We start from the raw sequence: 217,489 nt of genomic DNA on the forward strand, positions 1-217,489 counted from the left end.
TGGCCAGTACAGAACAGGTCTCTGTGCCAGAGATCCTTGGGGTGGGAAAATAGAAATGTATTTTTCACTCAGTGATGGGGCTTGAGTGGTGTTTTCTGTGGCTGCCTATACTGTACTGAGGCACCAGGTTTTCCTCAGAATAGGTTTCCCTGAACTTTCCTTGCCTCATTCTCCCAAAAGCTCCTGTTACCCTCCACATTGCTAGAACTTTTTCAGTGTTTTGTTTTTAAAAATACACATCCAGTCTTTCCCAAGATATCGCAGTAGAGCAGGGCAGGAAAAACTGCATGGAAGACAGATAAAACTTAGGAGGTACACAAATGTACCCTGATATTGTGGGGAAGCAAACAGAAAACCACTGCTTAACAGCATCCAGGCTGGGGCAAACAATCCATGTGTAAGTTACTAAAGTCAGCCCAGCCCCCACAGTGGGTTGCAGCCACTAGACAAAACACTCTAGTGGTATTCATTCTGTGGCTCTTGGAGAGCCACACTGACATATTCCACCAACCAAAAGAGCCACATAACTACTGTATGCCCTGTGTATGATCCCACCAAACACAGGTACAATAATATAAGATATAGCTGTTAGTACTGTTGTGATAAACTTTACACTTTCAAGATATTTTCTTATTATTAGTCTAGTATGTTAATTTGAAGATCTTCCCAAAAGTCACATGATCAAGTAGGCTGTTTAGTTAGTGGAGAGTGCTTGCATAAATCTGTTGGAACTGCTCCTCAGATTAAAGCTGTTTGAATTCTTCCTCGTTTTTTGGTCTCTATTTTGGAAGCCAGAAACATTACAGGATGTCAGGAGCAGTAATGACCTTTTAAATTACCGAAGTAGCTCTGAACAAGTAGGTTTGCCTTCCCTCATCAGTGTTCAACCTTAGCCAGCCCTTGTGTATCTGGGGAGGGCTCTCCTTCACCTTCATGCTCTCTCCTCAGCAGGAGCTCAGGCAAGACTGCCATCATGCCTGAAAGGCAACAAGCTGGTTGTGGAGGAAGGGGTAAAATCCTCACCCAATCTCTATGGCCTGCTTGCTATTTCCTGGGTGGTGGTGAGTTTACTCTCTGAGGTCAGCTCGTTCTCCTCCCAACAGCTGCCTGGGAGCCAGGATAAGAGCGCAGAGAAGGGTGGAGAGTTGTTCGAGAGGATGGACTCGGGAAAGTTCACAGCTTACTTATCCTCCATTTCCTACAGGGTCTCAAGGTGGCAATCACAAGCCCTACCAGCAACAGACTTGCCCGCTTGCCTAGAATATGGAGCTGATGGCACATTGGAGAATAGTGCTGAAAAGAGCCAAAAGGGACATATCAAAGAACCACATGTAGCTCTCAAGTACTGAGTGAGTATCATGTTTCTAGTGACTCCATCAGCATGCAAATTTGACTTTTATAGTGATCTGGAAATATCACCTGACCTGTTCTTGCTTATCAGTATCAAGAGACCTCCTTGGCTGGCCTCTCTGCAGTTCTCTTCTTTGGCCAGAGCTGGGTGGTGGCTCGCAAGCGGAATTTCTCCTACAGATCCTCTCATTCGGGATCCCCAACCTTTTCGAACCTGAGAGCACCTTTGAAATTCTGTCACAGTAGAGTGGGAGCAAGCACAAAATGGCCGCCATAAAAGGTGGAAGCACAAACACAGAGGAAGCCCAAGTGAATAGGATAAGACAAGTAGTTAAAGATACACTAGGGAAGAGGGTAAGAGGGAATAAAACAAACACTGCCAGGGCAGTTGCCACTGAAACAATTTTATTTTAATCTGCATAGCCAGTCTGATCTTCAGTGGAAAATCAGAAGCCTGGCTGGGCAACAGCCCCACCGACTTTCTAAGAACTGTTGGTAGGCAACAGAAAAGATACCAGCGGGCACCATGTCAGGGATCCCTGCTTTAATCTGATAGTTCAGGGGTCTGCAACTTTCAGCTCTCCAGATGTTCATGGCAGGGGCTAATGGGAATTGTAGTCCATTAACATTTGGAGAGCAGCAGGTTGCAAACCCCTGCGATAGTTTAAGACCTGCAGCAGGCTTAATCCTTGATCATTTCCTGTAGCAGGAGCACATAGATCAATGCTCTATTTTATGATCTTATCAACCAAGAGAGCTTGTATGGGGAGAAAGTTTCTCTTGCAGGAGCTCCTCTGTAACAGAATGTTCCAGAGCTGTCACAATGCACTGTCCTCCTTTCCCCCCACCCAGCCCCAGTTTGCTTGTTCCTTTCCAGTTTGCTCTTGCTTCCATGGCCTTTGGGCACCTTGGTCTCTATTCTCAACATAGTCATGTTCTCAGTTGTGGCAAAAACAATTAGGGATCACAAGCTTGCTGTCAGCGCAGACTGCCTGGGTGATAAGCAAGGCCAAATGTCTCACTGAGTCACTGGCTCGAGAAGAGCTGACTCTTGTTGCTGCCAAATCAAAGCTCAATGTTATTCTAATTGAACGATGGAGACAGCGCTGCCTTATTCCACCACTTCCTGCCATCTGGAATCAGGAACTTGAAAGCAGTGGATGTGATGCCTCGTTCCATACTTTCCTCTTTGTTCTGAGCACTGAAGGCTTAATGAGTAATAAGGATCTTCTCTGCATAAAAGACACTTTCGAACTTTCCATTTCAATCCCCCAGAGAGCTGTCACACTTCAATGTAACCGAGAAACAGAACTCAGGATGATGGGCAGATGTGTTGGACCCTGCTCCAGATTTTGTAAGGCCCTAGACAAAAGGGCTCACACCTACATGGTAGATTATCTTCCTTGTTACGTGACTGGGTGAGAGAGGTGGTCCCCTCCTCCCCCTCTCTCATCACTAGTTTGCTTCCATTAAGCAAGTTAGACAAGGTTGCTCAGTATCTCCAGTCTGAATGATCTTCTAATGTCCCATACCTTGCTGCCAAATGAGCACTCCTTCGGTGCTTCTGCAGTAGCTGCTTCTGCCTCCTATGCACAGCTGGCTCATCACTGGGTTAGCTAGGAGGATCTGCAGGCTCTTCCACCTGTAAGTTATCAGGTAGGGAAGGACTGGGTGTTGGCTCTGCTACCTGGTCTTCCCCATCATGGGTAGCAATTCTTGTGCAATTTATGAGGAAACTGAATCCAAGTAGGTTCTCTTATTGGGTCAACACAAAGTGCCTCAACCCAAGCAAACTGTGGCCCCTTCCGCACACACAAAATAATGTGTTTTCAAACCACTTTCACAACTGTTTGCAAGTGGATTTTGCTATTCCGCACAGCTTCAAAGAGCACTGAAAGCAGTTTGAAAGTGCATTATTCTGCATGTGCGGAATGAGCCTGTGAGAATCTCCAATCCCATGTGTTGTCCCTCATCCTGTGGTCCTTCAAACAAGAACCATTGTAGTAAAGATGTATTGCATGATGCTGGCAGGGGATGATGGGAACTGTAGTCAATAACATCTGGAGGGTCGCAAGTTTGACACCTATGGTATAAGGTAACTGTTATCTTTAGCATTGTACTTATGTTGATGCATAATAATTAATCTGTTAATTATTACTACATCCAGTCAAAAGTGAGAGATATGATACATAGTTATGGCAAAATCCCACCATATGAGCTGGCCATAATTATAATAATTCAGTTGGATTAAAATAGTATAGTCCAATTAGGGATCCATTTGGCAATAAAATGTTTTTATTAAAATTAATGAAGGGTACATGACGTTATTTTAGCCAGTCACTTATTAAAGGAGAATTATCAGACTGTGTTTATTCTGCCTCTGTTGACTTCCACTGAAACTCCACCCAAAGAGCCAGCTGCCATCTGGTTCTGCAGGATATTTCTATCTTATCTAAACAGCATCACCAAAAATCTTCTTGGGGTCAGATAGTTCTTTGTTAGATTCCCATGTGTATTTTATTTGTCAGCAGAACTTTTGCTGTTCGGTTCTCAAAATATATATATTTCTCAAAGTGAAAAGGAAGAAAGGCAAAAAGTTGGTTCCATACTCTTCGCAGGGAAATCAAGCAAAGTTATATAAACTGGTATTTTCAATCTGCAGGAAAGTAATTATTATTTTGGTTTCAATGTCTAGTTTTCGCAGGTTGGTAATTTCATTTTTGAGGTTAAATGTTTGGGTTTTTTTTTTCTCTTTAGGGATTTGAGTTGATATTCCCGGAATGTTGTGGGTGTGCAAAGTAAACATTGGGGCTTTAGTTAGTAATTTCTGCATGCTCTGGCAAGTTGCAAACTGAACAGTAGTGATATGCTGATAAAATCCTAGATATTCAATGCTGAGAGCAACATATTCTGCTCAGAAGCTGTCACACAACCCCCCCCCCCCAGCTGCTGATGTCCCATATCAAATGTCCCTAATTTTCTGTCCCTACTCTAGCAAACTTTGTAGTCTGAAAGTGCTTCATTATGTTTCTTTTAAAACATTCCACTCTGCCCTTTCCATAAGTCAGGGTGGCTTTGCTGTCTTAAAGTAAGAGTTAGGTGCTGCAACAGGATCTCTCTGCCTGGCCAAGATGATATCTGGTAGTGGCACTATAAAGTTTGAAAACTGTGAGTTCAAAATATGAATTCTCCTTGCTCATAATAATCACTGTTATGATGTTGCTGTTCATTCACTTCAAACAATTATGCTATTTGCAATTTAAAACATTGTGCAAACATTCACAGATGCTTCTCATAATTAGTGAGCCAGTTATAATCTGAGATGGGGGGAGTTTGCCCATCATTAACACATCCAGCTGATCACCTACCACCCTGCAAATGTGTACAGTTGTTCTGTTAACTGAGTAGCAGTGTAATAACTGCTAATGTATCACTTATACAGTTATTGTATTTTATCTGGCTTTCAGCCACCTATTGGCTTCCAAAGCAGCTTTAAACACATATATGGTGTATTCCAAATTTATGTGATCTGCACCTTTGTGGTTTGGCAGCCATCAGACTAGGCAACCAAGGACAGTGGCTGCTAGATAGTGGATTACTTTTATCTTGGTCTTGATGAAACTGTCCTGATTGCTGAAACTGATGAGAGCTTTCCGAAGATGATATTATTATTTATGTATTTCATTTACACCCCATCTTTTCTCCTCAATGCACCATTTTACTCTCCTCCATTATATCCTCACAACAACCAGCATGGTATAGTGGTTAAGAGCAGGTGGATTCTAATCTGGAGGACCAAGTTTGATTCCTCACTCCTCCATCTGAGGGGCAGAGGCTTATTTGGTGAACCAGATGTGTTTCCGCACTCCTACATTCCTGCTAGATGACCTTGGGCTAGTTTGTAACTCTCTTAGCCCCACCTATTTCACAAGGTGTCTGTTGTGGGGAGGAGAGGGGAAAGGAGCTTGTAAGCCACCTTGAGTCTCCTTACATGAGAGAAAGGTGGGATATATATCCAAAATATTCTTCTTCTTCTTCCTGTGAGGTAGGTTAGGCTGAGAGACAGTGACCTGCCCAAGTTACCCAGAGAATTTCCATGGCAGAGTGGGGATTCAAACCTGAAGTCTCCAAGATACTGGCCCCAGTTTCTTGAACATCACCCTGAACTCCTGGGCTCTGCCCCCTAATTTTTGGGTCTGATGTTTATCACTGCCAAACAGATTGCCATAGGCTGCTGTGTTCAACAGGTTGCCCGAACTGTACGTTGGCCCATACAAAGATGTAGCACAGAGAACAATCAGTGCCTGCAGTTCTGAGAGTCCAGGTTCTAACTTCTGCTTGGCCAAAGAGAAACAGGAAATTGGACGTCAAATGCTCCACACTTCCACTCCGCATTGTTATATCACCTCCTCCTGTCACTAGTTCTCCTGCTCTCTTCTTTAGTTTTCAATATCCTTGGATTTTAACTTGCTTTGAGTCAGATAATCCCCCTGAAAGAGGCTGTGTGCTTTGGTGGCAACTGGAAGGAACACAGGAGCAAGCATTGTGCTTAATTAGACTGGGTTCCAAACTGTCTCTGTGGCCTTGTGCTGATTGAGAGGAGCTTCATTAATGTTTCCTATTAGTTAAAAAAAAACCTTTTTGCTTTATCGTGGAATTGTTTTTTAATAAAAAACATTGCTTTCAAATGCATGGCTGAGAAAAGCCTAATAAATTTAAATAGGCCCTACATTCCTTTTAACTCTGTACTTCACAGAGAAGGGTTGGGCCCTCAGGGAGATGCTCTGTCTTGTCTTTCCTCAGAGAACTCCCAAAGCCCAAAATAAATAAACAAACCATCTTCCATTTATTAAAACCATAACCCATCCTTGGGGTTCTTAGCTTATGATGGAACGTCGCCTGCTCTGAAAAGCCACAAGACCTACAAAGTCTACGTTTTGTGCGTTTTGTGCAGTGGGAAAAAATTGTGCACTGAGAGTTAAGTTTTTGTGAAGCTGGACGGATGGGGTTTAACAAGGGGCTAGGTTGTTCTTTAAAAATAAACAGATGAGTGGGGGAAGATATAAAGAAACAGAAAATAAAGATGCAGTTGAGACCTTCCTCACTAGCCCTATTCTTCCTCCCTTCTCCTTCAGAGATGGGATGAGAGGTTGCCAGAGACCAGACTTTTTTCAGTAGTGGCCTATGGCATAACTTTCTTCTTGAAAACTTCCTAGCTAGTGTAACCTCTATCTGTGGGTTCTGTGGGGCAGAACTTGGAATGAGTTTGCAACAACAAATTTTTAAAAACAAAATGGTTTACTTTCTTAACATATAACATCAAACATCAACATTTAGCATCACACTTCAAGGTCCTGTTCAGGTTTCATTTCAAGTCCTTCTAGTTACAGTCTTGTAATGCCAAGTCCATTTCTTCTTGCAAGTGGGTTGGCTCCTGAAGACTCCAAGGGCTTGGTGAACAGGATTCAACATGATGAAGGTTTCCAGGAGAACTCTCACCCATTACAACCACAAAAAGAAACCCTTAACAAGGTGTTAAGGGCTTATACAAATCAAGGTCCAAGTCCGGTAACCTTGTCTCCTACAAACTACATCAGCTCTGCAGCCTCTTGCTGCTTTGAGTCTCCACCCCTTTCTGGCTCAACCCATTCTGAGTATGGGGGCTACACTAGCACCTACATTACCCTCTGTTAGGCACCAGACCAAAGCCTTGCCCAGTAGGGTTAATAGACTTCCCCTGGCCACTAGAAAGGGATGAGGGATAGTGTTGCCAGGTACAAGTAGTTGTGAAACTCCTGGAGATTTGGGGATGGGGCCCAGGGAGGACAGAGACCTCAACAGGGTGCAACGCCACAAAGTCCACATGAGGATAAAATGGAAGAACCATACATGCCGCCCCCCCCCCAAGCTCTGTGCAAGGTGTGGTGGTGATGGAAAGTGCCATCAAATTGTTACCAACTTATGGTAACTCTGTTCAAGGCCAGAACTATTCAAAGGTAGGTTGCCATTGCCTGCCTCAGAGTAGCAGCCCTGGACTTCCTTGATGATTTTCCATTCAAGCCTGTTAAACATGGCTAACCTGGCTTAGCTTCTGAGATCTGATGAGATCAGGCTAGCCTGGACCATCTAGGTCAATGCCCATGGAAGGAGGACAGCATTAAAATGTACTCAAATAAAGCAGCACAATGAGAAACATTTCTGATCAGGCAAATGACAGAGGGGAGAGTTGCCTCCCTTTACCAGCACCAGGGCTCCAATCCACATCGCTCCCCCTGCCCTGCCACCTGAAATCAGCTGAAATTCAAAACAGAGACCTCATACATGTGACATGCGCTGAACTCACATCAATTGATCATGGTGCTGATTGATGGGCTGTCCCTCTAAGTTGGTGATTGTAAACTTGTGCACATTTTAATATAATGTATTCAGGGTTAACTCATCATGTAGAGTGTTCTGCAAGGCAGGGAAGGCTACTCCCGGTTACTGGGAATCAGACATTCTTTCAGCTTCTTTCACCCAGAGGGACCCAAATCAGGTAGTGCTGTCCATGGGATTTGTTGCCACTAGACGAGATTGCATAGCAGTAACTTTGGATTCATGAGGATAAGAAATACTTGTGCAGTTCAAAATGCAAGATGAAATTCCCAAGAAGATGAATTCTGTGCCCAGCCCCGTATCACGTTCTGCATATTTCCTGAGCTCCCATCAAGCATCAACTGTTCAGGGAAATGCAATAACATAGGCCTAAGATGGTAAAAGGGACTGCATCTCTTTAGAACGTCTTTGTTCTAAAATGCTCTGTTTGGGTCCTGGTGCGTATCTAGTCATGTCCCGGAGGCACTAGGACCCAAGCGGAGCATTCTACAACAAAGACGGTTCAGGGAATGGAGGGTGAACTATCAAATCTGGTGTCATCTTTATCCTGAAAAGGGTATAGCCACGGCCTTTTTTCTCGGATGTATTAGCATACCCCATGTGAGGAAGGTTGATTTACTGGGGGTGTTCTCCTCGCCACAAAGAAACATAGAAAAATGTCTCCTCCCATCCATTCTGCAGTGAACCAGTCCAGAATTCTACCACCTCATTCTGCTGATAATGCGCTGATCAGCTCTTGAAGGCTCCAGCTTGCTCTCCTGTTTGTAGCTGCCTTTCTAAAACTCATTTCCTGCCTTATTAGAAGTGCCACTTCCCCAGGCATGGATGGATGGGGTCCTCTGAGCAACTGCTTAGCTTTCCTCTATTTGCTATTTCCCTTTTCCTATGATAAACAATTAGACAGCTGAGTGCTTTGGAGCAAGCAAGACTTCCTGGCTGTCTCCCTGCCTGGCGACATACACCGGCCCATGGCAACGGAGCGTGACGTCATAGGAGTGCCTCACACAGTGATTTAATTAGAGGGTCAGGTGGAAGGAACAGATCATGAGCCGTGAAATAGAAAGTTCCTCTTTGGGGCAGGGAAGAATCTAATTATTTACAGTAAGAATGGCATAGACTAACCATAGGGACAAGAGACTAGGACTACTTGCTTTGCTACTGTAAGTGAGGGACAGCTTTTTCCACTAAAGAGTGACTTGCTCTGCTTGCATTCACAAATGCATAATTATAACTCGTGTTGCTTCCCCACAAGTGTTTTGCTTCAGCAACTCCCCCCTCCCGCCCCCACAAGAGCTTTCATACAACTTGCTTCACAATCATCCTACAATCATTCACTTCTCTGCTTTGGTCCGTTCAGCCTTTCATTATTGACCTTCATGACAGTGTCTAATAAATATGAATTATCTACTGACAACATGGGAAATATTGTAGGAAGAGCACTATTTTGTAATTTTTTTAAAAAATCATGTATCATCTGCTTTCCTGACTGAGACTCAAGGTGGATTACCTTGTTTAAAAAAAATCAACCAGACAGCGTAAGGCATCCAATAAAAAATCCAATAAGAACTAGGATTACAAAATTAGAAAACAATGCAAACAGAAAACTGTCTAAGTCATCATATAGCCTCTGGGGCCCAGTTCACCTCTGTAGCTGGATTTAGGAACTCTCCGAAGATCTGTTATTTAGAAGTCCACTCAAAAACTCTGCATGCATCTGGATAGGCTCTGGGTCTTGGCTACACGGCAATCACACACAAATCATTTTAAAATGAAGCCTGATGTGGCTGCTAAGGAATTCATCATAAGATCCCCTGATTTCTTTTGCATTAGGTAGCCCCTCAGAATACACGCGTCAACAGAAAAAGACAAGCCCGTATTGTCCTTGAGGTCAAAAAGCATGCCCAATGGCCCATTTTAAGAATGTCTTGTTAGCCAGGAACAAAATAGCATCTAGTATCTGATTTATGGGGTTCTGGAAAGAATTTCCACTGGTTTTGTTTCTCCTATTTCAATGAAATGGCAATTTTCTTTATTTTGAAAAGAAAGGAAAGCCCTGGACATGTCTTGTGCTTGGAAAATGGGCCAACAGCAGTCCATATACACTTGGAAACTAGCCTGGGTTGATTTGAAAGAGAGCCTGCTTTCTGTGGAAATGTGGAAAACAGGTCCTGCCTTGCACAAAGAGTGTGTGTGTGTGTGTGTGTGTGTGTGTGTGTGTGTGTGTGTGTGTGTGTGTGTGTGTGTGTGTACCTAACACATTTTTCAGTGGAAAGATCCCATGTGAGAGTTGCAGTGGCTTAATACTCCATGAAACTTGAATAGTTTCCCTTTCTGAGGGAACAACTTAACCCATTTTAGAGACTGCAGAGGATAGAAAAAAAACCCCATAAATCAGGACTGTTTCTAGTAAAAATGGTAACCGGGTGGTGGGAGGGAGATTAATAAAGCAGTGGCGAATCAAATTCAATAATCACGACATCTGTACAATTCCCCTACCGCAATATTATGATCATTATATGTGCAACAGCCTTAATGGATGCCAAGCGTCTGGATGCCTTGCAGGCTGCAGAAGCGCTCCCCGCCCTCCTGCCTCAGTTTGTATTCTGATGGAAATCTTGATGATCAGAAAGTTAACTTTCCAACTGGCCAAGAAACAAAATGTTCTGCGCCTTTAATAGAGGTATAATAGGCAGAAATGAACAGTTGAAGCTTTTCATGGCATGGAACTAAATAACTTCGCTTGAAGATTGCTGCAGATCAAACTGATATTAAAGGACAGGGGCGACCTGCCCACCGAAAGCAGAGGATGTCAGCGAGCCTGTCACTGTCCTGCCCAGTGGCCGCTCATGGCATCCTAGTCCACTGCAACAAGCTGCAGCCCCTCTGGGGGCCCATGGAGAGCCTGCTCCTCCCTACCCTCCCTTTGTCCTGGGGTGGGACACCTTTGGAATTCTGACACGGGATGGTGGCCATAACTACAAAATGGCTGACACAAAAAGTAGAGTCATGCATAACTCTAATAGCAGGTATTTAACATTTCAGGCAGAAACTGTGTTTAACAGGATGTCTTTCACAATGAACATCTTGTTTAAAATATATATCTTCAGTTACACAATAAAGATCCCTGTGCTTTGGGGTAGCTCCCACCAAAGCAACTTCTTAAAAAATCAGCTTAGCCAATTAGCTCTCCAATAGCCAACCAAACACCTTGCTGGGCAAAAGCCCAACTAGCCCCACCCAGTTTCTAAAAACATTTCATGGGTGCCAAGAAAGGTATCCACTGGTGCCATGGCACCCACAGCTACCATGTTGAGGAATCCTGATCTAGAGGGACCCAATTAAAGCATGATGAGTCAACTGTAATGTATACGACCTCTTAAGCGAATTCTGACCTTAGAATGTTGTGAGCCTAAAGAGTTAATGGAGACCGCAGCCTGGCAGGGGTCTGCAACCTGTGGCTCTCCAGGCCATGCTGGCAGGGGCTGATGGGATTTGCAGTCCATGAACATCTGGAGAGCCATAGGTTGCAGACCTCTGAAACTGCTGGGTCAGTGGCTCTCAACCTGGGGGTCGGGACCCCTTTGGGGGTCGAACGACCCTTTCACAGGGGTCGCCTGAGACCATCTGCATCAGTGTTCTCCATCTGTAAAATGGATAAATGTTGGGGTTGGGGGTCACCACAACATGAGGAGCTGTATTAAAGGGTCGCGGCATTAGGAAGGTTGAGAACCACTGTGCTGGGTGTTCTTAATGTGAAGCCAGTTGGTGCTGAGGGGAGAACTGTTGGGAATGCCAGAATGAGTTGGTTATTCAGAACTAGATCCATTCTCTGGAGGCTGAGGGCCAGTTCTGTGCGAGCTGAACAACTCGGAATAAGGGCCAATAAGGGCAGATTTCTGTGAAGGAATCTGTGCCAAGGTCCTGTAGGTAACCATTACACAGAAACCCTAATTAATCACACTGGTCACTTGGTTTAGTTTCCTTGAGGAAAACTCACCCAGATATGGGGCAGTGAAGCTCCTGAGGGTGTGGAAGTGTAAATACAGGAAGGAGTGGGCTTTCTGGAGAAAAAATGATAGCGGAGCCAGGAGAGAATCCCGCTCCTGGACTGTGTCTGTACTAAAACGATTGAAAAAGTTATTGTGTTTTGTATTTATTAGGTAGAAACTGGTTTGTATTAGATAGAAGTAGGATTTGTAAGTTTCCCTGCATTTGTGATTGTCTGGAACCTCCTTGGCCCAAGGCAGAGAGCCATCTCTGCCTCACCCGGACCCATCCCATTCACGTGTAAAGTTACCGATGCACGCGGACAAAGGGAAGCCTCCGCCGAGGCGCCCTGCCCTGCCTAATCTCATCAGCAGGCAGATAAGGGGACACACGTCATCGCTCTCTGCTTCCTGACCCTGGACACCTGGAGAAAACCTTTGTGTTTCCCCCGTCAGTGAACACGTCATCGCCTCGCCCTGCTCTGGCGCGAAACTTGAGAAGGGGATGCCTATCGGACACTGATTGGTTCCTGCATGTTGCAATGTATGATTGGTTGTTTTGAATTTTGTTAATGAATGGTGGTGGGCTGTCTTTGGTTCTCCCGGTCCCCCGACGGGAGAAAGTGTACTTAAGGGGTTGCAAAGCTGCTAGGGGGCAGAGCTGTTGTGCGGAAGGGAGGTGCTGACACCTAGGTCAGCATCTCAATAAATCTCTTTTATTTATCTGAGCCTTGTCGGGTCTTGCTTGGGTTCCTGGGCGCTGCCGAGAGCGGGATACCTCTGAGTAAGGAAAGTGTTATCCTGAGCAGCGCGGTAACAAAACCACAAGTCATTCTCTGGTAAGCACCGTGTGAAGCAGATGTCTCAGATAAGGGAGGTAGTCTAGGAGTTAGTGGTTTCTGTGTTGGTTACATGTAATTGAAGTGAGGAATTAAGTCTTGTCAGCACTGGAATTAGAGATTTCCAAACAGTAAAAGAAACACCTTCTGAGGATTAGGAGATGTGTTTTTTTTCTAACTTGAAAGCAGGAGTTTAAAGATGTTGAAAAATCTTTGAAAGATGTATCTTCTCCAAACCAGCTTCTTGTATACCTTCTGATTTTCTTCAATTTCCTTGAAAATAAATCAACATCCACATCTTTGTTTGAACTCTATATCAGTCTGGTGCCAATTTAATGTTTCTCTGACTGACAGGAGTAGATCACTGAGAGGCTTTCCCCACTCACCTTCTGCTGCGCGCCGCTCTCGTGCCCCCTCAGCGCGCGTCATTCCTGGTGCGCTCTCGGGGTTCCCCACGACCCCGCGCTCCGCTCCGTGCGGGGTCATCAAAAGGTGCCGTTTCTTCAGCGCCAGGAATGACGCGCGCTGAGGTGGTGCAAGAGTGGCAGCGTCGGGGCGGCTGCGTGGTTGCCGCCCTTGCAAGTGGGGAGCGCCGCTCGACCCCGCGCTACTTTCCCAGAGTAGCGCGCAGCAGAAGGTAAGTGGGGAAAGCCCCTGAGTGTCCATATAGATCTATTCATCTTCCTGAATGTAAAGTGTTGTGTGTGTAAGCAGTTGAATCTGGGGCAGGTTGGGAGGCAAAGACAGACTCAAACCATGCCTGTCGCCTTCTTCTTCCCTCTCTCCCACAAAACTGTAGTCAGCATTTGCAAAAACATGTTCAATCCTGCCCCCCTCCCCCTCAAGTTGTTAATTTAAGGTAGAAAGTAGAAGAAAGAAGTTTTAAAAGTGTATTCACACTCAAAAATCCTGCCTTCCACTTACAGATGGGAGAAATATGTGCAAATGGCCCATCTAGGACAAGAAAGCCAGACAATGAAAGCAGATTGCTTTCCATTCACTCTCTAACTGGGATTCTCTCTCTCTCTCTCTCTCTCTCTCTCTCTCTCCCCCCCCCCCCCTTTTGCTGCATTCTTTGTTTGCTTCTTCCAGTCATCTGAGGGAGGAGCAATTCTTTCTATTCTTCTTTTTCAGGCAGCCTACTCCTGGCTGTAGAAGTGAGCAGCACTCAAAAGCTTTTTCAAACTCTTCTGCATAACAATGGAGGAAGAATTCTCCTTGGGAACAGTTTGCATCAGAAAACAGAAAGGCCCTCTAAATGCCTGGAGGAGGAAGGAGAGGTCATGAAGAGGCAGAATCCAGGAAAAGGTTTAAGGTTGCCTCTATGCTACACGTCCCTTCCAGGAATAATGAATGAGCCCCCCTATCTCCACCCCCAACTCCACTTGGATGTATAGAGAAAAACAACCACATTGCTAGCCCACCAGCGTCCTTGGTGTAGATTTATTTGACAGCCTCAGCATTCAGAGATTACTCATCACTGTATTATTAAATTGGCTATTCTCTCTATCTCACATACAAATTTGCACATGCATACACACCCAGGCAACCACCTTACCCTGGGAACTCAGTGTGGTCAGCTGTGAATTCATTACCAAGGATATAAACACTGAAACAGAAACATTATTGTATTGTCAGCTCTAGAGCTTAATTCTCTGTAAGATTCCGTATGGCTTGATTATTGGCATTGGCGGTTGATGGCTACTAGCTATTAAATGTATACCACCTGCTTGGGTGGAGATTTCGGCAGTCTGAACGTAGCCATTCAAGGAGCCCTTTGAGTGATTCTTCCCCCTCTTCCCTTCTTCTAACAAGAAGGAGGCTGGGAGTGAGATTCAGAAGTGTGCTTTTGGACAACACTGGTTCTGTTTTATCCAGGGATAACTGTTTGGATGTCACCTGCCCAGATCTAGTAGTAAAACCATAATAAGCTTCCAATGAATTGATTAAAGAATGCCAGGTTGTTCTTTCCAGCAGGTCTCTAGCGAACCAAGACTTCAAAAATGGGAAAGGCAGCTTTTGGGTATAAATGTGCATATGTCCCAATCCAGGGAAGATTAAGGTGCAAAAACAGGATTTCCTGTGCTTTTCACAGCTGGACAAGAAGCCAAAGGCATTAACAGGATTTGCATCAGAATGTGTATCTAAAGTGAAGTCCTAATCAGAGCTATACTCTCTTACTGAAGTCCATAGGATTAGAAGGATAACTTTGTTTAAGATTGCACCCTAAATGTATATACTGGATTTCCATGCTGCACTGCTTTCAAAGGGATACACATTTTGATGTGGAATCCAATTCATTGCCTGGCTCAATGAGTCATTCCTAACTATCTTTTTTCATGCAATTATAGATAGGTTCGGTAATGTTTATGGAATTATTTCCTGAGTGACACAAGTCTAAATTACATGTTATCTATTTTCAGTGCTGAAAATTAATTGGATTCCTGCAAGAAAGGAGGGGCATAGAAATGAGGGGCATCCATGCTTGGGCACAAAATGCAAATAGGGACTGCTGAATATTCAGCAGGATGGGAACTTAACAAAAGGTGTCTGAATTCCATCTGTAAGGGCTGCGGATTTGACACCAACAGCATATGCCTGCTTCTACTTCCTGGTATTGCAGCTGTTGTCTTTGCTGGGAGAGAAGTGAGCCTGGAGCCCTGAGCATCTAATCTGAATAGGAGGAGGAATGCCCCTCCAGTGGTGGCGGTGGAGCAGGAATTAAGATACTTCAGGGCATCCCTGCATTTCAATTGGGGTGCAGAATTTGCAGGGTGCAAGCAGAGCTGCATGGGGGCCTGAATACTGCAAGTGTCCAGAGAAGCTGCTGTGATCATGACCAGTTCGGCTTCCTCAGAATCCCATTTTTTTCCTCAGCAAATTCCCAGCCCTTATGCTGTGGAAAAATCAGGGGAGGTGGTAAATATGATTTTCAGGGGAAAGATCTTGAGGAATCAGCTTATTATCTTGCCTCATGAGTAGTTGCACCAGAATAAATTAAGCAAAATAGAAAAGAGTGTGGAGGAACTTATGCAAAATAAAAGGAATCTTGTTTAGTTTATGCTGGCTGCAAAATCCAACATTTGTTGCTGTAGAATAAGGACTATTAGGACCGGGTACACAAAGCCTTGCTCTAAGCCCAGAGTATCACGTGGACTCAGATTTGCTGGGAAATGGGAGAGTGAGTAGCAATGGTTGAGGAGAATGTGATTGAGGTTGCTTCTCTGATGTTACTTTTAAAATATTTGTGTAGGATTTTATGTGTTGTCCACCTTCAAGGATAGATGAACTACACCATGTTAACATCTGGAGGTCTGCAATTGCACAGGACAAGTAGCATGGCTCCTCCTACCCTGGCAGGGTCCAGGATCCAAGGCAGACAGTAGAGGAACCAGTTTTACAGTAGAGGAACCAGTTGGGCCCCTGCAGCTCCAGTGCAGCTCAGGATATTTAGTGTCAGCTTGCAAATTATATCTGGATCACAGCTTGAGCATGCTAGAGATCAGCAGATCCCTAGTTCTGGTCAAAAATCAGCAATCCTAGTCAGAATATGGCCATCAGACCTGAAAGCAAATTGGTCAGAATACAATGTGCCAGTGCAGTTAGAACTGCGTTCAAATTCTCACCCTTTTATTAAACTCATAGAAGTCTCTCACCAATCTTACAGGGTTATTGTGAGAGCAACATTGACAAGCCAGTGTGGTTTAGCAGTTAAGAGTGTTGGACTAGTATCTAGAAGACCCAGGTTTGAATCCCCACTTGTACGATAGAAGCTCCTCGGGAGACCTTGTGCAAGTCATAGGCCGCTTTTTCACTTTCGAAATGCTCCATGGCACACCCTGGAAGCATATCTGCTGCAGGACTTCTCACCCTGCAGGGCTTCTCACCCTGCTCCCATGGCTGCCCGGCTTTTTCTTTCGCTCAAGTCAGGGCCTGCAGCTTTCCCATAAGCACTGTGAACTCTTCCGCAGTCTCTTCCATGCATGCGTGGGCAGCCTCAGTTTCCTGCGTTCAGATTGGCTGAATCTCGCCCCATTCCCCCCACTCACTTTCAGTACTTTTTAAAAATTTTAAACACAGAATGCATGAAGGCGCTGAGAATTGGCGCCCTCAGCCCCTCCCCCCGGTCTAAAATCCTTGATGGTATGAGAGAATGCTTCCTCCCTGCAAACTCCTCGTGCATGAGAGAGACTCACCAGCTCCCCTCCTTAAACTCCCCGCATGTGTGAGAGAATCACTGGCTCTCCCCCCGGAAGTTCCTTGTGTGTGGGGAAGGGACGGCGGGGATTCTCTTGTTTGGTGGCACGGGCACACCGCTTTTCTGTCCTAGGTTTCTCCCTCCTTTCTAAAAAACCAAGGTTTCTCCCTCTGGTTTTTTCCCCACTTCAAAGGGGGGGGGGGCGCTAATTCTCAGCACCTGTCTGTTGGTGGGGCTGGCCAGAGTGGTGAGGTGGGAAAAATGGCCCCGGTTCTGCTATCGAGGAGTTTTGCACACCGACGGAAGCAACCACAGCAACAAAGGGGCATTTCAAAAGAACTTCAACCTTTGCCATTCTGTAAATCTGCGGAGCAAAGCCAATGCCATGGGGCAGCACCGGAGCAAAAAGGTAGCAGATGCTGCAGCTCTGGGAGCTGTGCAGAACTCCCAGTTGCATTGGGGCATTCCCCGTGCCAACAGAGAAGCAATTTCGCCATGCAAAACTGGTCATACACTCTCAGTCTAACCTCCCTCACAGGGTTGTTGTGAGGATAAAATGGAAAAGAGGAGAATGGGTCTCCATTGGAGAAAAAGGTGGGATATACATTAATTATATAAAATTAATTAATTAATAAACATTGGGGATGATAGGGTTTCCAACCTGCCTGGAGGAAAATGTCCAGATCTGCAAAGAGATGTTAAATGGGATGTCTAAACTTTGTATGCTTAATAACATCTGGGTAAGGCTCTATTAAAGGAATAGAACATTTTCCTCCAGCCTGTTACCAGCCCTGGGAAAGGACCACCTTAAAGGAAAGGTGGGATAAAATAAATTAATAAAACAACATCCCTGAAGAGCAGGCAATCTTTATTACCCTTGGAAAGACAGAATAGTGGCTGTTGTTGTCTTTCTTGAACCCACTGCGCTAGTACCCCAAGCTCTTTGCTCATTGTCCTAAGCAAACACCATGCAGTACAGGCTGATTCCCAGCTGGTCTGAGTGAGAGGAAATTAAGTCGTTATGCTTTTGAGGTTTGTTTTTTTCTTTAGCTCCCCCTATTAGGCCCCAGGAAAGGAAATTGATGGCTTCAGAAAAGGGACTGTGAGTTACTGTGAAGACTCCCAGCTGTTGTTCCAGGCCTTGGCAGTACTCTGACATGTAAAAAGTTTTCTGAGCTGGACACTTAAGCCCTGTGGTTAAGGAAAAGTCGGAAAACCACTGGCTGTAATGACAATAGAACCTTTGAGAGGTTCTGGCTGCGTCACAAAACAACAGACAACCTAGTTTCATGGTTACCTAACCGGACTGACTCCTCCTCAGCCACCGCCCCCTAATACACAGATTTTTTTTTTTTAAGTCGTAATGCTAACCTATGGGTCTTTTAAAAAGAGAACACAATTAACTAAATTGGCATATAAAAGAACTAGTTTCCTCCTTACCCTGTATTTGGGTAAAGATGCCAACAGGACAGGAAACAAATGACCTGTTCCTTTAATATTTATTTGCTTTATGTATTCCTGGGCCTTTTTCCCCAGTAGGGACCCAGAACAGTTCACATCATTCTGCTCTTCCCCATTTTATCCTCACAACAACCCTATAAGGTGGGTTAGACTGAAAGCATATGACTGGCCCGAGGTCATTCAACAAGCTCCCATAGCAGAGTGGAGATTCTCCCAGATCCTAGTCTGGCACTCTAACCACTACACCAGGCTGTCTATCATCTATGTTTAATGTGCAGAAATAAACTTTCTGTGGCTTTAATATCATCACCTGGTAACTGCTTATGGATCCAATTGTTATTAAAGAGGCAGGTAGGGTGACCAGTTTAAAAAACTGCCAGCACTAGAGATAATAGTACTTAAAGACATTCTGATCTTGAGGTAGATAGTAACAATAGCTGAACAGAATTTGTAATGGAAGAAATGACATGCGGCCTGGAGTGGTTAGGGGTGCGATAAGCAAGACTGATGCCATAACACCTTGAGAGTTAATCTGAGAGGAAATGAAGGATAAGGAATTTATTTAGACCACAAGAAAGACTGGAGCCCTATCAAGTGTCTACACAGCCTCTAGCACCCAAACCAGACAGACATTTATTGGTAGCTTTTCTTGATCATCCCAATTCATCCTGTCAGGTCAAGAAGAACAGTTAAATGACAGGCCAATTTCAGTCCCCTTTATCAGCCTTTAGGCTTTGCAGCAGATCATAACACATCTGTTCATATTTATTATAAAGCCGTGGCAACTCTCTGTGAAGACTTTTGTTTCTATGCAGTGGAAGGTGAGACAGGCTCTCTGTCACCTATCTCCCAGTTGCTCAAACTACTCAGCAAGCAATTATAGGAGCTACAGAGCATCACTGCATCTCCCCTGGCCTGTTGGCGCAAGCAGGCTTATGTGGGTGATCTTTCTGCATTTCTTGCCTATGTCCAAAGTTCAGAAGTGATTCTGAGGCAGAATCTTTGCTTATATCCACATTTGCTCAACCAAAGTGAAAAAGGCCCCTTATGGGAGGGAAGAACTTTCAATTTTGGCAACCAAACAAGAACCATCCATAGCCCCATTATTTCAAAGCAAGGAGGATTGGGGGTTTTGTTTTTATTCTTTTTGTTAATGTCATGTCAGGGAGGAATGAAATCTATCTCATCCTTAAAAGAACTGAACAAACCTTGCCTGGCAAAACACTATTCCGCACTAGATGGTGCCTTTGTGTCCACCTTTATATGGTTACACCTGTAAAGACTGGTAGGAGTCAAGCATTTTATTTTTAAAAAATCTTCAACAGAAAATATTTGATTTGTGATTGATGGAGAGTTAAATGTGAGCAGAACACAGCGGGAGTCTCGAAGGCTGGGTGAGACAAATATGGACTTCAGATCTATTAGGTGGAGATGCCTACCAAACTGATTTTACCCTCCCTCCCACACAGTTGGCTTTCCCATTGTGGTAAAACCCTGCTTTAATGTCAATGTTATCTGCCTAGAGCTGAGCATCAGACAGTGAAAATCATTATTCGTTTTAACATATTTTCCGCAATCCTGCACTGGATTATTACAGGTTGATCACTCTGGAATTTAACCTAATTTTCTTTGACTATGCTATTTTTAACTCCTTTGAGTTTGTTTTAACCAGTTAATTCTGCTCCTGCTTTTGTCGTTTTTAAACTGTTTAGATTGGAGTTTTCGGTTCTACTGTATTTTACTATGTCTTTAAAACTTTTAATAAAATTTTGTCTTGTCTAAAAGCCCATGAATTGTATAAACAAATCTGTTAATAATTTTATTTGTGTTTACTTAAAAGCCATCCTTCCTCATATGGGGATAGTATGCATTTAACAAATATGTGTGCCACAGTTAAGATGCATGTGATCCCAATCAGAGATTTAACTTGTAGAGATTTTGGGAAGAGGCTGAGACTTGATGAATGGCAATGCATTCATATATTTGTAAAAGGTTTTTAAATGTTTGTTAGCCTCACAAAGGCAAAGAACTACACATTTATCAGGAGGAAGAGGTACCAGAAAAATAATGTATATCCCTTGGGATAAAAGGACAGTCGGAACACATATGATACCTTCTTCCTATTACGCCATTAGCAAATTTACCTTCCAAAACTGACAGGTAAAGCTAATGGGTGAAGCAAGGTGAGCCTTCCTCTTCATCTCCCAGACAAGTGGTGGTAGCCTACGGCCTGGACTCCCTGTTACCATGCAGAAAAACCTCAGTGCATTTCAGCTCTCAGCATTGCTCCTCAGCCAAAACAGCTGAGCAAAGCAACGTGCACAACCCACTCTGCACTGGAACACTCAACCACCAGTTCTCTTTCTGCTTCCCAAACCCCAGGTGTTGTGAAAGGCCAAGGACTTCATTTTTCCAGAAGGATGTGCTTCCATCTGCTTGAATTCAAGGGAACATTAACAAGCCAATGAAAGCAAACTTTGGTGTCCCAGGGCTACCATTCACCGCTGAGCAGACTCATCTGCTTTTACAACCATGCAGCCTCTGGGGCATTGGGTGATGTTAAAGAGATCACCTTGGAGAGGCCATGCCAGGGAGTATCCACAGGGGTCCCATTTTTGACTGCTGTTCTGCCTACTCAGCAGAATCCGAGGCAGTCATCTGGAAGAGACTGGGCATGCCAGCCAACCCAGACAGGGGGAAAAAATGGTTTGGAAAGCATTCAGCATGGATTACAGCTCAGCAAAAGCAGTCCTCTCTCTACTGCAGCCAAGAGCTGGAGCATGAGTTTCCCGAATACTGCAGGGATGGGGGGGGCTGAAGGGTTTGCAGATGCTGAATGCTCTAATTGGCCTGACTGGCTGGAGCATCAACAGCCACATCCTCTGAATATTAACATGAGCTGGGCTATGTGTAAGTACGTGTGTTCCTAGGGGCTGGGATGCCGTGCAGAAAGAGCCGAGTACACCATCCGCCAAAACGTGTCCAAAGGCCACCACAGTTCATTGATCTAGCTCATGTTTCATTTCTGAAATGCTCTCAGAAAAAAAGGAGCAAGCTGCCTCACGGCTTGCTCACAAACCCCTGCCAGGCCAGAATGGTAGAAAAAGGCTCTAAGATGCTTGCGTGTGTGGTGGGGGATGCGGGGGGGAGAAAACTCACACAGCTGTAGTTTGAATCCTGGCAACGTTAGTCTTAGGAGACAGTGAATGACCCGGTTATTTATCTGTTTTCGCAGTCAGTTTAGATGTCCCTCGGAAACTACTCAGGGTTTGGCTCAGCTGTCCCATGTTTGGCTTAGGAAAAAGACCTTCTCTTATTACAGCCTTTTCCAAATTATCTACCTTTGAAGAACCTCTCCACACTGACCCCTCGGGTCAGGAATCCCGAAACAGTTTCTGTGGAACCCTTGTGTTGGGAAGGAGTTTGGGACGTGCTCTAAGGCACCCACAGTTTGCAGAGACCAGGCTCGTGGGGCTACCTTGTTGACCAGTGGGAAATGAAATAATGCCTTAGAATATTCATTGTGACTCTTTTATGGCTGTACATTGCCAGAGGACATTAGTTGAATCACCAGATCAGCAACTCTGAGAGTAGTGTTGGGAAATTCCTGGAGATTTGGGGACAATGTTGGGATGAGTGGAATTTGGGGAGGGATTTCACCTGGAATCTATGGTACACAAAAGTCTGCCCTCTGAAACCACCATTTTCTCCAGGGGACCTGAGTTCTGTAGTCTGGAGATCAGTTGTAATTCTGGGAGAACTCCAGGCCTCACCTGGAAATTGGTTACAATATCTGGGAGACATTTTTGCCTTTTGTTTGGCCAGTGAGCTAGGAAGGTGGGTAGGTCGAATTTGAATCCTGATGAGCAGCAACGGAGGAGGTGGGGGGACTTATTTATATTATTTACTTTTCTTAACGTATACCCTGCTTTTCCTAAAGACCAAGGTGAATCATAGCAATAGCAAGCTTAAAAACATAACATGTTGCATGCATTTAATCCACAGTAGGTTGTCCTGTTGTTCTTCAAAAACCTGCAGAATTTGTTTGACAACAGTGGGACAAAAGAAATAGCGGGTGCGCGCGCGCGCTCACACACACATAAACACACACTGGGCCCCATCTCTCTTGAAACTATGGTTTGCTTCCCAATAAGGATAATACTGCTCTATTACTGAATGTGATAGTTGCTCAGAATAGTTTCGTATACTAACTTCCCAAGGAAACCTCAATCTCTTCAAAACGGAGATCAGACATTCCCCCTTGCTCTGTAGTCCCGTTCATCACTTTGTTTTATAGACAACGTAGCTTTAGGCTTTGTTCCAAGGCAAGAAGGACTTTTAGAACATGATTTTTTTTCCAAAAGGAAAAGCTCATGTTTTTAAGTCTCCTTCAGTCTCCTGTTGTGTGGCTTGCAAAAATCGGATTGAATTTCTCCATTCCTCCTGGGAAACAAGACAGTGACTGGAGGAGGGTTCCAGTTCATTTGGCTTGAAGGTCCGTCCCCTTCTTTCGCTCCTGGCTATTGATAATACTACTGGATTGCTAACACTAACCCACACCTTGTTTCTATTAGGGTTGCCAACCTCTAGGTTGGAGCTGGAAATCTCTTGCTACGACATCTAATCTCTATTTCCCTGGAGAAAATGGCCACTTTGGAAGGTGGATTCTATGGTGTTATACCCCATTGAAGCCCCTCCCCTCCCCAAACCCTGCCTTCCTCAGACTCCACCCCCCACCCACCCCATTCTCCAGGCATTTCCCAACCCGGTATTGGCAAACCAGTCTAAAGTGCTCTTTGTGATACATAAGCAGATTTGCCTATAGTTACTCCAGCTGCATGTTTAGGGTTGCTTCCATTTGGAGATTCCACAGTGTTCTCACTGCTGTTGTGAGTACAGAGGCAGGAGCAATGAAGGGTCCACTTGGCAGCATTCTCAACAGTGTTGACCTGTGCCTTCTGTTTTCTCTTCATGGTACCAGTGCCCTTTTTGTCAGAATCTTTTTAAAAAGGTAGTAGGCATATTGCCATTGTTCAATGCCTCTGTAGCTACTACTGTTTCTTTTTTAAAGCCTGCTGGTGGAGGTGGGATGGTGGATGCAAGGAGAAATGTAGACCAAAACAATGCTACTGCAAATCTGCACTTTTCTTTCCTATCCACACAATGACCAAACACGCTATGAGCATGAGTTTTCCAGAAAGGTTGCACCAAAACTGGTTTTTGCAGAAAATGCGCTGAGGCAGGGAAAACTCTGAAATATCAATGGTTGCAGTGGAGTGCAGAGATCTCTGGTTGGGGTAACAAAATTGTAACGTTGCAGGATTTTATCGGATGGACAAATGACTGCAAATGAACTGAACAGAGCTGAATGATTGCACAATAATGTCACGCAGAACCAAAAGAAGAGGTATTGTTCAGAATGGAACACACAGCTGTACTGTTTTATTTTTCTTCATGTTCATCTCTAATACCAAAGTGAACTGGACTGGGAGAAAATTACCTAAAGTAAAAAGTTTCAGGTAGAAGAGGAGGAGGAAAAGGAGCAGTAGTTTGGATTTATACCCCACCTTTCTCTCCGGTAAGGAGACTCAAGGTGACTTACAGACACCTGCTCCTAACCACAACACCATGCAGGAGGGAGGAGAAGGTGCAGCTTCCCTCACCCCAAGGGTCACCAATCTTTTTGAGCCTGCAGGCACATTTGGAATTCTGACACAGCATGGTGGGAGCAGCGACAAAATTGTTACCACTAACGGCTGCTGCTGTAGCCGACCACAGAAAGATTGCCCCAGGTTAACTTTGGGATACAGTGCAAAATCTGCACAGCCAATCAAATCTTCAACAGTCACTCAGAAACCTTGCTGACCAAAAGCCCATGGGCACCATGCTGGGGACCCCTGCCTTTCCTATTTGTCCCTTTTGATGTAAAAAATTAGACATCCTTCCATGAATGCAGCAGCCATATGACAGTCACATCTGGCTTCATTCGCTAGTGTGCAATTGATTACTGATGGATTATTTCTGTAGTGCATCTTTATCTTGTGCTTCCTCCAGTGAGCTCAGGGTGGCAAACATGTTTCTCTCTTCTCTTGCTCCCTTTTATCCCTTGCAATGTGTACAGGATATGACAGGAGTGTCTTTCACTGGTGTCTGTTTAATTGACTGCCATGTCCCACCTTTTCTCTGTCTCACTGGTTGGCCACTCACTGATGGGATTTGCCAAAGGAATCCCCATAATCCTGGGTTTGAAAGACTAGGAGCTTCTGTGCATGCTTCCTTTCTTGCTACCTGGTCTTATTAAAAGAGTAGGCAGGATGTATAGGCTGACAATCAGTAGCTTTGTAAATAGATGGCAATTCCTAGATATTTGGCAACAGATTTCTTAACAGTGCTAGGGACAGAAGTGAACCAAAGTTTAAGGTATGTCCATGGATTCCGCCGAGTTCTCTTTTATTACATATCAGTGTGCATTTGTGCGTGCAATTTGCTAGCCTACTACTCAGAGCTGACCCAATGGTTTTCAGCTCCTTAAGTCAGCCATGGCTTGACTTGATATCATCAGATTTCAGAAGCTAAGCAGGATTGGCCCTGGTTAGTACTGGGATGGGAGACCACCAAGGAATACAAGGGTCATATGCAGAGGACAGCAATGACAAACCACCTGCATTAGTCTCTTGCCTTGAAAACCCTCCTGGGTTGCCATGAGTCAGTTGCAACTTTGTATACACATCAGTCACTAGCTAGGCATCCCCTTACTATGGCCTAGAGCTACTGAGGCCTTAGGTGACCCACTGTATCCCATGCCAGACACACATGGATCAGAGTACAGACATGAATGCAGGTGGCAAGAAAGACCCGTTGTTGTCTTATGAGTTGGGTGGGTATGGTTGCAGATCTGGCAGCTGCCAACTTCTTTGCTTCTACCATTGTTTGTGCCATGAAACCTGGAGGCAGTGCTAGGCCTTAAATACAACATAGGATTCTTCCTTGCAGCTCCTGGCAGGTTCCCATCCCTTGGCACACTAGGCAATTGCCTAGGTCTGCCTTATGGGTAACCCAGGCTCTCTTCTGCCCTACATTCCTCTCCAAAAGTCTTCAAAGCTATTTCCAAAGGATTCTGGGAATGTCTTGCTGCCCAGAATGCACAAGCCCTACATAATTTACAACCCTTTCTCCTTGTTGTGTTATGCGTTGCCATCTGTTAAAAGAGGACATGCTGCTTTTAAAGGACTAGATTTATCGTCATGCAACTCTGCCTGCAAGAAATGTAGCTTTGATGACCCACCGGATCAAAGTTAAAGCATTGTGTTTATTGTATCTGCTTTCACACTGCAAATGGAATTGTATATCTCTCAAGTCATAAAACTGAAATATGGCTCTTTGAAAGAGTTTCTTGTACTATGCTTTGTCTTGGGATTTCAGTCGCTGACCTTAAAAAGCACAAAAGTCAATTCTGAGTGTCACTGGAAGAAAATTAATGAAGTTACAGATCATTGATCAGAAGCAGGTGGCACAAACTATATTCAGCCTGATCCTCTGAGCTTGCTCATGTACAACCTTGCTTGCCCATGGGAATGGCGGAGGGTCAGGCTATCTCTCACCCTGACTCATGCATAGCCTTGTTGTGAAATAACAGCATGGAGATCCAGGACTCAGTGCAGCCATGCAGGGATGCAAGGGTTAAACCCTTGTGGCCTCAGTCCCAGTCAGGGGCCTGTATGGCTGTAATTTGTCCTTAATGGAAAACCATTATCTTCACTGCATCTAGCTGGATACTCAAAAACCACAGGCAAGCCATTTTTCTCTGCATGTTACATTGCCTCCAGTTATACTACATTCCCTTCAGAAGAGACATACGCTGGGAGTTTAGTGTTGCAAATTAATTCTCAGGTTTGTGGTGTTCTAATTTGGATTGCTTATACCTTCCCTGGGGCTGCCAACCTCCAGGTGGGGCCTAAAATTCTCACAAAATTGCAGCTGATCTCCAGACTATAGATAGGCTACATGTATATTCAAGGGTTCCACAAGAAAGTTTTCCCAGGAGAACAAATAGCAGATGTTCAGTACCCTTACTGGTCAGGAATACAATGTGAGGGGAACACTGAAGCTCTCTCTCCACCAAGGTCCCTACCAAAATAAGTCCCTCACGCTTTTAAAACATCACTAGAAACTCCAAATAGAGACCTTCAACAAGAATGTAAGATTAGACAAGTGGCCCCTCTACTTCAGCACACGCTGACTCACACACTGACTAGACAGATGCCCCATAGGACCAACAGAGCAGAGAAGTCAAGGGCTTCCCCTGATATTGCCTGGTATTCAGAGGTTTACTGTTATATGGCAGACATGGAGTTTTAAAGTTGCTGGAAATATTGCAGAACTAAATATGCTCTGCTAATGAGCACCTAAGGCAGAAAAGGAGCATTTTGGCAACACACACTTTGGCAACACACATTACAAACTCACCAAGGCTAAGAACATTCATTCCCATGAAGGCAAGAAATACAGACTGCATACAGAGGGTTCCCAAACACATTTGCCAAGTACTGCTTTGCACCTTTGTGTGTTGGGGATGTATCTTACAGTGAAGAATAGGAAGAGGTTGGTTTAATCCTTTCCAGAGCTTTCCCTTGCTGCCACTTTAACATGTGAAGCTGCCTTATACTTAGTCCTGTTTGCAAGCTACAATGAATGCATGTACAATCCATGTACAGAGTAGAGCTGATTTTTCTTTATCCATTTATTGCATAATTCTCATATTACATTCAATGTACAGCTGAGTGGGTGATATTAACCTCATATTTACACAGGTACTGGTCCCCAGTTTAATTTGGGAAGTAAACGTTGGGTCTTTTATACAAACAGGGAGCAACTGTTTCCAACTGTCACCTTTAGAATGTTCGTAGAGATTTCCCAGAATTCTCTGCTGCTGCATGCAAGCAAGGCTGTAAAATCCAACAGTTTCTATGGCTACAAAATGGTTTGACCAAGAGCTCTGAGGTGAAAGCAGTGAAGAGTTCCTCTCCTAGCATGGAATTTGGAAGGGAAACTTATCACTCAAATCTGACTGCCAATTCAACAAAAAACTAAGTTGACTTTGAATCATAATTCAGAAGTGTTTGCTGACGACAGCCCCTTTAGATGATTGCCAGTATCAGTAATTCACAAGTCAAGCTGGTTGTTGTCCATCCCTCTAAACAAGCACAGTGATTTCTCTTCCAGGGGTCTAGTCTGGAATATACAGCTCTCTTGTTGATCGTCTACCCAGTATTACCATAGTGAGCTTCAGGTGGGGCGCATTCATAACTGTTTGCCCTGAGGGGTATATATTTTAGAGACCAATGCACCATTTTTTCTTTCACTCTGCATGTTGGGAAGGTTGCCTGCTGACTTTTGGGGGGCTGTGGGGGGAGGGGGGAGGGAAGTTTGGTATATAGATAGTTTGCTGACAAGGAGTAAAACAAAATTCAAGCTGGCGAGGAAGACAGGCACAGAAGCTGCTCAGAGAAGGGTGTGTGTGCTGGTGTTCAGAAGCAACAAGATACCAGCATGATTCCACATAAACATTCCCCCAGCCGTGTCAATTTCACATGATTCACCACACCGTTGATAGATGGCACCAAGATTCTTTTTTTAAAAAAAGGAAAAATTCATCGGGGAGCCTCCAAAAACATCCCATCATCCAAAATGGAGAAGGTAGAGGTGGTGGTGGAGTGAGAAGAATTGCTGTGGTATGGGTGGGGAAAGGTGGGAAAGAGGAAGGTTGGTGGTGGAGCAGAAAAGGCCAAGGAAATCTTTATGCACAGCTATCTCCTTCACGTTCCCTGTGAAAGAAAGAAAAAAGTAACCTTTACAGAGGATTCAAAAATGCGCGGATTCTTATAACTGAAAGCGGGGTCAGTGTTGAAGAGGGGGAAATGTGTGTGCAAATGAAAATCGAACCCAAAGGGAATGTATGCTGAAAGTGAAGGGGACCACAGGCACATAAAGGGCCTGGGAGGAAGAGGATCTGAGCTGGAACATTATTATGGCCTCGTGAGGGTCCCATAGGCTGCCTGCACAGGAGAGATTTCAAAACAGGTCTGTGAAGACTCTTTTATTGCTCCCATTTCTCTGTTTGCTGCAAAATGATTGCTTGGACTTGTTGGAAAGCATGCCAAGGAGAGAAGAGTCTCTTGTGGTTAGTAACACATTAAAATGTCCCAGGGCGAATAATAGAAGGAAATGGATCCTAACCACTTTGCAAAGAGGAGATTATTCTGGGAGAAAAGAGGCGTCATAATTCCGACTCTTGGGAATACTCACTAATCGAGCAACAGCAAGTTCAGTGAACTTGTAAGTAATATGAACTAGCCTGCGGTGTTGTCAGACTGCGACAAGTACAAACTAATGCATTATTCATAAGGTGCAAAAGCCCTTGTTCCCTCTGCTCTGGCTGCCAAGGAAACAGCCTGGATTCTATTTGGTCCTGTGATGTAAAGAGATGCTTAATAGGGGTCAATGGGGAAAAAAAGTTTCATTTGGGAAGCGATGTGGCCAAAAGGAATGGACATTTTCCATGAGTGGAGTGCATCAGAAGGAAACAGGAGGCAAATGGCTCCAGCAGTAGTGCAAACAGAAGTGTATTACGATGTACAGAGCTTAGATGAGAGACAGACGGTAAGTGGTTTTATCCTTTGCAAAGAAAAGGAAGGGGGCTGTTACAGATAGTTGATCTTGTTTTCCCAGTCTTTCTGTTTTGAGGGCCTTACGTTAGCCAAAAGGCAGAATTAAAATGTTTTAAATAAACAAACTATGTCCATAGAGCTCAACCACTTCCATCTCTCTCCCCATGCCTCTTCTCTTCTTTAAGGAAAATGCAATTTAACTCCAGTACAATACAGGCTTGAGCCATATTTGCCTGCAATGGATGAGAATGATCTCATTGTGATCAGGTTTTTGTAAATTGGAAGGGATCTGGTGCTTTTACGTGTTTGGAAACAGTCCTCTTTGGACTGTGTCATTTATAACTACAGATGGGGGAAGTGCGTATTAGACTGCTTTCCCACATTTTAAAAAAAGTATTTGAACATAGCCAGCTAATAGCTCAGAGCAAATGCTAAACTGGAATTCTTTTGCCAGACTTGCTAGCTTTTCATGGCATTTGCAGAACATGAACACACACACACACACACTTTGCCTGAGTATGAAGTCCCCAAACAAACCTTGGAGTTTAGGTAGTGAAGGATTATTACAAGCTTTAATGACATAATACAAACCCTCAGGTACCAATTCAGTACAACCATTGCTGATCCACAGGACCTTTTTAGTTGTTTTGACAGGTGAATTTACAGACTCATCCCAGCTTCCAAGCTGTGCTTGTGTTCCAGTTCTAAGTAATGTCATGCTATCGTATTTGATGTTCATCAGCAAGCAATCCTGAAGACAAGTAGCATGGTCTTTTGCAAATTAGACAACAAGCAACTTTCACCGCAAAGGGAGCAAATTGTGACAACTGATCCTGTTGAGACTGAAGAGACAGGAAGAAATGTTCTGTATCCACCAAGTAATGACACTTCTTCGTGGCCTCTGGCTTGATGAATATCAAGAGGTTCCACCCCTCCCTGTCTTTAAACCCTTCTCAATGCATGCCTTTTCCATAGTCCTCATTCCCAGTAGAAATAAAGGGCTGAACCTCCTGATCTGTCAATGGAAGATACTGACTGTTGCTGGTCTTGGCTTTCTCCTCCTCCATCAGATCTCAAAAGCTGAGCAGGGTCAGTACTTGGGTGGGAGACCACCAAGGATGACTGCAGAAGAAGGCATAGCAAACTATCTCCTCTTAATGAATTGCCTTAAAAACCCTATGGGTTGCTGTAAGTCATCTGCAACTTGGCACCACTTTATGGACGCACACTCACACAGACACACCCTGTGCCATGAGTAGAGAAGACTTCTACCTTTCTGCCAGTGGAAAATGAGCCTGGATTCCATGTCCTATGAGGAGCAACGTAGGGAGCTGGGTATGTTTAGTCTGGAGAAAAGAAGGTTAAGGGGTGACATGATAGCCATGTTTCAATATTTGAAGGGACATCATGTTGAAGATGGAGCAAGCTTGTTTTCTGCTGCTCCAGAGACTAGGACAAGGAACAATGGATAAAAGGTGCAGGAAAAGAGATTCCATCTAAACATTAGGAAGAACTTCATGACAGTAAGGGATGTTCGATGGTGGAATACACTGCCTCGGAGGGTGGTGGAGCCTCCTCCTTTGGAGGTTTTTAAACAAACTGGATGAACATATGTTGGGAGTGCTTTGATTGTGTGTTCCTGCATGGCAGGGGGTTGGACTTGATGGCCCTTGTGGTCTCTTCCAAGGATTCTAGAAAGGTGGGACTCTGCTTAAGATGACACAATTGGTGCTATCTTATGCCTGAGTAAGTAGAGCTGCCTCCCTTGCCTCTTCCTTCTCTCTGTTTTTCTCCAGTGCCAAAACTTTACACTAGCAGTTCTCCTAGGGCACTTTTGTGTGGAGTTAGCACAGTAGGTTTCCCAATGGCCTCCCAATGATTGTATGGTACTGAAGCTGTTGTCAAACGTATCTGCGTAGAGATTTTTCCTATTCCCTTATTCTGTGTTTTGACATCAGCACAATAGGGTTGGGTGAAATTTGCTCAAAGGCTGCACTGTTTTTTATATCCTCTTTCTTTCATGCAGACCTCTAATTACTAATGGTTTGGGCAAGATCAACCCTCTCCTTGGTCAGGGTGAGCTGGTTCATCCTGCAGAGGCAGATTTTCATTTAACCCTTCTCCGGATTATTTTTTTTGGAGATTTCAGTTTTGTGTACAAATTAGGGGAACTGGCAATTTGACTGCCCCCAAATGGTTTGCCCTAAGAACAAAACTAAGGGCTTGCTCTACTCAAGATGTTTACTTCCTCTTCATACTAAACTTAATTCAGGCTGCCCTTGATTCTGGTCGTTTTGTTTGTGGACTTATGTTATTCCTCTTTAAAAGGAAACATCTACAACCGATGCTGAAATTTCATCTCTGTTGCAGCACGGTGAATGGGGTGGGGCTCCCCCTTGGCAAAACATCTGAGGACCGGAAAGACAGGAAAGATTGCCATTAATGTTAGGGAAATCTGGGGCTTGGGATGAAAAAGGAAGGGTTGTATGGGTTCCTAAAAACAAACGTTCACCCCCAATTGTCTGGCTTTCGCAGAAGCAAGAGGTAGTATGCAGACACACCCTTAATTCTGCTAGTATTTATTTTTAATTTGGTGTGGTAAACACTTTTACCAGAAGTATGCTGAGGTTCACCACTGTAGGAGGAAGGGAAGAGAGTGTTTGTTGAATACCCGTGGATCTTTAAAAAGCTGCATCCTCTACCATTTTCAGATCTGCCTTCTCTGACATAAAACTCTTGTACTTCCCCCATGTATGCACCCTGCTTTTGTGCAGTTGTATAGCCTTGTAATTTTAGACTCTGGATGTAATGGTTTTATATGGAGCAGACATTTAGTGATAGTAACCTACACTTCAAATACAAAGCTACTGTCTGCCCCCTTATTCTAACAAATTCATGAGCTGGGTCCTGGATTTATGCCCCCAAAGGGCAGCCCTAACAACACACTGCCAGTTAGGGTTGTTCATTTCCTGGTGGGGCCCAGAGATCTCCAATTGCTCTCCTGACTACAGAGAGTAGTTCCCCTGGAAAAAATGTCTGCTTTGGAGAGTGGACTTCATGGCATTATATCTCACTGAGGTTCCACTCTCTTCATGCTCCACCCCAAATCTCCAAGAATTCCCTAACTCAAAGTTGGCAACCCTAACCCTCCCACGCTTCTTCCAAGTTGGGATGATCAGGGGTTTCGGGAGGTTACCAGTTTGATTATTTTTTAAAAAAATATTTTCAGTGGAAGAAGCATGGGAGGGAAGTGGCCAGTAAGGTAGGAGAAACTGCTGTGCTGTGGGCAGGAAAGGCAGGGAGGAGCAAGAAAACCCAAGGAAACCTTAACGCATAGGGATCTCCTTCGCATTCCCTATGAGGGAAAAAGTCATATTTACAAAGCACTCAGAAATTATGGGCATTCTCAGCTCTGAGAATGGGGTGAGTGCTGAAGAGGGGGAAACCCAGAGGTGGGATCCAACCAGTTCTCACCACTTCTCTAGAAGCGGTTACTAATTTTTTCTGAGTGCCGAGAAGGGGTTACTAAAGCAACCTCCCTGCCCAATAGGGACTGGAGGTGCATGTGTGCAGCGGCGCCACTGTTTGAATCCCACCACCATCGGAACCTGTTATTAAAATGTTTGGATCCCACCACTGGGGAAACCCTGTGTATAACTGAGAATCAAACCTGAATGTTTACTCAAAGCATAGGAGACCACATGTGCATAAATTACCTCTGACTGGAAATTAACCCATGGGTGAGGAGAGGCAACTATGGAATGCAATTCTCAGCAATTTCTCTTCGACATCCAAATCTGAATGGATATGCTCTTGAGTTGGGCTAAGCAAAGAGGAAACTATACCTGGACTTTTGTTTAGCTTCCTCAAAAATGAGCCCAGATAGCTAAAAGACATTTCTTTAATGAACACAAATGACTGATAGCTATTAGTATCTCCTTTAGCTGTTGGAAGTTGAAGAAAAATTGACATTAAATTTGTCCATAGTTCAGAGAATAGTCCAGTTTGTTATATAATATCCTTGTATGACTGGAACAAAACTAGTCTGAGTTTGGACAGTATATGTGGATGGAGAACTGTCCTGTAATTCATGTACTCCTTCTGTAATTCCATGAGGAAGTGCTGAATCTTAATGAATATATTGCCTTTCTGGGTAGAATTGGTAAATGTTCAGGAAGGGAAATAAGGCTGTCCTTTCTTTCCTTTTCACCACTTGCCCACCATAGTTGCTTCCCTGTCTCTTGTCAAGGTTGTGGTACTAAAAATTGACAGGAGCCTGAGCAATAATTGGAAACCACAGGAAATAACTCCATTTCCCCTACTGTCTGACTCCTTTCCTACCCCTTCAACCAGTGAAAAACAGTTAGGTAGTGACACAGAAACTCCAAGATGTCATTTGCCAAATAGCCAAAACTGGGGGAGAAATTCTGAATATAAGAAAAAAGGGCATTTCCCATTATTTCTTCCCCACTTCTGTACACTTTCCCAGCTTTAGGAGACTGGAAAGTGTTATGGTGGAAACAGGTAGAAAACATAGAAATAGAGACTTCTCATCCCATCACCAATAATTATTATCTCATTATTGTTACTACTAGTGTTTTATCATTTTGCTCCTTTTCTAGCTGGAAAAAATTGTAATAAAATTCCTGGGGGACTGTTTACATTGAGCTCACCATGCTAGGAAGTATTGTGAAAATTAAGCTGCTGTTTTTCCTCCAATATTTTTCTTTCAAGCTCTTGATTCAGAAATAGGCCAAAGACAGCACAAAGCAGAAAAGAGGAAAATCATATTTGGTTCACAGAAAATGGTGCTGTTCTCTTGGCCACCTGCTACTTGCCTTCTTCATCCTGTTCTCTCTGCCCCTATATACCCATGGCCTTTGAATGTTTTAATTTTCTCTTTGTACAAGAGCCTCTGCTCCAGGTGTTTTCAGGAGGCAGGCAGATACAACTATACGGAGCAGTCCCAATGATAGCCAAATGGGTAGCCCAGGTAGTGTTGAGGCATGTGTTCAATAGCAGTCATGGACTGGAACAGCTTCCCGGAAGTGCCCACGCTACCAATACCATTTTCAGATTTGATTTCCAGTCTCCAAATTCATTCTCCATTTCCATTACTCGCTCTGCAAGCACTAAGCATTAATACAGGTGGACTGAGTCTTTGTCACAGACCAGCAATGTTTTTAGTGCCTCCTGGTAGCAACTAACAGTAACATACATAATCTGAACCCAGCCCCACATCATGTTCCCAACAGCCTCCACTTTGAAGAAGTTTAACAACTACCACAATGCTATGCTATGTAAGCTAGTGTAGTGTCATCACTGGAGTTCCAAGCAAGAACTGGGGAGGTTCAAGTCCCCAATCAACCATAAAGCTCACTGTGGAACACCAGGACATCTCTTTCTCACTCTCTCTCCCAGCATAAATGTCCTTACAGGGTAGTTAGCAGGGAAGAATCGTGTTTTCCATTCTAGACCTACCTGGAGGAAGGGCAGGCAAAAAAAAATGGAGTACATATTTGATTGGCCATCCAGTTAACATTTTGTAGTATGGTTACCAAAGTGTGGTTTGTGGGTTGGTAGGCTGATCTTGTTGTGGTCTTTATCGGGGCTCCATCTCATATTCTCCTGTGGCAGAACATGCTTCTTTCATATCAGATGATTGGAAACCTACAGCCAACATGGAGAAGTTCCTCCTTCACCCCTTTTTTTTAATGCCTTCCCTTTTGGACACCTTTTCCCCAGATTCCTTTTTCTTTCAGCAGTGTCAGTTAGAGGCCTCCTACCTCTTAACCCATCTACCTCTTTGTTGTCTTCAGTCTGTCTTCAAAAGCTACTGTGTCCCAAGAGGCTGTGTGAGATTTTAAACCTGCACCCAATATATGACCCTTCTCTCATCGATTGACCCTGAATAATCTCTCTGCTTCTCAGTTTCCTGCCTCAGAAGCTAGGACCACATGCAAATGTTTCAATGGCATTATCCATAGAGAAGCTGGAATGTCTGTGAACAGTCCAAGTGTTCATGTCAGCTCATCCAATCAGTGTCAGAACCTTCTCTGTACAAGAACTCTTGATAATAAAACAGCAATTTCTTGCTTTAAAAGTATCTGTTGTTATTTTGTCATCCATCAGCTTTATCAGATGAATTATTTTCTCCATAATTACTAGTTTTGAACATTGTTGGTTTCTGAAAGTGTTTAAATTACATTTGGATCTTTTTGTTTTGCAAATCTGTGCTGCAATTGGTAAATCCCATGGATTTCAACAGCATTTGCCCTTCCAGTGAGATTTTTAAGAGAGTGGCTTTCAGTTTCATAGTTCAACTAGGCATAGGTTACCGGACAGTAAAGCATCACTGAACATGGTGAGATTTATTTTTGGGTAAACATGACTGTGCTGTCAGTCATGCCTGAAGTGTGAATCTTTGGATGAAACACACCAATGAGGTTGACAGAAGAACAGGAGAAAATGTCAAGTTCCTTTCATTATTAATGAGTAGAAAAGGACAATAGACCCCCATGGGACAGAGTGGTAAGCTACTGCAGATTGGTAAGTTACTGCAAAGTGGTAAGTGATAAGTTACTGCAGAGTGGTAAGCTACTGCAGTTAACACTCTGCTCATGGCCTGAGCTCAATCATGACAGAAGTCAATTTCAGGTAGCCGGTGCAAGATTGACTCAATCTTCCATCCTTCTGGGTTTGGAAAATGAGTATCCAGCTTGCTAGGGGTAAAGTGTAGACTACTGGGAAGGCAATGACAAACTAATGCCATGATTGGACATCACCCAATGGGTCTGTAATGACCTTGTGCTTGCATCTTTACCTTTAGAAAGGAGCAGTTGGAGGTTTTCATGGGCTAATGTTAAATAACTTTCACCTGATAATTGCTTACAGCTCAAAATGATCTTAAAGGGATAATCCTAGGGAGAAGTTTAAAAGCTGGCCACCCTTCATGTCTGCACTGAGTACACAGCATGCAGCACAAGAGGCTTTGTTAGCACATTTGTGGTTTTTTTCAGGCCAGGTAAACTCAGCCCAGACCACAAATTAAAGGTGTCTGGTGAGTTCATTGTCAATTATAGTGCAAAATGGCCCATATAATTAGGGTGCCTTGCTGTTGAATTGTATCTTCAAGAGAAAACACACAATACTTTCCTCCCTGGAGAAAAATGAGCTCTGTGTATTTTTGTTTTCACCCTGTCCCAGTAACTGTGCACCCTTGTACCTGCAGATGGCACAACCTAATAATGTGAATGGTATATATGTAAGAATTGGGAAAGCAGTTATTTGGGAGTGGCATAGATGTAAGAACTGATAAAGCACATTCTTCTGTGGAGAATGAAGGGCTGAAACAGTGAAAAGTTTGCCCTGCTTCTGTCCCTGAGCACAAAGGACAATCACTATTTTTGATAGGCTGTAAAATACCGTCCCTGTTTTTGTTTTGGTGGGATGCTTTGTTAAAATTCTGTGAGTGGGAGTTCCTAGTGAATTAATTTGTGAGAGTTTAGTTCCCTCCCCAGATACCTTGAAGTTAGAAGGTCAGTACCATGCAAATCAGTGGACTTAGACTGGGGTAATGTATAGAATTGAACTTAAATCTGAGTGAATGGCTACAATTTCAGTGGTTCTCAACCTGGGGGTAGGGACGCCTTTGGGGGTTGAACGACCCTTTCACAGGGGTCGCCAAAGACTCTCTGCATCAGTGTTCTCCATCTGTAAAATGGATAAATGTCAGGGTTGGGGGTAACCACAACATGAGGAACTGTATTAAAGGGCCGCAGCATTAGGAAGGTTGAGAACCACTGGGCTACATCCTTTTATGTTCATTGACCTACATGTATTTAGAAGGGTGTAACTCTTGTTGATGATTGGACTGTCAGTTATGCAGAGGCTTTATCTGCATAATTTAAACACTGAATAATTCTGCTTTTTATCAGAATTGGGAGTTAACCAATGCCAACGAAGTATAGTGGTTAGAATTTCAGGCTAGGACCTGGAGTGCCAAGTTTAAGACTCCACTCTACCTTGATACCTACTGGGTGATTTTGTGTTAATTATTATCTTTCAGCCTACCACTACCCCACAGAGGGTGTTGTTAAATTCCAGATGGAAACCTTGAGTTCCTCGGGGGAAGTAAATAATTAAAAAATAAGTTATCCTCTCAGGCCTTGGTAGGGTTGCCAACTCAAGGTTCAAAAATTCCTAGAGATTTGAGGGTTGGAGCCTGGGCAGCATGGGGTTTGGGGACGGGAGGGACAGGAATCTGAGCAGGTTATAATGTGATGGTATTCATACTTCAAAGCAGCTATTTGTCCAAGGGAGTTTGGATTTATATCCCAATTTTCCCAACTGTAAGGGGTCTCAAAGTGGCTTACAAATTCATTCCTTTCCTCTACTCACCACTGACACCTTGTGAGGTGCGTGTGTGTGTGTGGGGGGGGGCTGAGAGAGTTCTGAGAGAACTGTGAGTAGCCCAAGGTCACCCAGCATGCTTCCTGCAGATGAATGGGGAATCTAACTTGGTTGTCCAGATTAGAGTCCACTACTCTTAACTACAACACCATGCTGGTTCTTGATGGAGGATGATGAGAGGCAAACCATCAGGTTTATATGTTCTAAGAAGGCCAAGGGGTGAAGCTGAAGGCTGGGAGAGTAACCAGGAGCTGCTCTTAAGACTTCAATAATTTTGCAGTCCATGACTTGCTGAAGGAAAAAGTTTCCGCTTTTTGACAAAGAAAACAGTAACTCTGCCCTCCGAGAAAGCAAACCTTGCTGAACCCTGTCCTTTCATGGCTCAGCTTGGCACAAGAAACAACCACAATTGTTCCTGAATCCCACCCTCTGTACAGTGGCTACTTTCTTTGAATCTCCATCCAGTGGTGGCAGGTGGAAATTTGCCTGTTTCCTTTCTATGAATCACCAACCCACTTCGCTTGCTGCCTCTCACACTGCCAGGCTGGTAGGAAGAAGGACGGAGGGAGGGAGGGAGGAAAGAACAGACTGAGCGGATGTCAGCCAGTACAGCTGCCTTTAGCTGCTTCAGAGTCATTATTTCTTCCAGAACAGTAACTGTTTGTGCAAAGCCACAGTGGCCCAAAGATAACTGTTTAGCGAATAGAGAGGATTAATGATTTAGGCTGGTCAGCCACCTCCATAAGTATTTACACAGGGTGACCACAAAAGACAATATATCCCTGTTAGAATTGCCAGCTCCAGTTTGGGAAATCCCTGGAGATTTTGGAGTAGAGCACGGGGAGGGTAAAAATCGGGCATGCGCCTCAGAGTCCATCCTCTAGTCTAAAGCATCCACTTTCACCAGAGGAATTGATCTCTGTAGTTGGGAGATTGATTGTCATTCCAGGAGATCTTCAAGTTTCACACAGTGATTCCCAGCTCTGCCGCCTGAGCTGTGGAGGCTTATCTGGGGAATTCAGATTAGGCTGTATACTCCCACACATGCCAGCTGGGTGACCTTGGGCTAGTCACAGCTTCTAGTAGCTCTCTCAGCCCCACCCACCTCACAGGGTGTTTGTTGTGAGGGGGGAAGAGCAAGGAGATTGTAACCCCCTTTGAGTCTCCTGCAGGAGAGAAAGGGGGGATATAAATCCAAACTCCTCCTCCTCCTCCTCCTCCTCCTCCTCCTCTTCCTCTTCTTCTTCTTCTTCTTCTTCTTGGCAACCAGTGGGAGCTTTTGGAGGGCATGTGCAAGGGGTGGCGATCCATGTCTCCAGTGGTGGGATTCAGCAGCTTCGCACCACTTCGGCAGAACCAGTTGTTAAAATGGTGCTTGTAAACAACCAGTTGATAAATTATTTGAATCCCACCACTGGAACCAGTTGATAAATTATTTGAATCCCACCACCAGAACTGGTTGTTAAATTATTTGAATTCCACCACTGCACATCTCAATGTAACGACATCACTTCCACTGTGATGTGGAAGCCTAGCACTTGCCCCTAAACTCTATGTTTCCTAAGAGAAAATGACTAACTCAAAGTTACTCAGCAAGACTTTTGGATGGGTGGGGTGGGGGGATAGGTGGGATTTCCTCAGCCCAGTCCAATATTATAACCTCACTAGCCCTATGAATCTTACATAGTAACATGGCTACCTGATTTCAACTCTGAAAGACAATAAGAAAGAAACAGAAAATGGCCAAAGTGGAACCTTCCATCTTCCACTTTGAGCCCCAACCCCCTAGACAGAGCCAGTAAGACATGTTAGTGATTTTCATCTCTGGTTGTAACTTTGTGGCAGTCTTCTGTCCTTGGTCGTTGCTGATATCTTTATCCATGTAAAAATAGCCCCTGTGTTTTCCTGTGGCCTGGGGACAGGTTGTAATTTAGGTGTGTTTATATATATATTGCCCATGAACAAAGCTATTTAAAGTCTCGCTGACTGAGAACTGGTCTTTAGGAAAGACAAACATAGCCTGTGGAAAGGTGCAGCCAAGGAGCATGGAGTGAATCTGTTTCTATTTTCACCTGTCCTAGGGTACTGTTATATTCCAGCAGCATGCCAGGGAGAACAATCAGAAGAGTGGACTTCGGTGCAACCACTTCAGGGGCTATATGTGGAAGGAGATCACCTGCATAGGCAACATCCAGCATCCTGGCTAGCTGTTTTAGTGCTAAACCAGAGCTGAATGAGGGCTAACCCTGCAAAATTCAAATGCTTGCTCCCAGATACAGGTACTTTCAAGGGTAAATTGCAGAGAAGGAGGTCCAACCTAAAGATGAGCACTTCGCGTTCCTCTTGCATTCAGATCCATGTGGTTTAATTGTTCCAAAAGTTATTCTCTGTGATTATTTTCACTGTTATCAAGGCAAGCCACTTAACTGTTTAACTTATCATCATCTCAAAACAAAGGAGTTGCTTTCATCCGTTGCCATTCCACGTGGAAATGGTCACAACGGAAGGGAGAAGGAACTCTGCCTTCTCTAGCAGCCTGGTTGGGGTTACCATCCCCCCTGGGTATTTCACTCCCAGATCAGACTCCAGTCAGGGACCATTCAGTCAGGTTGCTTTTTAAACATGCCCAAGCTCTTTATTTTTCTGTTTCTTCTTATGCCTATTAAATCTTATCTGGTCTAAAGCCTATTTTTTTTCTTGGGACAGCAGAATTTTAAGCCCACCACCACCATCAAAATAATAAATACCGTGCATTTGGTATCTGCACCTAAATTAGAGCTCCCTTTATTCCATCCATACCAAGTAGAACCCAAGAGTTGCTCAGAGGTGCAGCTACCCATAAAGTGTAATCATACATATCTGTAGTCTGAACCAAAAGGAGAACGGAGAAGGAATGGCCTCTTCAGTATGTGCACCTGACTGAGTGTAATATTTGCACACTTTCAGGAATCAGGTACACGGGTCTGCAGGTGCAAACATATTCTTTTAAAAGTGTGTGGAGGGTGTTTTAGAATGGAAGTTAGGCTGACAAGCTGCTGGAATAGATGGGTTGGTAGCGCTGCATGCCCAGTAATCAATCTGCACCAAATTGCAGGCTATTAGCTGCATACCACAGCTGGTGGCGGGGGGGGGGGGGGGGCAGGGAATCTACACCCAGATTGGGAGTTGATGTGATCGCTGGAGTGAGGAGATTCCTTTATGTTTTTAGCTGCCTTACATAACCCAGAAAAGTATCTCAAAATCTTTTGCAAAAGAATGTTGAGACCCAGCTTTAGAGCTGTTTGTAGTTTCACAGGCACCTTTTCAAAAAATGCTGGTCCATTCAAAAAGCTCATACTGAAACAAATGTTAGTCATTAAAATTTTACTGCTATGAAATCAGGCTGTGATGGGGCTTCCAGGGTTGTTCACTATAGGAAAGGTATGTTTATCTCTGTAGGAATCCTTATTAGTTGCAGGATACTTTCTCATTCAGTTACAGTTACCAACCTCCAGGTGGAGCCAGGAGTTCTTGGGAATTACTACTGAATGTGATATCGAGGTTAAAGTGTCAGACTAGGAACTGAGAACTGGGTTCAGATCCCCTCTCTGCTATAAAAGCCTTCTGGTTGACCTCGCACTAGTCACACTTTCTCAGCTTAGCCTACCTTATAAAGTTGTTGTGACAATAAAATGGAGCAGAAGAGAACAATGTAAGCTACTCACGGTCTCCGCTGGGAAGAAATGAAGGATCGACAGATCTATCTATCATCTCTAGAATACAGAGATCAATTCCTCTGGCGAAATTGGCCATTTTGGAGGGTGGACTCTATGGCACCAACTCCCTGCTGAGCTAAGCCCAGCCGCACCACGCCACGCCAAAGTTCCAGGAATTTCCAAAGCTGCAGCTGGCAGCCCTGGACCCACTTCTGTCTCAGCCATATGTTAGAAGATGGAGAATAATATATGGCAAGCAGTAGTGGAAGCAGGAGGAGAGGGTGAGAATCAAGTTGGAGTGCCTTCTGATTTCCACAGCTACTTGGGGAGGCCCGGCAAGCACAACCTGGCTGTAGCAGAGGTGGAACCAAAGCAGAACAAGGGGCAGAGGAAGCTGTTTGGTCAGAGGTAAAATCACCAGGTGAAAGATGTGGAGGAAATTCAGCCTCAAGGCCCACAATACACCGGGAAGGAGCCCAACTGACCAGTAGAGCCAGAGGTGGGATCCAGCAGGTTCTCACCAGTTCCCGAGAGTGGGTTACTAATTATTTGTGTGTGCCAAGAGGGTGTTACTAATTGGGTTCGCTTTTCCATCTCCACGCTCTCGCCTCCCCGAGAGGCATACTGCCTTTGAACGTGAAGGTTCCAAATAGCAATTGCGACTAATAATGTAACTCCCTGAACTGGGTTAATCCCTTTCAGGTACTGCAATTCATTGATTCTCAGCCTTTCGTACCTTTCATCTCACCAGTCTCTATCAAAGAAACTGTGTGTTTCACCATTGCTGTGTTCAGATTTGTGAATTGGGGCATTTTCTATAATGTGATGATGATTTAGAAATGACCTGGTGCAAAAAAATTTTTTGGGATCATGGTGGGGTGGCTGCCCATGGGGGGGCATCCAACTCAGGTTTTGCCCAGGGCTCAGGTTTGCCTAGGTACGCCTCTGCCCCCTTTGCTGAGGGGGGGCTGGCGAGGGAACCTGTTACTAAAATTTTTGGATCCCACCACTGAGTAGAGCCTCTGCAAACCAAGTATTGGTGCTGGGTCTGCAAAATGAATGTGTGAGTTTTAACGTTAATGGTTTTACAAATGGGAAGGGGGGTGGAATGACAAAGTTCCTGAGTCCTGAATCAGCCAGTGGTTGGGAGCTATGAAGTTGAAGTGCTACTGAGGAACTGACTTGCAAAAATGGCAATGCCCATATCAGCCAACTCCCTGCTAGTGGTACTATTGTGTCGGAATCCTTTGTGCATGCTATAGTATAGATTATGTGAATGTGGAGAAATGAAGGGAAAGGAGAACCAAGGGGAATCTCGGTTCTTCCAGGTGAACCCAGCTCAGTTTGTAGCGCAGTCCCCAGCAGTTACACCCTTTTCACAGCACTGATGTTAATGTTTTTGGAAGGGTGTTACTTTGCTTAGGATCCCACTGTCAGAATCCTGCACTTTCCTAAATTCTGAGATTACTACATGTTATTAAACAAACAGATAACTTCATTCAAGTTTGCCTCACTGAAGTGAATAAGCAGCTGTTAACATTATATCTTTATGAGCACTAGGTTAAACAAAGCAAAGTTGTATAATATTAAGCAACATTTTGAAACATTTGCTTTGTTTAACCCAGTGCTCATAAAGACATCTGTTTGTTGGGCTGTGTGCGAAGCAAGAAAACAGACCAAAAAAGCAGGAGGAAGAACAGTAAAAAGAAAGAAGGGGAATTTTAATGCAAAATTCCAAGCTGCAGCTTGTAACAGAGTTAAAATGGAACGAATGCTTCACAGACTTACAGAGTAAGCAGTTGCATCACGAGTAAGCAGTACGGTGTTCAATGGGGCTTACTCCTGTGTGTGCATGAAAATTGTTGCTTGAATTAGATTAGCTCATACGTGCTGCATGTGTAACCTCAGCTTGTGGGTTCTGTGGGGCAGTACTTGGAAGGAGTTGCAAAGAACCAAATTTAAACAAAACAGTTTACTTCACTTAACAAATAACACTTTTAAAACATTTAACATTTACACTTTGCAGTCCTGTTAAGTTTGCATTTTCAAGTCCTTATTTACAGTCTACTGATATTGCCAAGTCCAGTTCTTCTTTGCTGGTGGTTGGTTTTGAAGACTTCAGAGGCTTGGTGAACGGGATTCAAGATAATGAAGGTTCCCAGAAAACTCTCACCATTTACATACACAAAAACCCTGAAACAATAAATTCTAACATTTACAATATAGCAAAAAAAATAAACTCCCTTCCCACTAGTTCCCCACAACATTGCAGTTACCTTAAACAAGGTGTTAAGGGCTTAATAAAATCAATCAAGGTCCCAGCCTGGTAGTCTCGCTTCCTCCAACCTCATGAGTTCTGCAGCATTCTACTTCATTTCAGACTCCACCCCTTTCTGGGTCATCCCATTCTGACACAGGGGTTACACATGCTGCACCAAAGGATGTCTGGACAGCAAAGCAATAGTCAGTTCGTAGTTCTGTCTCTTGTAAAAGTAGACAGGCTGGCAGTAATTTGGATTTATCCATAGTTCTAACTGAATCACTCAAATCTTGTGGTGGGGTTAGCTGACCTTAACGAATAACTTTAATTTTAGTTGATCCTGTTAAAATAAAAATCAATCAAACAAACAAATAGAGTAGAGTAGAGTAGAATAAGTGTTGGGTCAAATGGAAGTTCTACTAGGTATCCATACACCAGTGTTGCTTTGGGCATTTTCTAATGGATCTGTATTCTTGGGATTTTAACTAAATTGAATTGTTGACAAGCTCAGATTTAGTATCGGGTTTACTAATTTCAGGCAGATAATTTGCATTCTGTTGATAACAGTTCAGTTTGCCTGTTACTTGTAAGAGAACTCTGTCCATCATTGTGGAAATTGTGAGCCCAGGGAAATGGAGAGTCAATAATATACTGTAGTGGTTAGTGGATTGAATGTGGATTGAGGAGCCCCACTTTAAGTTCTCAAGTCATAAAATTCACTGGGTGGTCTTGAGCAAATAATTCCTTCTTTGGCATGGGGAATTACAAGAATAAAATGGAGAAGGGGAGAACCATGTAAACCTCCCTGAGAAACACTGAGGATAAAATGTAATCGATAGTGCTTGAGATCCTCAAAGTGCCAATCATCTGTCAGCTTTGGGAATTTTGGCAGTGAAAGAACAGTTTATTTAAAAAAATCAAGTTTGAGAGGGTTATCAAATTATTTGCTAGCCAAAAAAGTACACCAGGCATTAATAAGCGGCTTTTAGAAACCCATTCCTTCTCCTTTAACGTTTCTTACATTAAAACAGTACAAATAATTATTAGCCTAATCATGCTAACAGCAAGTTGAGAGCTAGTGTGGTATAGTGGTTAGTTTGCCAGTCTGGGATGTCGGAGATCAAGGTTTGAATCACCACTCTGTTGCAGAAGCTTGCTCAGTAAACTTAAGCCAGTCACAGACTCCGTAACATTGTAAGGATAAAATGGAATAGCGGAGAATGATGTGAACCACTTTAGGTCCATATTGGGAAGAAAGGTGAAGTATAAATGAAATAAGTGAGTGAATGTTTTTTAAGAGGATGTTTCATTTGGATCTGGTGGCACCGGGGAAGGGCCTGAAGGAGTCTTTGTCTGGGTCCTAGGATGGCTCTCATCAGTCCTCATTATACAGTAAGTGACAGGTAGGCTGTGATGGTGAAGAAATTCCTATGAAGGAGTGCAGCCTGGGTTTTTTGTGGCTGTTGCTAGGCCACTGTGGCCTACATCCAACCTCCAGTTGCCTCCCCCAGATATGCCGGCTGAGTAGGTTACTGAGGTGAGAGCAGGCAGGTGAGGACCAACGGGAAATGGCAGTAATAAGGAAAAGGAATTGCCATCGGCCCAGTGGCAAGTACGGCGTGTAAGGTCGACCCTCTCAGCGGGATTCTCTCACCCCAGACCATACAATAACTGTAAACTAGAGCTGCAACTGAAATCAGCACAGGATCCTGGGGGAGGGATTTTGGCTGTTGCCCTCTAGTTTTGGAACTTCTTCCCTCAGGACTTGAGAATGGCTCTTTCACTTAAGGTCTTCTGACTGCATTTGAAAACTGCCTTTCGTGGAGGGTGTTTGTGTTAGTTGCGGCAGTGGTAGTGGGGTTGTTGGAAAACTGTTGCAGAGATACTTTATTATAACTCCTTTTCAAACTAATTAACCTGTCAGGTTACCGTTGGGAGTGCAATAGAATCTGGTAATACTTGGGTAAAACCTGACAGAAGGGGAAGCACTTCCAATTCAAATATTATTCAGTATCTAACAGTCTCCCATTTGAATGGGGTCACTTGGCACACTACCTGTATTGCTTAATAAACCCTGTTCAAAGGAGAGCCATAATGCTCGCTAGGTTTAATGTTATGCCTTCTGCCTTGTTACATGGCAGATTTAATAAGCAAGAAAAGGCTAAAAGATTGTGCCCATGTAATGATGGCTCAGTTGAATCTCTGGCCCACCAATTACTTCACTGTCTCAGATTCAAGGAAATCAGATCCAAGTATATGAATCTCACTCCTTTACATTTACCCGATCTCCCCGATTTAATTAGATTACACTACTTGTTGGACAACCCTGATCCTTCTCTCTATATGATAGTGGCAGACTTTCTCCTGGAAATTACTAAATACCAGTAGATTTCCTTTGTCCTAACATGTATATCCTGTATTGTATATGCTTTTTAATCTGTTTTTATTATTGTTGTACTGCTGTCTATGCCAATAAAGGCTTGCTTCAATATCTAAAAGAATGCCAGTAAAATACTGGCTAGTTGGAGTCCCTAGAGGTGGAGGGCCAGGGTCAAGCAAAGGGCCATGTGGCCAGCCCTAGCCTACAGCTGGTGTTGATGTGTGCATACTAATCTTGTCTAACAGTAGAGACATGATACTTGGTTAAGCACAAGCTGCTGGATTCAGGCCAGAGGAAACATCTGGGCAGAATCAGTCATAAGGAGCACTGCCTGGATACCGATACATGCACCATCGGTGTGTCGTCTCGTTTCCAGAACGCATAGGGTCAAGAAGGCTGGAATGTTCCCTCATCATTCTGTTAAACATGTGCTCTGCGGGCCCAGGTGGTGTTTACCTGCAGCCAAAGAAAAACCTTGCATTGCAAGAGGGACACCTAAATGGAACAACGATACTGGACGGTTGCTTAGCCAGCTAGCCAGTAATCATGCGGAAAATCTAATCTCCTGCTTTGCTGGTGCTGCTGAAACAAGAATGTGATGAATTCTGAATCCCGGAGTGTTCAAATCTTAAATTAAGACTTGTACGCATGCAACTGAATGAAGTTATCAGATTCTGGGGTAGCAGACTGTATTATTTCATCTTGCGGTTCATGTTGGCACTTTTTAACGCTCATGTTTTAAAAAAGTAATTTCCTACAAGTATCTATTTAAAAACCCACTACTACACCAGGAAAGAAGAGTTCAGTCTATCCCTGATTCTCTGGCATGGTAATCTTTTGCTTGTGGATTTATTTTTTACTTTGTTCATCTAGCTTGGTATTGTTTGTTCAAATTAGCAGAACTTTTCTAGTGTCTCAGTCAGAAAAAAGGACTTTCCCAGCGTCTGCTAACAAAAACAATTTTAAAGTGGAGATGTCATGGATGGAATGTAACACCTTCTAACTTGTAAGATAAGGACTCAAACACTGTTGCCCCTGTGGAAACGGTCGTACCTTAACGCAGGTCCCAGGGAAGCAGACTTTACACGCTGGAGATTCTCCCATCTGGTGGAGAGAGTTTCAAACGAAAGCAGGAAGCGCGGGATCCCGCGGATCTCTGGTAACTGCCGTGCAGCGTCGCGCCTCACACCTTTTATTAGGGTTTCAATGGGGGCGTGTAAAAGGGGTCGGGCAGGCGGGAGAACGGGAGGTCGGGAGAGCGGGAGAGCGGGAGATCATCATATGATGCATGATCTCATCGGGCTACTAATACGTGGCAGGTAGAGTGGAAGCATCCTGCTGCCTGGGTCTAATCCACACCTGAAGGTGGCAGAAGCCTCTTTTGTCCCTTTGTCTGGGGATGCCACATCTGGGTGACCGCGGAGTCAGGCATCTCACATGACCTGTGACTCCTATGCGGGGAACGGGGTTGGGGGAGCGTGTGCTAGCCCAGAAGGCCGTGAGGCCGGCACTGGCATGCCTGGCGCTCCTTCTACGTTCTGTTGCTTCGCTGGCTCACCCCTTCTACATCTCCCCGCTTTCTATGTTTTAGGAAGGAAGCCTAATCAAAGTTGGGGCAATTTAGGGGGTGCTTGCCTCTCCCCCAGTGAACTCGCCTCAAGCTGGTTGAGCTGTTTGTGCAACATGAGGACCTGGCTATGAACGTGAGGGAAAGTCAAAGCTGGTCTCTTTACACACCATTATAAGCAAGCGCTGGCCAAATAATGGCATTACATAGAAAAGGCATTTCCAGCAATAAGGCATACAATCAAACCTAATGCAGAATGGAGCAGCAGTACAGTATTTCTCCGGCAACTCCACGCGACTGTCATCATATGGCGAATCAACAATAACAAGCAATCGGTGAAGCGTATGATCATGCTACAAGGTCGCTGATCTAAAGCTCTTGCTGCTCGGGAGGCCAGAGCATCCAAAGCAAGTCTGGACTGGCGGCGCTTAGGGCCAGACGGGCCGATAATCTTGGTGTTACAGGAAAACAAGTCCGGGACTCCCACAGGGGAAGCCATGAGGGAAAACATACTCTGCCTCGGACGGGCAGAAGCGGTGGCGACGCCTGGCTCCCAGGGCGGAGCCTGAGGCAGGACGATGGTAAGGGCGGCTTGAGACAGCAGAAAGTCCCAGCTGAAAGATGAGCCGGGATGTAACAAACAAATAACAAATAACATAACTTCTAAAATCATAGGCACATGCAATAACTTCAACAATCATCAGTTGAGTTACAGTAACAATAAACATTGCTAAACGATACATGCTAAGCTGGATGATGTACAGAAGGGAGGCAGCAGCCCCTGGCTGCATAATTGTCCAATGCATGGCTCTTGCTGTTTGACTACCAAAGCTGCAGAGCAATGGTGTTATTAGAGTCCATGGATTTCCTCAAGAGTGTAGGGAGAGCTTACTGGATAGTCTTTAGCATTGCAGTTCCCAGTGACTCTCACGGAAAAAGCAAGGCTGTGAGAGAGAGGGCATGTTCCGATAACAATCAGGTGGCTGGGAAACAGCCGAGAGTTCCAAAGGTTAACCTATCAGGAATGTTCCTGGCTGCAACTTCAAACTTCAGCCAGGGCTGCAGAGAGTGGGAGAGAGAGAATGGCGACTTTCGTAGATGAGGGGCAGCGACACACGGGCGTCAACCTCTGGAGCCATAAGCTGGCCCAGGCTGCCGCTTCCCCCCTGGGGCCCCAGCGAGGGCTGGCGATCTTTGTGGGAGAGAATAGGTGTGCTGGCTCCAGAGAGATCTTTTCCCATCTCGGCTCAGGCAGGGCGGCAATCGGGCTTTCTTCAATAGGGCTGGCTTTCCTTGTCCCTGGGATTGAGTTGGCACCCATCGAGCTGGAACTTCCTGTGTGGAAGAGAAAACAAGCAAAGGCTTTTTTTTCCCCTGGGGTTTTTTTTTTTTGCCTTTGCTGAAGTTAGGTATAGAGAATAGTACTCTTTGATATGGTCTGCTGAGGAGACCTTGATTGGGTCTTATAGGGAGGGACTACTCCCCTTTCTTTCGCTCTGTTGTTTGGCCATTCCAGTGATCGGCTTGCAACATTCAAGGCATTAGGAACACATGACACAGAGTAAAGGTCACACCCAGGTCGGGTACTTGTTTGCAAAGCAATCCCAATCACCGTCTAAAGTGTGGGTTTTTGGAAAAGCAACGTAAACAATTCACAATTATGAACATATCTTAATAGAGGCATCACATAGAGAGGATATAGAAAGAGAAAATGCAGGGAGAACAGTTCCTGGGCTTGCGGTTTGCTCACACGAGCAATTTGAGAGGGGTTTTGTGAAAAAAAAACCCTTTATCAAATCCTAGATCGAGAGGTGGGGCGTGTTAGCCCATTTGAGAGAATGCAAAAGGCAATGAAAAAGAAAAGGGAGGGGGGAGGGCTTGGAAGTTAACCTTACCTTGCCCTCCTGTAAGGAGATCCTAGCTGGTTGGAATTGGGCTTCCTATCCCTCTCACGCAGTGGAGACTGTGTGGAGATAGGTGGGGCTGGAGAGACCCCCCCCCCTGGCACTGTGACTAGCCACAGGTGGCACTCAGCAGTAAAATGTGTATACGGAAGTAACTCCCCTGGTTTCACATATAGGTAAAACCTGTGCTACGCCAATGCAGCAAGTGTAGGCTCAGATAGACAAGGGAAAGGTTCTCAAGGAAAAGCCGCAAGAAGAACTTCTTTTGAGGGTTTAAACTAAGATAGAGGTAGCTTTGAAGCAGATCTCCATCATGGCATCCTAGGGGAGCACTCGTGCCCCTTAAAGTTGCCGGATTACGTCATAATGGGTGAAACCTTTCAAGGCATAGGCACACATAATCAGAAGGAGGAAAAACTTTAAATTTAAGCACAAGAGTATAGCTTAGAAGCTAATGGAAAAATCCCTCGATGAGGGGAAAATCCTTAAGGGTCCCCTTTAAAGGGCAAGACACACAGAACATACATGCGGCGAAGCATATACAATACAACGAGGGAGGTTTGCAATTGTATAACCTCAAGATCCTTCTTCAGGCATCCAGTGAGCTTTAGTAAGCAAGCTGAAAAAGGAAGTGTGGTTAGCAATCTCTCTTCTCCTAGCTCTTGTAGGAGGCAAGTATCCAAACTGAACTTCATTTTTATTGAGCACACAATGGGAGACATTATCTGGGGAGGAAACAACATGAGCTGGAAACATCCGGGCTTCCCTTCCCCCTTTCCTGGGGCGGAGCCGACGGCTCTCTTGCCGTGTGAAAGAAAGCGGGTTTAGGTGAGAGTCGATGGGGGGATTGTGCAGGCCTTTGTTCTCTATGAGCCTGGATTCCGCATCGCGCTCATTCTGGTTCTCTCAGAGGCACGCGACGTTAAGCTGGATTTTTTGGCATGTAAGATGGTTACCGCTGGGATTTTGGGGAGTTTTACTCTCTGGGTCCTTCCGCGAGGGCGGTCCCTTTGCAGGTGGCTGTGTATCCTGCTCTCCCCTGGGGTAGTGACGATTTTCCTGGTACTGGGGGCATTGAGCTTAGGGCGGTGCGTATGCTCAGAGACTGGGAGATCTGGCTTAAAACTTGCGGATGGAGGGGGCCAGGGGGGCTTCTTCTGTGTGATCACGAACACGTGGGGTGTTCCACGGGGAGGTGGAGATCTCAATGTGGCCGGCTGCCAGCTGTTCTTCTACCAGCTGATGCATGGCGACTAGCTTTTCCTTGGGTAGCGGCCACTGTTCCACCCAGATGGGGGTTTCCGTGACCCACGTAAGGGGAGAGCGGTGGGGGCGGGCTTACTCATTTCAGTCACGGCTGCCTCAACCTGGCTCTTGGGATCCCCTCCCCACGAATCAATGTGGATGCCCGAAAAGACGCGGTGAACTGTGAAGTGCCGCTCGAGCCCCGGGTGCTGGCGGGGGCGGCCAGTGGACGTCCCTGCTGCCGCTGCAGTGGCGCTGATGGGGCTCCGGTGGTCACCCGGGCTCATGGCTCCTATCGGGCCGGCAGCGGGTAGCTTGTGGGGCAGGAGGATCAGCTGGGCGCGGCTAATTCCGCGGGACGGCTCCCGTGGGGGGCTTATCCCCACCCGGCTGCGAGTGATACCCTGGGCCGTGGAGTCAGTGTCCCCTGGAACGACAGACAATCCTCGCTCAATGGTGGAGGCCTCGGGTGAGGCTAACCTGATCTTTTCCGGGAGAGTGGAATCGTCATACTGGGCTGGGGCAACGAGAGCCTCACAGAGGGGCGTGGGTCTCAGTTCTTGGGGTCGTCTTAGCACTCTCCCCCCGGCCCTGGTTGGGGGGGGGGCGGCTGATCTTTTCCCCAGGACCCTCGTCCCCTGGGGGAGAACCTTTCCCTGCCAGGGTCGTAGGCCCCCCCACCGGGCAGCCTACAATCCCTCCGGAAGTGTCCCCGCTTGCCGCAGTTGAAGCACTCGTCTTGGGGCTGTCTCCGGGCTAGGAGGCTGGCCTGATGGGCAGAAGATCCGATATCCTGGCAAGCCTTAAGCATGTTGGCCAGCTTGGGATTCTTCCCTAAGCCCGTGATCGCCCTGCGGCACTCGGCGGAGGCGTTCTCTTTGGCAAGGCGCAGGAGGAGCTCGTGTTGGGCTACGTCATTGTCGACTTGTCTTCGCAGGGCCTCCTGGAGCCTGTTCAGGAATTCAGCGTAAGGCTCCTGAGGCTTCTGCCGGACATTGGAGAAACTTTGGGCTGGCTGTCCGGCAGCGGACACTCTCACAAACGCCTTGTAGGCGCAGTCAGAGGCAACCTTAAGGGTGGCCTCCGGCAGAATGATCTGCGCGTTGGGAAGGGCAAAGCCTTCGCAGCCATAGAGCTGCGCGGCAGTATAGGCACCGCCAGAGGCTGCCCCTCTGCTTTTGCATTGTTGGCGGTATTCGCTTTCCCAAACAACATATTGGGCAGGGTTCAAGAGCATGTGAAAAGCGGTTCTCCAGTCCTCCGGAACCATCACGTGATTCCGCATGACTGCTTCCAGCATGCCTCTCACATAAGGGCTGGTGATCCCCACGTCCCGTATTGCCTTGCGGAGCTCAGTGAGAACGTTATAGCCTATGGGGCGATACTCGACGACTCGCTGGATGACGCCGTCCTCCCCCACGTGGTCAGTGAAGTGGGCTGGGCAGACAGCGAGGAGGTCGGCATCGTCTTCCGTCAGGGTTTCCTTCCTCTGCAGATCGTGGGTAATACGCTCTGCTAGAGTTTTGAAACTCGCACCATTACGTGGCATTGACGGAGGTGCGGTGGCTTCAGAAACGGGAGGGAGAAGCGGAGCAGAAGGCGGAGCAAGAGAAGGAGGCGGCCTGGCCACGAGAGCACGAGCGGGAGAGTTTGAATGAGAGGAGGAAGCAAGTGAAACGGGAGTAGGACAGGCGTCCTGTTTAGTGGATAGAGAAAATTCCGGGCTTGAAATTGAAGGTGAAAGATCAAAAGGAGGGAGATCCATGGCAAAGACACCATGGACCTGCAGGCTGATGGCGACATAACACTGTGTCCACGTCAGTAGCAGCGACATCGGCGCGCGAGGCTCTCTGTGCAGAGTGCGCCCGATGTTTTCCCAGTCCTTAAGATTGAATGTCCCCCTTTCTGGGTACCATGGACATTGCCTATCAATCTCCTCAACCAATTCGCGCAGCTCCCCTCTCTTTACGGAGACCCTGCCGCGTTTCGCTAGCGCTTTCAGTTCGCTAACGTGCTTGTCAAAAGCCGTGCTTTTACAAGCGCCGATGCTTACCGGTTGGTTCGATCAGACGAGAGAGTGTCCGAGAACACGGATCCCTGGATGCGCCGATCCAGCGGATGGTCGGTACCGAGGGGGTGGGTCCCTGGATGCGTCGATCCAGCGGACGATCGGTACCGAGAAGCCCTTTCCCAGGTGACGGTAAGTCACGGCGGAGGTTCGAGGATTCCCGGGTTTCAGCACCAGCTTGTAGTCGTACCCACGAGGTCCCAGGGAAGAGACAACACGCGGAGATTTCATCTGGTGGAGAGAGCCAGCGAGCAGGAAGTGCGGGATCCCGTGATCCTGGCAACTCTGCCGTGCGCTGGCCCCTCACACCTTTTATTAGGGTTTCAATGGGGGCGTGTAAAAGGGGTCGGGCAGGCGGGAGAACGGGAGGTCGGGAGAGCGGGAGATCATCATGTGATGCATGATCTCATCGGGCTACTACGTGCAGGAGGAAGCATCTGCGTCTGGGTCTAATCCACACCTGAGGGCAGAAGCCTCTTTGTCCCTTTGTCTGGGACATCTGGTGACCGTGAGTCAGGCATCTCATGACCTGTGACTCACGGGGGAACGGGGGTTGGGGGAGCGTGTGCGCCCAGAAGGCCGTAGCCGGCACCGGCATGCCTGGCGCTCCTTCTACGGTTCTGCTGGGTTCGCGGGCTCACCCCTACAGCCCCCTCCAGAATTATTAGTTACTGAACAGAATATTAGTTACTGAAGTTTCTGCATCATCACTGCATTGGATGTGATTAGGCTATTCAGTTATTTTGAATATGGAGATCCAGTAAATTGGACCTGCCTATTGTACCTCCAAATATGAGGAACGGTAACATACTGGGTAATTCCTATTTCTAGTATATATAAGAGGTAGATCTTTAGTGATTTTAATCCAGGAATTAAAATCTACAGTAAGAAGTTTGAGAAGCATGAGCTTGACTAGAGGGAAGGAACTAACCTGAACAGATGGTATAAATACCAGTCATTCTCTCCAACTTGACACCCCTGCCCTGCTATAATTTATGGGCAGTTTTACAACAGTTGGTAAAAAAGCTGTAAATTATAGAAGGGGATCCATTCCTAATTTATTCCATTGACTATAATGATCTGAGTCCCTCATGACAATGTGGGGATGCTTTATGAGGTGGAGAGGATAGACTAATTCAGTAAATGTTTTAATAAATGAGTTCTTTGTCCAGATGAGGCAGGTCGAAATATAGGTGGAAGGTAAGACACTGAGGCCCAAGGGGATGCTCTGGTGGACCCTGTAGGCAAAGGAAGGAGAGGATAAAGAGAGAAATACTAAGGTCTGAAGCAGGAGAATGAGACGGTAAAATGTTGTGTGATAGAACAGGCAGCATCGCTTCAGGCTGTACTTATGGAGTTCCAGTCTTGCCTGCTCTTTGGCATCAAAAAGCTCCCAGCAAATAATTAGTACAGGAAGAAGCATGGCCCTGCCCCCTCTGTTTGCTGGCTGCATAGTTTTCTGTGTGCAGGGAAGTTTTAATGTGTGTGATTCTTCACCTGTAGTCTGAAGTGGTATAGTCCATTCTACCACCTCAGGTCTGTGCCACATCATTCCTCTGACCATGTGACCAGTGACCCTTTGCAGCACTCACATTCCAAATGTGCTCAAAGTGTGAACTGCAGCTTTTCTGTCTAACAAGACTAGATATTGTGAGGAGCCAGTAGATTTCTCCTGACCTGATATATGCTATGTTCGCTCTGATCAGGGCAGCTTACAACAAGTTAATCAACCACTTAAAAACAATTGAAAGATAATTTAAAGAGCTCTTCCAGTGCCACGGGGGCCTCGGGTTCTGACTCCAGTGGCAATAACGATCAGTCTCAGTTCACCGATTGCCTCCTCCTGCACTCTTGCCAATTTGTAGAAGGAATCAGTGGTTGGCATTCGGATCAGCTTGGTTTGTGCCTGACCATTTAACTTCCCAGTCCACCCCAGTGCAGTCCCAGTGGCAAATATGGCTGGAGGTATCCCATTGTTCCCTTATCAAAAAGATGAAGGTCTCCACAGTACTGATGTAAAACATGTGCTAGTCACAGTGAAATCCACATTTTTTCAGCTATTCAGAGGAATACCCCCAAGCTTTTTTTGTCACCATTATTAGAACAGTGACAACATCTTATTAGGAGGCTCTTCTTAATTCCAAAATGAAATGGCATGTTGGGAGAGGAGAGTAGGAAGAGAGATCTATCTTATGGCAGGAAGGGTGGTGAGGTTCCTTGGGTCTGAAGCTATAAATATTTCAAACAAGGAGCATATATCTTGGCACCAGACCAGGGGTGCATTTACACACAAATGGATGCCGATGATGCAGGCTTCTGTCTGCCCCTCAAAACCATTTGAGTTGATTGTTTGAGGCACAAGAGTGCATCAGCGGATCATTCAGAGCCATAAAAGACTTGTGCGGTGAATTCCATTAAATATGAAATCTACTTTGCTTCCTCCAAGAGAGAGGAGGGAAAGAACACTTTGAACAAAAAGAAGTTCCAGCCTTTTGCTAAGTTGGCAGGAAAGGTAGACAGCTGTTCATTTGTCAACAATCTTCCTCAAAAACCGTGAAGCAGAGTAGGTTAGCAAAAGATAGGGAGAACCCCAGGGAATTTTGGAAGGCGTCTGAATGCATTATGATGCTCTGAGGAAGTAGGAAAAAAATTGGCATCTTCACAGCAACGAACACAGAGCAAATAGCCCATGTGGAAATGTCTGTGTCTCTTTCATAGTAATTTCTACACTCCCCTGAACTCCTGAAATAGAAGAACAGAGTACAAATGTGAAAGATGAAAAATTACCCTGTTCCAATATTATGGATAAAAGGGAGGTTTAAGATTGAGTCATGTGTGCCTAGGGGAGAATAATTAGGTTTTCCCCAACATGTACTTGCCACCTACGCTTTGACTTATGTGGATAGGTTTTAGAACTGGATTGAGCACAGTTGCCCAGTCATGCCATTGTGATCATTATTTTTGAGTTTACCAAAGTTTATGCTGTAAAGAAATATTGTTCAGGTGCCTCTGAATTCCTGTTTAGTTTTGCCACAGCAGACTAACATGATTACCCCCACCCATGCAATAGAAAAATGGATCGGCTTATATGGGCTCCATTGTTTATGAGTTTAAAAAGACAGACCTTGCTTAGACATCAAAATAATATGACCAGCCTGACAGGCATATTCTTTCTAATTTAAGTGTCTTGTGCAGGTGAGCAAATCTCCGAATGCACTTCCCAATTCATGTTACAAGTTACAACACAGGCTTGTATTAGTGTAACATTAAAAATGCTCCTGTCTGGAAGTCTCCCAACAATTCATATATCTTGATCCCAGGCCTGGCTGTTTAGTCCAGCATCATTCAGTCACTGTGTTATTCAGGATGGAAACACAGTCTATCGATATTGTGGGGAAAAATTAGCTCAGAGCAGACCTTATTAATATTGCAAGAGGCTGGATAGGGAATCTTAAATACCAATGTATATAAAGATCAGCTCTTGGAAGAAAATCCTCAGAGAGGAATATAATGCAAATTTGACAATCTTTATTGTAGGGATAAGAGGTTCACAAGCACTTGATTCAATGCAATAAACACATATCCACAGAGTTCTTAAGTTATAAATAGGTTTGGAATAGAAAGGGGTACATATGGGTAATATATATATATAGTTCTAGCCTTTTGCCAGATGCCGTTCAAAACCAAGCAGGCCCTGAAATTGACATAAAACTGGAATGCTCGACCACAGACAGCACCCCCCCCCCCAAAAAAAAAGATGGCAGATGGAGGTTGCATAGAGAGAACAAGGAAGGGGCAGGCGGGCAAAATGGCAGATCAGCTCGGCTTTGCAGCAGAGTAATCTGGTGAGGACAGAAAACAGTGGGAAAGCCCCACTGGAAGAAGAGAGCTGCGAAGGTAAGCAATGCATGCATAATAGGCCAGTCCATTTACAGCGGAGCAATTCTGCCTAAGATTGCATTGTAAGCCATGCTGCCAGAAAAAGAGTATCAGAGCCCAGAGAAGTACAGCTGGGAAGGAGTAGGATTCCACTCCCTTCTCCTTCTCACACATTTTGTTATACAAAGTTAAACCCACCCACACTGTTTAATACTACATCTAGTTTAACCAAAACAAGTCAAGCAGACAAAAGAAGGTAGAGGAAGTTGATCCATTTAAATTAGTCTTTTAAGCTTTCTTTAATGCTTGGAACTCATCTATTTCTTTTGTCAACTCCCATTCAATAGCTTTCAACCTCCTTCAGATGCCAGATGTCATGGTAACCAAAACAACGCTCATCTTTTCATTAGAACTGTAATATCATTTTGTTAAGCTGTTAATACAAACTGTACTCTTATTTCTTGACTTGACATTTCCACATCTCTTCTTATCATTTATTATTAATTCATTTAGTGTATTTATATCCCACCTTCCTTGCTGAGACTCAAGGTGGATCTCAAGGACGTTAAGCAGTGCCATTAGACAGCATAAGACAACCAATGAACAATGCAGAGTAACTTGGATGATAGAACTGGAGAATAATGCAAACAACATACTATCTAAGGCAGTGATGGTGAACCTTTTTGAGACCGAGTGCCCAAATTGCAACCCAAACCCCACTTAATTATCGCAAAGTGCCAACCTGGCAATTTAACCTGAATGCTGAGGTTTAGTTTAGAAAAAACCGGTTGGCTCCCTCTTCCTCCGCCCCACCTGCTTGAGCAGGGGCCAGCCTGCTCTAGCCTCCAGCAAGTCCCACGCGCACCGCTCTGTGTCTCTCCAGCATCTCTGCCTCCTCTGCACCCCCCCCCCACCTCAGGCAGCAGCCACCTGGAGCGCAGGCACTCAGGGCTCCACCACAGCTGAGTCCTCCCCTGCTCACCGCTGCGCAAGCAGACATCGTAAGGCTCAGCGGCTCCAGGCCAGCTCTTAGATGTGTGTGTGGGGATTTTCCGCTCCCCACATGACAAACTCTGTGCACATGCCCACAGAGAAGGCTCCGAGTGCTACCTCTGGCACCCATGCCATAGGTTCGCCATCACTGATCTAAGGCAAGTCATGATAAATAGATAAATAGTTTAAAATCTTGCTGGAAACCGCCCTGAGCCTTCGGGGAGGGCGGTATATTAAATAAATAAATAAATAAATAAATAAATAAATAAATAAATAAATAAATAAATAAATAAATAAATGTCATTCGAATGAGCATAGATTAAAAACTTCAACCTTAAAAAAATACCTAGGCTTTTAAAAAGCCCATTGTCTTTTTTGTCTCTGGTAAATAACAAGAAACTTTACAAAACATGCCCACAAATGGCTATGGAATCACAAAATAGAAAGCCAACCATTTCAAGCCCTACTGCATGCTTTATTCAGGAGAGTATGAGTTATTTCAGCACAGTGCCCATGTATGTCAGGCCTTCGTAGGCAATCTGGTAGAAATTAAAGCCAAATATTTGTAAATGCTAAAACTGGTTTTGCCTAATTCTAGACTAAGAGCATAGTGTTGTGTCCTCACGCGATAAATGACAAGAGTAATCTATCACCCTCGCTGCACTAGGAGATAGCTGTATTGAAAGTGGACTGCCGGTCAGCTCTTTGTTAGCCATCTTATGAATGAGTAGGTGAAGTGCCAACTTGTGTCCGTGTATAGGCAAGATGTTTATGCTTCTAGATTATAGATGCTTCCAAATAATGCAGATAGAATAAATTTGCAGATAGAATCAAGGAGTTGGAGCGGCCATACCTCCTGCTCAGTGCAGGAGCAGCCTAAAGCATCCCTGACAAGTGTTCATCCAACCACTGGTTGAAGAGAAGGAAGTTGCTAGCTTGTTCTCTTTTGTTCTCCTTTCTCCCCTTCTTCTGAGCTTTTTTTTTTAAATCAGGAATGAATAGATCACTATAGTGTTGTAATATTATAACAGTCTGTTGCCATGATTTTCTAGCTCAAAACTTTCATTACAAAGTAAAACTCTATTCCTTTTCATTTGGGAGTTATAAGAGGAAATTTTAGGCTGCACACTCCATTTATAACTCAACAATGAAAAGAATTTAGGTGGGAACTAGTGGAATGTGGGAATATAGTATTATAATATTTTAATGCTAGTGTGATCTTGCAATTTGTGGTCTTTAAAAATTCTCCAGGGAAGGGGAGAAATTGTAGCAGCATGGGCTGAGGCAAAGGCCGTTTCCGCACGGCCGCCATGCGCCCCCACGCCGCCAAGAGTTCTGCCGGCGTGGGCTTATTCGTTCATGCACGCGAAAGGCGTCGCGAAAGCAGGCCAAGCAGAGGCTCCCTGCGGAAGAGGCGGCTCCTCATCGGAGCCGCTTATTTCCGCCTTCTCCGCCCCACTTCATTGCCGATGCCATTAACGTCGCCTGCTGGCCGTCAGGAAGCCTTCGCCCATGCTTCGCCCTCCGACCCTGGAGGTCGTGGAGGACAGTAAAGGGGCTTCCACGGCCAGCGCAGGCTTAATGAATTTCCACGGCAAGACATTGTGAGTGGGGCGGAGAAGCCGGAAAGATAAGCATCTTCAAGCGGCTGCGGTTCGCGACCGCGCCACCGGGAAGACGCTTCCCCCCCAACAACAACCCTTTAAAGGGTTGTTGTTTAGGGTGGCCTGACGCCACCCTGGGGGGAAGGAAGTGCAGTCAGGCTCGGCGAAACTGCTGCAGCGCCTCGTCGCGAACGAAACGGCCCAGCGGCGCTTTTCACCGGGCCCCCAGGTCAAGTCGTTTTTGGGCCGTGCGGAAACGGCCAAAGAAAGTAGGGAGAGAACTGCTGTGTGGATGCTATGTCACTGCAAATGCTTCTGCATTCAGCAGCAATGAAAGCTATACAAAATATTGGTTTGGTGTGGAAGCAGCCAAGGGTTATATATGCTCCAAGAGATGTTGTCAGAGAATGTGAAACATCAGCTGCTGTGATTGGCAAGCAACATGGGCCCCTAAATTGGCCAGCCCAGTGTTGAGCCTTGCCTAGCCAGCTATTCAGCTACTGGCTATAGAAACTCTGGGGCAGAGAATATGCTACAGCAGGGGTGTTTAACTCATTTGCTATGAGGGCTGGATATGACATATAAAATGCCTGCCATAGCGTTTCTCAGGCCAAAGTAGGGGGGGGATGGCTACCTTGGCTGGCAGCCCCCAGCAGGCTTGCCAGCCCAGATTACCTTGGCTTGCAAGCTCACAGTTGGGAAGGTGGTGGTGGTGGGAGCTCAGCTGGCAAGGCCAGATTTGGAGGTGGGGGTTGGCTTCCCAGGACACATCAGGAGTGGGGTGTGTGTGCCTGGACTGGTATGCCTGCAGCGGGCTTGCCCAGCCAGATCAGGAGTGAGGGGGAGTTACCTCAGCTGGCTCACAGCCCTCTCAAGGGCCCGCGTTCAGCCCCCAGGATGCATGTTTCACACACCTTTGCTACAGGTTGTTGATACCTCTGTCCATGGTCCGCCTGCTGTGGAACAGTTTCAGCCATCCGCACTTGTACAAACAGTACTGTAGCAGTATCCATTCAGAAAATCCTCTGTACACATTCTAAGCAATTGCATTACAAAGAGTTCCCTTGCATACTGTAAGTTTCTTTTCAAAAGCTAGGAAACAGTGAAAAGCAACCCTGCTTAACTGCTAATATTATTTAATTCAAAGGCAAGCCCTTTTTAAGACTCTGCTGCATTGCTCGCTGAAAAAAAGGAACAAATCGGTGCATGTACACATGTGGCACACAGAGAGAGTGATTTGAAACCAGCTCAATGGCATCCTTTGGAGTACTTCTGCTGGTAGGGAAATTAGCAGATGCTCAGTATTTCCTGCTGATATGTGATGTGGCTGGCCGGCCGGGTGGCACACACTGCTAGAAGGGAGCAATGAATAATTTGAGTGGGTATGTAACCAAGTCTTCCAGGCAAGGACTTCAAAGAGTACGGATGGGCCATTTGGAAAATATATTGGATTTCTGGCTCTACCCAGAACCCCACAAAACTATTTGAGATTTTGTTGCAGAGCCCTATGGCAGTGAGTCATGGTAGCTGGCTTCATCTGCACCATCAGGACCCAGCCAGTTTGCAGGGCTTGCAAACACAGCACATTTACCAAACATACTGCCAATATTTACTCCTCCTCGTAACCTAGATGCCTCCACCCCTTGAGCCATGCTGGAAATAAAACCAATAAAATGTAGGTCTGTTATTGTTATGAATTTGCTGAAATCACTTTCCTGAAGTTGCTATGAATTCTAAAACTTCAAGATCCCTCAGAGTCACTTTGGGCACTACATAGATCAGGCTCTGGGGTATTCTAAACACCCACATCTGAAAATAAAAATACAGAAACAATTAACCAACATGGCTTTGCAAAGATGTGTATTGAACACAGAGAGAATGGAATTAGTTTTGAGTTTTTCAAGGATATGACTTTTGCCCTTAAAACTGCCAGTAACAGTGATGGTCAAAGGGCTAAATCTCCCACTAGAATATCTTTATGGCTAAATCAGAGCTGCAAGCACATGCAGTTTACCTTTTATAGACATACAGAGATATATGATCTTTGTCGCATCCTATGTATATCTATCTTGAGTTACTAATCTTTGCCTTTCGAGTGGCACTGTCAGAGAATGAAACTTTCAAAAAAAGAGGTGATCAACGCTTTTAAAACATGAAAAAAACAAAAACTGTTGTTATTAATGTTTGTTCTGCTTAATTTTACTTGATTTGCAAAGCCTACACTGTGTATATTAATCAAACATTTATTACGTTTCATTATTAAGTTTTAGAGAATGGACAGGAAATACCTGGATTGAATGCAAGCTATACTTTCCCACCCAGAAATTCGGCAGCATAATTGCAGGTCAGGTATGCAAGGGAGAGCCACTATAACAGTGATGGCAAACCTTTTTGAGACCGAGTGCCCAAATTGCAACCCAAAACCCACTTATTTATCGCAAAGAGTGCCACGCGTAATTTAACCCTGAATAACCCCTCTAGCAGGGGCCCAGGCCTGCTGTAGCCTCCCAGCAAGTCCCACATGCGCTGCTCTGCACCTCTCCCCTAGCATCTTTGCCACCTCTGCCACCACCACCCCGGCAGCAGCCCACGTGGGAGCACATTGCGGCACCTCAGGCCTCGCCAGTCGAAGTCCTCCCTGCTCGCTGAGGTGCACGCACATCAAGTCCAGCAGCCCAGGCCAGCCAAGGTGTGTGTGTGTGTGGGGGGGGCGATTTCCCTCCCACATGATGAACTCTGTGCACGTATGCCCACAGAGAGGGTTCTGAGTGCCACCTCTGGCACCTGTGCCATAGGTTCGCCACCACTGCACTATAGTGTAGTGCAGGGGTAGGGAACCTGCGGCTCTCCAGATGTTCAGGAACTACAATTCCCATCAGCCCCTACCAGCATGGCCAATTGGCCATGCTGGCAGAGGCTGATGGGAATTGTAGTTCCTGAACATCTGGAGAGCCGCAGGTTCCCTACCCCTGGTGTAGTGCTTAAGGTGTTGGACTAGGTCTAGAAAACCCACGTTTGAATCCTCACTCTGCGGTGGAAACTTGCTGGGTGACCTTGGCCCAGTCACATACTCTCAGCCTCAAGCCGGAAAGGATTTGGATTGGAGACCTCAAAGGCATACCGGGGGTGTGATGCGGAGGGAAGCAGTGGCAAACCATTTCAGAATGTCTCTTGCTTTGAAAACCTATGGGGTTGCCATGTGACTGGATGGCAAAACACACACACACGAGCCCAACCACCTGTTTGTTTAAAAACACTTTTTTCTTCATGGTTTCTTTAATTGCTTTATTTATAAAGCAATTTCGAGGTCTTGAGTGTAGCAACATCTTTCTCATTGAGACTCAAGGCAGATTGTGCAGTGTGAATCAATCAATAGTGCAAGTCGTCTAATAAGAGTTGTAATAGGACTAGGATTACAACTATTTGAAGCCAAGCATAATCAAACATGATCGGTTAAACAGTGCAGAAAATGACCCCAGCTCTGACCTTGGCCTGAGGAATGCATTTTCAACTGACTTGCTTCAGTTCCACAGGGCCTGTAAGGCAGAGATGTTTGCCAGACCTATGGCACGCGGCACCAAAGGTATCCATTTTAGCCCTTCTCCTTTCCCTTCCCCCTTTTTTCTTTTGCTTTATTGTTTTGTGCCCCTCCTTTATCCTTTTCAATTGCTCCCTTCCTCTGGTTGATTTTACAACCTATGGGTTTCTGGGCTCCAAGAAACTGGAATTGAAATAGCTGAGATTAATTGCGTAGTTGATTTTATTACAGTAAAATTGACTGCTGTGAGCCGCCCTGAGCGTGACTTGGCAGGGGAGGGAGGGCTATAAATCTAATAAATAAATGTATCGTATCAGGAAGAAAATTCTAGCGGAATTCTTCGCATGCTGTGCTTGTTTCCATTCACAAGGTAGATTGACTTTTAAAAAATGTCATCTGGAGCGCCGAGCGCCATTCTGCTGCTTCAGAAATGCACCTCCCACTTCCATGCCACCTCAGGCTGTTTTTATTGTGATTTTATAATTGTTTTAGGTTGTAAGCCTTTTTGAATTCTGCAGGGGAGAATGGCAGCAAATAAATATTTTAAGTAAATAAATACAGTCGTTCCCAATGCAGTCAGATGTATATCCACTATACCATGGATCGATCAAAACTCTAGCCTTTAAAAAAAAAAGTGCTTCCAAGAAAAGAGCCAAAGTACAGCCACACCCCATTTCTCTAAAATGAAATTTCTGTTTTCTCTCCTTCTCTGAACGTAGTATCTTAATTTTACTACCAATAAGGCTTTTTGCACACTCTTATTTAACTTCATTCTGCATTTCATTTTGTTTCCATTATATCCAGTGGTGGGATTCAGCCTATTTACACCTGTTCGGTAGAACCGGTAGCTACTTTTTTTTTCTAGTTCAGAGAACTGGTTGTAATCCCACCACTGAGTCCTTTCAGAACCGGTTGTTAAATTATTTGAATCCCACCACTGATTGTCTCCCATTCCGAGGTCTTGAGTATAGCAGCATTTTAAACAAGAAACTGACAAATCTGGACAGATGAAATAAACTATTTTAATTAGCAAGCCTTTATTGGCATAGACAACAGTACAACAATAATAAAAAACGGATTAAAAAGCATATACAATACAGGAAATAAATGTTAGGTCAAAGGAAATCTACTGGCATTTAGTAATTTCCAAGAGAAAGTCTGCCGCTATCATACAGAGAGAAGGATCAGGATTGTCCAACAAGTAGTGTAATTGAAATGAACTATAATGTAAAATATGTGGGGGAAAAAATAAAATGTCCTTTAAGATTAACACCAAACTAGCTCTCTAACTTTCATTGGGCACTGGAACTAGTTTCAGATCTTGGGCTGGCAGCCTCCAAGTTTTGGTTAAAATGCCTCCACTGTGAGTTTAAAGAAGTCGCTGAGCCCCAGAATGGCCAGTTTTCTAAACTGTACAGCACCTCAGTGTGGCACACGAGTCCCTCCCCAGCTTCCTGATTCCAAAAGCCAAGGGACCTGATGTTTCTAAACTGGTACCAAACAAGAAAGCAAAGTGACGTTTCAACCTTGAAATTATTGACTCTGAGAAACAAACTGTAATCACCATGTTGCCGCTTGTGGCACCAGAGGGGTCAAGAAATAAAATTGAAATGCCACTAGGGAGAAGTCCAGTGCCCTGGCCAAAACTTCATCCTGTTAACCAGTAACTCAATGAGCTACGGCTGGGAAAAACAAAGAGATACAAAGCCAACCATTGTTTGGTTAAAGTTTTTCTTATTTCCCTGCTTTCTAGAAGTTGTTTACCAAAAACAAAAAACCAATGGTGCTTTTTAGAAAGCATGTTCTACACACTCTTACAGGTGTTTTGCCTTTAAGTCCATGAATAAAAGGAAATCGCCATGTGCAGGGTTGCCAATTCTGGGTTCGAAAATATCTGGAGATTTGAAGGTGGTGCTTGGGAGAGTGGCGTTTAAGGAGGGGGGAAATATTGATTGGCTCTAATGCCACGCAGTTCACCTTCTAAAGCAACCATTTTCTCCAGAAATTGAATAAATGTTATAAGTAAATATGTGATTTATGTAGTCTCAGCACCAATATATCAGAAGGTGTACTTTTCTTCATGTAGCCTGGAGATCATTTGGGAGAATTTTAGACCCCACCTGGACATTGGCAAGCCACTAAGACATTGAATGAAGATCCATAGAACCTTGTTACCTGTTACCTAGGGTTGTAGCTCTGAGTTGAGAAATACCTGGAGATTTGGTGGGAGGAGTTTGGGGAAGGGGGAATTTGGGGAGGGGTGGAATCTCAACAATGTACAATGCCCCTTTAAGGCAGTCGTTTTCTCCACGGGAACAGATCTCTGTCGTCTGGAAATCAATTGAAATACTGGAAGAGTTCTTTATATTGCTCTCTAATGGCTTGCTGCAATGAGCTGTTTTGTTTAAATTAATTATGATGATTTTGCTATGTTTTAAATTTATTGATTTTTATACCACATTCCCATGGCAGATTAAAATATGTTTATTGCAAATCCCAAATTACATTGATTACTAACCTTCCATCTTGCTCCATTCCATCTTCTTTTTCTGAGCCACCAAAAGCCAATTAGGACATACTGGTAAGTTATTTCACAGCATTTCCAGAAGCCTCGTAGTCTTTTCTTAATAGGCTCCAAAGCCTCATTGGACAGACCACGAGACAGAGAGTCTAAATATATTTTAAATAAATAAAACAAGTGCTTTATTTAGTATCTATTTATTCATTAACTAACCAATAAAGGTCAGAAACAAGACCTACTTGGCTGTGCAAGCAGACCTCTTGCTGCCTTGTGGTAGCCTCTGCAAGCCCAACCGCTCCCTGGCCTCAGTTCCTGGTCACTTTCTTCTGCCTCCTTGAGAAGGCAGGTGTCTTATGTTGCCGGTTGTGCTTCATTTTAGGACTAGGTTATGCTGCAAAGTGGGAGATCTATGCTCTTAACCACTACGCCATCCTGGCTCTCTGGAAGGTCCACATGGCAGATCTCCCCATGTTTTTCTTGCTTCATCTCCCACACCCCACCATCATTTTCCCTTGCCACCAGAGGGTTTTTGGCCTTTAAAAAATCAGCAATTGTTAGGCTCAGTACGGAGGAATATCAATTGCTGCAATTTATTTGTTCCGGAAAACTCCCAGCTTCCATTTTTTAAAGAAAAGCAAGTCACTAGCCTTTGTTTTAGAGGCCCCTTCCGCACATGCAAAATAATGCGTTTTCAAAGCACTTCCACAACTGTTTGCAAGTGCATTTTGCCATTCCGCACAGCTTCAAAGAGCATTGAACGCAGTTTGAAAGTGTATTATTTTGCATGTGCGGAATGAGCCCGAGATACAAAGAGTGCACCTTTCCTCTTATATCTTTGCCCCCCCCCCAAAAAAAAACTCAACTAAGGGCCACTTTTTAACAAGAGCTAGGAATTCAGAGGTAGTAGGTTATGGCCATAGATCATTATAACATTGGTTCTGGTGGGTTTTCCGGGCTGTGTGGCCATGGTCTGGTGGATCTTGTTCCTAACGTTTATGTAACAGACTTCCCTCTGTGATACACCTCTGAAGATGCCAGCCACAGATGCAGGCGAAACGTTAGGAACAAGATCCACCAGACCACAGCCACACAGCCTGGAAAACCCACCAGAACCAGTTGAATCTGGCTGTGAAAGCCTTCGACAGTGTAGTAATGCACTGCTGACCCAGCAGCACCGTGGTAGAACGTTGGGACGCCAACGGACCTACGGCCTTCTGGTCGCACCGCACCCCCACTCCTCATCCCCCTATGAGTCACGGGTCATGAACTGTCTGGCTCAATCACCGGGCGCAGGGACAATGGTCTTGCCCCCAGGTGAGGATTAGGCTCAGACGCTTACGCTCCTCTCCGCACGTAGCCAGGTGAGATCATGCATCACATGATGATCTCCCGACCTCCCGCCTCCCGCTCTCCCAGAACTCCCCCCTGTCCTCCCTCCTACACGCCCCCGATAGAATAACAATAAAGAATTGCCAGGAACCGGCATGCGGGAGACTTCGCTGAACCGCGGACCTCCGGGCTCCGCTGCTGGCGATCTCCACCCGGATGTTATCTCGGCGTCGTCGTTCTTCGCTGGCCGTGGGTGCGACTGGCCTAGTGCGAGAGCCGGGAGTCCTCGAACCTCCACCCTGCTCACGTGCAGCCTAGAGGAAGGGGCGATGCGAAGTCCGGCTGGTCGAGGCATCCAGGGACCATCGTTTAAATTATCGCCTGTCACCTGGATCGAGCATCCAGAGACCTGGCGTCTAGGACGCACTCTCTGCGATCCAGCCGAACACCGGTGAGTATAGGGCTTGCAAAGCAGGGCTTATATGACAAACCGTTGGCGAACTGAAAGCGTTAAGCGAAATCGCGGCCCAGTCGTAAAGAGAAGGGGAGCTCGCCATAGAGTGGTTGAGATTGGGGAAACAAATGTCCGCCGAGGGGGGGACATTGAATCTTAAGGACTGGGGAAAACATCGAGCACTCTTCGCGCTGGAGCCTCGTAGCGCGGTATGCGCTGCTGGCGTGGAGACAATGTTTATGTCGCCCATCAGCCTGCAGACCTATGAAACCACTTACTTGCGTAGGCGCCCTCCTTCGATCTTTCACCTTCAATTTTCAGCCGAGATTTTCTCTATCCACTAATTCGGTTAAGATACCTGTCCTCATGCCCCCTTGCTCCACTTCGCCCATTTCAAATCTCGAGCTCAGCCGCCCCTCTGCTGCGTCGCCTTCGTGCCGAAGCCCACTGCATCAAGTCCAGGCGCCCGTAATGGCGCTGGACAAATCTCGCGGGCGATAGCCACGATGCTGCAGAAATTTCAGCGAGGAAGGCGATGCGATATTCTTGCATTATGCGATCATTTCACAGATACCGAGGGGTGGCGTCATTCGGTAGGTTAATGGTACGCCCTTTAAACTTCTAACATCCTCACTGGGCTCCAGCAAAGCTGATGCGGAATGCGATAAGTCACCAGCCTATGAGAGGCATGCCAAGGCGGTCGCGAATCGCACTTGTGGTTTCGGGCTGACTGGAGAGGGACCACCTTCCGCATGCTCCTGAGCCCTCACACAATTTGTGATCTGGGAGGCGAGTTCCGCCAGCAATGCTTTACTTAGGGCAGCCGCCTCGAAGTGGCGCCTACACCCGCCGCACAGCTTTACAGCCGATGCCTTCAGTTAACCCCAACAATCAGATTGTCCTGCCCGGTGTACCCGCTTCTGATGCGCCTCTGAGATAAGCCCTGCAAAGGCGTTTTTGAAAGTCCCAATACGGACAGCCAGCCCAAAGTTTTTCTAGCACCGGCGCCTCAAAGAGCCCTATGGAGTTTGTGAACAGGCTCCAGGAGGCCCCTCAAAGAGGCAAGGTTGACAGCCTTTGAGGGAGGCCCGGGCCGAACTCCAGCAAAAGCGCCTTGCCAAGGAGAACGCCTCCGCTGGAGTGCACAAAGCGATCACAGGCCCTAGGAAGGAACCCCCGGGCAGCGACATGCTCAAAGCTTGCCAGGATCTTCCGGGTCTTTGGCCCATCAAGCCAGCCTTCTAGCGCGCGCCCTCTCCGCTGCCATGAGACGGCCAGGGCGAGTGTCTCAATTCTGCGGCAGAAGCCAGGACATTTCCGGCGGAGGGGTGTAGGCTGCCCGGCGGGAGGGCCACCTACAACCCTGACGGAAGGAAGGGTCTCTCTCCCAGAGAGGCTAAGCCCAGGAATCGGCCTAAGACGGGCTCCCAATGCCGCTGGGGAGGCCAGCCGGGCATCTCCCCAGCCGGAACCAAGATCCGCACCTCAAACCCTTCCCCGGAGCTCCCCATGAGATCTGCCAACACTGCCCCAGCTCAGTATAGTGATCCCATCCCACCGGAGACCATTGGGCTGGTCTTGCCAGCTTGCTCCCCCCCCTCGTCTATGCTTCCTGCTCTGCTAACCACTTCTACTTCCAAAGTCACCATGCCTCCACCAGTGCCCCAGAATGGCACGCATTTCAAAATCTGCAGAGTCCCACAGTCACTGAATTACCTTGCAGAAAGGAATGCTGGCCGGAAGGGACTGCCGCTTTGAAGCCCTCTCAGAATGCCCCATAGCCAATCTGCAGGGACAATGAGGCATGGAAAGGGGAAGATGCTCGCTTTGTGGCCTTAAGCCAAAGTCGCCCGTGAAGAAGAAGCCCCTTGGCCCTCTCCAGCTGTAAGGTTCCAAACCAAGATCATAGCCTCTGAGCCTGTGCAAGGCTGGCTCAAAGCTCCCAGCAGCAGCAAATGCATTAATTACCTCAGAGCAAGATCTCAAATCAGAGTTACCAATCCTCCTCAAGTTGCTGCGCCTTATATGTGCTCTGTATGCCTATGTATGTCCTGTATATGCACCCCTTTCAAAGACCCTAAAGTTCTCCCCTCATAAGGATTGCTCCATTAGCCTAAAGCTATGCTCTTGTGCTTCAATTAAGTTTCTCCTTCCAGTTATAGCCAATGCGAAAATTACCTTGAAAGGCTTAGCCATTACAGCATCAACTCCTAAACAGGGCCTTGGCTTCGTGCATGCTCCTAGGAGGCCGATGGGACCTGCTGGGCGCCCCTCCATCTTAGTTTCAAACCCTCAAAGACTCACTTCAAACCTTTCCTTGAGAACCTTTTCCTTCCAGATGGCATCCTGAGCCTGCCACATTGGGCAGAGCAAGTGCCCTATGAAGGCCAAAATCATTTTCACCCGTGCTCCCACATTCTCTGCTGAGGCGCTCCCTGGCTAGTCCACAGTGCCAAAGGGGAGTCTCTCTCAGCCCACACCTATCTTACACAGCCCCTCCGCTGCTGCCAGAAGGTAGGCGCAGCTCAAACAGCCAGTCTCCTTACAGGAGGAGGAAGGTAGAGGCAGCTACAAACCCGCGCCCTCTTTTCTCCTTCTCTCTCCTTGGGCTGGCTGCCTCTAGATCTGGATCTGACAAAGGTTTTCTTGCAAAACCCTCTCCTCAAATTGCTCGTGTGATCAAACCTCCAAAGCCCAGGAACTGTTTTCTGTGCATCTTTCTCTAAATCTTTCCTATAGATGCTATATTACGATATGACTATAGTGCCAGATTGTGCGGTGCTTTGCAAAAACCCCACACCTTAAGCGGTGATTGGGATTGTTTTACAAACAAAACATCCGGCCTGGATATGACCTCTCCTTCTCTCCTAAGCCTTCCGGGCAATTCCTGCCTTGTATCTCTTAGCGCCTTGGAATGTTGCAAGTGATCGTTGTCGGAATAAAAGACCTGCCCTAAGAAAGCTTGGCCAAAACAAACGAAAAGAAAGGGGAGTAGTTCCCTCTCGGTCCAATCAAGGTCTCATCCAGCAGACCATATCCAGAGTCTCTTCTCTATTATATATCTATCAAAAATTTACTGCCCCACTCAGGGCTCAGGACTTTCCATTGTCATCTATAAGAAACTAGCAGCCAATATGCGCCGAAGCCCTGGGGAAAAGCGTCGCTTGTTTTTTCTCTTCTATACAGGAGAGTCCAATTTCATGCCATGCCAGGACTGTAGCCCGTGTCCCGCGAGGATGGAGTAGGCCTCCCTGGAAGGGATCCGACCCCGGCCAGCCCCTGTCGGGGAGGGGGCCGGTGCTGGCCTGGGCCAGGATGGGAGGGATCTCTCTGGGAGCCAGCAGCACCCATTCTTTTACAAGGATGCGAGAAAGCCCGGCTGCTGGGGAGCGGCCAGCCCTGGAGCCAGCTGTCAGGCTCCAGAGGGTTGATGTTGCAGTGGTTGCTTGCTCCTCATCTACGTAGCTATTCTCTCTCTCCTCTCTGTCACCTGTGGCCAGGCTTGGAGTTGCAGCCAGGGAGTTCCTGATAGAATGGATTAGCCCCTTGGAACTCTCTCAGAAACATGTTCTCCAGCCCTGGATATTGTTGGAACCAGCTCTTCTCTGCAACCTTGCTCGTGAGAGTCACTGGAACCTGCAATGCTTTAAAGACTATCCAGTGATGAAGCTTTCTCCCTCACGGCTCTTGAGAAACCCATGGACTCTAACGCCATCGCTTCAGCTCTGTAGCTTTGGTGAGGTCAAACAGCCAAGAGCCTACGCCATTGGACAATTATGCAACGCACTGGTTGCAGCCTTCCTTCTTGCCCACATCTAGCCTATGTAGCCTGTTTTGGCCTATATGATTATTGTTTTCTGCATTTATATGATGCTGGCTTCTATCCTGCGACCGTGCATGTCTTGTATGTATTTATTTACCCACAGTATGCCAGCGCAATGTCTGATGCTCCTTTGCCCCAGCTTTATGCCCGTTGGAACCGACCTCCAAGGGAATTGTTACGAATACCTGACGAATTGACTGATTATTGCCGTAGTTACTGCATGCCTTAATTTTAGAAGTTATCATTTTACCAGCTGTTGTTTGCATTTCCACGCCCTATCACCTGCGGGACTCTCTGCCCGTCGCCTGCACCATTGTTTTGCGTCAGGCTTCACCTCAGAATGCCCAAGCACAGGTGCTGCGCTCAGACCGTGCCTCCCTCCCCTTTGCGGACATGCATGCGCGGCATCTAATCAAAGTGGAGTATATTTCCATACGACTCCCCTTGTGGGAGTCCGGACTTGTTTCATAACAGCTAAGACTCGTTCGCGGCCGTTCTGGCCTGTGCCCTTCGCGAAGTCTATCAGCTCTACCTCCACCGCAGCTCTGGATGCCCTGCAATCGGCGACGTAGAGGTGGAACTCGATCAAGCGACCAGCCGATAGATCGATGCAGCTTCTCGTTACTTATTGTTTGTTGCATCACCAAAGGTTGTTGAGAATGTCATTGCGATATGTGTTGCTTTAATCTCTCTGATAGTAATTCCCAATTGATTCATTATGAAGGAGTCGCAGCGAATTGCTGGAAGTTGTTATCTAATCCTGAAGTATGATGTTTTGCCCCATTGGTGGTGAATTCAGCCCTCTGGAGCTGGCTGCCGGGAGAGATGGTTGAGTGCTATTGTACAGCTCTGCATTGGTTTAATTGTATGCATGCTTTCGTTATAGGATCTTGTGCCGATTCAATGTATGTCTGTAATATTGCCTTAGCGTGTGTAGAAGCCCCTCAGATTTCCCTTACCCACGCGACCAAGTTCTAATGTTACACAAGCAGCTCGGTCGAAGCCTTGACCAGACAGGCGAAGCCGGAGGAGACAAGCGATCCGCTTTAAATCGCCTTAGCCCCTTAGCATTTGGCCCCTTTGCTAAAGATGTAAAAAGGAGGAGATGTAGTAGTGCACTGCTGACCCAGCAGCACCGTAGGTAGAGCGTTGGAATTAGCGGACCCTCACGGCCTTCTGAATGCATACCACTTTTCACTCCCCACCTCCTCTATCCCCCCCTGGAGTCGCAAGGGTCATGAACTGTCTGGCTCACCATCACGGGCGCAGGGGACAATGGTCTTTGCCCCCCTAGGTGAAGATTAGAAGCATCAGACGCAGCTTACGCTCCTCTCCGCTACGTAGCCAGGTGCGGATACGGCCATCACATGATGATCTCCGACCTCCATACCTCCACGGAACTCTCCGGGGCTCCCCTGTCGCCTACTCCTGCATTCGATAGAATAACAATAAAAGGTGCCAGGAACCGGCATGCGGGAGACTCGCTAGGAACACGGACCTCCGGGCTCCCGCTGCTGGCGATCTCCACCAGATGTTATCTCCGCGTCTCGTCTCGTTCTTACGCTGACCACGTGGGTCGACTACAGACAGTGCATTATAATATTATTGCACTGTACTGATTTAGCACTTGCATATTTAAAATTCTGAAAAGACCTTGCAGTGGTATGGGAGAAAGGGGCTGAGGCAAGGAAAATGATTGGGTAGGACCTTAAAAACGCACCTTCTGGTCCATTTGGCACGCATAGGCTTTACAAAACGATCTCATCAAACCCAGAACATGAACAATTAGGGGCTTACCTCATATGTCTGTTCCCAAAAAATTCTACTCTTCTTTGGATGCCAAACCAAACCAAACCTCCATACAGAAGCAACTTCTGTCTCAAAGAAGCCTTGTGATGATCATATGTCTGGAGTAGGGATGCACACCTTGTTTACGCATGATACAATACCAGGCAGAAAGTTCATTCTGAGTAGAACAGGTTTTAAACATCTCCCCTCAGGTTGCCAGTTGACAATGTGAAAAATGTTCTGTCCTTTTGATCAAGGTTTAATGTATGGAAATGGACAATTGAAATTGTTAATGGAATGGAAGTAAATAACATCCCCCGATGTTAAATAGACCAGTTTAACAGTTGGCAATCCTAGTTCTCCCTACTCCTGGTCACTGAGTCACCTTCTATCCTGCCACCCAGCTGGGCAGCTGGCATTTAGGACTCCCCAGAACTCCCCAGTCCTTCTTATATGACAGCTGTAAAAAAAAAACCCTGGGATTGTTGCAAGAGATGCAGAGAAGTACATCTGATGATCAGTTTCAAAGTGAACTCCAGTAAAAAGGGCACCATCCCTATAAATCTGTCAGCAGGAGCTTCCTGAAAATTAAGTATCAGTTTTTATTTTCTTAGGTTCTCTGCTGCCACATTGACCAAGGGACACATTTAACACAAACTCTAGCAGTTCCCCACCTCCTGCTCTAAAGAAGCTTCTGCCAGCTGGACTGCAAAGACCAGTAGCTTTCTCCTCCAGAACCTTTGAACAAGAGACAGAGCTCCAAATGCACAATTCCCTCCCAATATGTAAGTCAACATTTCCCAATATTTAATAGTTAGGACACACTTTTTTTCTGAATTACATCATGCTTCCGCACAGGCCAATTAAATCAGGACAAACCCAGTAAAAAACCCAGGTTGTGAGGGAACTTTGCATGGATCCTGATCCTAATGTGGATCCGCACTACATTCCACACACACACACCCAAAACCTGGGTTTTTCAAGAATCGTGTCATGTGTGATTCTTTTGTCTTAACACGGCTCACAGCCACAGCCGAGCAAATGGCCGCAGCTGTGAGCCACGTTAAAACAAGAGAATCGCACATAACGTGATTCTCAAAAACCCCTTCCCCAGCTCCCATCTGTGGAGCAACACAGGGGAAATGGGCCGTATCATGGCCCGGGGGGGCGGGGGGGAGGGAGGATTGGTCCTGCCTGCCTGCAAAGCTGGCAGGGGAATTAAAAAAAGGCAGGCAGGGAAGTTTTGTATAAGTGCCTTCGTGTGAAGGCGCATGCCTCGCCCAACACGCTGGTTGTCCATGGGACAGCCAGCCATGCGAAGGGGCTGGGGCAAGGGCAGGTTCATGTAACCTGCCTTTCCCCTGCTTTTATTGGCCCATGCAGAAAGGGCCTAAGAGTTACCTGCTGTCAGGAGAGTCTACCACCTGGGTTTCTGCAGGAGTTTCTGTTCTGGGCATGGCTCTTTCCAGTTCTGGGCATGGCTCTTTCCAGTCTGGAAATGAGCTCAGAGCAAAGACTTGTGCAGAAATGCAACAAGCAGCCTCATCTGAAGATGGACAACTCTGCTACATCTTAGTTTGGGAGAAGTCGAGTAAATCACTGCCAGTGTGCAGTTTCTTTGCAGAGGTTGGTTGGAAAGAGGCCAGAGCAGAAAATGATGCAAAGATATAGCAGGAATTCTCCTCTGCGGGTGGGATACACACATTAGAATGATATGAGAAATAGTTTTTTACTGTTTATATGGAAATATGACAATGATAGCAGGAGACAACTGAATAGGTGAGCAAATGTCATATGCAAGCGGAAAAGTATGCATGGCATACAAAAAAAGCTCAGAGTGCACCGATAAGTAGAATATTGAGCTTCTTGGGAATCTCGGCTTTAATTTTTTCAGGGCCCCTTTTCCCTGCCATGATAGTTTTGCTTATCTGAGAAGTGCCTTCTGCAGGTACCCATCCTGCCTCATTTAGCTAAACGTGACAGCTCCATATAAAATTGTGCATGGATTAGGCTAGTAGCCAAGCTCCCTCATATGTAGGTTGACTGCATTCAGCGGCACCACATGTATTAGGTGAAAATTCACCTGACTTTTATTTAAACATTCTGGGCCTTACCAAAAACAAATTCTAGCAACCAGCACAGACTTCTGGCATTGGACCCAGAAGGGGAGTTGGCAACTTTTTATCTGGTCCCTCTAGCTGTCCCTTTAATGTCAGTTTCATCTGCAGCAATTAGCAGGCGATGTTATTTAATTTTATACTATAAAAACTCCGACTGCCAATGTCTGCATATTAAACCTCTTCTCCAATCCTCCAGTGATGCCTGCTGGGTGACCTTGAGCCACCACAGAACACTCTCAGTTCATGCAGAGGCAGGCAATGGCAAACCACCTCAAAAAGTCTCATGCCTTGAAAACCCTGTGGGTTCACCATAAATTAGCTGCAACTTGACTGCACAAACATACACACACACACCTCTGTATTGTAATATATTTGGTCATTGACTGTAAATAAAGTCGTCGTCGTCTTCCTCTTCTTCCTCTTCTTCTTCCTCTTCTTCTTCCTCTTCTTCTTCTTCTTCCTCTTCTTCTTCTTCTTCTTCTTCTTCTTCTTCTTCTTCTTCTTCTTCTTCTTCTTCTTCTTCTTCTTCTTCTTCTTCTTCTTCTTCACCCCTGTATTAAAGAGACGTTTTCCCCCTCTTCAGTTGATAACTGTACCCAGTGGCTAACCAAACTGCTGATTTTTTTTTAGTCTGCTGTTATTTCTATAACTGCATTGCATTACATATTTCTTTTAAAACATGGGAAGTTTGCGTGCCTTTTCACTTCCTTGCTAAACCACTCTCATAAAACACATTTGGTCTGGCAACTGAGAAGCAAAAATAAACTGCTATCAGGGCTTTTTAAAAGTCATTTTGGCATAGTATAATTTTAAAATTAACTAATTAAAATTAAGCTGAGAGGAAACAACTGTCCCAAAATCTATCTTGAATACATGCATTCTAATGATTCAAGTTATTTAACTTTTAAATATTAACGCTACATGCTTGTCAGTCATTCCAGAGCCTTTATATTCATTGGTCAGAATAGTGGGAACAGGTTCCTTCTTATTGAACCATTGGACAGAATACAGCCTGTGCATTTTTCCTTTGCTCTTCTTTTCTGTTTTAATGAATGCTGAAAATTCAAAGAGGAAGATGCAAATATTCTTGAGGCAGCTGGCCCCTCAATGCTTTCGCTCCCCCTCTCTTTCCCTATTCACAGAATAATAATGAGGAAGAAAAATGGGAAGGCTTACAAGGTCTGAGAAAAATCTTTCCTGTGTATGGATGCACCCTGGCCATCTCGGGAAGTTGACAGAGCTGTGGTCACAGAATCCATTCCTTGTTTAAATGGTTTTCAACTCACATTCTGAGGTACTCTGAGGTTCCTCAAAAGCTTATCATGGTTTCTTGGTGAAAATATCAGTAAGAGCAGTCTCGTTTTCCTGTCAGCTTGCCCTTTATTAAGGTTCTTCTGCACTGCATGGCCACATCCATTTTTGAGATTATATCGTGAGAACAGCAAATACAATCTGAGACAGCTCTGTGCTTCATCAGGAATTATTCATGTATGTAAAACTATCTGAAAAATGCAGGAAGATTAGGACATTCAAATAACAAAATGTTTATTTTATTTAAAACATTTCTCTGATGCCTTTCAATCCAAACAGATGGTGGACCGTGATCACGAAGACATTTCAGCATTAAAAACAGTTAAAATAAGGTATAGATACAATAATGCAATTGAAAACCATATAAACAGACATAGCAGCCTGCTTTTCAGGCCCAAGTCTTCCTGAGTCGTTTAGAGGAAAACAGCAATTGACTACTTGAGAAGAACAGGGTACAGTCACAGTGCTGCAAAGCTGTCGTAAAGCATATGCTAAAAAATGAGATTAGACATAACATTGGCTTGGTGCAACTTGCATGGATTGAATATGTAAATAAAACCACAATCATGCCCAGCATTATCTGCAATTCAAGTTTCCCTGTAAATGTGCAGGTATATTTCTTAGCAGGTCAGTTATAGGTAGAGGGTTCTCTGAAAGTTGAAACTTTGAAAACCACTGCCTCTTATCTCATCCCACTAGCATCCTCTCTCCTCCTTCCCTGGTTTTGGCATCCTTCTGTGAATAGGAAATGTGATCTCTTTATCACATCCCTGCCCCCACCATAAATATCCTTCACTAGCCTCTCTTTCAGTCTCGGGAACAGGTTGGGCTCCTGACTTCTCAACAATGAATGCTGGACATTCCTGAGTCGGGAATATTGAGTGACATGAGAGTGTTCGACTGTCATTCACAAGTGCAGCCATCCCTGGTGCTTCCCCCAACTTGGTTGCTCTGTGGTGGGGGTTTGAATTACACAAGACAAGTGATCCCAGACATAAGGAGCTAGCACCTGAGAGCTTCTAGCTCCAGCAGCTGAGAGGGAATCTGTTGCTGACAGATGGAGGGACTGTGTAGTAGTAACAGACAGTAAAAATTCCTGCTTCTACTCTTTGGACTAGGAAAAAGCCCGGCCAAGGCTTTATGCTCAACCCCAGCCTGGTTCATAGAAATCAGCAGATGATTCTTTTTAGAGAACGGGGTTAAACAGGAACTCTTGCAAACATCTGCAGTTCAAACTACAAAAGGCTCAGTTGTGCAGACTGCAAAAGCTCAGGCACAGGCTGTTTATTTACCAACTGACCCTTGCTTCTCCTGTGACTTTGACTCCTAGTATATGGGCTGACAAAGTTCTAGCTTCTTAGCTCTGACTTACTCTGCGTCTTTGACTCTTAGGTCATAGCAAAGAATAGTAGTTAGTTGCACTAGAATCTGCCATGGAAGCTTGCTGCGTCACCTTGTGCCAGTCATATATTTTCATCCTAGCCTACCTCAAGGGTCGTTGTGAGGATAAAATGGAGGAGAGAAGGACTGTGTAAGTGACTTTCTTTTCTGACTTCCCATGACAGAGCTGAGTCACACTTCCAGAGTCACACTTGACTCTCCAGAACGTGCACTGCAATATCTGACCAAGAGCATAGGAGTCTACTATCTGGCTTGCATTGCTATCGATCCAGTTTCCAGGGGCATCTTTCCTGTGTTGCCCTCTTGCATTCATGCATCATGGCATGGAAGGGAAGGGGGGAGGGGGGAGGGAGGGAGGGGTGGCATGCAAGGGAGGGGAGGGAGGGGGCCCGGCATCTGGACATGGCCCACCCACCCTAGCGGAGGGAGAGGGAGGGGAGGCATGGAAGGGAAGGGGGGAGGGAGGGGAAGCATGCAAGGGGAGGGAGGGAGGGGTGGCATGCAAGGGAGGGGAGGGATTAAACCTGCAGTCAGGTATGAACATAATTTGTTACCATATTTGCACGCTCTTCTCTTTCTTCTCACCTCCCACCTTCTCTTACACACAGAATTTCATTAAAAACTTCCCAGTCTAATTAAGCTCCAGGTTGCCAAGATATGTGAATAGAGGCTCCCTCGACAAATGGAAATTCGCTTGCCACAAACTGGGATACTAAGCAGAGTTATATCCCTCTAAATCAGTTGACTTCAGTGAACTGGCAATCATGTTCATGCTGAAATTCTCAGTGTGCCTACTATGCATCACTGTGATAGTATCCCTATGCCCAGCTGGGAAGGCTCTGCTGCCAGAAATGTTTAGAACTGCCTGGAGCCGCTGACAGTTCGATCCTAGGAAGACTTTGGTGGACTTTGAAGGGTGCAACTCTGCTTAGGATTACATTGCAAGTCCCCCACCGGAGACTCCGCAGTTCTTTCTGTTTGTTTTTGTCCTGCTATCGTTTTAACCTTAAAGAGGAAAGGCCTTCCTCCAGTTGTTTTCATTGCTCAGCTGTGGTTTTTCCACTATAAATATCTGAGGATGGCTTGAAAGAAAGGAGAGGGAAAGAAACCCACTCTCCCTCCAGTGGGAGAGAAATCATAGCCCAGGGGCAAAGACACATAATTACAGTCTTTCACTTGATGAAAGGAACAGTCATTTGAACTCCAAAATGACAGTGTGCAGAAAATGCTATTATCAGATTATCGCGCAGTGGAATCTCTGCAGTGGCAGGAAAGCAGGATGCTGCCATTGTCTGGATTCCAAAGCTTAGCCAATCGAGTTTTTCTTCCCATTAAGGATATCCTTGCTTTGCCAGCCCTGAGCCTGGGCTTTGTGCATCTGGTCTGCGTTCAATTTCAGGTTTCTAGTTCTCAGTATTAAATGTCCTGTAGTCATCCCCGCAGGGTCGTCGCTAAGGAATAGGCGAGACGCGGAGGAGGTTTCATCTGGTGGAGAGCGTCAGCAACAGGAAGCGCGGGATTTCGTGATCCTGACAACTCTGCCCTGTGCTGGTCTCTGGCACCTTTTATTAGGGTTTCATTGTGGGCGTGTAAAGGAGGTGGGTAGGGAGATGAGCGGGAGACCGGGAGACCTGGAGATCATCATGTGATGCATGATCTCACCTGGCTACGTGCGGAGAGGAGCGTAAGCGTCTGAGCCTAATCCTCACCTGGGGGGGCAAGACCATTGTCCCTGCGCCCGGTGACTGAGCCAGACAGTTCATGACCCGTGACTCATAGGGGGATGAGGAGTGGAGTGCTTGGTGCGACCAGCAAGGCCGTAGGTCAGTTAGGCGTCCCAACGTTTCTACCACGGTGCTGCTGGGTCAGCAGTGCATTACTACATCTCCTCCTTTTTTACATTTTAGAAAAGGGGGGACCGAAATGCTAAGGGGCGATTTAAAGGGGCGCTTGTCTCCTCCGCCCGTCTGGTCAAGCTGACCAAGCTGCTTGTGTAACATTAGAACTTGGCTGCGGGGTAAGGGAAATTCGAGGGCTTCTTACACACGTTACAGGCAATATTAGACACACATTGAGCGAAACAAGATCCGATAACGAGGCACACAATTAAACCAATGCAGAGCTGTACAATAGCACTCAACCATCCTCCCGGCAGCCAGCTCCAGAGGGCTGACCACCAATGGGGCAAAACATCATACTTCAGATTAGATACAACTTCTTGCAGCTCACGTACTTTCATATGAATCAATTGGGAATTATCAGAAAGATTAAAACAACACATATTATGTACATTCTCACAACCTTGGTGATGTAATAACAATAAGTAATCAATAAGCGGCACGATTGTCTAGAATTAAGCTTAGCCGAAGTTCCTGCTGCTCGGAGGCCAGAGCGTCCAGAGCAATGGAGGTAGAATTGATGGGCTTCGCAAGGGCACAGGCCAGCCGGCCAATAGTCTTGGTGTTACAGGAAACAAGTCCGGGGGCTCCCACAAGGGAAGTTGCGAGGGAGACAGGCTCCATGTGGAGAGGGCGACCGTGTCGTTTCGAACAGGAGGGGATCCGAAAGGCAGAGCGGAGCGGCGGCGGGCGGCGTCCGGGCTCCTGGGAGTGGAGCCTGGGAGTAGCAGAGAGTCCCGGCAGACAGACGAAGCGGAAATGCAGAAGTAACAAATAACATAACTTCCAAAATTAGGGCATGAAATAAATTCAAACAAAAAAACATGGCTAAACGATACATAGGCTGGATGATGTATGCGGAAGGAAGGCAACCCGTGGTTGCATAATTGTCCAATGCATGGCTCTTGCTGTTTGACTACCAAAGCTACAGAGCGATGGCGTTAGAGTCCATGGATTTCTCAAGAGCGTAGGGAGAGCTACTGATAGTCTTTAGCATTGCAGGTTCAGTGACTCTCACGAGCAAGGTTGTGAGAGAAGGCGTGTTCCAACAATATTCAAGCGGCTGAGAACAGCGGAGAGTTCCAAGGGTTAATCTATCAGGAATGTCCCTGGCTGCAACTCCAAGCTTCAGCCAGGGGGCGGCAGAGAGGGAGAGAGAATAGCGATTGTAGATGAGGAGCAGCAACCAGCGGCATCAACCTCCTGAGCCACAGCTGGCCCAGGCTGCCGTTCCCCCCAGGGGAGCGGGGGCTGTGATCCTTGTGGAAGAATGGGTGTGCTGGCTCCAGAGAGATCCCTCCCATCTCGGCCCAGGCTGGGGAGACAGCTCGGGCCCCTCTCGACAGGGCTGGCGGGAGTCCGGATCCTCCAGGGAGGCCCCGCTCCATCTCCGGGATGGGGCTGGTCTGGCATGGCGAGCTGGACTCCTGTATGGAAGAGAAAAGACAAGCAACGCTTTTCCCCTAGGGGTTTTTTGCGTGCGGGCGGAGTTAGTCCTAATAGATGCCAGGGGAGGGCTCGAGCCCGGAGGGGGGGGGCCGGGCAATTTTTGATAGAGAATAGAGAAGAGTACTTTGGATATGGTCTGCTGGATGAGACCTTGATTGGGTCAATAGGGGAACTACTCCCCTTTCTTTCGTTTGTTTTGGCCAAGCTTTCGTTAGGCGCAGTTGGCCCATTCGACAACGATCACTCGCAATATTCAAAGCGTTAAGAGATACAAGGCAGGGAATTGCCCGAAGGCTTAGGAGAAGGGAGAGGTCATATCCAGGTCGGATGTTTGTTTGTAAAACAATCCCAATCACCGTCTAAAGGTGTGGGTTTTTGCAAAGCAACTTGAACAATTCACAATTATAGTCATATCGTAATATAGCGTCTATAGGAAAGATATAGAGAAGATGCAAAGAAAACAGTTCCTGGGCTTGAGGTTTGATCACAGGAGCAAATTGAGAGGGGTTTGCAAAAACCCTTTATCAGATTCTAGATCTAGAGGTGGGGTGCGTCAGCCCATTAGAAAGAGGGAGGGTGTGCAGAAAGGAAGGCGGGGGGGGAAGGGTTTGGAAGTCAGCTCTACCTTCCCCTCCCGTAAGGGGACTTTGGCCGGTTTGAGCTCGCTTCCTACCTTCACAGCGGAGGCTGTGTAAGATAGGTGTGGCTGAGAGACCCCTTGGCACTGTGACTAGCCAGGGAGGATCAGCAGAGAATGTGGGAGCATGAAAATGATTTTGGCTTCATATGTAAACTTGCGCCACGCCAATGTGGCAGTGTAGGCTCAGATGGGCCGAAGGAAAAGGTTCCTCAAGGAGAGGTTTGAAGAAAAGTTTTGAAGGTTTAAACTAAGATGGAGGCGGCTTGAAGCAGGTCCCATCGGTATCCTAGAGAGCACGCACAGAGCTGTGTGTCCCGTTTAAGGCGGATGCTGTAATGGGCGAAGCCTTTCAAGGCATTGGCACACATAATCAGAAGGAGAAAAACTTTAATTGAAGCACAAGAGCATAGCTTAGAAGCAATGGAAAAATCCCCTATGAGGGGAAAACTTTAGGGTCTCTTGAAAGGGGCCAAGACATACAGAACATACATAGGGCATACAGAGCACATATAAAGTAACGCGAGGAGGATTGCAAGCTCTGATTTGAGATTTTGCTCTCTCTGAGGTGCTGGACTGATTTTGCTGCCACTGGGAGCTTTGAGCTTAGGGCTTTGCACAGGCTCAGAGGCTATGAGATCTGGTTTGAACCTTACAGCTGGAGAGGGCCAAGGGGGCTTCTTCTTCACGAAGGACTTTTGGCTTAAGGCCATTGTGCGAGCATCTTCCCCTTTCCATGCCTCATTGTCCTGTAGATTGGCTATGGGGCATTCTGAGGAGAGACTCAAAGCGGCAGTCCTCTTCCGTCAGCATTCCTTTCTGCTGCAATTCAGTGACTGTGGACTCTGCAGAGATTTTGAAATGTGTGCCATTCTGGGAGGGGCACTGGCGGAGGCATGGTGACTTTGGGCCATTAGAAGGGGTTATCAGAGCAGGAAGTATAGGCGTAGGGGGGGAGCAAGCTGGCAAGACCAGCCCAATGGTCTCCGTAGGGATGGGATCACTATACTGAGCTGGGGCAGCGAAGATCTCATGGGGGAGCTCCAGGGGAAGGGTTTGAGGTGCGGATCTTGGTTCCGGGCTGGGGAGAGGCCCGGGCGCGGGGCCTCCCAGCGGGCATTGGGAGCGCCCGGTCTTAGACTTTCCTGGGGTCTTCGCCCTCTGGGGAGAGACCCTCCTCCGTCAGGAGTTGTAGGCCCCAGCCGGGCAGCCTACAATTCTTCCTGAAATGTCCTGGCTTGCCGCAATTGAGACACTCGTCTCGGGGCTGTCTCATGGCAGCGGAGAGGCGGCGGCTAGAAGAGCTGGCTTGATGGGCGAAAGACCCGATATCCTGGCAAGCTTTGAGCATGTCGGCCAGCTCGGGGTTCCTTCCTAGGCCTGTGATAAACTTTGGCGGCACTCAAGCGAGGCGTTCTCCTTGGCAAAGCGCTTTAAGGAGTTCGCCCTGGGCCTCCTCGTTGTCAACCTGCCTCTTGAGGGCCTCCTGGAGCCTGTTCACAAACTCAGCATAGGGCTCTTGGAGGCTTCTGCCGGGTGCTAGAAAACTTTGGGTTGGCTGTCCGGCATTGGGGACTTTCAAAAGCATGCCTTGTAGGAGCATTCCAGAGGCGACCGTAAGGGTGGCCACCGGCAGGACGATCTGATTGTTGGGGTTACTGAAGGCATCAAAGCCGTAAAGCTGGGCGGCTGTGTAGGGCGCCGCCGGAGGCGGCTGCCCTGCTAAAGCATTGCTGAAGCGGAACTTCGCTCTCCCAGATCACAAATTGTGCAGGGCTCAGGAGCATCGCGGAAGGTGGTCTTCCAGTCGTCCGGAACCATTAAGTGATTCCTCGCGACCGCCTCTAGCATGCCTCTCACATAGGGGCTGGTGACTCCTACGTCCCGCACCGCTTTACGGAGCTCAGTGAGGATGTTGTACCTTAAGGGGCGATACTCGACAACCCGCCGAATGACGCCACCCTCCCCCTCGGTATCTGTGAAATGGGCCGGGGCACAATGCAGGAATATCGGCATGCGTCTTCCGTCCAGGGTTTCTTTCTTCTGCAGATCGTGGCTAATCGTTCTGCGAGAGTTTGAAACCAGCGCCATTACGTGGCGCTTGACGGAGGTGCAGTGGCTTCGGAAAATGAAGGCGGAGCAAGGGGAGAGGCGGCTGAGCCGCGGGAGAGTTTGAAATGGGCGAAGGAGCAAGGGGGGCAGAAGGAGGACAGGCGTCCAATTTAGTGGAGAGAGAAAATTCCGGGGTTGAAGTTGAAGGTGAAAGATCGAAAGGAGGGCGGCCTACAGCACGGGAGCCATAGGTCTGCAGGCTGATGGCGACAAAACATTGTCTCCGCGTCAGTAGCAGTGACATCGGTAGCGAGGCTCTGTGCGAAGAAGTCGCCCGATGTTTTCCCAGTTCTAAAGATTCAATGTCCCCCCGCTGGGTACCATGGACACTGACCTTCACTCTCCTCAGCGAATTTGCGCGGCTCCCCTCTCTTTGCCGGGACCCTGCCGCATTTCGCTAACGCTTTCAGTTCGTCAACGTGCTTGTCATAAGCCCTGCTTTTGCAAGCTCCCATACTCACCGGTGTTCCGTCGGACGAGAGAGTGTCCTAGGGAGAATGTCTCTGGATGCGCCGATCCAGAGAACAGGCGCGACAGACACGGTAGTCCCTGGATGCGCCCGATCCAGCGGACTTCTCGGGTATCAGCGGCCCTTCAGGCGGCGGTGAAGCAGGGTGGAGGTTCGAGGATTCCCGGGTTTCGGCACCAGCTTGTAGTCATCCCCGCAGGGTCGTCGCTAAGGAATAGGCGAGACGCGGAGGAGGTTTCATCTGGTGGAGAGCGTCAGCAACAGGAAGCGCGGGATTTCGTGATCCTGACAACTCTGCCCTGTGCTGGTCTCTGGCACCTTTTATTAGGGTTTCATTGTGGGCGTGTAAAGGAGGTGGGTAGGGAGATGAGCGGGGAGACCGGGAGACCTGGAGATCATCATGTGATGCATGATCTCACCTGGCTACGTGCGGAGAGGAGCGTAAGCGTCTGAGCCTAATCCTCACCTGGGGGCAAGACCATTGTCCCTGCGCCCGGTGACTGAGCCAGACAGTTCATGACCCGTGACTCATAGGGGGATGAGGAGTGGGGGTGCGGTGCGACCAGCAAGGCCGTAGGTCCGTTGGCGTCCCAACGTTCTACCACGGTGCTGCTGGGTCAGCAGTGCATTACTACATCGTCCTTGTCCACATTCCTCTCCTTATGCCTCTTCCCACTCCATGTGCCAAACATTTATGTATTTAATTTCAGTTTGCAGGTTGTTTTCTGGCTTCAGTTTGGTCATTTTAGCTTCTTAGGAGAATTCAGGATTGATTTGATCTAGAACCCACTGGTTTGTCTTTTCGGCAGTCCACGATATCCATAAAACCCTCCTCTAACACCTCATTTCAAAGTGGACAACTTTCTTCCTGGCAGTTTTCTTGTTAATATGTAGATGTGGCTTAGCTGAAACTTTTCATGCCATGGAATTAAACAATATCACCTGGTGAAGGGCAGCTCATGAAAGGAACCAGATGTTTTTTGAGGCATCTTGGCATCCTGAGTTGGAGTGGAGAGAAAACCTGTATAGCCTTTTTGACAATGTCTACCACTCTGGACACAAAACAACACGACTTTTTCATGAAACAGCCCTTGTGAAAGAACTCTTTTCTTCTAGGACATTTATTAAGATCTTCTCAAACCCCTCATCCCAGCCATAATTTCCGGTATGTCTTGAGTGGGCCAGAGGTATGATGGTGCTTTCCTTTCCAGAGCAAGAATTTCTTCTGTTGCCTGTACTGGCTGATGTGTAATTAGAGCAGCCCTTGACTGTTTGCTGTGGTATTTTGCTATTTGTATCCTTTTTCCATTAATTTTCCTGGACCTTTGCCTGAGACAGGAGTGAGCTATGCCAGCCAAACCCTTTTGGAGTTGATGAGCTGCTGCCACGGAGTTCAATAGGACTAAATTGACTTAAGTCAGAGTACTTTAGCTTCCTTGAATCGTGGTTCGGGTTAATAATGATTTCTTCCTTCCATTTACCGGGCAAAGCTCATTTCTGTGGAGCATAAATTGTCAAACAAAAACATGTTAAGCTCAAGGGGTCATTTGTTCTAAGAAGGCAAGAATCGTCTTGCTGGACCAGACAAAGGTCTCTCTCTGCCCCCATTCCGATTCCAACAGCACCCAATCAGGTGGAAGTAGCAAGATCAAAGCGGGATATATAGAGATGGTAACTTCCCACTGCTATTTGTATTCAGCATCTGGTCTGCCACCATGAGGTCAATCACATCTTGCTTTTGTGTTATATGGGATTTCCTTGTTCTCTCTGTCATGTCAAGAGCAGCAAAGGTATGGAGCAGATGAGAACATTTGGAAACCTGGTCAACCCACAGTACAAATTTACTCAAGGCTTCTTGGCAGTCAAAGTTTAGAGGTGGTTATTGACCAAGGCAAGCCACCGTCAGTCCTGGAAACAGACCTGGGGCATGTGACTTTACTATTCGCTTGCAAAACTGACACTCAGACCAGAAGCAGGAGCCTCTGAATATGTGTATCACTAGGTACAGTCAGTGTGGTATAGTGGTTAGACAAGAATATCAAGGACTTAGGTTCAGATCCCTGATCTACCATGGAAACTTTCTAAGTGCCCTTGGGCTACTCACTTTGACTCAGCTTAAATGGAAGAAAGGAGATTGATGCCATAAACTGCTTTGGTTCCCCACTTGGAAGAAAAGCAGTGTATGTGCATCCAATTAAAACAATTGCCATCTCGGCTTGGCCAGTCCAAAGGGCTCATCTTGTTTGGCAGTCATAAGGGCTGAGGTTATGCATGTCTACTATTCTCTTCTGTGGTTCTGGAGCCACAATCCAGATATCTCAGCAGGCTTGGGTCAGGTCTCATATCTGACGTTCCCTGCCCACAACTGTAGAGAAGTCACTCCTGGTTGTAGTTACACATACCTGCTGTCTGTCACTTTCACCACTGCTGTGCATAGAAAGAGGGTGTTGGTTTATGGGGAAAAAATTGTGCTTGTCTAATGCCTGCTCAATCAGTACTTCGGCCCTAACAAACGTAGTGAAAGGTGGAGCAATGAGGAGGAATCTCACATGACAGCCCTGTATCCAGCTGATCCTCATCATAATTAATTTCCTTCTGCAAATCAATGAGAGGCCAGAAGTCAGGCTCATCTCATGCAGAAAGTACAATGCAGTGAATAATTATCCCCAAGGATGTGAGCCACAGAGCATATATTCCAAGAGTTCACCACTAACCTCAGAGCAAATTAAAGAGACTCCTTCTGTGCTCAGCATGCACGGAGCCTGGAAGAGGGGCAGGCTGAAGAAATGAATTGTCTGTTACTGAGGCAGGATAGAATCAATTGCCTGAAGAAGTCCAGATTCCAGCAGGCCCTGAATGCCGCCCGTCCTGTTCGGTTTGATCAGATCATTCGCATTCTAACTAATAACCAGAAACACAATTTGTAACCGAGTGGATTCTGTCGAACTGATTTCCTATCTCATCCCAGTACACTTGATGATGGACATGACCCCTTTATACCTTCCAACATTTCACGGATGAGAATTAAAAATTTCTTACACCAAGATCATTGCCTGAACATCACTCCCAACAGGCTGTCTGTCTCTTATGGACAGATGGAAGGAATGTAGTTTCATTTCTCTGGCACTGTGGTGTCTGGTGCATCAGATAACCATCAGCTTGCTTGCTTTCCTTTAAAAAACTTCTTTAATATTTAATCTCAAAATGGATCTTGTCCTTGTGGAATAGCTGCAGATGAAAAACATTTCACATATTCAAACACGGAATTATCTCCAAATACCAGTTGCTGAAGAAGAGAAGTTTGGATTTATACCCACCTTTCTCTTCTGTAAGGTGGTTTACAAACTCCTTTCCCGTCCTCTCCCCACAACAGACACTTTGTGAAGTAGGTGGGGCTAAGAGAGTTCCAAAGAACTGTGACTTGCCCAAGGTCACCCAGCAGGCTTCATATGAAGGAGTGGGGAAACAAATCCGGTTCACCAGATTAGAGTCTACCGCTCTTCACCACTACACTTCGCAGGCCTCTGTTTTCTGGTTCTCTTAGCAGATCTCATAACGCTCAGTAGTCCCAATACTGTAGAGCTGATATTTTCTCCCCCCGCCCCACTTCCCCTCCATACACACTCACTTCCCCCTCTCCTCCAGCCTCTCTCTCTCTCACTGCTGCTGCAGGAGAGAGGCTTGTTTTTAGAAAAAGGCTTGTCAGAAAAAAAGTTTTTTAAAACCCTCCCAATCATCAGGGAGGGAAGAAGCAGAGTGGGAGAGATGGGTTGGAGCCAGAAACAGACCGTGCTTGTGTTGTCTGGGGCAGAGCTGTGCTCACTGGAAAATCTCCTGCTCTGACAGCAAATTAAAATATGGAATTTGCCAATTTAAAACCATTCAGACATAACACAGACAAGAGCTGAAACACAGTCCAGAAAGTACTCAAGGTGGCTCATATAGTGTGAACACTCACAAAAACAGTATGATAAACACTACAAACAATAACCTCTGAAGGGTCTCAATCTTCTACAAAAACTCCTCTAAACACCAGACATGTAGCAAACTTCCTTAAAAAGCTAATGCAAAGGTCGTCCTGACATTCTCAGCTGAGCTGTTCTAACTAAAGTGGGGCAGGACAGCAGAAGAAAATGCCCACAACCAAAAGGGGACAATTTTAATCAGCCCTGGGGAAGGAATAGCTAGAAGAAATGGTTGGTTTTTGCTACATACATTCGAACAAGGTAGTGATGGTTCTTCAAGATTGCAGGACCTGCAAATGTTCTTGGTGGTGAACATCTGTGCTGGAGGAGGGTGGCTGTTGTCCAGCAGCAAGTCAAGCTGAACCCGTTGGTGCTGCCAGGAGACATTTGGCTCTGATCTAACCAATGGTGATGGTAACTGGAAAGACATTGGAAAGTTCACATTGGCTTTTTCGCACAACGCAAATAAAATGTTTTCAGGCAGGAAATAAAATGTTTCCTCTGTGGAGTTCTGCATGGTTTTTAGCCCCTTAGAGAATTGTAACATGAGGCTTTGCAGCTTCATAGCGACGTATCTAAGAAGTTTTTTTAAAAAACAAAACAAAAACAGAATGGCCACAAAATGGTGACCAGGAAGCATTTCTGAGGGGGTGAGTGTGGATTTTTGAAAACTTTTGCAAGATGTTTTCAGGGGCTTGTGTGGAAAGGGTTAGCTAACCAGGTCCAAGTTAGTGGCAGCACAGCTGGGTTTGCTCCTGGGCTGTTTTAAACCCCCCGGTTCCCCCTAAGGATAGAGTTGGGGACAGACTGCAATTTATCATATTTTGCTTACTGCCTATCCAGTTTCTGAATTCCCAACCTAATTCTGAACCAGATTTTTTGTGCTATTGTGGCTGGGTCTTTTGAACACGCATGAAGTTATCTTGTGCTGAATCAGACCACTGGTCTGTCAAGAGTCATCATTGTCTAATCTAAGCAGCAGCTCTTCAGGTCTCAGGTAGAGATCTCTCACATCTCCTATACCACAGGTGTCAAACATGCAGTCCTCCAGCATGATGCTGGCAGGGGATGATGGGAACTGTAGTCCATAACATCTGGAGGGCCGCGAGTTTGACACCTATGTGACCTATACCTAATGATTTTAACTGGGGATGCTGGGGTTTGAGCCTGCTACTGTATACCAAGCAGATCCTCTTCCACTGAGCTATACCTCCTCTTATTGCAACTTAAAGTTATACTGGCTAGAAACAAAAAAAAGAAGAAGTGAGGGGTGCAGTGGAGAAGCAGAGCATATAAAAGTCCCAGCTGAGCATTTTTGATGTTGTCACTAGTGAATTTTGATACATGTTCTCAGTGATGCACATAAAGGGGAAATGCAGCTTTCCCCCTCTGTCCTTCCCCTTAGGAGTTGTCAGGCCGTTCTGTTTGAGATGTTGCCTTGTCAGGATTCAGGGCTGACTGAAGCATGCGTGCCTAATCCCTAGATGCAGAGACTGCCGCAGAATAAGCAAAATGAAAACATGGGTCTGGTCAGCAGTGGGCTGGTTTCAAGTACTGGCAGGAGTTCCAAATCAACCCCCCACCTGGAGCCTTGACGCATCTTCATGGGTCCAGAGGAGGATAATGAACATTTAACGTTGCTGCGGGAGTGGCAAACAGCAGCGTAATAAGAGGCTCCCCTCTTGGGCACTTCAGACTGGGAGAAGTGCATTAAGTGTTGGTCTGGCTGCAAACACCACTGTGTAACTGTCTGGTCTGATTGTTGTCAGCAGACAATAAACCATCATGTGATGTTACTTAATGAGCTCCTTGGAATGTGACAATTGCAGGCTAGCAGTTCTTCTCTGGGCAGGCGACTCAGCCTCCCTGACTGGCCAAGCTGATTTGCGCTCCCTCCCTTTGAGTTGTTTGCTTTCACTTTGAGGTTTTTTTACTCTTGTCATGTAGGGTTGTTTTCCCCCCACGGGCAGCCCCACGTAGAGCACATCTCAGTAATTCAGTCTAAAGTTTACCACAGCATGCATCACGGTGGGGTGGCTGGGTCTCTTGGTGCTAAAAGGGGCAATCAGAATGATCCAGGCGTTGGAGCACTTTCTCCTCAAGGGGAAAAAAAATCATGAAGAAACTGAGATTAAAAGTTTAGAAAATACTGAACCCTGGGAAGAAAATAAAAATGTCACTCCTTCCTCTCTTTATAATGTTAGAATTAGATGTTACCCAATGAAGCTGAGTATTCAGGACAGACAAAAGGAAGCGCTTCTTCTTCACAGGGCATAATTAACTTATGGAACTCTCTGCCTCAAGATATGGCATTGGCTGGTCACTTACAAGCTTACAACTAAACTGCCCATTAGGCAACATATCTGTGTAAAAATTGCAGCTGTTTTTTGTTTTAAAGGAAATTTCTCACTCTTAGAGGGGGGGGGCATCTTGGCATGTGTGTTTCCCATCTGTCAATCAAGGCTGTGGGGAAGAGAAGGAGACCAGAAGGAGGAACTGTGGGACAGAATAAAGAAACAAAAAGGAGGGATGAAAGGGTAGAAATAGAAGTGTTAGGTATGTTTTGATGGGTTGTAGGTACTTTGCTTAGCATCTCCAACCCAAAGCCTGCTCTCTCTAGCAAGGCAGTATACAAACTGGGGAAAGCGGGTGACTCTGCCCAGGAGACAGGAAGTCTAGAATAATCTTAGGCCTGTCTTCTTGATGGACAGATAGGAAAAACCCATGTCAAGATGTCCTCCCTTCCTCAGAGTGGAAGGAACTCTTAAAGTAAGTGCCAGTGTTCCTTTTTGAGAGGAACCAAAGCAAATTACACTGGGCTGTGGCAATGGGAAAGGGGTTTAACACTTTCCACCTATAGCTGCTACTCTAATTGAATTCCCCAACTGATATTAACCACAGTGGGGGGAAAGCCACAGTCAGTAGCAACACTGTGTGCATGAGTGTTTTGGGGAAATGATTTGTATTTGGAAAATGGCAGACTGGGGAGGGTTAAAACTCCCCTCATCATCTCTAAGCCCCTGTACAAATCATACCCCCCCCCCTCAAAAAATGCTTTTTAGTACAACTATGCTTTTTAGTATCAACTATGTAAATATGTAGATGTTCCCAAAAAGGATAAAATGGAGATTGGAGTGCTGAATGATTGACCATCAGAACTAAACAGCATCCCTGTGTCCTGGAACAGTATAATACTGAAGACCAGTTGCTGGGATTAAAAGCAGAGAAAGGCTGTTGTCTTCCTGCGTTCTTTGTAGGCTTTCCAGAAGCATCTAAATAGGCACTGTGGGAATTTGGATGCTAGGCTAGATGGACATTTGTCTGATTCAGCAGTGCAAGAGATTCTTAGGCTCTTATTCTTATGCTCTTAATGGGCTGTCTGACTTTTGCCAGATGTGGAGAAGAATCTTATCACTGCCTTAATCTTCCTACTTGCCCAAATATCTCATGCAGAGGTGTGGTAAGTTTCTTCTCCACATTTGGCAATCAATAGAGATTATGACTAGCTTAGTTTATTAAGAGGTTTCATACACGTGCTGGGTAGTTCACACCTGACAAATGATCACCATATTCATTGTCTCTCCTTCCTTCTCTCTCTCCTTCCAATCTATTTCCTTAACAATGCTTTGGTTTTATTTAGGGACAATTTTTGAATCTCTTACCCTGTCCATGTTTACCTCAAAATCACTGTTTGGATTTTGTTTCTCTTTGGGGCAAATTGAATGATTCTTTATTCCCATGTCATTTTCTTTTGCTAGCACCAAATATTCCAAAAATTTATGCATTTCGATAAAATGCACACATTTTAATCTTATGGTTCATCAGTAAATCAGCACCGCACATTAGACATAATTGAACACATGAAGCTTTCTTATACTGGCAGACCATTGGTCTATCAAAATGGAAATTATCTAGTCTTACCTGCAGTTGCTCTCCAGGGTTTCAGGCAAACATCTTTCATGTCACCTGATTATTTTTTAAGCTAGAGGTGCTGGAAATTGAACGTGGAACTTTGTTCATGTAACAGAGTTGCTCTACATAGGGCCGGTTTGACCACTAGGAAAACCTAGCTGATTGTCTAGGGGTCAGATTTTTGAGGAACACACACACAAAAAGAGGCATCTCCTTAACTGATTTGGAGAAAGTTTGGCATTTTGGCTTCTAGACTCTCTATCTACTGACTCTGTTCTTTTATAGTTGCTGTGATGGAATGTGGAGAGCTATTGAAGAGCTTAACTATTTTTATTTTTACATTGTTTATTTTGAATGCCCAGTAAGCAAAATGTTCGTTCTAGACTTCTGGCTTTTCTCTCTAATGAAGTGGAGGATGACCTTGGGCCAGCCCTGAGTCTACCACTGAACCATTCATCTCCCCTAATGATATACACTGTTCTTATAAATATACATTGCATTTGAAAGCCTCAACATGCAGACAAATATGAACATATCTGCAGAGCCAACATTGAAAAGCAGAGAAGCGAAACCATTGACAAAAATATTTTAGAAGCAAAAAAGGGGGAAGATTCACTCATTGATAGGTTTTTTGGGGAGTTATTTGGATGTGTAGGACCCTTCAACCCACCCCCTATCTTAAATCTTTAGTGTGTGACTGGGTGCACTCGGGGGGAAGCAAGACAAGCGAACAGTTAATTTTACTTCTGGCAGCTTGCTGGTGAAGGAAATTGTCCACAGGGGACCATCCAGTTTAATATTCGAAAGAGCCAGCATGATGTAGTAGTAGTACAGAGTGTCACACCAGGATTTGGGATACCCAGCATGAATCCTCACTCTGCCATGGAAGCTTACTGAATGACCTTGGGCCAGTCAAACACACTCAACAAAAAATCAAGAAGGAGAGAATGATGTAAACTGTTTTTGAGGAGAGATCCGGGATATAAATTTGTGCATATGCACATAATATATATGCAAATTTATTAAAAATAAGTCTTAGGTCCAAACAAGGGCTGGCAATCCTACCACTACTCTGCTGAGCTCCAGTGGAGCTGAGCTAACAGAAGATGAGGAGTAGTTTGGATTTATATGCCACCTTTCTCTCCTGTAAGGAGACTCACCAGGGCTTACAAGCTCCTTTCCCTTCCTCTCCCCACAACAGACACCTTTTGAGATAGGTGGGGCTGAGAGAGTTCTGAAGAACTGTGATTGGCCCAAGGTCACCCAGCAGGAATGTAGGAGTGTGGAAACACATCTGGTTCACCAGATAAGCCTCTGCCACTCAGGTGGAGGAGTGGGGAATCAAACCCAGTTCTCCAGATTAGAGTCCACCTGCCCTTCACCACTGCACCATACAGGCTAATAATAAAAAAATTTCTGGTTGCTCTGGTGGTTGTGACTGATGGATGTTTGTGAGCTGAGCCTGTGCTTGGGTGAGGCAGGAATGGGTGTGAGACCAATTCCCACAGGTGCTGCTGCAATTAGCCCTCCCAGCTGAACCTGTTTGAGAGCCTAGAGCAGGTGCACATCTGCACCTTGATGTATCTCATGCAGGTGTGTGGGCAGCCTGGTTTCACACTGGGCCTGGCCTTCACCAGTTGAGCCACATCGTTCCAGTGCCCACACAACGTGAAAATTATGATGCAAGAAGTCACTGTAGCTTGACTCCAAAACTTCTGACAGCTTCCCCTCAATTCTGGCTTTTTCATAAACACACAATGCTCAATAAGTGAGCGGGCGGGCGGGGGGTAATTCCCACCTTTTTCCTGGTTGTTTGGCAGCCTGGCCCAAATTAAACTCCAAACAGGGATTAAACTGATTTCTCTTTCAGTGAGAGATTATGTGGTCATGTAGTAGCTGAGAATGTCAGCAGAATCCGAAGTAGACATTTCTGGGCCTGGTGCAGAGGGCAAATGCTGCGCCTTGTGAGTAGTGACTGACTCACATTCAGGGAGCTCTCAGGGAAGGTAAAGGAAGGCAGGAAAAGCAGCGCTGGCTGGAACCCACTTTCCTGGGTGGGATCCATGAACCTGTGATTCGCTGCCATGGCTACTGAGTGGGTTCTACTCAGTCCCTGATGCACTCCATGGACAGCTCCATCCTGGTCACCTCCATTTATACCCCTCCCCAGTTACAGCATTGAGCAGAAGTTAGAAGTCATCAGTTCAAATCTTGCCTCAGCCTTAAGAGCCACAGATTACAAAGACTTCGCTAAATGAGACGCTGAGAATTCTGTGGCCACAACAAAACCATTTTTCTTTGTAAAATGTTGTTATGAGAGACTGTTAAGAGGCCCATCTGAAGGGGGGGGGGTTCCTCTTCATCGCTGCTCCCTCCCCGGGCACTGAAACGTGCCGCTGAATGCCGCACCAGCACCCTGTTTCCACCAGCCTTTGCTGGCAGCCCCCCGGTGGGTTGCAGCCTGCACTTAAGCCAGCCTTGTTGGTTGGCATCAGTGTGGTTTGGCCTGTTGGGGCTTCTTGGTGGCAATGAGGCTCTTCAACCTCCCCACACCACTGGGAAGCTTCTTTGGGGGCAGTGTCCAGGCACAGCCACAGCACCACAGCTGGGTGTTTGGCTTATGGATGGAGCTGTCCTTCAGTTCGGGACAGCAGTGTGGTGGTGGTTCCTACCTCCTGTGCCAATCCGAATTTACCCTATGGAGGCACTATTTGCCATACTGACATATTGTATGCATGCTTTGTCTAGTGGAGCAAACAGCAGTTCTGCAAGGTCGTTTTGGGGCGTGACACAGTACTGTGTGTGTTTGTATATGCACATGTGTGCATGCAGCTTAGGGGAGTTTAAACTTGAACCCCTATGCTGTATTTCCAAGCCACACAAAGCTCCTACAAATGCTTGGCTGCTCCGTACACAACTGCCATCATAACATCTCACCTAGTTAGGCGTGAAAGTGATATAACTGGAACATCTCAGAAAGCTGACAAGAAGAAAGTACGTTAGATTCCTTTGAAATGTGGCATTGCAGAAGAGTTTTATGGATACTGTGGACCACCCAAAAGACAAATAAGTGTGTTCTGGATCAAATCAAGCCTGAACTGCCCCTAGAAGCTAAAATGACCAAACTGAGGCTATTTACTTTTGGTCACATTATGAGAAGACGAGAAGGACATTAGGAAAAGTTGAATACAGCCAGAAGAGAGGAAAATGCAACACAAGATAGATAGACTCTGAAGGAACCGTGGCCCTTCATTTGACTTGACTTGAACAAGACTGTTAACAATAGGATATTTTGGTTGTTAATTCATAGGGTCGCCATGAGTTGGAAGCAACTTGACAGTACTTAACACGCACATGTCAGAGACTCATATACATTCTAGGAACCCCAGACTTGAAAGATGTTTATTGGACCAAGGTTAATCAGTGAGCTTTGCAGCTGAGAAGCAGTAAATAACAACACGGATTGAGAATACCTCAACTGAGAAGACATTCAAACCCAGAACTCTGTAAATCATGTCTAATGTTCTATCTACTATACTAAAATGCATGCACGAAGCAGCCTTATATTTATATTTATATGCTAAGCATTACTATTCTGTTTTTTCCTAAATGCAAATCTAAACAATTAAGAGCAAACTATGTACGTGCAGTTCCGCTTGCCCTGTCACATATGGTGATATAAGAGTGGGGAACTGGCCAGCCAAGGAACTAACCAGCTGTGTAAGGGAGTGGGCTGTACCCTGATGCTCTTTGGCCTTTCTAGGAAGAAAACATGCTGATGGCATCTTTTGTCATTCTGCTCTGAGGGGGGGGGAGCTTTGTCACCCTCTGTCCCCACTTCCATTTGTCCACTTTTGTTTTTTAAATTCCAAATTAGAGGATTGAAAAGAGCTTTTAACAGATCCCCCCCCACCAATTCAGGGGGGGGGAGGGTCCTGCTCTGTTCTCCTGGGATTCTCATCATCTTTGCAGCTGTTCCCTTGTTCTCTGGAAGGAGAGAAATGGGGTGGGGGGAGGCAGGATCCTGCTTGTTCCCCAGTCTTCACTGTGGAGAGGTTTGGGGGAGAGGTGAAAGGACAGGTTGGAAGTGTCTGGCTGAAGCAGAACAACTTTGCAGGCATCAGAACCTAAGCATCATTGACCAGATTCAGAGGTGGATGTATCATAAAGGGGGTGGAAGAGTAGCAGAATGGAATGGTAGACTGGATAAGACAGCCAGATCTGATCCACCACAAAGGCCCGGATACACAAGCCTCATTGAAATGGAGAGCTTCTTGAGGGATCATCCCTGTGCTAATTAGGGAAAGGTGGGGTGCCTTTTAGATTTTCTAACTCAGGAGATAAAAAATATTTTGGGCTAGCCCTGATGGTTTATGGCAGGATGTATTGTTCTTGCAAATACTTCAGTAATCACTATGGAGGATCACTGTGTGCGTATGGCGTACTTTGAAGTCCCTTCTTATGGTGACCCTATGAATTAATGATTTCCAAAATGTGCTGTGACTAATAGCCTTGCCTGGGTTTTGCAAACCGAAGGCTGTGACTTCCTTTATTGAGTCCATCCATCTCATGTTTGATCTTTCTCTTTTCCCACTGCCTTTAACTTTTCCAAATATTGTAGCCTTTTCCAATGAGCCTTGTCTTCTCACGATGTGATCAAAGTTGGCGGTGAAAAGGGCAGCCGACTTACGCTGACCTGGTAGGGTTTTCAAGGCAAGAGGTGAATAGAGATGGATTGCCAAAGCCTGACTCTGCATAGCACTCCTGGACTTCCAGGGTGGTCTCTCATCCAAGTTATTAACCAGGACTGACCCCCCCTTAGCATCTGAGAACTGACAAGACTGAGCTAGCCTGCATCATCCAGGTCAGAGGTGACCAAAGTTATCTTTCATGTTTAAAAAATGGGATAATATTTGGGCACTGTGTGCAGAGAAGTGAAAATGTTAACGCTAGATGGAATGTTTATGCACTGACTTAAAGATGGTTTTGAAAGATCACCACCCAACGAATGCACAATCTTCCCATCTTTGACTGGCCAAATAGGTTTGGTAGGGTAGTCTTTTCCATTGTTTCAAAAACCTGCATACTATGAAAAGCAAAACCTCTCAAATGCTCTCACAAATGAGAGTCTCCAGTTCAGTGTCACTTGCTCAGGAATAGGCCAGTCTCCTTCATACTATAGGTCACACTATATTTAGTTGAGAGATTTTATTTGGCAGCTGTATCGGCCAGAATTCATGGCAGGAAACAAAACATAATACATAATTCACTAGAAAGCATATGACCGAATAGCCTCAAATACAACAGAACATTCATTTATTTACTACATTTTTATTCTACTCTACCTTTAAAGAGATCAATGCTTTGTACCTGTTTCTCTAGTCCTCAATTTTATCCTTGAAACTAATGTGAAGACTAATGTGAAGTCCAGGTGCTCAGGAGCAGCAGCAGCAGAAGGCCATTGCTTTCACATCCTGCACATGAGCTCCCAAAGACACCTGGTGGGCCACTGTGAGTAGCAGAGTGCTGGACTAGATGGACTCTGGTCTGATCCAGCAGGCTCTTCCTTATGTTCTTATGTTCTTATGAAGTGGCAGACTGGGGTCTGGGAGATTCAGGTTCAGATTCCCATTGTGCCATGGAAGCTTGCTGGGTGACCTTGGCCCAGACACACAACACACACACACCCCTACCTACCTACCTTGCAGGGTTGTTGTAAAAACACTATAGCATTCCCCAGTGAGTGTCCTTTTTGTGAAATAAGGTCAAGCAGAAGCATAATTCAGGACATCAGAGCAGGTGACAAGCTACTTGTTTTCTCTTGCATTATAACACAACATTGTTAGTCTGAACTGCCCTTGTTATGTTGACAGATGCTGATCTATTGACTGTAGTAAATAATTGTTGGTGGTGATGGCAATAAGCATTTCTGACCCACAGCCTATCCATGGGGAGGCCTTCTGCACAAAGTGGCAATGAAAAGGGGTAGTGTTGGTGTGCATGCGGACACTGGTAGGTGTATTTATCTGCATCAGCTGCCCAAATCACTTTTGGCTGGTCTTGAATCATGCCAGTAGGCAGGCAAAACTTGATGCGAGTCATGGCTCACATCCAGAGCTAGCTCACCAGTGGAAAACAGATCTTAAAATCTCTCACAAAGGGGGAAACAAACTGCAGTGCCCCCCTCCCCCAACATTATTCCCTCCTGTGTGGAGTTTTGCCCATCATCCTGACAACCTGGAAATGATGGAAGAAGATACAGCACCAGCTGCCTTTCTCTGCAAGAGGGTTTCCTTTGCTTATATAACAAGCCTCTTTTGAATGTGATGGTGCCTAGCTAGACGTTACTTTCACATACCCAGTGTCCCATTTAAACTAAGCCTTCCACCACAGTATAAGCATTGTTAGCATGCCAGGAACAAGTAACCGGGATGAGAGTTACAGTGGTGCGCTGAAGTGGCATACAGAGTCGCTTTGCAGAGAGAATGGCCCAGTTTAAAGAAAAGACGCTGGGTCACAAAATCACATGAGTAATTTCTTCTGCCCATTACGGGAAGAAGAGTAGCAATGAGACTACAAGTGGTACCGGGAAAAGTTGGAAATCCTTGGTTCCTTATTTTAAGCATGCTTTTCCAAAGACCGTCTTTCAACAGCAGAACACATAACTTGCAACAGTTTACAGGAATGGATGTTTTTACACCAATCGTTTGCTTTCGTGCACTTCCTGTCTTCTAACTGTCATTTACTGAATTCTGAAAAATGGTAGCCAATTTGTAGAAGGCTGAAAAATTGCCTCCTGAGGAGGGTGAAATTTGGCAAAGAAGTGTACAAATTGGCAAGAAAGGAAGCACAGGAGTAAACTTGCCTGCTTGAGAGTATCATGCAAGTTCATAGAGGGCTTCTTCTTTAGTAAATTACATCATGTAATTTACATGTTACATAAAAGGGATGCCTTTGAAAATGGTCCAGATTCTTCATCTGTTACAAAACATTGCTGCCCATCTATTGACAAGGGAGGCTTTAAACCATTATAAACCATTAAGGTTCTCTGCCCAGACCCTGTTCCCCCCAGGCTCCACCCCAAATTGCCAGCAATTTCTCAACCCACAGTTGGCAACCCTAGATGCTATAGTGATCTGTCAATTGCTATTTTGTTTAAAAGGCAGGAAAAAACCTTCCTTTGTTGGTGAGGGAAACCACAGTCATGGGAAGTTAAGGCAAGGAAAATGCAGAAGGGAGAACTGCCCTGTGAATATTATCAATGCCACGGTCAATCTCTGCATTCACAGCAGACATAGCAGTTACACAGAGAATCATTTCCATGTGGAAACCGCTCTAGAAGTCCACACTCTGGCCTTTCAAATTTCAGATGAAGTGGAAGATCAGGTAACTGCAGTTTCTCGTAGCTTGTGCCTTCTCTGGAAGGAACACATGGAATTCACCGCCACAAGATATAGTAATGGATATCGGCTTACATCGCTTTGAAAGGGGATTTGGTGAATTTGTGCTGGATTGATCTATCAGCAGCTATTAGCCCTGATGGCTAAAATGCTGCTTCTAGAATCAGAGGCACTAAACCTCTGAATAGCAATGTCAGGGAGCCTTTGTACTGTGCTTGTGGGTTTACCAAGAACGTATGGTAAGCCATTTCAGGAAACTTGAAGTTGAACCAGATGGACCTCTGTTTTATCCTGCCAGACCCTTCTGATGGGAGAAGCACAATGGGCTTATCTTCTGCTTCCTCAGTGAGGCTAAAGGCATAATATGAATCTCCAGAATGTGACCCAGCCACTTAATTCTACCACTCCTAGAGCTGTCAAAGATTTGGGCAACTGTCTGATGTGCCCTTCTCTGGACACTCCTGAACACCTGAAGCTGCCTGTTGAGTCAGACCACTGATCTATCAAGGAAACTCTGACCAGGTTGCCGGGGAAGAGGTATTTCACAGCACCTGCCACCTAATCCATTTAACTTGAGAAGGTGGGGATTGGCGCTACCACCTTCTGCGGGCAACACAGATTATCTGCTACTGAGACTCTCCCTAAATCAGTTTTATGGCCATGATGGTTTCCCAAAAATGCAGGGGCATACTATCCAGGGGGACATACAGGGTCAAATGTCCCCAGGCTGCAACCATTTAGTCCCGTGGGGGTGGAAAATCACCTCCCACACCACATCCCTCCTCCTTCCCCCCAGGTCCATACATTGACTTCAAGACCTGGTGCAAAAAAAGTTGTTTGGTTGTGGTGGGGGAGGGCAGCCACCTACACGGTTGGTGGGGCAGGAAAACTCAGATTTTGCACTGGGCTACATTTTCCCAAGGTACGCCTCTGCAAAAATGTGGTCAGTTGGCCATCAATCCATGTTGTTCCCTCTCATCAGGGATTGCAAAGTGTCATTGGCTGGAAGAAAACTTGGCTTCCTGCCTAAGACCAAGCGGGACAGGGTCCATTTTTGATAGACAGCTTTTTTAGTGTAGTATTTAATGTTGACCTATTTCAGGTCTTGTGGGAGGAAACGGAGGATATAAATACAGAGTGCCAAATAAAAAAACTGCAGCATTGACTTTGCAGTCTTTTTCTCATGATTTATTCCCCCCCCCCCCCCCAAACACAAGCATAGAATGAGATGGAGGTTCATTAATAGTCAAGACCTTGTCCTGCAAAGAATTCATGATTCCAACTTTTTTGGTAGTGGGAGAAGACAGAACTTCGGTGCTTATAATAATATTTGCACAATGTGCAGAAATTCAACCTGAAGTCATTTTCAGCATGGAAACAGACTGGATTAGACCAGCTGCACTTGTTAAATTTTTGCCTGACAAAGGTCTTTCCATGGCAAGAGAGAAAAAGGTGTGATGAAATACACCAAGCCTTCTGTCCTCTGCGGGTCCAGTTAAAATCCACGGGCTTTCTTGCAAGGACACATGCATAGAATGGAATGGAAGGTCAGACTTCCAGAGAAGATGCCGCTTTGACTGGTTTGAGCTTTTAGTAGTTCCTGGTGACACTTTACAGAAACTGGCGAAAAGCCGGCATTAGTGCAGACAAGTTCTAGCACCTGCTTCCCCCAAAGCTCTGGGGACCTTTAATTCGACAGGTGGACTAGTTTGGATTCATTTTTAATCCACTACTCTTGATAACAGTGAGGATCAGTAAGGGAAAGCTTGCCTTTGGCAAAGAGAAGCAGCCTCTCCATTTCCCTCAGTTCTCCTCCTCGGCCTATTGCTTTCATTTCATCTTCTTGTATGTTTCAGTGGATCTGCAATAAGTCTTATGAATGAAGATCCAATTATTATTCTCTCCTTTCCCCCTTTTTTTGTATCACGTTTAAAAATAATTTTTAAAATCGTAGGCTGTTTCCGCACGGGAGGAATACAGCGTCCCTGGGGAGGGGTTTGCATGGCCGACGGCCTCGCAACCCCCGAGCGGTGCGAAGCCGCTGTTTCTGAACCTCGCTCCCTGAGCGAGGTTTTTCAGAAACAGCGGCTTCCAAACGTTGCAGTGAGATCGGCAGCGGCTGGAAGGTGCCATCCCGCCCCCTTTCACCAATGCTTTACCATCCCTCCTACCTTCCGGCGTGTCGCCCAGGCCAGGGGACACGCCCCCCCCCACTGCCCTGTGACTCCAGAGCTGTCACGCAGGGCAGGGGGCGTGGCCTGGGCGACGCGCCAGAAGGTAAGAGGGACAGTAAGGCGTTCGGGGGACGGCTCAGCCTCTGTGCAGGCTGCGCCATCTTCCCCGCCCCTACTGGGACCATCTGTGCGAACGGTCCTGGGGGGGGTGCGTTGGCGTCATTTACACCAACGCACCCCTGCAGCGTGGCTGTGCATAAAGGACCATTGAAAAAGGGAATTCTTAGGAGGTCACAGAGGGTGACCTAACCCCACCCACAGACCTCACTGTAGCCTAACTCTGGGACCTGTTTCTGGGGCAAGAGTTCAAGCCCTGAAAACAGAATGTGCCACAATAAAGCCCTTTTGGGATAGGGCGGTATAAAAATCTAACTAATAAATAAAATAAATTAAGTAAATAAAATAAAGACAACGCTTTTGAGCATGAGCTACACAGAGAACCAGTGTGGTAGAGTGGCCAAAGTGTCCAGTCAACATCTGGGAGGCCCAAATTCAAATCCCCACTTCACCATGCGAGCTTGTTGGATAACCCTGGGCAGATACACACACACTCTCTCTCAGCCTAACCTACCTCACAGAAAGGGTGTGTGTGTTGCTGTGGAGATAAAATGGAAGAGGAGATAATAATGTTGTAACTATGTGCAGGGCATCTTTCCTTTACTGCTGACTATCCCGCACACCTTTCAGTTTCGAAGACACTTGGTAAACAGCTCATGCTTCGTGTACAATCTTCCAAATGATTGACATTTGTGGCTTCTAGGCCACCTAGTTTTCTGGTCAACTTCTCACTACTAGCCAATTTACTCCACACTTTTTTCTAAAGGTAAACAATGTCACCAGCTCATAAACATGTTTACTCAAAACAGGGGCAACCTGGGAAATTAAAAATGGCTCTGGAGCAAGCCACACTGAGGAGACCTTGCTGTACTGCAGAGCCACACAGCTCAGTGGTATCAATAGCGGGCATTGGCTAACCCATTGCCTGCAAACTGGCATTGCCTGCAAACCCCCCTCCCCCCTCGCACTGACAGAATTGTTGGGCTTGGTTCTACTTGCTCCTCAGCTCAGCATCAGGTGTTTTCCAAAGAAGTGGCCCAGAAGGATCTCTCCCTCTAAGCAAAATGGCCAGGACGTACAAGGCTAATTGAAATCAGCCGGATTTACCTGTCTGTTTATTTGGAAATAAATCTTATCGACCAAAGTGGGGGTTACTTCCATGTAAATATGCCAACAGCATTGGAGTAGGAGTACAGCCGGATCCTAATTCACGGGGGGGGGGGGGGAGGTGCGCGCGCGCGCTCTGAGTTAGATGGAGTTGGTTCCTACCTAAGTATGCATAAGATTACAGCTTTACTGGGGAAAGAGCCCCATTGAGCACTGGAGGATTACATCAGGGTTTGGGCTGCTGTGGCTCTCTGTTTTGGCAGCAGACCCACCGGTGGACTTCCAAGGGGACGCGCAGAGCCTCCCGGGTGTCCCGAGCAGAGGAACAAGTGGACAAGGCAGCAACATCCCAAAGTTCAGCGCAGTTTGCATCCAAATCCCGAGGCTTCGGATTGCAACCTTTGTAGGGAGATGGTCGCACGGGCATGTGAGGGGCTTCCTTCCGAGTAAGCCTGTCCACGGTCCGGGTGCAACAGCGTGGGCGCTTTCGGCAGGGAGGGAACGGCTCTTGCCTCCATTCTGCTCTCCCGCAGACAGGCCAGGCAGGCAGGCAGGCAGGCAGGCGGCGAAGCAGCAGCATTGCGGTGCGGGGAAGGCGGCGAGGCGGGCAGGCAGGCAGCCAGAGAGAGGCGCGGGCAGGCGGAGAGGCGGGAGGCGGGGCCGGGCGGCAGGGGTGGGAGGGACTCAGTTCCGCTTGCTGCTGCTGCTGCTGCTGCGCTGCGCGAAGGGGACGGCTGGTCCGGGGCACCGGTGGCGGCTGCTGCTGGAGCGAGAGTAGCGCCAGGCGGGGAGCCGGCCCGGAGCGCAGCACTCAGCCTCCCGGTTTGTCGAGGCGCCTGCCCTTCCCAGCCGGGGCCCCGAGCACGGAGAGCGGTTTCTGGTTCCACCGGGACTGTGAGCGCAGGAGGACCGCGCGCCTATTGTTCGCCCGGGCACCGGCGGCGGGGGTAGGGGGCGTTTTTTGGAAGGGGCCTCGAGAGGGACGTGTGGGAGCAGCGCCGGGCGTTGCCAGGGTAGGGGGACGATCCCCCCTGTGCCTTCTCCGAGAGCGGACCGATCCACCGGGTAAGTCCTCCTCCGTCTGGCCGCGTGTGCGCCTGCCTGCCTGCCTGCCTGCCTTCCTCCCGGCGGCTGGAAAACTTTCCTCCAAACTTTGCGATTCCCAGCCGAGGGCTCAGCAAGAGCCTTGGTGAAGGGCGGCCGGGGGGCGCTGGAAAACCCGACGCTCCTTCATCCCCCCCCCCGTCCCGATTTGATTCCCGTCTCACTCCCTTCCGAGGAGATGGGGGGGGGGGTCGCGAGATGAAAACTGGCAAACTTCCCGCTGCTTTCCAGCTGAGCCAGGTTCTCCATCGCCCCCGGCGTCTGGTGCCTGGCGGTGCAGCGAGTGCGGCGCTGAGGCCTGCAAGCGCCGGGTATCTCGCGCTCGTTTCTCCCGCTGGCAGCCCGGGGCGATGCACCAGGCGAGCGAGGTGCGCTGCGGAACTTCTCCGGCGCAAGAGTTGTTGGCGCAGCGCCCGCGGGCCAGGGACGGAGGCTGCGCGGGGGCGGCCGCCCGGCAGCGGGCAGGGATGCGCGGGGCGAAATCCTCAGCCCCAGCGGAGCGTGCGTGGGTGTCCCTTTGGCTGGCCCGCGGCGTGGCAGGAAGAGCGAGCCGAGCCTGTCTGCTGCGGGCGAGGATGACCTGCCTCTCCTGGCCAGCTCTCAGCGCCGATAGGCCAGACCTCGCCTGGCTCGTTGTGGTTAGCGTGGTTAAAGGCTTCCCCGCATTGTGGTCAGTGTTGGTTTTCTAAAACGCGAGTGATGCTGCTGGGCTCGGGCCTGCCTGGTCACATCCCGAGCTTGCATTCTCCTCTCCTCAATCCACAGCTGGTGCAGTGACTTGTGAATAGGCACTCTCCACATGCTCAGAGTTTATGACTGTGAAAAGAAGGTCTGTTCCCTGACTTTTCCCCTCTACAAGGTGTGCACCTGGCGGGGGTCCTATGCCTCTGTAATGTACTGCACATGCTGTGAAGCATATGAGCAGCAATTCTGGATTGACTGGGCAGTATATGTATGATGTGTATGTTTCTGGTGGCCATAGGATCAAAGTGCAAACTCTGAGCAAGTGAAGGGGTTAGGCTTTCCGGCACTCCATTTTAATGACATGATGAGTGGGGGGGGGGGGGTGTTCTTCAAAGTTTCCTTCCTAAAAACTGTTGGCAGACCAAGAACAGCATGCCTGTGTGTGCAATTTGTCTTGGCCCTAGATATGCCCTTAGCAGAACATTGTCATCTACTAACATTGAAAATCCATTTGTCCCTAAAGAATGCTTGGTGTGTGTGTTTAAAAGCTGGCTGGCTGCAAGCAGGCATCAAGGTGACATCCATGCCCAGGAACTTTCTGGTGTCAAATCTGTTCCTCACTTTTTGCAAGGCTGTCTTAGCAGAAGCAATGGAACCCCTTGCCTCTTGACACCTTCTATGGTGCTTGGCACGGGTAAGGTTTTCAGATCGCAATTGTTCTTGCTTGCTTGGAACTTGCATTGGAGTTTTGTTCTGCGTTTCTTTCCCAACTAGTTTGGTCGTTTACAGGGAGGAGATGATGTTCTTGTTACATGGTTTTTTTAAAAAAAGGAGCAAAGTACCTTTTGGCACATTCAAGACGAACAGCTCCACTGTGGCATAAGCTTTCATGAACTCCAGCCTACTTTCTCAGATGTGCTCAGTTGGCAAATACACACAGGGTGGAAAATGGAAACAATTAAACCAGAAGGCCATGAAACATAAGAGGTACAGGAGGTCTGTGACATTTTTGTGCAAATATATATACAAGATAAGAACAGCGTGACCCGTTTCTATCTTCTTCAGGGGGTAGTTGCATTAAGCTGTTGCCACCAAAACACACAAGAATCTCATGATACTTTAAAGACTTGCAATATTTTATATAGCCTGCTTTTGAATAGGATTCTAACCACAAAAGCCTGCACTGTGAACTTTTAAGGTGCTGGGAGACTCTTGGCTGTTGAGGGTTTTCCAGGCTGTGTTTGCTGCAACAGATGATCTCTCTGGCATTTGTTACATGTGCAATATGATGGCAACCTGCTTGTGGGGGTGGGGGGGGGGAGGATGAAAACAGTGTACCTGGTAGGCTTGTGAGCTCAGAGATATCCTGATGAATTCAATGGGGCTTACTTGTGTTTTCAGATCTCAGCAAGCACTGCCACAGAAATAAGTGCTAAAAGGCATAACTAACTGATTACATTCCAAAATAGTATCTGTGCTACAGTGCAATTCTGAGCAAAGTTGTAACAAAGCAGGGTAATCTTAGTATGTTGCAGTGAAAACTTGAAGGATCCTTCAGTCTCTTAAAGCTGGACAGATTTATGACTGGAGAAGCTTGTGTGAACTGAACCCATTTTTGTCAGTCTTGTGCCACAATAAATATGTTCACCTTTGAGATGCTGCTGCAGTCTCAGTTTTAGCATCTTAAATATTGCTTTGTGCTTCTCCAGGGGCAGATTTTCCACGGTCTGGTGGGCTATTTTGATAGAAGGAGTTTTTATACAGTGTTAAATAAACGTAAAACCAGCATGTATATAGTGCCAGTCCTTAAAGGAGTATCCACCCCCTCCCCAATTCACATTTAACAGCATGCATTCACTACCCCACCTTCCCTGACTGCTTCTTGCCTACTGCAAAATTCAGATTTCTATCATTTGTTCTGACTGCAGTAATGAGGCCCCCACTTTGGTTGATTGGATGGGTTTAGTACCCAGTAGCCACCACTCTTTAATGTTAGATTAGGAAACCTTATCTACCCATGGTTTTGCTTTAAAGAAGTACATTCACTTTTAAGTATATGAAAGGCTGAAATGCCTTGTTCAACAGTCAGCACTGATATTTTTAATATTTTGTGTCAACATTGTGATAGGTGTTGAACAGAATGTAGACCTGAGATAATCCCTACCTGTAGCAGGTACTATCTACACAGATGAGACCCAATTAATGCTTTTTGGAGACACAGAGATGTCACAATGGAGAGACAAAACAGGCCATTCCTTGTTTTAAAATGCTGAGCAGCATCCACAGAAAGTATAGCGCTTTAAATGCTGGGATGCAGACACCCATGTTCCCCACACTGGTCCGATACTTTGTGCCCAGTAAACTACCAAAGCCAAATCTTTGTCAAATGTGAAGTTCGTCAGGTGATAGTGCACCTTCCACCACATTTGCTTGCAATAGTATGAATGCTTTCAAGAGCTGCATTGTATTTTCCAACAGAAACATGGAAGAAGTAGTTGGTGTTTAGCTACACAGGAGAGAGCCAGGTTAGTTGACAAAATGGTGAGATTTTTGAGCTGGGAATCCTTCAGTTTTAGATGGGTCAGGCTTGCTTCCAAGTGAGCAAGTCAAAGGTTTTGAGCTGTCTGTTGTCTAAGATGGTAGTTTGATGGTAGTTTGATGGAGCAGGCGTCCCATATCTCTTCTGCATCAGCTGCTACGTTTTTCCATTTTACCAGATAAAAATGTCCATTTCCTTCATTGTCGCAAGTCGTTTACGATGTATTGGCTGGACTGTTGGACTGTGGAGTCCTGGATTCAAGTCTCCATGTAGCCATGAAGCTAGCTGGATGACTTTAATCCTGCGACTTCTGCTCAAACTACCCTCTGTTACAGGGCTGTTGTGAAGGTGAGATGGAGTAAGGGAACCTTGAACAAAAACCTGAATTTCTTGGAAGAGTGGAAGGCTGAAAATGCAGTGAGCAGATCACTGATGGGATAGGGTCGGGCACCTTCTGTGTATGATGCAGGTTCCATGCAGACCAAGCAAATCCTTGAGGATCCCCACATAAACAGAGGGAAAGATCCTTCTCTGCTAGAGACCCTGGAGGCCAGCCCAAATAGCTGAACCCGCTTGTTTGTTTTCATAATAGGGCTGTTTGTTCTTATGGCCCATTGACGTACTACAGTATCCATTTAGTATCTTTCTCTGTTTCTCTGAATCAGAGAAACAGCTGTTCTCTTTACCTTGTAGATCAGAGTTTGGATTTCCCTGCCGAAGCAGATTAGTGGTTCTGCTTTAAGAAAATTGTATTGTGGGCAGAAGTAGCGCTTTCAGCCACGGCTTCTGTTCTGCTAAAATTATCTTCTTTGGTCTGGAGAAATCAACTGCAGCTACCATAAACAACTTTCACTTGGCTTTGATAACCTTATCAAATTTGAATTAAGGTGTAGATAATAAAATTTTGTGAAAAGCTTTTTAGATAAAAAGAAGTATTGTGTGTGTGTTTCATACAAGCATTTCAGTTTTCAATGTTGATGTGTTTGGGAAGACCAAGGGGCTGTTGCCATCTGATATCATGAGGGATCTCTCTGAAAGCAGGCAAGTCCTGCTCCCCGCAATCACCAGACTAGTACTGTGAAAACAGAATGACTCCTTCAAAAGTTCTTGGCCATCCCTCATCTAAATTGCATGATTTTCTACCAAAGTATGTATACGGATTGTTCTGTTTTGAGCTGGAGAGTTGGGTTGGTGGGCTTTCTCAGTTAATTCTGGTTCTGCCACTTAAATTCTCACACGTATATGACTCTTGAAGACTCTTGTGTGCAGATAACCTGTAAATGTTGCATGCCATCTTGCTGTATCTCACATTCAGTACTTCCCAATGGGAATCACCTTTCAAATCAGTTCATGTGAACCAGAGCTAACTCATAGACTTTGACTAAACAGGATGTGCTATTCTGTTTATTCATGACTGAGTAAATCTTAATCTGGAGGGAAACATTTGGTTAAGATTTACTCAGCCTCTTTTGTAGAACTGAAAAAGAAGAGCTTTCTTTATATTGGGAACCTTGAGGCTATGTGAGTTCTGTGAAAGAGCCAGATTTGTTATTTTGACTGTCAAAATAAAGCAGATTTCTATACTCTTTTCCACCAAAAGATGACAGTAGAGCTGTATATCAATCCACCATTTCCTGGACCGTCTTTGTTCTAGAATGCTCCACTTGGGTCCTAGTGTCTACCTAGTTCTGTCCCCAAGGTACTAGGACCCAAGCGGAGCATTCTAGAACAAAGAAGGTCCAGGAAATGGCGGATTAATATATAGTTCTACTGTCATCGTTCGGTGGCCAAATGATGAGCTTCAAAGTGTATGATAATATGTGGTGAAGTGTCACAAGCAAGAGAGGTGGGGTGGGGTGACTGAGTTGGACTTCCCATGAGTGGTGGATGTGGTCTGGCCAGGAACCCAAGATCACTGGCAGGGGTTGGGAGGATAGAGTCTCCAGATCCGCACTGGAAAACTCCTGTGGATTGGGGATGAAGCCTGGGGAGGACAAGGACAGTGCCATAGAGTCCACCCTTCAAAACATCCATTTTCTGCAGGAGAACCTGTCTCTGAAGTCTAGAGATGAGCAGAAACTCCAGGGGATCCCCAGATCCCACCTGGAGGCTGCCATCCCTAGGTGGAGGGGGCTTTACTTATAGCACTTCCTCTTTCTACCAGATGGAGAATACATTATTTAAGACAGCAAAAGTGTGGAGATTTGTATCTGTTAAATGCTAGCTTTGTACAAGTTGCAAAATCAACGTTTTCTTGGTTTACTGTGCAGCTCATGAGTTTTAAGAGGTCAGTTGTTGCACGCCAGTCCTTGTGAGATTATCGTGGTGTGAAGCTGCTTTAGGGTTCATCTAGCTCAGCACTCTGACAACCCTTTTCTCTGGTGTCTGGTTCTTTCCAGACACCTGTGAGGTGAGATCCAGGAACTGAACCTGGGCCTTTCCGGTTGCAAAGGATGTGCTCTACCGCTGGAACACATCTGCTCCCCTGAAATATTAATTTGCCTTATGCTGAATTAGACCATTTGGTCCAGTATCGTTCAGCCCTCTGGAATCTTGCTGCTTGCAATCCTGTGGTTAGAACCTAAGACTTTCTACATGCTGATCACATGTTCAGTTTCCAAGTCATACTCATTTATATAGGTTTGTCTTAATTCCAGTGCATCAAATCTTGCTTGAGGCAGTTGTGAGAATTATCAGTTCTTCTGAACAAACCTGTTTGAGGCAAGAGAGAATTGTATCACTCATGTTGGGAGACACTGTTCTGGGAGACAGTGACTTGACTGAGGTATTCTTATTTGCAAAGTGACATGAAGAACATGGCAGGACAACACCAGGAGGTGACAGCTATGTTTCTCCAGCTGTCTCAGGTTCATGAAACTGGTTGATAGTAAATGATGACATTGCCCCTTGGAAGCAGTACCCATGGTTTGTGTTGTTTGCAATTTGGGGAGTAGAAGCTGGTGTTCAGAGAGTGGTATCTTACCATGAGAAGATATAATTCTATTTTTGGAAATAGGAAGTGTGACTTAGATGGAGCCCAGGTGTGCATGGGTAGAGCTTATCAGAGAATTTTCCCATGCAAAAAAAAGCTTAACTGTAAGACCCTGAAGATATGCTTTATGTTTCGTGTGTAAATGAGTTTTAAATTACCCCAGCTGTCATTGTTGCTTCCAAGGAACCCTGAAATTTGAATATGAGCTGAGCACTCTGGACTGGCGCCTTCCATATTCCCATTTTCTGAACTACAGTTCCCAGGAAGTTATGTTAATTAAACTGGCTTAAATGTACAACCCCAGTATCTTTCTTCGGAGAATCTGATGTCGCAAAGCTACATATATTTATTTGGAGGCAAAATCCTAGTAGAATGAACAGGTTCCAACATCCTAGTAGAATGAACAGGTTCTAGGTTCCATGTGGCAGTAATGTCAGTTTTATAAAGGATTCAAAATACTTCACATACATCCTGTAAACTTGCCAATATAACTATGTGAGAATTATTATCTCCATGTTGTTAACTGGGTGTGCTGAGAGAGAGAGAGAGAGAGAGTAGCTATTTGAATTCATTTATGGTAGAAGCAGACTAAAACTGAGACACTGAAGCGCCTGTGTTAGTATACCAGTAATTTAAAAGGAAGTTAATAGTTAAGCCAAGGCTGCCTTTCAAGGGCCTCTTTCCATCTTAATCTGTCTACCGTGAAATTCAGGTGTGTTGCAAAGCATGAAAAGCATTCTAATTCAACCTCTCATTTCCGACTGTGCTCTTCAGTTCATACAGTGCACCAGCAAAGATGTCATGCTTCATGTGTGCCATGTGGTATACTCGTTGCTATTCTCCGTCTGCATGGTTCATGGGACCATGGGTGTGCTCTCCTATGGGTGTGGGGTTTTTTTTTGTGCTGTTGAAGGCTTTCAGGCCAGAATCAAGTGGCTGTTGATCTTACTGTGACATGCCTCTGAAGATTGCTGTCATAGATGTGGCTGAAACATTAGGAGCAAAAACTTCCAGGCCACGGCCACACAGCCTGGAAAACCCACAACAACCAGCTGCTTGTTTTTTGTTTGGTATTCCTAAATCTTCTCACTGAATCTAAGAGGACTACCCTGTGAGCTTCCAAGGGCCTGCATGTGTTTGAAAACTAGCAAAGGGAGAGGGGCAAAGAATGTATGCCTTTAATTGAAAATGGCCTGCAATAAGCCTGTCTTCCAGCCTTTCAAATGCTAGTAGGTTGTATGCATTTGAGTGAATATTTATTGATAAAAGGGTCTCATTGCTGGTTGTAATGTCAGACATTCCTTTGGGTGTCTTTGAGCAATGGGATGACATACAGATACCAGAAATATAAGTTGGATTAAAAAAAAAACACCATGTCAGAACAGGCCCAGAGAGAGGGGGCTTGAAATGCACCACCAAGCTCCAGTCGATGGATTCCTGTGTACTCCTTTTTTTGCCTGTACATCCCTCGGCCCTGCTCAGTGTAAATGATTGTGCAGAGGGGGAAGAAAAGAGAGGAATGGGGAGTCTGCCAAGTCTTGGCTCTGTTGAAGCTTGTCGCATATTTCTTTGGCAGGAGGCCATCTTCCCCCACACATGAGCACTTTCCTTCCGTAATCTCAGGGGTGGCTGGCATGCATTGGTAACCCTCCATTGTCGTCGTCACAGAGGATTAAAATACATCAAGACAACTTCTGACTGGAATAGGAAAGAAGCCGCAGCTTGTGAATTAGACATCAGCTTCTTGGTGAAGTGCATGTCTGTGTCCTCAGTCACACCCCATCCCTGTTCTGCCTCGGAGTAAGGAGCGCAAAGCCCAACTCTGGTTTTGGGGAGAATCAGAAGTCTAATTGCCCCTTTGCACTCAGGGACTTGTCATTTCTCAAAACAGGAGCTGAACTGGTATTTGTTTCTGAAGCAGCCGCCCCAGGCAGCCATTTTGAAATACGTTAATGGCTGCAGAACTGGGACCTTAGCCATAGGATGGAGTTTGCTGGGAAGATTTCCTGCACAAGCCCCAGGAAATATGAATGAGCACAGTATTCTGTTAAATCCATTGGGGATTTTGTCTGGGAATGGGCACACTGGTTGTGCCTCATGTTGATTAATGGGAGAAGGGGGAAGGTATCATCCCAGTTACAGTGGCTGGGCTGGCCCTGACTGCTATTTCTCTTCCAGTTAATTGGTGATAGAGATGGCAGCCTCCAGGTGTGACGTGGGGACCCCCCAGAATTACAGCTCATCTCCAAACTTCAGAAATCAGTTCCCTGGAGAAAACGGATGCTTTGGAGGGTGGACTGTATAGCATCGTATCCCACTGAGGATCCTGTCTTCCCCAGATTCCATTCCCAAGGTTTCTGAAGTTTCACAACCTGCCCCACCATCCCCTGCTGGTGGTCATGGGGGACCTGAAATTCCTGATTGTTGGCCCAAAGTAAATAGCACTCCTACAACTGAAGATCTTTATGCTGACTGAGGATTGCTCCAGTGCTGGCTGACTATGTCTCCCCTACCTGATATGTTTTTTTTATTTTGCTCATTAATGCCTGTTTATTGGTTTAGTAGTACCTGCTTATTATACCTTCAGGGAAATCAAAACATCATACATGGTTCTGCCTTCCTCGTTTTATCATGTGAGGTAGTCAAGGTCACCCAGGAAGCTCCTGATCATAGTCCACCATTTTAACCCAGGGATCTGCAACCTGTGATTCTAGATCCAAACCTGGCTCTGCGCAGAATTGAATATGGTTCCTCACAAAAAGAAAACCAAATCTTTAAGGTTATACTGGAGATGTTAGTAAAAGCCAGAAAGTGAATGGATCTGAAGGGATTCTTTGTGATGCTTTACATAAAGGGAAATGCGGTGAACAGTTGCCAGTAATTTGAGTGCTAAGTGTGAGCAGTAGACCAATTGCCAAGGGTGCTCCGTTGTATATTTACAATTCATTGTGAGATTTTATGGGTGCCACTTCCTTATAAAGACTCCCATCACCCAGTGTTTGACATTCACTAGGTGCTTAATTACCCAGAATCCCAGTTTGAGTGTACCTACTTGATGCTGGAACTTGGGATGGAATAGAGATTCGGTTAGTGTATCACTAACCCTACTGTTAACAACCTTCCTGCTTGACCTGCAGAAATGATTTCAGAGATGGTTTCAGGACCTCATGGCTACCATGACAACCATGGGGCTGTCACAGGTCATGGATTTGATTTGGCTTTCTCAGGGGACCAAGAATGTGATTTGATCATAGGAGGAGATTGATCTCTTGCTCCGTAGTTTGGCTTTGATTGTAAAAGGCTGCTGACCTCTATTCTAACTACCAGACTACATGGGCTTACTCATCATTTACCAGTGCTGAGGCACTTGCATTTGCTGTGGTCCACTTTGGCTGTTGGGATGCCGTGTATTGGAATGGCAGGAGACTCCATCAGCATGAGCTCCATCAGAATGAGTTTGAAACGACTGTGTGGCATAGTGGTAGTCCCAGAATGGCTTGGAGGTAACCTGAAGTTCAGCAACATCAGAAGGAGCAGTGATGCTTAGATATGTGTGGTGGACCTCGTACCCCGTGAAAGCAGCTAGGCTGTTACTTGGGAGGCCTCTTTTAGAATCAGGGCTAGGTGTTTCCATTCATCTTTGTATCTCCCTGTTGGGCCTGTGTACACAGCCCTGGGAGAAGGATGTTGGTTTTGCATACCTGGATGTTGATTTTCCTGAGTCTGCTTCAGCCATTAATCTGTGTGGTTTCCTTCCCCAGCCCCAAATGCAATTAAAGATGTTTTTATTTAAGCAAATTGTTTTTGGCCTGATGTGTTCCAGCACAGGAAGCCTTTGGGGGAATTTTTCTGAATCCTGTTATAAAATAATTAGCAAGCTGGTTTAATGCTTGTTCCTAACTCCTTTACGCTTTGAGGCACTGGAGCTGTTGCAGGGAAGGGGGGTGGTTTCAAAACTTTCATGCAACATGCGTATTTATAAGGCTTATAAGAAGCTTCCCCTTGATGTCCCTTGAGCAAGAATTATCAACAGGCTGCCATTCTGAGAAATTTTTGTGAATGGGTAAGGAATTTGGGGTTCTCTCCTTGTAGGTTGCCAATAAACAACAAATGACTAATACCTGAACAGATGGTCTGGTAAAATGTTTTGCAGGCTAGTAATGTTGAAGAGTTGCCACAGGTCTTGCAAATATTCATACAGCTCTTTAAAGCATTCCAGTGACTTGTTGTATGTTACCCTTTCAAAGCTGTTGTAAGAGAGGTCAATATTCTCATGTCTGTGTTGCAGATTAGGGGGAGGAGCAAGCATGTTTTGCCTAAGGCTACCTGGTGAGTTCATGGCAGAGGTGAGATTTGACTTCCAAGTCCTCCTGACTTTCTCTTGGCTCTTTACTGTTAAACGTGCCTTTCAACCTGAGTTATGCTTAAGAGCAGCAATTGTCTTGCCTAAGAAAAATCTTAAACTGGGGTGGGGATGAAAAGACTTGGTGTAAATCAAATTGGACTGTGCAGTATGTTTCAGTCCTAACTCTTTGTTTCTCAAACTGCTGGAACTTGTAAGTATATATTCATACGGTGGTGGTGGTGGGGGGTGGCTTATCCTTCTGCCTCTTTCTCCTCCTCCCAGTGCCAACTATGTGCTAGTGACAGCTTTACATGCTGGTATGTGTGTTTTGCTGAATGTTGCTGTGTGTGAAAATCTGTGGATTCTGACACCTATCCAGTATCGCAGAAGGAGGCCCTTGTGGCTGACCCATCTGCCAAAGAAGTTTGTGTGGCAGCTCCAAAGAGAGGACCTTTTCCTAGGCAGCCCCACAATTCCTACAGGCACCCCAGAGAAGTGCGTCTGGCCCCCTCATTCTTGGCCTTTAGGAGGAGAGTGTTTTATTAATAATGGCATTCAATTCATTCCAGTTCTTCTGTCCACTATTATTTTTAAATTGCTAAATTTAATTTTTTGGGTTTCATGAATTTTATTGAGTTTTATCACTGTTATATTGTAAACCGCCTTGATTTCCTGTAAGGTAGGAAGGTGGCTAATACATATTTTAAATAAATACTTCTATAGGGAAAAAGGGACAGACCCATCTTCCTTGCCATCATAAAACTAAGCACTTGAAATCATGGGAACAAAGCAGCCATCCTGAGTCTCTCTTCTGATGGACAGTGGAATCCTGGAGGATCTGGGTACCCCCTACAAACCCCCAAACTAACAAAGGTTCTTTGTGGAGGGCATGTTCAACCCACTGTTCTTAGCTGGAAGGGGGATAGAGAATTCCATTCCACCTAGGTGCTGTGAGTTTCTCCCTCATATCAACCCATCTCACAGTGTTGAGAATTGTTGTGATTTTTGTAAGTCTCCCTGAACCCAGCCCTGTCAGGCGTGGGTAGGGTATAAATCACAGAAATAAATGAGTAAATAGTGTCTAATCTAAGCCTTGCCCCTTAATATCAAATAACCTTCTCTAATTACCACATCATGCTGGATCTGAGATAGATGTGTTCAAATTTCCATTCACTCTAATGAGGTCCATGGCAGGTCTTGAACTGCATGCTGTCCCTCAGTCTGTCATAGGATTGTTGTAAGCATCAAACTGGGAAGACAGAATTATGTATGCCATGCCAAGCTCCTTGAAGAAGGTTATTATAAGAATGTTCTAGATTAACTGGTTCTGTAGGGTTTCCCGGGCTGTGTGGCCGTGGTCTGGTGGATTTTGTTCCTAACGTTTCACCTGCATCTGTGGCTGGCATCTTCAGAGGTGTAACACAGTCTGTTTCTCACTGTGTTTAAGTGAGAAGGGAAAGTTTAGTGTGGTATATTGTCCATGTCCCAGGTTCTAGATTAAGTTCATTGGGTCTGGCTATGCTTTCTCTGTGATGAGAGAAACAGACTCTGCTTATAATCATAGGCTCACCTTCCCCCTGCAGCATTTGCTAGTTATGAGACCTGTAAGGTATGTGGCTAGCAGTGGATGTTTATTGAGATATTTATATCCTGCTTTTCTCCCCAGTGGAGAAACCCAGTGTGGCTTATAACATCATTTTCTTCTGCATTTTATCCTCACAAGAACTACCCCATTAGACTGAGAGAGAAAGATGGCCTGAGGTCATTCATTGAGCTCCCAAAGCATAGTAGATATTTAAACCTGGGTCTCCAAAATCCTAGTTTAAGAACATAAGAATATAAGAACAAGCCAGCTGGATCAGACTAGAGTCCATCTAGTCCAGCTCTCTGCTACTCGCAGTGGCCCACCAGGTGCCTTTGGGATCTCACATGCAGGATCTGAAAGCAGTGGCCTTCTGCGGCTGTTGCTCCTGAGCACCTGGTCTGTTAAGGCATTTGCAATCTCAGATCAAGGAGGATCAAGATTGGTAGCCATAGATCGACTTCTCCTTGACACTCTAGCCAATAAACTATGGTGGGTCTCCCTCTCTCTCTCTCAAAAACAATTCTGGCTTATCTTTTGACGCCCTTACCATGTCTCTCTATATTCTTGGGTTTATCTTTGTCCTGTGGTAATTGGTCTGGCCTTCTTTTATGCTTCATGTGGTCCAATTTGGAAGCCTTGTTTTTATCATAACCTTTCAGCATCCAAGAGCTGAGCCCACAGAGCAGTTTGATGCCACAGAAAGAGCCAGGTGCCAAGTTAAATTTTCCATTGTAGCTGCATCACCCAGCCATCCTCTCTTTGATTCTCTCTCTCTCTCTCCCCCCCCCTCCCTTTCCCTCTATGTGAAATATTGAGAGCTAATTCTGTAACAAAACAAAAGGAAGCCTCAAGGCTGTTTGTGTTCAAAGTACACAGATGGATTTGGCAGGGGAAGCCAACTGGATTTATTTGTTTTATATTCCTAGCTTTACCTTGAAGCAGAGTCAGAAATGTATCTGAGATAGATTTTGTACTGGTTGGGGCTGGGATGGAGCGCCTGTCCTGGGTTAAACCAGACATTTCTGCCCAAATGGAATGACAGTTTAAATGCTGGGGCTTCATGGTGACCTGTTACTTCTGTCTGAACATTTATTAGCAGCACTATACTAAGTGCTGTACAGCAGGCTTGTAAAAAGGGACACACCTATGTAGTGGTAGCAATGATATTGTTCCTGCTTTCTTGCCAAGTTTGAAAGTTGACCAAGAGTTCACTATTTTTTTTAACTATCAATGAACTCTGTTGCTTCCTTTTAGACAGTTAGTGGAAACAGTTGCAGGAAAAAGTTAGATTAATTGCTTTTTAATAGAGGTTAAGAGTTGATAATCACCCTCTTATCTCGCTATATCTGGAGTATCTCATATGCCCCCGCTGATTGGCCATTTACGTTGCTTATCTCATATTTAGTACAAATCAGTCAGATGTCTAGATAGGAGCTCATGATTGTAATAGATCAGATTTAGAGAAAGATAAGATTGATCCCCCCCCTCTATAAATATGGACTCCTGTGACAAGCAAATCAGATTTCTCTGGCTGGAAGTCTCAGAAGAATACGTTTGATCTCTAAGTGAGATTTTTGGGTAATTTGGGCTTTTTGATCAACCCTAAAATCAGTAAGAAAAAAAGCTGAAACTGATTTGCTTTCAAAACTCTTACCTGTTGTAATATGATTAAGGAATGCTAGAAACTTTAATAGTTTAGCATTTATCTTTATGATGATTGTCGGGTTAACTTTTTCATGACTATATTTTTTTTTATGTCTTTGTCAATAAAAATAATTTCTTTTCTCAGGAAAAGATAAATGTTTAAACAGGGGTTCTGTTGGTTAATAGTTCAGATAACTGAACCCTACCCCCTATTCCTTTGTATAATCAGAGTTAAAGGCTCTAAATTTCTTTTAATAAGATAAATCCTGGAGAACTCTGCTGCTAATCAGTTTTACACAAGCAAAGCCTTGAAAATTGTTTAGTATAGATCCTCTCATAGGATGCAGGAGGGAATCTATCATCACACCTGTTGATTTAGGGCACAATATCAAACGAGGAGACTTGTAATTCCCTCTTTATTTTAGGATGTTGATGTGTGCGCATTTGTTCAGCTTCACTGATAAAGTCTGAAGAAAGTAGTAGTGAATTTGTGCAAAGATAGACATCAGGTATGAGTATAGCATGTGCAATTTGTGAAGTACAGGAAGATGCCTGAGTTTATTGTTTTGGTATTACACTAGTAGTTCAGAAAGCATTTTACAGTAGGATTGCTAGGCTCCATGTGTCAAACTCAAAGGAACTTGTTCCATGACTCCTGGAAACTTGATTGTATATGTTGGGGTTTCACTCATATGTGCCCCAATAACATGTGAACACCAGTGCTTCACAGCATTCAGGCATTCTTCCAAACAAAAACTTTGCTACATCTTACTTTCGGGGGATGCTTTATATTTAGCACTTCAGCAAAACCTCTACTATCGTATATACTCATGTATAAGTCGAATTTTTCAGCACATTTTTAATGCTGAAAAAGCTCCCCTCGACTTATATGCGGGTCATTAAATTTTTGTGTGTGTTTTTACTTTGCCGGCCAGCAGGGGGTGCAGTTTCCATGCTAGTGACACCAAATTTTCAGGGTACCCTCAGAAGACACTCCTGATGATACCAGCCAAGTTTGGTAATGTTTGGTTCAGGGGGTCCAAAGTTATGGACCCCCAAAGGAGGTGCCCCCATTTCCCATTGTTTTCAATGGGAGCTATTAGTAGATGAGGCTACCCTTTTGAGGGTCCATAACTTTGGACCCTCTGAACCAAACTTCACCAAACCTGGCTGGTCTCATCAGGAGAGTCTCTTTATGATAAATTGCCAGGTTTCCAGAAGTTTGGGTCAGGGGATCTGTGCCATGGGACTTCCAAAAGGGTGCCCCATCCCCCATTGTTTACAATGGAAGCTAATAGTAGATTTTCCATTTCTGATAATATCCCTCTTAAAATCTAAGTTGGGTTACATTTGGACATACAGATGATGATGAGGAATCCAGTTTTGAAGGATTTTAACTCCTGTGTTTTAGCTTGGTTGCTGATTGAGCTAAGGTTTTTGTACTTTTACAGTTACTGTTAAGACCATATTGTTTTTATTGACCCTCTTTTCCACTTACAGAGCCAGTTTACTGTTTTTCTTTGAAATAAATATTCAAAAACATTTAACCTACTGATGCCTCAATTGATGTAATTTTATTGGTATCTATTTTTATTTTTGAAATTTACCACCAGCAGCTGCTGCATTTCCCACCCTTGACTTATACGCGAGTCAATAAGTTTTCCCAGTTTTTGTGGTAAAATTAAGTGCCTCGACTTATATGCGGGTCGACTTATACACGAGTATATACGGTAACGTCTTATTCTCAGGGTATGTCTTATTTTGGGGGAAACAGGGTATTTACTTCAGCTTGTTACTGTTATATTTAATATTATATAATACAGCTTCTTCACTATATCCAGAATTGTTTTTTTCTTTTATTCTCTCCACAACATCCCATTCTTCTTTTTTTTGTGCAACCAGCCTGGATGAAGAGATCTTACAAATCTTTGGAGTTCTCATAAGTGGTATTTTGGCTGGTCTCAAAATGGTTATTTTGGGGGATTTTTCGGTGGACCATTCTCTTATGTGTGGCTCATTTGCATGGTATGTGGTCATTGTACCAATGGATGAATGTATTATCATGTAGAAGTGGAACTGTGATCACATGTGTCTAAACCAGCTCTTGACAGCTTTTGACAGAAATGCCTGTTGAACAACCAAAGTCTTTCAAGGAGGAGGATTGGGGAGGGGGGTGGGGGGTGAGGGGGCGGAAAAGCAAGTTGGAGGTGAGCAGCGGGTAGGGTCCCACACATGGGAAGGAAGGAACTGACAGGCAACTCTGTTTGCATTCCAGTCTCTGGGAACTGAATGGCAGGCTTGTTCAGATTTATATCAAGACTGAGTAAATACCAAAAAGAACTGTACTTCTGTACTTGGCCAAGCATCCTTCAAGTTTAGAGCAAGCTAGAAAGTTAGCAAGGGAGGAGAAAGTGTCCCCCCCCCCTTCCATTCTTGAAGGTAGGAATCCTGTGACAGGCCCCCAATGAAAAACAGCCCCCTGCACACAAAACAACATAATCCTCTTTGAGAAAAATCACATTTGGAATGCCTCTTAGTGATTGGTGTTCTGTAAACACCATGTATTGTGGGGCTTGGTGGCAGCCCCATGACTGCAGAACAATCTCTCTGGGGAGGTGTACTTGACCCCCTCCCTCTCAATCTTTAGGAGGCAGCTAAAGGCAGTTTTTAAAGTGTAGACGATTGGGGAAGGGAATGGCAAACCACCCAATAAATATAATTTGCCTAGTACAGTGGTGGCGAACCTATGGCACGCGAGCCAGAGGTGGCACTCAGAGCCCTCTCTGTGAACACACGCGCACAGAGTTCGTCATGGGGGGGAATCACCCCCCCACAGAGCGAGGTTCGGTAACAGTGGCTTTGCGCCGCTCGGGGGTTGCGAGGCCATGCGAACCCCTCCCCAGGGACGCTGTTTTTAGTGTCTCTGGGACACTGTATTCCGCCCGTGTTTCTGTACTTTACTGGTCAGCAACAGATTTTGCTGAAGGACTGCTTTGAAAAGCAGGTGGGGGTATGGTCTAAGTACCTACCTTTTCAGATTGCAAGTAAGAGCTCATTTGACTGAACATTCCTGCACGAAGGAAAACAGGATCCCTTTGTGTAGGAAAGAAGATGCCCTCTCCCTGACATGCAAGTTTTCTAAAAGCAGGGGTTTTAAAATATGCAGTAGCATTTGATTATGGCATCTCCCCATCTTCAGTGTGGCACAGCCCAGTCACAGGTTTTACCAGTCAGTGAGTACCTGGTTTTGTCGGGAATGCTTTTTCTGCTTACTGTGCTGCTTGCTTAGATCTTTGTACCTTTACACCCTGTAGATTCTGAAAATGCTCATTGTTGTTTATACAAATTTGTTCAGTGGATTAATAGACATATAATATAAAATGTGAAGTGAGGCTTTGAGGATTCGTGAGACCTGTCTTAAGTTAAAAGTGGTAGAGCTTTCTCATCTTGTTTCGAGTGGGGTCTTTCTTTCTCATCCCAGCTCTCGCAGTTTGGCTGCAACCTAAATATTTTTCCGCTGATTCGTTCTCTGCTGCCTTCTGCCCCTCTTCTGCTACGTCGCCTAAAGGCCACTTCGCAGCTAATGACTCATCCTTGGGATTCATGCTGGAAATATGATCCTGGCACTTCTTGAAGCCTGGTGGGACTTTCCCGTGATACTGCTCTGAGCCATCCGTGAGGTGCATAAGAAGAAAAGAATTCAAAAGCTGGTGCCAGTTCCAATTGACTTTTTCCGGGTAGCATTCCCAACTTCTGTAAACTCTGTTCCTCCCTCCTCCTTTTCAGCTCAGCAGGTTTGCTTTGAGCAACAGTCATAGTTGTGAGCAGGTTTCTTCACTAAGCTGCATTTCCCATAATGCACGCACTATATAAACACAACCATTTGGAGACGGGGGCAATTGGTTTCCTGAAATACCAGCGGTTCTTCAGCCAAATACTTCACCCCTTAGCAAAACGTTTAGCATTTAGTCAGCTATTTTAAAAATGTATTATTGGTGCCTCACTGTGGCTCTTGTATGGAAAATCTCTTGCCAATATTTAACTTCCTCAGTCAGTACATAAATTCTGGGCGCCAGTGCCATTGAGAGCAAGATAACAAAATGGGACTGCATTTTTCCCTTCCAGACATGCTGATATGAAGTGAGCACCTTCAGTTCAACCAGTTTCCCACTATCCTTGTGCCCTTAAAAGGATGGTGATTAGGAAGAGGGCCTCTTCAGTAATGTCCCCTGAACATATATGAACAGGCAAAGCTGCTTCCTGCCTCTTTCTAGATCAGTGTTGTCCAGTCTGATGGGCAGCAGCTGTCCAGTCTAAGGCAAAGTGAGACCCTTCTCAGTTAAAGATGCCAGGAATTCAACCTGGAACCTTTATCTTGCAATGCACATCCTCTGCCACTGAGCCAAATACTCCTCTCCTAATTAAAGACTACAATTTAAATGTGTAGCTTGTAATAGAAGTATCTCCTGTGGCCTCTTTTGGTGTCCATCCATTAATGAATAAAGTAGTAAACCCCCAACAATGTGCTGTGAGAAGTAAATACGTTTCTGCATGAATCCTTCCAGTCAGCCCCATCCCAGAGACCCAGGACTGAGGTCCTTGTAGGGAAAGTAATTCTTGATAATTTTTTTGCACATACAAGAGCTGTGTACAGAATGTTTCAAGCTTTAAGAAACTTAAATACCATCACTATGAATCCTGGGATTCTTGTTTCTGAATGACACAGCTTTAGCTAATTTTGTGGGGGGGCGGTGGGGGGGGGTCTGACCTTCTCATGGCACCAAAAGCTGTACTTCTTTCCCTGCCACTTTGAGTGGTGATTCTCTTTGTTTATTCAGTCTGTCATGTTTTCTTAGGTGTAAACCTGACTAGTATATCCTGTGGCAATTTATTAAAGGCAAAACAAGAATTTATTCTGAATTTCTGGTCAATATCTGGAAAGTCTCTTTGCAAAAATTGTCTTCTAAATATGTCCTTCCAAAATCCTCTGGTATTCTTCTACAGCATAGATTATTCCTTCTGCACTGCACCCCCGAAGTTGCAATCCTTTGTTCATCTAAAGGTCCATCTACAGGTCTTGCCCATCTAAGTACAGTTCAGTTCCTTTCTGTATTCCTTTGAATGTCGTGATTTTGTGGGTATTTTCTTGTATTCTTTTTAAAATTTCTAATAGTCCTGCCGATATTGCCTGTCTCACACCTAGAACTTCTTTTTTATCCTTTCTTCTGCTTGTCTAATTTTTTCCAGTCTTTTGCACTAGAGATGCACCACCATTTTGTAGTGTGAGTTCACTATGGTAAACTCATTTTAACTGTGCTGCAGGGGCCTTATTTGAATCAGGACCACACATGGGGAAAGAAGGATTCCCGATAGCCCCAATTCTCCACATGAAGTATGCTGGATGACCTTCGGCTAGTCACAGTTCTCTCAGAACTCTCAGCTCCACCTACTTCACAAGATGGCGGGGAGGGAAGGTGATTGTAAGCAGCTTTGAGACTCCTTATGGTAGAGAAAAAACATGACATAGAATTTTTTTGCCCTTGTTTTTGTGCTTGACTTCATTCTCATTGTCCTTGTTCTCATCTTCTTCATCCTCATCGTCTCATCTTCTATGTCGTTGTTGTCTTTGTCATCTTCTTCATCTTCTTTCTCCCCTGTGCAGTTTTCCCAATACAAAACAGGGCTGTGGGATGTCGACCAACAACTCCTCCCAGTGCCATTTCTGGTTGAAAAACAGCACTGCGGGAGGCCAGAGCCTGTCTTTCCCCTGTGTCACGGTCATCCTGACTAGAATCAGGCTCCTGTGAGGCGGTTAACAGGAGTTCCTCAGTGGGAACACACTCTTCAAAATGGCAGCACCTCAGTGGGGTGAACTCGGGGATACCATCTCGTTCAGGTTGACCCTTTGAATAGCTGTGGCATTTATTCTTCTTTGGTGTGCAAGAGGGTACCTGCACTTCTAATCCTTGGAACTGGTTAAAAATAAATTTAAAATTTTGTAGATCTTGATGGGCTGTTATTGGAAGATGATCTCAAGACACAACTGTTAGCCCTGAGGAATTACACAAATAATTCTTGTATTACTAAAATCTCTGGGATTTTTTTTTCACAAGCATGTTGACAAATGATTAATTTAGTATTAGGTGATGATATGCATGTGTAAATGGGCCATCACAAATAAAACCAAGTGAGTGTACACATTTAGCTCCCAATCACTGCTTGAATTGTTATGGCTTCTCCAAAAGAATCCTGAGAATTTTGTCAAGGTGCTGAGAATCCTATTTGGAGGCTCCCATTTTTCCCAGGCAGGCGGTGTTTTCAGAAGCAGGGATGACTTTCAAACCTGCTTTTAGTCTGCAGTATGGATGTGCTTTTTGTGTCTGAACAAATTCCAGACTGTTATCTCTTTTTAATCATTTGTAACAAACACCACGATGGCACCTTTAAATAATTACGGGCTTATTCTCTGCAGAATGTACTTTGTAAATGTCCATCCGTTCAGAGATTGTAAACTGTAGACCAGTGATTCCCAACCAGGGTTCCGTGGTACCTTGGGGTGCTGTGAGCATGTCCCAGGGGTACCGCGGCAACGCTACCGGCCCCCCTCACTTTTGTGGTGTATCCTGCCAGCGCCAGCAAGGACATGGAGCTGGCCCAGAAGGCAGGGCCTGCCGCAAGATCAGCAGCCAATTCCCGCACACACACACACACACCCCAGTGCTCCCCTTCACCTGGGGAGCAGAAGGTGGGGGGGATGGCAGGGGTACCATGAGATATGAAGAGTGAGATCAAGGGTACCGTGATGTTGAAAAGGTTGGGAAACACTGCTGTAGACGGTACTCTGTAGAAGGATGAACCAAAGATGCAGCAAGTAAAATATAAACTTGTCTTCATGGTGAGCAGGTTATCTGGTAGTAGTGTGTCAGTTATCAGTTGCCTTTTCATTGTAGTGAAAATAATTCTGTTGTTTTCTAATCAACAGCATTTGAAGAACTGATCGAACAGACCAAGTGAAGCTTCTTCTCCCGTTTGCAGACTGGTGACCCAAGCTCCAAGTCCTCATGGAGTCTGAGAGTGCATTCCCCAACAAGTAGCCGGAGAACTGGGATGTTTACCTGGAAGTCCCTCGTTCTTTGGGCTGTGCTGGTCACAGCCATGCTGTCCATTGCAAGACCGGCGCAAACCATGCCAGAACAAGGTAGGAAAAGCCTCAGCCATTTCTGTGAAAAAGTCTGCCAAGAACCTCCAGTGTTGGTGAAACAAAAGAAATGTGGTTTCATGCTTCGAGCTGTGTGGTTGTGGTCTGGTGGATCTTAGCCTTAATCGTTGCCAGGCTTCAGGCTGGCATCTTCAGAGGCGTTTCACAGAGAAAAGTCTCTTTCACACAGTGTGAAATGTGATACACCTCTGAAGATGCCAGCAACAGATGCAGGCGAAACGTTAGGAACAAGATCCCCCAGACCACAGCCACACAGCCCGGAAAACCCACCAGAACCAGTTGAATCCGGCCGTGAAAGCCTTCGACAATACAAAAGAGATGTGGTCGAACTGTTTCTTGCTAGGCCTGTGTTTATAAACGTGGTGTTGAATGGCCTTATTTCCTCTCTAGTGAATCATTGGTTGCATTGTTGCCATGTGCGGGGTGGTGTGTGTGGTAAACTCTTCGTCAACTTTAAAAATGATTACTAGAGCCAATTCTGAAGTATGGGCTCACTTGCTCATTTTGCAAGTTTCAGGATAGAAGAGGTGTTGGTTGTGATCTTGCTCTCCTCCTGCCTTCTTTTTTAATGCTCACTTTGTGACATGAGACTTGGAACTGCTTACTCCTACAAAATTAAAAAATGGTTTAATGGGATAAGAAAAAAAACCAGAGATCAATACAGCTGTACTTTGTACAGATACATTCATGAAATTCTTTCAGGGCAAATGTGGGTCAAGCATTTGATTTCAGTAGAAATTTTGCACTATTTGTAATGTACTATTGTTTTGTTTATTTACTGCATGTAACCCTTAAGTATTCTGTTATTAGGCTGTTTGTCAACTTTCTTGGTTACCTGTCAAAGGAGTAATATCTAAATGGGCTTTCAAAGAGTTCTTTTGTTGCTGAGCATATATGTATGTCTTTCTGGGGATAAATGGATAATGAGAACAAGCTGGAGACAACCACCAGAAGAGAGCTGAGTGGAGAAGGTGATTCCCCCCACCCTACTTCTGCTGCTGACATGCACTGCTTTTAGGAAACTGCACATTCAGTAAGATCAGTTGCTCTATAGTGTTGCATCAAACTACCCTAGCATGTTCAGCTAAGGGTCATGTCGGTCATCCCAACTTCTTAAAAATAGGGAGATGGAGTTACATACTTACCAGATGGTTTAGGTCAGGGGTCGGGAACCTTTTCCCCTCAAAGAGCCATTTGGCTCACCCCCCCCCTCACCCCCCCCCCCCACTGGGCTGGCACTACCGGCCACACACACACACCCGCCTGCAGGGCAGGCGTAGATAGGCCCGGCGGCTCGGCCTTGCCGGCTGCCGGGCGAGTGATGCGCCTGCCCTGCTCCTCGCAGGGTGGGTGAAGAGGGGCCCCGCAGCTCGGCTGATGGAGCCGCAGAACAGCGGCGGAAGAGCCGCATGCGGCTCGCGAGCCGCGGGTTCCCGACCCCTGGTTTAGGTAGCCAGAGTCTGAGAACGATCCTAGCAACTGAAGATTATCCAATTCTTTCCCCTGTTGGTTTGGGAGATGGAGTTGCTTCCAAATGGACATGTTAGGTAACCCAATGGTCTCAACGTACTGCAGCATTCCTCAGTGCAAGTCATGTTGGAATTGCTATGATCTGTTGCAAAATCAGAATAAAAATTTCTTACACATAGGTTCCTTTTTGTCTGTGAGTTTGCGCAGGAGAATTTCCTGATGCATTCTGGTTCATGTTAATGGGAGGGGCATGATGTTTGGATATTATTTCTGAGAGGATATAGTGTCTTAGATATGCCCTGTTCAGGCTAGTGTATAAAAATAAATTCTGTGTGGCTTGTATCTGATGGTGAGTGAGAAATGTGTGTATGAGAGACACATGCTTTATGGAGGAGAAGTCGATTTATGGCTACCAATCTTGATCCTCTTTGATCTGAGATTGCAAATGCCTTAACAGTCCAGGTGCTCGGGAGCAAAAGCCGCAGAAGGCCATTGCTCTCACATCCTGCATGTGAGCTCCCAAAGGCACCTGGTGGGCCATTGTGAGTAGCAGAGAGCTGGACTAGATGGAATCTGGTCTGATCCATCTGGCTTGTTCTTATGTTCTTATGTTCTTATGCTTCTGCAAAACCTACAAAAGATGTTGCTTCTTTTCTTCATCTATAGGAGAAGTAAAAATGCCTATATTTTGAACATGGTTGCACCTACAGATAGATATTTGCCTTGCTCATATCCCTTGCAAAATTTCTGTGTATCAAAGGGCACAAAGGCCTGAATAATGTCATCATTTAGCTCTAACTTGAAAACAGTGCGTGTGCTTGAACAGAACAAGGCTTTCCAAATTTGGTTTTGTACTAGTTACTTATATTCCAGGACACTGGTTGTTCTGGGCAGATGACAGTTCCTTCACTGGTCATCATGTGAACTGCAAGAGCAAAACTATGGTCTATTGGTGAGCAGCCTAATTCTGGGATTCTTGCAGATAATGCTGGATTAGGCAGATTTTGGTCTGATCCTACAAGATACTACTTGGTTAAGCATTGTTTCTAACCAAAAGTCAGGTTTAGTAGCTGTGTCTTAGTTGTGAAGAAATTCAGAGTATGGATGCTTGCTTTATAAATAAGGTTGTGCATTTGGATATATCTGGCTGAACATCTATCGGAAAACATCAGTATTTTCCAGACATATTTAGGTCTCTGGATGGTATCTGGGATCTTCCAGAATACTGGGAAATGGGCGCTTAAAAATCCCAGAAATAGTTGGAACTAATAGGATTATTCAGAGCCAGTGTTTTAAGGCTCCTGGGACTGGTTTTTTCCCTTGAATTTTGCCATATGTCACCATCTTCTTTCCACTGTGTGTCTTCTTTCCAGGACTTGGTTTCGGCTTGCCAGATTGATTTGGTTTAGATTCTGTGCTTTGAAATTAGTTCTATGGGTCTCGCAACGTTGTGTTCTTTGTGTGAGTTGGTGAGATGGGATTCTCTGATTTGACATTGGCGTGGATTTTCAGATTTATTTATTTATTTATTTATTAATTCGGCTTTTATACCGCCCGATCCCCGAAGGGGATTGTACATTTGTTGTGCTAGGCTTCCCACAGTGTCCTGTGGTTCTGCTGAGAGTCTGTGGTTGTTCATCGGTTCTTTGGGCTTGATGGTCCTGTCTACTTTGAGAGGCTTTTGGACAGGAGTTGCTTTACTTGCTTGTTTGTGTGTCTTTAGCTATTCTTTGCCGTGGAGATGGCATTAGATTCCCTCTCCTATTTGAAACAGTGGAGGCTGGCTGGGGGCATCTTGTTCAGGGGCCCATAGAATTGAACCTTTTGGCTCAGTTCACTTGATGCCAGAACTTTCTTTGGCTTCTATTCTTTTCCGGCATCTTTGAGCCTGGTCAGAGCTGTTTTTATTATCTTGAGGTCCTCATGGTCTGCTGTTCTCAAAAGAGCCAACCAGGTAGAGCTTCCAACAAGCCATCATTTTCAGCCTCCTGGCTAGATGCCGGGCAGGAAGGATGTACAGCAGAAGAGATCAGCGTGTTGGATCTGATTGAATTTTCTATTGCCAGTTTCCATGGTTTCTTAGCATACATTGTATGACCACAATCCCAGATTTACAACTGAGTGTATGCTGGCTGCAGCTCCATGTCAAACTGGGTATTTGTGTGCAAGTTCATTATTATATTTTAGATGCACACTTTAGAAACAGTATGTGTATTTTTAAAAATATGTGAATTATGTGCTGTGAGATGTAGTTTTTTTTGGGGGGGGGGAAGCACGCATTCACAAGTAGATGAGTACACACATGCTCTGCCCCCATTTTTGTTTTAAAGTTGCTTCTCCACAGGGGAGATATTCTGTAAAATCCTAAAAAGCATGATCTGGAAGAGGAGGAGGGATCCTGGATCTCTTATGGGGGAAGGCATGCTCAAAAGCTCAGTCTCAGAGATATTTCTGCCAGAAAGGACCACTAGTAAATGTAAGGATTACACCCTTTCCCACTTTATTATGTTCAGCAACACTGATCTGCCTTGTGTTCTGTCTTTGAAATTTTCTCTTTCTGCCCCCCCCCCCCCTCCACAATAATTTTCGGTGTTGTGAAATAGGTTGGCTGGTCCTTGAATTTCAGGGCTGAACAGAGATTTGAACCTGAGTTCTTCCCCTCCTGCCAATCTAATGCTTTATCTGCTGCCCCTCACTATCTCAGCTTATGCTCAGTACAAGGAAGAGAAGCAGCCTTTTCTCCCTGAAGTAGTGGAACCAAAACAGGTAGTGCACAAGAGGCTGCATATTCTTTTCTTCTCTTTTATTAGTCTACCAGATGCCAGGGGCAACTAATGACCCATCTACTTGCCGCATCCAGGAGCTTCTCAAGACATCTGTCTGCTACTGGAAATAGAATGGTCTGAACAGCCAGGTGGTTCTCGGGGTGGTAATGCAAAACCCTTTGTACAGTTCTTGCTCATTCAAAATAAAAACAAATGTAAGCATCCTCTTCCCATAACAACTGGGATGTTCTTTCCAATAGTCAATATGTACAAATTCCAAAAGGTGGCAGATAGAAGAATGTTGTAAACACGCTTGCAAAATAGGCCAGGGGAGATGTTGTGTACTTTGTGCTTTAAAAAGTTGTTTAAAAAAAGAAATGCTTCATTCTGCAATCCATATAAATTATTCAAATTAAGCAAATATGCTTATTTTTACATAATCCTGGCAAAGAACTCACTGGGGGTGCAGTGAAGTAAACTTCTGACATTGTACTCAATCCCTGGAAACCTTATTCAAGCCATCATTCTGAGATTTCAGCAGGCCACATATTTTAGAGCATATCCTTGTATAACCAGAAGGCCTGCCAGCTTGCTGCTCCTTTCAAAAAAGCAACTGAAATTCTTAGGAAACTGACTGTTATATCTAAATAGCACATTATGGTGGTTTTCTATGGATTCAGCAGCCGAGCAGGGAGTGCCATAGCAAGATTGCGCCTCCTCTATATTCATAGCACGCTAAACTGTTCCATCTTCATGTTCATTTATTTTATTAGATTGTGACTCTCTGACTGAAGATCCCTACAATACAGTTTATAGAGGGAGGCTGGGCAGAGAAGTGGCATAGGCTCTCAAGTTACACAGGATCTTTTTGCAAGGCAGATAGGGAAAGTTGCTTAGCTGTGGAGATTAAAGTTCTTTGAGGTACCAGCTTGGGCAGATGACTACCTACTTTCCAGTTCTTTTTGGTAGAATTCTGTGTGAGTGAAAAGCCTGCCTGGCTCCTTGATTGTGTACCTTTTTAAGGAACTAAGCAGACATTCTGGGACAGTTTTCTGTAATTCTGGTAATTCATTGCTGGGGGCTTTTGAGCAAAAAAAAAAAAAGATCAGCTGGGCCACGGGCCAGCAGGCATCAGTTACTGATTAGTGTTTGATGCTGTGATTAATTACTGGGCTGGGGTTGGGAGCGACTGTAGATGTGGGGAGGGGAGCTGTTACCAAAGGACAGAGATTATGCTCAGCAGCTGGGGCTGTGTTTTTACAACTCATTTTTCCCATGGGGGAGGCAGAGGTATCGGATGTATACTAGCCTCCAAGCTTCTGACCAAACTCTCACAAACGCACGTTTCTACAGCTCCCAAATCAGCCCTTGAGTAGTGGCAGCAGCAAGTCAGACTTGGGAAATCGGGAAATCGATCTTTCAGACGGAGTGCTAGCACAGGTTCCCTTCAGACTATAAAAGTGGTGGCGAACCTATGGCACGGGTGCCAGAGGTGGCACGCGTGCACAGAGTTCGTCATGTGATAATATCGTAATTATTTCAGGGAAATTATTAGCATTAAACCTAAGACCTGGTTTTGGGGAAGCAGTGTAGGTAACCCTGTTAAGTGCTATTAAACCCTACTGATTTTCATGGGAAGAACTAAAGCATGATCCTTTACCTGGGAGTAGGCTCGGTTGCTGGCAATGGGGCTTGCTTCTGAGTAAATCCTCCTAGGGTCGTGATTCACCCGTTCAAAGCGTTGCATGGTTGCTTCAAAGCAAAGCCACCGACTACCACCAAGCTTACTCCTGAGTAACACGCGCCTTGGAGCCAACCATTTTTTCTATACTAAAACCTCAGGTTAAATTGCCATGTTGGCACTTTGCGATAAATAAGTGGGTTTTGGGTTGTAGTTTGGGCACTCGGTCTCAAAGAGGTTCACCATCACTGGACTATAAGGAGAGGAGAAACTACAGGAAGGAAGCTCAGAAGGAATCACCTGGCTCAGTTATTCTCAAACATGGTATCTTCAGGAAATGCTTTTTCTGCATCAGTTCTTCATCTGCAGAAGCCCCTGTACATTGCAGAACATTTGAGGATGTTTTAAAGGAAAAAATTGAGGGCATACATTCAGTTCACCCAGGCCAGGCCTTCGGGGCACCATAGTCACTCCGTGTGATAGTTTGGGGCCAGCTGTTTGTCTGGGAAGTTGGTGTCATTGAGGTACCTGTGATAAGCTCACTAGGAACTTTAGTACTTCAGAACAATTTGAAAAACTGCCTTCTGTGCTTAGAGGGGAGGACAGTTGTGATCACTTGCACCAGTGTGCACACACAAATGAATCGGTACATGAACACGAGCAGCTTCCTTTCTGGGAGAAATTTGACAACTGTCTTGGGCACCATTTCAGATTTCATGTAAGCAAGGAGGAGGGAGGAGATTTCAATTGCAAGAGGGCAAGGTTCTCAGCACAGTGAAGAGGCCCCCTTTTGAAGTTCAGCTTTTGGTAATAAATTTACTGAGAGAGATTGATTTACGTTTCCCATTGGGTCTGTTTCCTCCTTTGCTCAGTCTGTGGTTCTAAGAGAAAATCAAATTAGGTAGGCCTGGATCAATAGACCTTCTGTATCCGGATGATTCGTACATACATCAACTGTATTTCTTGGGTGGGGGTGATATTTGTGGGTTGGGTGGTAGATTTTAAAAATCTGAAACGGGTTGTGTTTAACATAACAGATCAATAGTAAATATGGGTCTCAGGTTCATGCATAATTTCTTTTCTTAATTTTTTTTTGCCTCATTGTAATGTTTAGTTTTTTCCCTTTAAGACTAACAAACTGTTTTATAGGGGTGAGAGTGTTGGCTTAAGGCAGGGTGGCCAACCTATGGTGCTCCAGATGTTAATTCCCATCAGCCTCTGCCAGCATGGCCAATTGGTGATGCTGGCAGGGGCTGATGGGAATTGTAGTCCATGAACATCTGGAACACCATAGATTGGCCACCCCAGCTTAAGATCTGGGTTCATATCTCTACTGTGCTGTGAAACATGCTAGATAACTCTGAGAATGACCTCCTTTAACACAACGGCAATTAATTTTACAGACCTGTGCATAGCTGCTACTGTGCCAGCACATTGATCATTCCGTTTCACGTCTCACATTTTGGATGCAGTGAAGTCATTTTTTTACACAAACTACAGTCGGTGTTGAAACAAGCTATACCGAAGTCCTCACCTTTTTTGAATAAATATTGATGTTCTCATTACTTTTGTTACCTTCTGTGTAAATGTTGATATTTACACTTTTTCCTCATTCATTGTTTATATGCTGTTATTTCTATTGTTTACTTTGTAATCAAAGTGGATAGTTTTGTTACACACATACTCATTACGCAATTTTTACGAATACAAATGAGTTTCATCTATATCATTATTCATAGACTAAATACCTCCTAGGTGTGCAACTCTACGGGTATGATGTAAGGAGGGGGAGTGGCTCAGTGGTAGAGCTTCTGCTTTGCATGCAGAAGGTTCCAGAAGCAGTGCCCAGAATCTTTAGTTAAAAGGATCAGGCAAGTGATGTTAAATACCTCACCTTGAGCACATGGCAAGCCACTGTCAGATAAAACTGACCTTGGTAGGCCAATGGTCTGACTCAGCATAAAGCCGTGGTGGCGAACCTTTGGCACTCCAGATGTTATGGACTACAATTCCCATCAGCCTCTGCCAGCATGGCAAATTGGCCATGCTGGCAGGGGCTGATGGGAATTGTAGTCATAACATCTGGAGTGCCAAAGGTTCGCCACCACTGGCATAAAGCATCGAGCTTTATGCATTTATGATGCATGACTCTAAATCTGCCCAAACTGGAGGAAACACTAGATTAGAACTACAGAAGTTGTGTGGAAGGGCTTGAGTGTCTTACTGATTATTGGCATACATGGTGTGGCTGATTAGTTTTCAATCTGCAGCAAGTCTGGAGGATAGCTCCCCTTTGGAGCGAAAGAGGGCAAATCCACACTTTCTTAGATATACAGATGAGTATTTCGTTGAATAGAACATCCCAAAAACTTGTGAGGAGAGGCTTTTCTTTTCAGCTTTTCATGTCAGCTGGGATTCATGCACTTGACTGCATTGGCTTGAAACACATTGCTGCTCTGTATGTTTGTGTATTTGTAATAGTGTTGTGTTCTTTTGTAATGGTGACGGGGCTCTCTTTTATGACTCATTTATTTCTTCCTTGCCTGACCTGGTTTCAGCAGGCCAAGTGTAGATTTCTGCCAACAGAGCTGGAGGTTTTGTGGTGTAGGTGTTGGCTGGGTGGGGACCTGGTGCAGGGGGTGTATGTTTACGATACTGGCATAGTAAATATTTCTTCTGAACTGGAAACCCGAGACTGTGCTGAGTGTGGCATGCTTTCTCTTGCCAATAAGCTTACACTCTGTTGAATCCTGTCCCTAGCTAACCCTGTCCCAAGTCTCTCCCACTCTTGGTCATTAAGTGATACTCAACTATTTCCAGGCCGAAGGGCTGCATACTATGTTCCTACTGCTGTGCCAAATCAGAAGCATGGAAAGTACATGAGAAAATGTCTGTGCAATAGATGGTTCCTTTTCTTGTTTCGAAATTAAGTTCTAATTGTGCAGCTCACATATAGTAGGACTGTACTGCAGGGTTTGGAAATTGCATTAGAGTCATTTCTTTATGAGAATTGTAGAACCATAATCACTGTCTGTGCAGAATCATTATGATGATATAGTAAAACAGAGACATGCATGCTCTAATTATTGCTGTTTAAGTGTGAATTGTCAAAGTCAGGCGGATGCTACGAGCAAGTATACTAAAATCTAGTCCCAGATGTACAGGTTTTTCAGCTCAGGCACCTGAACTGGAGACTCGTGTGCAGCTGTAGCAGGCAGAAGAAACTAGTTTGAGAAGGCCATGGCAAGAAGCCTAGTTCCAAGTATTTGCCAGGGGCTGCATAATTTCTTGGCTACCAATTGCAGTGCCTGATGCTGCCAATCCACAGTTCCCTACTATGCCAGTAGTGGGACTTGGAGCCTGGCCTGAGTACATACAGTCCCAGGTAGTCCACTAAACTGGAATTCAGCCTAAAGTGTTGGGGAATAAGGAAGAGAACTTGCTGGGCAAACCACCAGTGGATGAGTTCCATCTGGGCAAGAGTTTGTTTTGTTTCCTTTTCCTGTAAGCACCCAAAAACTGGACAAAGCCAGAGGTGTGGGCCCTCCGGTGCCAGCCTGGGGCTTGTGGGGCAGGGCTTGTGTTAGCCAGACTTGTTGAGCAATACTAACCTGGACTCAGGTTCTTCTGTTTGTTTTTGTTGGTTGATTCTATTGTCATATTTTTGTGAGCCGCTTTGAACCCCTTTGAGGAAAAAGGAGGAATAAATAAATGCCGTAACCAAAAAAAGCACAGAAATTTCAAGATTCAAGCTGTGGAGAACCAAACGGCATCAATTGGAGTAGTGCTCAAGCATGTATGTTCCCAAGCATTTTTCCCCTGAACATCTTTTTAAAATTAAGTGGAATGGAATCCAAGCTTTTTTCATACATCTCAACAAAACTGTAAAGAACTGAAAAAGTGTTTTATCTAAATGTCATACAAAAACAAAGCTGAACACCTAATCTTCATTCAAATAATGAACAATACGTGTTGTCTTGGCTTAATTCTACTCTGGGGTAGAATGGGAGATTGCCAGATATCTGGAAATCTCTTTACTAAATGCACTGAGATGTCTATAAAAAGTGGTGCTATTCATGAGGATAATGTGCCTTTTCTCAACCACTCCTTCATCACTTGGCAGTTTTTTCCTCTTTATAATACTTGGCAAAGAAAAAAAATCTTGCTATTAGCATAAGTTCTGCCCTTCATCTACTTCTTAAATCAATCATGGAACATTTGGCTTTAAGAATAATTCAGTCGGTGGTTTTGGTCCTCTGTCCTGTATTTATTTTGTGGAGGCGATCCTTGGAAAACACATACAAAATCTGGTAGATTCCGCTACTGTGATGCTTTAGGAAAGCCATCCAGTCCAAGAGAATTTAGGTTGGTTCTACAATATGCAGTGTGGGATGAGAGAAGACCCCCACCCCCCATATTGCCCTGAGCTCCTTGGAGGAAGGATGGGATAAAAATGTGGCATAAAGAGAGATGTGAATTATTAAATGTTTAAACTTTAAGAACTTGTTTACTACTCATATATTTCTGTAAACATTTAAGTATACAAGGCCGCTGAAGAGTAGGGGAATCTCTTGTTGAAAGCCAAAAGAAAAATTCAGGGATCTGCCTCTTGCTCTTGCTCTTTGTACCTGCTGCTGTTTCTAAATAGTATTTAGATCATGGATCCACAACATGATGCCCATGGATGCCATGGCACCCACCAATACCTTCTCCCCTGACCTGGAGGACATCTTGTGGGTGTTTCCCATGCTGTGCTGCGGCGAGGCAGGAAATGACTTAAAGTTTCTCTTCCCGTTGACATGGGAAGTCTGCCTTTTGAGTCTACCTTTTCTGGCACTTTCCAAGTGTTTTAATGAATGGGGGACTGACTGTTGGCGATTTGATTGGCTGCACAGGGTTTTTTTAAATGTTGCTCTTGTGCAGCTGCCACCACAGCACAAGGATTGCTCTGTGTTACTAAAGTCATTGTGAGCTTGGCTCCGCCTCCTGCAGCAGCCATTTAGTGGCAGCCTTTTCCTTTCCTTTCCTTTTGCTGTGCCTGCCATTCCTTGTCAGAATTCTAAATGTGCCCACAAGCTCAAAAACATTGGGAACCTCTGATTTAGACCGTTAAAGGATAAAATGTTTTTACAGTCATTGTTTAACAAACACGCGCGTGCGCGCACACACACACACACACACACACACACACACAGGGAGAGCTGCATTCCATGCCCTCCTTTGTATGCCATCCCTGACTGGACTGGATGTACACAAGTAACCCATTTCCCAACATAATTCAGATCATCCCCCCAGCCTGAGCTCCTGGCTGCACTGGAGCCTCAATGGCTCCTGTAGTTGCACTCTCTGTGTCAAACCACTTCCTTTCATTAATGTTTGGCAGAGGCTGGAGTTTATAAACCAGACTACAGTCTGGAAAATTTCCATGTTACGATTGGATTGGATTGGGGGGGGGGGGCGGGCGTGCAGTTTTGAAAAAGAGCATGCACACAAACTCAATCCCCCCCCTCACCCCGCCACCCCCGGGAAGAGTTTAACCACCAGAACTGTTTGCAGTAACAAGAAACAGAAGTTGTGTGTGTGTGCAGGAGATTGGGTGGGGGGGGGGGAGGATAGAATAACACCATTACCAGCCCCTCCCCACCAAACAGATCATAGCCAGCCTTGAGGAAAGGCCAACAAGAAAAGGGGGAAGAAATGTATCCCCCCCACCCCCAGAAAGAGGCCAGTCCCCAGAGGCCCAGTAAGCGCTTCCTGTTGGGATTAGTAGAGCTGTTGGGCATGTGTGTGCTTTTTCTTCAGGAAATACCTTTAGTAAGCCCTGGTGGGGTTTCCATGGAAACTGCTGAGAGGACCTGCTGATCTCAGCCATTCAGCTCTTTATTGTGTGCTCTTTGTTGCATTATTGCAATCGTCCTGGCAAATAACAGCAGTTTGCACTGTTTTGTAAGGGCTTTGAATGCAGAAGTTTTACATTCAGATGGGCCTAGTCTGGCACAAGGCCATTTGCATGCAAAAACCCCTTTTTCTGAAAATGCCTGTATTGAGGCCCTGGCTGAACACCAAAAGAGTAAAGGTTAATCTGTGCTGCTCCCCTACCCCACCCCGCTCCTTTCTGCTGCCAAAACTCTTTGCTGTCTCACTCTTTTTCACCTGGAGCTGGGTAAGTGGAGGGGTGTGTGCGCTTTTTTTTCTTAGCTCTGGAATTTCTCTCTCTTCCCTACCTCCTCCCCAGTTCCTTGGAAAACCAATGACAGTTCTAAGAACCTGTTGAGTGTTGCCATCTGGTGCTAGACTTGCCAGACTAAACTCGGGATTTAATTCCATTTCAAAAGCTACAGCCTAAGTCTTCAAAAGTGAAACAGAGAGCCCTTGGACATGACATCATGCTTGTAATTTTCAGACTTGTTTCAAAACCATTCTGTAATGTTCTGGCAAGAACTGCCCTTCATATAGCTCTAGACAGGCTCTGGGGTGCCCCCGTACACTCCTGGCAGGTCCCAGGCTGGGAATCTCGTGTTACAGCCTCAGATGCAGGGTATTAAAAGACACTCTTTTCCAAATCCCTTGAGAGATGCATCGTGGATAGGGTTTTGTGGTTCCCATCAATCATCTCAATTTCAATTTCTCTGTCACTCAAGTACGTGTATGCCGCCACAAATTGCATGTGACGATCCAGCTTCCTTGCCCCGGGGTGAATTTATGTAAGCACTTAGTTTACATGGATAAACTTGGCCATCCCAGCATTTTGGGGGGATGGGTTAGTGCCGACAATAATCTATGCTTTCATACCCTATAATGTTCCATTACAGGGTTACACATGTATGGATTTTATTTCTGCTGAGTGTAGTGTTTCCTGCATCTGACAGAGTGGGTTCTGGCTTATAAGAATTTATGCAGCAATAAATATTTGTCCTTCAGGTGCCCCAAGATTCTGCAGGCCAGGGTGAATACAGTGGAAAGAACGGCCTTGCCTGAAGTTGTTTCCCAGTTCCTTACTTGCAGTTCCTCATTCTTTACCTGTGAATGCAGCCACCACTGTGGATGATAATATAAAAACTCTGCACTCCAAAATACCCACCAATGATATATCCCCACTTAGGGAGATTTGTTTTCCCACTCCTGCACATGAAGCCTGTTGGGTAACTTAGGTCTAGTCACAGTTCTCTCAGAACTCTCTCTGCCCCACCTACTTCACAAGGTGTCGTTGTAGGGCGGGGAGGGGGAAGGCGATTGTCAGCTGCTTTGAGACTCCTTAAAGGTTGAGAAAAATGGAGTATAAAAACCAACTGTTTGTTGTGTTGGTGGATTCGCTGTGCTTGCAAACAAGCTCTTCTGTCAATATACTGCTAACCATATGCAATTTAAAACTTTGAAAATAAAATATGCAAAATCATAACAACACAGCAGAATGCTCTGTTGGGTTGCTGTTTTGTGAGTTGTGATTTCCCTTCCTTGGGCCTTTCTCTCTTTTGCTTTTCTGTTCAGGCTAAAGAGGTCTTTCAAGTAGCCCCCTCTCATACTCAGTGTGAGGAAGGGGCTATTTAGTGATTTTTTCAGGCCATTGGTGACCTCTTTGAAGTATAATTTTGCCTACATTAAGTTCAGCAACTGTTACAGCAATCCTGTAAGGTTGGCTATTATTATTTAAGATGGCTTATTGGTTTGCAACCATTACTCTAATTGTTTTGGCTGTGTGCACTTTTTCAATTATCTGTAATTTCCTGTTTTTCCATCAATCAACATTTATTTTTATATGTAAATGATTTTGTTTTTTAAAAAGCCCTTTAAAAGCATTGGTTAGATTTTCTTCATCTGAATTAGTTTCGTACTTCTGGCTTTGCCACTCTCCTTTTTTTGGTGTGCTGCTGCCATTTTTGTTGTCTACAGTATTTTCCCCATAAAGGCCTGAAGCTGAGGGCTTGTCCAAAATGTCTTAGAGAGTTTATGCCTGAGCTGAGTTTTGAACCAGTGACTAGTTTGCAATGATGGCTCCATGTTTGGGGAGGGGGGCCCGTAATCCTTGGTAAATCCACTTCCTCCCCAACAGCATCACCTGCTCAGAATGCTGCCTAGAAGGAGAGGCAGGTACCCCTGACTCATGTGGGGCAATTTCCTTGCTTACTGTCATGCTAAACCTGAACACTCTAAACCAGTGGTGGTGAACCTATGGCACGGGTGCCAGAGGTGGCACTCAGAGCCCTCTCTGTGGGCACGCACAGAGTCGCCCCCCCCCCCACACACATCTAGGCTGGCCTGGGCCGCTGGGCTCCATTATTAGCATTAAACCTAAGACCCAGTTTTGGGGAAGCAGTGTAGGTAACCCTGTTAAGCGCTGTTAAACCCCACTGATTTTCATGCGAAGGATTAAAGCGTAATTCTTTACCTGGGAGTAAGCTCGGTTGCTGGCAATGGGGCTTGCTTCTGAGTAAACCCTCCTAGGGTCGTGATTCACCCGTTGGAAGAGTTGCACTGTTGCTTCAAAGCAAAGCCACCGACTACCACCAAGCTTACTCCTGAGTAACGCACACCTCGGAGCCAACCATTTTTTCTACACTAAAACCTCAGTATTCAGGTTAAATTGCCTTGTTGGCACTTTGCGATAAAAAAGAGGGTTTTGGGTTGCAATTTGGGCACTCGGTCTCGAAAAGGTTCACCGTCACTGCTCTAAACAGTGTATAGTAGTGGTGGTGACATTCCACAGATGATTTTAAAAATGGAAACTTGAGGAGAATCTTCCTCCTATTCCAATCCTACCTCTCTGGAAATGAGAGAGGGGCTGTGCCTTTTGCCCACCACTGTGGTAATTACTTGATTCAAACCTTGGTGAAGACAAGAGGCTCTATTAAAGACGAAAGCTTTCTCAAAGCCGTGCAACTGCCCCAGGTGTATCTTAAGAGTCTCTCTGCACAATAGGAGCAAATACAAAGGGACCTCAGAGATCATCTGGCTTATTAACCATTTGATGGAAGTGGGAGGGGAGGATGGGGACTCCTTCAAGAGCCGCCAGGAAAGGATCTGAGTTTGGGGCCTCGTGTTGTCTTTGGCTACCAGTTGGCTGAGCCCTGCTCTGGGAGGAGCTGTACCCGGCCAGTGCCTTAAATTACAAAGCTTCAGTGTGATTTGAAAGAGACATTTGAGCCTGACAGAGCCCAGTGATCAAACAGGCTCCCCTTAATTAACATGCATGAGCAAGAGAGGGGCAGCAGTGCTCATGTGTCTGTCTCAATGGAATAGGAATTGAGGGAAATCTGTGGGAAGATGGTTCTCTGAGTGTGAGTCTATCTTTCTGTCTGTCTCTCTGTCTGTGCACTTTCAACTTGTCTGCTCTTAATACTGTCTAGGCCTTATCCCAAAACATCATGAAAATTGGAACCTGGCCCAGCACAGGTGTGGGAATGGGCGTTTCTTGTTTCCTGCTTTGCTTGCACTAAAAAGGCAGCAGACGCATCACCTAGGAAACCTGAATAGTATTCCTGCACTCTGCAAAAGAATCCAGGTGGGTCCTCCTCTTCTTCAAAGGTGCACGGGACTGAAATCTAAGCAAACAGTCTTTACAAAAAGGGAAGAGGGGAAGTCACTGGGATTTCTAACTTGGTTGCCACAATGTATTGGGCAAGTTCTGAAAACCAGTACACCGGATTAAATACTGGGGCATAGTACATGCACGTTCATCTCTTGGTGTTTGAATGTATAGGCCAGTGGTGGCAAACCTATGGCACTCCAGATGTTTATGGACTACAATTCCCATCAGACCCTGCCAGCATGGCCAATTGGCCATGCTAGCAGGGGTTGATGGGAATTGTAGTCTGTGAACATCTGGAGTGCCATAGGTTCGCCACCACGGGTATAGGTGAAAGAACTGTCATGTAAGCCTTTTTGAGGCAATTTTCATATGGGGAATAATAATAATAATAATAATAATAATAATAATAATAATTATTATTATTATTATTATCATTATCATTATCATTATCATCATCATCATCATCATCATCAGTATCAGTATCAGTATTAGTATTAGTATTAATTAATTAAATTTAGTATACCACCCTGCCAATATTTGTGGTTGCCGTTTTGTTCAAAATGGGCCTTACGCTTATAATCCAGCTTCAGAACATAGATACCAGGAATAGTATGTGCATACCGAGGCTGAAAACAAACTTGCTGCCCATTTAACATAAAACAGTTATTGCACATATTGGGAGAATCATATGTAGTATGTATTTGTGGTCAAAGGTATTACCTGAAAAAGGCTTTCATCTCAAAGGTATTATTTTCAGTTGGTGTATGCATTCAACTGCCAGCCATCAAATGTGCAGTAAACAAATATCAAGAGTCTAGTAATGCATGCTATGTGACCGAGACTGCAATTTCCCTTAAAACTGGTCTGCCTCTTGATACTTCTGCACCCTTCAGCTTAGACTGTGTTGTCTGTTCTTTTCCCAGAGGAGCAAGTGAAGCTCGATATGGTCATTAGCCTGTGAATGCATTCCATCCATGTTCCCACCGTGCATCTTTACCAGCCTGCTTTCTCAGTTACCAAAGGCCAGCGGCCTGCCTTTGCCCTCTGACTTCATTCTCTCATCAGCTGGGTCTGAGAGAGAAATCCTGTCCATCACCAACAGAAAAGCATCTCTGCACTTTGAGCTTCCATTGGTCATGGCAGTTTAATGCAGAATTGTGCCGGGAATTGAAACTTTACTGACTTTAAAGTGACACCCTGCCCACCATCCCCAAGTCAATTTCTTTTGAAATTGTTCCTTTCTCTATTCTGGACAAAATGTAGGTGGGAAATTTAGTAGTAGAAAAAGAATCCAGGCAGTATTCAAGGGTGTTCAAGGGTGCTGAATGTTAAATCAGCAATACTGGATCCCATAGTTAGTTTAAAACAGGAATTGTCAACTACTTTGTTCTTCAGAGGGGCACTCTATTCTCCTGACATTATTTTGGAGGCAAAAGTTATACATCTATCAATTGCTGTATTCCATTATAACTAAATGGATCTTATGCAATGCATAAAGTAATAATAATGATTTCCCACTTACCGTATATACTCATGTATAAGTCGACCCGCATATAAGTCGAGGCACCTAATTTTACCACAAAAAACTGGGAAAACTTATTGTCTCGCATGTAAGTCGAGGGTGGGAAATGCAGCAGCTACTGGCAAATTTCAAAAATAAAAATAGATACCAATAACATTACATTAATTGAGACATCAGTAGGTTAAATGTTTTTGAATATTTATTTCAAAGAAAAACAGTAAACTAGTTCTGTAAGCCCTGATTCTCCCTTGTAATCCACTCAGAAGGGGTGGGGGTGATTTAAAGGGAGAATCTGGGGAAAATTTGAGGGTGCCTGTCAGGGACAGAATGTTGATGTTAGGAGTACCAACATTTCAGAGTATCTTTAGGAGACTCTCCTGATGATACCACCCAGGTTTGGTGAAGTTTGGTTCAGGGGGTCGAAAGTTATGGACCCTCAAAAGGGTAGCCCCATCTATTATTAGCTTCCATTGGAAACAATGGGGGATGGGAGCACCCCTTTTGGGGGTCCATAACTTTGGACCCCCTGAACCAAACTTCACCAAACCTGGCTGGTATCATCAGGAGTGTCACCTGATGATACCCTGAAATTTTGGTGTTGCTAGCCTAAAAACTGCGCCCCCTAGAGGCCAACAAATAAAAACCCTAAAATATTTTTAAAATTACACCTCACTCGCATATAAGTTGAGGGGGGCCCTCTCCGCACACACAAGGCGACTCAGGCTTGACTCATGTCTGCGGAAATCGTTACCTGAGCTCGACTCCTCCGTTTCTCCACACAGCAGCTGACTCGTGTCTCCAGAGCTGAGTTCAGAGGGCGGGATTACCTCCTTGCGTCTTCCGCTCCTCATTCCCGATTGGCTGCCGTTCTATGGTGGGAAACATGAGTGTGCGTCCCTTTTTTTTCATTTACCGATGTAGGAGCTACGTAGGAGGATTTTTTTAAAAGCCGCGCTTCTGGCTGCCTCCACGAGTCTCCCGTTCTGCGCATGGCCGAAAATACTGCACTGTAATTGGCTGGCTGGCAGAGTCGAGGCGAGGAAGATTCCGCACTCCGCCGGCTTCGGCTTGAGTGCAACCTGAGTTTTCCAGGAAGTTTTACCTCCCAGTCGAGCTCATAAATTTAACGGTGAGAGGGGGGTGAGTTGAGTCCGACACGAGTCTAACGCTACTGCTGTGCGGAGTACCTGGGTTGGACCCAAGTTGAACTAAGGTCGAATCCTACAGTGCGGAGAGGCCCAGGGGCTTTTTCAGCTCAAAAAATGTGCTGAAAAATTTGACTTATATGCGAGTATATACGTATTAATGTGCTCTTGTATAAGTGGAGTGGTGCTAAAGAAAAGTGTGAGATATTTCTGTATTGCACAGCTTGAAAAAGTTGCATTTGTTTTGAGTAAAATTATGAACAGTTTTTTACCTAGTTTTTACCAAGGACCAGTCTCCGATCAAACATGTTGCCCCTTCCAAGGGCTGCAAGTCTCTGTTGTTCTTTTAATGTTCAAAGAACCATAGATACACAAACTTACCTTATGGTAATTTAGAACCTTGGTCTGCCAAAATCAGTATTATCCATGACTTCCATCAACCCTCCAGGGGCTTCTGGCATAACTACATGATACCTTTGGAGCTCCCAATTTTAATTCTCCAGGCATCTGGTGGCCTGGTTTGGATTGGGATTTTGGCAGGTGAGGAGGGAACTTTGCCTCCCATTTTCTCAATTAAAAACTTACAGGGGTGTGATATTTGCATTTTTACACTTTGGCAAACCGCATTCCCTTTGCTGTGGTTGGATTTCCAACATTATTGTGCAGATAGATCTTCAGATCAGGATTGCTAGACTTCAGGTGGTAGCTGGAGATCTCCTGGGATTGCAACTGATCTCCAGATGACAAAAATCAGTTCACCTGGAGAAAATGGCCACTTTGAAAGGTGAACTCTATGGCATTATATCCTGTTGAAGTCCCTCCCCTCCCCAAGCCCGCTGTTCTCAAGCTACACTCCAAAATCTCCAAGTATTTCCCAGTCCTAACTCAGACAGAGGTCTTCCATATCATCTACTACCTGAGCCTTGTAACTGGAGATGCTAAGGCATGCTGCATGTGAAGCATATGCTCTGCCACTGATAGGGTTGCCAGCTCTGAGTTATTGAATTTTTTGGAGATTTGGGGAGTAGAACCAGGGGACTGTGGGGCTTGGGGAGCGGAGAGACCTCAGCAGAGTATAACACAATAGAGTCCAGCCGCCAAAGCAGTAATTTTTTTCCAGGGGACCTGATCTGCATGGTCTGAGATCACCTGAAATACCTTAGGCTCTCTAGGCCTACCTGGGGGCCGGCATCCCTAACAACTGACCATAGCACCGCCTAACAAATTTCCTTTCCCCATATATGGCTGCTTCACAACTAATGCCCCAGTTTCTGAAAGATGCAACCAATAAAGTGTTGTTTTTTTAACCACCTTTCATTGGGTCAGATGATAGTGGTCTTTCAAGTCGCACAGCAGTGACCCAGAGACACGTATATATCTGGAGAGCTTGCATACAGCTCTGACAGACATTGTTTGCAAGTTAATGCCCAAAGTGCTTCTGTGTGTCTGTGTTGATACTTTTATCTTTTTTGCTGGGTGGTGGTAGTGGACATACAATGTGGAGAACCAAAACACAATTTTAGAGAAGGGTTTAATGTACACAGGCAGCTGTCTCCTGGTATCAATGATAATGTATCCAGGTTAAGTATTTGAAATGCAAATGCTAGTTATCCACTGCAACATTGGTTTTAGAAAGTTGACCCAAATTAAGGAAAAACGAGAGCTGGAAAGTCACCCATGGGATATTAACAAACACCTCTGCTAATGAGCACTAGGGTTGAATCACACCTAAGCAAGTTTCTTGTTAAAAATACCATGATAGCAAATGGGGTGCTTCCCTGCAAATCACCTTTTAAATGCTTTTCTCTTTCTTCCAGCATCAGGCTTAATTTTTAGTTTCTGGTCATGTTGGAGTGTGGATGAACTTTGGTGCTACTAAGAGCAGCATTCAGTCTCCAAGAGTATTGATGCCCTGATGGGTTGGGGTTTGTGTGCTGTAAGCCAGCAGCTGTCTGCACAGCTGACCATCACATTGAGATACTTTTCTGAGCAGTGGGAGTCCTCCCCCCCCCCCCCCCCCCCCGCAGAAAATTCCTTTACTGTCTTGTTAAGCCCTCTGCTTTGGGAGCAAGATAGATTGATTTAAATTATTGAATCAGGGCAGTTTTAAATCATGGATTGAAATCAAGTCCCCTGTGTTGAAAAGTCTTGTATTTCCTGAACAAGCTTGCTTGCTGTAACATTTAGAACACATTAGTTGCCAATGAAATAATGCCTATATGCCATTTAAGAGCATTATCTAAAACCTCTTTTGCTTGAAGAAAAGAGACCAGATTTTTGCATATCTATCCATATACTTGCACACATATTAAGCCAAAGGCTAAAGCAGTATTTTTATGTGTGTTTATTTGGAAGACGTCCCACTAAACAAACTAAGACTTGGAACTGGTTGCCAAATAGCATTTATTCATGAAAAGGAATGTCTATACCCACCAACACCTTTTCTGGTGCCAACAGTGGGTGGAGCCAGGTGAAGGCTTTTGTCCAGCAAGGCTTCTGATTGGCTGTGGGATTTGATTGGCTGTACAGATTTTAAAAGTTGCTTGGTTAGCAGCTGCTGGTACAGCATAAGATCCTTCCTTGTGTGAATGAAGGTAAACTGCAGCAGTTATTGTGTGACAGGCTCTGCCTCCTGAAGCAGCCATTTTGTGGCTGTGCCAACCATATTGTGTTAGAGTTTTAAAGATACTAACAGGTGCAAAAAGGCTATGGAGCCCTGGTCTATTCTGCTAGTATTTTCATAAATATTTGCAGTTTGAGAGCTGAATACATTGTAGAACTTAAGTCGCTGTAGAAACACAAGCTCACCCACATGTTCTGTGTACAGTCCTGACAGGGTACAAGATTGAAGGACCAGTACAGAGACAAGGAGGAACCACAATGTGGCAATTTAAAGTGTGACCCTGGAATATTGTTAGTTATAAAAACGCTATAAGGTTTTGGATACTCTGTGTGTGTGTGTGTGTGTGTGTGTGTGTGTGTGTGTGTGTGTGTGTGTGTGTGTGTGTGTGTACACTTGCAACTCAGTGATATGTTCTGCACTATAATTTCTAATTTGTACAAGCAATTTTATATTCTGAACTCCCAGTTTATTCCAGTTTTGTAGATCAGGAATTAAAGGTTCTGTGAACTGTCTCTTACTCTAAGCAAGCCACCTTTAGCTATTGCTTGTTTACAGCCTTTTCTCAACAGTAGGACTGAAGGCTTTAATTGGTTTATGTGGGAGATAAATCCAATTAAAGTTTGCGTTTCCTGATGATGATGAATTCCTAACCCTACAGTCTCTCTTTGGAGCACCTGAGGCCCCTTGTTCTTTTGTATTTTTTCAAATTTTGTATGTTTTCCACAACATCATGAAGGTAAAAACTTGCTTTTTATATAAAAATGGGTCCTGAGGGAAGAAACAGCTTTTATGGGTTTTGACAGACTTGCCAGTGTAGGCTGAGCAGATTTGGGCCCTGCTTCTCTATAGAATCACTGTATTTCTCTGCTGCAGCCTGTTTCTTGGTTCCCAGAAAGGAAGGGTTGGAGAGGAGGGGTCTGCAACCTGCAGCTCTCCTGATGTTCATAGACTACAATTCCCATCAGCCCCTGCTGGCATTGCAGGCTGTGGAAAGCCAGTGAAGCTGGATAGTTGTGGAAGAAAAAAGGAGAAAAAGGGATCTTTGTGCTCTCCCAACAAATGTTGTGTATTGTGTCAGCTGTTTTCCCTTTCTCCAAGTATATTCTCAAGCTTGGAATTCACTTGACAGCACCTAATAATTGGGGATTCTCCTGAAGCCAACCCCTCCCGGAAGTGGGACTTTTAGAATAAGCTTGCTATAACTTCTGTATGCTGCAACTTAAATTCGCCAAAGTGCAGTTCATTTGAAATAAAATGCTCAAAAGGGACTGGAAAAGCTGAGAACATCTGTGTATTCATTGAAAAGGTTTACATTCCACTTTTCTTCTATCAAACAGCACTCCTGATAATATACAACTTAAAATTTTTTAAATTATGTACAGTTATTAGCCAGAGTTGGCTGTAGTTCCATGTTAATTTTCTTTGGGCTAGCACAAACCTGCAGCTGCTCACCTATTCCCTCTTTTACAGTGTGGAGGTCATAAATGGTAGGCCCTCCCTTTAGGGTTGTTTTAAGGAAAATTGATATAATTCAAGTGAAACATTTTGAGCACTTGAAACATGTAACGTAAATGAAAACGTATGTGTCCTAGAATCGATGCCACTTTTGCCGTTTGGCATGTAGATAGGGCCTGAAATGTCCTTTGAATCCAGACATACAGAACATTTAATCCATCTCTATTCATGCCCTGTGTGTGGGATTGTTTCTCAGTAGGGTTGGGGGAAAAGACATCAGTCGGCATAGTCTCCTAAGCCAAAAACTAACAAAATCTGTGAAGCTGTCAGTGCACTTTATCTTTGATTATAATCAGTGATAGGTGGTGGAAAAATGTTTATCCTCCTCCCACTTCCAGTTCGATTACTTGCGAAAGAAAAGGCAGAAATTGTGGACTAAAACCTGTCCAATGAAATGGAATTTCTCACTTGAACACAACATTGCTCCACTTCTTTACAATGATAGCAGTTGTTTTAAATGATCGCAGGATTATACTAGAACAAATAATGTTTTTATTTGTTTCTATACCCAATGGATGAGGGTAAGGTTCTAGCTGACATTCCCATTGAATGGTGCAAATACTTCTGTATTTCCCCTTCATTCTCCCCCTTCAACTAGACATAAGAACAGTTTTTTCCCGAATGCCATCACTCTGTTAAACAAATAATTCCCTCGATAATGTCAAACTATTTATTATATACTTATTATATAATTACTGCACTACTTTTTTCATCATTCCTATTACCCATCTCCTCCCACTTATGACTGTATGACTATAGCCTGTGCTGACATTTTATCTTATTTTAAGATTTTACATTTTATGCTTTCATTACTATTGATTGTTTCCTGATTGCTTACTAGACCTATATGACAATCATTAAGTGCTGTACCTTATGATTCTTGACAAATGTATTTTTCTTTTATGTACACTGAGAGCATATGCACCGGAGACAAATTCCTTGTGTGTCCAATCACACTTGGCCAATAAAGATTCTATTCTATTCTATTCTATTCTATTCTATTCTATTCTATTCTATTCTATTCTATTCTATTCTATTCAGAAAACTCCATCTCCCTCTTTCGTTCTCATTAAGGTGAGTCCACATAGCCTATTGTACTTGCCTTGGTTTTAGTTTAAATCCATTTGAAATGCAGGAATAATTAAACAGCCCGTTACTTGGGAACACCCAAATTACATGTGCAAAAGCTTTGCCAATCCCCAGCATCCCAAACCCTGAGCTCATGGCTCAAAAGGGCCTGGTGATACCATATTGAATAGCAGTACTAATAACAGGACTTCCATATGCCCCCAGAAAATATGTCACCGGTATCTGTGAGTGTGTGTATTCACAACCATGTGGTTTTGAAAAGAGAGGTTCTGTTCATTATACACACACTCCAGAAGCTAATGAACTAAATGTAAAGTGTAGTTCATATTACATTATGGAGATTTGGGGTTGTTGGTTACATTGCCTGAGGAAGTTGGCACTTGGAGTGGGGAGCTCAGCAGGGACCTTGTGCCGTAGAGTCCGTTCTCCAAGTCTGTCGTTTCCTCTTGGGGAATTGATATCTGTAGTTTGAGGTTTGCAGCCCTATATTACACAATGGAATGCATAGAGATCTTTTTGAAAGCCACTAAATTGGTGGAGGAGCTGATGGCTTGGAGATGTGAACTCCCCCTCCCCAGAATAAGCAAACCCCTGGTAACCTTTCACCTGGATTGTAAAACAGCCTTTCTGAATATTCCTTGATCGATTTGGAAACCGGATACAGGCACATCTAAGGGCAGAACTACATCCCCTGAGGGACTTAAAGGCAAAACAGAATGTGGCCACTGGGGCCAAAATGTAAATCTTATGCTTCCCCTCCCCCCAACCTGCTTTTACCCCCACTATGGAAAATTTACACGTACTTGTATTTTTCTCCACCAACCCTTTAAATTGCAATCTGCCTTCTTTAAAAACAAAAAAAACCAGACAAAAACTGGTAGGGGAAAGAACAATCACAGAGCTCGGCAAAATTATTTGGCAGAGAAGAACACTAAGAGAAAGTAAAGAATCTCTGATATGCAGCCTACCTTTTATTTTTATTTTTTAAGGAGTTCAGAGTTATGAGTATTTTGGGGGAACACAGACAGGGTCTACCTATAAAACTCAGTATTGTGAGAATCTTAATGTTTTTTTTTAAAGTAAAATTTTAGGCTTTCTTAAATGTAAAGGAGTATCATATTGGAGAAAGGCCGTGTGAGGGAAAGACATAGTAATACCCTTCTGTGTCTATCAGGTATTGAGTGTAGTGGGCATTCTATAGTGATGTGGGTCAATAGATATGCTAGTAAAACACTCTTTCTGATAATAACATCATGAAATTGCTTGTAAGAGTTGGGCTTCAATCCTAAGAATGCTTTCCTGAGAGTAAGTAAAATAGAGTAAAATGGAATTTGCTTCTGCAGAGTAGTGCTTACTCTAATGTTGGGGCCATGAGGGAGAGAGAGAGAGAGAGAGAGAGAAGTTAAAAGGCATGTTTGCCCCATCTCATTTTCAAAAAACTGGTTATTCGATAGTCTCTCAATTTAGGAATATCAAATTACAAGTTTAAACTAGACCTCCACCACTACCACCATTCCTTGCGCAACAAATGCTGCACGAAGCCCTTTCAGTGGCTGGTCCATGGAACTGTTTATACAAATCCTGTTATCCTGGGATACCTGCTGAATTTGCTTTGCTGTAAAGTTTGTTGACATGCTTGAACAGTAAACCTCAGTTCCAGCAAGTCCAGGTGCTTTTTCCTCACCTCTTTGATCCTGGGAGAAATGATCGCACATATAATGCCGGGGCTGTGATTGCTAAGGAGTGCCCTTCACAGTTCTATAAAAATACAAGGCAAATGACCCCACGTGGTCAAAATGGATATGTGGCTGAAACATTTGGGAATTCCTTGTTTGCAGAGGCCTGGATCTTAAAAATGAAGTGATAAAAGCCTTCTTGGAAGGTAGGGGATTCATGTGATTTAAACAATTTCGAAACCCTGGAAGTTGTTCCCAGCATATTTGTTAGGGAGAATGCTAGTCGAGAATTCTTGTCCCCGAAACCTCGTTTTCTATGCACAGAGTATTTTATATGCAGTATTCAGTCTTTTCATTGCCCCCCACTGAGAGCTGCTTTACCACACGCTGAGCTGTTTTCATTAACTGGGCCAGATACAGGGTTGTGATATTATGGTCCTGGGATGTCTCTGATGGTAGTGAACATGACAGCTTATGCCAAAATATATCTGTAAGTCTTTAGATGCCACAAACGTCCTTGTTTATTATACATGGGAAGACCACCCATTAATTTTGATTATATAAGACATGCTCTAAGGAACGCTCAAATATTACTTTGAAATGAGAAGATCTTACAGAGGCATCATCATGCCTTGAAAGACAACAAAGCTTTAATCCTCCTGCAAAATGCTTTTTTTTAACCTCTTCCATTTCTTCACCTTCCCTGCTGTGAAGGCTGTGTGTGGCAGTCCGCTTACTAGCTATAGAGCTTCAGGTAGGTGCTGCTTGGACTGGAGTTGGAGTTTCCATCTCGGCCCGCCATTTTGTCTTGGCCTTGATCAGATGCAGCCACTTGCCTTGTAGTGCAATGCTTTGCGGCTGCCTTTGGTCCCTAACAATGTATTTTAAAAAACAACAACAAAGCGCTGTGTACACCAGTGGAACTGTTCAGAAATAAATTCCACCCCAGCCTCTTGCTCCCTCTGCTCTTCCAAAAGACCTGCATGGCAGTTGAGGCCTGCGTCTTATTGACGATTGTGGCAGGACAACCTGCCTCCTACAGTGCTGCATGCTGCCAGAGTAATGCATCTGCAATAAACCACTCATGCCTTGCTTCCCCCTTGTTTTCCCCCTCTCTTTGTGTCCCCTAACATTTCCAGTTCTACCTAAATCAAGCCCTGAAGTGGAGTCTTATTCAGTTCACCCTGGTGACCTCCTTCAGTTGCGCTGCCGGCTACGTGATGATGTTCAGAGTATCAACTGGGTACGAGATGGGGTCCAGCTGTCAGAAAACAACCGAACACGCATCACGGGAGAGGAGGTAGAGGTCAGGGACGCCGTTCCTGAGGACTCAGGGCTGTATGCCTGCATGACCAACAGTCCCTCGGGAAGCGAAACCATCTACTTCTCCGTGAATGTCTCAGGTTTGTAGCAGGTCACCGAAGAACGACTGGTGCTTTCATTGGTGTTGGTCTAGCATCTGCTTTGGCTGTGAGAGACCTGCATTTGATACCCTTATGATCTTGAGCAAATCTCATTGAGTCTTTGACTCACCTGACTCTCAAAAGGTTGTTAAAATGAGAGATACTGGGCCTTGAATCTGTCATAGCATTGTGACTCAGAAGACTTTCCTCCAGTCTCAGATGCGTATGCGAATTGCTCATTGTGGAAAAAAGGCCTCTGTTTGGTATGCTCTAATGCACTCTTTATCTTTTTGTATATTTTTGTATTCAACCCTGGCACTGAAACAGCTGAAATTGAAGCCCTGCTTGAGGGGATAAAACCTTCACCCTTAGGGCTGGACAAGTTACTTCGCATCATATGGGGCTACCTGTTCCCTCATCTCTTAATGCTTTTCTTCAGTTGTGATGAGTAAATTTATCGTTGGAATTAGATGCCTGTTGAGTTTCCCTAATGATAAAAAGGGTATCCCCCTGGGCAAGCTGTGTGGCAAGTTCAAGTTCGGGTTGGCAGGAGAGACGAAATGCATGCATAGTAATTTAGGGTTGTTGTGGGGTGTCAAGGCCAGATTCCCCTTGCCTATCTCTAAGGCCAGGCCTCTAGCCTCTATATTATTGTAAGCCACCTTGAGTTGTAGAGATATGGCGGGGTATAAATGTAGGAAATAAATAAATATGAAGGGTGCCTTCTTCAGACTCCTTTGTTTGGGATACTGGCAGCCATAGCAATGACTTTTTCTTCAGCTCTGAAGCTCCCCCAATCCTTGCTGCGTACTATTTTGCATTATTACCTAAGGGCCTTTATGGAGCTTTTCAAACTGGGACGACTGTCTATAGTTCAGCCAGAAACAGTTACGAATTGTGCTCCTTTTTGTCCTCACCGGACAAAACATTTACAGGACTATACCACTTCTGAGTGCTGTTGGATGGACATCCAATGTTTCAGTATTCTCTCAAGCTTTCTCAAAAAGCCTTCTGCAGGCAAAAAATCAAGGGCCAAAGGGAAGGATTCTAGCTATCTCCAGATACGCTAGTGCAGGGATTTTTTTCCACAGTTTTTTTCAAACTTGCCATCCTCTACCTGTAGCTGCTACAATCCAGGAACTATTTTACCATGTGGAGGGGCTGTAAATCAGTGGAAGAGGCTCTGCTTTGCATGCAGAACGTCCTGGGTTCAGTCCCTGGCGTCTCCAGTTAAAAAGACCAGACAGTACATAGCATGAAAGACCTTTGACTGAGACCTTGAAGGGCTTCTGCCAATCAAAATAGTCTGCACAGATCTTGATAGACTGGTGGCCTACTTCAGTCTAAGACATCTTCATGTATATTCATGTGTAGTGTTTGTTGAGCCCTGAATTGTCAGATGGCAGCTAATGTGCATAAATCGATAGATATTCCTAGAAGGCCATCTGAACTACAAGAGTCCACAGTTTTGGCACTCTTTAGTAGTTAACCCAAATATTTGCACACTACCCAATCTATTCCACCCCAGGGGGGCTTAATTGTGACATCATACTGTACTTCAGTGGCATTGCAAATGCCTTTTACAGACCCATGTGGCTGCAGGAACAAGCCTGAACCTTCTTCCTAAGCTAAGTGGAGGAGTATGAGCTTGCTTCTGTTACAGTTTGCTTCTGATATCTTCAAGAAGCATCAAGTTTTGCAGACTTCCTGGGCCTTTCCAAGGCTCAGTGTGAGGTCAGTGAGATACTCTGTTCTGCTCAAGTTTTGAGAAAGTGGCACCCTTGCCAATGGTGAATTATTTTCTGGGCCTTTGCTCAAGGACATAGTCAACATTAGTACAATACTCCTCCCTTCTACTCTTCCATCTTTGTTTATAAGCCCAACTAGAAAAGCCACAGTTAGTTTGCAAAGAGACAACAGATTCCAACATGTCAAACTGATTTTCCAAAGATAGTACATCCCATGGAAGACAATGCATATGTGCATGTGTAGTTGAAAGACTCACAGCTGTATTTTAACCAATAGAAAGACGTCCTGATGTACTCTCTTACTGTCTCCTAACTCCTTGCAAAGTAGTACTAAAAACTGATGGCGGCCATCTTCTTTTTCAGATGCTCTTCCTTCTGCTGAAGACGATGACGACGACGATGATTCCTCCTCAGAGGAAAAGGAAGCAGATAGCTCCAGAATAAACCGTACGTGTGACCTTATTGGAGGAAGGGTGGGTTTTAAAAAGTACCTGAGCAATACTGAGCTGCAAGTCCTAAATATAGCCTGGAGTTTTATCAGGCAAACACAGGTGGAAACAATGATGCTTTTCCAGCTAGTTCTTCCTACTGGTAATCTTGTGCCCATGTCAAAACACAACCATTTGTCAGTTCCCTCACTTCTTGAGAGGGCTGCTCATAGCTCTCAAATTCTTTTTGGACAACGGGTATGTGGTCTTAGCCACATGTAACCATTCTATTTAAGTAACATCAGGTAAGTGAGGCACAGAAGTAGGCAGATATAACACAGACTGGGCAGCAGGCAGGTTCGTTGGCAGTGCAAACAGATAGTATGGTAACCCTTGATCCAGCTCTTGGAGAGCAGCAAATGTGAGAAGCGCAGGATCTGCTGTCTAGTGTCACTGGCTCACTCCCATGTCATTTACTGGTACTTTTCCAGAAGCCATAGCTCCCTACTGGACATACCCTGAGAAGATGGAGAAGAAGCTTCATGCCGTTCCTGCTGCTAAGACCGTGAAATTTAAGTGTCCTTCCAGTGGGACACCCACCCCTTCGTTGCGCTGGCTGAAGAATGGCAAGGAATTCAAGCCTGACCATCGTATTGGTGGATACAAGGTAGGAAGTACTGTTCTATGGTTCCCCAACAGCCAGTTCCAGAACAGAGTGTGTCCACAGAGTGGTTCTTCAATTATGCTATATTGAAGAAGAAGAAGAGTTTGGATTTATATTCCCCCTTTCTCTCCTGTAGGAGACTCAAAGGGGCTGACAATCTCCTTTCCCTTCCCTCCTCACAACAAACACCCTGTGAGGTGGGTGGGGCTGAGAGAGCTCCGAAAAGCTGTGACTAGCCCAAGGTCACCCAGCTGGCGTGTGTGGGAGTGCACAGGCTAATCTGAATTCCCCAGATAAGCCTCCACAGCTCAAGCGGCAGAGCTGGGAATCAAACCCGGTTCCTCCAGATCAGAATGCACCTGCTCTTAACCACTATGCCACTGCTGCTCAATTATGCTATATACTTGTCTGTTTCTTTGCAGTACACATTATTTAAGGCTATCATAGTGGACCATTAAACTACTGTGTTAGCATTCGTTATAATGTAGACGGAGGCTTCTGAATGTCCACTGTGTGGACAAATTTTTTTTCAAGCGGTGCTGCTGAAGAGGCAAGTAAACAGAGTCAAAGTACAAACAGGTAAGTTTCCATCCATATACAGCAGCCTTTTTGGGTTCATCTGCTGTATCCAAGGGCCTCATGCCATATGCAGCTTCATCATTTCTGAATTTCTTTAACAACAAGCAGAGGAGTTTGGCTAGATGTGCAACGGTGCAGAAGCCGTTCTGGCACTTGCTACTGGCCGCTGCCGGCTTGTTTTGGATGCCTCATCCCTTCGCCTCCAGTTAGAACAGCTTGTTTCCGTCCTGGGTGACTTGCCAGCACAGTATGGCCTTTACGCTCCCCACCGCTAACGTGGCTCAGCCCCTGTGTGTTAATAAAACCTCCTGTAGCAATAAACCATTGACACAGACAACCTGCCCTGATCTAGTTTTTCCTTCTTCGTCTGGTCAAAAGAATCTTTGCCTAAGGAGTCAATAGTGGCTTTAATGAGACACGAACGAGGCTCATGAATCAGACGGTCCCTGCTGTTTTCTCCTGGGATGAACCAATTGAGCAGTGGCTCCTTGTCACTTCCTGAAAGCAATGGCTCCCACCAGCAAAAGTCAAGCTGCAGCTCCTTTTGATTTAATCTGGCTCTTTAGGGCCCTCTTTTTTATTATCTTAGCTGCCTGAGCTGGCCTGTAAACTAATTCCCTTGGCTAACCTTGGTAGCAGCTGTAACAGTGATATGAATCAGCCCTTCAACTGTGGGATAACTTTTTAGAGCTTTGCCTTAGGAACGCTGTATGTTCTCATTGGCAAGGGTAGCTTAGGATCCCAGGTCATATGAGGGCAAAGTTGAAAGGCTTTGAGTAGCTGAGAATGATCTGGTGTAACTACAGTTGTAATAGTCCAGCCTGGAAGGGCGGTGCCTGTTTCTTTAACAAATTCCCAGGTAGCTACCTGTAGAATTTCCTTTCCTACTTGAAGCTCTTAAAGAAACAGGCACCTTTTCTCCAGGCTGAAGATTGACTGCCCTTGGGATAACTGTGCATGAATGAACTCCAGGGATTGGCTGATGTCCCAGGAAGTCCTACTGAGACACCAGAAATCCAGCCACATTGCAACTCTGTTGATTTCATTCCATTCTTGGGTGGAGTTCCCTGTGTATGGTCCAGAGGAAAAAAAGCAGGGAGGAGAGAGAATTAGGGCAGAGGATGTTGCCACAACATTGACATAAACTATGTGTATTTTTTTTAAGCAGCACCATTTTTACTGCAATTAGAAAATGTTAGTGCTTTCTTTCAAACCTGGAATTGTTCAGTAAATGATGCTGTTCCCCTTCATAAGTTTCTTTCCCCTCCCACTACATATGTGTACAGAGGTTTAAACAGTCAGGAGAATCCTGGACTATATTACCTTAGGCTGCTGGGAATGAATGGGAATCCATATATGAATGCTTGCTCACATAAACACAAAAATCCCGAGAATAAAACTTCTGTTTTTGTATTAGTTTATTTTTTTTGAAAGTATGAGTGAGGTCATCTCCACCTGATGCTGGATTTGGTGTTTGCGGAGTGATTGTGATTGTGCCAGTGTGGTGTAGTGGTTAAGAGCAGTGGTCTCTAATCTGGAGAGCTGGGGTTCATTCTCCACTCCTCCACATGAGCCGTGAACTCTAATCTGTAGAACTGTGTTTATTTCCCCACTCTTGCACTTTAAGCCAGCTGGGTGACCTTGGGCTAGTGACAGTTCTCTCAGCTCTCTCTCAGCCCCACCTAACTCACAGAATGTCTGTTGTGGGGAAAGGAAGGGAAACAGTATGCAAGCCATTGAGAAAAGTGGGATATAAATCCAAACTCCTCTTCTTCTTCAATGCGAAGTCCACACAGCCCTGGTTAGTCTTAGGTAGCTTCTTGCATGTGGGAGACTAGCTGGAATCCTTCCAAGATTAGTTCCTGTGCTGGTGAAGGGAACTCATCCCACTCGTCAGTCATATCAATTTCCAGATGTATCTGGAGCTGTGGTCAGCCCGGCAGCTGGCAGCAATTACTCCCCCTGTGTATACCAAAAGGGGAAAACATGACCTCAAAAGGCAATTATATGCAGTCTAGAACATGCAGCACAGGAGCTGGCAAGATCTTTGGCCTGTTCAGAGATGAAAAAGGCCTGTGTTTGATCAACTGCAGAAAGTGAGGGGGAAGGTTAGGCGCAAAGCTCACATGTGGACACACACACATATGCACACACATCTATCAATGTATAATCTTCCTGAGCCAGCGACGTCCTCTTCCCCGCAGGTTCGTCATGCCACCTGGAGTATCATCATGGACTCGGTGGTGCCGTCGGATAAAGGCAGCTACACCTGCATTGTGGAGAACAAATATGGGTCCATTAATCACACCTATCATCTTGACGTAGTTGGTAAGGAATCTTGGGAAAGGGAGTGGGGAAATTTCTTATGATGTTACAGGTGCATTTATTTCTCAGAAATGTGCAGTGGGCAGAAAAAGGAAAAACCAATCCTGCCTTCTGGTATTGTGGCAGCAAGTACCGCTGGATTGCTAACTATGCTTCTGTCACTGGCTACACCGCCCCTACCCCAAGTTGTGTGCTAGTTGGCTAAAAGTTCATTCATCTCCTGTCGACTCTGATGTAGCCAATATTATCCCACGGCACTTTAGAACACGGGGTGAAGAGTTGACTGTTGAAACCCAAGTAGGGAATCTGACCTCCTCAAAGAGGCAGGCAGGATCATGGCACGTTGCTCCATAAATTGAAAGAATAGTAAGGAACTCTGTGTGTACATCTGTCCAATAAAGTGCAGAACTGTAAGAGTTAAGCAGTATTGCTTGCTTTGTGCCTTATTTTGTTGTTTTGAGAATTATGGGAAGGGAGTTGAACTTAGGAACCTGCTTTATGCTAACTAGTCTGGCAACATCTCTTCAAAGTCATGGGAGGCCTTCCCCAGCCCTGCTATCCGAGAATGTTTTTAAAGCCGACATGTTTGGGATTCAACATGTGGCCTTGTGCATGAAAAGCATGTGTTCCACTACTGAGCTGTGACCCTTCTCTTTGAAATTTGAGATTTAGTGAAAATAGAGACGTAAGAATTTTCTTTCTGAATGAGACAATCCGGGCAGCAGAGAGAGTGGCTTTTAAAAGGGGTTGGACAGGTTTATTGGGAATCGTTCTGTGAGAATAGTCCTATCAACTGTTAGTTACTATAATTAAGTGAAGTTTTCATGTATAGCAGTAGTGTATCTCCGAACACTAGATGCTGGAGGCAGGTAATATGGCAGAGCATCACCTTCATAATCCTGATGGTAGCTTTGCAGAAAAGCCACAATTCAATGGCAGAACATGTGTTTTTAATGTGGAGAATATTGAGGTCAATCTTTTGCATCTCCCATTATAGGATCTTGAATACCAAGGGCAGGGAAAGATTCTTTGGTGACTGAGCCTCTGAAGAGTCACTACTGGAGTGGACAGTGCTGAGCTAGGTGGACCAATGGTCTGATTCGGTGTGTCAGCTTCATATGCTCCTATGAGCTTCTCAGCAATATCTGCCACAGTTAGGAACAGAATGCTACTTGAGGTCAGCCTTGCTGATATGTTCCCACCTGCCCCTAGATCAGGGGTCTGCAACCTGCAGCTCTCCAGATGTTAATAAACTACAGTTCCCATCAGCCCCTGTCAGCATGGCCAATTGGCCATGCTGGCAAGGGCTGATGGGAATTGTAGTTCATGAACATCTGGAGAGCTGCAGGTTGCAGACTCCTGTCCTAGATGCTTAGTAGTTCTGTGACATCCTAAGTGCTTGAAAATGTCTGGTCACTTGGAGGTTGTTTCACATGTTTCAGACTTTCAGTAGTTGTTGGTTTGCTCCAGCAAGGCTTCTCTTCAGGGGCGTAGCTTAATAAAATGGTGCCTGGGCTAGCCCAGGTGTTATGCCCCCCAGCTGTGTCCCGTCCTAATCTCCCTGCCCAAGAGGTTCAAGGTAAGGCGCAGTTGAGACCAGGGAGCAGGGCTCGCCCCACCCCCAATCTCCATGTAGAGATGGAGATGGGAAGCAAGGGCAGTTGGGTTTCACCTGCGCCCATCTCCACGAGGGGAGTGGTGCCAACAGGTTTCCCACTCTCGATCCCCACGTGGAAGTTGGGAACAGCAAGAGCCAGTTTGACCATGGCTAAAAGCTTGAGCCAAGCCCAGTCTCAGCCAGGCGTCAACTTGGATCTGGCCACTATCCCCCATCCCCTGCCAATGTTCTCAGGCGACTGTGTATTGCTGCCTGTTTCTTTGCTCCTTAACAGGCATATTATTTGTATGACTAAGAACTCCTTGTATGTTGCTGATTATCTGAAAAGGGTTTGAGAAAGGGAGAAGGTGAATTTTGCTTTTTGGTTGCCATTTTGTGTGAATTGTGGCTATCCTGGGAAGTGCATCTTCTTATCATGGCAGACTAGCTTCTTTCAACTGTGTGGGCCCCTTTGTTTTCCAATCTGAGGTTTTAATTCATTTCTAGAATTATTTTCATGATAATTTCATGGGCCGGATTTTTATTAGCCTTAATTCCTAACCGGACAGGCTGATCTCTGCTTGTTCCACTTGTGGAGTTGTTCTAAATGCCACTAAATGAACCATTAAGAATGCAATTTAATTTGATTACATTGAGCAAACTGAAGGGAATTGTCTGCAAGGAGGAACAAAGGGGTTTGTTAGCGCTCACTCACTACAGTAGCTGGCTCTTTGTTAATCGGGTAGGCCCTCATTAGGTTTGTTTGACCTTTGACCTTCCAATGAATAGGTAGCCATGTTTACTACCTTCCCTGCACCCCCTAAATCCCAGCCCTTATTCAATGACAAGAATTTCACCTGCCTGGTTTTCCTTTACTGCCACCAGTGGTGTTTATCTTGCTTCTTTCAAGTGTGGGGAAGCCTCATTCATCAGCAGAGGTGACAATGGGAGAAAGACCCTGTCAGGGTTTTGAACCAGGAACCTCAGGAGACCTAGTCCTGTGAACCACTTGGGCTCTATCCTAGATCCTCATTGTGAAACAGCATAAACACAGGGAGCTAGAACTCAGGGAGAGATAGACTTCATCTCTTCAGAGGATTATTCAGGTACTGATGGGATTAGGGTTGTGCAACATATTGTTGGCATGCATTAGGAAGCCTCAATGTTAGCTAAGCCTGTATATTTGTTTGTTGGATTTAAAAATATATTAATGTCTGAACAATCTAAATATTAAAACTTTTTAAATTCGTTGAATATAAAACAACAAGGACTTGCAGGGGATATTTCATTTTTTTGCTTCCTTCATTATTTTCTTCCTTTCTCCCCCCCCCCCCCTCCTCTCCCCCAATCTTCAGCTTTCACTCCTTCCTTCCCCAAGCACTGTCTCCCCTGGAAAACAGTGGCGTAGATGCACAGTGCTGATTGCTGGGCCAAGTCTAATTATTCAGTGCCAGTCTATGCCTGGCCCATTTGTACATTGGGGGACACACGAGGATGTGCATGGGGTACCTAATTTTCCCCTATATCCCCTTCCCCACACTATTTCCTATTTCTTCCTTCCTGGCAACCCCCTATCCTCCTGCTTCCTTCTCTTCTTCCCACCATCAGCCAACCTACCTGTTATTTGCTCACCCCATCTTCAGCTATACTTATTATTTACTCACTTCATTTATACCCAACGTTTTTCCACAATGGGGACCAAAAGCAGCTTATATCATTCTCCTCTCCTTCACTGTATCCTCACAACAACCCAGTGTGGTAAGTCAAACAGTGTATCAGGTAGAAGGCCAGGCTAGACCTTCCCAACATCATTTTCTGTTACAAAAGGAGTTTCTATACCAAGCATTGCAATTATTAAATGATTACTGCACCACCAGCCTGAAGTGGTACTGTCCAGGAGCAGTTCTAGCTGCTCCTCTGCTGTTTTGTGTTAACTTGTGGTTCAGGACTTATTCCCCCCTCCCCCCACCCCACTCCACCAGCTGCCACCTGTTTCCTTCTCTAGACCCCAATTCCATTCCAAGTGTCAGAGTTGCCTTTTAAGGGTATTGTAATTCAGCTGCTGAAGAAACAATGGAAATCCCAAGAGCATTTGGTAAGCTATAGGGATGTGTAGTCTGTCTGTTCCTGCTGGCTGTTACTGACCTGGATTTTGATGTGTCAAATGGACTTAAAACTGCTCAGAATCTTCTGCAGTCTCCTTGTCAAACTGTCATCCAAGTCAGCTGAGCCCAGGTGGCTTCGTTTCTTCAGAAGAAATGTGAAAAGGAAAGCAGCTTGTGTAGGGGCGGGGGACAAAGAAGCGGCTGGCAAGTGGGTGTGCAGCAGGCAGGTGAACTGCTGTTGCTTACTACTGGGGGGAGGGCTAGGGGAATGGCACAGTGTGCTCCCCATGTGACACGTTAGCGTGGCACCTGGGTCATCTGACCCTTTAGCCCCCTCGATATGCTACTGGCTTTGATCTACAACTAGATCTCTCAACATGTGATTTTAGCTGTTCTAGGAACATGAAGGGTGGGATATGAAACAAGGCTTTGGAAGGGTGGGGGTTAGGGTTAGGATACTGTGATTTGGTGGTTTGAGTGTGTAAGATTAGGGTTCAGTCAAGTGTATTAAATACAGCACAATAGACCAGCACATAGACCCAAATGTGCTTATCTTTGTTTCTTGCAAAAGCTTAAACCAGGCATGGGATGAAGGGCCATTTCTATAAAGGTAACACTATGAAGAGGAAGAGTTAATTTCCCCCCTAACACTGTGGCCCCAATTCATATTTCACACATGACCAATGGCTCTTTTTTGGAGCTGAATTACATGTCAGGTGATCTGGCAAGTTAATTCATGTGGAAAACAAGGATGTGATTTTAGGTCTTTGACCGCTTTCTCAACTTCAGTGGCAGTCTCCACCTCAATCCTTCTAACCAGCAGCTTTGAGGAGTGACAGAAACATTGTGAGGTTTGTTCCTGACTGGTTTGGGAAAGTTGTGAAATACGCAGAGTAAGTTTGCTCTCTAATTCAAGGAGAATTTTGTTAAGAATCAATGGGAGCTTTTGACAGAGGACACAGCAGTCCTGTGATATTTACTTCAGGAAATGGAATATTGTTTTAGTGGAATATGATTTTACAGGGGGGCACTCATCAAGAAGCCTTCGCAAGGGGGATTAGAAGAAGAAGCATTCCCTTCACATTTTTAATAAGCAACTGACTGGAATAAAAAAAAGTCTTGGCTCCAGCCTCTTGGAATGAAGGGAAAAAATAACTTCTTAATCCCTGCTTTGTCACATCACAAGTGAAGATGTGAGGGTTGCAGACGGCTGCGGGGCTTTCATTTCCGTGCCAGCTTGCCTAATTCTCTTTGTCTCTGTGGAGTTGTACTCAACTTCTGATCTGCACCTGACTAGTTATTAATGTTCACTTGATTTCCTCTCAGCTCTCTGGATGAGACGAAGGAGGAATCAAGTTGGTGAAATTTTGGCCTTATTTCTTGACCTAATTTTTTTCAGGATTTTGAATAAATGCTGCGTTTGGCACTCATGCATCACCTAGGGGACAAAATATCCCCTCGTCCTCGGGCGCAACAATTTTGGTCACGGGGGCTTGTGGCACTTCCTCCCCCCACAGACTTCACTCATCATCATTGGCACTGCAGCCTGTTTTACACAGCAGCTACTTCATTGGTGGGCAGCTCAGGGCTGCTCTTAGCCCTCACGCACTTGGACGTATTCCACTGGGCTGGGGTTCCACCTCAGTCTATTTAGTATTAGTGAGCTCCGCCTCCCTCTGGAACCAGCGTCTTTGCCTCTAGGGTGTGTGGTCATGCAATGAAACCTCCTCTCCCCTGCTCAGAAGGGAAGGAACGAGCCCGGGAGGGCAAGCAGCAGTAGCACGGGCACAGTGGGGGGAAAGAGGCGGCCCTGTCTTTGGTTTGAGTTCTGCCTGCTGTCAGACTCACTAACAGCTCGTGGTCCCTCGCAGCAGCCATGGCTCGGCCAGAGGACAGAGAGGTTTGTTGCCAGTCCATCACTACCCCCCCACCCCCCCACACCGCATTCCATCAGGAAGTTTTGTTTTCCCTCCCCCCCCAGCCCATCGCCTCCCCAACAAATGGTTTCCCACCCGTTCCTTTCTATGGTCAGCCTCCGCCAAGCTGGCTCAGCTAAATGGGCGACCTATGTGGAGAGGCAGCAAGAGGCGGCAGGAGAGGCAGCCCACCAGGTGTGCAGGAACAGGCAGCAAGGCCCACGGCTCGGTGGCCTGCTCCTCAACTATTGTGTGCCAAACAAAAGAGCAGAGTTTGCAGCCTGCCTTGCAAAGAGGGAGGAAAATCCCCTGTTTTAGAGCCACCGCCTCTCCCAATCCTGAAACGTTGTCGGTTTCTCGAGCCTCAGACTCAGCTAAACCGCGCTTTGCTTACCCTTGACCTGGGAGGCTGGGCAACTGGAGGCAACCACGGGAGTGAGATTTCCCCCAGCACCTCCCAGGTCCGAGGTAAGCAAGAAACGCAGTTTTAGCTGAGTACACAGGGAACGAGAAATTGAGCACTGTTTTCAAGATTGGGAGAGACGGTTATTGTTGGTTTCTAGTCTAGGGATTTTTCCTTTCTATGAGCAAACAGAAGCCCGGGGTTGGAGGAGCAGTCGCAAGTTCAAGCCCATCGCTCCCCCACGGCTTTGCTCCCTCCAACCCCAGGCTTCTGTTTGCAGCTCGCCTTTGCAAAGAGGGAGGAAAAATCCCTGCTTTAGAGCCAGGGCTAAACTGTCCCCTCCCAATCTTGAAACGGGGCTAGCTTCTCAGGTTTCCTCGAAGGGCTTTGGCGTGGCCGCTTGGCTGCCCTCCCCTGAGAGCACCCCATCACCCGAACTCCCCAGTCTCAGCCTCTCAGCACCCCCCCCCCACCCCTGGGCCTCACCTAAATTAACATGTTTCAACTTGGATGAGGTAAAGCACTTCCCTTTCTTACCTCCCCCCCCTGCAGCCCTGCCTAATGTCTCTGCAGTCCTGGACACTCCCACCTTATAACTCCATGAGGTGAAACTCTGGCCTCCTCCCACTTTGAATAGTCTGTACAATCCCCCTCAACTCCCTCCCTCGAAAGTACATTATCTGAGCTACTTTTTTTTTCCACCTCCCAGTCCCAGAAGTTTGCCCACCACTAAATATCCCCCCCCCCTTCCCTTTCATGCTGCCAGGGCTTGTGGGTAGATATGCTACTGCTTCTTTCAACACCACATATAGCTTCATTCCCCTGCTCATTCTGAACTTCTTGTACTCCAAGTTCTTGCAGACACCATCATTTTGTCTGTACACTGTGATACCTAAGATTGTTCCCTCTGTATTAGTTGCCCTATTCACACCTGATGTAGCCAATGCCATGGTTAAGGAAAGGGGAAAGCCCCCCCCCCCCCCCCCCCCCCCCAATTCTCGGGGCATGTCAGTGTGGGATTCTAATCTGCATGAAATGACTGTGGCCTGAAACAAAGATTGCTCAGACTGGTCCTCTCTAGTTGATCTCTCAGAAGCTAAGCAGGGTTAGCTCTCATTGGTAAATTTTGGATGGAACTCTGCTTAAAGAAACTAGGTCATTGGGTAGAGGCAGGCAATGGCAAACCACCTTGAACATCTCTTGTTTTGAAAACCCAACAGTGTCACCATAAATTGGCCATGACTTAGTGGTATCTTCTTCACTACTCACCACTGGTGAAACAGGGTGTATGAATTGCTATAGGATGGCAGAGTACAGGATTTGATTTTGGGTATGTGTGTCAGGATCTGCCAAATAGTTCATGTTCCTTGAATAGATGTACTAGTCCAGTATAAACCCTGGGTTTGAGATCCTTGTATTTGACTAAAGGCTGTCAGGACAAAAAAAAGTCTAGATAAGTGCCTGGACCTTGCTGGATTTAATCCTGCTGTTGAAATAAGATGTATGCCTAAGGAGGGGGACTGCTGTTTAGATAACACTAGTTTAGTGTAACTAAAACATAATGTAAAGTAACTAAACATAATGTAGTTCCTTTGGAGAAAGATTCAGCTTGATTTATTCAAGTGTTTCAGCCCCTGCAATGTGAAAGGAAAAGTCATTCCATCTAGGGAGATTTGGTAAATTGCATCTTCCAGAGAGGTTTGTTCCTTTCTACATATGCATTCCTGCCTTTGCAGCCATACACAACGGGGTAAGGGATCTCTTTATATTATTCAATTATTCTTAAAAAACTAAATCTCAGAATAAAGAGGATGTAAAATCTTATTAAGGTATAAGTAGACTTAAAACTAATTTCTTAAATCCGATGTGTTCTATAACTTCTGTGAACTTTTCTTTATTGCAAGGAAAATTTACCATTGACATCTTATTTACAAAAAACAAAATTTCTTTGTATTGTCAAAGGCCTCCTGGCTGATTCAACTGGTTGTTGTGGCTTTCTAGGCTGTGTGGCTGTGGTCTGGTAGATCTTGTTCCTAACGTTTCACCTGCATCTGTGGCTGGCATCTTCTAGAGAGAGAAGTGTTAAGCAACCAGCCCAGTTTTGTGGTTTCCAAGGATTTTACCCTTGTCTCTACTGTTAGTTTCCATTTGAAATTTCCAGTTTGTCCCCCCCACCCCTGCTTTGTGCTAGGCTGTTACTTGCTAACTTGTTTTGTCTCACTTTTAAGTTTGTTGTCTTAGCTTTTAAAAAAGAAAACAACCTTTCTTTTAGAAGTGGTTTGTTTCCTTCTCCTGTAGTTCTTAGCAGTCCTGGCAAACCTGTGGGTCTCCTAATTTCAGTTTTTTTTTGGGGACTGGTGTTTCGTCGTGTAGTGCTGTGTGGATTTGTAGATTCAGGGCTTGTAATGTGCCTTGATGTCCATAGTCTATTAGGTGTTGTAGAGGGTTTCATTTAAAAGTGGGGAGGTGTGTAGCTGCAGGGGAAGGGGTGTGTGTGCCTCTGTTCTTCTGAGGGAAAAAATGCTGCTATTCTCTATTTGAAGCAGTGAGGTGGGATTGGGGTGAGGCTTGCTGCGCCAAGCTGTCCCTGTGGTAGAGATTTCACTATGCCTGCTGGGTCCTTGCCCCTCAGTAGGGGGCACCACCACTTGTGGGCTGCTGCTGAGTGTCCTGACAGGAACCAGTCAACTTGCTGAAGTTTGCTTTTAGAGGCAGTTATAAAACGAATAGTGAAGCTTGCTGCCCATAGAAATGAGCCCAGATTCCAAACTTCAGCAGCTGGCTGGTTCCACCCCTACTTGGAATAGGTTCTGAACTGGGCTTCTTAGATAACTTGGGGTGCCTCTCTTAGTGTCATAGATGGAGTTTCTTGTTCATAGGTTTTAAACATACTTCAGATGAAAAGCAGTTATTCAGGGTTATTCTAAGACTATGTTTCTAAGTTAAGTTATTTCAGAAGACTGAGTTCATGTCAGTTAAGTGCCTTTGTCAGTATTAAATTCAATGTGTGTAACTACTGTGGAAAAAAATATGACTTGAAATTTGTCCCTGTCCCTCTCCCCCCTCTCTCTCCCTCCCAGCACTGTGCTGTGTTTCCAATGCTGGGGTCAATTGGGGTGCTGGATAGAACACCTAGGTCGGTTTTCAAGCAGCAGTGATAAACATTTTGAAAGCATTTTGGAAAAAATTAATAAAGGTTTGATTTCTGCTGAGTGGCATGGACTATTGCCGCAATTGAGGTACGTTCTATAATGTGATGGTGATTAGAAATGACCTGGTGCAAAGAATCATTGTTTCATCAGCAATGGGGGGGCTTAAACCTGTAAAGTTTGTCCCCGGGCTAGTTTTGTCTAGGTACTTTCCCTGTGCGTTTGTCTAGCATTTGTATACGGGCTGGTTGAGATTGCTTCCTGCCCCTTTTAAGCTTGGCCCCATGACCACATAAGCACTGATTCGAGATTGGAACCCAAGCTCATATCAGAGCTGCGGCTATAACTCCTTTCTGTGCAAACATCACCCTCTTGGGAACTACGAAGATGCTACCATACTGGGGAAGGTCAGAGGGCAGTCTCAATATGGTTCTCTTTGGTGTGGGCTTTCTGACATTGGACTAACCAGTGGCATAGCACCCCGGGGGGAAGAGGGTTGCGCGATGCACCAGGAGCGCGGTGGTGCAGGGGCGTGGCGGGGGCACAGAGTGCACGCGTGCACCAGGCGCAGTTCCTCCTCGCTCCAGCCCCTTGACTAAACTGTGCACTTCTCACCATTACTCAGACCATGGTTTGCTTGGCAGAGTGCCAATTACAGCTTCAACATGCTCACCAGACATGACTGGCTGGCTAGAAATGTCAGAAATGGCTGACTAAAATGAAGATTAGAGATAGTCTTCATGTTGGTTATTTCATTATGGAATACTCATTCCTACAGCCATCTGTGGGTGCTCAGTCCTTTTACTTTTCAGCCCTATAGGGTGCGGCATGTTTGTTTGTACCATTAACATGATGTGAAATCCCCTCTTTAATTAAAAAAAATTCACTTTTTGAATAGGTAATTTGTCGATTTTGCTGATGATGTGGGGCTTTCCTCACCTTTTATATTAGACATTTTAATGCTGTCCATTTTTGAACTTATCTAGTTTTAAGAGATGTTTTAAAATATTTGTCTACTTTTATTGTGTGTTCTGCTGCTTTTAATTAATATCACCCACTTTTATTGTGTGTTCTGCTTCTTTTAATTCATCTTATGGAGTGTCTGTATATTTTAAAATAAGTTCAGAGTTGTTTTTTCAAAAGGACTTTCCTGGTTTTAAATTGAACCGTTCTCTGGGTTGGTGTTTTATGATGTGTTTTTATCGTTCACGTTTTTGGATTATGTTGGCCCCTTCCAGAACAATAAATGGTTGAGAGAAAATGTATATAAATATTTAAACCAGATAAATTGCAATAAATATTAGAAGCCCATTGAAAGCCAGCTGCCTGTCTGATGCCATTCTCTGCTGTGTCTCTTTCAGAGAGGTCACCACACCGCCCTATCCTACAAGCAGGGCTCCCGGCTAACAAGACTGTCTCCCTGGGTAGCAATGTAGAATTTGTTTGCAAAGTCTACAGTGATCCTCAGCCCCATATCCAGTGGTTGAAGCACATTGAAATCAATGGAAGTCGAATTGGGCCAAGTAGTTTACCTTATGTGCAGGTTTTGAAGGTAAACAGACTTGTCTTGGATGGTATGCTTGTCGTTAAGATGGAACTCAATTTGCTTGGGGCAAGACTGTTCTGTTTGGAGGAAGCAGAAATCTCTTTCCAATTAAACTGATCTGCTTGATCAGCCAGACAAACTCCAGTAACCTAAGTCAGCAATTTACAGTTTTTTCCCCCTGTTACTGCAATATTGTGGGAAGTGGATGGACAGCTCCTGACCTCTATAATTGTTACCAAAGTAGTTCTGCACCAGCTGGCACATGTAATTTGTCACCCAGTAAATCAAACTCTGTTATTATCCTTTGTTGCAAAATGTGGGATTGTCAAGAACCTGCCCACTGGCCACACAAAGCTGATGTGATGCATTTGGCCAGTTTGTGCGTAGTTGTACAAGCCTGCATCTCTCCCTCCCCACCCTCCTTTCTGAGGTGGAGGTGAGCCCTGGAAGTTGCTGATGGCATAGAAATGACTTCTAAGGATAAGGAGAGCAAATGTGATTAAGCTTGAATCAAGGCGGCGGAGGGGGGAGTTCAGATTAATGAATGGGAGGCAATCAAGAGAGAGCTTCATTCAAAAACGGCAGCCTTTTATCAAGTGCTTCGAATGCCACCAAAATAGTACTATAAAATAAGATAAATGCAAAGTACTGTAATAACAAAGAAATCTGTGACAAAGGTGAAAAATCAACTGAAGATGAATGGTGGGGAAGGTGATGGGTTGTCATTTTTAAAATAGCAGTTTGTTTTACATGTGTGTTATTCCATGCTAGAGATCAGATATAGCGCTTCTATATTTGACCAGATTTTTTTTAAAAGCGGCATAATAGGGTGAGGATCAACCATTTATTCATCTTCTCCTAGAGTAGAATCACCAGGGTCCATATTCTAATGCTCACCAGCATGGCCACCACAGTTACAGAGGCTGATGGGAATTGTAGTTCCTGAACATCTGGAGAGCCGCAGGTTCCCTACCCCTGTCCTAGAGAAACTGCATCTGATGAATGTATCCCTGCCAAATAGTAACTATACAAGTCCCTTTGCTCATTTAGTACCAACAATATTGTGAGCAGGGCAGGAGGGAGCAAACTTGTCCCTGCACGGGTTTCAGAGGGTAGATCTTCAGTTGGGTGTTCCCCTTACTTTTGGGTTAAAGTCACAGGGAATGTTAATGTGATTTTTGTTGTTAATCTCAGAGCTATGATGCCCATCTGCTCACCACCGAGTGACTCCTGTGTTATTGGTCTGTTCTAGCATTCAGGAATTAATAGCTCTGATGCGGAGGTGCTGACCCTGTATAATGTGACAGAGGCTGAAAGCGGGGAATATGTTTGTAAGGTTTCCAATTATATTGGTGAGGCTAACCAGTCTGCGTGGCTCACCGTCACCAGACCCATGGCTGCAGGTAAACGGGAAGAATGCCACTTTGGGGTTCTTGCTTGGACTGTCCAGTCCTTTTAGTGTGGTGGAAAAAACCAAACTCTTGTGGCTCTCCTGTTTCTGCTCTGTTTCTGGTGCCGTAAGCCATGGAAAAACCCTCGGAGGGGCTGGTCAGCTCAGTTTTGTGCCCTCCTGTTCTTCTCCCCCTATAGATCATCCAGACTTTCTTTACTTTCCTGTTGTATCAATTAAACTCTTAATTGGGAAACTCCCCCAAATCCTCCTGCTAAAACATCAAGCCGAGGGCCAGTGCATCAACTTGTATTCTTGCCAGGGTTGTCAACCAAATAATTAAAACTTGTTCAGTCACTTGATTTTTTAAAAAATCTATTACATACATTTGCATGCTGCCAAAATCTCACTATCGGTTGCATGTTTGTAACATTAATGTGCAGCCCCACCAACTGAAAATTGGCCATCACTGATTAGTTAATCTGTCAATTAAATTCACTAAAACTTGCCAACCCTAGTTGTTGCAGAGCTAATTTTGATTTGCTGTTCTTCCTACAGAGAGCTAGGGGGGAAACGCAACAGCTCTTGCTTTTCCCTGTTCTAAGCAGGCCCCATTTAGCAATGGCACAAACTCTCTTCCACTCCTCCTTGCATGCCAGTTTTATAGTCAGACCCTTTTTCTCTTCTCCTCCTATCCTACTCCTTGCTCTGCCCATTCCCTTCCTATGAAACTAAGCTGGCCCTCCTTGCCGAAGACAGTTTTTCCATGTGGCCCATCACCAGCATGTTCAGATGGGCAGGGAAATCCAGTTTGGTGAAGGGTTGTTGTTTTTTAACATTGCCTCTTTAGGCCAGCCTGGATCAGAGGTTGTCCTAGGGCTCTTTGTAATAATAGATCTGCAGTGGTGTCTGTGCTCCTTTAGAATGTCTCAGGGCATGTTATTTTCCCCCTCCATCCTCCGCCTGCACCTTGGTTCCTAAAGGGTCTTACGTTTGCTGGTCCTATTTGCTTCCATTTTTTCCCCTTTTCTAGACTGCTGGTGTTAACACAACAGACAAAGAAATGGAAGTCCTTCACTTAAGGAATGTCTCGTTTGAGGATGCAGGGCAGTACATGTTTCATGGTAATTTTCACGGGCTCTCCCACCATTCTGCATGAAGTTCTGAAGGTGTATACTGGTTCTGTTCCTTTCTATTCTCCTTGTTTCTTCCTCTCTAGATTTCCATGATACTTCTGCTGGGTGGTTTGTAAGAGCTCCAGCCCTTCAGAGAAGGGAAGGCACCATATCTGCCTGCAACCCACCAGTCCATGTATCTGAAACATCCCTGATTATACCTGGCCAGATTCAGAGTAAGAAACTTTTATAGTGAGCAAATTTTTTGGCTGGTCACTTTTCTTTCTCCACCGAATTTCATACCCAGTGGCTCTTGTAAACCAAAGCATTTTGAATTTCTGACTCTTATTTAAGCAGCAGTTTGAGCCCATGTTTTTCAACAGGCAGGTTCCATTCTCTTAGGCAATGTCAGTCTCTTTTCCTGTTGGGGGGGTGACACACAGGGAAAAATACCCAAAATGCAGCCCCAAGATACAGAGGTACCATGGATTATAATGGAGGCACAGACCACCTTGCCAGTGTCAGAGCAAGGGACTGAATGTGCTCATTTCTTAGGCTTCGGAGATAAGAGGTGGCTGCTCTAATCGACCAGGTCTCCCCCCACATTCCCAATCCAGATTCTACAGATTTTTAAAACTGAGTCACATATCTGGATATAGGCTGCAATCAGTATGAAAGGGGGTGGCTGTATATTTCACAAACAGGTTTGTTGACTGTGCTGGGAATTAGGAGTGCAATTCCACTTTTCCAGTTTTTCCCATAGAAACCACAACTTTCTTCCTTGTTTACATGCATGTGCACAAACATTAATACCTGCAAAAAGTTTTAAAGGTGGTTCTTGACCCAGGAACCTTGATGTGATGGAACTGCAGGGCATGTGCTCTGGGGGGCATGTGCTCTGCAGGGCATGTGCCTTAGTATCAACACATCATACTAAAAAGCAGACTTCAGTCATTCTTGAACATACCTGGATATATCAATCACAATTTATTAAAATAACTAAAAGCACTAGATTTGATGCAAAATTTAAAAATAAAACCTGCCTGTCCGGTGGGTTTCAATATAAGTACTTTGCCATCTGGTCTAGTGAATTTTCTTTAGATGCTGCTTACAGGTTTGTTTGTTTTTTACATCTTCCTAGAGGTCAGCACAGTTGACTTCCACAATCAAGAGGTAAACTATGCATGCTCAGCCCTTGAGAACGTGGGCTGAGAGTATTGATTTAGTTTCCATCTTTTTCCATTGGGGCCCAATGAGGATTACCCCATCATTCATGCCTCCTCCGTTTTATCCTTACAACAACCCTGTGAACTAAAGTAGGCGTATAGTGTGAGTTGCGGGTCCAAGGTCCTCCAGAGAGCTTCCATGACACAATGGGGATTTGAACCTGAGTCTCTAGCCGCTATATCATGTCCTATTTATAGAGGGGCTCTTCTGCATGTAAGGATATTGGGGCACTGATTTCCAGTCCCGTTCTGCCGAGAATAGAAAATCGTCCCCAAAGATCCATTTGCTAGTATTCTCATATTTGTTTCTCTATGACTCCGTTCTGAGGGGAAATGGAACCTGCAGGCCAAATAGAAAAAATCTCATCACGACGTTTTTTCCCCTCTTCCTCCTTACACAGGGTGCATGCTCTGAGGCTCTTTCTCAGCCATCCTTGGTTGATGCTGAATTTATATTTCAGCCATCAACCACTAATAACTTAAGATGTCGGAAAGTTTTGGGATTGTGTGCCAGTGGATGTGAGTCTTGCACATGTGAGAGAGAACTTTCAGTGTTGTCACCTTCTTCTATCCTTTGTCAAGCTTGTGCCTGTTCAGAGTCCTGCAATCTGAACAGACTCTGATAATGCTAGTTTCTTTCTGGTCACATGGCCATCAATCACTCTGTCATGTCAATTGCTTCTTACTGTCTTTTCTTGGAGGGGTAGAGATGGGGAGAACAGTGGTGGGGTGGGGAGGTGCCGTTCATTTGTTTTTGTTTTTCATTTCTACTGCAATATCCTCAAGAATATCACATTCACAAAATGTTTCTGGCCACAATGCTGGTTTTTTTGACTGCCTGTTTTCTGGGTAAGCAAGCATAAAGCCACTAGTATGACAAGCGAAACCCCAGGCGAGATGCTTGCTGCCATTTTGGTAAAACACATTGCTCCGTATTTCTCTGCAAAGCCTACAGAAGACATTAGGACAAAGTTGGCATTAGAAAATGATAGGCTTTGAAGCATGTTTTTGTAGGCATTGCCCATATGGTTCTAGATTGGCTCCAGCAATGTGGTCCCACCCAGCGTGGTTGTTCCAAACAGAAGGGTGGGGAGTCCTAGACCAACTGAAATTTGAGTCATCTGTAACTGAACACTCCTTTTTTTTTGTATGTTCTCACTCAGTTGCCACTCTGCCCTAAGTAATACACACAACCACAGTCTTTTGGCATGTTTTCCACGGAGCCCTTTTTTTAAGTCTTTGTAACTGCATCCACTCTAGATGATTTGTATTATTGCTTCAACATCTTTTTTTTCCTCAGTTAACTAGCATTTCTGTATAAAGACCATGCTGGTTCTCCTTCCTGCATCCTTCTAGATTAATTTGGGATTTAATGTGGCGAAATATCGCAAGGATTTGTTGCAGTTACAATACAAAGCCTGGAAAGCCATCAAGCAAAGTATCAGCAAGCATTTTTGCCCACTGTGGGATGCATGGACTTTCCCCCTAAATGCAGTTTTTGTTTTAATCTGAAATTCCGGGACGATGCTCTTGTGAAATTTAGAACTAAGCGTCTGGAATCAGGAGGGGTACTAGATGGTGGACTTGCAAAGCCATTAGGCAGTGGGTCACTTTATGCTTCCAGATATGGAAATTCAGGCTTGCATACAAAGAACTAGGAGCAAGTGGCCCTTTTCTCAGATCTCCATCTAAACCTATAAACTAAGAGTACTGCCTCCACTTGGCTTCGCTTTGGAGGAGCCGTTCAGTCCACCTGTGTATCACTTTTTTTATATATTTGTATATAATCCTGGGAATATACATCTGCTTTCCACAGAAACTGAGGACAGATGATGCCTTTTAACGCAGATGGAGAATAAGATTTCCAATCTTACTCCTAGGTGCAGCCCCTGTTTTTTTTTGCCATCTAGCTGCCTTTGGGAGCTTTGGTGCACTAATGCCTTCCTCACTCTGATTCAGATATTGACGATAAGCCTGCTATGATGACCTCCCCTCTATACCTGGAGATCATAATTTACTGCACAGGAGCCTTCCTCATCTCCTGCATGATCATAACCGTCATCCTGTACAAGATGAAGAACACCACGAAGAAGACCGACTTCAATAGCCAGCTGGCTGTGCACAAGCTGGCCAAGAGCATCCCCCTGCGCAGACAGGTAACAGAAAGTAGATAGGGGGTCTGATTGCATGCTGTTAACCCTTCCTCTGGATGCTTAGCCAGGTTTATTGAATACAGATTTGCAGCACTTGGCATTCTTTAGATGTGTGGAAAGGGTTTTTCTTCAGTGATGACAGCAGCATAGATTGGATATGGGCAGCCTCTGGCCTCTGACATTCGAAGTTGGGCTAAAACTGAATGTGTCCCAGCAGAGTGAATGCATCTCCCCACCCACCCACCCTCACCACATGATGGGGTGGATCTGGCAAAGCAGTAGCAGAAATGGAAGTGAATTTAGTGCCGTTTGGCCCAACAGTAGGACAACAGCTGCAGCAACTCATAAGGCATTAATATACCTTTTAACCAAAAAAACGACAACATGCGCATACAGCAATGGAATATACAAGAGATAATTCACATGATTTTGTTTAATTTAGGTTTCTAAGGGAATTGGAAGAAACACTTCATGCGTTGCCTTGCAATTGCAGGAAAGATTGTTGCTTTCATTTAGTGCAAGCAGACAGCAAGGAGTAATTTTAGTACTTTCCGTAGCACATTGTGCACTTGGAAATCTTCAATGGGATCCAACCCTGCAGCAGTCCATGACACCTCCCATTCTTGCTGCAGCTTTGGGACTTCATGCTTAAGTGCACTGTCAAGCCTCTGGCCTGGTGGACTCCATTCAGCTGGATAGGTTATATGTTTGTAGGTCTATGTTAGAGATGGTAGAGTCCTGCTTGGCCTCCCAGGCACATGATGTGTCTCTGGAAGACATGAAAGAAGAGAAACAAATTGGAATTGGGGTTTCGTGTAAACTGTGGACAGGTTACAAGTTTGTCCTTGCTGATCCTTTCTCCCAACCATGTCGGGAACCAAAGCAGCCCAGGAGAAAGAAGCAGTACTGAGGTGGAGGAATAGGAGAAGGTGGCAATGGTTGCTGGGGGAGGAGAGATGAGTCATAGAATCATAGAATTGTAGGGTTGGAAGAGACCACAAGGGCCATCAAGTCCAATCTTCTGCCATGCAGGTACACACATTCATAGTACCCCCAACATATGTTCATCTAGACTCTGTTTAAAAACCTCCAGAGAAGGAGACTCCACCAGAGTGGATGGAAGCAGTGGCAGCTAGAAAGACTTCTCAGTGGATGGGGGAGCAAGGGAAAGAGGTCAAAGGTGGTAGGGTTGAGGAGGACATGGAAGTGCAAATGGAGGGCTACTCCTTAGAACTGTGTTAAGGTTTGGGTATCAGGAGCTTTGATGCAGCGATATTGTTGTTATCGTAATTGTTCATGTATCAGTTTGAATGGGAAGTGTGCTTTTGTGTTCCGCACTGAAAAAAATGAATTCTGTCAGCTGCATAAGTAACTTCAAATTAAGCACTTTGCACACATGATACTATACAATAAAGTTTATTGTTTGCAGCTGAAGGGCAGTATAATCTGTCATAAAAACCAAATCATAAGTGGTAGCATAAAAGCAATCTGACCAAAAAAACACTAGTCATTAAATACATTAAATGCCCTCATTAAATACAGCTTTAGCCCAAATTCTCTTGCCTGCTAAGACAAAGAATGACACTGTATAAGAAACAAATGGATTGACATCTGAGAGGAGAAAGAGTAGCTTCTTTGAATCTGAAAAGAGATTAAAGCCATTTAAAAGCATTGTAAGAAAGTTAGCTCTGAGTCCTGTATAAAGAGGACAGAATAAAATATAGGGCAGTAAGTTCTCTCCACAGATGCATAGACAAGATGCCCATGGTGTTTGTAACATCTAGCTAGCAAAGTCGCTGGCATGATTTGAAAACAAATTGGGGTGAAAGCTATTCTGAGATTGTGGAAGGGGATACTGACCAGATAGGAGATTCTAAAATGATCCCTTTTAAACAGTTTTAACCATGGGGAGAATTTGGATTGGGAAATTGATTGCCTGTCTGATGCAGCATCACACTTAAATACTCAATCACAAATGTTTTCACCTGCCATGGGGATGCCCTGAGTGTCATCTGATATGGAAACACAATGTAGGATGTCGTAGATAGCAGTCTAATCCTCAAGCAGAATCATTTTGCCATCAATGCTAAGACACTGTTTTGTAGTGTAGGATTGGTGTCTTTGATTGCTTTGTTTTCTTGCAAAAAATCTTAACAAGGTTTTGGTGTAATTCTTGGGCTCTAATTGAGGGTGGTAATCGAGTTCCAAGGTTCTGTATCAAGAGACTGCAGGGCTCTGCTGGGCTAAGAAAAAAAAAAAAAAAAGATTTTGGATTCTACTCTCTGTCTCTGGATCTACTGTCATTCCAACCCCAAACTCCTACTTAGGGTCCCTAGTCTGATGTCTCGGGGCCAAATCAGGTCTCTCGGAAGACATTTATCCCACCATGCTAAGAAGCTGGATCTCCTTCTATCTCCCCCTTTCCCCAGGTTTGCAAACAGCATTGCTGGCTACATGCATTGCTTCATTCCTCTAAGCGGCCGGAGGGGACCTGTATCAATGCAGCAAGGGGGGGAAGAGAGTAGGGGAAGGTAGTGAGCTGCCTTTTTCTTCCTTCCTTCTGTCAAGATATCACTGTCACTGAAGTGAGATAGTCACGCTGAAATTGTCGTAAAACCTGGGGTTGAGGTGCTAAATCCCAGTGGCAGCCCCTGGGAGCCAGCACCCCAACCCCAGGTTTCCATAAACAAACAGCCTGCCAGCTTTTAACTCAGCTGCTTCATTCCAAGCTGGCCGGAGGGGACTGCACTCACGCGCAAAGGGGAGAGAGAAAGGCAGCAGCCTCAGGGGTCATCGGACATGTGGGACCACAAGTGGGGGGGGGGCTCGGCCAGGGGTGGGTCGAGGGCAGATGGATGAGCCTCCCCCCCCCTCGCTGGCAGCATCTGGTCCTGGCCCCTCGGCTGGGTTTCCCCCCACATGCAGAACTGGCCCCCCTGTTTAAAAAAAAAAAGTTTGGGGACCCTCTGCCTCTAATGCTTGAAGTATAAGAGTTGGAAAACTGCCCAGAGAAACTTTGAATATATTTTTCCTGCTACCTACTAGAAACTCTGTCAAGGATCTCCCTCTAATAGGCATTGGCCTTAAATTTTCAAACTAAACCAATGCAGCCATACAAGCTAAATACTTCTCTTTAAATAGGAAATTCAGAAAATGCTGAATGCAGTGCCAAGTACCAAACTTCCATGATACAGATTATAGAATATTAGCAGCTTTCTGAATTCCTCTACTGTGGCTAGGCTATAGGACAGTGGTGGTGAACCTATGGCTCGGGTGCCGGAGGTGGCACTCAGAGCCCTCTCTGTGGGCATGCGCAAACAGAGTCGCCCCTACCCCCACCCCACACATCTAGGCTGGCCTGGGCCACTGGGCTCGATTATTAGCATTAGACCTAAGACCAAGTTTTGGGGAAGCAGTGTAGGTAACCCTGTTAAGCGCTATTAAACCCCAATGATTTTCATGCGAAGAACTAAAGCGTGATCCTTTACCTGGGAGTAAGCTCGGTTGCTGGCTCCTAGGGTCATGATTCACCCGTTGGAAGAGTTGCATGGTTGCTTCAAAGCAAAGCTAACACTGACTCCACCTGCATACTCCGCTGAAAACGCGTGGCCTCCGGAGCCAATCGTTTTTTCTAAATAAAGCCTCAGTATTCCGGTTAAATTGCCGTGTTGGCACCTTGCGATAAATAAGTGGTTTTGGGTTGCAATTTGGGCACTCGGTCTCGAAAAGGTTCGCCATCACTGCTATAGGATAAGAGAGTAGAGGCTTTTCTATAGTCTGGATAGGTTCAGGAAAATATTTTGCAAGGCCAAGTCCATTTGCAGCAGCAGTAACAAACCAGTGTCCAAGAATAAAAGCTGTTGGAATTGGACAGTTCTTTCCCTATCAGAGCAAAGCAAGCCTGGTTGTGGATCCTTTCCCAAAGGTAACCCCACTCTTCCCTCCTCCCACTGCAGGTGTCAGCTGACTCGAGCTCCTCCATGAATTCTGGAGTGATGCTTGTGCGTCCTTCACGGCTTTCCTCCAGTGGGACCCCAATGCTGGCTGGTGTCTCTGAGTACGAGCTGCCAGAAGACCCTCGCTGGGAGCTTCCCAGAGACAGGTAAGGATCTCCTCCCTACTCTCAGCGTGTCTGACTGGAGCGCTGTCATTTCAAACAACTTACTGGCCCTTGAGCCTGGATGGCAGTAAGGGAAGGTGTTGAGTCCATTGATCTTGAACCCCTTTGTTTCACTATCAAGCAAAGGTTGGAACAAGCTAAGCATTTCTCTCTGTGAGAGAGGACCAGCTAACTTTTTCTCTGGAGATGGCTATTGAGCCACATTCAGTTTGACAAGGGATCACAAGTAGCTTATGTAGAATAAAATAAATAATGGCATGGTAAAGCCTTTCCTGGAGTGTACCACTTTGGGGCTGATGGTGGTAGTCAGAGGTGGGATCCAGCAGGTTCTCACAGGTTCCCGAGAGTAGGTTACTAATTATTTGTGTGTCCCAAGAGGGGGTTACTAATTGTTGATTTTGCCACATGATTTTTGCCTTAGTTATTCCCCTCCTCTCAGCAGTAGCGCGCAGAACTTGAAGCAGTCTAGCAGGAGGTTCACCCCAAGGCGTGGCAGCCTGCACTCATGGCAGATTTGTTTCTGCCCAAGTTGATCATGCTGAAAGCGGCTGCATCCCTTGCCACAGCCCTGCTCCAGGAATGCCCTCACTTCCTCGAATGCCCGCCATGCCCTGTCGCAGTCTCCGCTTCCCAGGCCCACACATGGCGCTTACCACAGTTTGAATCCCACCACCATGGGAACCTGTTACTAAAATTTTTGGATCCCACCACTGGTGGTAGTACTGTGCATTTGAATGCTCCCTATGTCAAAAAAAGGTCCATGCATATAGAAAAGAAGTCTCCCTGACACTCTAGTTTTTCTGTTCACAGAGTGGTTACGTGGCCCCTCACCCGGTATCCAATGTGGTGCAATCCTGGCCAAGCTCTCCCATAATTCTGTTGAGAGTGTATTAACTTGCTCTTAAACAGTTATGGAATGTTTTCTTAGATATACCATTTATTTCTCATTGATTTGATTAAAATTGGTTTCTGAAATATCCTTCATGTGTGGCTCTAAACTTTTGCTTGGTGCTTCAGGAAACAAAAATCTGCTACTAATACAGTATTGTATTAAAGTCAAATATTTTACTGTTATACGGAGGCCAAACAAACCTGGACCTACAGTAATTTTCCATTACTAATCACCGTATCTTGAGAGAAGGATTACTTTTCATACCCAGATGATGAGGTGCAAATTGGGGAACCCAGAATTATCTGCAAACATTCTCCCAGAGGAATAGTAAGGGGATTTCTGTTAAGTGTGTAGATATTTTAATCAAGAAAAAGAGAGCTCTGACCGCTCCACAGTCTAACTGCTGTACAGTTAAGCAGAATTTTGCAGTTTGCCAGGAGGCAATACTGAATTAGCACACTATAATGTGACGCTATAATCTTCCTCCTTCTAGGCTGATCTTGGGCAAGCCGTTGGGAGAAGGCTGTTTTGGACAGGTTGTGCTGGCTGAGGCAATAGGTCTGGACAAAGACAAGCCAAACCGTGTGACTAAAGTCGCTGTGAAGATGCTGAAGTGTGAGTAACAACTGGGGGACAGTTGGCTTCTCAAATCGGTTTTCCTCCTGTTTCCTTCCTGATGCCCATTTCCTTCCTGAATGTTCAAAGTGCTTTCTCATCCATTATCCCAACCATCATTATAACAGCAGCATAAAGTGAGACAAGATACAGGAGCTGAGGCAAAGGAATAGGCTTTCTCAGGGGGATCTAGTGAGTTTGTGACTGAGCTGAGGATTTAACCTCAACTGAAAACTTGTAAGTTCAAACACTACACAGTTGTCCTGCATAAAATGAAGGTCCTAAAAGGTGAAATGCACCATAAATAACTAATTTTAAGTAATGCACAAAATAATACATTTTGGCCGCTGTAATTTATTTTGTACAGTACTTGAACTCCAGCATTGTCTCTGTACTTTACCATTTGGGAGGTGTCTTTGCACAAAATTTAATAGGTTATAAGCACTTCTCATGGTGGTGACAATAGGTGATAAATAGGGAAATGGAGTGTAGGGAGATTGTGGAACACACTTCTAGGTGGGCCCATTTTAACTATGCCCAGTGATTTGGGGTGGAGTCAGCACTGCAGAGTGAAGGTGAGGGCTTAGTTTTGAAGCGCAGTATATTCTTTGTTAGATCCCAACACAGTGGGCAAGTGCAAGAGAGCCCAGTTAATATTGCTTCCAAGTATCTGGTAAATCAAGACACAGAGGGGTGGGACTGAATGTCTGGGAATTGAGAATGTTATGGCACAGCTTGCATCCAGGAATTCTGGTGGACCCTTACTTCCCTCTTCAAAATGATGTTACTGCCAGAATCGGAGGAAGGGAGATCAGTGCTGTAAAGTACCTTTCCATTTTTAAAGTTGCAAAGAGGAGTTTGTCTCCATGATGCAGTTTTCATTCCCTCTACCCCTTTTCCTCTTGTATAGCCCATCATACCACTTAGAAATCAGCATTCTAATCCACTGCAGTTAATTGGGCGCTTGTGTCCTAAAAGCTTCTCTTACCCTTTGGCTTCCCTGTCCCTTTCCCAGCAAGGATGCCGACAATGCTGTCACAACTGGTGACAATGCTGTCACAATGCCAGCCACCATTCTGAAGTGCTGCAGAAACGCATTTGTACGTATCTGCTGGCCAAGAGCTTCTCTAAAGGATGAGGTCATGGAAAAAAATGGGCTGTGAAGCCTTTGCAGTCTTTGCTGCCACTTCTGTTGCTCTGTGGCCACCAACTTCTTTCCCGGCAGGGTTGCTTTGAGTGGAAATAAAATAGTGGAAAGCCAGAGCTACTACATCAGTCCCACTGTTCGCAGTTGCCTGTTGTGGCTAAGTGCTGCTTTCTTGGGATTACCTTCACCTCTAGGTTGGCACCTTCAGAGCCAGGCAGCAGGAGGGACAGATTTGTGACAAAATCTTCAGGTTACCCCTGAAGTGTATTTTACCCCTATCCTATCCTATTTATTAATTAACATATCTATACCCTGCTTTTCTCTGTAGCTTCAGTCTGAAGGCTTTCTCCAACCTGAGGAGCCTTCCTCCAGCTTAAGTGACTGTCCCATTGGCAGAAGAACTTTATTCACAGTATAAATGTACAAGCCAGAGAAATAAAGTGTAGCGGACTAAACAACAAGACAAGAACAATAACCTGCTACACTATGGCCATAGTGAAACAGGTTATTGTTCTTGTCCCGCAGCTGGCAGAATCACCTTAGTTGGAGAAAGGCTTCTTTCACTGGAGGTTGGTTGCATCTGCTCCACTTACCTGTTCCCAGGTTAATTTTAATCCTGATCTGGTAAGGAGGACACCTTTTTATTTTTCAGCTGATGCCACTGAAAAGGATCTGTCTGACTTGATCTCTGAAATGGAGATGATGAAGATGATTGGCAAGCACAAGAACATCATCAACCTCCTCGGAGCTTGCACGCAGGATGGTAAGGGCTTGGCATCCCATGGAAAAGAACATGTTTCAGAGGCAAAAGGTCCCTAGGTTGGCATCTCCAGTTAAGCAGGTAGCAGGCCTAGAAAAGACCTTTGTTTGAGAACTGTTGGTAGTCACAGTTGACCAAATTGAGCTGGATGGAGCAACTCCATATATTGAAACTTGAGAATAACTTAGGGCAGGGGTCAATTGGCCATGCTTGCAGGGGCTGATGGGATTTGAAGTCCATGAACATCTGGAGAGCCGCAGGTTGCAGACCCCTGGCCTAGGGGAACAGAGAATGGAAGGGTTAGGGTGCTCAAGAGTGCTGTAGAGAAGGGGAAAACAAGATGATCAGTTCTTTGCAGAGAACGCACACTCCTTACAACCCAAAAGGCCTGTGTCCCATAGTGCTAAGACCAGACTATGCTTCCAGAATGAATTTGAACAACTACTCTTGGGTGACTAGAGTATCACACAAAAGGGGGGAAGCATTCATCCCTGCTGTAGCAGAAGCCCTTCTGTCTGTGCCTGCTGTAGGTTGCCACTCAAAATACCTACCAGAAGTGACAAAAGGACTCTGTTAGTGAGAGGAGTTTCTTGTGTGTCTCAGTTGGAACTAAGGCTGAATTCCTTTCTGTGCCTCAGGCCCACTCTATGTGATAGTGGAGTATGCATCCAAAGGGAACCTGAGGGAATATCTGCAGGCTCGGCGGCCCCCAGGCATGGAATACTGCTACAACCCTACCCATATCCCAGAAGAGCAGCTGTCCTTCAAAGACCTGGTCTCCTGTGCATATCAGGTTGCCAGGGGTATGGAATATCTCGCATCCAAAAAGGTGAGCAAGCAAGTCTAGCAGGAATGAATGTTGGAAATCTGAATGTATAGTCCTGTAAGAACTTGAGGGAGAAGAAGGTAGCATCTTAGTCTCATTAGATTGCAGAAGCTAAGCAAGGTTGGATGGGAAACCACCAAGGAAGACTCTGAAGAGGAAAGCAGTGGCAAACCATCTCTTCTTCTCACTTGCCTTGAATGGCCCTTGCTGGGTTCACCATACATTGCTTGTGCCTTGACAGCACATACATATGTCGGAAAGTGAAAAATTGACCAAAGGGCTGCTGTCCTAACAGCACGTGGGCAGAATGTAGAATGTGGACTATTTGGCACAGAATTCAACTTCCAGAGAATCTCACTGTAAAATTAAAAAAAGTTATAAAGATTTTCCTGAAAAGTTTGTGAACAATAAGATTTCCAGTGCTGAAAGAAGTTGGTCTTGACAACAGCAGGATATATTATGTGCTCCTTTGCTCAGTTTTCAGATGATATGGTATGTTTATTGTTGCCAAGCGTATTGTGAATTAGCTTGCTGTGCTGATGTTGTTATATTGCTGTTATGTAATGTCATAATGTTATATTGATGATGATTTGATTATCGATATTGTTATTTGAAATAATGTTTGATACTGTTGTATATGTTATGGGGTGTGGGTGTGTGGGTGTGTGTGTGTGGGTGTGTGGGTGTGTGTGTGAGAGAGAGAGAGAACCACCCTGAGCTTTTCAGAGGAGGGCGGTATATAAATTAAAGTTCTATTCTATATGAAGCTGCATAATATTGCAGTTTTGCTTTTTAGTTTTCTGGGCACATGGATCCATAAAGCACTTTTGAGACAGTGCCAAGGTCTTCGTGTGCTGCTTCCTCTTTGGAGTTCCCTAAGAGTCTGTGTCCGTCCCTTAGTGCATCCACCGAGATCTGGCTGCCAGGAATGTGCTGGTGACTGAAGACAGCGTGATGAAGATTGCTGATTTTGGCCTGGCTCGAGACATTCACCATATAGATTACTACAAGAAGACAACAAATGTGAGTGGCGCATGCTGGAGGGGAGGGTGATTACTCAGAGTGAATGTATCCACGTGAATGTATCCTGCAGCACTCTGCAAGCATAGAAAAGGTGCACCATTTGGTATGATGCTTGGAGCCCTGTGTACATCACAGGGATACAAGTGTAATCAATTCATGAATCAATCCACTACTAACAAAAAATGAATTTTTTTGAACTGTGTAAGGTGATTCTGAGCTTCTGCTAATTGGGGAACGAAGTGACGTCAAGCACAGTCATGGCCCAATTAGATATGATGTCTGCGGATGAATGCATTTCCTGTGGGGTCTTTAAGAATCTGCAGCAGCCGCCACTATCCCCTGTACCATTTTCCAGAAAAATTCCACTTGCCCCGATTAAAGTGAAGGAGAGGACAATGACAGTCACCAACCAGGAAGAGCAGGATACAGTTGTACTACATGAAAGACTAGGGGAAGTAAATTGTGTAAATTAAGCACCCTTCCATTATTAATGTTCACAGGGGAAATCATTAATTATCCTTCTATCTTACCTTTTCTTCAGAAAGTTCAACATATTACATCTCAGCTACCCAATTTGTCTCACTCCCAGGCAGTCACCACTCCCAGAGTGCTTGGCTTTAGCAAGGTGGTTGCATCATGTGTGTATTTGACGGCATGGTACAGTGGTTAGTGCTGGAGATGCTTCAGGTTCCCATTAGGGAGAAATATGGACTATAAAGAAAGTAAAATAAAATGTACCTTCAGACTGTAGGGCAGAGTACACACAGCCTTCTTTATGATGGGTCTGTTCCTTTACTGCACAGAGCTCCTGGCATTAGAATAAGGCAAGCAATAGCAGAGTAGTGGTGGGGGTACTGTCTTTCAGAGATAGGTGTCGCCTTCCTGGCTCCAGGGCATGAAGATGTGCTACAGTCTTAGAGCAGATGTATTGTAGACAGATGTTATGGTAAACAGCCGAACTAGACATGACAAAAAAGAACCATGATCAGGATTTCCCAGGGGTTAGTTCGTTGGTTTTAATTAATTAGCTTCCCTGAATTCTCCAAAAGGGGGGGGGGGGGTTAACACTATTTTCCTGACTACTCTTGGGTGATTAGAACATAACACAAAAGGGGGAAAACATTCCATCCGTCTCTAGCAGAAGCCCTTCTGTCTGTGCCTGCTGTAGGTTGCCACTCAAAACGCCTACCAGAAGTGACAAAAGGACTCTGTTAGTGACAGGAGTTTCTTGTGTGTCTCAGTTTGAACTAAGGCTGAATTCCTTTAGTTAGAGAAAGTACATATAGGCAACACAAGCAATAAAACTAAATCTTCAAGGGAAAACTGAAGTTCTTATGTTCTGAAATCATTCAATCCTGGGGGGAAATGTTTTTTTCGACCTGAAGAGTGGGGATTGCCAGACATCATAGAAAATCATGGTTTGTTACCATATGAACTGTGGTTGGTCGGGCAAGTTTGCAAGACAGAATAACCCAAAAACGCTCCTATAATCAGAGCATGTAAGAACCCTGGTGGTGGTGCCTTTCTGCCTTGCACTGCCTGCCCCTGCTATTCTTTGCATTAGTCACATCTAACTTGCACCCCACCCCCCCACCCCCTGTCATGGTCTTGGATTGATGCAGTGCCCTTTCCTGCTCTCTAGGGTCGCTTGCCGGTCAAGTGGATGGCCCCCGAGGCTTTGTTTGACAGGATATACACCCATCAGAGTGATGTGTAAGTATCTCTCTGGTTTGACTGAATAGAAGAACTTGCTTTCTCATGAGTGAGACTATGGTCTATCTAGCTCATGCTGTGTAATCTGAACGGCAGTGCCTTATCCAGCGTTTTGGGCAAAGGACTTGTCAAGCACATTTTAAGAACATAAGAACATAAGAACAAGCCAGCTGGATCAGACCAGAGTCCATCTAGTCCAGCTCTCTGTTACTCGCAGTGGCCCACCAGGTGCCTTTGGGACCTCACATGCAGGATGTGAAAGCAATGGCCTTCTGCGGCTGTTGCTCCCGAGCACCTGGACTAATAAGGCATTTGCAATCTCAGATCAAAGAGGATCAAGATTGGTAGCCATAAATTGACTTCTCCTCCATAAATCTGTCCAAGCCCCTTTTAAAGCTATCCAGGTTAGTGGCCATCACCACCTCCTGTGGCAGCATATTCCAAATACCAATCACACATTGCGTGAAGAAGTGTTTCCTTTTATTAGTCCTAATTCTTCCCCCCAGCTGAAAATCTGAAAATGAACCTGTGCCCTGTCACTGGGCTGTGGGTTTCCATCAACCGTCTGGTCCATCTTTGGAGGATCTGTCTCTTGCAGTTGAGTTGTGGGAGAGATAGGAGGAGGGAGCTGGAGGGAAAAGTCCTGCCCCATGTTTCCCCCCCTAACATCCTAGTCTCATCAGATATCATCTGCAGGGTTTTTGCTGCGACTGTATTTACAGCTGAACTCTATAAGATACCAACTGTTCTAGCAACCTCTCTATTTACATCTCATTATACTTATGACTCCCCCTTGGCATATATTTTTTGCTTATGGCCTTCCTTGTCTCATTTCCACGGGATCCTTCCCTCCTTCTCATGCCTCATTTGTGTGCAGCCAGCAGCCCCTTTTCAGCCTCTCGGCATCCCCAATTAAGTCTGGCATGCCGGTTATTATCCCCAAAGGTGAAATAAACCAGATGTGATTCATCTTCACTTAATGAAATGCTAATTACAATAAGCAGGCACAGAATTTTCAATCTATATTATCTGGCAACAAGGTTTATGTGTCTGGACCATGGGGTTGATTGCTGCCTGGCTGTAGGTCTGAGTGTTTGTTCTTTTTTTTTTCTTTTATTGTGGATTTTTAAGCATTTTGGTAGAAAGAACCTTCATTTCCCCTCCTGTGACCAAAAAAATAAATAAAGATTAAGCAAACACACAGAGGATTTGGTCTTGTCAGTGGCTATTGGTCACAATAGCTGGGTGAAACAGCCATATAGCAAAGCTGGTATTCTTCTGAAAACAAGAAGATGAGACGGTAAACAGAGAAAGCCATATTCTTCTTGTTCTGATTGCAGTCTTGTAACTAATTGGCTACTGTTTGACACAAAATGCTGGGCTAGATGGACCATTGATACTCCTCTTAGTTTAAGAGGGAGGCTGGCATAGGAAATGCTGTGGTAGGATGGGTATGCCATACACTTGTAGGTTCCGCTGTGGAAGTGCCATATCTGGAATCAGTGCTTGGCCTACCTGCCAGATGGAATCTGTGAAGAAGCTCTGGTTTGATGCGGGAGGTCCGCACGAATGTGTTATTTGGTGGGGTGTGCGGGGAGAGACTGCTGCTTTAACACACAGCGTGTTTGCTCCCGGGGCAGATGGTCCTTTGGCGTTCTGCTGTGGGAGATCTTCACACTGGGTGGATCACCATACCCTGGCGTGCCAGTGGAAGAGCTGTTCAAGCTGCTGAAAGAGGGGCATCGGATGGACAAGCCCAGCAATTGCACCAATGAACTGTGAGTGTGGGGTCTCATAGCTTTGTCGGGGAGAGGGCTGAATACTTGGCTTTCACATCAGTGTGAAGACAGTGTTAGCGGGGTGGACAAAGTATTCACAGCCCCCATTTTCATCTTTTGGGAGCCCAACCTTCTGCCAGTCATGTGCACATTTCAAAAGCAAAATGGTTGTTCCTACAGCTCTCATCCCTTTACTGGCTCGATAGCTATTTTATTTGGGCAGAGAGCTGTTGTGAATGCAATGCCCCCGATTCCTCCTAAAAGTTTTCTAGAAACCAGAATTATATTCTGATAAGACTCGGCCTTGTTTTAGTTCTGTGGGAGACAGTTGCATCTCCCCCTTTGGGGGAGAGCGGTATACAAATGCAATCAATCAATCAATCAATAATGCTGGCTGGAGTTACTTTTCTTCATCTGTTTCAGCCATCTGCTGCAACTGTTTATCATTTTGTACCCATTTTCTAATGGACGTGTCCGTGCTGGGTCTGGCCTTCCCTTCCTCCCTTGTAGATAGTAGTAACAAGTGTACAGAACATTCTGTGCGGGATTGATGGAATGGTTATTTCTCAAGAACTGTATCCTGCTGAGGCAGTTCCTGCAAATTAGAATTACGGAGCAAACAATAACCTCAATAAAGCAAATTAAAAATGAAGCAGAACCCCCCACTCAACACATTTAAAGTTAAAACAACTTCCATCCATCATTGAAAATTACAGATTTCTACTCCCTAGATACTCATGCCATACAAATATGTAGTGTAGATTTTTTTTTCATGACAGTCTGAGAGAGGGACGAACCTTCCTCTTAGGAGACCGTTCCACAACTTAGGGGCTGCAGTTGCTATGGCTGGGTGAAGACTCATTCAGAAGCTCTCACTTCTCGAGGGCATGCGGCACAAAACCCCGATAACCTTTATCACTGAGACGGGTTGTTGGTCCGCTCTATAATTCAGTATTGCCTATTTTGCGAGATCTCCAGCATATCTTTCCCTTCGCTCATTATCTAAAACCTTTCAAATAGGGGGCCAAGGACAGAATTTGGAAACTAGTAGGTGGGATTTAAGAAACACAACAACTCTCTTGACTAATTATTCTGGTCCGGGAGCTACTCTGAATCAGCCCATTTGTTACATTTGGTCCGCACACTCACACACGAGATATCTTTGGCTGCCAAGCTCGAGAAAGCGCATGTCGAAAACTCCGGGAGCTCAGCAGCCCAGCATGGCATAACAGGACCCCTGCTGATTGGCAGATGCATGCTGAGGTGACTGGCAGGCGTTCAGCTTTATTTTCCCAGCCCCTGCTGAAAGCTGTGCGTGATAACAAACCAAGACTTCTTGTCCTTCTTATTTTTGTTTTTCTCAGCAGGAGTGTATCCCAAATTGACCCCCAGTAGACCGCTTCGTTGGGGGCTAACTCGGCCTTTTGTCTTCGCCGAGCCTCAGTCTCTTCCCACGTTGTCCTAGCCGCCCAGCTAATGTCTGTTGTCGAGAGATTCTCTCTTCCCCACCCTCCTCCACCTCAAACTGCTAATGAGAAGGACTGATTCTTAGCTCAAAGTAATAACGGCCCGTGGTTGTTCTCTGTGGCTCCGAGCACACTGGATGTTGTAAAACATTATGCAAACTAAGAAAATGTATTTATTTTAGAGTATTCCTCCCGCAACAACTATGCAAATATTTTTTCCCCAGGCAGCGTGCAAGAACAATTCAATACAAAACAATACTGATTGCTGACTAAAACACAAACACAACCACCAACAGGGTATAAACAGCAGCAAAATCTCTCTTCAGTCATTCCAAGTTATCACTGAATGTTTGGTCAAAAAGCATTTTTTTTCCACTTGGTGTCAGACAAATGGGCATAGAGGGACTTCCATGAGTGAGTTGCCAACACTAAAAAGACTCTGTCCCTTGTGGGAATGGGGGTGGGGTAGCAGTGCCTGAATAAGTGGTTGTTCTGAGTTAGTTAAGGAGAGCAATCCCGCTGGTGCCAATCTCATCTCATCCTGCATTCTGTGTCAGATATCCCTCTGTGAAACTCACAAGGAAGGCATGAATGAAGTGACATTCCTTACTGATGTTGATTAGGGATATACTGCCACTATAAACTCATCCATTCATTATACTTTCATTCCCAAATGACAACTGAAGATAAATAAGAAAAAAAATTATATGTGAGGGTCTTCTCAGTTGAGAAGGCAGTGGTAGGGTGCCTGGCTGAGGGATTGCCCTCCCTTTGATAATCTACTCAATGTTGGTTGTATTCACAGAAGGGAGGGGAGCTCTTGGGCAGAGATGGTTGCAGAGTTGGGGGCTGGGCAGAGAATGCCCAGGGGGCCCCTCCCCTCCACTGCCCGCCATGTGACCCAGGCAAATGGTTCCTGGGACATCTGCCCCTTCTGCCCCCCTAGATATGCCACTGGGAAGGATAGTGAGCATATGGGGCAACATAGGGACAGTGCATTTAAAATTCCACCCCATGAACAGCAACCTCTCTGGATTTCTTCTGGCTTCTGAGCCTTTACTAGAAATCTGTCCGCATTTTCATTTTTTTATTTTGAAACAGTGTAAGGGTCTGTTACTCTAGTCCAGGGTCTCATGTTGATACCATTAGAACCACAATTCTATCAGTTCTGTCAGCATGGCCAATTTGGCCATGCTGGTAGGGGCTGTAGGGAATTCAGTTCCCATCTGCGGCTCTGAGAGCCAAGTATGTTCAGGAACTACAATTCCCATCAGCTTCTGTCAGCATGGCCAATTGGCCATGCTGGTAGGCTGATAGGAGTATAGTTCTAATTTCGGAAAGCTGATTCTACTCAGTATCAATAATTGAGACTCAGGAAGGGTTCAAGAGCTTTATTTAACTGTGTCAGGACCTTAGCTGCAGAAAGCGAGAATTTGACGCAGCATGTATATATCTCCAAACATTTCTCCTTCTGGTGCTCCCCCCTCCCACCTGTTCCCACAATAGACTGCATAAGAAAAATATAGTGTTACGGCAGTATTGTTACACCTGTTCCAACTCAAAGACAATAGGGCTCATTCCTGCCTCCAGGAAGGGGGAGGAATGAGGTATGCATATTTCACTAGTTTCAAGCACAGCAATAGAAACAGAATGGGCCATTAGGCCACAGATAACAGGAAGTGCAGGTGTGACATTGGCTCTAGCCTGCTGATGCCACTTGAGCCAGGCCTGACAAACAGTCAGGTGTAGAAATGTGTTGCTTTAGTTTTTGTCTGGAATTGAAAAACTCAGTGACTGCCCTGGTTTCACTTTTGAGGCTGTAAAATTGTTCAGCAGTAGAAGTGGGTGTAGTGCTGTACAGTCCTTGGAAGTCGTGCAGTCGTTCACCCATGAGTTGGCAATCCACACATTCTGAACTGCACACCACAGTCTGGCACTGAGGATTCTAGGCGGTATCCAGTGCGGATTTTGATCTCTCTGTCTTCATGTCCTGGGTTCTGACTGTTTTTTGTTTGTCGCCTGGGCTGTGCACTGATTCGTCATCCCTTTACTCCAGGTACATGATGATGCGAGATTGCTGGCATGCTGTTCCTTCCCAGAGACCCACTTTTAAGCAGCTGGTAGAAGATTTAGATAGGATCGTGGCCATGACCTCTAACCAGGTAACTGATTTCTTTTTCCTAGGAAACTCCTAAATTTAAGCATGGGATTTGTGTGTCATTCTGCCTTAGTGTAGGCTGCAGTCATGTTTCTTGAAACTACTGATTAGATCATTGATTCAGAATCAGAGCTAGAATCTCAGTGTGTGCACCAATCCAGGGGCCTGTAACTATTTACCACAGTGCCTGCTAGGAGTTCTTTGTGGCTTGGGGCTCTGAGGTTGAGAACTCCCATTTACCATGTCAGTTCTAGTGCTAATACAAACTGAGACATCCTACTGAAGAGGACTGCCAAAATAGGCTTTTGGTTCTGTGGTGTTATACTCTGTCCCACATAAAGATGATAGTAGGTTGTATATTCCTCTGCTGCAGAACAAGGCATGCCAGACCTTCTTTGTTGTAGAATGCTCCACCTGGGTCCTAGTGCCTACCTAGCCCTGCTCCCCCCATTTGTGAAAGGAAAAATACATTTTGGCATAAATACTCATATATCAAAATGTCCAATAATGCACAAAAGAATGGTTTTGAAAAAGGCAGTTCATGAAAATGAATGATAATTCTCATTTTCCTTCAGGACTATATTCTAATGTGGAAGCACATAATTTTCTCAAACGCTGCACTTCAACTGACTGAACTATCATCATTATGTGGAATAGAGTATAGTTAGGCCCATTTTTCTTTGGACTTGGGGAACATGGATTTAATTATTTCCTTGTAGTTTTTGGAGTTTTTTTGGTTTGTTTCAGTTAGTGTCTGTGGTGAACTTCTAACATACTTCTTAGGGCAGTGGTGGTGAACCTATGGCACTCCAGATGTTCATGGACTACAATTCCCATCAGCCCCTCCAGCATGGTCAATTGGCCTCCAATAGGTTCGCCACCACTGTCTTAAGGGATTCACTTCACTCCCATGTGACTCCCATACCTGGGATAGAACCCCCTTCCAATTAGCCTTACTTCCAGGGATCTTGGGTATTTCATGCTACTTTTATTCCCTGTAGGAATACCTGGATCTCTCCATGCCTCTGGACCAGTATTCACCCAGTTTTCCCGATACCCGCAGCTCGACCTGCTCTTCAGGAGAGGACTCTGTGTTTTCCCATGATCCCCTGCCAGATGAACCATGTCTCCCCAAACATCCACCTCAGCTTGCCAACGGTGGGCTCAAAAGGTGCTGATACCATAGCTTCCATGTGACACTTGCAAGCCCTCTGTGCATATGAGTGCAATGTGTGTGTGTTAATAAGTGAACTCACATGCATGTGTATGTGCGCATGTACTTCCCTTCCAGCAGGGCTGGTAGTGGAGGTCTACTGGGGCATCCGTCAGTCAACTCATTCACCAAACTCCTCATCATCTATCAGCATCTTCAAGCCACCATTGCAGTCCCTTGACATCTGGGAGCGGCATTTGCAGGAGATGTATGCTTGAGTTTTTCCCCACGGATTAAAGCTACCTTTTCCCCCCTTTTGGCCAGTGCCTAAACAAAACAAAGAGACCCAGAGACTGATTTGTAGTTGGCACCATGCCTGTCACTTCTCTGAAAAGGACTCTGGGAGGAATTACATTCCCTGGAGAAGAGGAGTTTTACTTTCTTTTCTCTTTCTTACTTGCAAACTCAAGAACCAACTTTGGATGACTCAATAAGCTAACAGCGGAGATGGGATCCCAAGCCCATTTGCACCTCGACCCTCTGGATCCGGCTGAAAACGGGCAAGTTTTAATGCAGTCAAGTGCCATCAGCAACAAACGGAGTGCCTGTTGGTAGGGGACGTTGTTCCCAAGCCAGTATCACCACCGACAGCTTCTTAATTCCACTACTATGAATTTATACTTTGCTGATCAAACTAGCCAGGTACGATACCTGCACAGCACTGACATAAAGTGGCAGCCAAACAAAACGAGTGCTATGACGAGAAAAAAACGACCACAACACGGATCTTATGTACATAGCTGCAAAATGTATAAATATGAATATATATTTACATGTCTTTAAAAAGAAAGGTTGTTACCAGAGATAATATCACTTTGGTAGTAAGTTACTAGTGGCTGGTAGGTATCAGTTGCTATATTAAAAAAAATCATATATTTTGCTACTCTTGCTGGTTTTTTTGTTTTTAAATTATGTTCTAAAACTTATTTCAATTTAGGTACTTCAGTAAAAATTGCTGCTGCTTCAGTTTTATATGAGGTTATATTAAACAGTGATTTGATGCCTTTTGGAAGTACATTGTGAAATAAACATTATCTCCCTTCCTTGTCTCCCTCCTTAGTCTCTGCTATGTTCCCTCCCCTCTCCCTTGTCACCAAGAGGCCCTGTGGAAACTTTGGACTTGGGGCCCAAATTGGAGACATTCCGTTCACCATATTGGTGCATCTCAAAGATTCACTCATCCAGTTGTCCAGTAATGACATTAGCGAGCTAAATTGGCATGCCTGGGAAGGGGACCACTGTTTCCTAGCATTACCAGTAGCGTTTTCCTAGATCAGGCTATCCTGAGGAGAAGTAATTTTGCCCGAGATGTGCTTTAGTAGCACAGCAAGATCTGCTCCAGAGAACCAGAAAAGATGAGGAGAGAGGTGGAGATGCCACCACTGGAGATGCCTCCAGAGGTGGAGATGCCACCAAAAGATGAGGAGAGAGGTGGAGTGCCACCACTGAGAAGGCCTCATCTCTCCTGCTAGCAACCTGAAAACCTTGTTTGTGGGCAAGGCGCACTATAGGCCAGGGGAATTTAGGGAACCTCGCGGCTCTCAGATGTTCAGGGAACTGCAATTCCCATCAGCCCCCTGCCAGCATGGCCAAATGCTGAAAACATGGCCCAGTGGCCATGCTGACCCAGGGGCTGATGGGAATTGAATTCCTGAACATCTGGAGAAACGCAAATTCTACTAAACTAGACAGATGCTTTTGAGAGTAGTGCCACCAAAAGATGAGGTGAGATGAGATAAGGTGAGATGAGATGAGATGCCACCAAAAGATGAGGAGAGAGGTGGAGTGCCACCACTGAGAAGGCCTCATCTCTCATAGCAACCTGCCTTGTATTTGTGGGCAAAGGCACTAGGCTTAGTGCTTTTGAGAGTAGTGCTGTTAAGTGACAAGCTGAACAGTATGGGAGGAGGCAGCCTTTCAGTTGCCTTAGCCCTAAACCATCTAGGATCCTAAAGTCATGAACCAGCACTTTGAATTGTGCCCATTAATGTACAGGCAATCCAATGCAATAATCCAATGCAGTCTGGGTGTCTCATAATAAACCTGCAACCAACCCTAAAACAAGAAAGTGTCTCAAAATAATCACAGTACATAAAGCTTTCTTCTCTGGTCTCCTGTTTTGTGACAGATAACATATGTTTTGTATGTTGGTGTTATTTGGGAACATTGCATATTTGTTTAATGATATTTTCTTGTTTTGTTCTTACTGGTTTCTATGTAGCAGTTTTGCTTTTCTCCACGCCTCTCCAAAAACCTCCTTTTTGGGTTTTTAGTCTTCAAAGGCAACCCATGTAAAGTGCATCGGAATAGTCTAGTCTAGGTGTGATCACCGGCGCCAAACAAAGCCTTTGGAGGAATGATGATAGCTTATCAGCTAAAGCTGACAAAAGATGCTTTATACAAGGAAAAATCTAAGCGCCCACCCATATGCTATTGTCCAGCTGCTGACCCAGGCTCCAAGTGTGCTTTTTCAGGGAAAGTACAGTTCCCTCCAGGATGGTTCCTCATTTCCTGAGTAGCTCTACTATTGAGCATCAGCATGTCAGCCATACCTTACCTGAACTTCTTCTATTTATTAACCCTTCTTCATCCTTTACTTTCTCAAAGCATTTGTCCTCCACACAACTGCCTAACTTAAATATTAAGAAGAAATAGTATAATCCACATATTGATGACACTTCTCTCTAAATCCCTGGGTGACCTCTACCAGCCATTTTGTATAAACAGCCTAGGGGACAAGATTAACCCCCTGCACAGTTCTATGGCCATAAATGCCACAGGACTGACCAGAAGTCCCCCAACAACACCAGCAAAGTATGGACTGACCACTTCCAGCCCATCAACTCATTCCAAAAGGAAACCATGGTTACCAAAAGCCACCAGGAGCTTCCAAACAATAAAGAGGAATGCATTCTCCCATTTCTCTCTCAAAAAAGGACATCAAAGAGACCAGAGTAGTTTCTATCCCAAATCCAGACCTAAATCCAGATTAATATAAGTTTAGAGATCACCTGAAGTTGCATATCTGCCAAATGCTCAAGCATCTTGCTCAGGAATGAAGTGTTGGCCCACTGGACCAACCTCTTGAACCAAGTTGACTAGCCCAGCTTGCAACTATTAGCAAAAAAAGGGCAAAAAAGAGATGTGGTCAGCTGCTTATTCACAGACAGGCACATAACATTCATGACCCCTGTAAATCACACACATTTGATTGCTTATAGTACTGAGCCCACAAAGACACATTTGTCTAGGACAAGACCTAGAGATAACACAGGCAATAGTCACCCGGTGGAAAGAAATCCAGGCCCTGTTCATACCACAGGAGGCTGCTGTGCTGCCGCCAATTTCTATCCACCTGTCCCATAACCAGTAACTTTAGCAACAGACCGGAGCAGACACCCTGAAACAGACAGGCTGTACTCAAACATGAGTGAAAAATGCTGCTGCTATACTGAGAACAACGGGCAGCAGTGGAGCAGCAGCAAGAATTAGCAGTTCTCTAGCACAGTCCCTCCCCCAGTTTATTTTATTTTTGCCCACATCCTTCAGATTTTGAGGCAGGCTCCTTTAAAGCAGCATAAACAACAAAAGGGAAAAAAATTAAAGATCTTAACATCCAATCAGCCGATGTTTAGTTTAAAAGCCATCTAAAATCTCCCAGGAAACTAAAATCAACAGCTAGATCAGAAAGAACAAACAATATAACAGCAATGAAAGGGACAATATTCAAAGGGAATAGAAGATCCAAGTCAGGCACAGGAAGAAAACACTCCACACAACCCAAACAAAACTGAGCTGAGGGCTGATGAAACGGAGGCTTCTTTCAAGTTGCATGAGAGAAGGATGGGAGGGAGAGAGCAGCTGACCTGTGGCAGGATGGGAGAATTAGATCTCTTAAATTCTGCACACATGGAGTTCTGGACTTCCCTGTGGCCTGGTGGAGACACATTGGTGAGCTGGCACAGCAGAACAAAAAGAGACCACTTTTCTGCACAGTCCCAACAGGCAAAGTGCAAATGCTGAAGGCCCCCTACAATCTAGCCTGGTCAACAGCATGGCTATGAGTAATACAATGCTACACAGTGGAACCTCGGTTTTCATTGGTAATCCGTCCAAAAAGAATCGATGAAAACCTAAACCGATGAAAACTGAGGCAAACTTTTCCATAGGAATCAATGTAAATCCAATTAATCCATTCTAGGCACTCCAAAAAACCTACCAAAAAGACATTTGGCATTACTGAAAACAGTAACAAACAATAACAGTAGGACCAGCTTCAGAGCCAGTGAACCAATGTTGCACCAGAAAGCTGTCCAAAGAGGTCTGTTTCTGACGTCTCTTTAAGACTTGTCTGAAATGGGGCAAGACATTGTCATTAAACAAGTTGCAGACACGGCCTGCAACAGCTTTGTCCGGGTGATTTTTCTCCACAAACCCCTGCACCTTACTGCAAATCGATGAAAACCGAGACAAATTTTTCATTGAAAAAATCGATGAAAACCAAAGGCAATGAAAACCGAGGGTCCACTGTATACATGTTGTGCTTCTATACTCTTTGGCATCGATCCTGCTCTGTCTTTGTTACTAAAAAGCCGAGCTATCTGTAAATAAAGTCATGTTTGTTCTGCCATTCCTCCCAGGAATTCAGGGTAGCATATGTAACCCCTCCCTTTATTTTAGCCTCACAACAGTGCTATGAAGTAAATTAGGCTGAAAGATAGCAATTGGTCTTAGGACACCCAGTGAGCTTTGTGTCTCGGCAAATTCCTCACAAGGTTACAGTGCAGTCTTAAAGGCACCATCCTGTGGTTATGTACATACGTAAGTGCCATCAAGCCACATCTGGCTTGTAGTGACCCCAGCAAGTGAGAAGCAAAGTGGTTTGCCATTGACTTCCTCCACAGAGACTCCTGAATGCCAGCTTGGGAAATTCTAACTATTCCTCCAGAACTGGAAATGATGAAATGAAATTCAAAATGTTTTACTGCCGAAAGATGTCTGTTTTTAAATAGATAAAGGATTCTGAGGACTCTACTAATGGCTCGTCAGTTATGAAGGTGAAGTTTTAGCAATAAAAATGTGGCGCTGTTTTATGGAATCCTCAAAATCTCCCATTTGAAAATTCCATACTGGGAATTCCATATTCCATTTGAAAATTCCATATTAGGTATATGAGGAAAAAATGTACAGCTGGGTGTTCTTAACACTAGGGCAGCCCAATCGGGGGTGAGAATGGGCAAATCCCCCTCTGGAGGCAGTGCAGGCCTGCACCAGCAGAAATGCCCTCCTTGGGGCACTTACCCCAGCAGAGGGGCAAATCCGCTGGCACCCAGCTGCTTTGGCACTCTGGCCTCACGTAAGTGCTCCTGCACCGCATTGGTGTGACAGTGTGTTCCCAGGTGTAGATCTGAACTTAGTTGGGTTCCAGCCTGGGTTTGCCACCAGTTGTGCTGCAGCCCTGGACTCGCACTTATACCACCCTTGTGGATGGTATAAGTGCATAGGGCCTCATTGGGGGAGTCCAGCAGTGGGGATGGTTTTAGAGTTTCTCCCCTCCCTGTGCTGCTGAGGAACTTTGTTGGAGGTGGCGTGGTGCCACCTCCAGCATACCAGCCCTGCTGCCCCAGCAATCAGGACTAGGCTGTTAAATTCTGAACTCTTTACAGATCAAACCCCTACAAATGTGTTGGATTTGGAGGAGGGGGAGCATTAAAGCATTTTATTTGACACCCTATAGGTTGGGAAAGGATATTTAATTCCTCAACATTCCTACGGGGAGAGACAATGCAATACTAACCAGAATTACATCTTCTTAAATCTATGTTAAAGTCAGTGGGCCTAACAAGATGTTAACTCTGTTTAGGACTCTACTGAGAGATTGCCCAATACACAGTGGCAGAATATCCCAGCGGTATGTCCAGTGGTGGCAAAAGCAGACCCATCACCTAAATAATTAATAATAATCCATGAATTATGTCCCCAAATCTGCCAATCGAAGCAGGTTGCCTTACCTGTCCTAGGGGAACTGCTGGCTTCTTTGGTAACATAACAGATGTTCGTGCTTACATATTTTCCCAGTGTAATCTGGAAATTCTTGGCAGAATTCATTTCCATGTTACAGCTGTTCTCTTACTGGGGTTCTGCCATTACACCAGAGCAGGCTTCAACCCCTTAACAACTGTGGTAGCTCTGCAATGTGTTTGCACAAATGCTTCCTGTTCGATCTCTTCCAGTATTGCTCCCCTATGGCCACCCTCCCACGAGAAATGGGAAGAGATCGGGATCTCTTCCGGCTCTGTAACTTGCGTACATGAGTATCTCTGTTCCTTGCCTTGGCGTAAATTATCTGTCAGGGCCAACACCATCTGTATTATCCTTCTGGGATGCAACAAATATAGGTGCCCCTCCCCCATTACAGTTTCACAGGAAGAACAGAGTCCTGTTTTGCTTCCTTCAGCCAGAGCCCCTGACCCTGTCGTTGTTTCAGAAAATGCAGAAATTAGCCATGGGCTATGATGGCCAGATGTTTTGGCAATGCCTTGTGTGTTGCTTTTCTCTCATGAAATAGCTTCATCCTGAGGACAGCTGGGCTCTAGTTACATCCTGAAATGTGACCAATTGAGCGTGGAACTTTTAACGGCATCCCTGCTGGACCAGAAGGCAAATACCTCCCAGGGAAGTGGGCCGTGCGTTCACATCCCTTGGGCACGGAACTGGCTCAGCAAATCTTGGCCTCAGCTGGCTGCTCCAGTCAAAATTCATTCTTCTTGTGATTTTTTGTCATATGGGTTGTTTTGTATGTCTCACTGTTACACAAACAGATGGTCTTCTCCTTCAGCCGGGCCAGAACAGGCCATGGCTAGAGCTGCCACCCACAAACCTGGAAGCTGAATCTATTGCTCCAGTCCCAGCTCCAAAATTTTTTGGTTCTGTCGCAATCAACCTTCAGTGATTTCCCCTCCCCAAAAATGTTCTCTGGCCTGCAGATGAGCTGGGACAAAGAAGCAAACTTCTATACACAGCATGGTGAGTGGGGTTAAAGCAAAAAAAGATCTACACCAATCAATCTAGAGAAGGTTTGCAGCTCAGTGGTAGAGCTTCTGCTTTGCAGAGGGTCCCAAGTTCAATACCAGGCCTCCCCAGTTTAAAAGGATCAGGTGATACGAAAGATCTCGACTCAAGAGCTCTTCCCGGTGATTCAGGATAAGTTAACTTCAGGTATGCAATTCTGTGACCTGCATAAGCTGAGCAGATTTAATGTCCATATGTTTTTCTGGTTTGCATAATTTGTCCTGACAGTAATAAGGAGGAGCAATGAACTAACACTCTCTGAAACCCCAATTCCTGTCCACACTGCAAATGTGACTGAGGTTGATCTTCATCATGCCTGTATTCACATGCTTTCAATTCTACCTTATCAGTCATAAAGGCTGGGAACTTGCTGTTATTTAAAGTGAAAAGTTAGGTCTTCAGGATGCTGAAACAGATCTACATCCCCCACTCTTCTGCACTTCCACAGAATACTTTTGCCCAGAGGCAAATGGTTAACAATCTATTTACAAATAATGAGGTTCCTAAATGCGCTAACTTCAAAAGAAAATAGCAGAGAGGGGGAGAGAGAGAGTGACGAGTCAAGGCCCCACAGAGGCATGGTGGAACATATTTTTGGCTGGCTGCCGTTGACAAGTGAAGGCTGGCCTAGGTCCTGCAGATCTAATACAAAAAGGCAATTCATGTAGTCTTTGTAAGGAAATTCCTAATAAAATAAGCTTTCCCTCTAATTTTTCCACAGACTTTTAAAACTGTTATTGCATGTGTTATTTGACTTCCAAGCATCCCTCTCAATCATCAGCTCTATATTGGCTAACAGACGGCATTTAATCAAGGGTTTTACACTTCTAAATTAAGTCACACTGTTCCAAGAAAGGTGGGGGAGGGGAAAATTATGCAGGCCTTCATTCTGTCAGGGGGATGCCTGTCAGAGGTAGGGACTCTGTTATCATAAACACATCCTTGCCTGTCCGTGCTGTCCTCCCCCCCCCCCACACACACACCATTTATCAAGAGAGCTGTTGTTTTGGATTCCCAACACACAATTGCCGTTCTCTGATATAAAATGTGTACCAGCTGGCTAAGGTTCATTCCGCACATGCAGAATAATGCACTTTCAAACTGCTTTCAGTGCTCTTTGAAGCTGTATGGAATAGCAAAATCCACTTGCAAACAGTTGTGAAAGTGGTTTGAAAACGCATTACTTTGCATGTGCGGAAGGGGCCTAAGAGAAGGTTCTATATCTTTCAGGTAAAAGTCCCAGATTCTTTTCTTATCAGTTTTCCTCATCATTTTGATGAGATAAATCTCTTGGGGCTAAAAAACAAACCTGTTCCAGTTATCAACAGTAAAATGCTGGAATGGGGTTTACCTTGACACAGAATGACCTGAAACACTGAGCATTTGATATGACACAAAGGAGGAAGATGGGTAGTTCTGGAATGTAGGGTGTGTTTTCTCATTAGGAATTGCAGTAATTTCCATAGTGCTTTCATGGTCCAGAGAGCCATCCAAACAAATAGGTCAAACATTAACGTTTTGTAAGGATTACTTAGGTGAACATAGAATGGTAGGATGTGTTTAAAACACAGCATTTATTTTGAACTGATGTAATTTTTTAATTGATTTCACTCTCTGCTGAAACAATGGCTTGCCTTACAGTGCAGAAAGGGTGGGGTAGGTGGAGTGGTAGAGCAGAACTCCATCGGGCTGTCTGAGAACATGCACATACGAAAAGCGAATTGGGTTGTACTGTACTGTTAGGAAGACATCAAAGCTACCATCTGACTACAAACTAGTTGACAAACAAATGACTAATCAGCTGAAAAACCTGCTGCCTGGTTATGATTGGTGAACAAAACTTCTGAAACAGTTTGTGTTGGGACACCCCTACTTTGTAAATGCCATTTCCCTATAATCCTGATAACAGTCTTGTGAGATAGATCAGTAGTATTACCTTATATTTTGGGGGAACAGGGTTTACAGAAGCTTCTCTATGATCTACTAAACTCATGATTGAGAAGATTTGAATTTGGGACTTCCGGGATCATAGCTCGTTCTCATAACCAATACCAGCTCTGCTCCCATATGTACCTTTCAAGGTTAAGTCGCATGTTACCTTCATAATGAGGGACTATGTGTCTTTGAATCTCATTCAAAGACTTGATTGTATATTTGTTTACAGGGAAGTAAGTCCCACTTGATCAAGTGCAGTGATCCAGTTAGTTCAGCATCCTGTTTTCTACAGACCAGGTGTCCCAGATGTGAACGTAGATAGAGCTGTTTGTATGCATCTTGCATTCTGGATTGCAGGATAAAGGAAATAACTGTAATGCTGTCAAAGATTTTGAAATTGTGAAGAGAAAGCATATGCTATTTAATTTTCTCTATCCTGAAAATTTATTACCTTAGCTGCAGTGAAGGTGTCATAAAAAGTCATCTTCACAACCACAAAAGACAGATGTTACCCTTATTCTGCAACGACTCTAAAGCAGGCAAGCACAGAGGATGTAGGGGAGTATGCATTTGCTACACATGTCCTCTTTTTAAACTTTCAAGCAGGTTAAAATAGCCAAGGGTGAGCTGTAGAGCAGCCAGAGCTGGCTCAGCAGGAAAGCAAAAAACCAGGCCAAATCCCATGCCTCTAAGGGCAACCAGCCGGCAGAGATCAGAACTGTGTGGGGAGAGGATCCAAACAGATAGGATGAACATTGATGCCAGAGAATGGACCCCACAAAGACAATGCTTACTAAGTCCAAATGCCAAGGAGCTGGAGGAGAATTCTGTCCTGTTTGGCAATGGCTCATTCACCTCTTGTGAGGCAGGCTGTTAACTTCTCCCAGAACAGCTCTGAAGCTTATAAGGGGGTTTCAGAGAGCAGAGTCATCTTATAACCCTGAGCTGCACTCACTTCTCTCTCTAAGCGAAGGCACAAACCAAAGAGTGTTATTGGAAATCACATGACAGAGGCTAATCAAAAGACGTGTGGCTCATGCTGTCTGAGTCGCCATGATCAGCAATTAGAAACATCAGGATGCTAAATTGTCCTCTGATCTAGTTAGAGAGGGCTTGTGGCCCATGCCACGCTGAGCAGCTTTGCAAATACCACACTAACTGCAGAAGATGCTCATAAGAGAGCCATAGGGCAGGAGCGGTCGGGGCTGCCATGAGAAAGGTGCACCAAAGCAGGCCTAACCCCAGACAAAAAAGCACCCAGCCAAAGCTTTCCTCTGCTGGCCTCCCTTACGGATTCTCCTTGTGTGCAGTTTGAGTGCGGTGACTCCCTGACCCTGCTGCTGCTTCAAGAAAAACAGAAGAACTGATTTGTTTGCAACAAAGGTCCTGCTGTAGCCCCCTGGTAAGCACAAAGCACAGGCTCAAAAACAGTCAGACAATGTCCACTGTGCATAAGGGTGAGTGCACCCTAGTACAGGTACAGGGAGGTGTTGGAATAGACTTTTCATTTCATTGACTTGCAACCACAGCTGTGAGCAAACATTGGAGAAAGATCCAGAATAAAACTAGCAGTTAGCTTTCATGAATTTGGAAAGCTGCCCTTTCAGGGCAGCATGCCCAGTTCCATCCTGGATGAGTGCTGCTGCCCCCAAACTGACAAGAGCAATGGTGTTTATTGTATTTTGAGAATAAAACAGCAGTGAACACTTCTGTGTTCCACTTCAAAACAGGGAGAGGATCCTCCTATGCCATCCTACCACTTCTCTGAGCAGAGTTGGAAGCCTTCCTTCAAGCTAAGCTGTTTGAGTGGTAACTAGTGGTAGAACCACTCAAGTTTGGATGGAGGAAAGTTTCAACCCTCCCTCAGTGGAGTGGTAATTTAAGGTGCAGATGCCATCCTATAGTTGGTCTGTGGCCACTGGACTAACAATTCCATTTTCATGTTGAGGGCGGCTATCTATTCCAACCCTTCTTCAAATTGGTCCACCACGAAATCAAGCTGCGGACCAGGGAATTTAAGCAAGGCACAATCTGCAGGTGAACTTCTGGCAGCCCTAAAATGTGGGCTAGCAGGCTAGTTCTGCCCCATTTGGAAACCATCAAAGCAGGAATTAGGTAATAAATGAGAAGCTCCTTTATATATGAAATTGTATTGCTGTGGAATATTTGTGTGAAAATGCTGGCAACTAAATGACTTATTTAATGTGTTCCAAATCCATGGTTCCTTTGTAAGACACTTGACACAAACGCCCCATTTTTATTATTAATTTGGCTCTGCTGTGAGGCTCCCGGGTTTTTTCCCTGTCAGACCTTACACTTGTGAAAAGAGAGGATATTCAGCAGGTAAAGCTTTGCCAGTATAGTGATAGAGTGGTAGGGGGGAAGTTTTAACTGTAGAATTTCCTCTTCTTAAACAACTTTAAAGCATAAAAGACTTGTGAGCGAGAGGTCAGCCCTACATTACCAGTGGTGTTTCTGGTATTTAACATTTTAGTGTGGATGCAGAAAGGGAATGAGGTGGCAGTTGACAGAGTCCTCTTACAAAGGTGGAGCTGAACATGAAGAGAAACACTCCAGATATCAGCCCGAGCAGAGTATTGGATATGAAGCTTGTCAGCAACCTTGACAGAAAGGATGGCTTGGCAGTCTGCCCAGCCCGTCACTCAACATCCTGCTTCCCCTGCTTCCTGACAGAGAAGACAGAAACATCTCTAAATGTATAATCCTGGCATTTTTATAGTTTGCAAGAGGCCAGGCTATGGTCAAGATTTGTATTGACTGGGAGTAATGGCACCAACCTTCTTTTCCCTAGGTGTGTGTTTATGTTGTACACGTTTGCAATACACTGCTATTTCTAAAAACGAAGGGGAGGAGGTAAGAGAGTCAAGCTGCCAGTACCACCTGGAACATTCCGGAAAGCACTGCCATTTAAAACCATACTGCAGGCTGTAAGAGAGAATCTGGCAACTCAGATATCTCTAGGAAAATATCCTATGAGATAATGCATGTGCCATTTCTCACTCTCAGACATCTAGAAAAAATGAAATGAAAATAGCATATCCTGAGAGTGCAGTGCTGAGTATGGGCTAGAAGAAGAAGGAGGGTTTGGATTTCTTTCCTGTAAGGAGACTCACTGGGGCTTACAAGCTCCTTTCCCTTCCTTCTCCCACAACAGACACCTTGTGAAGTAGGTGGGGCTGAGAGAGTTTCTGAGAGAACTGTGACTAGTCCAAGTTCACCCAGCAGTAATGTAGGAGTGCGGAAACACATCTGATTCACCAGATAAGCCTCTACCACTCAGGTGGAGGAGTGGGGAATCAAATCCGGTTCTCCAGATTAGAACCCCGCTGCTCTTTACTACACCATGCTAGAAAGTTCCCTGTGCAAATAATAAGTGGTACAGTGGTCAGAGTGTTCCCATGACACCAGGTTAAAATTCCTACTCTGCTGTCATAGGTCTGCAAGCTGACACCTTTTCAGATGAGAAGGAGTTCGAGGAAGTCTGTTCCAGCCCCAGGCTGGTAACAGAGGAGCAGTTGCAGGCAAAAGCAGTTGTGCCCGACTCTCTGTCCTCTTGCTCAGGAACTCAAGCTGGCCCTAAACCCAGCAACTATCAGCCTCACCTTTAGGGTTACCAGAGCCTTTGAAACAAAGGAGGAGGCATTTACCAAGGGAACTTCAGTATGAGATTGCTGGCTCAGCATCCATCTGTGACTGCAATGCTCAGGCAATGCTGGGCTGATAAAGTACACCTGGCTTGGAATGCCAGAACAATCTCATAAACTGCAGCTGGCTTATCAGTCTCAGCACAATAATTTCCTATTTAAGCAGCCAGCAAAGGTGGGAACAATATGTCATCACCCTTTACCCTGCTTTTGTAACTGTGCTTTCTATAAACTGGACAACACCTGGCCATGCCTTTTGAATTTTCCCTCTCCTGCTTTGATGCTTTGGAATTACCTGTGTTTAATCTTGGATTGCCTCCACTTGACCCTGCTTCTGACCTCCTGCCGTAGCTTGCTGTCTGACTGTGGACACCTGTTATGGATGCATGGTAGGTAACCTTGGGTATTCTCAGCTTAACCTTTTGCGCAGATAGGACTGCCAGGTCTCCCCCTAGGGTGGGAGAGTTTGAGCTACCGCTGACAGCCCGGGTTCCTTCTGCAGTGGGAGAAAAATGGAGGGCACTTGAGGCACCATGTCCTTTCTGGTATAACCACTAGCAAATCGACAAGACTGGTGTGATCAAGCAGCAATGGTGTCTATTGCACTTTGAAACTAACACAACAGTAGATTCTCTGTGTTTAACTTCAAAACAGTGGGATTGGCTCCTGTCTCAACCTACTAGCTCACTGAGCAAAGCTGGAAGCCTTCCTTCATCTTGCAGAACATGAGTTGAAGTAGAAGAGCCAATCATATTGTAGAAGTGTTACTTTAGCTTCAACCTTTGCTCGGATACAACCCTAGAGTTTGGGGGAAATCCTAGAATGCTTTTAGGAAGTGATGATGTCACTTTTGGGTTCATGCCAGCTGTGAAGTTGTGGTATCAGAACACTACATATGTATGTAGCCCTGCCCCCACCCACCGCCTGACAGCTGCTAGTGTTCTGCTGGCGATCATAACTTGCAAAGTTGCTGCAAGATGAAATGGACAGGAGAATGAAATAAGCTTTTGGGGGTCTGTACTGGGGAGAAAGAGAGGGTTGCTACACTCCGGGTGGTAACTGGAGATCTCCTGCTATTACAATGAATCTCCAGGGAACAGAGATCAGTTCACCTAGAGAAAACAGCTACTTGGGAAGGTGGACTCTAGGGCATTATATCCTACTGAAGTCCTCTCCTCCCCAAACTCTGCCCTCCTCAGGCTCTACCCACAAAAGCTTCTGGTATATCACCTGGAATCTGAGGTATACCATACAGTCTGCACTTTGAAGCTGCCATTTTTTCAGGGTGGGGGGTGGCGCCTGATCTCTGTAGACTAAAGATCTGTTGTAATTCTGGGAGGATTCCTTACCTGGAGGTTGGTAATTCCAAATAGCATAGCCAACTTTGCAACGTTATTGTAAAGATTACTGAGCCCACACAAAGTCCTCTGAATAAGGGGAAATGAGAAGCATGGAGCCGTGGACTTCATGTTTCTGGGAGCTACTTTATTTTTTTTTTCCAGGAGCATTGCATGTTAACAGTTACAAAATGGTAGCTTGGTGGAGACAGCCACAAAATGGAAGCTTGTACATAAAGTATGGCTTTTCAGAGCAAGTCTGCCGTGTTCTAGCAGGGAAACTTTTCCTCTCCTGTTTTCTCAAAGGAAACCAACGCCATCATTTCCCCAAATTATAACTGGTCTTGCAGGAGAAAAAGGTACAGATACAGAGGCAAATAGCACCTTTAAGGCAGAGGGAAAGACTCTAGTCAACAGGGTGTTCCGTTTCCATTCACTGCAATGTGTGACCATATAGAGGAGGAAAGGGAGAAGTGAATAGGAAAGGGTGCTTGGTGCTGTAATTTTACCCCTCCAGAGCAGAAGTGCATGCATGAGTATGTCTCCCCTTTGACATGAAAGAGGAGAGAAGGGGCTGGGGGTAGTTTTTAAATGGAAGGATAAGGAAGTGGTTACCCGCAGCAGCTTGTGGAGGGGCGGGAGGCTACTTTGAATTGCCTGGAGAGTGACTGGCTATTACCGAGCGACCTTTTGTCCACCCCTGCTCTAAATTGCCATTAAGATGAATGCAGGCTGCCCTGGTGTCTTTTGACTGTAATGTGACTGATGCGACTGTGACACAGTGTAAATATTAACTGTTTTGTGATTGAGGAAAAAGAGGAGGAAATAACCGTCTGAAGTGTGTAAGAACTTACATTTTCTTACTATTTCTTAGTTTTTTAAAAAAGTAGCTTCCAGGTAAAACAAGTTTATTGTTGAAATCCAGCTTGTTAGATTAAGCAGAGATCCAGGATAGACAGAGTGAAGTCCTCTCTGAGAGCCACTGTAGAGCAGTAGTTAAGTCTAACCTACCTCACAGGTATGAAAATAGAGGTGGGGTTACAAGGAAGTCCTCTCTTTTAATATTTAAAATGCTGGCATGTATTGAAATGGAGCTGAGTCTGTGATCGGTTTTGGGGAATGAGACACAATAATGGGCAGATGAGTGTCACCAAGTCTCATCTGGTAACACCAGAAATCACAATGCTCAAAAGTGTGGGGGGGAGGGGCGTAATGAGGCAAACTGTAGTCCTGGGCAAAACCTGAGTTGGATGCCCCCCCCCCCCCCATGGGCGGCCACTCCACCACAACCAAATTATTTTTTGCACCAGGACATTGGTGCCTGCAGGGGGTGCATTTTTAGACATATCAGCACCAACATTTCAGAGTATCATCAGGATACTGTCCTTATGCTACCCCCCAGGTTTGGTGAGGTTTGGTTCAAGGAGTCCAAAGTTATGGATGCCAAAAGGGGGTGCCCCATCCCCCATTGTTTCCAATGGGAGCTAATAGGAGATGGGCGCTACAGTTTTGAGGGTCCATAACTTTGCCCCCCCTGAACCAAACTGCACCAAACCTGGGGGATATCATCAGTTTTGAGACTGTGCCTTCAGAAATGTGCCCCAGCCTGCAACCCCCATTGACAGCAATACAGAAAACTCAATGCAGAACAAAGATTCTTGGGCAAATTTCTGGGATGTTCCTGCAGGGGGCGCATTTTTGGATGTATCGGCACCAAAATTTCAGGGTATCATCTGGAAACTGTCCTGAGGGACCCCCCCCCCACCAGTTTGGTGCAGTTTGGTTCGGGGGGGGGCAAAGTTATGGACCCTCAAAACTGTAGCCCCCATCTCCTAAGCTCCCATTGGAAACAATGGGGGATGGGGCACCCCCTTTGGGAGTCCATAACTTTGGACTCTTTGAACCAAACCTCACCAAACTTGGGGGTTAGCATAAGAACAGTCTCCTGATGATACTCTGAAATGTTGGTGCTGATATGTCTAAAAATGCACCCCCTGCAGGCCAAAAATGGAAAACCACTAAAAATACCCAAAAACGAACCCTGCATTTTGATACCCCCAATAAGGTGGTGCCCTGGGCAGCTACCCACCTTGCCCAATAGGCATTATGCCCCTGGGGGGCACACATAATTCTGATCACTATAAGTATTGATGAAGGTAGTCTCATTGTGCAAGCACTGGGTCATTACTGACCCATGGGGTAACATCACATAATGATGTTCACTAAGAAGAGTATGTTTATGAGTTGATTTGCCATGGTCTTCTCCAATCATCTGCACTACCCTCGGGAAACTGGGTACTCATTTTACCAGAAGGATGGAAAGCTAACTCAACCAACAGCTGGCTCTGAGCCCAAATTCTATTGGGATGGAACTCTGCTCACAAGCAGAGCTTGGACTGCAGTACTGCAGCTTAACACTGGGTGCCATGGGGCTCCTATATCTGTGTGAAAATAATTAATGAAACATATTTTATGAAGGTGCTGTGGTAGGAGTTAATCAAGCAAAGCCCAGTTGTGAAACATCAATAAAATCAATATCCACCCATCTCACATGGCAGCCCAAATATATGCAAAGGTGATTAACAACAGTGAGCCACGACCCTTTGGAGAACTGCTTCCAGAGAAGATACAAACAGGCCTTCCTCCACGGGCCTACCTGAGCATGTGCTTATGGCTGTGACAGAAAGGACAGATGCTGTGGACAAAGAGACAAGGTCTGATTTATAGAAATGCCTTTTAATCTTCAGTCTGCAGCTTCATCTTTTTGGGGAATGTGATACACCTCTGAAGATGCCAGCCACAGATGCAGGAGAAATGTTAGGAACAAGATCTACCAGACCACGGCCACACAGCCCGGAAAGCCCACAACAACCAGTTGAGTCTGGCCGTGAAAGCCTTTGACAATACCCAAAAAAATGCTGTTCAGTAATGACAGAACGTTCAGAAAATAGGAACGCTAACTTACTGACAACTTACTGAAGTCCTATCACAGTGTAGTGTTTAGGAGGCTTAAAGTTTCTGGAGCTTAGTATGAGTTTCTTTCAGGCAGCAAGCATGGGAAGGGGAAGAGAAGAAGAGGAACCAGGCAATTCATTGCAACAGGTACTGTTATGGATAATGCTGGTCATAACCTGCTGATCCCTCACAACGAATGATAGAGCTTTCCTCATGGAATCTTCTAGAGAATGAATGAACCCCCCCCCCCCCCACAGAGTTTCTCAGCTGTGCTGGAAGCTTGCCTGGGAACGTGATGTTCAGATAAGGGGGTGGGGGAGTGCGCTATATACCTGCCAAGGCAATGAACTTAGTTCGTTGGAAAATTTATTCAAGATGGATACTCTCTTGACAGACTGGCTGAAACATGACTCTCTCATACATGGGCTTAAACCAACCAACAGGTAAAGATTTAATCTACCATTTTAAACAAGCGTTTAAAAGTCCCCTTGCAACTGCCCTTGGCCACCTGAGGGCAGATTTTCTGGTCCAATTGCTTTAAGTAGCAGCAGCAACTTGGGAACGGTGTTCTTGTTCTAGAGCAATTTGAATGCCCAGATCTACTTTTCAGGTGCTTCTCCACTAGTGAGACCAGAGAAGGAAACCAAAAATGTATAGCAGCAGGAGTCTGCTGTGTGTTAATGTGCTCCATGAATTTCCATGGGACTTGAACAAGAGAATTTCACAATGGATTTGTGTTTTCATCTTAGACATCATGATCATGACAAATCACTTACATACAGAAGAAGACAGGGAGAAAGATTCTTTGGGATAAAAATATCTCTCTTATAAAGATTTCAGGAAACCCTTGCAAGAAATCTCCTTTGTGTGTTAATTCAAACACACTTTTCCAAACACAAATTGCTATAGTCTTTGAGCAGTCCTTGAAAGATTACGGTTCCTTTGCCAGCAAAATGTGAGTGTGTGTGTGTCCTTGTTTCACAGTGAAAGTCAAGCCAAATGGAAAGTACATATTTCAATATTAATATCAGTTCAGGCTACCTTCCAAAATGAATTCATTAAGCTATTTCATATTGTCATACAGTATGGCTAAACCATAAATGTAAAGTCTTACATTCTAATGTAGCCACACGCACACAACCTGGCTGGTAGGCTAGGAGCTGGGGTTTTTCAAAGTCTGCTCAAAGGTATTGTTTCTGAGTTAGTTTGTTCAAAAACACTAATGGCCTTTCTTCTTCTGTAAAGCCCAAGTTGTGAAACATTCTCTGTATAACCAGCAAAATGCTATACAAATCAATTGTCCTGAAATCACTTGTTTATAAAACCTTTGGTGTAAAATCAAATCTTTGCAGTTCTCCTAAACACTGAAAGCAACAAGGTCTTCTGAATCCTCAGACAAGAGTTCATTCTGCAATTGTGAGGCAACAACAGAGACAGCATAGGACAGAGCGGTGGCCAACCATTCCACTCAACTTCCAACAGAAATCGGTCTGTAGACCATAACTAACATGTAGATTCTTACAGGGAAAGACAATCCATGCCATGAAGAGCTTTAATAGAAAGTTCTGGCATCCCAAACTGAATGAAGAACAAGAAAATATTAAATTGTTTTAATAGCAGTGACACTTGATGGAAATAATTTGTTTCCACTAAACAGGCAGCTATGTTTTGGATTAACAGCAACCTCCATGTTTGACTTCCAAGGCAGGATTATAGTAGAACCAGCCAAGCTTTCAGAAACATGGATTTCCCTGCCAGCAAACCCATGCTTTGTCTGGTTTTAGCTTCAGTTTCTTCTCCCCCATGCTGTCAGTTAAAATAAAAAAGCAGGTAATGTTTTGAAAGGGCCTGTGCTGCAACCGTAGCTCAGACTTTGAGAGGCTTAGTTTAATTAGCTTCCAGGTAACCTTTCTTACCTTTATTGCCAACAGCATTGTTTAGAAGTCCTTGAGGAGGAGAAAAGTTAGTTTGGCATGAACTGCTGTAACCATTGGTAAAGATGAAAATTAACCAGAACAAGTGCAATTTCTAACGCCCAGTCGTCCTTCAGTAATTACTATACTTAAATGATTTTGAATAGAATTGCTTATGTTAATGTCCATGCAAATATTGAAAGTTAAAAGCAGAACCAGACGCTTCTAGTTTTGAACAGAGTGGTCTGATCTTAAGAAGAACACTTATAATGTACTAGCGGGCCCAGCCATGCGTTGCTGTGGCAATTGTCCTTCTCATCACAGTCCGCAACTCACACAGATGTCCATGCAGGTCCAATGATCCCCAGCATGGCCTTTTGGGGTGGTCAAATGGAATCCTTCTTTCCCTTTTCAATGCACATCGTTATATAGTGCTGTCTTGCTTTTTTAGCATAAGGTAACCCTTTCCATTCCACAACGGAACTGTCCAGAGTGCAAATCTCGCTGTCCATGAGGCTGGTTGACACGCACAGTCCTGGCTTGGGTAAGGCAGAACAGGGGCAAGGAGGCTATCCCAGTCAGGCAGCAGAGGCAGGGTGGTGAGGCGCTCAGATCGAGGCCAGCTTCCTGGGTTCTTAAAGGGCAACATGCAAAAGAAGCAGAGCCGGTAGTGTTGGTTCGCCCCCACCCCGCGGATTTTCTTAGAAGGAAAAGGCAAACTCCAGCTCGCTTGTAGTAAAAGAGAGCTGTGGCGAATATGGGTGAGGAAGTGGGTAAGTGGTGGTTGGATGTGAGGGAGGGCAGAGTGAGGTGTGTGAGGATGAGCTGGATGTGTATTGTGTGGTAGCAGTGGGTGAGGCACAAAGAGTTACCTGCGTGTGAGGGGTGGGAACCCCACCTGACATCTCACATGGCAAAGTGTGTATGTGTTTCACTTCCACTCGTATTACCTACCAGTATTACCTATTTACTGTTTTCACTGCTCATCTCTGCCCATCTGCACGAACATTCTAAGCCCTCATACCAATCCCTCAGGCCACAGACAGACATGCTGCACGAACATTCTAAGGGTGACAGTTAAACAGAGTCAGCTTCATGGCCTGGTGCGCCAGGAAAAAGACATTTTACCTGGCTCAGGTATGGACTTTTGGTGGTTTGAAGGTCCGATTACCTGCCCGCAACAGGGAGGGACATCCTGCGAAAATTTGGGGGCAATCCATCCAGCAGCTTCTGAGGGAGACCATCAGGGACAAACACACTGTTAGATTTTTATATAGAGAGATTGTAATCATAGGAGTATAATCTCAGCGTTCTGCCACCATTATATTTCCAACTCAAGAAAAGAGTATAAACACTTATCAGTGAGAAAGAAATGCCAGGCTGAAAGTACAGCATGACATCTTTCAAAAAATGCATTGCTGTTGAATAGCCCCAAATTATTTGTCATGTCGTGTCTCATGTACCCTAGATGGTTACATTCTGGCTTATATACAAGAGGAACATTTTCATCCATTTTTTTTTACAATTATAGAAATTTCTGACTCCACAACTGCTGTCCCATCACTGACGGATGCCTCCCAATGACCGCTGGTTAATGCTAGAGACGTGGAAGTGCCCATGACCAAATTTCCCGTGAGTTCCTTCTACCACCATTGGTTTGCACATTTGTGAGTTATCTCAACTGCCTTCAGTAATCTCAAAATGGTGCTTAAAGTTTTGGCGATGGATGTGTAAACTTGGTAGATGAACTGGTTAAAAGGCAGATGAATAATTAATTAAAAGTTCTTTCAACAACTGACAGCCCTGGTTGTTTGTAAATGCTGACAGACACAGTAACTACGGGACTCAAAAGGATGAAGATTAAGATCACAGCCTTTAAAGTTGCATTAGTTCAGTCTCTTCTATAAAGACAGCAGAATTTGGCATACAATGGAAAGTTGTTTTTACAACCAATTTTCTACTCTGGGATGGTCACTACTTCTGCTGTGCGCCTTTTGCCTCCTGTGAACAAGCCAATGCTATTCAGACATAACATTATAATTTTTTTTTTTAAGAATCCCAAAGACCTGGGATATAAATTTCAGATTGCAGGTACTTTTTTCCGGTCTCCCTTCAAGAAACAGGGCAGAAAATTACTGAGATAATATCCTTAATTTCCTGCAAAAGGATTATGTTCCCTTGAAAGCATCTGCCTTGGAGAGCGTTTTAGAATGTATCTCAAGAGAACATCTTATCCCATTTAATACATGATAATGGAAGAGAACAGGATCTCTAGACAAGAATTCAGGGGCTTGTCTGCTTTGGCCTCTCAAATGAACTCAAGCTTCTTTTCCCCTGAGCGTGTTGGGCAATCAGCCCAGGGTGAGTTTAGAGACATCTAACCAAATAATTGCTCTTTCAGCACCCTGCAGTTAAGAGCATAGGAGCCTGACAGATCAGACTTGTGCTCCATCTAGTCTGGCATCTATTTCACACAGTGGCCACCTGGATGCCCCGGAGAGCCAACAAACAGGGCACAGGGGCCAAAGCTTTCTCCAGTATTGCCTCCTAATACTGGTGTTCAGAGGCTTACAATCTCAGGATACAGAGAACTCCTTAAGCCATCTTGGCTCATAGCCACTGGTGGACTACTATCCTTCATAAATCTTTCTAACCCCCTGTTAAACCATCTATGCTTGTGGCCATCACTTTGTCCACTGTCAGGGAATCTCACAATGGAGAATTTAATCAAAGCCAGATCAAGCTGTCAAGGTTTCCTGCCAAGCAAGGAATATAGTCCCTGTTTCTGCTTGCACACAAGCTCTGGGCTTGCTTTGTTTATTGATTTTTTTTCTAATTTTTTGGTTTTTTTGCAATAGGGTGGTGTTTTTCAAACTGTGTCCCTCGGCAGTCCTTCAGAGAATATGTTGCTGTCTGTTAACTGATCACCTCTGCGCTGTTCAGCTGCAAACAAAGGTAAATTGGGACATTTAAAGGGACCAGAAGCAAACTGCTTGCAGCCACAGCAATGTGGGCAACATCCCAGGAGTTGTTTTGCTTGACTCTGGTCAGTGGTACCCCAGTGTTTTTGCTGGTATCACCAGAGGTCAATTGTGTTTGCTCCCAGCTGTTAGCATTTCCAGTAAGTTAAAGGGCCATTCCACTTTAGAAATACCAATGCCAAAATAAAATCTAGATAAAATGCAGTGCTAAAAGGAAAATGTGTTAGTTCTTAAGATTCAACAAGAATAATATTAACATGTATTAACATAATTTATCTCCATTCTAAAAAAACTTGTGTTTAATATATACATACAATTTGTTCCTTCCATTCTAATAGGTTTTGCCACCCCTGTTCCCCCATTGTTTTAATGGCGTTTTTCCATTTGAATGAACTGTAAATCTTCCTTTGTGGCATCTGATAAACTCTAATCAGAATTTAGCTCAGACTTTCCTGAACATCAAAGGAGAAATGCTTCCCTAAAAGGAGATCAAAGTAGCTACTTTAAGAGATGTGGAGTCCTGTTCCCCTGGATTCTTCTGCATAGAGTCCAAGATAGGAAAGGGTCAGAATCGTTTCAGGGTGTCAAGGGAGAGAATGGAACTGGAGAATCTCTTCCTCTCCTTTTTATTGTTACAGCTTCACCCATGAATCAAGCACCATATATACCATTGTTAAACTGAACGCAAGTCTGACACTTGAGCTACATTTTATGGGTCTCAGAGATTTTTATAGCTTTGGTCTAGGGAAGATCCATCATGACCAAGTTTGAAAAACTTTGAGCTAGTTCTATCTGCAATTCTTAGGCAGTTACAAAACTGCAAAATGAGTTAACAGACAGAGGCAAATGCCTGCGTTTCCAACATCAACAAATAAAAATTAAATGTTTTGTCTGTGCCCTTGGAATGTTAAGATGTTAATGCAAAATAAACTAACCACAGAGTGGCAACGGAAATAAAAAGGAAACTGCCTACATAATTTCTGCCCACGTTGTCGGAAATGATGATATTTTCCAAGCTTTCAAGAGAAGAAAGGAAGCAGATCTATTCAGACTGCTGTCTAGTCACTGTGCTTTTAACAAAAGTACATAGGGAAAATAAAAAAAAGTTGACCTGACAGGATGCCAACTTCAAGAAGTGAGAAATAATAGCATGTGTTCTGTGAGAAGGTAGAAAAACACGGGAAATAAATAAAATAAAAGTAAAAATGGCTATTTTGATTTTTTTCCAACCTTTTAAATTGAAATCCTAAAGGCAAAGGCAAATGAATTGCCATTTCAATGGCCAAACTGTACCTGCAGCTGTGCATTTTTGTCAGTTCACCTACAACAAATGGCAGGCAAACAAGCAAATGCACCTTCCTACCCATCTTGGTCTGACAGCCCAATTATATAATTGATTGACTCCAGAGCTAAAGTTTTCCCTTGAGTGTGTCAGTTCAGGATAGATAGTCTGGAAGCTCTTCCATGGGAGAAGGAATTGCTTCCTACAGACACAGATTGGCCAGTTGAGGAAAAAGCTATTCTTGTACCCGGCTTGCTAGTTTTTAATATCTAAGGTGTTTCTTTTGCAGGGGCTACTCAAGCATGCCAACACTCGTGTTGCACCCTTTGTAGCTTCATATGGCGTAGCCCTGGACAAGGGCAAGAGGCAATAGGGAGAGGACTATGTGCTGCGAGTTCTGATCCTGATGTGTATAGATGTGCTGCGAATTCTGATTCTATTTCTTCAAAAAGGGGGGTCAAAAATACCCAGAGCTCTCTTCTGATAGGGTAGGTGGAATTACCAGCAGGTGCTGCTGTTTCAGCCCAAGACAATGAGTGGTCACAGTTGGCGGAGAGCTGGTCATTCAGATATGTGTGTCGTAGACCATGAAAGGCTTTCTAAATTAAAACCATTAGCTAGAATTAAGCCTAGAATCAAATAGGCAGCCTGTGAAACGGCTGTCAAATAGAGTATTCGCCTTTATAATTTTATTTATTTATAATTTGATGTATTGGATGCCCTTCCCCTGATGGGTTCAGGGTGGTTTACAACAACATTCACAAATTGACTCAATCAACACAGATTCCCACAGTAAAATACATCCAGTGATGGCATAATCGGTTCTAAATAAAGCGGGGGGAGGGGGGGATACTCGGGTATTCTGTGACACTAGAGAACAAATGGAAGAAATTGCACTCTGAATCAGATGAAAACTTACAAGTTTCTTCCTGCCTGATAATCCTGCCTCCCAATGAAGGATCAGTGTGAAGCCCCCATATTAATTAGCCAAATAACTGTCTACCTTGATTCACATGAGCTGTTGCTCATACCATTTTAAACTATCCAAAACACCCAGGGCTCATTCTAGAGATAGTGAGATAACAGTTTTCTCTTGGTCATAGAGTGTGCCGAAGTTTATAGAATGTTTTCCATCTAGGTAAATTGGAGGCGATATATGCTTTGCGAATAAATTTTTCTGCTTATTTTATTTTCAGACAGGACTTTAAGACTCATGATAAAGATCCTAAGTTGCTGAGGCAGCAGCAAATCCAAATGGTGCCTCCTAGAGTGGCAAAAATACCCCTGTAATAATTAACTGTGCAAACATCCCTGCAGATATGATTTATTCATATCATGCAGTCAGATTTGGAGTCTGAAACAGAATGAGGTCCCTATCAATTAATTTATTTTGCTACCATGCATCATTCCAAGACGGGGAGGTGAAATCTGGCCTACCATTCCTTCCCTCTAGAATAGATAAGGGAAAGTTGGAGGCTCAGTTTTAGGAAAACCTGTTGCCTCTTCTAGTGGTTTCTTCCTGGATAGCTCCTGCTTATGAAGAACAAGGGGATGGGTAGCTATGTTAACCACCAGTTGCTCTTCTGATACAGGCCATCTTCATAGTAGGAATAAATCTCATTCAACAAAAACTGCATAATTGGCCATTTGTTGTCCTTTGGTGTTGGAAAGTGCTGTTGAGTCACATCTGACTTATGGTGACCCCGTAGAGTTTTCAAGGCAAGAGGGATTCAGAGGTAGCTTGTCTTCCTTGCCTCTGTGTGGGCTGAGAGAGTTCTGAGAGAACTGTGACTGGCCCAAGGTCAGCCAGAAAGCTTTGTGAGGAAAAGCAGGGAATCAAACCCAGTTCTTCATTTTTAGAGTCCACTGCCCTAAGTCCGCATTGTTGCTGCTGCTTTAAAGTTCTAAAAATGTACTGCCTGATACAAGCTGCCTCAATTTGCCTAATGGTAGAACAGACCCGGCTTAAAGATTCACAGGGCGCACAGGATAGCTTGTTCCTTCACATCCTTAGGCAGCGTTTTGTTTGTAATCGCTGCAGGGTGAGCATGGGCAGACTGTGCTCCGGACCGAAGCTGGAAATCGTTGGCTAAGCAAGGAGTCAGCAAAGGGTTCGGAAGTTCAAGCCTTGTTGTTCATTTCTACTTGGCTGGAACCCGTCTGGAATAATGCCGCCCCGTGGTCCATGCTTTGATGCTTCAGGCTGGGCTGCCGACGAGGAGCGGACAGAACCTTTTGAAGTTTTGCCGGGACAGAAAATGTTTCATTATGCCACCCGCTAATGATCAGCTTATTTTTCAGATTTTAATTTCTTACCATGGTTCCTTTAAAAAAAAAAAAGCCCCTGTCAAGAGAATGTTCATTTCTGGATAATGTTTTGCCTGCTGGTTCTTAATGACTTCCATGAACTGAAAACTTTTGCTCAACAAAATGTCTTTCCCCTTTTCTTTAGATGCAGGCAACAGTTCATCTTCATGGGGCTTCTGTGCAGACCCACATCGGGACAGCACAGGAACAGGCCTGCACAGGAGAATAGAAAACTTTAATTTCTGTTTTGTCACTTTAAGAGCAGTTGCTCCCCTCCCTTCACACAGGTGGGAACTTTCCTGCCTAAACGTAGCAGGTTAAAAGGGAGGGGCCAGAGTGTGTCCCCTAGGTCTTCTTTAGCCACCACAAAGTTTAGATCCTTGGGTTGTAGCTGAGGCCCCTTCCGCACACGCAAAATAATGCATTTTCAAACCACTTTCACAACTATTTGCAAGTGGATTTTGCCATTCCGTACAGCTTCAAAGAGCACTGAAAGCAGTTTGAAAGTGCATTATTCTGCATGTGCGGAATGAGCCTGAGACTCAGTCGCTTCTTCCTCTGAGGACTGAACCTCTCAGAACTGAGACCATTGTAAATTAGACTCAGTTAATCCCTCTGCAATCTGCACTAACTCGGTACTGAGCCTTTCGGAGCCGGGACGATTGTTTGTTGTATCCCAGACATAGAAGAACCTCCTCTAGATCCACTATTGATCTTGATTCTGCAGGAGACTCTGATGATGCCTCCTCACACTCAGCTCAAGCGCCAGTCTGCTTTGCTTTTGGGTATGAAACTTTTATTAAAAAGTTAATGTCAGTAGTGGCAACTGTCCTTTCTTCATTTTGCTGTGCTATATGTGAGTTTGATTTGCAGCTTAGACTGCGGAGGGAAGGGGTTGATGTGTAATCCAAGCTTCTTATGCTATTCTTTGCTTTCTTTGACACATAACTATCCTTGAAAGTATCTGCCTCCCACCCAAGGCAGGCGTGACTTCTTGTAGAAATGCTGGACTCTGCTGCTCCCTGCTGAGGCTGTGAGGGAATGGCTGCTGAC

General features: G+C 45.1%; 1 protein-coding gene across 5 annotated transcripts; it reads left to right on the plus strand.

The window, feature by feature from the left end:
• The first annotated feature begins 28,725 nt into the window (after positions 1–28,725).
• On the plus strand, positions 28,726–192,032 carry FGFR1 (fibroblast growth factor receptor 1). Of its 5 annotated transcripts, none has more exons than XM_048511968.1 (18): positions 28,726–28,868; positions 124,284–124,499; positions 150,672–150,935; positions 153,047–153,130; positions 153,603–153,778; positions 156,559–156,682; positions 167,211–167,401; positions 168,648–168,798; positions 173,086–173,288; positions 177,236–177,381; positions 178,785–178,906; positions 180,706–180,816; positions 181,452–181,642; positions 182,540–182,662; positions 184,305–184,375; positions 186,016–186,153; positions 189,676–189,781; positions 190,779–192,032. In XM_048511968.1, the coding sequence occupies exons 2-18, from the start codon at positions 124,409–124,411 to the stop codon at positions 190,953–190,955; spliced, it is 2,469 nt and encodes an 822-aa protein (XP_048367925.1). In that variant the 5' UTR covers positions 28,726–28,868; positions 124,284–124,408; the 3' UTR covers positions 190,956–192,032. The 5 variants fall into 5 exon arrangements, with proteins under 5 accessions (XP_048367925.1, XP_048367922.1, XP_048367926.1 ...); XM_048511965.1 differs by lacking the exon at positions 28,726–28,868 and adding an exon at positions 103,104–103,473; XM_048511969.1 differs by lacking the exon at positions 28,726–28,868 and adding an exon at positions 103,104–103,473 and having other exon boundaries at positions 173,086–173,282.
• Positions 192,033–217,489: the final 25,457 nt, after the last annotated feature.

The sequence above is a fragment of the Sphaerodactylus townsendi genome, linkage group LG12, assembly GCF_021028975.2.
Source record: "Sphaerodactylus townsendi isolate TG3544 linkage group LG12, MPM_Stown_v2.3, whole genome shotgun sequence".
In the NCBI taxonomy this organism is placed as follows: Eukaryota; Metazoa; Chordata; class Lepidosauria; order Squamata; family Sphaerodactylidae; genus Sphaerodactylus; species Sphaerodactylus townsendi.

Excerpts from the sequence above, each read along its gene's own strand:
- FGFR1 (XM_048511968.1), top strand. The coding sequence starts at position 124,409 with ATGTTTACCTGGAAGTCCCTCGTTCTTTGGGCTGTGCTGGTCACAGCC. Across the intron at positions 150,936-153,046 it reads CTTCTCCGTGAATGTCTCAG|ATGCTCTTCCTTCTGCTGAA; the intron begins GTTTGTAGCAGG and ends CTTCTTTTTCAG. Across the intron at positions 177,382-178,784 it reads TGGGAGCTTCCCAGAGACAG|GCTGATCTTGGGCAAGCCGT; the intron begins GTAAGGATCTCC and ends TCCTCCTTCTAG.